General features: G+C 38.7%; 30 protein-coding genes and 1 long non-coding RNA gene across 34 annotated transcripts in view; 17 read left to right on the forward strand and 14 right to left on the reverse strand.

The window, feature by feature from the left end:
* The first annotated feature begins 11,971 nt into the window (after nucleotides 1–11,971).
* On the forward strand, nucleotides 11,972–14,830 carry LOC106721387 (dehydrogenase str4). Its single transcript, XM_014516309.2, has 4 exons — nucleotides 11,972–12,102; nucleotides 12,432–12,574; nucleotides 12,854–12,987; nucleotides 13,147–14,830. Exons 2-4 carry the CDS (start codon nucleotides 12,433–12,435, stop codon nucleotides 14,749–14,751), a joined length of 1,881 nt encoding a protein of 626 aa, XP_014371795.2. The 5' UTR covers nucleotides 11,972–12,102; nucleotide 12,432; the 3' UTR covers nucleotides 14,752–14,830.
* A 7,157-nt stretch (nucleotides 14,831–21,987) lies between these two features.
* LOC106721409 (oxidized purine nucleoside triphosphate hydrolase) lies at nucleotides 21,988–22,587 on the forward strand. Its single transcript, XM_014516335.2, has one exon. It carries the CDS (start codon nucleotides 22,069–22,071, stop codon nucleotides 22,576–22,578), a length of 510 nt encoding a protein of 169 aa, XP_014371821.2. The 5' UTR covers nucleotides 21,988–22,068; the 3' UTR covers nucleotides 22,579–22,587.
* Nucleotides 22,588–23,702: 1,115 nt separating this feature from the next.
* Nucleotides 23,703–26,038, forward strand: LOC106721376. The gene is made up of 4 exons (XM_014516298.2): nucleotides 23,703–24,006; nucleotides 24,327–24,503; nucleotides 25,678–25,804; nucleotides 25,964–26,038. Exons 1-4 carry the CDS (start codon nucleotides 23,812–23,814, stop codon nucleotides 26,005–26,007), a joined length of 543 nt encoding a protein of 180 aa, XP_014371784.2. The 5' UTR covers nucleotides 23,703–23,811; the 3' UTR covers nucleotides 26,008–26,038.
* A 2,045-nt stretch (nucleotides 26,039–28,083) lies between these two features.
* On the forward strand, nucleotides 28,084–31,184 carry LOC106721386 (macrophage mannose receptor 1-like). The gene is made up of 6 exons (XM_014516308.2): nucleotides 28,084–28,244; nucleotides 28,813–28,926; nucleotides 29,259–29,402; nucleotides 30,149–30,343; nucleotides 30,611–30,865; nucleotides 30,948–31,184. The coding sequence occupies exons 1-6, from the start codon at nucleotides 28,196–28,198 to the stop codon at nucleotides 31,130–31,132; spliced, it is 942 nt and encodes a 313-aa protein (XP_014371794.2). The 5' UTR covers nucleotides 28,084–28,195; the 3' UTR covers nucleotides 31,133–31,184.
* A 2,391-nt stretch (nucleotides 31,185–33,575) lies between these two features.
* On the reverse strand, nucleotides 33,576–35,723 carry LOC106714342. Its single transcript, XM_045679837.1, has 4 exons — nucleotides 35,642–35,723; nucleotides 35,464–35,578; nucleotides 35,158–35,320; nucleotides 33,576–33,760 (listed from the first exon to the last, which is right to left on the reverse strand). The coding sequence occupies exons 1-4, from the start codon at nucleotides 35,692–35,694 to the stop codon at nucleotides 33,576–33,578; spliced, it is 516 nt and encodes a 171-aa protein (XP_045535793.1). The 5' UTR covers nucleotides 35,695–35,723.
* A 1,874-nt stretch (nucleotides 35,724–37,597) lies between these two features.
* LOC106721390 (nuclear pore complex protein Nup85) lies at nucleotides 37,598–41,411 on the reverse strand. Its single transcript, XM_014516312.2, has 9 exons — nucleotides 41,269–41,411; nucleotides 40,507–41,196; nucleotides 40,264–40,386; nucleotides 39,912–40,127; nucleotides 39,555–39,664; nucleotides 38,899–39,116; nucleotides 38,390–38,620; nucleotides 38,058–38,157; nucleotides 37,598–37,901 (listed from the first exon to the last, which is right to left on the reverse strand). The coding sequence occupies exons 1-9, from the start codon at nucleotides 41,341–41,343 to the stop codon at nucleotides 37,700–37,702; spliced, it is 1,965 nt and encodes a 654-aa protein (XP_014371798.2). The 5' UTR covers nucleotides 41,344–41,411; the 3' UTR covers nucleotides 37,598–37,699.
* A 501-nt stretch (nucleotides 41,412–41,912) lies between these two features.
* Nucleotides 41,913–57,658, forward strand: LOC106721375 (epsin-2). The gene is made up of 12 exons (XM_045679556.1): nucleotides 41,913–42,214; nucleotides 51,028–51,117; nucleotides 53,454–53,745; nucleotides 54,836–55,005; nucleotides 55,124–55,356; nucleotides 55,865–56,018; nucleotides 56,188–56,226; nucleotides 56,421–56,519; nucleotides 56,610–56,793; nucleotides 56,866–57,023; nucleotides 57,111–57,362; nucleotides 57,440–57,658. Exons 2-11 carry the CDS (start codon nucleotides 51,028–51,030, stop codon nucleotides 57,357–57,359), a joined length of 1,668 nt encoding a protein of 555 aa, XP_045535512.1. The 5' UTR covers nucleotides 41,913–42,214; the 3' UTR covers nucleotides 57,360–57,362; nucleotides 57,440–57,658.
* A 3,357-nt stretch (nucleotides 57,659–61,015) lies between these two features.
* LOC106721417 (protein singed) lies at nucleotides 61,016–90,596 on the reverse strand. The gene is made up of 9 exons (XM_014516344.2): nucleotides 90,330–90,596; nucleotides 70,753–70,987; nucleotides 67,755–67,863; nucleotides 66,355–66,502; nucleotides 66,083–66,268; nucleotides 64,301–64,529; nucleotides 61,660–61,978; nucleotides 61,450–61,577; nucleotides 61,016–61,371 (listed from the first exon to the last, which is right to left on the reverse strand). Exons 2-9 carry the CDS (start codon nucleotides 70,979–70,981, stop codon nucleotides 61,166–61,168), a joined length of 1,554 nt encoding a protein of 517 aa, XP_014371830.1. The 5' UTR covers nucleotides 70,982–70,987; nucleotides 90,330–90,596; the 3' UTR covers nucleotides 61,016–61,165.
* A 5,364-nt stretch (nucleotides 90,597–95,960) lies between these two features.
* LOC106721401 (peptidyl-tRNA hydrolase ICT1, mitochondrial) lies at nucleotides 95,961–97,857 on the forward strand. The gene is made up of 5 exons (XM_014516326.2): nucleotides 95,961–96,240; nucleotides 96,402–96,503; nucleotides 96,640–96,723; nucleotides 96,811–96,980; nucleotides 97,372–97,857. Exons 1-5 carry the CDS (start codon nucleotides 96,085–96,087, stop codon nucleotides 97,463–97,465), a joined length of 606 nt encoding a protein of 201 aa, XP_014371812.2. The 5' UTR covers nucleotides 95,961–96,084; the 3' UTR covers nucleotides 97,466–97,857.
* A 927-nt stretch (nucleotides 97,858–98,784) lies between these two features.
* Nucleotides 98,785–101,442, forward strand: LOC106721374 (clusterin-associated protein 1 homolog). Its single transcript, XM_014516296.2, has 11 exons — nucleotides 98,785–98,835; nucleotides 99,097–99,293; nucleotides 99,510–99,680; nucleotides 99,767–99,862; nucleotides 99,941–100,158; nucleotides 100,262–100,394; nucleotides 100,475–100,559; nucleotides 100,652–100,747; nucleotides 100,847–100,996; nucleotides 101,109–101,225; nucleotides 101,309–101,442. The coding sequence occupies exons 1-11, from the start codon at nucleotides 98,814–98,816 to the stop codon at nucleotides 101,440–101,442; spliced, it is 1,419 nt and encodes a 472-aa protein (XP_014371782.2). The 5' UTR covers nucleotides 98,785–98,813.
* Nucleotides 101,443–104,062: 2,620 nt separating this feature from the next.
* On the reverse strand, nucleotides 104,063–128,209 carry LOC106721373. Its single transcript, XM_045679646.1, has 5 exons — nucleotides 127,766–128,209; nucleotides 122,726–122,861; nucleotides 120,988–121,284; nucleotides 120,681–120,896; nucleotides 104,063–104,266 (listed from the first exon to the last, which is right to left on the reverse strand). The coding sequence occupies exons 1-5, from the start codon at nucleotides 128,185–128,187 to the stop codon at nucleotides 104,078–104,080; spliced, it is 1,260 nt and encodes a 419-aa protein (XP_045535602.1). The 5' UTR covers nucleotides 128,188–128,209; the 3' UTR covers nucleotides 104,063–104,077.
* Nucleotides 128,210–131,110: 2,901 nt separating this feature from the next.
* LOC106721372 (oxygen-dependent choline dehydrogenase) lies at nucleotides 131,111–135,430 on the reverse strand. Of its 3 annotated transcripts, none has more exons than XM_045679706.1 (5): nucleotides 135,348–135,430; nucleotides 133,509–133,583; nucleotides 133,121–133,260; nucleotides 132,886–133,019; nucleotides 131,111–132,730 (listed from the first exon to the last, which is right to left on the reverse strand). In XM_045679706.1, the coding sequence occupies exons 3-5, from the start codon at nucleotides 133,257–133,259 to the stop codon at nucleotides 131,189–131,191; spliced, it is 1,815 nt and encodes a 604-aa protein (XP_045535662.1). In that variant the 5' UTR covers nucleotide 133,260; nucleotides 133,509–133,583; nucleotides 135,348–135,430; the 3' UTR covers nucleotides 131,111–131,188. The 3 variants fall into 3 exon arrangements, with proteins under 3 accessions (XP_045535662.1, XP_045535664.1, XP_045535663.1); XM_045679708.1 differs by lacking the exon at nucleotides 135,348–135,430 and adding an exon at nucleotides 135,059–135,085; XM_045679707.1 differs by lacking the exon at nucleotides 135,348–135,430 and adding an exon at nucleotides 134,554–134,963.
* Nucleotides 135,431–136,151: 721 nt separating this feature from the next.
* On the reverse strand, nucleotides 136,152–140,347 carry LOC106721420 (cytosolic endo-beta-N-acetylglucosaminidase 1). Its single transcript, XM_014516353.2, has 9 exons — nucleotides 139,956–140,347; nucleotides 139,094–139,242; nucleotides 138,788–138,936; nucleotides 138,505–138,653; nucleotides 138,081–138,246; nucleotides 137,695–137,952; nucleotides 136,533–137,515; nucleotides 136,320–136,452; nucleotides 136,152–136,225 (listed from the first exon to the last, which is right to left on the reverse strand). The coding sequence occupies exons 1-9, from the start codon at nucleotides 140,267–140,269 to the stop codon at nucleotides 136,217–136,219; spliced, it is 2,310 nt and encodes a 769-aa protein (XP_014371839.2). The 5' UTR covers nucleotides 140,270–140,347; the 3' UTR covers nucleotides 136,152–136,216.
* On the forward strand, nucleotides 140,154–144,242 carry LOC106721421 (beta-1,4-N-acetylgalactosaminyltransferase bre-4). 2 transcript variants are annotated; one of them, XM_014516355.2, is made up of 4 exons: nucleotides 140,154–140,228; nucleotides 142,844–143,341; nucleotides 143,433–143,789; nucleotides 143,870–144,242. In XM_014516355.2, the coding sequence occupies exons 2-4, from the start codon at nucleotides 142,905–142,907 to the stop codon at nucleotides 144,054–144,056; spliced, it is 981 nt and encodes a 326-aa protein (XP_014371841.2). In that variant the 5' UTR covers nucleotides 140,154–140,228; nucleotides 142,844–142,904; the 3' UTR covers nucleotides 144,057–144,242. The 2 variants fall into 2 exon arrangements, with proteins under 2 accessions (XP_014371841.2, XP_014371840.2); XM_014516354.2 differs by lacking the exon at nucleotides 140,154–140,228 and adding an exon at nucleotides 142,433–142,501.
* Nucleotides 144,243–145,472: 1,230 nt separating this feature from the next.
* LOC106721371 (DNA polymerase nu) lies at nucleotides 145,473–150,414 on the reverse strand. Its single transcript, XM_045679838.1, has 11 exons — nucleotides 150,333–150,414; nucleotides 150,150–150,222; nucleotides 148,904–149,906; nucleotides 148,170–148,404; nucleotides 147,772–148,013; nucleotides 147,565–147,695; nucleotides 147,134–147,246; nucleotides 146,889–147,051; nucleotides 146,580–146,734; nucleotides 145,757–145,927; nucleotides 145,473–145,677 (listed from the first exon to the last, which is right to left on the reverse strand). Exons 1-11 carry the CDS (start codon nucleotides 150,412–150,414, stop codon nucleotides 145,505–145,507), a joined length of 2,541 nt encoding a protein of 846 aa, XP_045535794.1. The 3' UTR covers nucleotides 145,473–145,504.
* Nucleotides 150,415–150,747: 333 nt separating this feature from the next.
* On the forward strand, nucleotides 150,748–154,008 carry LOC106721383 (vacuolar protein sorting-associated protein 41 homolog). Its single transcript, XM_014516304.2, has 2 exons — nucleotides 150,748–151,364; nucleotides 151,836–154,008. The coding sequence occupies exons 1-2, from the start codon at nucleotides 150,923–150,925 to the stop codon at nucleotides 153,956–153,958; spliced, it is 2,565 nt and encodes an 854-aa protein (XP_014371790.1). The 5' UTR covers nucleotides 150,748–150,922; the 3' UTR covers nucleotides 153,959–154,008.
* A 1,121-nt stretch (nucleotides 154,009–155,129) lies between these two features.
* On the forward strand, nucleotides 155,130–166,529 carry LOC106721370 (regulatory-associated protein of mTOR). Its single transcript, XM_045679839.1, has 28 exons — nucleotides 155,130–155,439; nucleotides 156,328–156,430; nucleotides 156,885–157,006; nucleotides 157,519–157,638; nucleotides 157,758–157,904; nucleotides 157,989–158,269; nucleotides 158,343–158,525; nucleotides 158,670–158,872; nucleotides 159,018–159,259; nucleotides 159,400–159,474; nucleotides 159,553–159,633; nucleotides 159,715–160,054; nucleotides 160,153–160,231; nucleotides 160,422–160,555; nucleotides 160,677–160,789; nucleotides 160,875–161,034; nucleotides 161,111–161,200; nucleotides 161,348–161,524; nucleotides 161,606–161,744; nucleotides 161,838–161,984; nucleotides 162,069–162,178; nucleotides 162,454–162,537; nucleotides 163,065–163,253; nucleotides 163,331–163,517; nucleotides 163,732–163,848; nucleotides 164,015–164,143; nucleotides 164,265–164,400; nucleotides 164,482–166,529. The coding sequence occupies exons 1-27, from the start codon at nucleotides 155,263–155,265 to the stop codon at nucleotides 164,329–164,331; spliced, it is 3,996 nt and encodes a 1,331-aa protein (XP_045535795.1). The 5' UTR covers nucleotides 155,130–155,262; the 3' UTR covers nucleotides 164,332–164,400; nucleotides 164,482–166,529.
* Nucleotides 166,530–167,018: 489 nt separating this feature from the next.
* LOC106721385 (EKC/KEOPS complex subunit Tprkb) lies at nucleotides 167,019–167,867 on the reverse strand. The gene has a single exon (XM_014516306.2). It carries the CDS (start codon nucleotides 167,714–167,716, stop codon nucleotides 167,183–167,185), a length of 534 nt encoding a protein of 177 aa, XP_014371792.2. The 5' UTR covers nucleotides 167,717–167,867; the 3' UTR covers nucleotides 167,019–167,182.
* A 1,232-nt stretch (nucleotides 167,868–169,099) lies between these two features.
* On the forward strand, nucleotides 169,100–170,775 carry LOC106721384 (enoyl-CoA hydratase domain-containing protein 2, mitochondrial). The gene is made up of 3 exons (XM_014516305.2): nucleotides 169,100–169,736; nucleotides 169,965–170,300; nucleotides 170,411–170,775. The coding sequence occupies exons 1-3, from the start codon at nucleotides 169,448–169,450 to the stop codon at nucleotides 170,674–170,676; spliced, it is 891 nt and encodes a 296-aa protein (XP_014371791.2). The 5' UTR covers nucleotides 169,100–169,447; the 3' UTR covers nucleotides 170,677–170,775.
* Nucleotides 170,776–172,141: 1,366 nt separating this feature from the next.
* LOC106721424 (phosphomannomutase 1) lies at nucleotides 172,142–173,164 on the reverse strand. Its single transcript, XM_014516357.2, has one exon. The coding sequence runs from the start codon at nucleotides 172,902–172,904 to the stop codon at nucleotides 172,152–172,154; it is 753 nt and encodes a 250-aa protein (XP_014371843.2). The 5' UTR covers nucleotides 172,905–173,164; the 3' UTR covers nucleotides 172,142–172,151.
* LOC106721422 (N-sulphoglucosamine sulphohydrolase) lies at nucleotides 173,101–178,381 on the forward strand. The gene is made up of 10 exons (XM_014516356.2): nucleotides 173,101–173,197; nucleotides 175,128–175,257; nucleotides 175,649–175,785; nucleotides 176,101–176,257; nucleotides 176,444–176,618; nucleotides 176,720–176,783; nucleotides 176,949–177,263; nucleotides 177,390–177,562; nucleotides 177,699–177,828; nucleotides 177,897–178,381. Exons 1-10 carry the CDS (start codon nucleotides 173,101–173,103, stop codon nucleotides 178,043–178,045), a joined length of 1,527 nt encoding a protein of 508 aa, XP_014371842.2. The 3' UTR covers nucleotides 178,046–178,381.
* Nucleotides 178,382–181,819: 3,438 nt separating this feature from the next.
* LOC106721400 (28S ribosomal protein S33, mitochondrial) lies at nucleotides 181,820–182,592 on the forward strand. The gene has a single exon (XM_014516325.2). It carries the CDS (start codon nucleotides 182,131–182,133, stop codon nucleotides 182,479–182,481), a length of 351 nt encoding a protein of 116 aa, XP_014371811.1. The 5' UTR covers nucleotides 181,820–182,130; the 3' UTR covers nucleotides 182,482–182,592.
* Nucleotides 182,582–183,789, reverse strand: LOC106721399. The gene is made up of 3 exons (XM_014516324.2): nucleotides 183,509–183,789; nucleotides 183,108–183,252; nucleotides 182,582–182,855 (listed from the first exon to the last, which is right to left on the reverse strand). Exons 1-3 carry the CDS (start codon nucleotides 183,777–183,779, stop codon nucleotides 182,612–182,614), a joined length of 660 nt encoding a protein of 219 aa, XP_014371810.2. The 5' UTR covers nucleotides 183,780–183,789; the 3' UTR covers nucleotides 182,582–182,611.
* A 1,145-nt stretch (nucleotides 183,790–184,934) lies between these two features.
* Nucleotides 184,935–198,871, reverse strand: LOC106721369 (tuberin). Its single transcript, XM_045679840.1, has 37 exons — nucleotides 198,600–198,871; nucleotides 198,375–198,511; nucleotides 196,555–196,812; nucleotides 196,048–196,184; nucleotides 195,748–195,922; nucleotides 195,451–195,666; nucleotides 195,211–195,358; nucleotides 194,656–195,134; nucleotides 194,335–194,565; nucleotides 194,041–194,250; nucleotides 193,776–193,973; nucleotides 193,533–193,683; nucleotides 193,282–193,437; nucleotides 193,004–193,200; nucleotides 192,804–192,920; nucleotides 192,351–192,505; nucleotides 192,117–192,242; nucleotides 191,866–191,986; nucleotides 191,648–191,736; nucleotides 191,232–191,333; nucleotides 190,632–190,725; nucleotides 190,392–190,535; nucleotides 190,085–190,270; nucleotides 189,819–189,904; nucleotides 189,514–189,630; nucleotides 189,117–189,285; nucleotides 188,832–188,983; nucleotides 188,486–188,754; nucleotides 188,344–188,399; nucleotides 188,112–188,272; nucleotides 187,910–188,016; nucleotides 187,712–187,827; nucleotides 187,343–187,419; nucleotides 187,131–187,266; nucleotides 186,900–187,040; nucleotides 186,636–186,812; nucleotides 184,935–186,457 (listed from the first exon to the last, which is right to left on the reverse strand). The coding sequence occupies exons 1-37, from the start codon at nucleotides 198,670–198,672 to the stop codon at nucleotides 186,251–186,253; spliced, it is 5,871 nt and encodes a 1,956-aa protein (XP_045535796.1). The 5' UTR covers nucleotides 198,673–198,871; the 3' UTR covers nucleotides 184,935–186,250.
* A 3,848-nt stretch (nucleotides 198,872–202,719) lies between these two features.
* Nucleotides 202,720–205,612, forward strand: LOC106721368 (glucose dehydrogenase [FAD, quinone]). Its single transcript, XM_014516290.2, has 3 exons — nucleotides 202,720–202,916; nucleotides 203,615–203,748; nucleotides 203,833–205,612. Exons 1-3 carry the CDS (start codon nucleotides 202,763–202,765, stop codon nucleotides 205,336–205,338), a joined length of 1,794 nt encoding a protein of 597 aa, XP_014371776.2. The 5' UTR covers nucleotides 202,720–202,762; the 3' UTR covers nucleotides 205,339–205,612.
* Nucleotides 205,613–206,860: 1,248 nt separating this feature from the next.
* Nucleotides 206,861–210,579, forward strand: LOC106721367 (dehydrogenase). Its single transcript, XM_014516288.2, has 5 exons — nucleotides 206,861–207,026; nucleotides 208,510–208,611; nucleotides 208,694–208,827; nucleotides 208,902–210,396; nucleotides 210,554–210,579. Exons 2-5 carry the CDS (start codon nucleotides 208,518–208,520, stop codon nucleotides 210,577–210,579), a joined length of 1,749 nt encoding a protein of 582 aa, XP_014371774.2. The 5' UTR covers nucleotides 206,861–207,026; nucleotides 208,510–208,517.
* Nucleotides 210,580–214,473: 3,894 nt separating this feature from the next.
* Nucleotides 214,474–216,443, reverse strand: LOC106721366 (4-pyridoxate dehydrogenase). Its single transcript, XM_014516287.2, has 3 exons — nucleotides 216,437–216,443; nucleotides 216,221–216,354; nucleotides 214,474–216,102 (listed from the first exon to the last, which is right to left on the reverse strand). The coding sequence occupies exons 1-3, from the start codon at nucleotides 216,441–216,443 to the stop codon at nucleotides 214,570–214,572; spliced, it is 1,674 nt and encodes a 557-aa protein (XP_014371773.2). The 3' UTR covers nucleotides 214,474–214,569.
* A 4,341-nt stretch (nucleotides 216,444–220,784) lies between these two features.
* LOC106721403 (glucose dehydrogenase [FAD, quinone]) lies at nucleotides 220,785–223,386 on the forward strand. The gene is made up of 3 exons (XM_014516329.2): nucleotides 220,785–220,913; nucleotides 221,130–221,263; nucleotides 221,390–223,386. The coding sequence occupies exons 1-3, from the start codon at nucleotides 220,790–220,792 to the stop codon at nucleotides 223,130–223,132; spliced, it is 2,001 nt and encodes a 666-aa protein (XP_014371815.2). The 5' UTR covers nucleotides 220,785–220,789; the 3' UTR covers nucleotides 223,133–223,386.
* A 4,357-nt stretch (nucleotides 223,387–227,743) lies between these two features.
* LOC123721300 lies at nucleotides 227,744–232,192 on the forward strand. The gene is made up of 3 exons (XR_006756200.1): nucleotides 227,744–227,821; nucleotides 228,890–228,893; nucleotides 232,183–232,192. It is a non-coding gene; the product is annotated as an uncharacterized LOC123721300 (long non-coding RNA).
* A 47,516-nt stretch (nucleotides 232,193–279,708) lies between these two features.
* LOC123721331 (histone H1.M6.2-like) lies at nucleotides 279,709–280,191 on the reverse strand. Its single transcript, XM_045679841.1, has one exon. It carries the CDS (start codon nucleotides 280,189–280,191, stop codon nucleotides 279,709–279,711), a length of 483 nt encoding a protein of 160 aa, XP_045535797.1.
* A 4,125-nt stretch (nucleotides 280,192–284,316) lies between these two features.
* LOC106721365 (chaoptin) overlaps nucleotides 284,317–285,809 on the reverse strand; it is a 5,717-nt gene continuing 4,224 nt past the window's right edge. The window contains exon 5 of the mRNA XM_014516286.2: nucleotides 284,317–285,809. This exon is cut by the window's right edge and continues 1,558 nt beyond it. Coding sequence (XP_014371772.2) covers nucleotides 284,343–285,809 — 1,467 coding nt within the window. The 3' untranslated portion in view covers nucleotides 284,317–284,342.

Genomic DNA, 285,809 nt, shown 5'->3' on the forward strand with positions numbered 1-285,809 from the left:
CGTTCTTGAGTTATAAGTGGTGTAACTAACACGACTTTCTTTTATATATATAGATAATGACATAGATGACGATATGTTTTATACAGAGATTTTGGACTTTGAAACCAACGGTGTCATTTATTTTTTAGCATTTTTTGTAAGTTTAATGTATAAAACTTTCTCATACTTTTGATAACGATTGAAAAAAGAGCCCCTAGGTGGGGACATTTATTATCTGACGATAATTTTATGTGAACACAACAAATTTAAAAAATATACAAGAAAAAATCAGATTTAAGTAAACAGTGGAATTTAGTATCTTTTCTATACGTAAAATATCAACATTTTATGTCGTTGTCTTTACGGCTTTATGTTAAACTGCATATAGTGTTCCATCAACATAAAATTCATATTGTCAATTTAAAATATATCTTCAATCCACGTATATATTATACTTTTATGTAGTATGCGCTATAAATGCGAACAATGGCGTATATTTTTACGATCAGTTTGACGTATGAAATCGGTTGTCGACCTTCAAATGAGTGTTTATTAACTTCGGTAAGAGAAACTATAACTGTAATTTTTATATCAATTCGATGTATAATATAATTAAGTATAAATTGACAGCAAATACTGATGAATTCAACATAATTGCGTGTTTTTGAAAAGAAGTCTTTTGAAAAAGGAAGCCAACTCAAATACTACTAGTAATAAAGAATATAGCATCGCCCAGAAACAATTTCACGTAGAAATGGATCAGAAATTATGCAGCCACGCGCCTGCAGTGCACTTTAATAGAAATTCCTAAGGAGTTCAAGCGTGTGCCAATATTTAAATCACAAAGCGATTGTAATTTAGTCGGCAATCGTTCTATTTGCAATCTGCAGATTGAAGGTTCGATTATCGAAATGCTCATTTATTCTAGCGACGAATTTCTGTGTTCTGGATGTTGCACCGATTTTAAAAATAAACCCCCTCTATAATAGAGTTACTCAAGAAATAAGTAATATAATTGAATTAGGACTTTAAACTAAGATACATCTTTGCGATTCTTTCAAAAGAAAAGCTTAATTTAAACAGTGAAAATCCCTTTTCACTGCCTTAAAAAGTGAAACGTGCTTCAAGCGGCCTAAGAGAAAATACATTTCCCACTCAGTAATATCTTTGCTGCAAAATCCTGACAAATTGTATTTATTTACATAAACGTTTCATTTTATTTGCAGGTAACATCGCTCTTTTATTGTGATGTAAGACGAAAATATTGGCTTTTACATACTTATGTTACTTTTTTTATACATTCCAATAAAAAAAATCAGTTATAACTTTACCTCGCGATTTCACGTAACACATAAGTTCCACAAAGTACAGTTTATTGGAAGCGATGTTTAACCAGAATATTAATTATCACGTGAAAAACTGTTGTCCAGATTTATTCAATGCATTTTCCTTTGTTCATTTATTCGTTTTTAAATAAAATAGCTCAAAAGAGAATATACAAAAGGGATAATATTTCATTACCTTACGAATAAAATATTTGAACTGTTACCTAAGATGTTATTAATCTTGTCAGAAAGTTCTCGTGCTCTCTTGGACCTAATGAAATTTGAGTCAAAATGTTTGTAAATGTCAATCTTAGTTTGCTATTATATTAAAATTATAAATTAATTTGTTCTAAAAGATTTTATTATCGTGGGGAAAGATTTAATTTTTAGTATTTCAGCAAAATATTTTGTACCATTTGTTTTAAATTATTTACTGTACTCGTATAAAACACTGATGAAATGAAAAAAAAAACTAATTTGTTAATTTAAAAAAACCTGACTAACAATATCAATCATAATTGAATTGAATTCAGTCTTTGTTTTTGACATACATACAAATTCACATACATAAGCGAAAAAAAATATTCTTTTGAGTCAGTAAGAAAAAAACATGTCGACAAAGAAAAGAGAGTTTGAACAGAGATATATATCTGTCGCAGCGACGGTAACTTTTCTATTGTCACTGATTGATTGAAAAAGTTAAAATAAAGTTGAACAAAGTTACAATAAGGTTGTTTAGCTTTTGAATACCGAAATATCTTATATATAAAATTCTCGTATCACGGGGTTAGAACTTGAAATCCTCCGAAACGGCTTGACCGATTCTCATGAAATTTTGTGAGCATATTCAGTAGGTCTGAGAATCAGCCAACATCTATTTTCTATAAACCCCCCCCCCCATTTAGTTTTTTTTTTAACTGCGCGCGGACGGAGTGATAGTGACGGAGCGGGTGACAGCTGGTATTAGTATATTTATGTTAATTTCTTGATAGATGTTATTAAAAAGGTTAATTTTTATCTAGACAATGAATTAAGTGCAGCTAAAGTGCTATAGTGCAGATGGGCATTATCATTTTACTTACTCTAGGCGTTTAAAAGATTAAAGTGGAGAAACAATCTGTAAGCACAGCTTCCTTTAAATTTAACCTGTGGACCTAGCACGAAATTTGTGATAATCGCTATCGTATCATCATCGACGAAATTTGTATTAAAGTACACCAAAAAAATAAGATTAACTTTGACATAACTGATGATGACGATACCAAGACAATTGTCACTAACATTCGTACTAGGCCCAATGATTACATTTAACAATAAAAGGATAAATAAATTAAACAAATTACTACGTTCAGTCGTTTGGATATCATGACGTTTACTTTTCACTTTATTCACATCGTTCGTAATTCACAAAGCAAATACTCTCTTCTCGATTACAAATAAAATACAATGAGAAAGTTCTTACCGCAATACAAATGAAACGTTCGTGGAAAATAAATGCAATTTGTCTGGATTTCGCAGCAAATGTTCAAAGCACTAAATGTAAATTTTGTTTTTATTTCTCTACAGAACACATGTACGTTTAAATTCAAACAAATTTCATGCATTGTTTTTGAAATTTCAATGAACCGTAAAAAAACAATCGGATATCGTTTGTATTCAAATTTTATTCATGATGTTAAATAGCTCTTCGTGCATTCGTGTATTAAACTTGTTATATAAGTTAAAGTATGAATTTTAAAACAGTACACGAACCCGCTTCGACACGACACCATCTTATTTAACATTCAAGAGACGTGTTTTAAGAATTGAAAACGTATTTCAATTCGATAAAATGATAGACATGCCTTCATTTTGTATTGAAAATATTATTACCGTGAAATTCCTCTGCCGTAATACTTGGATTAAGATATGTTGTGACAGCTTGTTTTTGTACACAATGGAAACCCACCCGTTGCTAGTTAGTATACTATCGTGATGGTAACTACGTCCATTTTTAAATTTGTTTCAATAATTTAATAATTCATTTAACACCAGGTGAAGTGATCGTGTCACCTTATTTATGTAAAAAATAATGAAATAATGACTGAAAATCTGAATATACTCATTATCAAGATATCTGTTTAGAATTATATTTATCCGCAACTGGTGTACATTTTGTATGGATTGCTACACCGCGAATTTGTATAATATATTCCTTTAAAGTAAGGTTCTTAATAGTACTGTTTCCTAAACAATAGAAAAGTTTGTACGTGAGATAAGTGAATGGCATAGTCTCTGTGTCTGGAACTTTGCTTTTACTTGGCCAGTATTCGAAACGTCTAACTGCAACTCACGAGATAAGTTAATTTTAAAGTACGCCTGTGGATTCCCACTGTCGTAATACAGGCACATAAACACTTTGTTATCATCTCATTGTACTTGAAATAACAGAGCTAAAAGGCACCAAATATTATTAGTAAACAAGAAGGACAATGCATGACAAATTAACAGATTAAAAAAAAAAAGTTAAAGAACCCCTCAATTCCCTGTTGTTATCCCACTTACGTAGGGTCGGCGTACCAGGTTTCTGTTCACCAAATCAATCTCTCTACCGTTACCTCAGTCGTCACTCCCTTCTTAATCATGTCACCTTTTATACAATCCGTCTACCTCTTCCTAGGCCTACCTCTACCGGTGTATCCCTCCACACTCATAACTAAAGTTCTCCTTTCCACGTGCAATTCTTCCCTCCTCATTACATGCCCATACCATGATAACCTTTTACTTCTCAATTTTTCTACTAATGGTGCTACTTTCAGACTTTCTCTAATGTACTCATTTCATATCTTTACATTCGCATGTGCTCTCTTTTCATCCGTCCCTTTAACAGACCATACAGATTCATACATTTATGAAAGATTTTACAATGGTTTTGTAAATTTTCCCCTCTATTTTAAGGGAAGTCTGTGAATCGCTTATTAGCCCCATTTGCTCTCGAAGAACACCAATTTAACTTTTATTTTTTTTATTTAAATAACAGCAGTTGTATCAACCGTTTTTTAAGACGGCTTATTTTTGCTGCAGGCCGTAAAATATTTACATTACAGTTAAGCTCACGTAGGACGCTCTACTTTTACTTCGAAGCCTAAAAAAGAAAATTGGTGTCTTAGCATGAAATTTACATTCATTGGAATCTTTTATTCAGAACATTTATAAAGCTCATTTAAAATACGTGTTTTTCTTTTCAATAAAACGTTTCCACATCCAAAGCTAGCTTTTAATAAACGATATGAAACATAAATAACACATAATTGCATTTCGTTATAACAAATAAAAATGACGAGTTAAATAAAAAGAGGAAAACATTTCGAGAATTACATTTTCAATTATTTAATAAGATTAGTGTTAACCCTATTTAATATTTGTTCGGTCCCATTTCGTTGAGTCAGGTAAAATTGCAATTTTTAATGTACACAGTCAAAGAAAAAAATACGCTTCCCACTTTGTTGTTACGTCACAATTTGAACCTTATTGCATTGTGAGTAGTTGTTAAACAACTTCAGACACGATCCCTGCCATTTAATACTAATATGATTTTCGAATTTCATTATGTTACATTTATCCGAAGTTCTGAGAAGGCAAACATGATGCTACCTGCACATATCGATGTAGAAATTCAAAGACGACTATAGCCTAGTCTATCCTAACTCGGATAGGCTCTTGACCATCGGTGGAATACTTCATTGGAGAAAATCATCAGTCATTCGACAATATGTTTGTTCCAGCAGTGGCCGCCAACGGTTTCGAGAACTCTATACTTGTGTAGTGTAATAGAGAGCGCGTGGGCAGATGCCGTCTCAATTGTATCTTTTCTCTCAAAACTTTCAACATAATATACTTATCGCTTCGTAGTGAAAGAACAACTTTTATACAATACAATACAACTGCGACTTTGAAAAAGAAAAAAAGAAATATTTCTTATACTTTTTACAAAAGATAAATTTTGCTAATAATCAATAAAGTTTAATTAAACTATAAAAGAGTACAGGGGAAAACCTCTTTCGCAAAAATCTGTTAAGATACACCGGATGCACCCCGCATAAAACATCTTTCTAAAATACCTGATTTACATTATGCCAGTATATTAGGATAGTAGCACTGGCTTGGCATGAACTGTTTCTTCTCACTGGTGCCAGTTAGTGTTTACATTTTACCAGTTGTACGCCAGCTCTGATCTTGAGCGCTACTGGCCTATTGGGCGGGCATAAACTATGTATTAGATGATAAGATCAATAAAAAATTTATATCAAACAGCACAAAAAATAAATAATCAATAGCATTTATTTTTTTGATAACTCTGAGACAACTCTTTAATAGAATTGTTAAGGTAATCGATTTTTACTGTAATATTAAGCTTGCCTCACTTAGCGCTATTCATTTGTAAACTCCAGAGCAACGCCGTAATGCTAGTCTCACACGAATGGACAATGCAGTATTCCTATTGTTTGAACTCACGTACTTTAAAACTATACTACACCTAATATTAGGGGGCTTGGCACGAAACTTCGCAATAAAGTATTCGTAATGTCATTATTTGTGCAGCAGCGACATTGACAAATCTCATACAAATCTTCGTTTCGACAGTACACTTATAAAGTGCGTTGCTTTGAAACAATAGTAGTACTGCAGTATTGAAATACTTCTTATGTGTGAGACTAGCTTAATGTCTGGAAGCGAGCGGAGGATAACAATCAAACAATATGGTACATTACACAGCGTGCACAGAACACCGTATGCTCGCTCCGTATGCAAATTGCGTGGAAACCGACGCTATATGTACTGAATTAGAGGTAACATTTCATAGGTAGCGCATTGTATGTATGATATACTATGGTAGATATATCTGTTTGTTTCCACTGTTTTAATACATGTATAATAAACATAGCGTAGTCCCTCTCGTTGTCCTTTGACAAAAAGAGACAACAAAATGCTTTAATAATATATATATACCTTAGTATATAGCGTTGCGACCCGTCGCCACGGCAAGCGTCGCCACGCCAACAATTCGGTTTACAAGTGATCCTATAGATGTTTCACATCAAAAGTGTTTCGGCAGCGGAATTACATGCTAACAATTTATCAAAAACGTATATTTTATAAAAATAACTTCCCTTTAATTTTACAAATTTCTTACAATTTTAAATATGTCTAGTCAGGTTGTAAATAATTTTACAGTAGAAATATGTACTGTGATATTAATTGAACTACTTTAAATTACAGTTCAATAACTAAAAGTGTCCGTTTGTGGATAAATATAACGCCTTATTAAGCCGGTCTGTTACTTCAACAAACACTCAATTGTGGCGTGAAAATGTGAGGATTGTGTGCAGAGCAAACACAAACGCAGACAGACACTCTAATGAGAATAGCTACGTCACGTGCCCACTTAATTGCCGACTAACGTTTTTATTCCAAGCCTAATTCTATCCCTTTTACAAAAAACTTGTGAGCCGTCATGGGACGCCTGGCAGATGTGAAACATCGTGTGTGTACAAGTAATGTGCATAAAATATTAAATGAATAATAATAATAAATAATAGTATAGCTTGGCGACCCGTCGCCACGGCAAGCGTCGCCACGCCAACAATTCGGTTTACAAGTGATCCTATAGATGTTTCACATCAAAAACTAATATTATATGTACATTTATTGTTCGACTGCTTACTGAAAATAATTCAAATAATCAAACGAAGACGATGAGAGGAACTCGTCTGAATTAAAAAACCTAGGTAAGCAGCCTATGTGTTCTTCCAGACTATGTTCTACATCTGTGCCAAATTTTATTTAGATCCGCTGAGTCGTTTTAAAGATACATTCATAGAACTTTCGCATTTATAACACTAGTAACATTAATATTTCTCTAGTGTTTTTTAAAAAAAATAACAGAACTATATAACATAAGAGTTCGATGCTTAGACCTAAATAAACAAACAGCCCTAAGAGTCTCCGTTTAAACAAGAAGATAAATGGTACAATGCAAACACTGAATGGTATATTTTAATTCAAATCACACACCTCACAGACTATCATACATTAGTCATCAGTTTATTGTCTGTAATATTGTAAAGGGAATAAGATTTGATTATTTGTTTGTTCGCGCGGACAAAGTCGCGGGCACCTGCTAGATAAATATAAAACAAACTTTTTAATAGATAACATACTTTGTTGTTGGCACTTTTGTGGATAAAAATCTAATAATTAGCAAACGTTGAATCATAAAATTTGATAAACAAGCCCGAGTTCTTTAAAAAATGGGAAAAGATTTTTTTATCGCCGCAAGATGTAAAATGTTTTCACTTAAAAAATTCATTTACAAAAACGTTAACTTAAAACTGCTACTTTGTTTTGATTCGTAATAAAGTAAAAAGAAAAACCTTTTAGGTCTGCGCACGCGAAAAAGAATTTACCTGTAAATTGTTAAAAACTTAAAAAAATTATTTTCAGATGTTTCAAATTTTTTAAAAGTCATTTCTAATTTTATATTGTACTAGATCTCACCCGCGACACACACCTCGCAGATTAAAAAAAAAAACGTAATAAGTAGCCTATTTGTTTTTCCAGACTATATGGAACATCTGTACCAAATTTAATGAAGATCGTTGAATCGTTCCGAAGATACCTTCTAACAAACATCACTCATCTAAATATCTCCATTTAAATCTATATATATAAAAGAAAGTCGTGTTAGTTACACTATTTATAACTCAAGAACGGCTGAATCGATTTGACTGAAAATTGGTGGGCAGGTAGCTTAGAACCAGGAAACGGACATAGGATAATTTTTACCCCGTTTTCTATTTTTAATTCCGCGCGGACGGAGTCGCGGGTAAAAGCTAGTTTATAATATTAGTAAGATGAAACATTTTCTTTTGTGTTCATAATTATTTCAAGTTTAATTTCATACGCCTGTACATTCAATGAAATTTCTATTAATAAATCGCTTTAATTTGCGATAAATTAACAAATTCAAAAGCAAAAGCACGTAATTGCTCGCAGCTGATTTGATTAAATAAATAATTAAATGTGGATGGAAAATGTTACCGCTACGGACACATTAATAAACCAGTACACAAATGATTGACAAAAACTAATTAATGTAGGACTCTATCTTAGCAATGTTTCTATATAATTTATTAGTACGTGGGCATAACTTAGCTTATTCTGGTACAAGCTTCTTATATTGAAATTGTTGTTTTGATTAAGCAAAATCTTTCATCTTAAAGATCCGTTCCCGAAATAGGCTTTAATTGTAACGACAGTTGTACGACGGCACAAAAATAGATGTATTAACAATAATTTGCTTTTTTGTCACGCATTTTGGTAAGGCAAAAGCCGATTTAAATAATATACAAATATGTCAAAAAGAACATTTTAAAAATGTTTTCCAAAAGTGTCTAAAAAGGCAGGACGTAATTCCGAGGCCGCAGCAAATACCACCTTTATTTAAAGGTCAATATTAATTAACTGTAACATAAATTCTAGCTTATCAATCTCCTTTGGACATGGATCTTGAGCCAAGTCAAATGCCAAGGACTAAGGGTTCTATAAATCAGTTGGTTTGTTATGTAGTTTGACCTGGTATCGTAATTCACCAATCCTGGCTTCGTGAACTAATGAATTAAAGTTGTGTTAAATACGAAATTTATTACAGATTTATGAAGCGAATATATTATAATTCTTTGGTTTTTCATAAATATTTTGACTACATCAGGTGAATTACTATTGTTCCGGACACTATTACATAATGAAGAATTATTTGTAGGTTTTTAGGGTATCGTATTTCAAAAGGGAGAAATGGAACCGTTATAGGATCACTTTGTTGTCCGTCCGTCTGTCTCTCAAGACTCTTTTTCTCAGAAACGCGTGAAGTTATCACGTTGGAATTATTTATTTGTAAAGTATTTTAACGATTGAATGACTTAATAAAGTAAATTTCAATTTCTTACGATTTGAAAAAGAAAAGACAGAATTAAAGACTAAAACAGCAATATTTCAACTAAGTTTAAAAAATTAGAAATTGGTAAAATTTGCTGTAAAATATATTTAAACAAGGAAACATCTTTATAAATAAATTTTTATGAAGAAGTTTACTTGCGTTCCCTTAAGCAATCATTATTTAAGTTACAGCTTTTAAAGTATTCATCGAACCATCTCAATTAACATAAACAACGGCGTAATTTCGTCGTTGTGAAACAAAATTATATAGATCGTGATGTACGCTGGCAGTAAACTGGGAAAACTGTCAAACTGCGAAATTGGATTCGGCTGTTTAAAATTTTAAAGTCACTTGATGAAACTTAAACATGGCAAAATGGTATAAATAAAAGTCCTTACGATTCTTTAAAAACTTTAATAGGTAGTATGTAACCGAAATTTTAAAAAAGATTTCATTTTTCATATCAATACTCTTCAGAATACGGCGTGTTACTTACCTATATTAATTACTTTATTTAAATGAATTCCATCAGTAGCAACACACGCTCATACAGAGAGACGAAATTTCATGTCATTTAAGATTGAAGCAACGCCAGCCGCCAGCCCGGTTTGCCATAAACAACCTTTCAAGCCCGCTACACTAGCTTGACAAACAACGGCGAACAGCAAACACCAAACAACGAACATGAACCTATGGATTGGTGTTTGCCAGTTTCTGTTTGGTGTTGGCTGTTTGTCCCAATTATCGGTGTCTTTGCAGTTTTTCTTACGCGTTCAAAAGATGTTCGACAAAAGTGAAGATTCCTGTTTACGTTGGGTGTTTGTCTTCGGTATTTGGTACGTGTTTGATGGTTGTGGCTGTTTGTAACAAACACCAAGCGCCTGACACCAACATATTAATGAGAACCGCCTCGTTGACACAAATTGTTAGACAACGTGCTCTTAATAACAACAATTAACAAAGTCTACTACTAGTCGCCATTATTTCGTCAGAATCTCATAGATAAATAATATTTATAATGTTTGTCGATTTACTGGTCACCATTGTCCGTATCAAATTTTAAATTCACGCGATTGCCCAATTCTCCTAATACCTGGTACAAAGTTTTTTATTAACTATTACATGTTGGACATTCAAAATTATAAATGTAGAAGTGTAATTAAAGATTTCTAAAACAAAACAAAGATAATAATTGAAACAAATTTTTAATGATGACAAAACGACAAGTTTTAATTTGAACGAGCAAATTACTTTGGTTATTAAAATCACTGATTTATAATTAAAAGACGGCAAGAATAATTATTACTTTGTTTCTAATTCACGAAGAAACAAAAGCCGAGGATAACTAAATCCAAGTTTTTCTTTTCTTAAAATTTTTGCTTGTTTTTTCTGTTTTTTTAAGAATAAAATTAAAATAATCATTTAGGGGTCATTTTAATTATAGGTATTTGTTTTTTTTTAATACCTATTTTTCTAAAGTTCTAAGAAAGTACATTAATAAATATATTATTTAAAGTTAAAAAATATCACTAACACATCATAAAGAATCACTTAAAGAACCTTTTCGTATACGAAGCAGTTTAATTTGAATATTATTTGCCATAAATTTTGTTCGTATAAAGAGTAACTGCTCAGATGTCTGGAATAATGTGAGGCTTAGGCAAAATAAACTTTGTTATGTGAATATTATTTCTAATATTTCTCTGTTAGTGTTGACGTCGGGTTATTTGGATTATGTAAGAGATACGTAAAAGTAAAATAACACACGGCAAAAAGAAAGAATCAAAATAAAGTCAGTAAACTAACTTTGAATGTGACTTAATACAACACATGAAATTATGTCCACTTCATATACTGAGCGCCTGATCATTATGTTCTGCAAAAGATTAAAAAAAAAACCATTCGCACATAATCATTATGTTCTGCAAAAGATTAAAAAAAAAATCCATTCGCACATAATCATAGTTCCAGAATAAAATGTAAAGAGAGTACTTACTTCCAAAATATTACACCAAACCCATGTGTCAATATCCATTTCGTAAAGCCTTATAAAATAGGGACAGTACTGCAATATTATATCTCATCCTATTGGGTACAAACCTTTCGCAGTTGGAGAAACAAAGAACAATATAATTTTGTTTTGTTAACTTTATGTCCGCAAATATACCTACCATTTAGAGAATACGTTCACAGAATTTTTATGGTTTTATAGTCAGAGAGAGATTTTTTTATATGAATTAACAACTAACAATGTACCAGTATAGGTCATAGTGGTCTATGGTCCTCAATAAAATGAAATAAATCAGCTTTGCTTAAATTAAAACACAACATTTTTAATTAGTAGAACAAAGTTAAACAACGATTTAGCAAAATCAATTGATATTATAAATAAACGAGGGTCGTATCAAAACAGTCTTGTATTCAGTATAGGAGCCGGCGAAATTTATAGGTGGCTTATTGTTTGAAATACTTTGACGGACTTTTTTTTTTAAATTGCCTGATATTGGGCCTTTCCTAACTCAAAATTAACTAAAAGTGTATGCAATTCATAATTAATTCATTTATTTTCATATTATTATCAATGTCCGATATATTTATGACATAAGTTATAAAATTATCAGCATCAAATGTCTTTATCTGAGTTCTATGTACCTAATTAATTTGATAAGTTAATAATTGCAAGCGACATCAAGAGACTTGTTCGTGTAAATGAACGAATGAACAATATTGTGTAGATTTACAGAATTATTAGTTTATTATTAACAATAAAATATTTGGTAAATAAGAAAGTGCAAATGTTTTAAATAATTTTGAAAGGAAAAGGTAAGGTTACATATTGAGTGATTAAAATATTGTAGAATATTTTTCTAACCTTAAATTACAATGCAAACAGTTGTTAACTCGGAAAGTTTTCGGTTTATATTAAATTAAATTCATTAATTAATGAAAAGAGCAAAAATAAATATTGTTATCAAATATCCCGGAATTGTTTCTAAATGTATTATTTATTACAATTAATAAATTTAATTCTATTTGATAACTGTAAAAATGGTGGACCCGCTAAAACTAGAATAGACTACTGTCAACAGATCCTGTAATATAAGTATGAATAAAAAGCCATCGATGCCAAACTCTATCATTACGTACTCCAGAATGGCGTGCGTGAACGCCACTTGTGCCAGCTTCCTGTCGGGTCCGGCGGGCAGCTCCTTTGCCAGCCTGATGACACACCTGTTGGCGGCGCAGTGCATCATCACCGAAACCTGGCCCAAAGACGCCTTTGAAATGGTTACATGTAAAGTATATAAATTAGTACTTTTCTATATATGTATACTCCTACATTTTATGATAAAGAGCTCATGTCTAATTATTGGAAAAAATCATATTTGACTTGAAATTATGTCTCTGGTGATATTTTATAATTGTACTCGTAAATTAGACTATTCCTTACAATAATTGTATTGTAAAGTTGACTTTCGTAGTCTGCTAACAAAATAGATGTGTCAATTGTGATGGCCTGTCTGCTACGAGGAGAAAGTCATTAAATTTCTCAACGTTTTTTTTTAATTTCCAGATGGCGAATTCTTCGATTTCATCATAGTTGGTTCTGGGACTGCCGGCTCAATCATCGCTAACAGACTTACTGAGATTGACAACTGGAAAATATTGCTCTTAGAAGCAGGAGACGATCCTCCAATAGAAAGTATTGTAAGTGCTAACGGTGAACCACTGTATAACAAAAATATTACCATCCTTCTCTTTCTCTTTGTAGAAAAAAACAAAGATAACAATAACGTTGCTAGCAATGCGTTACGACAGTAGAAATTGGCCCTAAAATGTATAATTACTAAATATTTTTTATTTCAGATTCCGAACTTTTCAACGTTAACTCACAGAAGTCGTCATGCATTTCAATACTACACGGAACAAGACGATACTATCAATCAAGGATGTGTTGATCGTAGATCGTTCTGGCCTCGAGGACGAGTCATAGGAGGTACGGGAAGTATTAATGGACTCTTGCACATGAAAGGAAGCGCCGGCGATTACGAACATTGGCATTTACAAGAAGACGATGGATGGGACTGGCCTACGATACGAAATTATTTCAAGAAAAGTGAAAAAATTGTCGATCCATTCATCTTGAATAATCCCGAACTTCGTGATAATTACGGTGTTGATGGTAACTTTGTTATTGACCAATTGAACTATACGTATACTCATATTGCAAATAAGTTAACTCAAGGATACCTGGATATGGGTTTGAAATATTTGGAAGACCTTAACGGCCCTACACAAATGGGTGTAGGTAAAATAAGAGGAGGCAATCATAAAGGAAAACGTGTTAGTACTGCAACCGCTTTCCTAAGTCCAGCTAGAGAACGGAAAAATCTTTACGTTTTAAAAAATACCATGGTAACCAAAATAATGATAGATGACAATAAACGAGCTGAAGGTGTAAGTGTTATTCTATCTAACGGCGATGCGACTACGTTCTACGCTAGAAAAGAAGTGATATTGAGCGCGGGTTCAATCAATACCCCTATTCTTCTAATGTTGTCTGGTATTGGCCCAAAATCACATCTTAAAGAGTTAAAAATCAAAGTGAACGCAGATCTACCAGTAGGCGAGAACTTACAAGATCATGTAAGGATTCCAGTTTTAGTTACATTAAATACAAATGCTACTGAGGAGAATGAAGCTTATTGGCACAAAGCTACTGCTCAATATCTTATCGACCAAACAGGGCCGCATGCGACAAATTACGATCAACCAAACCTCAATGCATTTCTCTCAGTAGACGAAAACAAAAAAATGCCAGATGTGCAAATAGACCACAATTATTTTGTACCTAACTCATCATACATATTTTCCATGTGCACAAAAGTACTATCTTATGACGATGAAATTTGTAAACAGTTTCTAGAATTAAATAAGCAACATGAGATTCTACTATTTTATATCTCCTTATGCCGCCCCTATTCAAGGGGTAAAATATTATTACGATCGATTAATGCTGTTGATTTCCCAAAAATCTATCCAAAATATTTTAGTGACGATAGAGACATGAAGTTATTTGTAAAAAGTATTAAAAAAGTAATGAAAATTGTAAACACACCAACATTTAAAGGGATTAATGCAAAAATACCAAGAATTTATTTTAGAAATTGTGATGGATACGAAATGGCAAGCGACGAGTACTGGGAGTGCATGGCTAGAACTATTACTTTTAATGTTTTTCATCCAGTAGGAACAGCGAAGATGGGAAAAACTAGTGATTCTACGACTGTAGTTGATAATAAATTAAAGGTGAAAGGTATAAAACACTTAAGAATCGTCGACGCTAGCATTATGCCGACCATACCGAGCGTTAATACCAATGCTGCGACTATGATGATTGCTGAACGAGCATCGGACTTCGTTAAGAATGAATATTTGAATGATTCTGCAAAAAATAAAGACGAGTTGTAATTATTTTAGTATTTACGAGTTTTTTCTGCAAGTTCGCGTATATTTTACAAATAAACCTCCTTTGTATATCAACCTTTCAATTTCCAAATGACATTTTATTAAATTGTCAATCCGTCAAATCAAAAATGCTATGTTTACGAAGGCAATTTCTATCTGTGTTGTACTTTTAATCTCTTATTTAATTTCAATACTACATGCAATTACTATATTAGACAAAGGTGTAATGCCCTTAGTAAAGAAATCTGTTGGAATTCAGTTCTACGTCGACGTGGAAAACCAAAAGGAGAGTGCGTGTAAAGTCATTTCAAAAACGAAAACTTGTATACTGGATAAAATTAAAAGAGACTGTGATATTTTTGAAACGAGCAGTGCTCAATTGTATACAGTGGAACCAAAAGAAAACATGACCTTTATTTCTGTTTTACCGACATTATTTCAACACGACTTAATAGGTTATGTTGATTGCAGTTTAGAATATCAATGCGGCAGGACAAGAAATAAAACTATGTTTCGTGAACCGTTTAACACTAAAGTGTACGACCAAGACGTAACGTCATATTTATTAAAAGATTATATAGAAAATGAAAATGTCAAAGAATGTTCAGAGATCGATGAAAATTCACTTAATGATTGTAATCCAGCAGATTGTGATCAAAAATACTTAGGAATGAGATCATTTTACAACGACATATTTAAAAAATGTATGCCAGTGACTACGTGCGGCGGAGACCCTAGTAAAGAACTGCCTGAGGCGGCGCTGTTGGTGGTAAGTAACACATGCAGAGACCTGGATTCACCGCTGACGCTGCAAGACATCTACGCCATCAGCACGGGTCTGGGCACCACCATTGTTACCCCATCAGAATCTCCCAATCGATTTAAAATTGAGGTTACATCTAATTTAACTACAATATCACAAAATTTAAAGTTCTTACGAGATCTTGCACTTGGCAAATTATGCAGTTTAGATGAATCAGTCGATGTTAGCACTTTCTGCAAACTAGCCTTTGTGTCCATAGCTATAAGCGTCACCCTCGTATGTTGTGGAATTATATGTTTATCTCTTTGTCTCAATACGATTGTTTGTATATGTAGTGAAGAATATACTAGGAAACGGAGATATTGGCCGAAAATAAAAAATGCTTTTAACCTTTTCGATATTCGACAAAAAAGTAAATCATTTGACGATATAAAAGAAAACAGAAATTCTTTACTACGTGAAGTTATGGTAAGAGATATACCTATTGAGTTGCGGAATAATGTAATTGATTTATGCAAACGTATAGATGATGAAATAAAAGAGAAAAAACGGTATAGAGCGACCAAAGTGCGGAGCCACGTCAACTTGGAGATAGACAACGAGTATCGAACCTCCTCGCCCACAAACACCAGCACATCTATTGAAGCTAATGACAACAAAAATAGATTGCATTAATGAAATTTATTTTTTACATTTTGTTTTATTCAATTAAATACCTATTACACGAATACCTGACTTTGTTCGCAAAGAATACCATCTAGCTGTATATAGCTGCAAAGATGATGTGGAAATTACCAATATAATAAAAAGGATAAATATTGAATCTAAACGTCGAGCGTTGATTCATAATGAATTTTTTTATCTGCAACATCGTACATTCTTTCGAGTCAATAGATTTTGGATCCTGTGTAAGCAAGGGATAAGTCCAATTCCTTCATATATTTACCTTCACAAAGAACATTTAAACAAAATAGGACACCGTGGGGTGCTCAAATTAGATTGGAATTTTCCACTTCTTGTTTATTCCATCTTAGCTTTTGATGTAAGCAGAATTCTATTAAAAGCTTTTTGGAAATCCATTTCAGCGAGATAGATTTTTAACTTAATGAATACAGTGACTAAATATTATAGGACTTCTTATGATTGGATTGATTTAATATAATGATAATATTTGTGAACTATGATTTAAGTTTTTTAACATAATTTTTTTTTGAATTTTTGATTTTCTCGACATTGTGCTATATATGTATTTTAAATGTAAAAAGTATAAAGGAGCAAAAATAACTTTTCAATCGTATCGACACTTATGCTTTCAAAAGCAGCGCGCGCTGTCTAAAGAAATGATTCGTAACCATTTCATCTGTTACACCCATTCATTAACAACACTAACATTGAATCGCGCTTTTGTTCTAAGATACTCGACAACATTTACAATAGTATTGTATTCTTTCACATCAATACTGATGGATACGTCTATTTATTTTTCACTAAAACATCCAGTTTTTAAATCCAAAAAGCCGTATTTCAGATCAATAACTTGTTGACAAGTAAAATATTTATTACTTGTGATTTCGATATTTATCTATATATATAAAAGAAAGTCGTGTTAGTTACACTATTTATAACTCAAGAACGGCTGAATCGATTTGACTGAAAATTGGTGGGCAGGTAGCTTAGAACCAGGAAACGGACATAGGATAATTTTTACCCCGTTTTCTATTTTTTTATTCCGCGCGGTCGGAGTCGCGGGTAAAGCTAGTTTAAAATAAAGTTATGTCTCAAGGAAGTCAGATCGGAAGTTAGGTTCTTGTAACTATCTACTTCCTGCAAAGACGACGAGACGCGGCAAATCGAGTTTGCGCACCTCACCGTTGGCGCTGTCGTCGTTAATGCTGTTAGTTTTTAAACTAACAGACGATTAAATATTAACAAAGTTTATCTACAACTAGCTGTCGCCCGCGACTCCGTCCGCGCGCATTTAAAAAAATTAAAAATAGATGTTGGCCGATTCTCAGACCTACTGAATATGCTCACAAAATTTCATGAGAATTGGTCAAGCCGTTTCGGAGGAGTACGGTGACGAAAACTGTGACACAAGAATTTTATATATTAGATGTCATAAAATTTTATTTGTTTGTACTAACCATTTTTTTTATACACAAATATGTATACCCACAGTCTGGGAGTATATTTGTAAGTAAAATATACTTAAACTAATATATCGAGGGGTGAAAGGCTATTTGTTTTAAGACATTTTTTGCGATATTGACTTATATATTTATTCAGAATCAGTCTGATTTAACAAATAGCCGCTTAAAACAAATAGCCTTTCACCCCACGATATGAATCTTATATATAAAATTCTCGTGTCACAATGTTAGTTACCATACTCCTCAGAAACGGCTTGACCAATTTTTATGAAATTTTAAATGCATATTCAGTAAGTCTGAGAATCGGCTACTATCTATCATACCCACATTAATATTTTTTTTTATTGCGCGCGGACGGAGTCACGGGCGACAGCTAGTATAGAATATTCACAGTTATATAGTATTTACCTAAAATATAGCTTAATACTCTGTTATTTACGCAAGTATTACTCACCGTGGATTTCTGAGATCTAAATCTCCGTTAAAAACATATTACTATCTCTGTTTTGTCAACAATAATAATAGAGATGACAATATGTTTTATACAGAGATTTTGGTGTCAGACAACTCACGGTTAATCGACTGTGACAGTAGTTTGAGATAATACTCAGATAAATACTAGGACCAAGTATATAACTAAAGCCTATTCTTTATCTGAGGGTAAATACTACTACGAAGTAGTTACATACTCTTTGGTAAATACATTTTATCACGTACTGGTTGGAGCAAAGTTTTTAAAATAAATAAAAATAAAACTTTTATGACAGGCGTTTATTTTTTACTTCATTGTAAAATGTCCACAATACCTAATATGACAACTAAATAAGGGAATGAAACAATTAGGATATTTTAGGAAGTTATTTGTGAATTTCTTTAGTTTGTGCATAATTATGTAAACAGTGAAAATATGTTAAACATCAAGCATAGTCAATGACAGATAGTGAATTTGTCTAATACTATTGAATCACCAAATATTTCTTAAGAAAAGAGAACATTGAGACGGATTGAGTCTCGTTTTATAGTTTTCAAAAGAATTTTTACTACGTTTCCAAAAATGTCTAAATCATATATAGAAAATGACAAAAATATAGCAAACAGTAAAAATGAAATGATTTATAACTATAAAACTTTGGACGATAAAATTAATCAACAAGCTAGAAATGAAAAACCATTAAAATACAACACTGAGGACAAGGAAAGAAGTGACAATGCTAAAAAATCGCACAATAAAAGTTATTCAAGTATACAAGAAGAACATGGAATAGGCGATGATAAATTAAGTTCTACATCTAGAAATTCAAGTTCAGATGAATCTGAAAAGTTGGAAGTGCATCGCTTCGACTTCACGCCCATCCCCGGTGAAGACGATGACCCCGATTTGCACAATAAGTGTTGGGAATTCTGGAAACTCATACAAAATGTAAGGTCAAGCAAGACGAACAAATAAATATAGTTGTTTAACTATCATCTCTTTTCAGTATTTTAAATAATCTTCACTGATTGTTTGCTCATTTAAATAGTGTAAATAAACAATGTGAATGATAAAACGTATTTTGAAAATTATACTATTTTTTTATTTAGTTGTTATCAACTCTCGTTTAATTGATTTTGTTTTTTAAACAAAAATGTCAACCACAACATGTTGTCGAAGTTTGTTGTTTGTAAAGTTTGTGCCGCTGCAAAGTTTTCATTCTAACAACCTGACAATGGCATCGCTTTGAAACCTTCGCAAAAACTACAGCTGCTAGTTGAATAGTTTTTCTTTATATTTGTTCCCAATTTCTTATCCGTATAATTAATTATATGTTTAATATGAGATGACTACAGTAATGCTTAAGATCTAAAATATAACCAAAAACTTCTATGTATTTTTAACGTTAAAATGAAAACGTAATCTAAATATAATTATTTTCTGTACCGAAAGTGTTTATAAATGAAATTATGTAATATATATAAAATTCTCGTGTCACAGTTTTCGTTGCCATACTCCTCCGAAACGGCTTGACCGATTCTCATGAAATTTTGTGAGCATATTCAGTAGGTCTGAGAATCGGCCAACATCTATTTTTCATAACCCCCCCCCCCCATTTTTTAACTGCGCGCGGACGGAGTCGCGGGCGACAGCTAGTAATACTATAATTATTTGCATGCACACACAAATTACAAGACATTATCTCGTGATGATAACGATCTATATCCGTGCTTTATAATTGACCTATCAAATGCAAAATGAATGATTGAAGTCGGATTTGATATTCCTAAGATTCCCAAAGTCTAGCTTCATAACGTTTAGTCATGTCTTGTAACACTTAATAAATGTAACACTGACTACTGACACTTTCATTCCTTGGGGAGATTCCCGTACAAATATGATTGTCGCGCTGCCGCACTGCCGGAGATGCAGGCAAACCTAATTACCCGCTCCCCGACCGATAATTATAGAAAATTGACGGCAACCCAACCTTGCCCGCCACTAATTTGACTGGAGAAATTACATTAACGCTACATTTTGCCTTAGAGGCGAAGTTCATTTTAAATGTATAGACTCTCATTCTATGAATATAGACTAGTCGTTTAATAAAAAAAATCACAGTATCCGACTGACTAGAACCTGCAAGGAGCAAAACGAATCGAATATTACTGCAAAGATGTGAGTTTAGATGGATGGATGGATGTTTTTAAACGGTATCTCCGTAACGGCTCAACGGATCTTGATTAAATTTAACACAGATAATATAGTCTGGCGACAGCTAGAGTATGAATAAAGCCTTAAGGTTGATGAATGTTTGTATGAAGGTATTTCCGGAACAGTTGAAGAAATATTGATGAAATTTGGCACATATGTAGAACATAGTCTGGAACAACACATAAGCTACTTAATTTTTTAAAAACGGACGGAGTCGCAGGCGACATCTAGTATAAAATTCCATCAGACACGACTACGAGCCTACGTTTTCATACCTCAAGTACGAAGCTACCAGTGTAAATGACATTAAATAATACGCACAACCGAATTCAAAAGGCATTGTTTAACAAAAAGCTATTGAAGGTGTCACCACAGGATTCGTTAAGGTTCGTCACTGAAACAATGGCTGGAAAACGGTTCAATTCACTCTTTTGTTGTTTTCATTTTTAGGCATATTTTACATGTAAATCTTTTTGTATCTAAAAATCGATGGATCCTACGTAGAAAACCCAAAGTAACAAATTGATGTTTTTTTAATTTTTTGTGTTAAAAGCTTCCTCTTAGTTTATTTAACAACATGCACTAAACAAATTACACATTTACATGTGTAAATGTTATTTTTTTCTGAAGTAAAAAAAGTTGAAACTTTGAGAGCCTCTCCTGAAAAGTTGTTAATTGGCCCTTATTCGTAGGAGCCATCGAAATAACGACATTGTGTTGCAATGTGGAAACAAGCGTTCCGTAAGGTAAAGGGACGATTGTGATGAGAGAAATGAAAAAAATGCATTAAACTATCGGCAACGTTTTCTTCACATGAATTTGAATAATTGCCTCCAAGATATTTTAGAAAATAAACTAACTGTTATTCATAATATCTGCGTAACAAAAGAAGGCAACGTAAATCTTCCAATCCATCCATCCTCGTACGATGGGGCTATCGTTGTTTGCTTTCAAAGCATACATACGTCATCGTCAGATTACAAACTAACGTTTATAATCTAATGTTAGGAACGGAAGGATTGTTAGCGGTAGTCTCACAAAAGGCGCTGCTGCTCGGGGCAGTCTCTTTCCATTTAGTTTATACTATTGCGAGGATTATTAAGAAGTAAAATTAAATTCGTTATTTCGCCGTTAGTTTATTTTTAGCCGACTTCAAAAAGAAGGAGGTTATCAATTCGACTGAATTTTTTTGTTAAATACTTTTGGACCAAGTTTCTAATACTAACAATAATAAACTGACAAATTTTGAAACAACAACTTCGACCAAAACTTAATTTTAATAACACAATTTTATATCTTTATTAATTCTTGTTCATTAAAAATAGATAGAGCTTAGTATCCCGAATATTCCAAACATTCGATATCATCAAATTATTCTATGAAATGCTTCAGAATTCTGCGATAAGCTTGTTTACACTCCGAAAATTTCGTCCGTAACAGCTAGTCCATAACTTACCGTAACTTAACGCATCTCTAGTTCCGACTTAGAATTACGTCTATCAATGTATTTTACTTTATTTTAGCTTGTTTACATTTTAAAGTTTAAACTGAAATTAATTTACAAAAAAAAATTATTTCCGAACGAATACAAAAAGCGCGCTCGTTTTGACTTTGACAGTTTCACTTATAACCAATTTTAAATATTAGAGTGTTTTAAGTTACTAAAGCGACTGTAAGATGATGTTTTAATTTAATATAACACAATTAATATAAGCAGTAATATGTTTTTAAAAAAAGTATTCACTTTGATTTTTATACGCAAAGATGACGAAATACTTTTAGGATTGAAAAAGCGAGGATTTGGTAAAGACAAGTGGAATGGCTTTGGGGGCAAATTAGAGCACAATGAAACAATTAAAGAGGCTGCAGTACGTGAATTGAAAGAAGAATGTTGTTTATGTGTTAAAATAACAGATTTGAAAAGTATTGGTCATTTAGAATTTACATTTGAAGGAGATTCAACAATGATGGACGTTAACGTTTTCGCCACTAATATTTTCGAAGGTACTCCAGCTGAAACTGAGGAAATGATTCCGAAATGGTATAACTGCAAGGCAATACCTTTCGATGATATGTGGCCCGATGACAGAATTTGGTTCCCTTATATGTTAAGAGATAAGTTGTTTTATGGCAAATTTCACTATCAAGGCTTTGACAAAATTTTGAATTATAAAGTAGAGGAATTACAATCCATGGAATCATTTTATGCTAACAGAAATGATTACAAATAATAGAAACAATTGTATTAGTGAAATATTTGATATATATTCACATCAGTTTATGAAAATTCAAAAGTTTGTTACAACTTTAGTACAAATGTAACACATGAGTACAAGCTTAAACTCTTGAAATTACATGAGATGTCATCATCAAGTCATTACTATCATTGTTGGGCCTATAATTTGTTTCTGACTTTTGTACATACCAATAAAAATGCTATTGAAAAGTTTTAAATCATCTTTAGACATTAAATTTTACTTCACTTTAACTTTCCAATATAAATACAATTTGACTTTGTAATGTATTTGTAACATTAATTATGCCTACAATAATTATGTGATACATAAACTTGTGGGAAATAAATATTTTATTGGCCATTACTTTCCTTTGTTTCACATTAAATATCTTTTGATTTAAATTTTGTGAACCTGCCCTTTTCCCTGTGAAGGGTCGGCACATTAGTTGGTATCATGGTTTATTTACATAAATTCATCAAAATAAAACTTAATTCCTTGAATATGGCAGTATAAAATTGTATAAATAAACATCTACTGCCGCTGTAAGCACTATGGAAACTGAATTCACCATGGATATGTACCCTCCCTAATGATACCCTCCCTTTCCGCCAAATGGAAAGGGTAACAATTCATTAATTCTTATTTTTCTCTTATTTGTTTTTAACTTAACCAATCTAAATAAAGGGTGATTCAATAATTTTTGTGTATTGTAATATGGGGTATATTATATCTTACATCTTACTAATATTATAAACGCGAATGCAATGGATGGATGGATGGATGGTTATTAGAAGGTATCTCCAGAATGGCTTCATGAATCTCATTGAAATTTGGCATAGACATAAGACATAGCCTGGATGAACTAAATTAAATAACTCTAATAAATATATTCATAATCTATATATATAAAAGAAAGTCGTGTTAGTTACACTATTTATAACTCAAGAACGGCTGAATCGATTTGACTGAAAATTGGTGGGCAGGTAGCTTAGAACTAGGAAACGGACATAGGATTATTTTTAACCCGTTTTCTATTTTTTATTCCGCGCGAACGAAGTCGCGGGTAAAAGGTAGTTATTTAAAAAAAATAGAGGAATGTGACAATATTTTAGAAACATAATTATTATGTTTTTATTGTCTATGAACCCAATGTCAAAATTTTAAAAGATATTGACAATGACAGAATTATAATAAGAGAAGGCATTAACACTCATAAGAAGAAATTAAATGATTAATTTGACTCCGTACACATTCCAGCCCGCTACTTTTAGACTTGTCAGGTTGTGGAAGAATGCCCGAGCGATATCGGACTGGCTAACGTTAAGTGTGTCCTCCGTGTGCTGCCCGTGCTGCGAGACTATGTCCCTCTCAGGCTCCTCTTGCTCCGAAACCTCCGAAAAGTCCGCCGACAACCAGTCTCAAGTAAGCGTAGCGAAAAATAATCGCCAGCGTCCTTTCCGTGGAGTACGAGGTCGCGGCATCGACGTAAAACGCACGCGAAGTACGACCACTCGAAAAGTAGAAGCCTAATCCCTTCTCTTTTCTCTTATCTACATCGAGATTCCGCCCTACACACAGATAGGCCTTTCAACCGCATCCTGTCTAATTAAGAGATAACGATATGTCCATAATATGGTAGGGCACAAACGCATATATATATGTGCTCCCGGTACAATATTTGCAGTGCTCCTGCTTGGTGCCCTTTAGTTCTAATTATTTATATTTGTCATTGATGCGCGAAGTTGGTATCGTCGCCAGTAATAGACGCCGGCAGGGGGACCGGCGAGCCGTTCCAGCCCCACCATGTCGTGATAGACTTCAGTCCGCGCCCTGAGGACACCGACGAAGTGCAGGAGCGGTGCATCGAGTTCCTAAAACTGGTCAACAATTCGCCAAATTTGAGAGAAGCTTGTAGCTCGGTAAGAAGCTTAAAGTACAAACATATTTAGTACTTAATCACTGGGAATAATGTTCGGGACCTTTTGTTTTCAATGACACACAGGAGGTGGCGTGACACGATTATGACAGTTAAATCACGCTTTTGTAGTTCACATTGATTGTACCATGTCCTTCCCTGTTTCCTCTTGCCAAAGGGTGATGGATATGAATACATCACTTGCTTTTTGGCTTTAAATGTATTATGGAAACTTGGACAGGCAATTTCATCACATTATAGTTAGTAACTGTGTCGAGACGTGTCAAGTGTAGCCAAGAGAACAACGCTGACAGTGTATAAGCAAAGTTCATGGTATACCACTCAATCATTTATTTTTGAACCCGGCATACGTTATTGCAATACCACGTCAAGTAAATGATCTTAAAATATAAAATACTATCAAAACATGGTACTAACTTTAAAAAAAAAATACTTTTTTAATTTTTATAAAAATAGATTTCATTCAAAAAACTCGCGTTCTTAGGAAACTTCTCTATTAATACCATTACAAAGTTTTGTTTTGTATATAACTTTGGTAATCCAATTTCCACTCCTCCCTCCATTCCCTAACCTCTGCAGTTCACTGCTGAATATCAGCCTTCTCCGCAGGCTACCGCGAATCACGAACCTGAACCACCCGCTACCGACAACCTCCCGCCGTCCTGAAACTTCACCATCGGGAGTTATAGTCAAGAAATAACTTCCCTCCTCTACTAACTTTTCTGATCAAATAAAAATGTTTATCAAATACGTCTTGTTTTCAATCAATGCAATCAAATAAGTTATGTGGTTTTTCTTCCAAAATACCTCTAATTCTCTCGTTACATCCTTCACCACTCCTATTCTACTCTACCTCGTGACGTGGACATTCGACCCGACTACAACTGTTAGTCCTCTCAGATAACATCTATAAATTGTTCTTAACATACAACTACTGTTGTCCTAAAACTTCATAACTTAACTTAATTATGTAGGACGGTTAAATTTCCTTTTATTATTTATGGTTAAGGACATTCTGAACTGCATTGCCGAGTCACGGCTAGGGACTGGTACCCTAACCGTGACTTTCTGCCACAAAAACATAAATATTTTTATATTCATAATAATTGTATAAACTTCATAGACTAGTCTTAAAGTATTGTATAAACCTTGTTCAGAGAGCCCATGACATGATTCCGGAAGAAACGTCGCTTAGCTCTTCTAAAAGCAAAGAGAAAATTATAGCAAATGGCAATGCACAAGACTTTCCAGCCATACATGCAGTCAAAAAATTATCAGCCAGAGGTAAGGGGAACCAAAGACAAAATAATTTATTTTCAATTAATGTTCTAGCTTCCTGAAAATCCTTATTACATAGGCTAATGGCTGCCTAGATTGTTATTACAGACATAATGTACTTATTTAAGCATTTCGTGATTATTTTAATTTTTTTTTATTTATCAGGTGCCGTGAAAGCCGCCTTCGAAACGAATCTCGTCAGGTCATAACATACTTTTATTTTTACATTTACATATATTTTAGATGATCCATTTTGTTTATAAGTTTTTATTTGTAGGCAACTTATTTATTATATTTTAATAGTTTGTATTAATATATGTTCTAGTTTTGAAAATTTAAATAAAGATTGAAAAAGACAACATTGTTTTATTTCGTCAGTTTTATATTAACTTATACTTTTCTACGTGTATTTCGATATCTACAGCAGATGTTCCCAAACTTTTTATTTAGCTGTAAAGGTTATACGCTATCAAAAACTTATATTATGTTTACATACTTAATGCGTGTTAATAATAAATTGACCTAACTAATTATTTAGTAGGAAGTTATCGCTCTATTACATCAACGGTTTTGGTATTTCCTTTGGTTTATTTTATCATTTATTGTACTTATCAGCTACCATACAATTATAGAGGCTGCACTCAAATACATTTTTAAGCGGAACAAAATCAGCGTGTAACAGAAATCTGTTCAGGGTTGTCTTAATAACAAATATATTAATTTTATCCTATACAGTTAATTTTATTAAGATTTACTTTATATTACAAGGATGCTATTCTAACATTTCTGTGTTGTGCCTATAAAAGAGAATTGGTAAAAAGAATTAAAAAGAGGCAAATCGGATAGTCGCCTCGCTAGAGAAAATATTAGGTCCTTACATATGAAATTGGCGTTTTTCGTACTGGCCACTTAAATCACGAATTTCTCCTCTTTGGCAAGGAATTCCAAATTCAAATTTGTACAGCTATAGACTCATGTATTTGTGGTTCGATGACCGTCATTCATTTGTTTTTTTTCTTCTGTTTTTTTCTGTTTGCGTCACTCATTTTACAAAATGGAAAACTTAAAATATCGCATTATTTACGAGTACGAGTTCCGCCGTGGCACTAGTGCTGCGGAAACGACTCGAAGGGTGAATGATGTGTATGGCGGTCGTGTTGCAAAAGAAAACACAGTTCGTTTTTGGTTCCAACGTTTTCGTTCTGGAAATTTCGATCTGCAGAACAAGCCCCGTGGACGGCCTGAGACTCAAGTTGATAATGAAGAGTTGAAGGCTATTGTGGAAGCGGATCCATGGCAAACCACGTCCGAGTTAGCTGCAGGCTGCGATGTTAGTGATAAAACTGTTTTAATTCACTTGAAGCAAATTGGGAAGATTAAAAAGCTTGAAAGGTGGGTACCTCACGAATTGACTGAAGCAAACCGGCAAACGCGCGTCGACTGTTGCGTTACATTACTAAACCGGCACAATAATGAAGGTATTTTAAACCGAATCATTACCTGTGATGAAAAATGGGTTCTTTACATTAATCGGAAGTGCTCAGCGCAATGGTTGGATCCTGGCCAGCCAGCCAAATCCTGTCCCAAACAAAACTTAACCCCAAAAAAGTTACTTGTAAGCGTTTGGTGGACTAGTGCCGGTATTGTTCATTACAGTTTTCTCAAATCTGGCCAGACTATTGCGGCTGATGTCTATTGTCAGCAATTGCAAACCATGATGGAAAAGCTAGCGGCTAAACAACCTAGGCTGGTCAATCGCTCCACGCCACTGCTGCTTCACGACAACGCTAGACCACACACTGCGCAACAGACGGCTACTAAATTAGAAGAGCTTCAATTGGAAAGTCTAAGACATCCTCCGTACTCCCCGGACCTTGCTCCAACAGATTACCATTTTTTTCGAAATTTGGATGACTTCTTGCAAGGGAAAAAATTCAACTCCGATGGGGCAGTCCAAATCGCCTTCAAAGATTTTATTGATTCCCGTCCGACTGGTTTTTTTAGTAAAGGGATCAATGAACTACCTATGAGATGGCAAAAGTGCATAGAAAATAATGGTTCATACTTTGATTAATTAAATATATTATATTAAAAAATATTCGACTTTTTGTTCCTCCCATAGAAAACGCCAATTTCATATGTAAGGACCTAATAGTATACAATTTACGAATGTCTTGTCTCAATTTACTGCGTTTTAAATATCTAAGAAATGTGACCGAATGGGAAACATATTTGCCAGCCCTATTGGTTTAAAAAAACCAGTGACGTTTAATTGTACTTCTCGTTCCTAGTTTATACATAACCATCTACCGATATAATTCACAAACTAAGTTATATTTTATGCGTTAAATGTGATAGTTGCTAGTGTCGAGTGTTCAGTACAGCCCCAGCTTCGACATGGATACGAGATGTGTTATAGTACTATTCAGCTTACTAGCAGTGTTAGGTAAGTTCACTTTGCCTTGCCAATTTATTATCATAATTAAGCATCAATTATTAATTTTATGCATTAATGAACAATTTTATATTTAATTGCGTAGTTATGTTGACACAACGTGATAACTTTCGTATTTATTATAATTTATAAATTATCAAATTTCAGCGAGATTCGTGCAGTCGCTCTGGTCTGATACCTTCTAAAAAAACAAACATTCACATTTTTAATATTAGTAAGATTTAATGCATTGGAATTTATTTCTATTTTTCAAATGTTAAGGTGAAAAATGTTCACGAAATTTATAAGCGTTCCGCCTTACTAGAACGTCAAGGTAACATCAACGGCTACGTCGGCAAATAATTATAATTGTAATTTATAGCGAGTAAGTACTCGCTTGGCCACTGAACAGCAACTTAGACCACTTGCAAGCATTAGCTGGGGCACCTTACGAAGCAATTGGATCCTCTGGCTACTCGTCAACATTGCCACTAAAATGTATTAATATTCTTCCCGTGCAACTTTTCAGTTTACTCACGTTGTCGCTATTTTGTTTGATACATTTTTTGTTTTCTACCAGATGGCAAGAAATTTCGGTGCGACTACAAATACTTCCAAAACACTGATGGCTGGCTAAAACTGCATCGTGTGCCTGCCAACTGGGCGGAAGCTCGCCTTAGATGCCATCTCGAAGGTCTGTTCCATCCGCAATGTAAGATGACATTCATTTCACTCGAGATATGGTCACTTTTCAGGACTTACTATTATGTTCACTTTCGATATAGACTCATCCACAAACAATACTGATGAGAACAATACTGAGTAGAACGATAGGGCTTGAGTACGTTCACAGAAGACAGGAGTGCAGTAGAGACAGTCGAAATATTTTACCACCAGTATATTTCTTGGCCGTTCTTTCTTTCCTTTATCTTTTGTTAAGAGAGACCATATAAATCACCTCTAAGTTCTTTATTTATTGAAAATCAAATTAGATAGTTTAGGAAAGATAATGCGTGACGTCCACAGGAAGCAAGTTGGCGTCTCCCTTGAACACGGGTCTGAAAGCGGCGATGTCGGTGCTCATAAGGGAAGCGTCGGGCGACATGACTTGCGGCGTCTTCACCGGCATACATGCGATGTTCTCAAGAGGGGATCTCTACTCCATCGAAGGTGAATCCACTTCATATGATGATCACACATATAACTATTTCATTTTCTTCATATTTTTCAGACAAGAATAGGTAATTCAATTAGTTCTCCAGATACATAAATCGGGGCTAAAGATGAATGAACTGGTGAGTCGTAAAATGCCATGATAGTATCCTGTAGGCAAAGTGCACGGATTTGAGAACATTATTCGCAACAAAAGTTTCTATAATAGCTGATTGTAACGAAGGGATGACGTTTCATGCTGTAAAATCTTATAAAATCTATTTGAATGTATTTCTCAGGCATACATAAAACCTTAAGGTGGCTTCAACATTTTAACTGCAAACTCAACTGGACAAGGCAACTGATGAAATCATTCTAATGTCTAATTTAAATCATATGATCCGTACGATTATCAGTTTGTTGTATATATAAATTCTGCAATCAATACCTAGTATCCAAATGTCATTCCTCGATAACCTATAGGTTATAGCACTAATGATTGTTTATTTTAGGCATAAGTGTCGTATTTACACATCTCTTGATTGTATGTTTATCCGGTACAATTGTTATTATACATTGGTAACCACAAAGTTAGTAAGTGAAAAAAATTACACCCTAAAACAAATTATTGAGGTAAATAACCCTCCATGGTCTCATTCAAGACTACATCGGTAAGCATAGCTGCATGATGTACTCGCCGTCGATGTCGATGCCAACCAACTCTTTTCAAGTTATGGAGTCCGTATCTAAATTTTTGTATCCAGGCGTCCCCTTGTCGAAGATCCCTCACACGTGGGCGAGCGGGGAACCGGACAACTACAAAGATCAGGAGAGCTGCATCGCTATGCTGGCCGACGGCAGCCTCGCCGACGTCGACTGCCGCGAACCGCTTCCCTACATCTGCTACAAGACGAACGCGAAGACGATGGTCATGACAAGCTGCGGCACCACGGACAATGGTAACATTTTGTAAAACATACCTAACTACCTATAATTCCGAAATTTTCCGTAAAAGTTTGTTTTGTTGATATTTCCTTTCCGTTAGAAAACATCGGGTAAAAACCCAAAACGAGATAAACCCGAGATTTGGCTTTCGGTTAGAGTATGGCACCCTCTACCTTCCACACATAAAGTGGCATTTTATATGCGATATTAATATTTTATATTTTATGCTATATTTTTAATTCGTACTATTTTATTTCAAGTCATGTTTTTATATGAAATAGAATACGTGTTCGACGCGCGCACAGGCAGCTGCTACAAGTTCCACAGCGTACCACGCACGTGGTCGCGTGCTTACATGGCCTGCTCGGCGGAGGGCGGCCACCTGGCTATCATCAACAGTGATACTGAGGCGACGGTGATCAGGGAGCTCTTCGCTAAACACCCCGGCGGATCCATGCTCGGTAACTTCTGGAAAGACGTCGCCTTTGTTGGCTTCCACGATTGGAACGAACACGGCGAATGGCTGACGATACACGGTAATTATTTGACTCGCAGTAGGTCCGTGCATTCGCTATAACTTTGTCACTGCGTCTCTTATGGTCTTAAACTTGTTAACAGGTGATACGCTGCAGGAGGCTGGCTACGCCAAGTTCTCCGGTGGAGAGCCCAACAACGCGACTACGGGCGAGTACTGCGGTGCCGTGTACCGCTCCGCGCTCTTTGACGACCTCTGGTGCGAAAATAAGTACGCATTCATCTGCGAAAAGAGCCCCGACAGCCTACTCTGTGAAAATGATCTCTAGCTTCGAATTACTCATTATCATATTGAGTTTTAAAATGAAATAGTTTAATCTCATAAAATAAAAAATTCTTCAAGGTTGTTTTCGATGTACTTTATTTTTTGTTCTACATACTATTACTATACTATTTCCCTCCTGTTAGTCGATACGGCAAACTGATCTTGATCGATAAAATTTGTCGTAGGACGCGGTTGTGGTAAATTGTACGCGCGATTTACTGCGTTCAAAGACTATTTGATTTTTATCTGACTGACAAGAGGGTAATGTTTTTCGCCCGTATCTACGTATGTTTTGTATGTTTGTGGGTTTGTATTTGTACATATGTAAGATCCTTTGTGACGGCGTTAGGCCTACGTTTGGGCCCACGAAACGATTTTGACGAGTGTCATTCGATTCATCTTATTCTCCGGAGTGTCAAGGTGAAGTTTTTTGTGTCACAACTGAAGATTAGCCCTTATTGTACCGCAATACAACGAAGACAATCCTTACTTCCTTACTAATATTATGAATGCGAAAGTAACTCTGTCTGTCTGTCTGTCTGTCTGTCTGTCTGTCTTGCTTTCACGCAAAAACTACTGAACCGATTTAAATGAAATTTTGTACACAGATAGTCTAGAGCCTGAGGATGGACATAGGCTACATTTTAACGCGCAAAAGGGGTTGTAAGGGGTTGAAAGTGGGGGTGAAAGTTTGTATGGAATTATCGTCATTTTTACAGGTAGAAGGTTGAAACTTATTTTCAAGGCTAATTTGATAGATAAATATGAAATTAAATTTTTGGAAAAATTTTACCCCCAAGGGTGCTAAATAACAATAGGGGATGAAATTTTGTTTTGCAATATATTCGGTTTTGGTGAATGTTTTGTTTAATATGCCTTGCTGTAACCCTTACCAATATTTAGTCTAGAGCCTGAGGAAAGACGTAGGCTACATTTTTACGCGAAAAAGGGGTTTGAAGGGGTTGATAGTGGGGGTGAAAGTTTGAATGGAATTATCGTCATTTTTCCAGGTAGAAGGTTGAAACTTATTTTCAAGGCTACTAATTTGATAAAGATAAATATTAAATTAAATTTTTGTAAAATGTTACCCCCAAGGGTGCTAAATAACAATAGGGGATGAAATTTTGTTTAGCAATATGTGAGGTTTTGTTGAATGTTTTCTTTAATATGTTTTGCTATTACCCTTACCAATATTTAGTCTAGAGCCTGAGGAAGGACATAGAGCACATTTTAACGCGAAAAAGGGTTTGCAAGGGGTTGAACGTGGGGGTGTTAGTTTGTAGGGAATTATCGTCATTTTTCCAGTTGGAAGCTTGAAACTTATTTTTGAGGTTGCTAATTCCATATAAATAGATATGAAATTAAATTTTTGTAAAAAATTTACGCCCAAGGGCGTTAATAACAATAGGGGATGAAATTTTGATTGGCAATATGCTCGGTTTTGGTGAATGTTTTGTTTAATATGTTTTGCTGTTATCTTTGCCAATACTTAGTCTAGGAGGAAAGACGTAGGCTAGATTTTAACGCGAAAAGGGGGTTGCAAGGGGTTGAAAGAGGCGGTGGAAAATTATATGGAAGCATCGTCTTTTTTTACAGTTAGAAGCTTGAAACTTATTTTTGAGGCTGCTAATTTGATATAAAGAAATTAATATTCAATATTTGAAAAAAGTTTACTCTTAAGGGTGCTAAATTTGTTTGGGAATATTTTAGATTTTGTTGAATGTTTTGTTCAATATGTTTTGCTGTTACCGTTACAAATATTTAGTTTAGAGCCCGAGAAAGGATAAAGACTACTTTACAATGCGAAAAAGGGTTTGTAAGAGGTTGAAAGTGAGGGTGGAAATTTGTATGGAAGTATCGTCATTTTTACAGTTAGAAGCTTTAAACTTATTTTTTAGGCTGCTGATCTGATATAAATAATAAATATGACATTTTAAATTTGTAAATCTTTTACCCTCAAGGTTGCAATGTAACAAAATGGAATACGGGATGAATGTTTGTATGGGAAGATGTTTATGTGAATATTTTGTAGGTTTTATATTTTTTGGCATTTTTTATAAGTTTAAGTAACCACAACAACAACATAATTAACGACCCGTAACCCAGAGGGGTAGGCAGAGACCCAGGACCTACATTTGGCGCGGTCCGGGCACACCTCTTTCTATGTTCTTCTACATACATCAAAGCATAGCACGTTGGTTAAATAAAATAATTAGTCCAAAAAAATGCTACCTAAAATAGTATTTCACGCGGACGAAGTCGCGGGCACAGCTTGTAGTTGAATAATTCTTGAACACTTATCGCAACACGTGTAAGTTACACATCCTTTAGTATGAGTTAAAACTATGAAATAATTTATGAGTTGCTAAATCAGACGATAATGGTACCGAAAAAATAAACACAAGTATATAATATTGTAGTAAAATATTTTTCAATAACGATAAATGTTAAATGTTATTGTACATGATCCGCATGATCTTGCAATCGTCGCGCACGCGTCTGTCGAAGTCAGTCATGGCGCGCCGACGCTGCCCCGCCCCCTCCTCTCCCAGCTCGTACTCCCGCGACGTGCACGCGCAGCATCCCGGGCACGAGCAAAACGCGCATGTTTTACGCACAGAATCCCACGCACCTGGACAAAACCACTGTCACCCATCAGCGAGGTGTGGGTACACAACTAGTGATTGCAATCCGGCGTCATTTTCAGTCCGGCCGGATACGACCGGATTCCCATCAATCCGGCCGGATCCGACCGGATCCGACCGGATTGATTAAATCAAGATGATTTTCGCTTTTTAGTACAAAATAAGTAAGTTAATCAAGTGTCACTGCACTTATATGTAGGTAGTTTATAAAAAATAAATCGACTTTATTTCCTAACCAATGTTAAGACAAATAGACAACAAGAAAACAATTAAAATTTAGTAGTGTAGGTAACTAGTAATAATTTTACGACGTAACGAGTAGCTTAGTCTTTCTAAATTTCACTTTCACAGATAGATCAATTTATAAGTAACAATATTAATTACAGTCAAAACCGTTTATAGCGACATCGTTTAGAACAACATACCGGTTAAATTGACCAAAATCAAAGGTCCTGGCTGAATGTTATTACATATCTTTCCTATTAATACCTGTCACCGGTTGTTACAACTATCGGTTTTTACGACTCAATATGAGTAGTCCCTTCGATGTCGTTATAACAGATTTTGACTGTATCAAGTAACTATAATATCTAATAGATACAATTAACCTTACGTAATTAACTGAAATGAGATCAAAATCATTATTAAAGTATTTGAGAATGCTAACAAACAAGTCTTATATGTATTTATGATTATAACAGATACCATCATGATTTGATGAATCTGTCGAACGAATGAATGGCAAAAATTATCACAATAATGAGTTTAGAACTCTTTAGTTTAATCAACTTACGATAAATAATAATTTTAAGTAATAATTGTAAAAAAATATAAGTATTAAAAGAAAATCAATATTGATTTTGAAAATAAGATCGTAGAAAACAAATATTTTTAATTGTGTCATCAGCTAAACGACTTCTAATAGAGCTGCAAATATATACGCACAACCTATTTAAAGTACCTACTCATGCAACAGCTATATTATTTTTCCACAAACTGCTAGCACCGGATCCGGTCTTCGGATCCGGTATATTGGTACCGGATCCGGTAACCATTAAATGATGCCGGATCCGCCGGATTACCGGATCCGTTTTTCCGGATTGCAATCCCTATACACAACCCGTCTAAACACTGATTTTCATAAAAGTTAAACCTAGACTATTAGCGATGGTTATTCAAAAGTTAAAGCTAGCACAGTCGCGTTGTGGAATAATCTGTCCTCAGCGGTATTTTTCAAATACTTACGACTCAGGGGCCTTCAAGATGCGAGCGTATCTTTTACATAAAGGCCGGCAACATCTGCGATTCCCCCGGTATTGCCACATCAAATGAACAACAGATGAGATGCCTACCTAAATTGTATAAAAAATTGCCTGCGGTATACCAATTTCCTTGGCCAGTTTAGCGTACTCCACGAAGGGCGTGGCCGCCGTGTCGGCAATCGGCGCCTCGCATATCTTCACAATGCTAGGTTTTTTTACCTTCACTGGCGGAATAATTTCACGGGACTTTACCCATTTTTCGCATGGTTTCATTGGATGTATTTTCTGCAAAACGTAAATATAACCATACACGTTATTATTAATGTAAAATTGAGCTTTGTTGTAAATTTGTACTTGTAAAATACAGAAAAAATTTTAGGCGATAAACTTATCCGCAAACCGGGCGTGCTATCAACGTCTTTACTTACAATAGATTGCACTGGCTTCTCCTCCTTTAGCTCTTTCTCGGCTAACAACTCCGCAGACGTTTTGAGCACCACGCCCTTCCATGTCCGCCTCCGGTGTTTGCAGACCGGCCGGCAACTATCAATTTTACCTTATTATTTTCATATTACAAGAACAACTTATTAGTAACATTATACTGACTCGCAAAGTTTTGAATTTCCCTTTTTATCCTTCTTTTTTGGACACTCAATCATTTATAATTCATAATTTTCAAACTACAACGAGTATATAATTTTTTGACATGACAAATGTCAAGTTGACAACTACGCATAACAAGTTATTTGATCCTTGGGTTGAGGTAAGATTAAGTTGTGTAGCTATGGTACTTTTGTTTTGCCCAAGTGAACATGAAACGAGAAGAATGGTAGCGTGATTACACAGCAGTATGTCGTCGCTGCAGGAGGGTTAACTCGCCCGGTCCAATACCGCGACCACACACAAGACATACGTTAAGTGTTAGTGATGCCATGTCTGATAAATGTGTATTTAAATCCACTTCCTCTCACACCTTAAATTGCCTTAAATCTTAATGGATGTCTATTGTCCGAAATAAAGAAATTTGAATTTGAATTAAAAAAATAAAATGGGAAGGAGTAGTTGTTTTGCCATGTGATGGGGGTGTGTGTAATTGCTAAAAAAATCACTGTGTACAAACATATAGCATGTTTAATGTTTAATTTCAGATTAACCATGGATTTATCAAACCAAAAATAACATTTAAAAATATTGCTATCTCTGTTTTGGTAAAGATAATGAGAGGGATGATGATGTTTTATACAGAGACACAGAAAGCCAGGGTTAGTTAGTTAAAAAATATATTTACATTAAAAAAAACACAAAAGTACACAAAATCATTGTTTAATAGTTTTTAATAGTGCGCAATTTTGTGCGCAGATTTTTTTTTATTGTTACAAAATATCTACAATAAGGGGGCGTCCATAAATTACGTGAGGTGTTTAAGGGGGGGAGGGGGTCGAGTCAAATCTCATCTAATCTTACGTTGGAGGGAGGGGGGGGGTCTCGGCAAATATCACGCAATTTTTTTTCTGAGAGAAACAAAAAAAAAATTATACTATTTTGGTCCATTTAATCCAGATTGTACATGCATAAGATTTAATCTTAAGCGTAATCGTAATACGATAAAGATCATTCACTAATTCGTTCAATAGAAAATAATTTATAAATTAATAAATCTCACGTGAGATTGGGAGATGGGGGAGGGGGTTGAATAAAATCTCACGACATCTCACCAGGGGGGGAGGGAGGGGCAGAAAATTAAAAAAACACCTCACGTAATTTATGGACGCCCCCTAACATCCAAATTGTTAAATACAGACAACTCAAAATGTTAATAGTAAAACAAGTTTATCTTATACAGTAAGAAAGGTAATCACTTAGTTGACAGAAAATATAGTTCTACAAGGATCTTGTGCCAGTCGGAAAATATGTGAACTAACAATATCACATTGACAGTGGCATGGACTAATGGGAGCGGCAACTGCACAGTTTAAAGTTGCCATTATCATCTCGAAATTCCATTAAAAAAACACATGATGTTAAAAGATGTAGGTTACTTTGCTACTGTGTTTTAATCTAAACAGTAAGGAATTACTACGAGAAATCAAGTCATAAGTTGCAAATCAATTGCTTGGAGTTACAAAATGGACGTTCAGAAAAAAATTTGGAAATATTTGCTCACTGGTAACCCTTAAAACTTGTAGGCAAATGCCACTGCCAAAAAACTTCAATAAGATCCTTGTTACACTGTTTGTAAAACCAACATAGGCAAAAAATAAAAATATTAAGACAGTTGCGGTACATCTTGACAATTTTAACACAGACAGGAGGGCGCCACTGTCAGATAGCTTTGTGTATACTACTCATGTCAAAATAACATGACCCTTTGATCTGTTACATTGTCCATGATGACAAGGACTTAAGACATAATTTACAAAATCACTGGTATGTAATAGAGTCTGAGTACCACATATTTTTATTTATATTTAAGCTCTAATTTGGTTAGTTGAGTTCTAGTTATGAACTTCAACATATGGAGTACACAATATTCATTTTAGTAGGTTACGATTGACATGACATGCCCATCACTGTCACCAATAACTTCAAGGCATCACTTTTGTTTATCACATTTTGCACTTAGTATTATAATGAACACTTCAACATTTCTATCACAATCTTTCGTTATTCTTCAACACCATCCAGCAGGACAGTTCTAGCTAGGTTCCTGGCGCAGGCCAGACGCAGCAGGTCCGCCTTCTCCCCCGTCAGCAGCTTGGCCCGCAGCTCCAGACATAACAGGATCTCGTATGTCTCCGTAGACGAGAACACTGGCTCCTCTGACTCCAGCAGTGGCAATGTGTCCAACAGTAATGTCTCCCAGAAGCTACAAATAAGTTTACAAAAGTTATGTAAAAAAAGCAATCATTTGGTGATCTGCTTAAACCAGGATTTTTATATAAAGATAAATGGACTAAATTGATCAAAGGGATAATTTAGAGAGTAAAATTTTGGAAAAAATCAATAAAAAGGTGTAACTTACTATTCTGGAGCGATTTTGGACGTAATTAGAGAAATTAATAACTTTGCCGCCTTTTTGAATTCTTTGTTGTTATACAATCTGTGGAAGTCACTGTATTTGCCTGAAACAATAAATAAATTAAAACACCATATTCGATGATCTGTACTAAAATGAAAGGTCATTAGTTTAATGATTTTTTAAACTCTTTAATGTAGATTTCTCATACTAGGGGACACCCTGATAACAATTAGACAACTTTGAGTGCGCCACTAAGTATTCTAATATATGAATATGGCAAATTATTAGGCAGGCCGTGTTCTGACGTGTCCTTAATAAGGAATTTATTGAATTACCGAGCAACAGCAGTGTATCGTCCATGAGTAGCGTGGGCCCGGCGCTGAGCAGCATGTCGGCGGCGGGCAGCGGAGCACCCGCGCAGTACCCGCGCAGCGCCGCGTGCGCCGCGCCCGCACACAGCCCCGCCCCGCGCGCCCGCCCCGCCCACGCCAGCGCCGCGCCCACCCGCCCCGCGCCCCGCCCCGCGCCCCGCCACCGCGCACTCATACACGCGCACACCGTCTGCACTGAACACACATTGCACTCCGTCAACATTTGTTTATGAAAGAACAGCCCAAGTCAAGTACATAAATAGTACAAAAACTTAGTTTATTTAATGGATTTAATAATGTAGAAAAAGGGAAAGATGTGCTAAAAGTGAATGCCAAGTCTCAGATGAAGATATCGAGGACAGAGAGAAGTGGAAGTAACTAATCAGGAATGCCGACCCCACTACCATGTGGGATACGAGCTAGGCAGGGAAAGAGAGAATGTAGAAAATGGCCATAAATATTAATTTGCTTACCAACACCAAGGAGGTCGTATTTCTTAGCTTCAGCAATGATGCGCATCGCTTTCTCCTCGCTGTCGAGGGGGAGCCGCTCCAGCAACAACTCTGCGCGACGCGGGCCCTCAGGCGCGCACGCGACCAGGTATGACAAGCCCGTGCACCACAGTGCCCCATGTTCCATCACCAGTGACCCGTATTCCAGCACCAGGCTGTCGCGAAGCCGCTTCGTCATACTGACAACATAAATGACAAGTCATAAATCAAAATATAGAAAGATTGCCTAGAGGACAAAATAGTATATCCACATGTAACTTTTTGCTGTAGCATCGGTGGCTCACTTGACTTGTAACCTACAGGTCCTAGGTTCGAATTCCACCAAGTACCAATGTGTTTTTCGATTTTCGATTGACATATGTACATTTATCCGACGTTCTCACGGTGAAGGAAAACATCGTGATGCAACCTGCACTTTCTGAGAAGAAATTCAATGATTCAATGATATGATATGAAGTCAACCAACCCGCACTGGGCCAGCGTGGTTGACTACGGCCTACTCACCCCTAATTCGGCGGAGGTTCAGAGCCCCTCAGTGGGGACGTTTAGTAATGAATGTTTTTTTGTTAACTTCTAACAGATAAAGATGATGAAAAGATGAGATTTCCTGAACTTACTCAGTCTGGTGTTCATCCAATACTTGCAATTTTCCACAGTGGTACAGCATATCAGTGAGATGTGTAGCAAACCAGCCGTTATCAGACATTTGTTGTATTTCATAGATCATCTGCAGTTTAAAATATAAAACTAGTTACTTCAAAACATATATCAAGTGAGAACCCTCAACCCTTACACCACTAGGTATAGAACACAGACAATATGAGAAAGAGTGAAATCAAATGTTATGTTACAAAATTGGTCAGAGCTAAGCCTAAAGGCTTTAGGGCTAAGAGTAACAAGTCAAGTCATTTAGGCTCTAGGTCTGGAATGGATCCCCGGTGATAGCATTAACATGTGTATCTATTGCAACATACCTGATGGAGGTCACCTTCAAGCAATGCACGTATGACAGTGTTGAGGTGTGAGTGCGCATGCGCAGCGCCGAGCCCCGCGCAGGCCGCTGCCGCGTCCGCCAGCTCGCGCCGTCGCGACCATGGCCGCGTGAACAGCACATACCCTCCCAGTAGGTAGAACCAGGATGGATATTTGGAACAAATTGACTCAAACGCTGTGTAGTCCCCAATCAGTAACTAGTATAGAAAATATTTGCATGTTTTATTTCATTTTCACAAGTTGATGCTACATGTAAACTTTGTTTTAAAGGTTTTAGCTAGTGAAATAAATTAAATGTATATATAAATATATCATATATATATTTGTACTTACTCTCATAATAAGTTGCAAGTACGGTAGTGAGCTCAAAGACTGGCTGTTCAAAATGGCTCTACACTCCGCCTGCCAGTGCTTCCACACTATTGTGAACTCCCCACTAGATATACCACCATATATCTGGAAATGTATTAATGGAATATGGAAATTAATTATGATGATATTTCTTCTGCCAACTAATAAACTTTGCACAAGACCAAGCAGAAGGTCTAAAGATAACAAAAGAAATACACAACTTACATTATAAACAGGCATAGTACGAAGAGAATTGGCAACAAGCTTGAATTCAGCTGATTCAGAGTCAGAATGGAGTCGTAGAAGATCTCTGGCATCATCGATTCTCCCTTGAATTATCAAACTAACAACAGTATCCCAATACTCGGGGTGATCTTCAGAACCTCTTTCTCTAGCCTCCAGCAACTGTGCTGCGGTCTGGTCATGGCTTGGAAAGTGACAGCAAACCCACTCTAACAAAAATGGTAAAACCACATCACCAGGAATGTTTTTTATAAACAAAATCTCGCAGAGATGCCAAATACATTCGATTGAGTAAAAAATCGTTGCGTAGGAATTTAAACTATTCTTTGCCAAAGCATCTGACTCTTCCTCGGCTGCTTCTTGTAAATTTTCGATGATGGACCGTACGATCGATCTATATTGGCGGGAAAGTTTCCAAAATTCCACCTGATTGTCCGAATTTGTGTTCTCCGCAACTTTTTGCAAAGAAAGAAATACGCCATTTGAATCGTTTATAAGCTTCCTTAGTATAGGAATAAAAAGTAGGATTTCTTGTCGCACTTTTAAGATTTTGTTATCACTTGTATTGCCTTGGTTTTTACTAACTGTTTGACTTCTTGGATAAATTGTGAAATTATTTCCTCGCCTCCATGCACATGCGATGTGCTTTTCAAAACATTTGTTCGGTAAAACCTGTAAAACATTATAATATAGAAAACATACATAACCTTAATGCTTGCATAGGTGGTAGCGTTCAATGCTTACAAAAGTTTTTGCTCTATCACTACGTTTTAAATGCTTTTCCATCAGGCCGTTTGATGAGAAACCTGAAATATTCATGTTATCGTTTTGATTTACAAAAATTACAATGAATTTTTCAAAAGCGAAAGCAATAACCGTTCATAAAATTAAATTAACTTTTTTATAATAATTAAATGACGTAGGTTTTATTGTTGCCATGTCCTACGGAAAAATTTGTTGCTTATTTAAAGGACCCCAAAACATTTTTTTTTCTTCTAAAATTTACTCTTAAGGAAACGGTGAGATTTTAAAACTTTTAAATTGTTTAATCCAAAGCTAACATCATTTACACTAATTTCGATTAATTAGTACTAGATTAGATTTTTGGTTAGTAACATTTGGCAGATAGCGTTTCTGATTCCTCACTACGTTTCGTTGCCCCAAATATAATTTTACACAGTTTATTTAAAACAAATACTTTATAATAACTTTAGTGTTATTTAACTTGAAAAATTATATTTGAATCATTTTAGGATAAAATTCCAGTTTCAATTCATAAAAATTCAAAACTTTTCTTTATCAATGACATATCAATTTCATTTTTAAAAATTTCGTTCACATACTTCTACATTTCACTATTATTTTATTTTTAAGTACTAACAGAATTGTACAATTTTGAGGACCATGTTCCTTAGTTGATAGTAGTCAACCCACAATATTTTAATACCATTCATGACCGGATGTAGAGTTGGAATTGGAGGACATGTTGATTTGTCATGACTGAGACGACTCTGTCAATTCGTCAAAAAGTGTTTTGTTTAGACAGAAATTGTACAAAATTAAATAGTAAATCGGGTGATATCGTGTTGTGATAAGTGGTTATAATACAATGTGTGATACGTTTTTACGCTGACGAATCAAATAAAGAAAAAGTAAATTTAAGTAGCACTAGCCGATCAGCAACTCTTTGGTAAGTTTACGATGTTGCATCAATTTGTCCTCGTCATTATCTTTTTATTCATCTAATCGGCCACGACACAATTTTGTTAACTGTGTTTTAGTGAAGGCTTACATTTACCAGTCAAAACTTTGTTTTTGATATTTTAAATTCATGTTTGTTTTTGAACTTTAAACTTTTAGTGTACTTCACACTTTTCCAGTTCAAATATAAAAGTGTTGTTACTGCTTGTTTGTGTGTTTTGTTGTTTTGTGACGTCAGTGGCGTTAAAGTAGAAAAGTCTTTGTGCTAATGTGTATGATAATGATAAATGTTATCAGCATTTGTGATATGAAGCTGATAGGTGTAAAAGTGTGATCCCTTATACAAGTGTCAAAAATTTATTCTTCATCAACTATTTATTTCTCATCGTAAAGAAAAATATCTTGTGAGTATTTCAAATACTTTTCTACACTTTTACAACTATTATATAAATATAAAACATATTATTGTAAATGACTAAATTTTTCTAATGTGAAAATGTGTTTTTAATATTTTTACTGTTGAAATGTTCAAAACTTGTCACTTCTTAAATTCTTATTTAATAAAAGTAACCTCTCAACCACATATATAAAACATATAATATGAGAAATTAAATAATACAAAGTACAAGTATATTCTAACCCATTCAAAACTCTCTCAAAATCTCACTAATATTAAAAATAAATATGAATGTTTGGATGGATGGATAGATGTTTGTTTGAAGGTATCTACGAAACAGCTCAACGGATCTTGGTAAAATTTGGCACTGATGTAGAACACAGTCTGAACACTTAGGCTAATCATAAAGTTTTTTTTAAGTTGCCGGTGATAGCTAGTTCTTTATATTTTTCAGACATTGAGCATAAATTATTTGGGTCTGATGAATACCTGTTAATAAATTAAAAATATATTTCTCGTATAGTATTCAGTTATGCTTAATTGTATGTTTTAAATAACAACATTTACTGTATTTCACGATAATCTTATATCTATATATATAAAAGAAAGTTGTGTTAGTTACACTATTTATAACTCAAGAACGGCTGAATCAATTACACTGAAAATTGGTGGTCCGGTAGCTTAGAACCAGGAAACAGACATACAATAATTTTTACCCCGTTTTCTATTTTTTATTCCGCGCGGACGGAGTCGCGGGTAAAAGCTAGTTTATTATAAAGAAGTACAAAAAGCTGGCAACTTATTTTTTTTAGTCTCTCTCATAAAAAAATAGACCTTGATGTATTTTGCTAACAAACATTTAAGTAATTGGATACTTGTGTGGATTAAGTTTCATCCATTTAGTTGGTCAACGATCTACAATAAGTCAATTAATATTTAGGAGTTTATTTCGTGCAGTATTATTAGTGTCAGTATGTGAAAGTGACGTTAATGTAGAAGTAATGTGTTGATGGCATTTTACTCGGGAATAAATAAAGAGTTTCTAGATATGATCCTGGATTAGCTGTTACAAAATGGTAACGGACTTTCTTGATAAAATTTAAATTCCACCAAAAAATGTTTATTTGTTTTTATTAATTTTTTTGGAACGATGAATATTTTCTGGGTTTCACAGTGTTATAGCATCCTTAACGTAGTAATTCTGCTACAAGTTTTTGTTTAGGCAAATCTTTCCGCTTTCTGATCAGTATAAAGCATTCAATAGTGTTAGTTAATGGTTTTTTTACCATTCCATAGGCCTTGGCTACCATGCTAATTATCGATTTTAGGTCGCACGGTATTGTATTTATAGCAACACTGACCTTTACGACAAAGTTGCTCTTTAGTTGTAGTTGGATAATTGTCTAGGACTTAATTTATTGTTGACAGTAGCTTATTTTACAAGACTGGAAAATACCGGAATTTTGACGTCATAGTTCCAGATATGATCTTATAAACGGGTAGATCAAACGGTCAGAATATTCAATTATTCAAACTTTCGTAAGGCATTTGTAAGTGAGCGATGTTCGGCGTCCGCGAAATAATACCAGACCCAATCACCCTAATGAAGGGCTACCGATAGACTCGAAATTAGTCGGTACCAACACCGGACAAATGTACGTGAGTGTTTTGCGGTCATAATATTCGTTTGTTAACCTGATCTATACTATATCTGTACAGCAACAAAAATTTAAAGACCGGAATCAAAGACGAAAGAAAACAAAAAAGAATGTATGAATGAGAGAATTGTGAATATCGAAGCAGACTAAAAGGTAAACGAAACAGGATCTTGCCTGTTTTCTCAGAATTTTGACTGTTGTATTTATGTGTCCACGTATCAGGTGAGCGCGAGCTCAATTTTCACATTTCGTAGAACCTCATCCATGTGAATCGAGCACATTAATTTCCTCTACCTCTTATCACTGACTCATAGTCATATGAAGGACCTAACGATTATCATGTTATCATAATTTTGTGAGTCTATATATGTATTATTAGATATAACAATAGTTATAGACGAGGTAAAGTACTCAGTGACTTGTATATTTGTTGATATATAATGTGTTATTATAAATATGAGTTTACGTTGATTGAGCTTGTAAAAATAAATATCAAACATCTGTCATGTAAGTAGAAATACTAGATTCCAGTCTTCCAGCATTAGTCCATAACTAGGGCAGTTCGAATTTAATTATAATTACACACACATGACCAGATACCAACATGTGGAAAGTTCGTTAGTTACATGATGCACCCTTGTTTCTTACCCTTTTCATTTCGGTGAATTGTTATTTGTTGCTCGAGATGTTATTAGATAGAAAATTTGACGAACCAAATTATCCATGCTGAATTATAAATCTAATGGTGATATATACAATAAATGTTTGAAGTTGATTTTGGTTGCAATTTAGTTAGTGAGGGAGTTAGATGTCATCTGTGGCCTGGGCGGACGTGCCCCAATAGAGAGGTTCAACGATCTCGTTGTCGGAGCTACGAACGCTCTCGCACACGGAGCGACACTTTGATGATGGATTAGCAAAATCGTCGTAAAACACGTGCAAATACAATGACACTCGTATTACGTTCGACTTCAGTTCAGTTCAGTCGAGCCAGTGTTTTTACAGTTGTCAGTTTTAAGTGTCTGCTGAAAGTTGTGTGTATTTTCAATAGAAGTTCATCATCTCGACCATTCTGTGAAAAGTGAAGCATCCAGTAATATCAACTACAGACGTTACTATGTTTAGTGGTCGTGGGTTCAACGCACGTCTCGCTCACCGGTTCGATTCTGCAAACCTATTATGTTAGGAGCACAGTAACAGTACAAATGGGTATGCCACCTCCGCAGCTATGCGCGTACTAATAAAGCACGGAACGCGACTCGCCAGCCGTGCGCAATGCAACAGATCATTTACAGTTAGACAGAGCTTAAGGCATTCATTTTATGTTCCAATACCACATATCTGTAGTGATACTAGCTGCAGTGTGTTATCGTGGATCCTGACTTTAATTGTAAAAGTGTTTTTTTTTTATTTGCACCTATTTTATTACTAGTGCGTAACTATCTAAGTAATTAATATAGTTAGCTACCAATTTGTCGTAAGTCAACCAACACTGATAAGGTCTCCTACTACTTCTAATCCATCACTAAAGGTCTTATATTACGTATAAGAACGAATCAATACAAACCTCATTATATACTCTCGATAATCTTTAGTAAGATATCGATCTAGTTGGTAGAATGACACTACAAATTTTGCAACATGAATTCTACTTTTTTGCTCATTTCTAAGATAAATATGAGTAAAGCTATAAATACGGTTATGTAAACAAACGTCAAGCTAACCTTACCACAGGCACGTAAGAGTGGATTACGTCACTGCAAATCGGAATATCCGCGCGGTTAAAGCGATTAGCAAACCAAAGAAGTGCACAGACGCGAGTTTTTTTTTTTCGTTGTATTTACTCGTTTTTGCACGTTACGTAACTTTTTTACTGATTAAATAGCTACCAGTTATGTCTGTGTACGTGAGTTTATAATTTATTTCTCATTGAATAGACTTTTTAAAAAATTATAAGAATGGGACAAGAGAAGGGTACGATTGGAGCAGTGCTTAAGACTTTACCTATGTACTTTTTGGTTTTGCGACGAATGTTTTATTTCACTTTAGAAAACACTGTGAAAAATACTTAATATGTTAAAAAAGAAGGTTCGTTGTAAACTTGCAAATTTAAGCTAGTCCCATGCACAGGTGTAATGACTTCGCGTATTTTATGCGTCACACTTTAAGTCATTAGTGAAATATTGGGGAAGTCCCCAGTTCTGCTGAGCAATCGAAAGTTTGCCGGAAGAACTGCCGAAAAATCTTTCCTGTTTTACCCTTTGTAAAAATAGGCAATGTGATTAGTTTAATGTTTTTGATAACTGCTTACAAAGGTTAGATCATATGTTTGAATCACTTGTTTTTATATATTTTTCACAATTAATAGAAATCATTCTGTTATCTGTAAGCATCTAAAGATAATAAAAATGCGAATTAAATAATATAATACGGTGTTGATTAATATATATGTTATTCCTTAACTAATCTAAGAAATAGAAATAAAAATCCAGCCAGTTTCGATCGTTGCAGTCGAACTAGACAGAGATTCAGTGTGCGTAAACTCAACCCTCGTTTGCCGTTTAGAGTAGTGATTTTCAAAGTGATTCAGTTGGACTAGGGTCCATGGAAACCTCTGTGGGGCTGTACGATGGCGGAAATTTGAGGTATAAGTTGATAAGATCTGTAGCTGCAGTTGGTTTCCGAAACCAGTAACATTTTGAAAGGGATTTAATTTAGGAAAAAATAGGAATCTCTGCATAAGTGTTAAACGCTCATGGCTACATGCATGGTGTGTGCGCTGTGCCTCGCGTCGCCGCCTGCCGGCCGTTGTACTGCTTCCTCCCACTTTGTTACTCAACCAACCCTCGCCGGATTAGGCTCTGAACACACCATCACTTTATATTACTTCTAAATTAAAGATTGAAACGATGGTTCGAAATAAATTTTCGGTAAAGGTTATATTCGAGGTTGCCGACGTAAAATTGAGACACAATTAGAGGTAGGGCTTCTATTATGAATGTGCTTATCACTGAGCTTACCCATTATAGTCCTAACTGGATTCTTGTCTTTTAGATATAATTTTTTTTAATAGATTAATAATACGTAAGCAGCTATTCGCAACCCGCTGTATAGCGACGTCTTAGCCCTCCGCATTCAGTCGATGCAGTCGTCATCGGACAGCGGTGACATGCAGTGGCGTGGCCACACGAGCGACACGCACGCCGCGATGTCGCACGTCTCGCATTGACGCAGTGATACCTTATCGCAGAGCGGTGTGCCCAGTGTGAAAGTGACCTCATTGTGTAAACACTAAACATTTGTTGAATGCAAAACAACGTGGACGTGCTGTTGTGTGTGTGGACATTTATTTTGCACCAGTGTTTGTAGCCTTGCTTAAGCAATAACTACTTAAGTAAAACTTAATAAGTTGATCCCAGTACTAGTTAGTTTGTGAGTATCATTTTAAAGGTTCATTTTTGGTTTTCAGTGTATTGTTCAGTGGAATATATTTGGTAGGTCGAGATCGTTATATCTGGCTGTTGATTAGATATTTTAATTTCATTGATTTTATTCTTTCTTACTTGGAATATTGCTGATTTTTTAAAGTGGAAAATGTTATATTTATTTAGTGATGTTTGCAGAAATGTAGTTTCGGAAGATGACTTTGTAGAACTTGCTTCCTCTTGTAACATTGAGATATCGAGATTTCAATGATATATTGTACATATATTATTACCAGCTGTTTAAATTTGAATTAAAAAAAGCCTCTTTTATAGAAACAAGAATTCGCGCCATACAAACTTAATCTACAGCTAGTCTTATAATAGTCTAGTCTTAAATAATTTTATAATTCAAAATTACAATTTTATCAGTATAGGATTTGAGAATAAACAAAAGGCTTGTTGTATTTTCTGTTTGAAGACATTGGAATACCATTTCAATGAATCTAACACAGGAATGTCCATAATAAAACTATGAGAGCTCCCCCGCGTTTTATATAATAAGTTAATGAAATAGAAATAATTCGTAAAAATGTAGAAAAGCGATCAGAACGTCGAAATCCTACCGAAACAAACATAAAGTGGGCTAAGGACAGGGAGATGATGAGACATGCACGAAATATTAGCTAAATTTAGAACATACTTTAGGGTAAGTACCCAGTTATGATCATATGCTATATAGCCACTTTGAGGAGCCCATTTCTCCCCCATTCTCACTCCCATCTGTTAATTGGATACGCGGTAAGCGAGGGTCACGCGGTACACTTATACAGCTTCCTTTATGTAAACACAGCGTAATCTTATAAAGCTATTCTATTTGATATTTTTTATCTTGTACTTATGTATTATTATTGTCCTTATGTATTATACTGTCTTTCGATATGACTTTGGAGAGTGTAAAACTTACGAAGGCCTGTATTCACAAGTTCGCAATAAGTGACAAGATAACTTGCACGTTATATTTCTTCCAAACTACCTTTTACAACTGAGTATCAATATTTCTTCTGTTAGGATTAAAATTGGCAGTAATTTTTACCTTGCGTGGAACTGTGGTGAACTAGTGATAATTCTTTGTGATTACGCTTGTGTCAATATCAAAGACGGTGTATCCCCTCTCCCCACTCCAATCCCTCCACCGTGCGTGTTTATTGGGCGCGCGGGGGCAGGGTCAACAGCACTTGCGAAAATAACTAGCGACGCGTCGCCGCTTTGTTTACGTCCCGCGAAACATAAATAGTGAGTAGTGACGTAGGCGACGGAGGGTTGCCACTGGGGACACAGTTAGGGGTGTGAGTTGGGAAGTCAATGGCCCACTTGGGGTTGTGCATCGTTATTACTATGGGTCTGGTAGGGTTACATATCGACTTTGACATTGGTTTGAACTGTTGTGGATTGTTATCAACATTGAATTTATTTTCGAGATACATTACTAATTTTTGTTTTATGAATTCCAATAAAAACGGTTATCTATGAAATATTAAATTATTAACAAAATCGCCATGAATAATAAACATACAAAAGAGGCAATTTGTGTAGTAAATTTCCTCACTGTTTTCATTTATATTACAAAGTTTACCTTTAAGAAAAATTGTGTACCACCATTATTATGTTTATTTTTTAGTTTTTAATAAAGTGTTAAATATTAGTTCTGACACTTTTAAAACTCATAATGTTAATTTTATAACAAACACATACACAATATTGTGGTTGCTAAAAATGTTTTGGAGTTTTAATTTGTTTTATAAAGATAAACATTGTCTCTAAAACTAATTTGGAAAATCGTCTCGCATTAATTAGAAAAAAATTGTATGATTAATTTATGACCTTATTTTTATCATCAACTATCCGCGCGGAATTAAAAAAAAACTTAATAAAAACCTAAGCCTCTGTGTTCTTCCAACATCCATCTATCCATCTAAACATTCGCATTTATAATATTAGTAAGATATAATGTTAAAACACGTATTGCTTTCGCTTAATACATATTCTTTGTTTAAAATAATAACCGATAGGAATTTGGCACGTGATGTTTGCGAAATGTGCTGCCAGCCAAACATTCGCTGCGAATCTACGTATGGTAGAACTAAAATTATATTGGTTCTTGCATAGCATTCATTCATATTTTATTGTTTACTTACGGCCAAGTTGTTTTGATTGGCAAATCGATTGTAGTTTGCGAAGAAGTAATGCGAAAATTTCTCGTCTGACTAGTGGTTTATGGTAAAATCTCAACACCCCGAATGCTGATTTTGATAAAAAAAAATATCAGTCTTATAAAGTTCTAGAAATTATCTTCAATTCTTATTAAAATAGTTTTATTGGATAGAATAGAAATTGTAATTTTGCACCGAATTGTAGATATGATAAGATATTGTATATCTCGATGGCGTTATACGAAAAAAATGTTCATTGTTATCGTGCGACATTCAAAACAATAAGCCGGTGTCAGGCCAATGCTCCTTTGTTCAAATTTTGATACAGACGTTTCTTTATCTACGCACAAAAGGCACAACGACCAACGACGAACCTCAGCTCTATCTTAATCTTGCTAAAGCGTCAGTTTTTTTGTAGCTTGACACTAAATTTATTTGTTTCATTATGTCTGTTATGATTTGTGGCATTTCGAAGATGTCATGAAAACTTGTAACAGACTGAAGCTCGAATTATCGTACACCAAACTGTACCCATAAGAACTATAATTCAGCTTTTTCATGTGTTGCTACAAATTTTTGACATACAGTGTAAACTCTTTATAACGAAACTCAAGGGACTGAGCATTTCTGTTGTTATAGAGAGTTATCGTTATATGGAGTGAACAAAGAAACAACCAAATTAACAAGATAACATAACATAAACAATAATACCGATAATAAATATTTACTCTCTACAAATATGAACACATTTCTTCCTAATATACAATGGTGTATCACTATAAAGAGTGTTTCAATATGTGGGTTTTAACGTAAACCAACCAAGTTGGGCTTACTTCAACGTTACAGGGAGTTTATTGTTATAAAGGATAACGTTATAAAGAGTTTACACTGTAATTGCATTCAAAGCGTCAAACTTTTCTTCGAAATGGATAGCAAATTAAAGCCCTCGACTGTAAATTCAATGTTCCTTTGCTATTACGGTAGCCGGCCCTTACTTGATGCACTTGTTTTCTTTTTGACGTTACTGATAAGCTTTAATAATAACTTTTGGATAGGTACATAAGATCATGTAGACTGGGTCAGTAATAAATTTAATGTTGTATTTGTTCCAGATGCCCCGCAGCCGGGACGACATGCAAGTAAACGTGGCGGGCCTAAGGAGGAATATTAAAAATCTTGCGCACAACTACTCTGATGCCCAGGTAACAATTCTGACCACTTTATAGTCCCCAGGAATTGCATGTGGAAAATATCGCACTTTACAGATTTCTTATCACCTTCAGAATAAAAAAATACATTTACCAATCGTATTTTTTGGTAAATATGTAATACCATAGTAGAGTACCTATAAAATGAAAGTTGGTCCATCATACCTATATTTTTTTTCTTGACGGACTGTTTCCGTCCCATTTTCCTTGAACCCATTGTAAAATAAGGAAGTAATTTCCTTATTTTACAATCGAACTTGGAATCTGTAACCAAGTGACGTGTTTTACTTTATAATTAGCTGAAGTAAGGTTATTTGTAGGAAAAATGTATAAGGAATTTTCCGCCGTGTGATGTTTAACAAAGCTTCCTAACCTTTGCACAAAGAGATAATGTAAAGGTGACGAAATCTTTTTATAAATCGTGAATCGTAAAGATATAATAATACAATAGCGAATGAATGAAAAGTATTTTTGGTATTGATTATTTACCCATGAGCCCAGGGCTGGCGTTAGAATAGGGCGCGGTTGGGCGATCGCCCAAGGCACAGGGTAGAAAGGGGCGCCACAGGTCCGATTTACACTGTCTCACATAACCTTTTTTATATCCCCCCCGACATGGTAAAAAAAAATAGAAAGCGCTGTAGAAATCTCGCCCAGGACCTAGAGCTCAAACCGTTGTTACATGTACCTACTTAGGTTATTGAGTGGGCTCCAAACATTGTACTACTGGTATCAATCAACCACGTGCTTTAATAAACAATCGACTGTACTTACAAGGCAATACACGTACAGACAAAATTCGATGAGTTTCGTCCGTGTAAAACCGTGTACACACACATACTTTTGGAACGTATTTAATATACTTAACATAAATCTTCCTGTCTTTAACCAGGAATTATAAAATTATAAAGTGTTTTAGGATAATATCAATATTTATTTCATTTTTAAAAACAGACTAAAGTTAAAGTATTTGTCAGATTATACGTTCAAAATATTTTTCTGTAATATTTGTGACGAATTAATAAAAATATTGGATTACTTTTACGGCATTTCTATTTTTCAAATAATATTTTTATTTAATTTTTATAAAAAGAGTACAGTTATAAAACAAACTGGTGGTAGGAGGCGAGCCGTTAAGAGGCATTGACCTTGCGCCGCGCAATCCGCTCCGCCGGTTGTGTGTGCGCGCCCTAATTACTGGCGGTCGTGTCGCTTCCTTGCCGCGTCACTTCCGCTGCGACACCGCGCGTCACTATTACATGTCGCCGGCTCGCCGGATAGTTTCCTGTTATTGCTTATCTTTTATATTTTAAATGATGATTAAAGCACGCATCTTATCCTCAACATCGTAACAACTATAGATGCATTGATTTTTACGACCCATCCGACGAATACAGTTACATTGGTCCGGTGGATATGTAGTTTTATTTCGCTCTGTTCTTGAATCTGGATTTCTTTTCATCTCTTTTTTCTTTCTAAACAATTGCATGTCTTGATAGATCGACTCGTACACTTCTCTTATTACAAGCACATCATACAAATACAAGGTGGTAGTTACAATTATTTAACACTAGTTGTCACCCGCGACTCCGTCCGCGCACAAAAAAAAAACGTAATAAGTAGCCTATGTGTTCTTCCAGACTATCTTCTACATCTGTGCTAAATTTCATCAAGATCCATTGAGCCGTTCCGAAGATTTCTTCAAACAGACATACATCCATCCATCCATCCATCCATCCATCCATCCATCCATCCATCCATCCATCCATTCGCCTTTATAATATTAGTAAGATTATTGATCTATCTGAGTATCAATCATTTTTTTTCTATATTTAACGTTATATGTTTGTACACGTTGCAATTTGTGACATAATTATTTGGCAACAAATGTGAAGATCGTTGTGCAAAATATGCAAATTTATATTAACATCTGAAACAATTAGGGCAATGGCTTAAAGTTACAAATGTTACTGTTCTTGTGTTAATCGCTGACGTAAATGCAAACTTTACACTGGTAGTATATTATATCCTCCAGTTTTGCGGTTTTACAAATAGAAACAACGTTATCAAATGTTACTTACGTACATTATATATTTTTACATTAAATCAAATGTATACATATCATAAAACGTCGGCGAATATATATGTGTAAGCAAACAATTTATAAATAGCTCGTATTTATTATTTACCGTGTTAGTAACAGTAGTCATTGAAAGAATGACTTGATATAAGAAATGATCAATATCACAAACAGCTCGGTGATTACACAACTTGAACATGTTGGTCATCAAAATATAAAAGATGTTCACGTATGTTATTGTGTATTTCAGGTTAAAGTGCGCGAGGCGACCTCGAACGACCCATGGGGTCCGTCGAGCACCCTCATGGCCGAGATTGCGGACCTCACGTACAACGTGATGGCATTCACGGAGATCATGCAGATGATATGGAAACGACTCAACGACCACGGCAAGAACTGGCGGCACGTCTACAAGGCATTAGTCCTCATGGAGTACCTCATCAAGACTGGCAGCGAGAAGGTCGCCATGCAGTGCAAGGAAAATATATTTGCTATACACACGCTTAAAGACTTCCAATATATGGAGGAGGGGAAAGACCAAGGTGAGCTAAATGTAGACTAAAATTATGTTGAATAGTTGAAATTTGACCTTAAGTAAACAACGAATTCAAATTAACTACTGTGTAAAAATCTTCTTCTTTCACTCTATACAGTATCCTGATTAGAACTAAATATACAAGAGTAAATAATTTGTGGTATTTTATATCAGAGATGTAACACTATAACATTATTGTAGGCGTTGTTCGTTGCCTTGGCAACCACTATAATTGTTACAAGGCGACAATTAGCGCGTACACAGACGAACAAACAATGCTGTTCATATATGTATGAACACACAAATACGACTAGAATTATTAATTGTTGCCATGTACAAAAAAATTGCCAATTATTGTTCAATTTTTGTTTTCATTGTAGTATTACTGTTACTTACTATTTTTGTCATATAAAAATATAGTTTCTAAAAAATATTATATGTTACGATTATTGTACAATTTTCAATTAGGTGTTAAAGCAGCAAATATTATTGTTAAAATTGAGCACAACCGAGGCATCGACCTTGCTCCATGTTACGCACGATGAAGCATTCAGAGTTACTGAGTCATCGGCTCACGGATTGGTCAAGTTCAAGTAAAAAATAAGTTTATATTTTCAACCGTGACTTACAACTATGCAATAACTTAAAGTGTGCACATTTTATATAACAAACTACGTGAAGTTATAGCTCGACCTTTGCGTGCTTTGATAATTATGATAATTGCAGTATCTACATCGGAAGATAGCAACCTTTTAACAAACCTAACAACACCTTCAGGTTTACGAATATGCTACGAATTACGATGATTATAAATGTGAACGTTTAAATGGATGTTTGTTAGAAGGTATCTCCATAACGGCTACAAGGATCTCGATGAAATTTTGTATGGAGGTAGAGCATAGTCTGGAAGAACACATAATCTACTAATGCAATTTGTTTTAAGTACGCGCGGACAGAATCGAGGGCGACAGCAAGTGATATAATAAATGTCTTCATATAATTTTGCTGCCATGTAAATATTTTTAATGCGTCTACTCCACCACAGTAGAGGTGAAGATGGTTAGATTAGTATGAGAGCGTGAGTGATGTATGTGCAGGTCTGAACGTGCGCGAGAAGGCGAAGCAGCTGGTGAACCTGCTGAAGGACGAGGAGCGGTTAAAGAACGAGCGCGCGCGGGCGCTGAAGGCCAAGCAGCGGTTCGCGCAGGGCAGCGCGCTCGGCAGCGACGCCGCGCTCGACTCGCCCGCCAGCCCCACCTACCCCCCGGTCAGCCCCTCACTAGTCTATTAATATCTAGGCTCATCACAGAGAAAACAATTAACGGATTTTAAATTGAAAATTTGTTTACCAACACTCACTCACGACGGTCAATGTTGTATTGCAGCTGAACAGTTCCCCAGTGGAGTGGGGCAGCATCGGCAGCGGCGTGAGTGTGAGCGGGGGCGGGGGCGGGCGCGACGCCGAGCTGGCGCGGCCGCTGACGGCGGGCGAGGAGGAGCTGCAGCTGCAGCTGGCGCTGGCCATGTCGCGCGAGGAGGCAGAGCGCGAGGAGCGACGTCGGCGATCTGACGACGTGCGGCTGCAGCTAGCCATCAGCCAGTCGCAGCACGACCTACAGTCAGTGTATCTACAAACAAGCTTACGTCTTTGTATTCCTCGCTACACGGATAGGAACGGTTACGTCTACTCATCTCCCCCTTTCCTCCCATCTTCCGTAGTACATTGTTGATGTTACCCGATCCACATGTTTACAAACCACACTAAAATTCCTATTCCTTAATTCTAACTCGTACCCATAATCCCTAACCTGTCCCCACCCAGACTACAAGAGTATCTGAGGCTGTACGCGGAGCCCTACGCGCTGTTGTCGCCGCCTGTCGCTCCATACTGCTGGTTCTTTGGCTGCGTGGATTGTCTGCCGCACAGTCTGTGGTAAACTGTACATTGTATACAAATTATTGTTACACCGAGAAAAAAAAACTACACGCATTTATTTTGGTTAATAAAACAGACTGTCCTCTTAAAAAAATATATATATTATCAATATACCAAGTTGCTTAGAGTGCAGAGGATCTTAGTGATATGTATTTTGTGACAGAGTTAACGAAATATTACAACACTTTAGGGGTCAGACTGTGGAGAAGAAGCCGGAGACGCAGCAGTCTCACCTGCTGGACCTGCTGGACGTGAACCTGAGCCCCAGCGCGGTCCCCCCGCAGGCCCCCCACGCAGCGCCACTCGACCCCTGGGGTCTGCCCTCGCCGCAACACAACACACAGGTGACATTTCAACTATGACCCCCAATAATTATCTTATTTTATTATTTTGTACAATTTTAGTGTATTTCATGTAAAGTTACAAAGAATGTTGAATTCTTTTCATGTGTTTTTGTTATTTAATTTAAGTTTAACTAAACGATGTATTATTTTTCAATCGGCCATGTTGAAGTCAATGAATTTGGACGTCAGTATATTCTCTGACTCAATGGTAAGGTTAACTTTGTCAGCTCGCGTTACAACATCATTTCATTATCACTGTCACAGATGTCAATCTTTAGTAGTATAAATTTATATAGCTATTTATCATTACAATGAAGTTAATACTCATGACAGATGTGTGAAGTTAGCAACGCTAGTTGTTGTGGTTTATGTGTATAGTGTATGTATGTATGTATGTCGCAGGACACGTCGCCGGACGCGTGGTCGGGTGTGGGCAGTCCGGCGCGAGATGTGTGGCCCCCGCAGCCTCCCCCCGCCGACCCCTGGGCTCCCGTACAGCAGGTCACCTACATACATCTACGTTACAACTAATGTGATACAATTTGCTTTTGGGTAGAAATTAAATAACTTTGTTTTTTTGGATATTTGCAGAGTAAGTCAATGCCGATGGTACCGGGCATGGGCGTGGGCGTGGGCGTGGGCGCGGCCGTGTCCCCGGTGTCGGTGCTATCGTCGCCCAGCTCAGCTGACCTGCAGCAGTTCGATGCTCTGTCACAGCGGCCGCGAGCCGCAGCGCCACCTGTCGAGAACGACCCCTTCGACCTCTCTCTGCTCGGTGTGTACCTGACCACCACCAGCTGTAACATGGTGAACGACTCGAGTAACATATATGTTTGTATGTCTGTAGGTGACAACCTGAGCGGCGCGCAGACTTCCAGCGTGAAGAAGTCGCCGTCGGCCTTCCTCGGCGAGAACTCCTCCCTGGTGAACCTGGAGCGGTTGCTGCAGCCCGTGGCCGAGCCCCCTGCGCCCAACCCCTTCGCCGACGTCCAACCCCCGCCCCCGGTACGCACCCCGCAACCCCCACACACAAAATTATTCGGACTTAAAGCTTTGTAATGTAGAAAATAATTTATATAATCTTTTCAACAGGCGCGACTGACGATAAATGAGTTGAAGCAGCAGCAGATGGGATTGGGCGGCGCGCTGGCCTTCGCCCCCGCCCCCGCCCCTGCGCCCCGTGCTCAGCCCACTCCCGCCCCCGTGCTCGCCCCCCTGGCCCCCGCCCCAGTCACCGCAGACCCCTGGGCGCCCGCCCCCGCCCCGGTCCCCGCCGCACGCGCCGCCTCGCCCTGGTCCCCGCCCCCGCAGCGACACACGCCCAACCCCTTCCTCTCCTAGCCGGTAAATGTTATATTTCAATTAGAGATGGTTATTGTATAACATGATGTATCAACTTCTAAAGTACATGCGTGTTACAGAACCTCCGCTAACGCCGCGGCGATCACCACCTCCCCCCCTCCCCCCACACTGCACACACACTGCGGCCTCGCTGCACGCTGCACGCTGCATACTGCAGGCGGTCGCGATCACACTGCGCATAGGTAACGCTGCAGAGAACGCAACGTGCACAACAAATAATACAGTGATACTGACAAATGTATTGATTTTTTACAATCACACGGCATGAGTTGCTTCAACTTTGTCAAATTTGTTGTAAACATCGTATCTTTGTTTACTAAATTGTCAAATAAAACAAAATGATTTGTCAAACATAAAAACGCTGAAATAATATAAATAATTTTCAACAAGTAAACAATCACATTAACAATATGAATATAACAGTAAACGGAATACTGACAAAATCATAGATCATTTTGTTTGTTTGTATGTTATAAATATTAAATTGACATTTACTTACAATACGATATCACCTGATAAACAAGACAGAAAATTGTCTTCTGTCATCACAATACAGTTACAAACTGACAGAATAACTTTCTGTCCATTCTAATATCTTAAATAATTAATATGCAAGAGCTTAAGAAAAACACCAAGATAACTTAATTATTACACAAATAATTACTAGTTGTACATTAAAGGCTCATGAATTTAAAAAATAATTTTAATTGTTTTTTTACATAAAAAAAAACATTTTTTTTATTATTAATACGAGTTAAATCAGTAATATTTAAAAGAAAATCATGTAAATATATAAAAGGAATCAACAAAATGTAAACTTGTTGTTTACAATAAAATAATTACTAAATGTAATTTATCTCAACTTTAGTCCTTTAACTAACAGTGTGGAGATTTATTTAAACTTGTGACTATTTGATTTAACCGTCAGTTTTCACTGAACAAACATCCATATGAAAGAACCGCTTTACACAATAGAAACCTTCGGTGAGATAAATTGTATGTAAAAGTATGTTAAGGTATTGTGTAAAAGCATTTCCTAAGAAGTAACTATTTTTAATACACTAATTTGGGGGGTGTCTTTATCATGTCTACACAATACAGTGATAATTAGTTACAATTTTTTAACATTTCTCATATGTTTTATACAAATTAAGGAACTGACCAACAAGATGGATTTCCATCGGATCAAGTTTTACAAAAGCTTGTATAATTTTTTAATTATGATGCTTCCGTATGTTGATATTTCTATCTCGATGGAAATCCGACTTGCGACTGAAGCTTACACTGCGATAAGTGCCTAGGATTATATTAAAATCGTGCGAGACAATGCGTACACAATCGTCCATTGCCCGAAGTCGTGGGGAGTCATTTGTAAATCGTGCCTTAGTACACTGTTTAGTAACAAATATGACTTGTCTCCGCTCGCTTGTCGCCCGGCGTCTGTCACTGTCAATGTCACTGTGACATCTGTCAAAGTGACGTCTAGTGACAGCCGCGCGCGGGCCGGCCGGTGGCTTTAGGTAAATTGTCGTGTGCATTCTGTAACTTGTGTCCTCGGTGTAAATTAAATTTAAATTAGTAACTTAACATCGATCAAAGGTAAAATGGTTAGAGTATATATTTTTATAGCGGCCATTTTGTTCAGTTACCAGGAATTAGTTTCGGATGTCGACGGTACTGTCTTATGGATGGAGAAGCCATAGAGCAGACTGTTGTAGTCCGACTTGAAGTGGGTACAGCGCGGTATCGTGTCGTCTCGCTCGCTCTCCACAGTATTATACTTTTACTTTAATTCGAAGGTCGCCCGGAGGATATCGATTTTCATTACGTCGTTATTATTTTAGAATAAACAGTATTTTTAAGTGTTGGAAATGTTTATTTAGCGAGCGAGACGACATCGTACGCCCGCGTAGTGCTTACTTACCTTTTGTGTGTGTTTGTGTGTCGTACGAAATATTACAATTTTATATAATGTCAACAATCCTCAGTTTTCGTAAACTCGGGATTACGGCATTGATATGCTGTTACATTTTTTTTTGCTTATTTATGATTGTAGCGGTGGTAGATATTCAGATTATGGGTTTATTTGGCGGCGGCTTCGAGCTCGCAGACCTCAATTTCGATTTAATATATGTTTTAGTTAAGATAAATTTAGTGATGGCAACACTCGGCCGCCCGAACAATGTATCAGTGCAGTGAGTGTTGCCGCTACTGTAATGTAACAAGGAGACAAGTGTTGCCTGTGCGGGGTTACTATTTTTTTATTTATGTGTAAAATCGACGCAATGAAAACTTACCTTTGTACTGGCAACCCATTTTGCATCTATGTTTTTTCGCTTTATTTTCTAACTTGCAATGAAATTGTTTATCGATTATGTTTATCATTTATGTAGATAAATTGTTTTTTAATATATTAATTTTTGATCAATAAAATGCATCGCTGCAGAACTGGCGCGTCACTTGCCGCACCACTAGAGGGACAACTTGTAAAGATTAATGTGTAATTATTTAATTAAAATGTATAAGTTTTTCAATGGTTGTTTTATTTTACGAGAATACACATTCCTGGCACATATTTTGCATCTGACACAAATGCTCTCGCTGGTTGCTGCCGGTCTAGCCTGCAGGGAGTAGTTCATTTCTTTCTCTCATCATTGGATGATAAATAAATTTTTACTAATATTATAAATGCGAATGTTTGGATGGATGGATGTTTGTTTGAATCTCCAGAACGACTCAACGGATCTCGATGAAATTTAAAATAGATGTAGATCTCATAGGAAGGAACACATAGGCTACTTATTACGTTTTTTTTTTAATTTCGCGCAGACGGATTCACGGGCGACAGCTAGTTTTAAATAAAACAATGTGGTCATACAATATGATTATAATTTATTTATTAATAGTTTACAAAGACATTATATCGTACAAACTTTAAATTTTAGGATCAGCACAATTCGCAGTACAAATACTTAGATTATTTGTTCATTATCGTTACGTAACAGTTTGTGTGACGTCGCCGGCTGCTGTCTGTCTGTCTGTCTACCCCACAACATGCATAGCGCGATGTTGTCGGCGATCTGGTTACCGTTATTATGATCAATGTACAAACATGTACACAGATTTATTCGCAATATCGTTGTCGCCGGCGCAGCTTTCAGTTTCGTTACAAAACCGAGCGTCTCGACACAATAATATCAAACCTGCAGCTTACATCTGCCGCCGGAGAGCGAGCAACAAACTGTCGGACGAGACCATACAAAATACATCGTAAAAAAATTATATAAAATTATCACTAAAGGGATATAAGTACACGGTCGAAAGAGAAATAATCCGACGTAGTGTCCGTACACACGGATCGTTCCAGTTATCAGTCTCGCGCGGACTTGCGCGGTAATAAATAATACGTAGTTAATGTATAAAATGATCCTTAACAAGCGAAAAATAATTCTACGATTACAATAAGGAGAAGCGATATTTCCATATGATCACATTCGGCGACACATTAACCGTACTAAATGCAGAGAGACGCCGCCCGCAGAAGACGTACAGCTTCACTTAAGTACTACAAATGTCACATCGGACTCGCGACATCAATGAATCGTTTTCATACGTTTTCATAGACAAAGTGTAAGTGAGCGCCCAGTTTAGTATTTCATGTATAAACTTCAAAGAAATGCGACTCAATGTTGACAAAAAGAGATGATATCGATATGTGGATGAGATTCAGATGAGCGTGTGATGTGTGGGCGGCGTGGGCGCGTGGGCGTGGGCGCGGGCGGGGCCTAGTACTCCCAGAGCGTGGCGCTGGCGAGGTCGGGTCCGGCGAGACGGAAGGCGCCGTTCTTGTGGGCGGCGAGGTAGCTGCCGCCCTGCGCCGCGCGCACAGCTAGGCGCGTGGGCTCGCGCAGCTCCAGATGGAAGCCCTGCGGCAGGTCCGAGTCGCAGGTGACGCCCTCGCTGTCCGCCAGCCAGTACTTGCCCTCGCGACCTGCTCCGCCGCGGACAAATACACGTTAGTACTACATTCACGCACGTTGTCATCTGTCAGCTTCAGATCGTTACTTGCCTTTGAAGTAGACCTCCCCCTTGGGGCCGCGCACGACCTGTATGGTCTCGTAGTTGGCCTTGTTGCACTCGAGCCGCGTGCCCTTGGGGCCCACGAAGCCCTGCTCGCACTTCAGCACCAGGATCGGCCTGCGCGAGGAAAGTTGACGCAATAAACAACATAAATGCTGGACTGAGAGACGAGACACGCGAGCAGGTGACGAGCACTTACCTGTTGATGAGGTAGAAGTAGTACTTGCAGTTGTCGTCGGGCTGGTCGGCGTTGGCGTAGAGATGTCCGGAGCGCTTGGTGGTGAGGTACTTGCCGTTGTTGGCGCGGAAGGCGACGGCGCCGGAGCCCTGCCACTCGAGTTGGAAGAGCGCGTTGGAGGAGCGCGAGTCTGCGCTGGCCTGGATGCCGCCGCCCGCCTCCAGCGTCCAGTAGCGGTCCTGCATGGTGCGGATGTACCAGCGCCGCGTGCCCCAGTCGAACTCCAACTGGAACGTCTCGTGCGAGCTGATCTCGTCCTGGTTCGCCGTCACATCCACACCTACAGCAAGCACAATTCTCTTACAGCAAACAAAATTAATAGAACAAGTTTAACTCGTAAAATTGCACTTCCTTTAATGTATTTTGTCACTTCATTACGATGTGTATCGCCATGTCATTGGAGACAGGAGACAGCAGACAGCAGAGCTGTGCTGCGCCATGTTAGGGGCTCGATAGCGCGAGACGTGCGCGTGCGCCGGAACATAACAGCGACGTGCTCAATTAGCGGACTCTCGTCGGCTAACAGTTTACAGATACGTCTTATGTTACCACATCAATCTAGATTGACTGCAAGTCTTGATATATATCAGTATGCTATATGAAAGAAAAATAAATATACAATTATCTCCGCTCGATTACTTGGATACAATGATGAAAATTTTGATTTCTACAAGACTGAATTTCATGAATAAAATACTGTGTTTTTTGGCAATCTGCTATATAATATAAGGTGTTTGAATAACGATTCACTGATTGCATAATTTGGAAAGTTAATGAATAGAATATGACATTAAAAATGACGCTTGTTATTTACTCAGGTGTTGCTTTACGACAACGACAGCGCATACGAGCGGCCAAGCAGTCGGGTACTCTGGGCAGCCCTAAGTAGAAGTTATAGAATCAGGCAGGGGCAATCCTAGACAGACGTCAGTCAGTCAGTGAGTCAGTCAGAGGCAACCCTAAGCAGTCGTCAGTCAGCCGTCGAGAGTTTCTCGTCTCGCGCGGCGCGGCGCAGGCATCCGTGATAGAAACGCGGGAAAGTACCGACTCAACAATGGCGGACGTTTTTTGCCGCGAATATCTTTACGGCACGAGTCGTGGCCCTCGCAAACAATATACAGATTACATAGCATGGATGAGAAATGACAAAATACTATCATTATAGAGATCTATACGTATTTCTATGCTATAACTTTTTCACTCAAATATTAGCTTGTAACCCTAGACTGGACTAACTGGAAAAGTTAGTTCTTTTGGAATAACAAAGAAACATGTTTTGACAAGTGATCTTGTTGTGTTATACAACATGTAACGTTCCATAACAAAAGCTGTACATAATAATCACATAATCATGTAATGTCATCAGAATGTATAATGGTTGTAGACTTGTCTGACAAGTCCGCATCCGTCCGGCGCAGCTCGGCTCGCTCGGAGCAACACATCACGTTTGTATGCTAAATTATTCCGTCACAACTAACTTAGGGCCATATTTAAAAAGAAAATATAGATGCGCTGTCAATTTATACAATAAAATTGGCGCCATAATAACGATTTTATGATCCAATAAAATAAAAATTATTTTCAAACGCAAACCTTACTGCCTTATTTAAAAAAGCAAAAACTAATATTGTTTTTTATTTATAGAAAATTGCAATTTAACTGCCATTGTGATATCGAATAATAATAAAATGTACATTTGTTTTCTATTTTGTCTATGGTAATGAGTAACTTGACCATGATGAAAGCATTTTTAATATCTTAAAGTGAAGAATGGACTAGAATCATTCGACTAGAGATAAACAAAAATCATTTGGAAGGTATGGACCTTATAATTTTAAACCTCAACTTATTAAATATAAAAAAAAATCATAAGAAATCAGATCAGTGTTTACTGATGACAATTGCTTTCTGAGTGTTTAGAAAAGACAACACAATCTTTGAATTTGATAAATTTAACACAGACAAGATGACGACGAAGTTTGATCGTGTACTCGACACGATGTTGGTGAGTATGTTTTGTAACAGAGGTGTTAGTGAAGGAGACGTGAGGCGGCAAGTATCACAGCGGCCGCTACATACAACATTGTATAATATGTACTGCATACGTGCAGACGCCTAATGATGCGTCGCTTATTTTACACCAGGAAAGTAAATCTTACATTATTATCACTTGATACTTTAATTTCATACTTCAATACGGGCTAAATGTCTATTAAATTAGTCACATTGTAACGTTCGTAAGTATTTTTCAAATGAAATAAATTTTTAAATTTTTTGACTTCATTTTGCAATCTTATTTATTAAATTCAATTAAAGGAGTTTTAAGAAACATGTCTGGTGTTCAACAACAATGTAAACGTCCAGCTAACCTTTGGTACAGGAAGTGAATGGACGCGTTGTTATTAACATCAGAGTAGCGAGTGATTGCGGCTGATTGAGTGAGTGTAGGAAATGTCTCTCACACGTCTGTTGCTCGCCGCAATGTTGCCACAAGTAACACTTAGTCCCCACATCTGCGCCATTTGTATATCTGTCTTATTCTATTTTAGTTTTAGTACAATGTGTACGGAGAGCGGAGACAATGGTATAGATGTATACTGACCCTGTTTGACGGAGACATATTTGTCGTTGAGTGCTGCGACGAATGCGGCTTGTGGCAGACTGTCCTCGAGGGAGAAGAGCTCGTCGCGGGTGACGTTGGTGGAGCGCGTCTTGAGCACCGCCTTGGAGCCGATGGGCGCGAGGTAGGCCCCGCTCGCGTCCCGCAGCGCCAGCGCGCCCGCGTGGTACTCCGCGCTGAACAGGCACTCAGCAGTGCACGTCTCCACCAGCTGCGGGAGATCACTCACTTTATTCATATACCCTCACGAAGTAAATTAAACGAAATGTAAACATTTTCATGGATCGAGCAAAAGAAGGCTGGCCCATCCTTCTTTACGGATGCGAGGCTTGGACTATAAAAGAAGACCTCAGGAAACGTATTGAAGCGTTCGAGATGTGGGCCTATAGACGGATGTTGGCCATAAGCTGGACTCAGAAAGTATCAAACGAAGAGGTTCTGCGACGGGTTAATCAGAAACGGGAACTTTTGCAGACCATCAAGATGAGAAAAGTATCTTACCTCGGTCACGTGTTCAGGCACGACAGATACGAACTCCTCCAACTCATCTTGATGGGAAAAGTTCCCGGTAAAAGGAGTGTTGGTCGCAGAAAAAAATCCTGGTTGCGCAACATCCGAGAGTGGACAGGGGTTACGAGTGCCGCCCAACTATTTTGCCTCGCAAGGGACAAAAGAAAATATGGAGAACTGATCGCCAACCTTCGCTAGTCGAAGAGGCACTTCAAGAAGAAGAAGAGAAAAAGAAAGTAATCTACGAATGAGTAAATATTTAAGTATAAAAACAAAGTTACAATAACAATCGAGGAATGTCGAGTTGTAGATAGTTTCTAAGTTTGTCTGCAGTCGGTCAGGTATTGAATATAGTGCGTACTTTGTAAGTGTGGGAACGAGGCGGCAATTGAATTGCTTCGACTGTTCACATACATTACGTCGTACAAATTGCCCTGCCTCAGGCCGACGACATACGAACACAACTCCTTATTAGTCTAGGGTTGATCATCTCATAAAATATGAACAAGTTACAATTGCTTCTTTTTAATTTATTTTTATGTATTATACTTTTTATGTATTTTGTAATTATAATTGCTTTGTCTTGATTTTAATACAGGATTATTTTGTTTTGTTTTTTTAAATTGCCTTGATCTAAACCATAAATTGATATAAACGAATCTGGTAATGATTTTCATTTAAATGGTTTATTTAATGGCCAGTACGTAACGTAATAATAAACAACCTTTTCTAAATTAAAAAGGTGAAATTAACTAATGAAACGATCAAACTACCGAGCTCACAAAAGGTAAACATTAGCTTGTCGAGAAGCTCAAAGGGAGGTAAAAAAGGCAGATGTTTGAGTTAACGAGACGAGACGGGAACGTAACGTGAGCGCGCGTCAAAGCGCTTTGTGGATTAAAAATTTGTCTTTTAACGAAGCTTTACAGCGGTGACTTTTTCAATGGCGATTTTAAAAAACACGAGGCATTACACGGAAAAGACTCATTCGTAATTATAAGCTTCTTGATTTTCAACACAAACATAAATTTTAATATCATTGAATACTAGTTTTTTTACTGCTGATTATGACTAATATGGTAGGATACAAAAGGAAGGTGAAAGCAGATAAACACCTGCTTGATCATGTACTATCTTTCTAGATCCGTACTAATTTTTACTACTTAAAAGAATACCAACGGATCGGATGAATTGTTCATTTGAATGTTATATCTGTCTACAACAGTTATGAACATGGTACAAGGGTATTGTTACCTTTCCTCCTGCGCTGAGATATTTGTTGTTGCAGGTGTGCAGAGCGTACTTGCCACCCTCGTCGGCGCGGAACTCCAGCGTGAAGAGTGTGTCCTCGCCCCACGGCACGTTGGCGTCCACGTGGATCTCGTCCAGTGACTCGGACAGGTGCGCGAATCGCTTGCGTCCGATCGACCGCAAGTTCACCTGCGAAACACATGTTACTTATTAACAGAGATTCTCAAATTATTATTTTTCTCTAGGATCCTAAGACATCGTATCCTGTGTGTTACCTGCGGCCTAGCGGCGAGGTGCACGTGCCAGAGCTCAGCGTCGCCGGGAGTCTTGGCAGTGCAGGTCAGCTTGTCGGAGCTAGAGCCCAGGAAGTAGCCGCGCTCCACATTGCGCAGCGCCCACCGTCCGCTACCGTCCTCGGACACGCTACACAACGATACATCTTATAGACACACACACTAACACTAATTTTACACAAAGGATCTCGCCTAAAGATCACTTTTTGTCAAATTATTAAAAAAGTTTTTTTGTCTATTTGTTGCAATATATTTATTAATAGCGAGCACAAGATATTATAAAATTTCCCGTCAAAATCTTGTAAAAGTAAGTCGTCAACCTCAAAGTATTGTTGTTAAAATATAACATGAGTCACATCCCAAAGTTCCAAACACTCATTACTTTTTCATTCAAATCAAAATATTTATACATTCAAGGAATTTAATGACCGTGCGTTTTTAAGAATCCATATAAATAACGTGGGGTAAGAAAGTTTCCCTAATATTTTTTTCATTTAAATATAAATATAGATGATATAATAAGCCTTGTTGTGGTTGCATTTCATATACATAAGATGATCAAGTTACACATACAATGTAAGAAATGTTAAGAATTATATATCTAAGTAAATCACAAAGTACACAATACATAATATGAATTTGGTATAACTGTAAAATTCAAAGTTAGTATAACAATGGTATCAACTGAAGAGAATACGCCGCGTGTCGCGACATACATCACCACTTTACAGTACATATACATCTTGCAACACAACAAAGACGGCAATGTTTCCTCTGTAAGTAAAAAACATTACACGGCTGACAAGACTCTCCAAACGTTTTAGTAGAAGAATCGTAAAAGCTATATAGAGCTAGTTATGGTTCTAATACTTATGTTGAGATGCACTTTAGTTATTGAGGTGAAAGCTTGTCGCGAAACTATAAGGCAAGCTTTTAAGAACAGTCAGCCATTAACAATATCAGTTCCTGCTATTTATGGAGGCAACAACTCAAGTTCAAGTCATACGTGGCCGGCATGTTTCATTTTGGCAAAGAACTGTTGGGTCGTAAATAAAAACTCTTTATTTCGTCTTTTCGTTCCTCTGTCTTTTGAACTTCCTGTGACTCATTCCAGGCGGATTAGTGCGGATCGGAAGGGAGTAATTTATTATTCATGTCCGGTTTAAACATGATGCGTTGTGTGTTTTTTTTTAATATGATACTAGACTATCAAACGGCTGACTTTAGTTACAATTATTTGATAGATTCAATCATAAAACCAGACAGTTGGATAGAAAAGTGACCCACCGTTGTCTTAAATACCCTTATAAATTCCCAATACACATTTACACGAAATGTTTTACTAAGCTCGGCTAAAAATGGGTAATAACAGTCGCTGTTACCTGATGTGGAACTTGCTGCCGGGTTCCTTCTCGTCTGCCTCACAGGTCACGTTGCCAAACGAGTCCACGGCCAGGTACTTATCCAGGTGGGAGCGAAGATAGATCATGCCTGTCATAAATAAAATAGGTCGTCAAATTACATTCACAACGCATTTAATTTATATTCGACATCGACTAATTCAAGTATATTGATAATGCTCGCAAATCAAGACAACAATACACATAAATTTGATTTTTGTTTTATTCATTATGTACGAACCACGACAAATTCACATGTCTGGCAGCCTACAGATTCAATTTCCGTATACATGAACGTTGGATTGTCTGGGGAGTCCGCAATTTAGTTGATAGGGACCGTCTGGTACTCCCCTTACGCTTACTACCGGTCATATTTTATATAATAAATCTATAGCAAAAAGCACCAGTCTTTTTAGCTTTCTTATCGATTAACTATCATCGAAAAGAATTTCGTTAAATTTAAATGAAGTCAATTTACATATGAATCGAATGACCTTTTTAGGTTTGTTTACCTTACTTCAGTTACTAAAAGGTTCAGGAAAATAGATTTCCTGTTGCAATTACCGTAGGTCGGCTGACCAAAGTTGAAAACGAAGACTTGGAACAAATAATAAAAAAAGGAGTTTGCATAATAATCACGTTTATATATATATTTTTTTAAAAATGAAGCCTTGAATAATGAAGTTTGATATATAATAAGTTAGTACCAATAATATTAGCTTAATAATAAGGCATGTAAAGTATGAGTTCTTCCAATCTACCACAGGATGTCTTCATGGACCATTTCCGAAACTTTTGTTTATTTTGAAAAGAGATAATTAACCTTCAATGTTGCAGAGGTCATGGTGATTGTTCATAAATTACATATAACGCCTACAACACCATCGTGCACGACTGAATATGGGGTCACTGACCTCCGCACAATGCTACAAACAGACAAACAATATGGACATACTATAACACCAGATTCGAATCTAACACTAGTTATTTCTATTTTCTATAGTTATTGCAACGTTAGTAATTATTTATATAAGTTATTTTTATATAATATTTAATTAAATTTTCATTAACTTCCTAATTGTACGTATAAACGGTCTATAACATAAACTGTTTGACGGATTTTAAGAAGTGAAGTGTCCTTAGTTCTTCTTCGCAATATCGTATCGGTGTTTGTTGTTAGTCTTTTTTTAAGTAATCGTAAAACTTCATTTGATTGTTAAAAGTGTAAAGTTATTTATTATTATCTGATAATATGTAGCTGGTGGAAAGTTATAAAGCTATTTCCCACATGTCATAAATACTTAAGTTTCAATTTCATAATTACGTAGTTTATATCTAGAATACAAGACAAATATAAATTACACGTCAAACGAACGTTCCAGTTTCCTTCCTTCCTTGTATTATTATGGACGAAAATGGTTATCAATTCATATTTATATTTTAAAATAACTAGCTGCCATTTAATTTAATAAACTATGTTATTTTAAAGTTAAATAAAATTAAGTTTTTGTTAAACAATGTTAAGAATAATGCACTAATGATTGCAACTACATAAAATAGAAAATCTTTTAAAATCTCTTACTTCCGAAGTATATATTTCGTCCCAAATTGACGCGATATATAGACGGTTTCATAGTTTTAGCACACGTAAAAGTCAATCAACATATATGTAAATTATACGAATGGATTAAATTTATTAGTGCATTAGTCGATCTGAGTAATCGGACGTAACTCTTACACAGTGTGAGACACGCTGCCGGTAGAAATTAATTTGCATCGAACATTTACTGAAATGGACATTTATTAATGCATAAAACTTTCAGATTTCTCTGCAAAATTTTCTAAACAATATATTATATTAGACAAATCGTTTTTTACTGAATATGAATAAAGACTAGCATGAATTTTAAAGTCTTAATATGATCTGATAAATAATTCGGTGTTATAAAAAGGTTTTGAAATTATAAATTTGCAGTTTTTATACAAAATTAGTGAGTCAAAACTCGATTAATAATCTATTTTATGTAAATGTAAAAATTACACAAGCTTTGTTTTGATTTAAAAAGTAAGTGGTGCTTGCAGGCGCGGGGCAGGGAGCGGCGGTGAGGCGGGCGGGGGTGTATCGACCGTGAGGTGAGGGCAACAGCTGGGCTGGGACCTTGGCACTGAGGGTACGACCCTCTCACAAGGGGAAACGCAGCGTCGAAGCTTCGGCTTAACAAACTGTTTGTTTTAACTTTTTTATAGTAATTAAGAAGTGTGTTTTATAATTATCTGTTCTAGATATGAGACAACTAGACGAAAACCACAAAAAATTCAACTGTCATATGCCAAATTAAATATGAGGTGTCTTTTCTTGATTTTTGCTATTGTTATTTTTAATGCATGTGAATTATTTGCCGTATATTTTAAGGAGATTTAGTTATGTACTACATATCGTGGGGTGCGCAAAGTGGAAACCAAATTAAGACTTGTAATGCTTGTTCGCCGTGAAAGGGGTGAGCTGACAATTAGTCGGGGTTGCAGCCCGCGGCGGGGGATAAAAGTGGGAGCAGGGGTGGGGGAGAGACACGAGCGGGATGTATCCGTCGCAGCCGTTGATTGAACTATTTAAATGTTTGATTGTCGCGTGCGAATTTCTCTTCTTATTTTACTGAACTGTATTTAAATTATCTTACTTTAAACTTTGAATTTAAACAAAATATTTTAAATACTCCAATGGATATTTTGTAAGCGAATTCTAAGAACTTTATTGCATATTTTCTAAATAGGCAAAGATTTTAGTGGATAGTGGTCATGAAAACAGTATGATTGATGAATTAAAAGTATGTAATGTTTTGGGATAAAACGACAAAAGATCAAATTTTGTCCCTCGTTCAGTGATAACCGGCTAAGAATATCCACAGCATCAGGTGTACAGGATGAAGTTCCTAATTAGGTGACCTGATCCATAATGTACAAATAATTATAATAAACTTACTGTCATTGGCGTTTCCGGAGGCGGGCTCGAGGGTCCATATCTGCTTCTTCTTGAGGCTGGTGCCGTTGGCGTTTATCTTAAATCCGAAAGTCTCAGCGGTGAGGTACCGATAGCGGCTGTTGATGAGGCCGATGGTCCACCAGCCGCGCTGTTGGTTCTGCGTGATGATGTCGCCCGCGCTTCCCGCGCCCCCAGCCTCGCCATTGCTGTGACCGTTCACACCGTTCATTTTCACCTGACAAACAAAACACAAACATCAATTATCTGCTCATTTGACTACTCACCCAGTATTTTTCTCGTTAGATACAAGAACTAGACTGGTTAATAACCACAATGTGTTTCTAATATTAAACATCATTGAAACGAACAAGTTTATGTATGCGGCGTGTAACCCGATGCAGTGTCGTGTCGTGTGGTGACAAGCGAGGTGCGTCGGCGGCCGTCGCACGCTTCATTACGAGCCATTGTAAATCGGCGCTGGCAAGGCCCGAGCACACGGCGCGTCACGGTAACTAGCAAGCCTCGTATCCTTCGTTCCGCCTCAAAGATCGTTATTGTGCCTTTGGTATATTCACAAGAATCTTGCTCCTACTTGTACCGTACCTACGTTACTACATAAAATAGAGGTAATAGGAATACTATAGTTAAGAGTTTCATTGCCATTGAATCAATAAATCTTTGTTCTCTAAATTCTTATCGTCATCAGCGTAAAATACGTCAGTATTCTTTCAATGATCATAACAAATGTCGGGTTTTTAGCACTGCTATCGGTTCATTCATTACCGATTTTTAGCCGACTTCAAAAAGAAGGAGGTTATCAATTCGACTGTTTTTTTTTTTTTTTTTTTTTTTTTTATGTGTGTTACCGCGAAACTCGGCCCCTGGTGGTCCGATTTTGATAAAAATTATTTTAATCGAAAGGAAGTGCTTGCAGGTGGGTCCCATTTTTTTGTTTTTTTTTTTAAATAACTAGAAGACTAGTAGATTTTGAATATAGCTTCAAAATTTGTTGCGACAATTAGGGACATTTTTGCTTTCAGCGCTTACGTAGGCTAAACTATAGGACCTACATAAAAATGATGTATGGCGAATTGTAGCTCTTTAAATGTGCTAAATAAAAGTCCGCGATAGCATATATCTATCTTTTATAGTTTTCTCACAATAACCATTTTTTTCTTCAGAAACATTAATTAAATTCATGCCCTATTTCCGACGCTATTATTCAAGTTCAGTATTAACCCTTATGTAAATAAATATGTTCATTATCAAGAGAATTTAATGTAGATTATATTTGCAATTGAAACTATATCATTCTGTCTAATAGTTTAGGAGATATCGTAAGAATAAAATTACGCGGAAACGAAAAATGCTACATCGCGTTACAATGAATAGCACAAATTTGCTTTCTGGGCTTACGTAGGTCAAACTATATGACCTACATTAAAATGATGTATCGAGTAATTATAGATCCTTAAATTTGCTAAATAAAAGTCTCAGGTGGCATATATCTATCATCTATGGATGTCTCACAAAAACCATGTTAATATGAACAAACTTCGATTAAATTGCACACGAAAAACAGCGTCGTAAGCTTACGGCGCTATTATATTATATTCGATATGAATCCTTATCCAAATAAATATGTTTGATGGCTAGAGTATTAAATGCAGATTACATTAGCCTTTAAACTATGTAATTCTGATCAATAGTTTGGAAGATATTAAATTATTAAAAACTACGCGCATTCGAAAAATGCTACTGCGGCGCGCGGCTGGACAAAATTAAAGGCACGCTACGATGTATTAGTTCGTTAATTTTCAATTTGTATACCGATTTTGATAATTATTTCATTGTTTAAAGGATAAGTGGTTATCTGGTGTATTCTAAATTAGTTTTTGAATTGAAGTACACACATATTAAATAGGAAAGTCCTTTTCTTTATTTGTCTTATTTATGTCCTTATACGTATTAAGGAAATTTGTAATTAAACTTCAAATTCACTAAAAATTGAGAAATAAAACAAACATTTTAAGAAAAAAAAATAGCCGACTTCAAAACAAAAAAAACTATCTCAAACAAAATGCGCTTAAAAGTAACTTAAAAAAAACAATTTCAAACAAAATGCACTCAAAAGTAACGTAAAAAAACAATTTCAAACAAAATTCACTCAAAAGTAACATAAAAAAACAATTTCAAACAAAATGCATTCAAAAGTACCATAAAAAACAATCTCAAACAAAATACACTAAAAAGAAACAAAATAATGTCATGAAAACTTCTTTCTTTCTTTCTTCTCTCTTTCAAAAACCCTCTAAACTCTAAAGAAAGTTCTCTTCTTTCTTGTAACATGTCTATATTGTATAATTATTGTTATTTTGGAGTCGGTTTCGGCCTAAGTAGGGACATAAACGTAAGTATGTCTAATACATCTCAAATATAAAATGTCACCTATTTACTTCGGCCGACACCGACTGCGAAATAACAATAATTATACAATATAGACATGTTACAAGAAAGAAGAGAACTTTCTTTAGAGTTTAGAGGGTTTTTGAAAGAGAGAAGAAAGAAAGAAAGAAGTTTTCATGACATTATTTTGTTTCTTTTTAGTGTATTTTGTTTGAGATTGTTTTTTATGGTACTTTTGAATGCATTTTGTTTGAAATTGTTTTTTTATGTTACTTTTGAGTGAATTTTGTTTGAAATTGTTTTTTTACGTTACTTTTGAGTGCATTTTGTTTGAAATTGTTTTTTTTAAGTTACTTTTAAGCGCATTTTATAGAATACGTTTACCTACATTGAAACACTTTACTAAAAATATTGCTTTGTATAAACTAGCTTTTAGTAGTTTCATTGTAATAAGAGGGCTTAACACAAGTATTTGCGCCACTCGCTTTCGTAACTTTATTGGCAAATTATGTATGAGATTTGTTGGTTTACTTTACGTCCGGTAGGGGCGCTGCACAAATGTTAATACAAATTTTATAGATTATAGATTTTACGAAAACACGTCTCTGTTTAGAACATGACAATCGCTTGCTCTGGACTTTACCACAAAACGGTACAAACTCAGGGAGCATTGTGCGGGATACAATGAGGAGTATGGTTGGGTACCAATATGCGCTCCGTCTGTAGTCAATGTAGCCAACGTATTGTTCTCTCGATACCGGTACGTTCGGTGAATGTTACCAACATATATATATCAAGCTGGTTTTTGTTTCACATTTTTTTAATTTAAAACATAAAATTTATGCGTGTTTCTATGTTGGAAAACCGTTTTTCTATGTTCTACAGTACAATTGTTTGGTAGAGTGTATTTTCATTCATCATTTTAGATATTTTCCAAAACGATGTTTGGTTTAAATCAAGTGTTATTTATTGTAATAGAGCAGTTTATGTTATTTTCGGTTTCAGACCAAATAAAATGAAATCTAAAATTAATCAATACTGTACAGTTTCAGGAAGTGAATAATTTAGCGCTTAATGAAACAAAAAATTCCATTAATAAGTTAACCGAGTTGTCCTTGAGTTTGCATTTGATACGCTCTGTTTTGTGAGGTTCGGACTAGACGTGACCAAATATTTGTTTAGTGCAGTCTGACGAACCGACTGTGGGAATACTGCTCGGTAGAAAACAAATTAAATTAAAACAATATTGTTCAGCGCGTTGGGAACAATACCAACATCGGACAGTGACCGTCACGGTTGCGTTACTATTATCCAAGGACGTCACTTTTAATACTATTTAATTCTGTCTGAAGTTAGTTTTAACAAAATTAATTTATAAAATCTGTTATCATTATAACAGAGAATTAAATAGGTAAAACCTAAGCCGCAATCTTTGAATTTCTTAACAGATATGTGCAGGTAGGTAAAAACGTCGGATAGATGTACATATGTAAATCGAATAACAAATTGTTATATGGTGGGATTCGATTCCAGGACCTGCAGATTGTAAGTCAAGTGTTTAACCTCTGAGCCACAGACGCTCAATACCTACATAATTCAGGATAAACGATGTATTGTTGTACCGTTGCGCGGCACCGCTATGAATAATTCCACAGATATCGCCAAATGATTTACTGCGGACTGTGGAGTACCGACAGACAATGAGAGGAAGCTACTATCGGCCGTCGGAGACCGTATGTTATTTATGGATGTTACAGTAAAACTTGATAATGCGCATGCGCAGGTCTACCTAACAATAACACCATCATATCTACATAGCTTGTGACAGTAACTAGCGAGAAATATGAATATGGAGGTTTGCAGATTAAAAACCAGGTGCGAAGGCAGAAAAATACGACTACATTAAATCTTTCATCTGATGTCAAATTATGTTAAACAGTGGTATATAAAATAGAAAAGCAAACACAAATCACAGCCCTCGTGTTATTAAAATAAACGCACAAGCTGTTATTAGTTACGTTAACACGAGCGAGCCTTCGCTGCGACACGGTTAGCAGTCAGTTAATTTACTTAATTTTTTTTAAACCTAGTTAGCTCGAAGCTTGTGCTAGGACTTAAGTCACCACAATAGACAAATGCCGGAATACGCTAGATCGCTAATCCATACTGCATTTGCTTAATTTGTATAAGTTCAATTGTTCTTTCTAAATGTTAGAAAATTAGACTCAAAACATCTACCTTTATAGCAGTTTTCAGAAATAGGGTTAATAGCAACTGTTCATACTCTTGTGGTTATGTGCAGACTAACATTACGGTAAAGATTAGACGAGAAGTTAGAAACTGTATTCTTTTCAAGTTAAAACGCACCGTTAGTGGTAATGCGGCGCTGTCGCGGTAACTCGTATTTATTCTAACTTAATTACAACTTAAGTGAATACTGAACTATTAAATATGGAAGTAGGAATTGATGTATTTCATAATATAATGGGTAATTATACAAAGTAACTAGTCAATGCAACAACTTATTTATTCAACTTTGGATTTTGTGTAAATAAGGTAGAAAGTTTTTAAAAGCTTCGAGTCTATGAGTTGTCACACGTTTTTAGAGACACGTATTTGCATCGAATCACGCTGTCTACATTATATTGTTTTTTTTTTATAAATATAATACAAACGCTGATTTTTATTAACACAATGGAACTTTAAGGATGTTTACAACAAATACTTTTTTTTTTACGAAATTTTGATTGTTTACATTACATACATATTTTAAAAGCATAAACACAATGTCCGCATGCAAAGAAACACGTGTTAAATAACAATAATTCTGCGGCCAGCCCCGCGCCGCGCCGGGTGGCAGCGCCAGGTCGATGACCTACCGCCGCGAGCTTTTTGCAAATGCACACTAATATAGATATTTTAATACGCTAATTGCTGATAAAAACTGAATCGGTGATCTCTTGCATGATTCTTTTTTAAAAAAAAATCAAGTCGGTTAAAATAAAAGCTAGTGAATAATCCATAAAACATACTGTTGTACATAACACTATGTACTTACGTGTTTTAAAGGTTAGAAATGTTGTTAGGAAATTAACGAGCTTTGTTCTTACAGCTTTCCTTGAACAGCGAGCACAGAAGCGAGTGTAGTGCCATCAAAAGGCCGTGACTGGCAGTAGAAGCTAATGACTGATAAATATTCATGGTTGAGTACAATTACACAGCTGATCGGCGCTGTACTGTGGCGCACGGCTCAGCAGACGTTGAACTTCCACTGAGACCGCAGGCTACGAGAAGAGCTTTTGTATCGTAGTAGGTACATGCAGAATATATTAGTTTAGAGACTTCTTTACAAAGCATTATATCGTTTATATACGAAAGTGAGAGGTAACATGAAAGTGTGGGAATGTAGTAGACTACGGGAAAATTATTAGGCCTTTGTTGCAAGTGGCTTTTGTACCGTCAAATTTATAGTAAGTGAAAATAAGTACGTAACGATTCCTGGTAGCGAAGAGCGAGCCCTATAAGTTTTGCAGCTTGTTTATATGCGGGCGTCGCCCTCCTGCGCTCTCTGCACCCAACGCTTTGATAAGGGCTTATTTATAGCGCGCCCAGACACGACCTGCCCTATCCAACAACATTTCGTAGACATACAACAGTCCTAAAGTATTCTATTCAATGTCTGTTTTGTACCTAATATTTACTAACACCTAGCTATAAAACAATACAGTATAATTATCAGGCATAGGATATTTTTAACAGTTAGATTTTCTAAACACTATCAACAACTTTCAGGTCGTATAACGTCACAAATGTTTCCTCAATAAAACGGTATTATATGTCGTTATATATTTAGCAAGTCATTTGTAACGGTGTTCATAATCAGATGGACTAAACATAACTTGCAGCGACAGTTACTGCAGGAAGCAGCTATATCATGACCACTGGTATTACCGACGTGTGCTGGAATCTTGATCTTCAATGGTAATACACTTGTCGAATTTTAATTCATAAGCTTTAAGAAATGCATTTTATACACCTTAAATTGTCTGGTCTTGAACAATCTAAGAATATTTGTATTTTTTTCTAGACAGATCGTAGATCGTAGATTTTAATTCTCTTATAACTTGTACCACAATTTGATGCTTTAGTATTAGACCGGTTGCGGTTGTGGCACCAACACGAAGCTGCGCCCAAATAATACTACAACGGGATCACCATAACAGAGTAACTGCATCTCAATACAATGCTTATCTCTAACAGTAAGTCACGACTCACGACTCGAGACTTTGATTTACCGTAAAATTAGATTGCCACATTCGATAAACAAAATACTGCTTTGAAATATCTTGATTTTATTATAAAATAAATATTATACTTCTGTTAAGTTGATTGCTTTCCTACTTAAAAATACAAAATTAAATACATTTTTAAAATTGAATACCCAGTTCTATTTCTGACAATGATAATATCCAGTAGAATCTAATTTTCTTCTACCCAAAAGTTTTGAAGAAAGCACCAGTTTAAATGCCACTTGCGTGAAGAGGAGGTCCCTAGAGCCACTCTACCAAGGACCTCATGTCAACTGGCTCAATTTATCGTTGACTCAGTCAAGTGGCCCGTCGACTCTCTGTCCCAACTTAAATTCACTTGAAACCTTTTAAGTTTATCTTAACTTGCATTTCACGTTATTAGTTCTTCTAAATTTATAATTTGTTTGTGGATAAATGTAGACGAAGTTAACCTGCTCATGAGTCTAATACGGCTGCTTCTTTTGAAGTTACTATTGGGAATTCTATTCTGTTATTGCAATTCCGCTGTAATTTTATCAACAAAGAAACCAAAGACCGAATAGTAACGACTCATATATTTACAATTGTTTTTGAGCTTGTTTATCTATTTATATAATTAAAAAGCCACTGTGAGAGGGATTAGTGTATATAAGTGAAGTATCTCGAGCTACGTCAACATCTTAAAAGTCGTCCGAGAAGATGAATTGGGTAAGTGTGATCGTCGGATGTTAATTGTTGTGACGAATGTTTTACGACCGTGTTCCGGTTCGTCGGTGGTCGCCGGTCGCCGGTCGCCGGTTGCAGACACGAGCAATGCTCACGTGATAATTACATAACATGACTCCACACCAAAAACACGGAAGGTGGGCTCAAGAACATCATATTTCTGTTGTTGTTGTGAATTTTAAAATTATTTACATAAATAACTACATTCTAAATCCTGTGCTTTTAATGATAATAAAAATAAGACGAAATAAAATAACAAAATTCTAAAGTTTTATTGATTTGAAAATAACCTTATCTTAGTTTAAAGAACGTTCTAGAATAGTTTATTAATGTTTACTTTCTAATTTCATAAGATTGTACCAATACAAATATAAGAGATACGTCCAAGTATCAGAGAGAGTTGGAAAGGTTATATTTACTTTCGTTTTACCATAAATTATTACGTTACATAGCAATTTGTAACTAATTAGTAAGTTCCAGTAATTATGTTTTGACATTTTTATTTGTAGCTTCCTTAATTAAGGTAAATTAATTTACATTTTATATCGCATCTTTAAGTTATGAAATGGTTTATAGAGATTCAATCGACTCATTTTCTTTTTAACCGACTTCAAAATGGAATATACACGACAGTAATACAATAGTAATAGATCCCGCAACAACAAAATTTGTTTGGTGCACGAAAGAGCCAGATCGTCTCCTCTCTTTTCTTATAAGGAAATAGTGGGAAGGAGAAGTGGATTTGTGGAGGACGCACAGGATGGGGAAATATCCGCTTTCTGTGCGTCCCCACCTCTGTTAATTAAAGGTAGGCAACGAATTTGCAATTGCAGGTGCCAATGGACAGCGGATGCTTCGCTATTTTGGCGAATTCAGGTGACCGGTTGCTCCTTTTACAACCTTATATTTCACAAGTCGGATACAAACTCACAGCCCTATCCTATCTTCATAAAGTTGTCTATGGATCTAAGTAACCGGTATAGCTATAGAAGTGTCATCTCCCAGCAAAAACTTTTTATTTTTATATTTACAAAACGTTTGCCGAACGTTTGTTTCTTTAATCTTTTTTTATAGCGGACTGTGGTACGAGATATAAAAATTAATTTCACTTCGGAAAATGATATGTAATTGTTTGATTGATTGCAAAGTAGTGGTTTAGATGTAAAACAGTTAGTGGCCCAGATGAAATCGGCTTAAGAGAGCGAGCGAGAGACGAGACGTTGTCGAAGGTGCCGTTTTAACTAACTTTACAGTTATCGAGCGCCGGCTTTGTTCTTTGCGAGGACGGTCTAATATTTTTACCATTTTGTATATCATTGTGCAGTTATCTGTCAATACAAAGCTCAGATTAACATATAGAGATACGAAATTATATTTGTGTTCCTTTTGTTTTTATGCATTTCTATAAACTTATTACGTATACTTACCTTGGTGGATTAAAAAGCGATAAATTTCGGTATTTAATCCGGGATTAACATATTTCTTAACGGTATTAGAATAGACCTTTAAGTCGTCAACTAGTTAAATATGTACCCCCCTAATATTACCCAGGGCAAGGCACCCCAAGCAAATGACGCGCGCAATGCAAGCCGTTAGACGAGTTCAATGACATGCTTCGGACGGCCGCGGTGAGTGTCAGATTTGCGAATTTTACGGATACCGCTCGCAAATTACTCTATATGATTGATAATTCTGACATGTTATGACCCGAAGGCGTGCACAGCCCACCCATTCTTTTCTCAAAGCGACTTAGGGCATTTATTATTTATTTAATTTTAATTATATATAGGTTCGGTTTCACAGACAATTATTTAGCGTTCGTTTGTCGTGGAAATTAAAATTGTAAGGCAACGGAATAGGTGCGACCAGAACCTGAATGGATAAGCGATGATTCGTAGAAAAGAAACGAGCACTAATGTCTAACGGTGAACATTGGTATTCTCTTCAACGTTAGAAGTCTTTTATTTTAGGACAAATAAAGTTAATAATTGTATTCTAGGTACGTGAATATAGCCTTTGGCTTATTATGTTTTAATTAAGCCTACCGTAATTAATACAAAAACTGTTCATTACTGAATATATAATCACGAAGTAAAAGAAAAGAGTTCGTTAATCGTGAAATCTCGAAATTAAATCGCCAGTATTTCACCGGTAAAATATGTTAGTTGTAGTTTAGACATGTGGTCGAAAAAAGTCGAAATCTTATTACCGTCGGTGAGTGGTGAGTGGTGAGTGGTGACCACCCGCGCGTGACCACCGCGTCTCGCTGCACATGGCCAACGGCCCGGGTGTGCCGTGCTCACCATCAACTGATGTTAATTAGCGAAATTAAGACGTCTTATTTTTTTTGACTTATTTTATTTAATCTCGTAAAATTACCAGCTATTTAAGTTAATTTACTAACTTTAATTAACTGTAATATATTTCAGTTATATTAATAACGTTACAACCAAACATCATCTTTTGTTTTAATTTCGAAGGGAACTCAAGATAGTCCAGAAGCACAGATTGATCATTGATATTGTTAACTTTAGTATCGTTTATTAAATTGTTGTTAATAGAATCGTCATGTACTGTGTAAGTAGTGTGAGATAGTATCACAGACAACATAATTCTTAGAATGTCTACGTTTCACATCGCCATATCAGACATTATTGTTCCTACAGTAGTTACCTACTACTATACATACATACATACTATACTAACCTATAAGTAGTTTTATTAGCAAAAAATTTTAATAAACTGCATACAGTTAAAAAGAACTAAGACGATTAGATAAATTCCTTCTTTTTGAAGTCAGTTAAAAATTATACTTTTCATAATATTATGAGTGATTATGTACAATTAATCTAAAATCTTACCAATATTATAATTACGACAGTTTATACGGATGGATGGATGGATGTTTGTTTGAACGGATCTTGATGAAATTTGGCACAGATGTAGAACATAGTCTGGAAGAACACATTTTTTAAGTAACTTATTACCTAAGTTTTTTTTTATTTCGTGCGGATGGAGTCACGCTAGGGATTGCAATCCGGAAAAACGGATCCGGTAATCCGGCGGATCCGGCATCATTTAATGGTTACCGGATCCGGTACCAATATACCGGATCCGAAAACCGGATCCGGTGCTAGCAGTTTGTGGGAAAATAATATAGCTGTTGCATGAGTAGGTACTTTAAATGCGTTATGCGTATATATTTGCAGCTCTACCTATATTAGAAGTCGTTTAGCTGATGACACAATTAACAATATTTGTTTTCTACGATCTTATTTTCAAAATCAATATTGATTTTCTTTTAATACTTATATTTTTTTACAATTATTACTTAAAATAATTATTTATCGTAAGTTGATTAAACTAAAGAGTTCTAAACTCATTATTGTGATAATTTTTGTCATTCATTCGTTCGACAGATTCATCAAATCATGATGGTATCTGTTATAATCATAAATACCTATAAGACTTGTTTGTTAGCATTCTCAAATACTTTAATAATGATTTTGATCTCATTTCAGTTAAATACGTAAGGTTAATTGTATCTATTAGATATTATAGTTACTTGATAATTAATATTGTTACTTATAAATTGATCTATCTGTGAAAGTGAAATCTAGAAAGACTAAGCTACTCGTTACGTCGTAAAATTATTACTAGTTACCTACACTACTAAATTTTAATTGTTTTCTTGTTGTCTATTTGTCTTAACATTGGTTAAGAAATAAAGTCGATTTTATATATTTGTGATTTATTTTTAATAAACTACCTACATATAAGTGCAGTGACTTTTGATTAACTTACTTATTTTGTACTAAAAAGCGAAAATCATCTTGATTTAATCAATCCGGCCGGATCCGACCGGATTGATGGGAATCCGGTCGTATCCGGCCGGACTGAAAATGACGCCGGATTGCAATCCCTAAGTCACGCGCAAAAGCTCGTAGGTACTAAATAATCTATAAAATATGAAAGACACGATTTATGTTAACAATGACGTTAGTTAATAGTTGTAATTAGATTATATTTTACATTTTATTTTAAGTAAATTTAGTTCAACAAAATTCAAACACATAATACTCCTTTTATAATATCCTATACCGCTATCTCCTGTCAATTAACTATTAATACAACAATACCATTATAAACATTTCGTTGTAAATATATCAAAGCATGCAGTCCCGCGACCTGAACAAACACATCTCTGCGTATGGAACAAATTAGGAGAGCTCGTGACTATCGCAGGCAGACGACAATGAGCAATGTATTGGAAATTATAGATATTGCATTTATTTATTTAATTTACAGTCTGCTCCTTTTTTTGTAGACGGAAAGTCAAACTGTTTATTTTTTTAATTTATTTATGTCGTATACTCTTATTACATTTTTTAAATTGAAGATTCTGATGAAACACAAATTGTTTTTTTTAGTTTTCCGGACTTAAAAATATGTACATAATATTTTTTCTAAAATAAAATACCTCGAATATACCACTTCCAATAGGTTCAGTAAATAAATACCTGAAACAAATAAATTTTTATTAATAGATAAACTTAAAATATTCAAACGTGATAATTTAACCATCTATCTAAATATACTATCTAAAATTATAACAAAGCACATTTCGTAGCTCCTTGTACAATTTATTTTGGTGCAGCGCGCGCTATGCGTTTATTTTGTGTGCGTACAGACTGACAAGCAGACAGGCAACCGCTGCACGGCTTGGGATAGGTCGTTTGGAACGCGTCGTATTTATAGTATCATACATAGCTTAGTTAAGTTAAAATATCACGACCTCATTCTTTGAATTATACAATTCATATTCGAATTATTGACACAAAATTTGAAATGGGAACCAACATGAAATTTGAACAGTAGAAATTATCAAATAAAATTAAAAAAAAAATTATATCTTATTTACAATTTCTGAAAAATATCGTTGAAAATATGAAAACTTTATATTAAAAACGAATGGAAATGCTAAGTTCAAGACCTTATTCGTCATATACTTTATGCTGCAGCGCTGAAGGCGACTGCACGCGATCCCAAAACGCATCGTATGCACAGAGCACTGAACGTGAAAATGTCACGCAGTCAACGCGTGACCTTGACACTGTCGCCCGCGCCGCGCCGCGCCGTGCCGCGCCGCGTCTCACCGCGTCAGCCATTGCTCGTAGTGACTATGACACGCACAACATTAGGACATTCACGTTTTCTTTTGACCAAAGGAATTGCACGATTTTTACATAGGAATGTGTTGTATATTTGTATTGCATGAATGTGCCGACTTCATAAGTGACAAATTACAGAAAACAGAAATAAAATAAATGACAATACAGCATTTCATTTAATGAGCCATGAGCCTAGTTTTACCTACACGAAATTGCGGCTGATAACGCTTTTTAAATTTCGTAAATCTTTTAAAATGTCATCAAATACATCTTCGTGTTACCGAATACAAGATTGACAGCAATTTAAGTATACTTTAAGTGCAACGACACGTATTATTAAAATGCGATTGTCTGTCCTGACGTCAGATCGTTTCCGACTCACATCGCGCCGCTTGGTGTCCACACGTTATGTATATTGCGGATGATATTTACTCACTGTGACAACACGTTTTATTTTTTCGTATCTTACCATTCGCATATTAAACTTTTTACAATTATCCCAAAGAACTTTTAACAATTTATACGACGAAGCATATATAAACAATAATATTCGTTTAAATTTCTAGTCAGTGACAGCATGTGGTCACTGCAACCACGGCAATGCACACAACGCTCCCTGCATCACAATACTGCCTGCACGTCGGCCGCATAACTAAATATTATTTCACTTTCAAACGATCCTCGTCACTAATAACATAAGTTATAAATAGAATTGAGTGATTAAAAAATGCAAACGACGAAGCCTGGCAGGAATAAGGTGTGTTTATAAACGTAATATGATCCTGTTTATATTTGTTTCATCCTTCGAAATCTTTTGATCGTTAAGTGATGTACATATGAGATGTTTTAAAATAAAAGCACTCGCTGTAAGCTCTTTGAGTCAAGTGGTGCGCGAAACTGCAGCGCGACGGACAGAAATAGCGTGGCGCTAGTGTCGCTGGCGCGGCATTTTTTACTGTTTACTTTTAAATTGTTACGGACACTCAAAGGCTCGGCATGCCAAAAGGACAATTAGGATTACTGTAGTTACTGCACCGCGCCTATCCAGCCTCCGCCTGTCGCCACAGACTGCTAAAATTAAACCGCAACCAGAAAGTACTTCCATTGTACAATGACGACAAGTTAGATTTTAGGTATTAATTTTACTTCGACCAGATTGTAGTTATAGGTTTTTGGCTAACGGTGTGTTTCTAAGATCAAAATCTCCTTTTAAAAAATATTGTTATCTCTGTTTTGTCAGAGATAATGACAGAGATGACGATATGTTTTATACAGAGATTTTGGATTCAGCAACCCGCGGTAAGAACAAATCAAAATGTAATTCGGAATAGATTCGCGATGGAGGATTAATTTAAAGATAATGGTGAATTCTGGCTTGTGATATCTGGATAGATTATGGTACTTTAGAAGCAAAAACATTAGTTCAACACTATGCAATTAATGAATCTCATACACAATTTCATCGAAACTACTGGGTATCGGGACACTAGGAGCAATGGAAACGAGCTCAATCAGCATCGCTAGCAACGTCGCAGTCTTTTTGCACTGCGTGTACAAAAGCAGCTCGCTTATAAAAGGATTTTTAATCCCGCCGACAAAAAAACATGTAATTAGTATGATGCAAGCATTTCAATTTAATATTCCAGAAGTTTATAAACGATGTAACTATAACTTTAAGTTAATAAACGTTCGAATATTCTGTCCAACAATCTTGATCGGCGAGTTCTAGTTCATCCACAAAAAAGAGAAGGACATGTAAGGACTAACTTGTTGACTATATTACACAATGGTTGTAAGCGGCAGAAGTAGCGAGGAAACCCTGCTCTTCAATAACACATATTATATTTAAAAAACATATTAATGTAATTATTTACTTTAACGTGAAGAGTATGTCTATTGTATCGTAACTTGTATGAGTCATTGGAGGAGAAAGGACAGCGTTGCTTCATGATAAAGCTGTTCAAATATTTCTTATTCTTATGTCCTAAATGTTTTAAGACATTTTGATCTTTATGTTAGTAGGATAGTATTTATAATTGTGTGGCAAGTTCGTAGATTGTCACTGAATCCTTTCGACTCAATTCATTGTTATCATTTTCTTTTAATAATAGTTTCGGTTTCTTATTATTAGTGTAATAATTAATGAGTCATAAATGTACGTTGACTATTATTAAATAACAATTACTTTTACAATTTAATTAGGGAATTAACTGTCTATGGTATCTATATTTCCAACACACACAATTTCGATATAAATTTAAATCTTCTACTAGACAAGACAAAATCTGAGAGCATGAGGTATTTATACAAAACAACTGGTTTAACTGGTTGGTAGGATTATCCGCTAGTTTGACCGCAAGACATAAGACGTGGCTTATCTGGGATGCAGATCGCTGCAGCGCACTCGCACTGCCTGCCTTGACAATGGACGGATGTCCACTGTGTTGACATTCGCATGCTACAGCCGGCCGCCGCCATCGCCGCTGTGTATGGCCCGACTGACGTACGAAGCATACGGAATTTTAACATGCTGTCAATACAAATGTTTCGTGTTTTTTTTAAACGAGTTCTTGTTTTGCCTCGATATAGTTTAATATACTTTATGATAAGAAAAACATTCACAATGAAAATATTAGAGTTTTTGTGGTCGAGCACTTTCCCGATATTGTTATAAGCGAATATATTTTCGCGGTAATCGTGACGATAAGTTATCTGTGGACACATCTGTCACTTGATATGTCAATCAAATGCCTGACCGACGATAACCCTGCCTGACTGACTGCCTGCCTGACTGCAGGTTGGGAAAACTTGTATGTAATTTTATTATTCTAGACATTTCTTTTGTGTTTATGACACAAATTACAAGTTAATATAAATAGGACGAAGCACAACCTCTATAATATTTTTTTTATCTCAGCCTTACAAACTATAATATTGAGTGTTTATAATGTAACCCAATTGTTGTAAGGAAACAGAAAAAAATCCCTAACTTATCTTACTAACATTATAAATGCGAAAGTTTAGATGGATGTTTGGTATTACGTATCTCCAGAACGGCTCAACGGATCTTGATGAGTCATAGATGTAGAACATAGTCTGGAATTACAAATGGGTTATCAATTTTTTTATAATTCTGTGCGGTCGGTGTCGCTGACGACCGCTAGTAAGACAATAAAGAAAGCAATTAGAAACCGGAAAAAATAATGCAGCTTAATTAATAATTCTCATCTGGGCAACTGTGATGGCGGCGGTGCGTTCAGAAACCACGTTCCGGTGAGCGCGCGCCAATTAAACCGCATTTTATTGCTGTAGCGATATGAATTAACGTGAACAACTAAATCTCGTTTAAAAAGATACGATCGTGTACGAAGAACAGATGTTGGCATGCAACCGATTTTGGAAAGTATAACGAGGAAGTTTCCGAACACATTCTTGTAATTTTACACCACACGCACCTTCATATTTCATTTATAATATTTGTCAATATTTTGTTCAGAAACTTAACACAATAAATTAATAATAGGTACAGAAAAATCGTTGAATACAAAAAAAACTTGATCATGTAAAAGCAGGTGCAGAATATAAAATGTATCTAAGTCCTCATTTTAAAAAATAGCAACCATAATATAAAGACAGGATGATATGTGATCCAAATGGTTCGTGTGGTTCTAACAGCCCGTCATAGTGCGTGACTAGGCGGAGAGGAGTTGCCTTGCAATCGATACTGAAGCAGAGATCGTTATTTTGCGTCGAGACGATTTAAGCTGCGATTCCACTGATGCCGATACCAAGTTAAAAGTATAACAAAACAAAATATTGTTTAATCACTAATTAGAAGTAGTATTTAAAAACAACGATACAAAACAGATACTTTAAGTAATAACAAGACTTTATTTGGTGCACTATATTATTAATTATACGCGAATATAATAAATAAGTCAGTCTGTCAAGAGTTCACTAATGTATAAAGCACATTTATAAAAAATAACAGACTAATTGACAGAGATCACTCCTGAAAGCTCTAAAAATTCGAAAGCACTTTCTTAATAATTTTTGACCACAAAAACGGAATAAAACAAAAGAATTCTTTTTTATTGCGAACTAGCTTTTACCCACGACTCCGTCCGCGCGGAATTAAAAATAGAAAACGGGGTAAAAATTATCCTATGTCCTTTTCCTGGTTCTAAGCTACCTGCCCACCAATTTTCAGTCATTCGATTCAGCCCTTCTTGAGTTATAAATAGTGTAACTAACACGACTTTCTTTTATATATATAGATTGTGGTATTTAAAAGCCAATAGTTCGTTGCATTAGACTGCACTGCACACAAAAAAGTAAAGTGATTCCATGTAGGGATAAATAAAATTCGTTCGTCGTTGGTTTGGGTGTTCGCTCGCGTCTGGCTTCGCCCTTGAAATCGATAAGGGCCGGGACGCAGGAATTGCGTCGTCCTCGCTGCACACACTGATCAATGCGAATGCGACGCGACTTGCAGACTATTTATATCCAAAGCTTTCGTATTACTTATCTGTGCATATTTTTTACGAGACTGACTCATCGTAATGTTCTTCGTATGTATGTGTTTTTGTATGAATGTCAATTCCACCGTGGCTTCCTCTAGCCTCCTAGATTTTCCAATTTTGACAACTGACCATTCAGTTCGTAGGTATCCTTACCATCAGTATCATAGGGAAATAGTTGGTCAGATTTCTTTGGTTTACATATAAAAAAGTATTTTTATTCCACAGAACATTATTGGTTATGTTATGACACGAGGATGTAATCTAATATAAATATAACTATTTGCTTCCGTCCTCGGTCGCGGTCCAGAAGTCTGGAATGTTGACATTTGCGCGGCAGAGATATGCGGGGCTTGGCCTACATATACCATACTAATGGAGAACTCATTTGGTACTATTTAAGATGGGAGGTAAAGGTAGGATATCTCGTATTATATTTCTACCATACTATGCCTATCGATGTTTAGACAAGAAAAACTCTTCTTCTATTACCTCTCTAGTTTAGTATTAACATAATGCAAGTTTTTGGGAAAGATGTTAAAAGATTACTAGGGTCGAATTTCTGTGTAATTCGTGTCTAGTGTGTAGAGTGCTCATTGCCGTGTCAATTATTTAAACACCGCTTTCCAACTCCGGTCCAATTCAACATAAACCTACAAAAAACGGAAGTTGAACATAAACATAAGAAACCCTTGTTTCTCGCAGCCTGTTGTTTACAGTGCTGACATGACTGTCTAAACACAACACAATACTAGAGTGGGTGACTTGGAAACTTAACAGATTCAAAAAACCACAAATATATCTTTACAAAATCAAACCAAACCATGGTATTTACTTCGATCTTTAGCCTAAGCTAAAGTCGGTAGAGAGTTTCAAATCAACTAAATTTATCTAATCTTAAAGAGTTTTTGGTTACATAATCTCTGTGCTATGTCACCGAAAGACCATTGTCGCTATATGCATCGTATATTCTTTGATCTTCGTTTTTTAGCAATCAAGATAAATTATTCAAAAAACGTGTTTCAGTTTCAGTGTCATTACTCTTTCTATACCTTCTATGCGAATTGAATACTATTAGATTATTATCTAAGTGGATAATAAATAATGGTAAAATTGCTGTGTAACGTAAAATGATGCTGTATGGCCGTTACTTCGGCCTCGATATTATTGTCGCCGTCACGCACGCCGAGCTGAACCTCACGAACATCTTCGGAAACGTGATTTAATTCGGTGACACTATCATTTCCTCAGAAGGTAATAATTATTTATCACGTCAACAGAAATCGCTTATTACTTCAATTATATTTCAGCAATGACGTGGTCTTAATTGTACGACATTTACAGATGATTTCCGAGTCCAAAATATCTGTATAAAACATATCTTCATTCCTGTCTTGACAAAACAGAGTTAACTAAATGTTTTAAAAGGATTTTGGTCTCAGAAACCGACGGTTACAACCCATTGTTTTGATATAACATTCGTTTTTATGTTCAAATTATTGGTTTAGGATATGATAAACATTAAATATATGTCTTCAAGACAACTGCAATAAAATTGTAATATTCACGAATTGAATTAGGGTTCACAGACTTCCGTTGCTATTGTTACTTATTTACTCATTCATTATCTAGTTTTGAAGTTAACCATCACTTCAATACAAAATAAACAGCGTCCATTTCATTAAAAGTTCAAGTAGTTTTCGGAGTTTTTTTTGTTTTGTGATTTTTACGACAACGGCGACGACACAACGACCTTCGACAGGTTATTTGGAAAAAAATTACTTCACAAGTGTCGATTTTTATCATTGTCCTTTCTTTATCTTCATATTTCTATCTACCCCATTTAATAACGATGGTAGAAATTCATTATGAAATTATTAATCCCACAACTTCAAATGCGAACTTGTTGACAACAATATGGCGGATCTGAATCTGCAATCGAAGCTTCCCAAACGATTTCTTTACTGTATTACAGAAGATTGTGCTTTATCCTACCTGTATGCTAAATAGAAACATAGCATAAAGCAGCTTCGGAATAGTTCTGCATTGTAAACAAAAACTACCAAACTTAATATCCCTTCTCAGATTTGTAAACCTTAAGCCCTAGGTTAATAATACAATGTCATGAACACTTAGGTCGCTCGTAAAATATGTAAGTAAACCAAAACTTTAGATAAAAATATTAAGGATTAGAATAATGTTTAAAATTAAAACAACACGGCGATAGTTTAGTGTGGATAACTAAGTGAGCGACGGGCTAGGGCTGGGAGAGGGTGCGAGGCAAGGCGAAGCGAGGGTGTAGTACGCAGTTATAGGAGTGTGGCACAGAGCCGACGGGACGGGACGGGAGCTGGGAACCGGGGACAATCGATTCGGCGAGCGCTCCCCTGCCACCACCCGCCTGCCTCACTGCACTGCACGCACTCTCGCTCTTGCCAAAACACGGCCATACATAAAAAACTTACCTCTGCACTTCGCCTATCACAAACCAAAGAAATGGAGTCGCGGAGATCGCGAAATTACACTGATGCACTCCGAATATAGTCCCGACTATTTAAAATATTGTCACAATGATAGGTTGATTTACACTGATACGTTAAAATCTTACAAAAAACTAAGATTTAAAAAGACCGGCTGTATTAAGCCTGTGCCTTTACTAAAACGCTACAGTGACGCTACCCCCACGACTGTTCGCGGCGGACTGACCGAAATGAAGATGGCGACGACTGTGCGCCTGCTCGAGGCGAATGAAGGCAGCCGCAGACGACCCGTTATTATTTGGACCAATGGCGTCGCCCCGTGTTCACCACCCGCCAATGACGAGGTATGAAGTTGCTAAGTTATTTTTCCCCGTGAAAGTTCAAAACAAGTTCATCTTCACTTGTGATTTATGTTGTGTGATAAAATTTGAATTCAAGCACCGAGTAACTTAATTAAGCAATTAACAGTTACTATAGGTCAATACTCCGTCAGTGATGCTTTACAATTTAACGCTATGACATTGCTATTTGCGCAAACTTAGCTTTATTTTACCTAAACCTATATATTAAGCAGTTTCTATAATGTACTTGTAATAGATATATTTTACACTAATACCACTACTAAATTCTTGCATGCATAATTATCACTTTAAATGCAACTTTGTCCGTAGCGATGTTTTTCTACGTTTCTGTACTTCTAAGGGCTGTACATACTTTTTTCGACCTCGGAACTAAGCTCATTAGTTTTCTTGCTAGTTGTTTAGTAGTTAAAATAAAAAAAAAATCTTCATAGCACAAAGGTATACATATAAAATAAAAAAAATCATATCTACTTATGGCCACTAAATATCATTTGGTTCTCTTTCTTATTATAGCGAAGCATTCGACATAGCATTATTCATATATTATAGCATTAGTCATATTATTATAATCGAAGTAATTTAATGCGGATAAACAAATAAAAGACGAGCTTTTGTCAACCCTGTGACGATGTAAGTATAGTTAAATAGCATGGAATCCAGGGTAATCTAATGAACAGTTAACTGTGGTAAGAAGAACGTACCGAGTTATCTGCATTTAACTGGCAACATTCGAGTTAAGTATCTATGTAGAACCTAGAATACTAGAATACAATCTTTGGTGTTGCCACATAATTTAAGACAGGTATTTCGGTACTTTTAGTATGTTGTAAGGATGAATGAAAGAGTGCATGAAAAAATTTACATATTTATTTACGATCAGATTATTTTTTTTAATATATTCCTGGTAATTTAAATATATAAGAGAAATTTCTACTGAGTGATGGTAAAACTTGGTAAAACTAATTTATGTTTCAAATAACAAATTTCACTAATTAGAATGCGTCAGATGGAAATCGTAACAATCTAGATAGTGAGATGGAGTTAATAGACGCACTCTGCGGTTAGAAATCAAGTAAACATGAGCTGCAATAAACATTAGTATGAATATATTTATATTAATTGTAATTAACTTGAAAGCATCTAGCTCCACATAACGCTATTCAACAGTTTTACAAGGGATTATCTGTGACAATCGCCATCGTATCGTCATCGATTAAATTTTCATTAAAACTTAGGTATGCTGCAACCCTATCGGGCGTAAAGTGTACCAAAATCTCGTACTATTTTTGACAAAATTGAGGATAACGAAGGTGATTGTCACAAATAATCGTGCTAGGCCCACTGTAATTTGAAAATATTTATTACCAATCCAACTGATTTAAGATATGTTTCTTCTTTTATTTTATAAAAAAAAATGTTTTAGAACTAGCTTTCGCCCGTGACTCCTGTAGCTTGTGTGTTCTTCCAGACTATGCTCTACATCTATGCCAATTTCATCAAGATCTGTTGAGCCAATCCGGAGATACCTTCAAACAAACATCCATCCATCTAAACATTCGCATTTATAATATTAGGAAGATGTAAAACAAATGAAATTCGATAATCGTAGGTCTGTTTGTTCTTCTTCAAGTTGACATAGTTAAGTTAATGATTGTTTTGCTTGACAAACTTCTAAATCTGACATATAGGTAGGTATTAAACCCATTCACAAAATCAAGATCTATGCAGTTCAAAGTAAAGTGGTAGTTAAAAAGAGCGTGAAAACGCGAGAGCTGCGAATTTTGTTACGAGCTATTTAATTTTATCGTCATCGCTTTAAGTTTTCACTTAGAAATGTGTTAAGTTAGCGGTCCAGCTCTCTCCATGTTCAAAACGCAAATTTTATTGGAAGCATTAAAAGCCGTACCATTGTTATATGTACTTACAACGGTTTTCTAAACTCATTATTTTTATTTAGATATATGTAAAACAATGCACAAAAACACTAAGATATTAAAATAAATTACGGAACTACTTACCACGGGTTTTTGATATCAAAGTCTACGTTTAAAACATATTGCTATCTCTATTTTGTCAAAGTTAATGACAGGGATGACGATATGTTTATTCAGAGATTTCAGTCTCAGAAACCAACGGTTACAGATGTACATATTTTCAAGATTTGATACTTGACATCAAACCGTAGTTGCATAAATAAGTTTTCATATCGTACAATCATAACGGGATATAAATACAGAGAAAGTAATTTCATACAACATATTCTACAAAATAGCTACACTTTATAAAAGAACTAGCTATTGCTCGCGAATCCGTCCGCGTGGATTCAAAATAATAACTTAATTAGTAGCCTATGTGTTCTTCTAGGCTATGCTGACAATGCCAAATTTCATCGACATCCGTTGAGCCGTTTTGCGGATCCAACAAATATCCATCCATCCAATCATCTAAACATTCGTATTTATAATATTAGTAAGATTGTCCAAACGCACAAAGATACAAACTTGAGTTTAGTTTAATGAGTTGTGTTTGTTGCGTAGGTGTTTTATGGGGAATATATCTTGTAACCAAGTAGCGCTTTAAGCATACTTCAACATTCATGGGAATGATTTACAAATCAGAATTGTAATAATTTGCAAGATATCACTTCTTTACTTGTTTTAATGATAATCTTCAATGAGAGAAGATTACTGTGATCCAGTTAAAATACGTGAAGCGCTTAGGCAAGGTTCGTTAATTCTCACGGAATTCGGAAAGCGGCGCGGCGCGGCGGATGAACATTATCATAATTGATGAAAGCTGTGCGCACGCGCCGGCCCGCCGCGTCTGCAATCGCTGCTGCACAGTATAACATCAAATATAGATTAATTAACACACTTTAAAACAAGTTATTCAACAATTAAATTTTATAAAACAAAGAATAAAATAGCATTTTAAAAACGGCTCGAAAAATGACATACTCCAGATTTGATTGTAAGAAAGACAAGAGGTAGTACAGATAGGGATTTGAAATGAATCTGAGTACACAAAGATAAAGTATTGACATGGCATATTGTGACCGAGCGACCCACATATCATGCGCCAATGCACACGGCTTGACATTGTGTCGTAACTCAGCAACAATCAGATTGGGTCACGCAGCATTTGTACCTCAATTATTCAGTACAGTACAAACAAAGTACTTATTAATGATGATTGAAGTTACAGTGAAGACTTGATAGATGAGACTCGATTTCAAGTCATCGCAGCGACTAGTCGGTGAAGTTCACATGAAAGTAAAGTGACAAAACTGATATTACGTGTCTAAGCTTTTCCACTCATTACCTGGGGCTTCTAGGAGTACAAACAAACAAAGATTTTTTTTATATCAATAGGTGACAAACGAGCAAACGGCCACCTGAATTCGCCTAAATAGTGTAACGACAGTTGCCCATAGACTTCCGCAAATACAGATGCGTTGCCTACCTTTAATCAACGGAGAAGAAGAGACACAGAAAGAAGATATTTCCCTTCCTATGCGTCCCCTTTTCCGCCAAATCCATTTTCCCTTCCCACCCTTTTGTTATTAGAAGAGCACTAAAATTAGAAACGCGGAATTACTTCCACTTGACGCCTGTCTTCTATGTGGTCGTGGTATTTCACCGGTCAACCCGGCCAATACGTGCACCCAACAAATATTATTGTTGCGGGATCTACCACTGTTAAATACAAACTTAGCACGATTGCGACGAGAATGCAATAAACAGTACAGCTTATAAAAGTAACTAAAGTAGCATCAGTAGCGACCTTAAATTATACGCGGAGAAAATCTCAATACGACCATAACATAGTGCGTATACTGTCGAATGAATATCAAATGCATTCTTTATGGGTCTAGATAATGAATAAAGATTGATTGGAGCAACTATTGTCGGCCGACATGGCGGCTGGGCGGCGGGAATGCGCGGCGGGAATGCGCGGCGTGTGATACCGCGTGCGAAACTGTCACGCGGTATCACCCGCTTCGCTGTCAACATATCACACTGTCTAGGAAATTATACTGATTTGTGACAATTACGCGCACAGTTATTTCATGCTTGTGATTTTTACGTTAATATTTGATGTCTAGTACAATGTAACGTCAAAGTAAATGTAGAGTCAACAACAACATCTAGGTATTGCAGAAATTTGCCGGTTCGACTGGTGAAATATCACACAGAAGACAGACGTGTATTTCTAGTGGTACCACTTTCACGTTTTGTTTGACGAGCGTGCGAGCCGGAGGCCTAATTTTATTCTTCATTCCCTTCCGACCCTATCCTTGTAAGGAAGGGATGGGAAGGAAAGGATTTAGCGGAGGAGGGGACGAATAGAAAAGGAAAATATCCTCTTTCGGTGCATTCCCGCTTCTGTCGGATAGAGGTAGGCAACGCACATTATTTGGAATACTTTTGGTAATCTTCAATAGCTTAAAACCTGTACATATTCTGTACAAATGAAGTACCAGTATTCCAAAGTATTCTGGTTTTGTTAATGTTAAAAATTGTTTGTTACCTGAACGTAATTTTAAAACAACTGAATAAACCATCAAATGTGAAATAATTAATTTCTAAAAAGTCTAGTAGAAACGCGAGAGGGCGTCAGTGAGCGGAACGGGATCCTAATTAAATTATCTGGAGCGTGAATTGTGCGCGCATTTATGTTTTTTTCTTTTTAAAAGTTTTAAAATGGTTATTTTATTAGATAAGAAATAGTAGACATAATACTGTACATGCAACGGTGATTGACATTAAATAACTTGAAACCAGGAAAACATATAACATTTCTGTTTATATATTATTGTACTCTTTGCTTGAAACATAATACTATTCCAATTTACAATAGTTTAAATAAAACCGAAGCAATTAATCTTCCTTTTATTTCAGTATAAATATCCAAACCGTAAAAAATCACACTGAAAAGATTTGATTATTTCTATTCACTCGTGTTTATGATTATTATTCTTGTTCAGTATGACAATATAAAACATGACCAGGCAAATAAGAAACCTAACCATGCCGGGCAATGGCGAGTGGCAAAACCTATGGAACTAACTTAATGCAATGACAGAAATTCTTTGCACTAATCTTGAAAATTCATGGATTCCCGGGGGTTTTATTCAATTTCCTCCTTTTTAATAATAACTCAGCTCGACGAATTCTCGACCCATGACTGGCAGCACCAACTAATGTCATTAACGTCAAACGTCAACCAATCAATGTCAGTGTCAGTTTTGCGACTTGGATTTTGACATTTGCATTTGAGGTTATGTTTAGTAAGCATAGCGAATGGTTATTCAATTAATTATTATGCACTAAAACATACTATTTTATCACTTGGTATTCGAACAATAGTAAACAAGTATGGCCACAATGCCTTTTCGACTCACCTATCTCAGCAAAATGGCTTCAATCGCCTTTTATTCAACTTTAACAAAACGAACGATGGCATATAAAAGTGCAATTTCGTTAGAAACTTTATACCCAAATAGTTCATTAAAACTTACTACACCTTCATTTGTAAGTTATTGTTGCTATTTTATTAATTTTTTGTAAAATTGTTAAAAAAGAGACTGCCATATATTTTTTAATTATTAATGATTTGTTCAAAAAATATAATGTAAGTAGCTTTATTACGGTAACAAAAAGTGGTATACCATAGTTTTCATGAATGTTTTCAGACACCAGACCCTAAAGAGAAGTTTTCTGGTTTCATTCCAATGGAAAAGTTGGACATAACTTATAGTGCTAGCTCAGGACCAGGGGGACAAAATGTTAACAAGGTAACTTGCATTAATAGTCTTATCTTCTCAACACTTCATTTTATATCAATAGAGGTTGAATTGTAACTTTTACAGTATGACAAAATTTAAAAAGAAAATCCTAGTCATAGTTAAAGCAAAGTTTTATAATTTCCAGGTGCACACAAAAGTAGATCTCAGATTCAAATTAAATGAGGCAGATTGGTTGCATCCCGACATCAAGGAAAAGTTACTTGAATTGGTATGTAATATTGACTTCCGTTAAGAAAAACATAATTATGAAAAAATGCATTGCTTACATTCAAATAATTTTTAACTCTTTCACCAGCATGGTAAGAAACTGTCTAAGGAAGGGTACTTGATCATCCGATCAGACACAACTCGCTCCCAGCAACTGAACCTGGCAGACTGCCTGCAGAAACTGCGCAAGTTGATCCGCGATGCTGCCGTCACACAGCGTGAGCCCGCACCAGAGACACAGGAGAGGATCCGACAGAGGTGAGACACTGCTAGGTCGACACTTACCTTATGATGATCACGGATACAATAAAATATACAAAAGCAAGCTAATACAAGCTAGATAGTCTAATATTTGAAGTACTAATATTATAAAGTCAAAAGATTTGATTGCTTATTTTAAATAACTGATTTAAGAATTCTTTCACTGTCGGGATGCTTCACTTCACTTCCCTGTGTGATGTAGGCCATGTTTATGATTAGTTTTTTTTTTAAATCTGTGTGGACGAAGTCATAGGCAATTTACATAGCGGACTAGTATCTTATCATTTGAATATTGCTGTTTTCTTTTTTGATAATGATGAAGATTTTAGTATAATTTTAAGCATTGCATGTTCATATTATATATGTTGTGCTTCTCTTTATGCAACAGACATCTGAAGGCAGCTCGGCTGCGCGTGGCTCAGAAGCGAGAGGAGTCGCACCGCCGTGAGCTCAAGAGACCGCCCACTGTCGTAGACTTATGATTTTTTTATTAAATTGAGCACACACTAACCTGCACAATGTCAGCTAATTACTTCAAATGTTTACGACTGATCAATATTTTTCAGTGAGGCTTAATATTGTTGAAGATATTTCTTTCATCTAAAAGTGAACTTGAATCGGAGACTACACACTAAATGAGTTTTCTACCTTTGACACTTGTTTAGTTTTTCCTCCCAAGTTGAATTAACAACAGGCAGGCGGCTGGTTGTAAAAAATTAAACCAAAACTTTAAGGTTTATAAAACCTTGTGTGCCGACCCCACATGAGTTGGATAAGGCCAGGGAGATGGTGATGATTATATCTATTGTTTAGTTAGTTTATTTGTGGTAATAATACTGACGTTGCAGGTAATAATTCAGGAATGTCTATGGAGGAAGGAGGAGGTATTGTCATATTAAATATCCCTCAATGAACATAAGACAGATCCTGTTCAATAATATGTTGTATGCAACAATATTACATACATTTAGTACAACTTGTTCAGATTTTAGTATTTTGTATTATTTAAAAGTATGGACAAATAAAATTGTCGTATACAACATATTATTGGTGTGCTCAATTTAATTATTTTAATGTGATCAAATAACTAATCTAACCCTACTGTAGTGTGGAAGTAGATAATGTGTAATAATATAGATTTATGATACTATTTCATTGTTTTATTTCTTAGCCATATGCTGTAAAATAAATATATCAATAATGTAAAAAAATAATTTACAATGTAAACTATTGACTTTGTGTAAAACACTTGGGTTGGTGAAAGAGGCGCTGCTGTCGCCGATAGTTATGTCAAAAAATGTGTAAAACATGGACATAGATAATAAAAAAGACAAGACAGCTTTTTTTATTTTATACGGTGGCTAACGAGCAAGCGGCCACTTGAATTCCCAGAAATAGCGAAGCGACCGCTGCCCATGTACATTTGCAATTACAGATGCGTTACCTACCTTTGATCGACGGAGGAGAAGACGCACATAAATAAGATATTTCCCCTTCCTATACGCCCCCTCCTCTGTCAAATGACTTTTCCTTCCCATCATTTCCTTGTAATAAAAGGGTGGGAAGGGAACGTAGACTAAAATGAGGCCAGAACAACACAGTTGTAATACGAAAAATATATTGTGTTTCTTATTTTGACGTTGACTGTTGTGGCGCTAGTGAGCTGGCATAGTTTAGTTTGAAAACTTTATCGGTGTTTGAAATATTTGGAACATGAAATAAAATAAATGTAAAACGGAACGTTATTTGCGTTACCATAGCAATGTTTTGAAAACAAAAGTGTTTTCCTTACCACCTTACCAGTATTACGAGTTTTTTGAATTTAGCAAAATGTCTTACAGAGATATCAGGAGTAAGTATTTACTATTTAATTGCATAAAAGAAATGACACAATATGTCATACGTAATTAAGAAGTGATATAAACATAATATTAATATTTTCCCTACATAAGTTTGTCGTTTATACATTCGGCCTAACACTCAGGCTCAAATCTTTAGCTTAATTTCTTTTGTCACACACTGTTGATAATTTACAAAACATTTGCTTTGCTGTATTACTGCATATACTTTCCTACTCGCAGTACTGTTAATACCTTTTTTGTGCAATGTGTAGACTTTATCGAGGTGATGCGCGTGCTGGGATACCCGCAGGCGATTTCCATGGAGAGCTTCCGGAGTGCGAACTGGGCGCTGCTCGAGCCGTGCGTGCGCTGGCTGGCCGCGAGGCTCGACCCCGACGTCACGCTCGCCGGCAGCGGAGACACGCTGGAGGGACGCGTCGCCTTCGTTTCACACGCGCTTGAACTGTTTGTTGGTGTCTTTGTTTTATCATCAGACTACAGAACTCTACAGTCATCGTAATACTAAATAACTGCTACATGTAGACCTCTTTCTTAAAGCGCCACTTTTTTTTTAATTGAACGTTCGTTTAAAAAGGTATGACTTAATAGATTAAAAATGTGTCTCCAGCGGTGTTTAAATGTTCTTAGGTGACGTTTTTGGTAATCATAAATCTTTGAATGTCAGAACTCCCTTGGCAATGTGAAGCTGAGCGGCAAGCGCGTGTACGGTGCGGACGGGTGGGCGGTGCGCGAGCTGCTGAAGGCTGGCCGGCTGCTGCGCGACGCGCTGCGGGCGCCCCCGCCCGATGACTTGCGCCCGCACAACGCCATACTCTCCTATGACGTCACCGCTAAGGTCGCTTACATGTTTGTGTTGTATTTTATTATTTTCTTAAATGTCATGGTCGTTACAGAGAAAACAATGTCACAGAAATGTTTCAGATAAGCGAGATAAAGCGGGCGCGGTCGTTGGCGACGGAGATCACCGCGCAGGGCGCCTTCCTCTACGACCTGCTGGCTAAGGAGGCCAACAACAAAGCAAGTTATCGCCTATAGACAAGGGTGGATAGATTTTAATCAATTAGGATTTAAAAGTAAACGGCCGCCGGTTGACAGGAGCAGCGCGACGCGGCGCTGTCGCGTCCGTTGGACATGTCATCGCTGGAGGCGGGTCTGGCGCGAGGGGTGGGCGTGGTGCGCGAGCGCGTATCAGCGGCGCGTGCGCAGGCGGCCAGCGCGGCGGCCAGTGCAGCAGCGCTCGACGCCAAGCTTGCTCGCCGCCACGCCGACCTGCAACGCGCCGAGAAACGACTGCACACCGTGCAAAAGATCAAGTATTTTGATAAACAAATAAAAAAAGGGAGAACCAAAACACGCGAGACAGAGGAGTGTCGTATACCATTACACCGTCTCCAGAGTTTGTTTTGTTTGCACCAGGCCGGCGTACCAGTCGGAGTTGTCCGCGCTGGAGACGGAGATCGCGGAGCTGTGGGATCAGTACGTGGTGCGATATCGCTGCGTGGAGGCGCTCAAGCATCAACTTAGCCTGCTGGAACGCGCGCAGGCAGAGGTGAGAGAGCTCCAGGGGGCCAGGGGTTGGGGAGAGACGTTACCGTATAACCGGTGTGTTGCTCTGTGCGGTTGTCGCAGGCGGCGGAGGAGCAGCAGGCTGCCATCCTGCAGCTCATACACAAGTACGAGGCCGAGGACGTGCTCGGCAAGTTACACGACACTGGTAAAAGCCTTTTCTCTGTAATCGCTTATTTTAATCGTATCTCTGCCAATTTACTACAGAATAATGAAACTACATTTGATATTGTTTCCCAGACGAGGAGGAGTCGAGCTCGGAGAGTAAGGACAGTTCGATACACCAGCCGCGTCCCGCCGCGCGGCCCCGCACTCGCCTGCGCATCAATACCGCCGGTACGTACTCTTTACCATGTCACAGGAAGAATTCTCGTAATTTGACTATCGTCTCTGCCAATTTGTACTTAAATCTGTTCATGTTTAACATTATGTCAGGCACTAGGCTGGGGTCAGCGCGGCGGGCGTTCGGGGCTATGGGCGCTATGGGCGCTATGGGCGCGCGCGACTCGCTGGACGACGTGCGCGACGAGGACGACTCGCGCTCCGCCTCGCCCTCGCACTCCGACTCCGACATGCAGCTCTTTGGTACGCCGTCACCTACATTGAACTCTTGTTTTCTTGTTAATGATTTCTTTACATACTATTGTAGAATAAATGATCACGGGTCGTATGACTAATACATGTCGTGTGTGAGCAGGGTCAGGGGGCGCGGCGGGGGAGGGACGCGAGACGCGCGAGGGCGTGTCCCGCTGGAGGCCCCGCCCCGCCACGCGCACTCTGGCCGCCGCCGACGACTTCGCCGACCTCATCGACGGTCAGTTGTAGAATTTATTAGAGACTTATACTAGATTATCGTGCGTAAGATGAACTGATGTACGTATGTATGTGTGGGCGCAGACGAGGAGGTGTCGGGGGCGGAAGCGGGGGCGGGGGCGGGGGCTGTAGACGTGGCAGGTGGTGCTGGTGGCCGCTCCAGCTCCTCCGACAGCGAGCTGCGCCGCGCAGACCAGCTCAGCGACGACGAGTTCTAGCAACTCAAATAACACTTTTTCATCTCATACTTTCATTTCATAGTTTTTTGACAAGCAGTGTCAAAAATTAAACGAAAATGATATTCCTGTAAGCTTACGAATATTTTTTTAAGTGTAGTGGATTCTCTTTGAAATAAAAACTTTTTGGTAAAAAATATAAAATTTATTTCAATTCTTACAAATCTCATGTCAATGAGCTTTTCTATTCACATTTAACACACATTCGTCTTACAAACAGCACACACTGACACGTTACGATATTAAAAATATTTTTATGTACAAAACAAATATTACTAAGTTTTATTTAAAATGATGCAAGAATTTACTTGAATTTACTTGCATCTTGAATAAAACTTAGTACTCCTCTTACCTTACAAAGTTTACTTAATGTTAAGATACAATTGAATATAATTTAAAAGCTTTACATATATTGAACCCTACCGCATACATTTTATTTAAGAATAAAATAAGATTACATTTATTGATTTAAAAATAATATATTTCAATTATGGTAACAAGGTTATTTACAAAACAATACTGGCAACACAATATTTAAGACAGATTTTTACACTTTATGCATCCGTATTCTCATATTGATGGATTTGTATTTTTTTTTAATTATATATAAATATATATAAATCTAAGAAAACTGTGTTGCCAGATACGTTATTAATCTTAAGAAACTACTTTAAAAGGAGAATAATTGAGCAAATTTAGATTGCATTATAACTTACAATTATATTTACATACCAATTGAATTGCTAGCATTCACAATTTGGCACCGGTTAGGTACAAAGGACTTTCAATACAAAATGTACAAATACTAGAAAATAATTATAACTTTTCTAAAAGAAACCTTTCGACGATACTTTATAAAGATTGAAACATAAAAATATATTACCTATGACTTCATTTTAATTGCTGAACAAGAAATTCAATTAAAATAATTACTGTCATTTGAAATTGACGTTTAGAATCTTTAGCATAATAAATAATTTAAATTCCAAACAATAAACAATTCAGTCATAGAAAATATATTTTAATGCATCAAGTACTTAGAGTTAGATAAATAGTACTTAAATCTAAAGTATAACACAGATATTTGACGATAGGACGCGAATTTACATTGTTTTGTTAGTATGTGTTTTAGTATATGAGTGAAGCAGTGATTGCAATCTGTTAGTCGCTGTGTAACAAATGTTACTATTTCGTAAGTAATTTTGTGTAATGGCAACATAGTTGTTAGTAATTTTAAAATATTAATTGGTTAATGAAATTATTTGAGTGAGATTAATATTTCCTTACTAAGCAAATTTATTTTATTATTTACACACTACCTAAGTAATTAAATTAAGTTTGGTATAAATATGTATTTTAAAACTAATATATTTTTATGACGATAAGTGAAATAGATTTGTTTTTCGTTGTAGAATTAAATAAAAAAACAAGATATTCATAATTTTTTAAATTTACAGACAAATTATATCTTTAGTAAGTAACTAAATTTTCTTCTTACTCTAAAAAACTAGAACCTCGTCGATTTTAATTTTAAACTAATGTCAATTTAGATAGTGGAAAAATAGTCCAATGGTGACACTAATATTTTTAGATTTTAATTATATCCAATGCCCTAATAAATTAAAAGACAATTAGATTTTAATCGTTAATAAGTTTTGACGGTTGCTTGTAATGTTGCCATTGCAATTATAAATTTATATACCATCACGTAAAATTATTTTTAGTTTAGATTTATGTTAGACCGGATTATTTATAGAAAAATTACGAGGTAAAAGGTAAATTGTAGGGTTCGGTAGCACGAAACACGAGACAAGCGTGTGTCGCGTTTGTGTTCAGTGGTCGCGATGTGGGTCGCGGTGTGTGTCGCGGTCGTGCGCTGTGTCGCTAGTGTCGGTGCTGGCGAGCGAGTCGAGCCGCTCCGCCGCGTGCCGGCTCTCGTCGCACACCGCGATGAACTGCTCCGCGTATGCTCTGCGAATGGGTGGCCGATGTTTAATGTTCTTGGTGACGTACAGTCAAGAAACAATGGTAGACAACGTTTAGTTAAAATTACTTCAAGTAAACAGAAACAGCTCCATTACTATTGACAACAACAATGAGAGAAATGTGTTCTTTGCTGTTGAAGGTGAATTTGTGACTGTGTTATGTGTTTGAGTTATGACTGAGTTAGGTTATGTCGGTTATATTTTCTACAGCTTGATGTGTCTGGGTGTGATCGTGTCGAGGTGTCTGTGCGATGGCTGTGAGAGGTGAGTGGGGTACACCTCGTACCTGTCAAGGCCGGTGTAGGTGCGCTTGAGGTCGGCGTCGGAGGGGCGGTCGCGGTCCGCGCGCCTCTTGCGGTGGATGCGCTCCAGCGAGCGGGTGAGCGAGTCGCGCTCGCGGGCCGCGCGCCTCCTCTCGCGCCCGCCCACCGCAGACCGTCGCCGCCGAGCGCGCTGGAACCACAGCCATAAAGGATATCAGTATCCAGAACATAATATAACTAGGTGACCAGTTATAACTTGCCACAGTGTTTCTTGATAGATTTACAAAATTCTGCTAAGCATTTTGCTGTCGTAGAAATATCTATCATTGTATGTCATTGGCGTGTAATGTAGGCTCACTCTTAGGAATTCTAGTAAATCTTGGATTTTTGATTGTAAATATATAATTCTGTTATACGTACAGCTTCGTGCATGGGGTAATAGAGTGTATTTGGTGGGGGGCGGTGCGCGGGGTGCGCAGGAGGCGCGGCGTAGGGCGCCGGCAGCGGCAGCGTGGCGTAGCGCGGGGGCAGCATCACGCCCACCGGCACGCGGCCCAGCTGTAAAAACAATGCAATGCAACATGTTATATGTGCTACGGAAACACAAATCATAGAGCAGACATACAGTTAACTAAAAATTCAGACCTCAAACTTATGATAATATTACGTGTATTATAGTCCAGGACTAGTCTTTTGTCAAAAAGGTGGCAATATAAATTACGATACAATTGTCCTACAGGTTGGATTTGCTTACTTATAAAATTAGATTACTTATTTGGTTACATACAAGCCAACTCGGAATATTTTGGTGCGTCGAGTTTTTGCTTTGGCCACGTCTTGTGAATCTCGTACGCCTTGATCTGAATTGGTATATACCACTGCTGACATCCTGTGTTGAGCAATTGCTTCCATTGATACGATACAGTTAGTATAAGTTATTAATGAATGCATCGCAGCAACAAAAATAAATTTAAACGAGCTGACTTTCATCCTGTCATCTTAAAAACGTTAAGCCGGATGAAATGAATATACAATATTTTGTTCTTGATGTAGATTCGGTAGAGTCGTTCTTCATTGATTTCAACTGACCCAAATTTGTTAAAGTTTACCGGTTTCCCACAGAGCAACAAACATGCGTTAACTCTGCGCTTTTAGTTAATTGTGAAAACAATTTATAACCAGTTATTTTGATGGCTGCAAAGTTTGATAAATGGATTTGATGGTAAACGTGATCGAAGGTCATGTTGCCAAATGAAACACTTCTTAAATAAAACTCTAAATACGTCAACAAAACAACATAGTGTTTAAAATTACTTACGAGTACCTAGTACTATTTGTTACAACATGCCAAAAAGGAATTTAGGTTTTAACTTAGCTTAGATTTGTAAATAATAGTTTATCAGACATCGTAAAGTGATTCTCAACAATATGAATTAGTTTAATTCTAAACATTTCAAATGATTGGTTACTTATAACTACAAGTACACCAAGAGCTGGCTGCGTTGGCGGGCGTGCCCTGGGCGTTACGTCGCGACCTTCGCTTTTGCCTTGTCATAGTCTATGACAAATTAATGTCTATACAGTTATAAACAGAGGTTTGTCTTATTCATAATAAGTCCTTACATTTATATTAACAAATATACACACAACTCACGCCTGTAAACCCAGAGGGGTTGGCAGAGGTAACGCAATCAATTTTCGCCTTTTCGGGAGACGGAACATGACGTGTGGCGAGCCGGGTCGCCGTCTTTTTTTCCCGCGAATTCACACATAATGTGCGGGTTGCATCACAATGTTTTCCTTCACCGTACGAACGGATAAATGTACATATGTGAATCGAAAAACGAGTGCTTAACCCCTGAGCCACCGATGCTATATTAACAAATATCTTGATGTATAAAATTCACGCTACTTTACCTATATATTCTACAAAAATTTTGACTTTATTTTTGAGCTTTCTTGACCTCCTATGCGACATCCGGTTTTGTTAATACCGTATGCAGAGTGGTGGACTGACACGAGCTGTGCAAGTGTTTCGTGTTGACGCGTCGTGCTTGCTAAGTGAATTTAGACGCGCTAAGTTAGGCCTCGGACACAGTGAAAGCTGCAGACGAATTGTACTCTTTTAAATCTATATGTTCAACCAAACACATAAGTAGATTTAAAAATTAATGCAAGTAACAGCTACTTCGAAAAACTGCTATGTTACTGTACTACACTAATAATAGGTTTTACCCGCGCGGAATTAAAAAAATTAACCTATGTGTTCTTCCAGATTGTCTTATCTGTATACCAAATTTCATTGTGATCCGTTTAGCCGTTCTGTAGATACGTAGTGATAAACTTCCATCCAAACATCGACACTTTCGCATTTATAATATTAGTGAGATATCTTTAGAGATTGATATTAGGTTTTCAATAAAGAATGCCATTCGAACATTAGCATGAGAATATTATTTCTTAAATAATGTCTCAAATTAAGTTTTTTATCTACATCATTAGATTGAACTTTAGTGTCGAGACGCTGAAAAACATTATTCAGATTGAAATGTTCTTACTCATTACGTGAAGATGTAACTTAGGTCAATATGAAAAAGTGGCCAGCAATAAGCAGTTGTTATGCAGAGCACTGCATCCTCTGACCTTGTGTGCTCTTTGCTCATTCACTTGCGTTTTAGAGTTTTCTCACGCAGAAACCCACTTACATACTAACATAGTACATAGATCACAAACCATCGCTATATTGTCCAAAATATTATCATTGCATTTAGAATGTTGCATAAATAAATACCTTCTGCAAGGAATAAATTAAACGAGTCTTTAAATTCTACACTATCTGATATTGTAAGATATCTGCAGGAACGTAAACATTACCCTACATAAATAATAACATCATTTAAAATGATCTTAGGTTTAATAATATAAAAACAGTCCATAATTACGGCCTATGATGATGATGAAAGGAAATGGATTTCCAGATGGAAATAAAGTGTTTTTAAAGCCTTACCAGATAGGGCTTGCATAATTTTATGCGAATTTAATTTTGGCCGAATGAAGTAATTTTTGTTGAATATCGAAGGCAAGTAATTTGTTGAATTAATTAATATTTACCGCGTTTATATAGGTAACTAACATAAAATGTACATGGTTTTGTGTTTGTATTTATGTGTGTCTTTATATTATGTGCACTTTTATATCAGACGCGACTGTACATTTATCTTGTCGATGGCATGTTAATTTATTTAATTAAAAAATGTACTAAATGATATCTTATGTAAATTTAGATCTTGTTGTTGCCAAGATAATGATAAAAAGGTCATATTAAGAGCAAATTCAACGTGACAAAATTGATATGAACACAAAAGTATAATTTTCTTTAATTTGTTATAGTAAACTTTATACGATTCGCTATTAAACTTCAAATACATATGCAACATAGAAAAATGTCAAAGCAGGTGCTACTTTCTCGTATCGCTCGTCAGTTATCTAAGCAAGAAGATGTGAGTGAGGGGTGGCGGGGCGGCGGTGTTAGAGGAAGTAAGTCCGACGACCGGTAGTGACGTAAGCAGCCGGCACCACGTGTGGTCGCTTCCGTCTCTTAGCGGTTAGCACGAACTTTCAAATTCTTCACGTGGCCGAGTTAGTGTTATGTAACTGAATTTCATGGATATTAACTATCTCGATTAACTTGGTTAGTGTTACAATGCGGAAAGATATTGACAGATATTAAATATACAAGGTGTTTTCGTAAAGAAGAAATTTCCTCAAATTCAGATTACTGAAGCTACGTCTGCGATCTCTGGACTGCAAACAAACTAATTGCATAACTTCTAAGTAATGCTTGCGGAACTCAGTCTCGATTCATAGATTTATAAATATTTTTGGTTATTGGACGAGAAACTTGGCAATTTTGAAGAAGCAAACGCAATGAACTGAAATATTGTGTCACTGTTAGTGTTACAGTTAATAAAATTGAACAATGGATGCTATTCTTTCGGAAACAACACCTGATTTTAATATTCCTACAGCTACTCGTATATTAGCTTAACTTACTAACAAATCAGACATATCAGGTCTAATTTACGGCTCTCGTATTAGAATCATCCTAAAAAGTTCAAAACTTGCAGCAAAAGAGTCCTGTAATGGCTCAAGCTGATCACTTACAGCATGAACTCGTCACTCCTTGTAGAGTAATCTACGAAACACTTATGAACTACTCACAACTTGCGAAGCTCACGAGTTCTTTCAGTTAACTTGAAGTTACTATTCGATAGTCTAATAACTCTAAAAGGTGTTACAAGCTCTCTAAAAAGCTTTGTACAATAATTGTAACCATTTTAGCATAACCAATTCGATAAGTGATACAAGAATTACTGTTGCTATATTGTAAAAACCAATACAGTTACGAATAACGTGTAAAATCATTGTTAATAATGAAGTTTAGGTGACCGTTATAACGTTGTTATGACGCGAGAGGCTGAGACTGGCGCAGTGGAGATCATTCCGCGCAGTCATCTTCGCCTAAAAACACACCGATGAATGACTACTTGATTACGTGTACACTCCTGCTCAATATTATTTAGAAACATTTTGTTTTTTATCTTACTAAAGTTTTTTTTTTTAATTTTTCAGTAGTAAATAGTATTGATATTAATTTCGTTGTAACGAGGGAAAAAACTAACAAAACTTACACCTTTTTTGATATTAAGATCTCCTAAAATAACTTGACCATGTTTTTTTTTATAAATTACTAGCTGTCGCCCGCGACTCCGTCCGCGCGCAGTTAAAAAAAAAAACAAAATGAAAAATAGATGTTGGCCGATTCTCAGACCTACTGAATATACTCACAAAATTTCATGAGAATCGGTCAAGCCGTTTCGGAGGAGTATGGCAACGAAAACTGTGACACGAGAATATTATATATTAGATTACAATAGACGTTTTTTGTTTGACTATACCACTAAATACTTAAAGTTCCAATGACACTGCGGTGGCATCGATTTTGTCTTAATTCTAGGGGCCTATAGAATTTGTTTACCACTTTCTCTATTCTCTCGCAGTTATTTTAGGATTGTCTTCTAGAGAAAGTTATCATATTTCAAGAAAATATGCGAACATGACCTACTCTATACTAATATAATGTCGAACAACGATGTTTTAAACTTCACTTTGTAGAGAAAAATAATGTCATACATTGTAATTAAATATATTGAAACAGTAAGAACAAGTTTATCAAATTATTTGGCCCATGAACTAGTGTTGCATTAACTGTATCTCATGAACTATAAAATAAAAATAAGTTTATTTCTGTATTCCGTTCGCAGTAGACGATAGGGGTTTAAGGTTATGCAGTTATTTAAATTATGTCTTAGATAAAAAACTAGGAACAATAACTTGTTTGTAACATAATACGTAATAAAGTCAACGTACGTACAAAACAACTCTATTTAAACAAGTTCTCAGAACAATCTCGTAGTGATGTAGTTTTTCTATTTGAGGTTCTGAAATTAGAATATATTATAATAATTTATTTAAGAATTCCCAATTGTTTTAATGTTTTTAAAAACGAAAATCATGATCTATATGGTATATAAACTAATTAGATAGATTTAAGACTAATTAGAAATTTATTCTAAAGTTCATTTTAGTACACACTGTCTCGACGCTTTATGACAAATGCGCTACCTTCTATGAACATACGATAAACAAACAGTACGCAGTAAAATTGAGTAATAATAAAATACAATCAATAATGAATAAATAATGTTACACAATCCCAACATTAACACACCCTAATGTGCGTAATGGAGTCGCGCAACGAGAGAGGAATGTCATTGCCATCCGACACCAGCCGACTATTGCTACAAACCAATTTAAAAATATAAAAAATACTAAATACATTGCCTTTTAATTAGCTCATAAAATTATAAATGTGACAGAAATAAGTCATCGTATTGTACCGGAACTGTATTAAACATTCAAAATCAAACACAAAAACTGTTAAATCTCGATTCTGATAAATCGGGCGAAGTGCGAGTAACTAGATACAACAATTATTGCAGACAATGTTATTGCAATTAACAAATAACATCGTTAATATTGTTTATTTTGGCACATGAGTTTCCAGTCCATTAGTAGAGCGTTAAGTTTGAACTCTGACGAATGTTGCTCAAATGTACCCGCAACAGGTTGGTGTGCGGTGTAGACGTGACGAAATACCTGTTGTTGCCTGCGGGCGTGTGTAAAGGTCGTTGCGGATTGGGCCGCGGTTGTGGCCACACCAGAGGAACTGGCGGCCACACCTTGCCTTGAAACTATTGATTTTTATATGAAGTTTAATCGCTGAAATAACTTTAAATAAAGAAAAATCTTTACGTATAACAAATTATGAAATAAAAATGTTAACTACATTGGATTTGTACTCTCGGCGGTGTAAGTATGTAATTGCAGATTGTGTGTAAAAAGTGTGACAATGTATTGTGAGGGCCATCGATCTCTCCACAATATGTTTTGTGGCGATTGTTTTCTCTAAAGGCAATACAACTTGCGCAATAACACACAAGCCCGAAACAATTGTTACCAAGTATCCAGTTTCCCGCCATCGTCATCCGCGAGCGCGATGCCTCATTGTGCTAATGTCTGAATGGACGTCTTATTTCTTATGCACGATTTAATTTAATGTTTGTGAATGATTGCAAAACCTTAATTCAATCAAGGAGTGAGTGACTTTTATTTGAACTTACTTTCCCAAAGAAATTGAAACAAATAATTTGAATAAAAAAACGCGAAAACCACAAATTGTTTTATCGTGAGACCGCTATCCATAGCAGAGTGACGACTTCTAAAACACCAAAATATTGCGGGAATAATTTTTCCACTCTTGCATGAAATATGCCTAAAAATACAAAGTAAGGACAAAAATTACATCAGTGGACTTAAAATATACTCAGTATGTTAAAAAATCTCTCTTTAACATTATTAAATGACAATGTTTTAAATAATAAACATTTGAGTACAAATCACCGTGTGAAACCCGCGTCTCAAATATTGGCAGCTCTACACGGCAGATATTATATCTTATTTGCTAGGATATTTCGATTCGTTGCAAAACGTTCTGCACCTTACCGAACAATAGACTAATACGACATTGTTGAATAAAGCGAAACATTTACTACTAAATAATATGGCAAGGAGTAACTTTTTTTTATATCATAAGGTTGCAAACGAGCAAACGGCCACCTGGATTCGCCGCTATAGCGAGGCAACCGTTGCCCATAGACACCCGCAAATCCAGATGCGTTGCCTACCTTTAATCAACGGAGAAGGGGACGCACAGAAAGAGCATATTTCCCCTTCCTATGCGTCCCCTCTTCCGCCAAATCCACTTCCCCTTCCCATCCTTTCCTAATAAGAAAAGGGTGGGAAGGGAAAGAGGACTAAAATTAGGCCTCCGGTACCACACTCATCAGACGAAACGCGGAAATACTTCCACTTCACGCCTGTCTTCTGTGTGGTCGTGGTATTTCACCGGTCGACCCGACCAATTCGTGCACCCAACAAATATTGTTGTTGCGGGATCTACCACTAAAACTATATATAGTAACTCTGAGATCCTCAATGTTCACAGATAATAATAGAAAAAATCGTTTTTTTTATAATATCTCGTATACAATGTTGTGTTACAATGCACAGCTGGAAACGTGTACCCGCTTCCGGCGCGTAATGCATCCGCTGCCTTAATATGTTCCGCTGCAACGCAAGGCAACGCGAGCTTGGTCTAGAATGCAGGCGGCAGGTGAAAGGGACGGCCCTAGTGCACTGCGCCTGGCAGTCGCCTGATGCCCTGCACACTTCCAACTCAAAACGCTTTATTTTTAGAAAACTGGAAAATTTATACTAAAATATCAAGTTTTATGAAAATGCTTGGTTTCTGAGACCAAAATCTCCGTTTAAAACATATTGTATTTTCTGTCAAAGATAATGACAGAGATTTTGATATGTTTTATACAGAGATTTGATCTCAGAAATCCACGGTTAGATATTTTCTGTTATAAGAGAACTGACATCAGTCCGTGGAAGAACAGAGCTTCGAGTTGTTTTATTAACTGTACTCGACTGTACTCGAATGTTCTCGATTGTACCGTGCGGTGAGTACAGTCGTGCGGAGGAGCCGCTCCGCTGGCAGCGTGACCGCACACTGCCGATCGCAAAGGTCACCGCGGAGCATTGCCTAGTGCTGACCGCAACTGGAGTAATATACATCTAATGACTACGTATTACAATTCACTATAACAAAATATAATGCAGTAAATCATTTTTGAATTAGTTATATTCACGATCTTGAATATTCCTACCTCTATAAAATTATAAGTTGAAAATAAACATAAACTTTTTAGCTATGAATTTTGAACGAATACTCCAAACATCATCATTATCTCCCTGGCATTATCCCATTCACGTGGTATCGGCGCAAAGGTTTAAAAAACCTTTAATGAAGACCGGCCGTCTGCCTCTTGCCAATTCTACTTGAGAGAACACAAAGTACTTACGGGCAAATATTTACCTAATACTATGATTGTCAAATATTAGACAAAGTTTGCGAAACGCTCCTTGGTTCAGGTGTGGTCCGATTGCGTAAATTTCACGAGTACCAAATACCTGAGAAACGTTCGGATAAATTGTAAGGCGTGGCTTCTAGAATTTGACACTAGAACATACGATCTCTCAATGTGTCGTGTCTTACCTTTACACACATATACATTATATCGTACACGCATATAGTCGCATATAGTACACGCATGTGTAGAGACATGAAAATATATATTTTCATCAATACTTCATTCATCATCATCATCAGCTCACTATACTTTCCCACAGAGGGGCTCGGAGCCTACCCTAAGTTAGGGTACGCACTGGTTCAGTGCGGATCTATTGACTTCACACATATCCTTGAATTTCTTCTCAGAAATGTGCAATTTGCATCAAGATGTTTTCCTTCGCCGTGCTAATACTACTAAAGATTTTATATGTAAAATTAAGATAAAAGTTGGAGTTTATTTGTAAGATTATTCTTGTGATTGAAGACCCCTTATTATTATCTTTCTGCATAGTTCATGTATGTATGCATTCTTCAAGGCGTGCCCTTCACGCATTAAGACACTAGTGCAGCGCGGCGTCACGCTCGCCATCCCGCGTCACGCGTCTCGCGTCACGCTAGACTCTTTCTACCTGTGTCACTCACACACACGTAGTCGTGGTCGATTTCCTTTAGTTTCTTGTCGGGAAAATCGACATTTAATTACCAGGTTGCATACGGCACGTTGTCGGACAAAAGCATCCGAGCAGTAAGGAAAGCCACGAGGCCGTACTTTATATGGATCCTAGTATAAGCCGGTTATAGTCATATTTATTTATATGTGCAATAACATTAATGGAAAAAACTACATTTTTGAACGGAGCACGTTTAAAGAATGTGTAAAATACCATTTATGGCAAGTTGTAAAAACTCAATGGATTTAGTTTTAAGGAATCGATCTATGGCAAGATAACATAATATGCATTATTATTACTTTACGTGATTTCAATTGTTATACAACTAATTGAAATCTTTTATTGTTCGCTTTTGTGTTTGATATAGAAGATAATAAATAGAGCCTTCAATCTTCTACTTTTTACACACGAGAACAAACTTACAAGTATTTAAAAAATGTCATTATTAAAGCATTAATCGGTCATCACGCGGCAATGATCTTGTAATTGGATGCGGCCGGTGGCTGCTGGCAAGACGCGATGTTGTCACGGTAGCCACAAGCCACACGTCCACCATACAGCAGACGCGCCCGGTGCGCCACCGCGCTGATACCGCTCGATGGTCGAAATTCAAGTAGCGATTAATATCATAAGCGACAGCGGGATAAATTTGAGAAGATAGAATTAACCAATATTAATCTGTTATTCGTTTGAATCTTTGTAACAATAGTTTTATACAATCCCACTTGAATATGATCTAGAATTCATATTTTTGTTTTCATTATAATTGTATATATTGTATAATAATAAGTAAACTCACACATAGAATTGTGAAATGTTATCAATATTTTTAATGGCAAATGTAATAATAAATTCGACTCGCTCCGCTTTAACAATATGACCGCAGCCAAATCACCCGTATCAAATCACGGCTCCTTGTTTTTGTCGCGTGTATCAATTTCTTGATTTTATTCACTTTTTCTATCGCAACGTTATCGTGTTACATTAACCATTCTATTTACATAAAGTTATGTAGAACAAAAAGACACGAGTTAAATTTTTTCATACAAAAGACTTCAACGGTTTTGTGAAAATGGATAAGTTTTGATGCTTTTTCAAATTGAAAAAGAGGGATGGCGATATGTTTTTGTTCATATGTTTAGACTGTGGAAATACTAAGTATGTGCATAATATATGTAAAATTATTTTATCAAGAAAAGTTAAAAATTTTTACACTAACCGTCAGTTTCTGAAGCAAATCTCCATTTAAAACATATTGTCATCTCTGTTTTGGTCAAAGATAAGACAGGGATGAAGATATGTTTTATACAAGTAATTTGGTCTCAGAAACCAATGGTAAGTAAGACTGGTGACGAAAGATGTTGATATCACCTTAGTGTGTAAGTGCACTGTTTTTTTACTTAACTTTAAAACAATACGTTGCTAAAGTAAGAAACTTCGCTTAACAAGTTTCTCGTAACTTGCATATGAGAAACTGATGCAGTTCTACTGATTATTTTGTGTGAATTAAATTTTGCATAACTTTCAGTTATTCAACGACACCGTTGTATGAAATTTGCAGTTGAAGTGAACATTATATAATGTAGTTATCAGACAATTTTCACACACACAAACACACACTGAAATAATTTGAAATCAGGTAAATTTTTATATTATTATCGTTACTTTTATCTGAGAATTTTTATAGAAAATATAATAAGATATTTTTCAATTATGTTTAAAAGAATAGAAGTTAATTTCGTACATTATTTAACTAAATCCGTAGAATGATACGTTTAAATAGGAAATATTTTTAAAGTACACTTATGTAAATGTGGAAAGGTTATGCCTACGTAATTTGTATAGTTAACTATGTAATAGTTTTAATTACAATAATATGTATAAACAAAGTTATGTATTTTTTTAATACCTGTCGTCAGCGACTCCCTCCGCGCGGAATAAAAGAAAACTTAATAAGTCTTCTTACAGACTATGTTCTACAATTCTACATCTATGCCAAATTTCATCAAGATCTATTGAGCCGTCCCGAAGATACCTTAAAACAAACATCCATCCATTCATCTATCTAAATATTCCCATTTATAATATTAGTAAGATAAATTTAAAATTTTCGTTCGTCGTGAATCGCATTGCTAGGACTTTTCCCAGCGACGGCGGTCGTCGGCCTCAGCGCGGCGGCATTGTTTATCATTTCTATCGGTTAGTTTGTTGCAGTAGCACTTACCGCCCCCACCACAATACTAGATGACTTCTTATTTATCTTACAATGATACGCTCGCCATTGTAACGAGCAAAGTTGAAGAGAAAGCCTAAATTCCATTAAGAAATATCGCCTCAAGGGTTCCAATGATGGGAGCAATTGATGTTAAGATCATTAGCTTGTGAGACATTAGGACGTATCGTTATACAGAAGACATATACAACTGACAGCTTGACCAACATCGTGATTAAATAACACAAGTCCTTCCGATGACACCACCTTATGACCTACGAGCGGTTAACTCATATTACGTATAGTATTACAATATTAAATGACTGTAACTAGAGCCTTTGAACCTTTTACTTATAATAACAACACTTATAAATATGTCAGTTCAAATTGGGAATCATTTTATGGCATCAACTAGACCTGCTGTCACGTTTGCGGCAAACTGTTCAGCGAGACGTGAAAAGAATCCCTTTTTTACGTTTCTCCGAACTTGGGTCCGACACAAAAAGGTGTATATTAATATAACGAAGTAACACGATTAGTGAAACGATACGCAGGACATGTTGTTTAGTTGTAAATCGTTGTAACACAGAACCAATCAGCGTCCGATCAAAATCGTGTACCAAGACTACGTAACAGTCGGATGCTATAAAAGGGCCGGCAGGGTTTATTATAATATCGTTACGTCGTCGAAAGTCGTTGAACCATTACGTCACGACTGACGACCACAAGCTTCTAGCACGCCGTCGACACCGTCGATCGCAAGTGCTATGGACGACGAAATAAAGCTATACACAAACAAACAAATAACAAATTGTCTAGTTATTAAATAAAAACGTCGTCCCTACGCAGGTGACAAGACACGATAACACGTTAAGAACTTAAATATGTGGCCTATGACACTTTAATTTTACAGATTAACTTAAGATCATTACCAAATATTTGAAAAGATTGTTCTTGGACTTGCGACAATAAGAGAAATATCAAAGTTGTAAGACCGAATACACAACTTTTTAAATAACAATTATGTAAACGTTCTAGAAAAATCCATACCAAGTAAACCATTGTGGCTATAGCCTAAGGTAGCACGTCCGGAACGAAGCGGTCGTAGTAGTCGCGGCCACTTTCTCCGCGCGGTATGGTGTAGCCACTGGCTACTGGCCACTGGCCATGTACCTTAGAAATCACAGCAACTCTACACTTGTTTTGATGGGTCCCACATTACCGCCGTAAAAGGGACCTTAACAAAGGCTTTATAGAACATACGGCGCCTAAATTGGAAAATATATCTTTAAAAGAAACATTTATTTCATGCATAAAAAGTAAAAAACAACGAACGAAGTATAAGTGTTTTCTTAATTAATTAAACATTTAAATTACTTGACTTAATAAATTCTCACAGTAAATTCAAAAGGCTTTCACTTAAGTGCGCAGTATAATGTGAAATTAAATAGGTACATAACAAAAAAAGTACATACATTTTCTTACATTAAACGTATCGGGGCAATTGATATTCAGTATGCAAAGTTTAGTTTACGAAAACTGTTTACTCTTTATTCAGGTCCGGTGATGTTTATGTAAGGCAGCCTCCCCCGCCCGCATCCCGCCGCCCTCCTTACCCGAGAGAATTTATACTTGAAGTATTGTATTAACATTTTAACTTATGACTTACGACTTGTTCACTTCATTCAATATTCAAGAAGTATTACGATCAATACAAAAAGATCTCACAATAAAATTATTTTACGAATACAGGTTTAATTCGGAAAATACCAAATCAAATCTAGACATAGTTGTTTCCATGAAAAATGTTGTTTGACCAAAGTCACTACCAGACTCATAGCAAGGATGTAACTTAGTGTAGAATTCACTTAAATAGTACATCTATAGTATCCCCTGAGAAATAAATTATTTGGACATAAAGTTAAATCTTGCAACTTTTCTTGTGGACTGTACTAAAGTCAAAATACATGTATGTAGTTTAGAAAGCAGATTTCTCATAAGGTAAGCTCGGACTCCGCGGCCCCGGCCAATTATAATTTATAATTTGCCGAGATTCGTGTCACCCTATACATACGTCACTTGTCTCATTTTATACAGATGGATACGATGTGTTTTGTATATATGTCTTGAAGCAATCGCTTTGCTTAACATATTTTGACCACCGTAAAAAATGTCCTGTGCCTACCAACTACTGTTTTTTTATGTAAGTATCTCGTATTCAAATGTTTTTATTCAAACAGACTGAAACATATGACGATCAGAAGAACTTCTTGTATAATGTATTATGTTTTGACAGTTTTGTATAATGCATGAAAATAATTCTAATAACAAAAGCAACATATTTTAGAACTTTTTATAATCTTATAATGATTTATCACACGATACTAGCGCCAAGCGTACGATCGCAACACTATACCGTCAGTGTTGCCAGGCCTACTGAGACAATTGTATATGTTGCGAAAGCATTGATTGACAGGGAGCAGAGAAAGGACCAGTCGTTTTCGTTTAACCTAGATTCTAAGCCGCTTGCATACATTTCCCGGTATCCGACGCAAGTCTTGTAGTTATGTACCTCTCTCTCACGTTTTACGTGCGATATGAATTAATTTGTTACCATTTCAATACTAGCGGATACTTATATGTAACAAGCAATGGAATCGTCAGTATCTAAACTTGTTTTGTAGTTTAAATTTCTCATCCAATCTAGACGTTTCATTAAAATCAAATAAAAAGCAGCAGGATTTTTTATAAGAAAGAAAAAAAACATTCATTATAACACATATAACATAAAACATATACAAGGCACAAACTTGATACGCCTAACACCGAGAAATGTTTCGGTACGCTTTTCTCCAATCATTAATATTTTCCACCCCATAATTCTGGCACGGTCCAGTTGCCATGGCAACGCTCCCAGTCACATGCCTCGCAATCATCGCCTTGCAATAGACACACAGATATAATTGCTCTTTTTTTTTTAGTTCAAGAAAAAGCTTTCTTTCGACCCTGTTTTAATTGTCTTAACGTCGATAAACATTACAAGCACCGAATTTGCAGTAGATCGCTTTTCCCAATCATCACAAAATTAAACCTGCTTCGTATTCACACAATAAACTCAAAAGTAGGATTTGAAACCACGACCTAAAGCCATGTATCCAAGAGTGATATAGGCAATAGCTGACCAACGACCAGCGAGCATCGCTCTACATGTACAGATACGGCACATCTCTATGCGGCACGAGCATCCGATCTAAACCCACATACATACATACTTTGTAATGGTAATCATTGGAACGAAACCAAAATATATAGTACTATAGAAATTGCCATTTTGTGCACGTTAAAAAGATGCCGCGTATCAACAAATTAGCATACAAACACACACAAACAATCGCAATATTGTGTGCACATTAGTCTTCATTTAATACGCATAAGTGCGCGAAGTGTGTAAACAAAAGTGTTGCACCTGTCGTTATCGTGCGCCCGCGCCGGAATGTGGGCCAAGGATGTGTCGTCGACCGGCCGGCCCACGTCTCCCGCGCCTCTCACACACCCCACTCAGCCCACCAAGAGTTATCGATCACCGCACGCACTACACTAAACGGATTAATTCGATCATTCATCACGTACATTCTTCAACTAGTGATGTCTCGCTTATTTTTATAATATATTATATATTGTTTTGCGCAATTTCGAATACAAATATAACAATTTATGTATTTCTTGGTAATATTTTAACGCAAATATGTATCTCATGGCGTATTAAAATTCTTAGTTTCAAAGTTTGTGAAACAATATCGTAGAAGTTTTGCAAGATCTTGCAATTGTTAAGCTTAATTGCTAGTAGTAAGTTAATTTCCGTCCGGAAGTGTAGAGGCGCGCCGGTCGCCGGACGGCGGGCGACGTGCGCTCGCGTGCTGCGCTTTTTGCGCACGCGTTCCGCTCTCATAGTGCCGACCAATTACCGGCCATTAGTGCAGTGTGTAGTGCACCGAAACATCTCTACAATGCTCAATGCATCAATTATTAAGTATAGGTAAAAAACATTTATTTTTATTTAATTTTGAAAAATATTTACATTTACTTGAGAATTCACTTTTTTTAAACCTATTGTTAGTTTTTACCTATTTTTGGTTTCTACCACTAGTTGTATGAATTGCTATTTATTATAAAATACAATTCATGATAAATATTTTTAACTGACGTGATAGATATTAGATTCTTCATGACATAAATATTTCTCTGTTGTAACAATGTTCTACATCACCAAAAATATTATTAAATAAATGACTAACATAGAGACTATTCATGTTATAATAGTTTAATCAAAAGTCATGAGTCAATATTTCACTGACAACAAATAAGTAGGTACTTTTGTGCTTTGCAAAGTTGATTTACTGCACTCCGATGTTTTCGTATTTTTTTAAATTACATTGTATAGATATGACAATGAACAAATCTGTTATTATTTCTACAATTAATCATGCAGCATCTTTTATAATTGTAAAGTGAAACAATAGATTAACTAAAACCATGCGAAAACACTTGTTATTGATTTTTTTTTTCATAACTACTTAGTCGTCTTTTAAGTTTTTTCAAAAATAAAAATCCAGATTAAACGTACAATTACACTGAGGTAGATAAACTAAGTTAATCTTAATAATTACGTGGTTAATTATGCATTACTAATAGATCAGCATAGAACAAGTCATGAACAAAATGAATTCAAAGTCGTCATTTCAGGAAACGTCATAGCAATGCGGAACGGATGAGCAGAGCCTACGTTTCTATTGTGTGCCAGCGCAAGCCGGCCGGCACAGCGGGGCTCGCAGCGGGGCTCGCAGCGGCCGCGGCGGTGTAGCGACGCGAAGAAAAACCGGAAAAATGACGGCGTACGGTACATCGCATGCGTTCTCGCTTCAATACACCAGGGGTGTTCATCTATCTATTGTTTAGTACAACTTGTTTTAGTTACTCCGTTATTTACCATGCAAGTTACCGCTCTGGCGTCGTAGTACGTACGTAGATAATGTAAGTACGAGTAAAAACCAAGTTAAACAGTATCCTCATACAACTGACAGATGGTTACAGCGAGATAACGAAGGTGATGCAAACGTGGCGCGTTTAACTACTAAAACCATATCAACCGCTGAAATATTGCCGCGTGAAACCGCATTTGTATTCTGCGATAACATTATTAGGAGGACACAAAGTGTGCCAACTCTTGGCATCGGCTGCTACAATAGGTGTTGCGTGCCAAGGGTCAACGCGATTGTCCAATAAAGCGAAACATATCCACAATGTTTCTTCAACTTCACACTTTACTAACAATATCTGCACTTCCTGAAGTAATAACTGTTGAGTTGCGTTTTTAATTTCCATCACGGAAGACGTAGAAAAAGTATTATAGCTACAAAATCCTATTGGTTTATAATAGATTAATGCTGTAATTTGACGTTGCGAAATATCTATAATTTTTGTGGTACTAACCGTGCTGGCGGGGTGCGGCGGGTGCGACACATGAGGCGGGTGTTGAGGATGCGCGGGCAGCAGTACAAGCGGCGCGTGATGCGGCGGGCGGCGTGGCTTACGCACGCCGGCTGCGGGGCGGCGCCGCGCAGTTCCCAGCGTGCTCTGGTGCCGTCCCAGCCATCGGCTCACCAGCTTCTCCTTGCTGTTGGCGCTGTCAAACCCTGCCTCCGCTTCCTAAAGATAAAACGTCACACATAAACAACGCGACTTATTATCAGTAAAATTCAAAAAACGAAAACAATATTAAAATTGAGATAAGTCTCACCTTCTTTTTCTTCAACGTCTCCCCCTGCAGCTTCATCTCGAGCTCCTTGCAGAGCTCATGGTTCCTCGTCCTCTCGGCGTCGTGGGCCTTCTTGAGCTCGTCAACGTGCAGCACGCACTGCTGCACTTTGAAGGCGGGATCGAACTGGTTGTGGTCGTAGGGCCGCCGGGGGCGCAGGCAGGGGCACACGCGCCGCGACACTTGGCAAATGCTCACCACGCACACCAGGCAGTGTACCACGGCTACGATCAGCACTGCGATGTTCGCCAGCACCGGAGTCCACGCTTGCATTTCATCCTGACCAAATAAATGCATTTGATTTCACAAATCAAAAATATAAAACAAACGGCAATAAAAATAATCATATTCCTATACAATACAAAGTTGTCTTCTTCATAGGTACTAAAATATATTTACTTTCAGCACATCGCAGTAATAAAAGTTTAACAAAGTATGTAAGGTTTAAAGTGTATTTGACAATTGTGACTATTCAGCGTCATTAATATTGCCATTTGAACCACGTAATGACATTCAAAAAAACAATAAGCTTTGCGAATTCTACGAGTATATCAGTTTGTGCGCTGTAGCGGGGAATGTTTCACAGCGTAGCGCTATTGTAAGTATACAATTATCACATTTATGAGATAACCGTTAAACAGTTAAGGAGTATTGTCATAAGCGTGTAGCCTGCGAAGTGCACCACACGTTCCCAGACTAACTCGCTAACGGTACACTCGGAGCACATCAGGTTTGCACATGCGAAAACTGATGTATGCTCACAGACAAGAGAGGAATTTAGCAAAACATCATTCACTATGTTAAGTACGAACTGTCTTATGAAATAATTCCTTGTACAATAAACATAACAAATGTTTACATTCAATTTATTTTGTGATGGTTTATCTGATAAAATATAAAATAGACCTGCATTAAATTAGTTACAAACATAAACTTTCAGCATTCATTACATCCAATTTAACATTATTCTATTAATTTATTTCTTACAATTGCAAGGCCGCAACAAATGATCAAGCTCACATCACTACAAGATATTTAAGATGTTCCCACACGCGCGGGTCAAGGCTTCGTCCCCCCCTTCTTCGCTACACTGTATGTGTACACGACTATGAACATCGTTGTAACTCTCTTACGGAATCCAACATCAAGTTATTTCATATTTGTTTTGAGTTTTACGGATGATATGAATATTTGCTTCAAATTTTAAATTTAGTTTATATGGTTAAATGTAGTTAAACAAGAGGTTTTAAATATTGTAATTTTACATTCTTAGCATGATGCATATGTAATATGTGATCACTCTTAGGTCAACCCAAACTGTCTTGTTAAAAAAAACCGGTAATAACAACTAATAATTCCCTTTCAGAGAAAGAAGAAACAAAAAATTTATCCGTCCGTAACGTATTGTATTTTATGGTGACCGTAGCCGCGTACGGTGCCTGCCTGTTCACGCGGCAGATGGCGGTCTACGACTTAACACGTAGATTACCTCTGATTACACTAATTTGAGAAGTGTAACGCTATGGCGTAAATGTCGTGGCATTTTGCCGCACGTCTACAGACCTCGTTGCTTTTATTTTTAAATCATTAGAGATTTCAAAACATGATCGTAAAGTTAAAATGATTATGGTCAATGTAAGATATGACAATGTGTATCAATATATGTAAACTTGTTTGTCAATACAGTCGGAACATACAGTTAGCGTCAATGATGCCTTACCTGGAAGGTGGTGTGCTGGGGCGGAGGGCGCGCGGCATCACGCTGCAGGCCGGTGGCGGCCAGCACGGCGGCGCTGTTGCCGCTGGCCAGGCACAACAGCGATAGCGCCAGGAACGCCGTCACCAGTGGACCACCCCTACACAACAACTAAATCAGTAAGTATGTATCGATCAATCCAACGCCGTATTTAAGTAAACAGAATAACATGAAATTTCATACAAGTTGGCCGTTACGATATTTCTCCTCTTTAGTTATTTTGGTTAAAAATGGTAATAAAGTGAAGTTAAATTTGTTAAATAGGGATAGTTAATGTAATGTAGATATGTGGAAAAATTGTTTTACCCGAAATATTTTAAAATTTTCGAGTTTTAACGTAATGTGATTAAAGTTTGGGATTGAAAGAACTTGTTAACGTGGAAGTAAATTCTTTCCTAAACTAAGTTCTATTGCATAGTCACAGCATTCATATTTCCGTGTATACTTTATTAAGTGACGGAGTATATTATAATAATGATAAGTGGGCGGCGACAGCAAGCGGTGTGATGTCCGCAGAGTTATGTTATCAGTCCGCGCTAGCAATTTGAGATGGTGATCGCGCAACGCTTTCACTGCCCATGCCGCTCGCTTTTAACACGTTAACTGCGGATTGAGGCAGAACAGGCCCAAAGCGTGACTTCTCGCTGGTGCGGCAGTCAAAATCGGGTTGTTTCGCTCTGTGCGGGAGGCTACTAGATCAGTATTTCTATGAGTACGACAGAGTCAAATATATAGAAATGTTTCTCTTGCGATATCTAGCCCAATGGCGTAATTAGATAAAAATGAGGTCCTACAGGCCCCAAACGCACTGAAAAGAAATTAATTACGCCTAGTGCGGATTGAGGTCAAATCTATCTCAAAATTTGTAGGCCTCATGGCCGCACTGCACGAAGCGCGGGCGGCGCGGGCGCCGCGCATCCTAGCTTAGTGTTGTGGAAAGTTTCGATAACGTTTCGAGTTTCGAGGACGTTTTGGCAGGATTTATTAAAGATTTTAAAATCCTTAACGTTTTAAACCAATAATACCAAATAAGTCAGATGAAGTACTCATCTGACTTATTTGAAAATGTTTATTGGAGTTATGAGAAACTATGTTGACCTCGGTAAAAATTTTACTTATACCATACAAAACCTAAATTACTGCAACTTTGAATTTTAAGGGGGTGGCCTGTGTCTATGATGAACCAAAAGTGCATAAATCGGACACAGAATGTATTTACAAGCCAGAAACACAACACTAATAGCCAAGCTACTATTAACTAATTCTACTTAAATAGCACGATTAATACGTCTTATACTTAATATAATATTCGCACGCACGCACATTCACCACTAACAATACTCAATTATCATCATTATTTTGTTTTGCACATGGGTGTTGCCTTAAAATGTGTGCCATATATTTTAATGTTATATTTATATTTCTGGTTTACAATTCCAGATTCCTTAATAGTAGGAAGTCTTATCTTCTTTTGGAAAGTTCGAGTTGTTTCTTCGGTGGCCACGGCTGCTATACTGAAATTAGTAAGACTAGGTACATACATACATACACACAGACCCACACTCTCACATATGTACTACGCGGTAACGTAAACGCAAACAAGATATATATTAGTATGTTATGCTACTAGGTAGCAAAGTTGATTATTGCGTGTGAGGTGACATTGTTCAAAGGCGACCAATCGTCATGCTCCCTCATACGATGTTTTTCAACACACTTGTGAGTAAAAAAAAAAGAAGTAAACGCAAAAACACTTACGAAATCCAAAATAAACAACAAAACTCAAATTAAAAAAAAAAGGAAATTTCCTTTCCTTTCAGGTATAGTAAAATAACTACGCGCTAGGGCATAATTTGTACCATATATGCCTAAAATCGATGAACGGATAAGTACACGCACAGACAAAGCCACGCACACACACACATAAACACACACACAGACACACGCGCACGCACAAACACACACACACACATATGTTGTGACTTTTTGTGTCCAGTGTGACAAATCTTTTTGTTTACCATGTTTTAATGAAAAACATTTTCAGTGTACTCAATAAACATTTATCGTAACTACAACTCTCTTTTAATCCCATCACTAGTCGAGGCATTAATTGACCTTCCTTTCAGTGCGATTTGAGGCAGAACCGATGACAAATTTTTAATTTTACTTTATTCATTAACGAAACGTCCTAACTCCGGGGGAAGCTAGATTCATATTATGCACATATTTAAGTTCATAAGAGTGAAGTTTCAAGCAAATATCGTCTAATTTGGACTTTTTAAAAATGTTTTTCGAAAACATAATTTTGTGAGGCAGGAGAGGCCTCAATAGCACTGGAAAAAAGTTCAACTTTGCCACGAACAGACCTCAAACGCACTGGCTGAAAGTTCCGCCAAAATGGCCTCGCAGCTAACGTGTTAACAACATTATGATGCTTTATTACACTTATTATGTATGGGAAAATTGGATAGACAACGTGTTTATAAGATAAGATCAATGGATTTTTTTAATCGGCAAATACAGTACTCAGATTATGATATGAAAACATTAACGTATTTTCCTTCAAACGAGGATTAAATCTGAACCATGAGATAGTAGGTTTTCTTTTCATTTTTGTAAAATTGCAAAGCTTAGTGATAATACAGTGTGTATTTTTTAACTATTATTCTTTGAATTATTTGTTTAAATAAATGATTATGATTTCTGATAAATAAGCTCTGCTCATATGAGAATAGGCCACAATTTTCTGTATCACCCTGTATCCGCATGTCGCATAAGGCAGTCAGAGAAACTGGTGAAAGCAGAACAAGTGCTGACGCGCCTCTCATCCCACTCGACTCGACTCGACTGTCTACATTATTTACTTGACTACGTACACTTTATTACAAACATATTCGTAAAATGACATATTACTTATATTACTAATGTCATACATGCGAATGTTTAGATGGATGGATGTTTGTTTGTTTCTCCGGAACGACTCAACAAATCTTGATAAAATTTGGCACAGATGTAGAACATAATTTGGAAGAACTCATAGGCTACTAATTACTTTTTTTAAATCGCGATCGACTGTAATCGAGTCGCGAGCGACAGCTACTTAAAAATTCTAAATAATCGTACGAAATTGTGTTCCCTAATCAGGGTTGCTAAATACAGACAGATTATTTTATTCATAGTTTTCACGAGTATCGTATACTTTACTGTCTTTCTATCATGAAATTAATATTAAATGTGTTTAAAAAGAAAATCAAACTGTAAGTACAATAAAAAAACTAAGTACAATATTGTAGGAAATGGATAAACACGCAAGCGCAAGCGCACTTGGGGAAGTGGAATTATCAGCCGCTTTCTTTAACTACATACATTTGTCGCTTGTTTGTCGTGTTTGTTGATTCATTGTTTAATCAACAAGTCGACTAAAATGTTTACATACAATTTATTATTAACTAAACTTTTTTATTTCAAGATATATTATGTCATGTCATGTAATATTAAAACAAGCAACAAAACGTGCCAGAACATAAATTGAAATCGTGTTAAAGAAATTAGTATTACTGAAAGTATGTGATCATAAGTCAATTGGTCGGACTCTCCAATACATTTCTTAGCACGAGTCCGCCAAATGGCTATACGGTATATCCAAATTTGCGTTTTTAAATTCACTTACATAGTTATTTTTTTTATTTACACAATTGCAGCTACTTTTTTCTACGACTAACTATACCGTTGACATTTAGTTGTCGACGATTCTACGTTGTGTGTACGGAGCACGCGCAACGTGTTTCGACGATATACGTTCCTGTGTACGAAGGGCATTATAGTCTGAAACTCATGAAATTGGCTACCTGTCTTCACTTCCCTAATTACTTTATTTATGAAGGTATTAGGTGGAAAATGAATATTTATCCTTTCCTGAGATTTCATTCTCTCATTAGAAGCCACTTTCAGTATGTTATTATAATTACGTTACTTGCTGCTTAAGCCAATAACAATCTCAATTTTATTATTTTAATTAACCTTCGGAGTGCATAATATATAAACCATATTAGTTAATATAATAAACAAGATTGTCGCATTAGCAGAGGACCGGCGGCGTGGCGGTCGCCGGCTCTCGTCTCACGGCACGTACCACCATGTAGTAGTAACTTCCGCATTGCTGACACTAGTTGTAGTCATGTAAACAATGGTCACAATGATCACGGACTGCAACTTGCCTTACAAGTCCCTGCATAATTCAGAACATGAAATCTAACAATTATGAAGTAATAATCGTTATGTTCCAAATCGAAACATAACATTGGGTTTATTTTATTTCATTAGCCGTAAGAACTAAGACAAATGTAATTCAATGAATAAAGTAAATTAAAGTTTTAATTTTTAAACCGATAAAGAGAAACCCGGAAGAGTATTTGATATCTAGTAACGAAAACAAAAGTATAAAGGGCTCCTTAAAAGAGTAAAAATAAATTAACTAAGCGTTTGGCAATCTATTTGTTAATTTTAAAACTTCTGGAATGAGATCGCTGCCGCTGTCACATTTGATTAATGTCACTTAGTTTGGCTTCTGATTTCCTTCAACATTAGGAACTCTCCTGTTCTTTAACAAAAGTTGTACTTTTAATCGGCACAGTATTAATATATCGATAAACAAACGTAATGACGTAAAAAGAGCAAACGTAAATCATCGTTTCAGTAAATAACTGATGTTAGAAAACTTGAGACATTTTCTAATGTAATAACCCATTTGTAGAAAGCATCGTAAGCGAGTATTTACATCAATTGCAACTTAATCGCTACTAAGTTTCCACATGCGGCCGCGAATGTTGTGCAAGACGTTGCAGCGTCGCGCATTACAGCGCAGCCTACCGCCGCCCGGACTACGTCCTGGATACGAAGTCATATTGATCCCAAACTAACTGAATAACTTGTGTATGTTATTGTTTGTACATTTAGATACTGTTGCAGTATTTTGGAACTTACACCGATATCGACTAAACTCACCCCTCGGCCGCTCCGTTCAGTCCATAGCAGTCGTTGATGCCTGCGAGCACGCCCACAACGCCAGCCACGACGGAAAGGGAGCCGGCCCACAGACCAGCACCCACGCGCGCCAGTGCGGCGCCCTGCACCAGAGCTAGCGCGCCAACGCCGCCTAGCAGCGCGCCCAGCACAACCTGCGCCAGCCCCAGTACCACTACCAGCCTCTTTCCACCCGCACCCTCCTCACTCCCCGCTTCTACACTCTTCGAACTCACACTACATTCTTTTTTCTTCGGCACTTTCGTGTTCTTCTGCGGCGTCTTGCAGATGAGCTGCTCCGTGGAGTCCTCAGACTTGAGGCTGGAGACGGTCGCCGCGTTCGCAAACTCCCCAGCCACTATCGTCACGTTTTCTGACGAGGAGGGTTCGAGGTCTTCGGCCATGTCGGCGCATCCCTTGCGTTACCCGCGTCGTGTGGTATGGCAGCCGTTCCGTGGCAACTCGTGGCAGTCGCGCGCGTTCGCTCCGTAGCGCGTGTGGAGACAAACTGGCGACGGCGACGCGCCCGCTTGGCCAGCCGGCCCGGGCAGGTGAAAGTGCCGGCGGCGCGTCTCCGCCACTGCTCGCCCTCGCCGCAATCATTGCAAGGTGCCGCCGCCGCCGTGAGATTCATGTGGATTTGTATTGTAAATAATTAACTATACTATGGAGAAAGTACGTAGTAAAAAACATGAAACTGGTCATTGTTGCTACAATTTGTATAGGCGTTGAATGAAACGGTCATACACCCCGTGTACTGGCTAATTGCAATGTCTAAAACAATCTCATTTCATTCCCTAACTTTTGAATTTACATAAAATGTAAAACTTCTGTTGCGGTTGAGGTAATCTCAAATAGTACAAGTTAAAGCACTACTAACTTGTATTTCAGACTTGTAAATTTGCTAACGAGCACAGATTTTGACACTTTCTACGCATCGCTCAGTAAATAATTTTACAATTCGTAACAAACTGTGAAACTGTACAAAGAGGTTTTTTATTAAATTTAATCAGAGTTCAGTGAAAATAAAAGTTAAATCCTACTACTTGTATATTGTATTTATTGTTTACAATTTATATCAATTACTTATGGAAAAAATATGAAACGTAAGTATGAGTGGTGTAGAATTCTATCTTGACCCAGTTGCTAAAACACAAACAAGCAAATTTACACGTTTATTGTTACCTTCTAATATTTATGAACTACTAGCTGTCGCCCACGACTCCATCCGCGAGGAATTAAAAAAAAACTTAAATGTAACCTATGTGTTCTTCTAAACTATGTTCTACATCTGTGCAAAATTTCATCAAGATCCGTTGAGCTGTTACGGAGATACCTTCAAACATCCATCCATCTAAACTTTCGCATTTATAATATTAGTAAGATTGTAAATAGCAGCGGCATACTTGATACGTTAAAACATTTCTGAACGATAATATTCAAAATAAATCGATATATGGTCAACAGGAAGTTACATAACTAAAATATTCTTTGATTTCATAACGTCATCTATATTTGAACATATCACTTTGCATTAAAATACTGCGACTGTAAGTGTTATGTGAACGACCATAATCATTTGAACATGATTGGATAAACATAAAGACGCAGGTTTGGATAGTATACGATATTTTTCTTCCAAGTGCAGATTTAACTGAGACCAAATTGTGGATAAAAAGAAAAGCAATAAACAATTTTTAAATATTTAATGTACACAATATACTTAATCTTTATTGAATAGCCCAAATATTGGGTTATTGAGCTGCGGAACATAACATTATGGGTTTGAATAAACTAAGTGTGGACACTTTTCGCATAAAATTATTGTATAATATAAATTTCTGTGAATTATTTCGTCAAGCGGGCAAATAATTCGGTCTAGACTTGTCGAGCTTGGAGTAACTTGGAGTAGTAAACAATCAAGTAAAAAAATAAGACAATTATTTGGTAATTAAATGAAAGTATGGTTTGCAAATATCCAACTTGCAGTCACAAAGTTATTAACAAGTATGTAAAGGCTGCTTGACGGCGGGAGAAAGCTACCGGTCAGCGAGCTTGCATCCTCACACCGCGCCGCACACAAACGGGGTCGGCAGTCATAGTGACATCATTCGAGGTAACCATATCGTGATCCAATTGGATACGGTGCAGCAATAAAAATTCTATTAGATCACGTAATATCTAACAAAATGCGTAACTTAACGAACGTAATACATTTTGTATTGTAAAGTAAGTTTGATTTAATGAAATAATCTCGTCACTTTACGTGTTATATACTTCTTTGTATATAGGAGAAAGGAGGAAGATTTCAGTATTTATATAAGTTAACTTTCCACATAACATTTTATCAGTAGCACGTTCATCTAGACATTACTTCTGAGATTTAACTGTGATAAGAGTACGGTAAATTCGCATAACAAATATTAAGTGAAATATTCATAACAGCTTTCTTTTTCACTTTTATTTTAAGTAAGTTGTTGTATTCATTTCAAGTCAAAGTCAAGGCATTATAACATAAAATAAAACACACTGATCATGTCACGCGTAACACTAAATACAATCTCGTTTTTTTTTTAATTTAATAAATAACTAAGTAATTTAAACATCAGGCTTGCTTAATCTATATTTCAAATGCAAATAATTTTAAATAATTCCTGGAAATATTGGGCTCAAAAACAGATACTTCATTTTTATAGATTTTTTCTATTTTATTTACTGCATATCAACAGACATAATAAGAAGTATAACATATGTTTAATGTTTTAAAATTTATTCGATCCACCGCACCGCACCCCCGCATCTGCCAATGTCTTAACGGACCGTCACTTCCGGTATAACCGGAAGGAACCCCAAAACATGGGGCGTTCTCTGCAGGTATTGCCAGAAGTCGCTAGAGACTGTTATAATAATTTTAAATTAAGAATATTGTTAACTATGTTCTTTACATACTGATTTACATGTTACATAGACATGCATAATTGCACCAGTGACTACATAACGTAGAGTCAGACACAGTTATGCAAGACGTATCGATGTCCCTCGTGACGAAGTCACGTCGCGGTGCCCTTTGATGGAGTGAAAATTAAATCATAATGATCTATAATTGATTGCTAAATAGGGAAAGTAGCTTATTCAATGTTATAAATATTATAATACAAAGATTGTAACTGAATATTTATGAATAGTATTTATAATTAAAGGTTTAATTTACACAAGCATTTGCATGTACATAAGTAGAAAAGGAAAGGAACATGGATAGTCGACGAAAAGACACATCGTCCAAATTTTTTTTTTTATTCTACTTAAAATATTAAACATGGACGTGGACATAATATGATGATTATTATGAACTATAATAATACTGTTTACTGATACTTAGTATATAACAATATTACATTTTTAGTGTTAATTCGCTCGTAAAGTCTGTTTGATGAAGTCGGCGGCTCTCTCTGCGATCATGACGACTGGCGCGTTGGAATTGCCACGGATGATGCTGGGCATGACGCTTGCGTCGGCCACGCGCAACCCTCGCACGCCGTGCACGCGCAGTTGCGCGTCCAGCACGCTGCCCAGCGCGCACGTGCCCACTGAGTGCCATGCCGACATCGCCGAACATCGCGCTATGCATTTTGCTTTGCTATCACCCTCCAATGCTCCACATTCCTCAATGTCTAAATCTATCACACGAGCATTTTTTGATTGGAAATAAGACGTGTTTACGAGAGCCCACGCGACCTCCATCGCTTCGGGGTACCCTTCCAAATCCCTCGGATCGCTGAACGTGCCCGTGTGTATCAAGGGTGGGTCTAAATAGTCTGTGGATTTCAAACGTACTTGTCCCCTCGATTTCGGTTTCAGATTCACGACAGCTAAAGTTATCAACTCCCTTTCCATGTTTTCGGCGTGTAGTTTCTCGCATATCTCTTTCTTGAATCTCAAAACGTTGAGGCAACCTGTATAAAAATTCCTACCTATCGGCGAGCAGGTCGGGTAGATAGCAAAGTCGGGCACGTTGGGTTGCTGTGAGCTCGATAACGATATGTAGACCCCGACATCCGTCGTCCTCGCAAACGAGCCGCTGCGATCGTACAGGTATTTTATCGCATCTAAGTATTTACTTTGTTCATCAGAAAAGCAAGTTCCATTATCTGCAGCCAAATAAGTGAGCACCATCACGTGATCGTGGAGATTTTCTCCAACGGCTAAGTCCCTAATTACCTCTATTCCTAACTCTTCTAAATGCTTTTTCGGTCCAATCCCCGAGAGCATCATAAGCTTAGGAGAATTAAACGCACCCGAAGATAAAATAACTTCCTTGTTGGCATAATAATAATACACTTCATTTTCGATCACAACTTGTACACCAATTGCTGTATTATTCTCCAGAAGGACTTTGACGACCTGCGACTCTTTCAAAACGAACAGATTTTTTCTATTTCCTGCTTTATTAAGCAAGGCCGTAAGAGAGCTCTGTCTCTGGCCATCCTTGATATTGTGAGAGAATCTTCCCACACCAATGTTATGGGGATTTGTCATATCTTTAACAAGGTGAAATCCTAATTCCTGAAATGCCTCAATAAGTCTGTCGGTGGTGTGGGTGGACTCGTTCTTCCCTGAAACCTCCATCTCCCCGCCGAAACCGTGGTACTCAGCCAGCTTGAGATCGTCGACAATCCTTTCGTCTGTTAAATGTTCCGTCTTCTTAAAGTATGGCAGTACTTTGTCCCATGTCCACTCCTCGCCGATACTATCACCCCACTCATCGTAATCCGCGGGAAAACCCCTAGCGTAGACCATGTCATTCAAGCTACCGCTACCGCCCAACATTTTCCCTCGCGGCTGGCCCTGACTGCCTCCCTGCAGCGCTTGGCTCGAGAATTCATCGTTCACCGTCGTAAAGTTCCAATCGTATTGACTCGCTTTTAGGACATCTTTGAAACCGGGTACCTGAAACAGGTTATTTAAAAAATACAAAAATAGAAGTAGATTGCAGGATGTCATTCTTTCTAAAAATCCCTACAACTTATGTTGCTGTCTATGCTGCTATTATACAAGTATTATTTTGTTTGGTTTCTCAAGATTTACGTTAGGTAGATATTCACAATAGAGTCGTGCGGTGGGTCGCCCCCTGCCTCTATCAACAGCACGCTGACCCGGCTCAGCTCGCTGAGACGCGCCGCCAGCACCGCGCCCGCACTGCCACCGCCCACTACGATCACGTCGTAACTAGACCCATCTGCAAATTATATCATAACAGATCATTTTGGTATTCTGAAGACTAAATGCTTATCTACACTTACTACCGAACTAAATATATGAGAGAATGAGCAAACATACTGGGGACATTGGAGTGTGGTGGCCAGGACTCGCCGAGCAGGCACTGGGTGGCCGCGAAAAATTGCAGCGCCGCCGAGAACGCCGAACCCGATGCACCCCCAGCACTTGCCGAGCCCCACGCCTCGCACCTACCTGCCATGCTGCCAATTAAATATGTTATATTTCAAAAAACATGAAATAGTTAAAAAGTAACTCGCATTTCCCGCACTGAACACATTCTTTTTACGGTTCTAACATTAGGCTTAAACTTGACATTATTTGACAAAGACCAATTTACGTAGCGACGCAAAACTAATTCAAAAATATTAACATACACAATAAAAAAAATAATGAATAATACAAATAATTACGGCGTTAATAATTAATTGAAAAATGTAAATCTGCTTACAGCTGAATTAAATCCAGTTCTGTGGCCGTTTATCCCGACCGCACCGCGTTGTGCAATCTTTGCCGAAATTTACACCTGCAATAAACCATCAACAAATACAACAGTGTTAACAGGTTAATTACTTTTAATGTATTAATAATGTCCAGACACTAATTATAATTATACAATGACAATACTTTTTCGTAACTAGTTGCTTACTACGATTCTGTCCGCGTAAAGGTCAAAAACCTTCAATCGGCATGCGTTACGTTTAATACGCACGAGTACTTACATCGAGGCATCTCTCTGCCTGTAGTAAGCCTCGCTTTATCATTGCCCTCACTTTTATATTGTTTCACCAAATAACTTTGTTCGGAAAAGAAAGTTTTTGCCGTAAAAGTTACTTACTTTACTTATGTCGATTTGTTTGTTTAAAATAAGAGTAATTAATTATTTTAATATTTGATCACGTTTTTTCATTTTAATACGATGATTTTCTATGTGAGTTCAGTTTCTTATTTCTTATTATGTATGCGCCTGCATTTTAATTGATAGCAAAATTATTAAAATGCTAGTAAAATTTTTTTTATTCTTTTGATAACTTCAACATCTACATCATTTACAATTCAAATTTATTAAATTAAATTAGCTTTTCTTTTTGTGCAATTTTTGACACATTTCTTTTAATCATAACCATTCTCAACTAAACTTCTGCTAGGACGTAACTCACATCTGCGACAGAAATCATATAGCGGATTCTAAACCTTATTATTAACATAGTTTAATATTCAAAATTAAACATTATTACAATTTTAAGTATAGAATTAGAAGGGGCGATAACAAAAAAATAAGCGTATTCCGAATTGGCTGAGTCCTTCTTTTCAAGTCCTTCTTCTTCTACACAAATAAAACAAAGTAATGCATTCTATCATAGTTACTTGTTTGATCTTTTTATCTCTTACGTCTACTTCATCTCCAGTATCTTCCCTAATCTCCTAACTCGTTTAACACGCACTACCGATAACAACAGAAAGTACTTATATAAAATAAATAAAGCAAAACTCACACACAGATGACCGTTACAAAAAATACCTTCTTCCAGTTCCGGAAAGGTAACCGTTTACACGGTCAACCGACACACGTCAACATTTTATTTTATATATTTTATACTTAAATAAAATAGCTGTGGGTTCAACACCGGCACGATAACATAGCACCGCAACGTTTAACGACATATTTTAAAGAACTAAATAGCGTCTGCGTGAGCGGTGGTTCGCGAGCGCGGCACCGACGGCTTGTTGCTGCTGGGGTGAATAAACTGTATCTCATTATACATATCAATATGAAAATGAAAATTATGCCGCAGGAAATCGTCGTCCGCGTCACCCACCGTGAAAACTATGAAAGATATTGTGAAATGTTAAGACATCATGTCGCGCGCCTTTATATCCGCTAAGGTACAGGCTCGCTTCCGCACAACTGGCCAACGGGCATTAATGCTGCGGGTTACTTAGTACTAGGAACTAACTCACCTAAATTGTGACAGATGCCAGCAAAACTTAATTAGTTACCTATGTGTTCTTCCAGGCTATGTTCTACATCTATGCAAAATTTCATCGAGATCCATTGATCCGTTCTGGAGATACCTTATAACAGACAACCAGCTAAACATTCGCATTTGTAATATTAGCATGATGATAGCTAAGGCAAAATCGAAACAAATTGAATAACAATATACTATAATGATGGTATATATGACGTCAAACGCCTAAGTCTTCATGAAATGTACTTCACCTAATTCTAAAGCTTATGCAATACGCCTACAAAAATATTATTAATAATTAAACAAAACCAACGTACCCAAATAACTTGCGTGTAACAAACAGTTTTTATCCTTTTATATAATTGCCAGCAATGTTTCAATATACATAAATGAGTAAAAATAAAATGTACTCGTGTATTTTATCTCAACAACCATTATCTGCATTATCGACGTATCGCAATCTTCCTCGTTCTAAATAAAACAATAATATCTTATATTATATATTTTTTGCATTTTGTTGTATCATAAACGTACTTTTAAAGTAATCTCATTGGCTTAAACATTCTTATTTTTATTTATTTGATTTATTGCCATAGAAATTAACAAAATTTTAAAACACAGATATTTACAATGTTCAGTGATGGCAAAAGGGGGCTCAGCTTCGCCAACACCGGTCAGGATACAGTGTCGAGCTGGTTTTCAGCTACCACCCTTCCCAAGATGAAAAGGGGAGAATAGATAGTCGATGGTCGCTGTACACTAGTTATAATAAAATCTTAAAATATAGAAAGTTTAATACACTTTTTTCATTGCCTAAATTAAAGCACAATACTACTCAACACAATTACTCATATGAAAATCGTATAATTATAAAAGGAGTTACAAAAATGTGGTTAACAGTGTTAAAAACGTTTATTTTCTCAATTTGAATTTCTTTCATAAAAAGAAGTAATTAGTTCAAGTTCGGACAATTTTGTTGTCCTGTAGCTCTCTACGAGTTCACTTATCACACTGGTTAAAGAAAACACAGGTTAAAAATCTGTATACTTTATTAAATGTAGAATACAATACAAAACAATGTTACATAGTAAAATATAATATACGTTGTACAATAAATATTTGGCTACGAGAAATAGCTTTGTATGGAATGTTCAGGTGTATAAGTACGACTAACAACTTCTCATGGTTACGCCATCTGAAAAAATCATTATGTCAAAATATTTGTGCAATGAAATTGCATCGAAATCCTTTGCTTAAATCTTAAATTACAAACTGAAAACTTTGTTCACCTTAGAGTGTTGGCAGAGTCCGAAGTGTCCGAGTAGTATGGGTCCCTCTGCGCGGCCCGTGCGGCAGTCCACGCCGGCCACGCGCGCGCCCCGCACGCCCACCACGCCCCCCACGCCGCTCACCAGGTAGTATCTGCCCGGTAAACACATCGTATACGAAACTTGTATACTAAACACGTTTCGGAAACAGTTATTTAAAATACTTTTATTTACCTAACGTTCCAACCGAAATGATTCTCCACGGGGATGTAGAATCCCGGCTCGTTAAGCATCATATACTTCTGTATGTCCTTGAAGCCGGGATTGCAGTTAAACGGTAAGATGTAGGAGACGGACGAGCCGCTCGCCGGAGGGCTCTTGCCTTCGGAAACGATTCCCCCGAATAATACGATCTTCATCTCCGCGCCGGAGGCTGGCAACACGCGCAAGATGACGTTTAGATATTGTTCCGGATGATTCGACAAATTTTTGGTTACGACGCACGCGATGAGGTCGCCGTCCATGGGAAAGTCGCAGTGCAGCAGCCTGGCACACCGGTGCGCGGGGTCCACCTTGTCCGAAGGATTCAGTTTAAGACACGAGCCGCCGATGAAACTATCCTTGAAGTAAGGTTGCAGGCACTCCAATTCGTTAGGCACGGGGGCCAGGCCCAGGCGAATTTTCTTCGGGTTCTGGCCGAGACGTAAGTTTAAGGAGGTCTGAATCATAGAAGTGTCGGACGCCTCGGCGTCGGTGTGGAGGTCTGCGCCGGCGCCGGCGGCCGCGGTGTTCTGCTCTGGCTGTTCCACCGCGTCCTTGGACGGAGTTATCTTGAACAAATTTCGGAAAGCGTCGGTCACTTTACGTGACTTCGTAGACTTTTCTTCGTTTTCGTTCTTCTCCTCTTTTTCTTCGACGGGTATGGTGTTGTCTTCTTCGCCGGCAGTCTCCGATTTAGTTTCTTTAACTACGGACAGCTGCGACTCGCTGCGACTGTCGAAGGACGATTTTTTGGTATCTTTTATGGATAATCCGCTCCTGGTGAGCTCGAGGGAGCGTCTGCAGCGCGTCATCTCCGCCTTATCCTTGAATAAGCCGTGGCGCGAGGCGTTGATGATGTTCTCGAGTACGGAGAGGAGGTAGCCGTGCGGGCCATGCGAGGAGTTGGGCTGGTACTGCATGTGCCGCAAGTTGTACCACGGCCCAGGACTTATTACCTAAACACGACCAGTGATAAAATTACTCGCTTACTACTATGAGAGTATGTTATAATTTAAAAAAGGAACCAAAAAAAAAATAACTACGACTATTGAGGTAACGGAGCCAACTCATCGATCATTAATTACGTGACTTGTGTTTTCGTTTGCTCGCATATAATTTAGAATAGACATTATACTTCTCCATAGAAGCGGCGCTTGTTGCCCTGTCCGCGGCAGAAGGAGGAGGCGAAGGGCAGTGCGCAGGGCAGCTTGGTGTTGAGGTAGGGCCACAAGCTGCCCCACAGCGCGCGCTCCCGCAGCAGGAACTGCTCGTACGTGTTGACCTTGGGCGTGAACATGTCCACGTCGCAGGAGGCGTCCGAGCGCGCCTCGTGCGTCCATGCCGGCGCGAACACCGCCAGCGAGCACCCGTGACTGTGCGCCACCTTCACCGCCTGCCACAACAGCGACGAGACTATGAACCCGCGTGCAAGACTGGACCGGATCGAAAATACCAATCCTAAGCTTTTCATGCATGGAGTCTGGAGTCATTATCCGATTTAAGTAATTTATGTTTGCTAACCTCCTGCGTATTGAACTGGCCGCCGCCATAGAAGTTGCGTCCCCAGACGTCGATCCCCACGTAGACGTCGGTGAGGCGGTCGCCGGCCGCCACCGCACTCTCGCGCACCTCGTTCTCCGACCACGAGTAGTTTGTGAAGATGCCATCGCATGCGTCGAAGAATGCCCTACAATACACTCTCATTACCTCCTGTACTAAAACAGCGATCCGTCAGCTCTGGCTCGGCACATCATTTTTTTTAATCGTCAACTTTCAGATGTCAGAGACTGCTGTAGCTACATTTTAATAACGATGTAGTCAAAATAATACCACAATCATTAAAATCATCTGTATATAATCCATGACAATCACATAACAGCATATAACATTAAAGTCTGACCACAACCCAAGGAGGAAATCCCCAAGACGAAGAAAGAAAACAAACCTGTTCTTTTCGTTTAGACAGTTCTGCCAGTTGAGGTGTCCTGCGACGGTGACGCTGTCGTACCAGATAAGCAGCGGGTGCGGCAGCGCGGCGTGCAGCTTCCCGTGCAGCAGCCGTACGAACGCCACCAGCTCGCGCGGCCGCGAAACCTGCGCACGCCGCCTACTCTTAGATACTTCTCATACACTAAACACTAAATTAGCATTCGGGCTTAGTAAGCCAACATTTAGTAAGCCCGAATGGCTTACTAAATGTAGAATGTAAATAAATAATTACAACAAACCTTATTTTCAACGTTTAGAAGCCATCCATCGAAACTGAGTGTTTTCGCGATATAAACCAAGGCGTTGGCAAATTCTTCCATTTTTTCTTCCGAAGACAAAATATTTTCCCAAAAAGTCGAGCCCTCGCTCCATTCTGTTATTATAGTTCCTAAGTAAATAGTAAAGTGTATTAACACATTATTTAACCAATCTACTAAAAACGTCGCAAATGTGCTTTCTCCTCCTCAACAAATTTGACTAAAGATAGAGCAAGACTTAAAACTCAAGAAGAGCAGAAAATAAAGTTAGGACTTCAAGTCACATACCGATAACCTGAACACCGTGCGCGTGACCAATGTTGATCCATCCCAGAGGTGGTATGGTCACCAGGTGGTGGCTGAAGTAGCAGAAAATATCAATCCCACCCCAGTTGTAGAATGTGTAAGCCTCATGGTCATTTGTACCGTCCACCACGCTAAGTAATTTGAAAGGTAATTAAAATATAAATCTGACTATAAATTGTACCCCAAAGAAGAAAATGGGATTATTAGGGACTATTCCGCAACTGGAGTTGCGAAATAGTCCCTATTATCCCTATATACTGGCAGGTTTTTGATTAAATATACTTAGGATAAAAACACGAAGAATACCAGGCAAGTGACAGGAGGCGATAATGAAAAGGACATGCATATTTAACATTTTCAGGGGAGAAAATAATACTGAAATAAATTAATTAGGTATTCTTCGCCGTAGGTTTGCAGCGGATACCACCTGTACAAAAACATAATATTTTCTATTAAAAAGGAACGATATTATGTTTTGTACCAAATAAAAATAAAAATATAAAGAAATATATAATTATTGAAACAAATGACATTGTCCAGTGCACATTCTAAAATTTAAATTTAAAAAAAATCAATAATCTTGAAACAAAGAGTATCGTTAAAATTTTTGAAATAGGTAGTTACTTGTATAGAAATTAAAAATAAGTATTAATATTCATTAAAAAAAAATTAAAATACTTTATGGAAAAATGGCAGTGTAGAAAAGTTCTAATACGCCGATAATTTTAAAATGATAATCAGTGTTGGGCGTTAACATTTTACTACATTAAAAAATTAAATTAAAGTTGTAGTTAATTAATAGTTAATGTAAGTAATTATTTTTTTAATAATATTTTAAACTCACCAATCGTCATGATATCCGTTGGCCATATCGTGACATACCAAAGTTTTTGGTAACTTTTTTATACTTTGACGTACAACTAAGTCTTCCGTATCCGTCATATAATGACAGAAAGTTTGCGGGGTTTCCAAAAATGTTTTTCCGAAATCTTTATTGATGTCTACGTTTCGAATAGCTTGTTGGCTATGAGGCTTCAGCTCTGTACATAGGGTTCTCCATGAAGGAGGATCTTTTAAGAATTCCAGAATCTCTTCGTAGGTATCTAAAGGCCTGCAGGTTAGTTCCTGAGACAAACTTATTTGTGAAATCAGCGACATTGCCTTTTCATAAATTCAGTGAGTGCCAATATTTAATAAACGAAGCACAAAACTTTTTGTTAACTTTAATTTAATAATTAAATTATTTACAATTCATCTAATAGAACACGATTTATTTACTTTCAGTTAAAACTTCAGAGTGACATTGACAAATGTTCTCCACAATGGCGGGTTATATGAATGCACGTAAACAAATGCGTTGAAATAAAGTTGCAAAGTGTATTAGTAATCAGAACATGGGTCAATGCCACAATTATTAAACGCAATAATATATTATTTAATTGAGAAATATCAATTGATGTAATGTGCGCTAGATGTTCTATTTACAATCAATATTACCACAGTATTTTATTTGTCATCTTCATTTAATATTACTCTTATCTTATGACACAATACCAAATCAGGTACAAGTCCTATGATAATGTGGTTCATCAAAGAAACTATATTATAAATGACAAAAAAAAATGAAACTAATTTTCTTCTTTGTTTATATTGTTGTTAACTATATATATTTACTTAATGTTTCTTTAGAGTAGAATTATTTTATAATTTGCTAAAACATCATTTGATCTCTGTATCATCTAAATAAAATCTAGTTATTTATTAAAACTGATGGTGTTTTTAGAATATAGTGACCCTGACATTTTTGTTTCTTAATTATTTATAAATAAATGCCAAAAAATTACATTTCTCAAGTTTGCACATACTTATTTCCAATATTTAGCCCCTCAAGCCCAGGCAAGCGGAAAGATTTTCACAGTTTGAAATAAAAGAATGAATTTGTGATTCTTAGAAAAATATGTGTAAAGTAGGACAATAGTGGAATATTTTCCATTAGTGTGGGACTAGCTTGTCCTAGATTTGATAATGAAATCAGGATGTGTGTCACTATTGATAAGTATTGTACAATTAAAATGTGCTTATGCCAATATATTACAGTAACTACCTAGTATGACCTTATTACATTCTAGAATTGCCTGCAATTTATGCCATTCAATTTATATAAAGTGCATTTGGTCAACCCAAAGTACCAATAGCGTTAGTACAAAGAAATTTTTTTTTTTTTTTTTATTGTTAAATCATGTGAAAACTACTAACTTGTTGGTATCAATAGCCACAGTAACTTCTTTGGAATGTCTTTGGCTGTTAAGTTTTAGAGTCCCTTATACAATGTATTTTATAGAAAAAGATAGACCTACTTTAACTGCTGCTCAGGAACATAGTGCACTAGCCTTAAGAGTTGTAGTAACATTAGCAAGTCTGGTGCAGGAAAGAACAAATTGATTAAGAAAGAAAAGAAGATAAAGGTGATGGTAATGAACAACTTTTATGGTAAGGCAAAAAAAAAGGAAATTACGCCATACAAAAGGTAGCCAGAATAAAAGGCTTATGCATGCTATTTTATTTAAAATCATAGATGTTAAGCCAACAGCCAAAGAATATGTGGCATGAATGGGCTAAATTATTATAACCCTACAAAAAATGCACAGCAAAGGTACTAAATCTGCAAAGTGTGCAAATAATCCTCTCAGAGTAAAAATTTTAGAAGTTCCCTCTTTATCTCAAAATATTATTAGTAACATTAACAAAACGGACGACATTCTAAAAGACAAGGGTACATCTAGATGTCACTCAGAATTCCGTAATTATAAGACTTCATGACTTTTCTGATAGTATAGTCAAACAAGAATATCTGAGGGCCTATCATGAAATTTGAACGACGCTTCTATTTATTAGTCTTGAAGTACAACGACAAAATTTCACATATTTCGTCGATGACGCTAAAAAACGCATATTTCAATTATTCGTGATAGACCCTCTGAGAAATGGGTTAGGCACTGCTTTCGCGGATAGTTCTGTCAGAGAATATTACACATTTATAACAATAGATTTTTTATTTAGTATGTTGATCGGCTATCGGAGCGTTTCATTTGTAGACTGTACTTTTACATTTTTATATTGGGTGCAAGGTTCCCGCCTAAAGGATTGTTGCACGCACGAGTAAATCCAACAATCCTCGCATTGCCTCCCTAACAATATGTAACACCTATATACTATATATACAAAACGAAAAAAAATCATGTATGAGCAAGAAAATTATCTTTTTTGACACTGACAGCAGGGCGCAATCCAAACAGTAATTTTTAACATTGTAACACTGAATTGTCAATTGTTTCTCTCAGATTGACATGACATTGTCAACTGAGCAAATTTGCGAATAAGTGATAACAGGTACAATTTAATTTAAAAAGCTTTAGTGTTAAACAATATGTAATTTCATGCCGTATTTTCTTCGACGCATCTTTAAAAAATCCAACTTGCAATGACTTATGAAATCTTTGTCATGTTATCTGAAGTGGCCCCCTAGTGTAATGATGAACCTTATAATTAAACGAATTTTACTGTCCCAAGAAGGCTGTCCGGCACCTTTCTTCCAAAATACAATCACAATACTAGTGGGCAATATTGTAAAATGTTAACTCATCATCATAATCAACCTGGGTTCATCCACTGCTGAATGTAGGCATAAAACTATATAACATGACACTATCTAATAATCATATATTTTTGCAGGTTATTGTAAATGAAGAGGAATAGTCGAGAATTCTTATTAAAGTAATTATAATTTATCCCAATGCCTAAATGGTTCCCAATAAATAGACTTCTGCAGATAAGGATCAGCTCATGCATAGTCTTCCTGCTATGTCTAATAGCATTCATACAATTTTTTGCTTCATATGGCCGCTATCACTATGAACATATACCTCGGGAACACCTGTTGAACAATATATTTTTCCGTACAAATCCTAAATTAGAAATAAATAAAGAAAAACCGAATTGTAATTATGATGGGATACTACAAAGTACAAGTTCCATCAACACACTGGATGTTCCGCAGAAGTTTGGTGACTTCACAACCAATGGGCTAGCTAATGGCAGCTACACACCAGAGAACTGCAACCCGCTTTTAAGTGTTGCCATTTTGGTAACATACAGAAATAGACAGATTCAATTAGATATATTTATCCCATACATGCACAATTTCTTAAGAAAACAAGGCATTCATTATACGTAAGGATATACATATATGTTAATTAGTTCTTTGTTTTCATATTTATTTTCTTATAAAAGAAATAAACAAGATGTTTATTTTGCATTTCAGTATTTATATAATAGAGCAACAAGATGACAAACCTTGGAACAAGGGCCTGCTTTACAACATAGGAGCTAAACAAGCCATTGCGGACAAGTTCCCGTGTCTGATTCTGCACGACATTGACCTGGTGCCACTAGACAATGGCAACCTGTACGCCTGCCTACAAGAGCCTCGACACATGAGTGCGAGCATTGACAAGTTCCGATTTGTCCTAACGTACGACTACCTAGTCGGCGGCGCGCTGGCCATACGCTCCGACCAGTATATTGCAGTTAATGGGTTTTCTAATAAATTTGAAGGTTGGGGCGGAGAGGATGATGACTTTGCAGGCAGGATCAAGGCAAAAAATTTGAAAATTTTAAGGTTTGTATTGTTTTTTTTTAACATGTGAAAGCATATCTATGCTAGATTATAGTCCTGGTAATAAATTAAATTAATTTTAGATACCCGCGTGAACTGTCAAGGTACACCATGTTGGCACACCCCCAAGAGAAGAAGAACAGCGAGCGCGGCAAAATCTTATCAGTGAACCAAATGAACTATAACAAAGATGGACTCGGCAATGCAGAGTATGCAGTGAAGAGTGTGCATAGAAACATTTTGTTTACACTGGTTGGTGTCAAAACATAATCTATTGGAACAGTTTTATGCAATAAAGTTCTATGAAAAGCTTAGACGCTTTATAAGAAAGGAATTATGAAGTATTTTGCTTGTAACAACATAGCAGGACTGATTATAAAAATATATATTACGTTTGAATTTAAAATAAAAGTCTTAAAGTAATCTTTGTGAAAGATTTCACCCGTTTGTCTGCTTTATTTTAATTTGTATTAAAATACACAGATTATGCTATAATTTTTTATCTGTATATAGTTTTTTTTAACATAAATTAATCTTTGAAACATCATAACACATAAACTATGTGTGTCCAATACCAGAATCCCTATTTTAAACATATTTGTCATCTCTGTTTTGTAAAAGGTAATGACAGGGATGAAGTTATGTTTACTAGTGATTTCGTTCCCAGAAACCGACGGTTAATCTGTTATCTTATATATGTTAATTTTTGTTAATTTCCATTTGCTGTTAAATATGTACTAGATACTAAGTGATATGTAGTACATAGTAATTTACTATATGCTACAAATATTTTAAATATGTACTGATAAATCTATGTAGAATAAATATATTTTAGTGTTACTTTATGTTCAACATAATAACAATTTAAAAGATAACCTTTTTGATCAACTAGTCTACAGCAAGATAAGAGATTCAATATAAAATGTAGGTACTATATATTTATATTAAATTTCTTCGATAGTATACGATATTTAGTGTTATATGTAAAAGCAAAGACAAATTTCTCTTGTTTGTTATTATTTGTAATTTTCTTATACTCTTAGTTATTATTTATATTGTAAGTAGATTGCTACGGCACTGGTTTGTTCATAAGGACAAGTTCCAATAAAAAAGATAATAAACTTAATGGAGATTACGTATTTTTAAAATCAATGTCTCATAATTCTGTATGACTTCAAAGGTATGTACAATTGAGATTTAGTTACGCAATAAATTGCTTTAATATTTAATTGATCTTTGTATTTATTATCGTTATTTCTAAAAGTGTAAGATTTTGAAATAAAACATACTTTTCATGAATGTGAAGAAACGTAAGACTACAGGAAGTGTGCGTTAAGAACGGGTTTTGTAAGATATCAGGACTTTATACACTGATTCCTGTTAATTCCGTTGTATGGTTAAAGAACGACATCGTTTACAATAAAACAAATAGACGAGTTTTAAAGATATGTGTAGTTTATTCTTTTTGCGGGATGAATTCTTCCATCTCCCCCCAGTTGAGTCCGCAGTGCATCGTGACCGGCAGCGGCGCCGGCAGTCCGCACGACCACCCGCAATCCTCCATCGCGCGTTGGATCACCGCTGTAATACAAACTGCATTCATCAGATAACAATGGTCGGCAAAAAATAGCTCCTAGATAGATTAAACAGTTTTATTACCTTCGGGCGACATTCTTGAAATCGTGATGACTATAAAAAATAACCGGTGACCTGTGCGATCATCGAGTATGCGAATGCGTACCGGCGGCCTGGTGCAGGTGCTCCTGGCGCACCTCCCACACCAGCTCGTCGTGTATCTGCAGCAGCAGGCGCGCCCGCAGCGCCGGCGACCGCCCCGCCAGCGCACACACACTCGACACCATCGCCATCTTGCACACGTCCGCCGCCGACCCTGACACACGCGCAACAACACCCTCACCGAGTGCTCGCTCACCGGGTATGGGGGAGAAAGGAACGCGACTCGAACAGACCTTGTATGACAAAGTTGATGGCTTTCCTCTCGGCGCTCGCCCTGCTGGCGGCGTGCGGGCTCGCGATGTCCCGGAAGTGTCTCGCTCTGCCGCACGGCGTGCGCAGCGTGCCGTCCCGCTCGCACCGCGCCACCACCTCGCGCCCGAACCTCTTCAGCGACGGGAACGCCCCTGCGATAATGACCGTCAGCGCGCCCTCACTCCCCCTCACTCGCCCTCACTCCCCCTCACTCCCCCTCACTCGCCCTCACTCGCCCTCACTCGCCCCCACTCGCCCTCACTCCCCCTCACTCGCCCTCACTCCTCCTCACTCGCCCTCACTCGCCCTCACTCCCCCTCACTCGCCCTCACTCCCCCTCACTCGCCCTCACTCCCCCTCACTCGCCCTCACTCGCCCTCACTCCCCCTCACTCGCCCTCACTCCCCCTCACTCGCCCTCACTCCCCCTCACTCGCCCTCACTCGCCCCCACTCGCCCTCACTCGCCCTCACTCGCCCTCACTCCCCCTCACTCGCCCTCACTCCCCCTCACTCGCCCTCACTCCCCCTCACTCGCCCTCACTCGCCCTCACTCCCCCTCACTCGCCCTCACTCCCCCTCACTCGCCCTCACTCCCCCTCACTCGCCCTCACTCGCCCCCACTCGCCCTCACTCGCCCTCACTCGCCCTCACTCCTCCTCACTCGCCCTCACTCGCCCTCACTCCCCCTCACTCGCCCTCACTCCCCCTCACTCGCCCTCACTCCCCCTCACTCGCCCTCACTCGCCCTCACTCCCCCTCACTCGCCCTCACTCTGTCAGCAGTCGGTAGAGGGCGACACTTACGGTTGAAGCCGGCGGCGACCTCGAGCGCGCGCTCGTAGCCGAGGCCGAGCACGTCCGCGAGCTTGTTGGGGCCGGCGCCGTACATGCTGGCGTACACGACGTGCTTCGTGCGGTCGCGCTCCTCGTCGCTCACCTCCGCCTCCTCCTTGCCGAGCCTACGTCGCCACACCCGACACACGCTTATTAGAAAGTAACAACATGCTACTACCTAAAGTTCATTCGCGTTCAATTTCATTGCGCCTCGACTTCCTATAAAGGTGACATAAGACATTGTATATAAAAGAGTGCAAGTGTTGCGTGTGTGTGGACCAGGTGGCGGCGAGCATGGTGAAGAGGTCGGGACTGCGCAGGGCTGCCAGCAGCGCGGTGTCGCCGGCCGCCAGCGCCAGCACGCGACACTCCACCTGGCGGAAGTCCGCCGCCAGCAGCCGCCAGCCCGCGCGGCTCTCGTACACCGACCGCAGCTTCAGGGCTTCTTCCTCTTTATCGAACAAAAATTGTTACAATTTCTAAAAGTGAATATGACACAAAGGAAACTGAAAAGAAATCTTTACCGTGTCCGGCGCCGTCCTCTGGAAACAAAGTGAGGCTGAATGGTGTTTTGGGCACGGCCTGCAGGTTGGGAGTGTTGCAGGCGATCCTGCCAGTGGCCGCCGCGTTCTGCTCCCTGATAACATAATCTTATGGAACTACCACAATGTTTTACCAATTTGATTTGTTCTATTTTTTAGCTTATACGAACTACACATTTTTATTACAACTTACGAATCCAAAATGGATAATGAGAATTAAATCAGGAACATGATAACAAAAGAGAATTTACAATTTACATAAAATTAAATTAAATTTTTTGTTTTAAGTAATGACCGGCTCGAAGGACTTTACACCAATAATATACGTATATTATATTATATATAACCAAAGTAACTAAACACATTGCGTATTCAAAAATGAGAAAATTAAGTAAATGTAAAGATATTCTCACCACACAGGTGTGACAACTCCATCGCGCACACACTGCGCTATCCCCAGTATAAAGGTGCTGTGCGCCTTGTGCAGATGTCGGTACTCCAGGATCAGTTTGGGCAGCGGGTGTTTGTTCATTAAACTTCGAAGCTGAAAAATATGGAAACTGACGCAAAATGTACATTGTCCAAATGGCAAAATTTACACATAGTATACAATAAGTAACCATCGTCTCGGATGTTGATTTAGCTCCCTTGCAGATGGTCTCCCGTATGTTGAGGTTGCAGTGCGAGTCGAGCTGCAGCTCATCATAGAGGACGGCGCGGACCTGAGGCGCGGAGGTGAGCTGGAAGACGCGACCTGCGGCGCGGTGACAGGCCAGCTCCGCCGCCCTCATTCGCTCAGACAACAACCGCTCCATCACTCTCAGCTTCTCCATGTTGACGCACACTCCCACTCTCTCCATCTCTGATCGAGCGGTTTTATTATAAAGTACTCTATATAGAAACATATTTTCTGGAAAATCTTAAAAACTGAGCTGAAAACTAATCAAGTTTTATATTCTGAAGCGAGCTGATTCAGATTATTTTTATATACTAGAAGTCTACTGAAGCTAGGAAATACCTGAAATGATGGGTAAAACTCTCATTTCGATATCTACGAAGACCTTCCACAGTCCCTGATCGAGCAGCGATTGCCGGAGTCGCAGCCAACAGTTGTGCAACAGCGCCAGGTACCAGGCCGTCTTCTGCAGGCCGCACTCCGTCGCTATGGTGAACTCTGCCACGTAACCTATCATTTTTTGTAATTCTGTAAAGTTATTGGGTGGATTGTCGGGGTCTAGAAGGCTCCCACCGACCTGCAAAGTTTAACTTACGATTTTATGTATGTTTCCTAAACACAAAAAATTCAATCATAGAAAAAATTGTTGTAAAACTCACCTTTACATCAAGAAATTTTGAGTAACTCATGTCGATTGAAATCTCAAATTGTTTTACTAAATGTTTAATAACATTTTTACCTTCGTAACAGATCCAAGAGTTTTTATTCATAAATGACTGTAACTTCTCTCTGAAATATTTTCTCGGGCGATAAATAAAGTAAAAACCAGATGATAATTTATTTGACAATAATTAATTTTAAACTGTAACCGTACCTATAATTTTGTAAATCATTTTCTATATGATAATATTTATCTTTAACAAGAAACATTATTCCTTCTACGACACTCACATCCTCGGTGTGCTGGTTATTTAATTGACAAAAGCCATTTCTGTGAAATAATTACGTAATTAAATTGTGTTATAAATATACAGACATGTAATATAAGTCATCATTTACCTATAAACAAGAGTTACAGCTATTTCTTCGTCACTATATTCAAACAAATCCAAGCATTCATAAGAAGGTTCATTTTTAAACGTTGCTATCTCGTAAGTGAGCTCTTTAACAGGAATTTGTGATTTAATTGGGGGAATAAATTTAGATTTTACACTTTTTTCTTCATTAGTACTGGTTTCTATTATTGATGTTCGTTTATCATCGTTATTTAATTCGTATACATTTTTGGGTTTACAATATTTCATAATGCCATTCTTGTTCGTTAATTGCGCTTGTACACTCTTTCTTATTTTACTTCCTTCTGTGATCTTTGTAGCTGTTATTTCGAAAGAATTTATCTTTTCCGTTACGGCATTTTCATTGGCATCTTTTGCCACCTCTGTATCATCTACAGGATTAGCTGGATCTACATCATTTAGCCATTTTTTAACTGTCTTAGAATACTTTTGCTTTCGAAAATTCGGTTTAATTGCTTTGCTGACTTCCGAAACTTTTTTAATCTTTTTTGGTAAACCGTCTTCAGAAACAACGGGATATTTTTTAACCCTTTTCTTTGATATTTTAGTTCCGCCTTCTTTGTCGTTGTTATTATTCACCGGTTTGATAGGGAACTCTGTTTCGCATGGTTTCGATGCCTTTCTATAATTTTCATAAGTATCATTTTCGGTATTGTTAATATCCAATAATAATTCAGTATCAAACATATCATCCCATGGTACTTCCTCGGCATGATCTGAATATTTGCTGTCCTGGATAAGTACTTCGTCATCGGCAGTTTTTAATAAACTGCTAACAGGCGGAACAGGTACGATGTCATTGTTGCATGAATTCAAAGTCATATTTGGGTGAGCTATTTGGGGACTTCCATCTTCGTCTACACATTTAACAAGTTCATTCGATTTAGGTATTGATGGTGTTTCAATTGATACAGTATTTGTAATGGTCGAATCATCTCTGTTTTGAAGATTGGCACACTCATTGCTCGAATTATAATTTATAAAATCGACAACATTGTTTTCGCTGTTAGAAAAAGGAAAGTCATTTATATTCAAATATCTAAAGCTGTAAAATTTTATAAAAACATTAATTAACCAAAGTAATTAAATACGTATGAAGAAACATTACTGAATTACAAGGGCGTCGCCGACCGATGATCTAGAGATCTTTTAGATTGCTGAAGATTTAGGATAGATTGATCTGAGGTTAGTAGTAATAATTCTTTATTTCATTACGTAGGGAGGCCAATGCTGAATAACAACTTACTTGGAGGACTCGGTATAAGAATGTGGACGAGTACTGCTTCTGTTAAAATGATTTCTGTTGTTAAGAATATCATCTGTAATAGAAAACACATATTTCCTATATTGTATCTTTTCATTGATTTATTAACTTCCGATGCCTAGAAAAAAAAACTATTGAAAAATAACTAATAAACTTTATTCGTACCTTTGATGTTTTGTTGTACCAAAGCTTTTAAAACTTTTCGACCAAAGACTGATAAGTGTTTTTCATATTTCCTTGCAGCCATTTCATGGAAATTACTTAAATTCATTTTTAAACTTTAAAAGACTTTTGTTTAGTTTAACTTTTCGCGCGTTATCCGAATTACTTGTCTGTATTGCTACATAATATTTTCGACCATAATTTGTCTATGGCATTTAAATTTTTTAGTACAGCCCTCAAAATGTTCATGGTATTGGTAACTGATAATGTTAATAAACGTTGTTTTCGATTTCTTAATGTCATTGTAATTTATATTAATTTATAATTATAATTGAATATAAAGACAAGTAGCTTACCTATTGTAGGTAATTAAATTATTATATCATACCAAAGAGTATGTAACTACTTCGTAGTAGCAACCCAACTCAACTTTATGTCATAATTGTCATAATTAAAGAAAATACCAAAATACAAAGGCGACTTGAAATAAAACGCATAAATTGACCAAAAACACTGAATCCAAATAATTAGAAAACATTTGTAGCACAAGTATTTGATCATGTAATTGTCAATATTAACAGGAAGAACTATAAATGAACATGACTTTAAACCAAGAGAGTTGTGATAACTTGTCTTCGGACGGGGAACCGAAGCTAAAATATGATAGAATGGGTAATGACGTTCAGAATATTTTAGTGACTGATGCTGTGAGCTGTATTTGTGTGCATACTAAGTTTATTTGCCTCGGCACCCAATGGGGAGTCATACATCTACTTGACCATGAAGGGAACACTGTGCCGTTTTCGCAAGACAACAATCAGAAAGACTTGCAAGCGCACGCTATCGCCGTTAACAAGATATCTGTAGATGAGAATGGAGACTATATAGCGAGTTGTTCGGACGATGGAAAAGTTTTGGTTTATGGCTTATATTCTAAGGACAATACACACAGCCTTACTTTAAGCAGAGTTGTCAAATCAGTGGCTTTGGATCCTTTCTACCACAAATCTGGATCTGGTAGAAGATTTCTTACAGGTATTCATATCATATATTATCAACTAGACCAACTTAGTTATCAAACTACCATAATCACTTCACAAAAATGATATAATAAAATATATCAACGCTGGATAGCATAAACGCTGTAACCCTTGAAATCGCGAATATGTTTTTCACACGTTAATAATTTCAACCATTATCATACGATAATGATTTTATTATAGGTTAGCACAAACTACACAACATTGCTAAATACCGCATGCTTGTAGGCATATAAGCTCACGAGTTATGATTTTTTGGCTCTCCTGTAAAGTTCATACTTTCGGGGTTACAGCATTTATGCTTTCCATCGTCGATATATACAATAAAACATATATTTACATTTTAAATACATGGATAATGTTTGTTTAAAGTAGGTAGTAAGGAGAGTTAAATAATATCAAAATCAGGAGAAACAATCAAATATTGCTGTATCAATATTACATAGATTTTTTTTTAATGTTACAGGTGATAACAAATTAACTCTATACGAGAAGACATTTTTAAATCGCCTTCGCAGCACAGTACTCTGCGAGTGTGAGAGCTATGTCCAAGCAATAGCATGGCATGACCGGTTTGTTGCGTGGGCAAGCGAAGTTGGTGTACGTGTTTATGACCTTGTGGCTAGATGTTCTCTAGGTCTTATTCAATGGGAAAAAAGTCTGAATAGATCCATAGAAGATTTTCGTTGCAATTTACTCTGGTCTGCACCCAAAACTTTGATGATTGGGTGGGTTGACACAATAAGAATATGTCTGATACGTAAACGAAGCCCAATCGAGTTACAAACGAGAGACGATACAGAATACTTAGTAGATCCTGTTTATACTTTTCAAAGTAAGGAGTATTTTATTAGTGGCCTAGGCCCTTTGGATGATCAACTTGTTCTGCTCAGTGTTCCAAAGGAACCTGATCCAGAAACTGGAAAATCTCAGAGACCAATTCTTATTGTAGCGGATTATAAAGACTGTGAATTTAATGAATTTTCAGCTGATACTTTAAACATTCGAGGTTATGAAGAATACTCATGCAATGATTACTTTTTAGACATGTTAATTGAAGAAAATCGATTTTTCATTGTATCACCCAAAGAAATAATAGTTGCCAGTCCGTATGACATAGATGACAAAGTAAACTGGCTGACCAAGAAAGGAGAATTTGAAAGAGCCATTGCAGTGTTGGATGAAGTTGGTGGCAAAACTGCACAGCACTCTGTAGTTACTGTTGGTGTTGATTATTTGGATCATTTATTAACCAATCAACAATATGATGCAGCAGCAAAAATATGTGCAAAAGTATGCAAAAATGATAAAATTTTATGGGAGAACCAAGTTCTTAAATTTGATGCAGTAAAGCAACTGCGAGCCGTTAGCGCCTACATTCCTCGCATTTCTGAGCAAGTATTAAGTCCGCACATTTATGAATTAATTTTAAATGAATACCTAAAGGAAGATCCACAAGGATTCCTTAAATTAGTAAAAGACTGGAATCCATCTCTATACAGAACTGGTGTAATTATCAACTGGGTTCTAGAACATTTACTAACCACCAAAGTGGATAACAGTGTATATTTGGAAGCATTAGCCTTACTTTACTGCTACCAAAAGAAGTTTGATAAAGCCCTTACCACCTACTTGAGTTTACAACATATGGATGTTTTTAAACTGATCAAAGAGCATGACATGCATACCGTAATATATGACAAAATTCTTAATTTAATGCAACTGGACTGTGATAGAGCCATTACCATTCTACTGGAGAAATTTCCTGTTGAGCACATTGACAAGCAACACGGCAAGACAAAAATACCAGTTGAAGTAGTGGAGAAACAGCTGGAGAACCATGACTTATTCTTGTTCAAGTATCTAGATAGTTACAGCAAAATTGAACCCAACGGAAGATACCATGGGAAGCTCATCCACTTGTATGCAAAGTATGCACGACCCAAATTGTTGCCATTCTTAAGATGCAGCGACAACTACCCTATTCAAGAAGCTCTAGATGTTTGTCAAAGTAATGAATTTTATCCGGAAATGGTGTTCCTTTTAAGTAGGATCGGTAATACCAGAGAAGCTTTGCAGATTATAATAGAGAAGTTAAATGATATAAACCAAGCAATAAACTTTTGCCAGGAGCATAATGATAAGGAGCTGTGGACAGACCTCATCCAGCAGACAGTGGACAAACCTGAGTGTGTCACGTTACTACTCAAGCGGATAGGTAACTATGTAGATCCGCGCATGTTGATTCAGCACATACAACCTGGCTGTGAAATAAAGGATCTTAAGGAGTGTCTCGCTAAAATGATGTGCGACTACCATCTCCAAATGTCAGTACAAGAGGCATGCAAAGTTATAACTCTCAGAAACTATTTCGATTTACATGAAAAATTGATAGTTGGCCAACAGAGAGGTATATCTGTGACAGATGACTTCTTGTGCCATGTTTGTCAAGGCAGGATCATAGTGCGGGACTTGTCTAATGCCTCAAACCTCATAGTTTACAATTGTAGGCATTCATTCCACATAGATTGTCTACCCAATGGTATATTGTGTAACAATTGTTATGTGTGCAGTGCAGTTAAGATGTGACGTGTTTTCTGCTCAATGTTTATTCAAATAGAACTGTATATTAAATTAACCAATATTTTTCCAAATAAACATTAATATTGTTAACTGATAAATTAATATATAATGTATATGTAATTTTATGTTTGCCTGCTAATTTTTATTTATGTATTATCAGCAATTATGGTGGTTCCAATTGAGGTGGCTTGTGTTATTTTCCTGGTATTAGTTCAAACCTCAGAATATTAAACCATAAGTGAATTTAATTTTTCTTTTTTTCTTACCTTTTTAATAGTTTTCAGAGGCTACCATTGAAAAGTGAATGCTACCCGTACATTTTTCTTACCATTGCCTTGGATGCCATGGCTTAACAAGGTTACATGAAGCTATGTAATTCATAGACCTGCTTCGTCCCTCTCTGGACAGCGCCCCGGACGGTCGCCTAACCGCGCCTTAACGCCGGTACGGAGTAATAGTGTGTTTGAAAGAGAATGCTAGAATTGTGATGTTCCGCCGATTTGGGCATGTTAAAAGGTTGAATAAAAAAGAACGACAAGATAAAAATGTGGCAAAGCGACAGTGCTTAAGGGAATGAAGTAAAAGAGGCGACTGTGTACGTAGAAAAAGTTAGAGTAATGCCAGAATTTCGTAATGTCTGTAACTATGGGCAATGGCCCACGTAAGTACACGGAGGAGAAAGTGAGTCGAGTTTTCAAGGGGTTCATTCCTTTGGAGGGGAAGGAGATAAAACTAAAACCCATTGTGTGATATAAATTTTTCGTAATAAGGTAACAAAAAATACTACGTACATCCATGGAGATAAAAGTAATACGTAGTACTACTACTACTGCCTCATGGGCAAAAGCAAAGCCACATAACTGAAAAAGTGGCTATAATATTTGATTACAAAATATTTTTGTATATTTATTGCATCTTTATTAATTTTATTGTTCTCTGTATAATTTGTTTCGGATAAAAATGTGCAAGTGTTCATCAATAAACCGTCACCATTGGTCACCACATTTTATGACTATAAAGATCTGTATCTCAGAGCTATGATGTATACATATCTAATTTGGTCTTATTACATAACGAAATTATAAAGTTCAAATTAAATTTATTGAAAGAGAAAAAATAAAAAAATATTTGGCAACCTTAAACTTGAATGAGCAATGCGTAGAAAGAGACAGCTCTTTATTGTTTATTCCCATGTGGTGTTGAAAAATGGACGCGCACATGATCCTGTGAAGTTTAAAAATGTTTTCTTTACGTGTTTATGTGCGTTGAACATTAAGAACAGAAGTAAACGTGTTCAAGTTTAAGTGACAATGACAGAAATGCCTCCTTATCTCGCTGTTAAAGATGAGGAGAAAAATAGTGGGCAGACAGATAGTGAATGTTCGGACTCTGAAGACGATTTGCCTCTAAGTTTTGATAAACCTAGACACATTGAACCCATTAAAGGTGCAGAACGCGAAGAGCACTCTTGGAGAGTTAAAGAAAAGGTAGAAATTCAAATAACCTCTTAATGTTTGTGCAAAAATTTCAATTGCGTATAACTTGCTGAAGGACACGTTATGTTGAAAACAAACGCACATGGGATGGTTGCCTTACCTCGACTATTATTTATGAATTATTAAAATTAAGTAACTTTTATAGATAAAGCAGGACTCAAAAGATATAATTTTGTTTATTGTTATTGAAGCTTTGTTTACATAATTTCAAAATAAAATGTCAATATGTATATGTCAAACGTAATATTTACGCTATGAGTGTACAAATCTAAACTTATGGAGTAATTATCATTTATCACTATACGTAATTAACTTATTTACTCTCAACATCAATTGTCAAATTTTTCAATCAAAAAGTAGCAAATTTCAAAGTATTTTCATTAAAAATTTCACTCTTCAAGGATATGATTACAATATTTTTAATGTGATAAAGAAGGAATAATTATTGTATAGTTATTTATATACAATATGCTTAAAATGTAACATTCATAATTGTGGAATTATGAAATAAAAATAAATCAACTTAAAATCACTATCACTATCACTGACTGATATGTTTAAAAAACAGTGGAAACTTTATAATTGTGAGCTATACAGTTTCATAATTATCCTGACCTTTGGTCCAATTAACAAGTATTTTAACTCACATTAAACTAATCATTTAAGTTCTCTATATGATTATAAATACCAAACGAAAATTACCAAGTACCTAACATCAACAAATCAAAATATATACTGGAGCAGTTGCATTTAAAAATCATCTGATTATAACAAACTATTTTACCTCAGTGCAAATGCTTTAAAAATCATCAGTTTATTGTTATATAATGTTATAGTTTTGATTTATAAATATACATGTATGTAATGTTTGTCACTCAGTACAAGACACACTGTGTAGCGCTGGTCTTGTGCCTCAACGTGGGTGTGGACCCACCCGATGTGGTGAAGACTCAACCTTGTGCCAGACTAGAATGTTGGATTGGTGAGTATGTCTGTGAAACATTCAACAGAGCTATATCATTAATATGGTTGTTGAATTGTGTATGAATTCTCTGTCTGAGTGAGTTTATATGACAATATGTCTATGCACCATTTTGTTACCTCAATCATTTTGAATTTTTTGAATACTGAAATTTCGGGAATTAAAAATATGTTACAGTAAATTAATTTAAAATACAGAAGCACAAATACATTAACAAAAACTCTTTGTTAATCATTTTTATGTACAACTTTCCACCTACATCTTTCAAAGGTCATGGTTACGAGACAAGCAAAAAATACAAGTGATAAAGTTTTTATTATTAAACAATATAATATTTCTGTTTCCAATAGTATTTATAGCAAAAGTTAAACTATTGCATAACATTTTTTTAACTTTGTTTCTATTTAACAGCAGGTTGTAATGAAGTAAACTAATTTTGTTCAATGTGTGTCAGATCCCAACTCACTGTCCCCGGGCAAGGCATTGGAGAGCATCGGTCACGCACTGCAGTCCCAGTATGAACGCTGGCAGCCTCGCGCACGTTACAAGCAGAGCCTTGACCCTACCAGTGATGAGGTCAGCTCACAACGCATTTATTATATTTTAGACTACTACTATAGCATACTTTATGACATCTAAGGCACAACAATATCGTGCAAGATAATGTCTTTGAATAGATGTTGGTGCAATTAGTTCAAAGTAATGAAAATTCTTCAATTTACAAAAGTTAATCCTAATTAAATTTTGATAAATAATAAAAAATGCTTACTTTTTGCATTTGTATAAAAATAATTCAAACTCAGCTCAGTTTGCAAAAATTAATGTAACAATATGGTCACTGGTAATTTGGTTAAATTAGGCTAATTAGTTTGCCGGACCACAGTGGCCTTGAGACGACCGTCCAAATACTAACCGCCACTATATAGCCCACTTTGCACTCTTTGTTCATGTTGCAATTGTTATTCTGATAGCTTTTTCTTACTAGTCTAGTGTTACACTAGTCTAATGTTAGATAATTTAATTACTGTCTCATAACACAGTACATTGCATTTGAGATGCAGTCGTGCAAGATGTGAATATGATTGTAGATCAAGAAGCTGTGCTGCTCGCTGCGTCGCAACGCCAAGGACGAAAGAGTTCTTTTCCATTACAATGGACATGGGGTACCCAAGCCCACCAACCAGGGCGAGATATGGGTCTTCAACAGGGTAAGGGTTTTCATATTTTCCAAGTTATTTAAAATTATACTTACCTGATGACTAAATTACATTTAAGTAGTGCCAATTGGATCACATGTGTCTTTATGTACATGGTGTTTGTGTGTCAGGCGTACACGCAGTACATCCCGCTGTCGATGTACGACCTGCAGACGTGGATGGGAGCGCCCTCGCTCTACGTCTACGACTGCTCCAACGCCGGCATCATCGTCGATAACTTCAAGCAGTTCGCTGAACAACACGAACGCGATTATGAGGTACGTACAAGTTCAAGTAATATCTTACTATGCTAGTTACAACATTTGAGAAGTTTAGAGGTATTTATTAGATGTAACTATTAGATGCAGGCGTCCAGCGGGCGCGATACGGCGGGCTCCGGGTCGGGGGCGGGGTCCAGCTCGGGCGGGGGCGGGGTTGTGGGCGCGGGCGCGGCGGTGTCGTACCGCAACTGCATCCAGCTGGGCGCGTGCGCCGCCGGCCAGACGCTGCCCATGAGCCCCGAGCTGCCCGCGGACCTCTTCACCGCCTGTCTCACCACGCCCGTCAAGATGGCCATGAAGTGGTTCGTGCTGCGCAGCCGCGTGCGCGTCGCCACACACGACCTCCTCGATCTCATCGACAAGTTAGTGCACCTCGCTCTTCTGCGCAATGTGATTGTTGTGTAGTGTGAGTAGTGAAGGAGGCTCGTGTCGCAGGATCCCGGGGCAGGTGAGCGACCGGCGCACGATGCTGGGCGAGCTCAACTGGATCTTCACGGCGATCACGGACACGATCGCGTGGAGCTCGCTGCCGCCCGACCTCTTTCAGCAGCTCTTCCGCGCCGACCTCCTCACCGCCAGCCTCTGTCGGAACTTCCTGCTCGCAGACAGGATCATGAGGCAACTTACTCTTTCTCTATTTTTATCACTTGAACATTAAAAAACAATTGCAAGGCTGTTCGAGACAGTGGGAAATTAATTTACGATGGCGTATTAAAAAATCATCTATGTGAACAATGTATGTGAGTATAAAATACGGTGCAGATCGTACAACTGCACGCCGGTGTCGTCGCCGGCGCTGCCCTCGCTGGCGGCGCACCCGCTGTGGGCGGGCTGGGAGCACACGCTGGACCTGGCGCTGGCGCAGCTGCCCGCGCTGCTGGCCGAACGTCCGCCCGACTACAGCCACTCGCCCTTCTTCCGCGACCAGCTCACCGCATTTCAGGTCTGGCTCGACCTCGGCAAGTGTAAGTACACCTCCCTCTATCTTCCGCTCTCTAAAATCAAATCAATTCAAACTAAGATTTTGTTTACTTATTCAATTGCAAGTATTAACCAGTTAACCTTAATTATCCGAGGAGTTACGTTGTGGTGCTGTGTGTGTGTGCGCAGGGTCTGCATGCCGGCCGCCGCCGGACCAGCTGCCGATGGTGCTGCAGGTGCTGCTGAGCACGCTGCACCGCGTGCGCGCGCTGCAGATCCTGTGCCGCTTCCTGGCGCTGGGCGCGTGGGCGGTGCGCGCCGTGCTCGCAGTCGGCATCTTCCCCTACATGCTCAAGCTGCTGCAGGCCTCCGCACACGACCTCCGCGCCTCCATGGTCTACATCTGGGCCAAGATCATAGCCGTAGACCCTGTGTGTATTACCTAAACATTCGAGATATTTTCCCACCGAGGTTAAAGTTGTTCAAATAATATATGTATTGATTTGATACATCTGCTAATATCTTTTGAGATCGCACAAATTTAATTACATATTTAATATTTGTTTTGCAGAGTTGTCAAGTGGATTTGGTGAATGCGAAAGGTCACAAATACTTCCTGTCTATACTTCAGGATCCATCAGTGGATGTACGTTTATATTATTACAATGTACTTTATGTTACATTTGATGTAGTAAATATAACTGTGTGGATGTGTTGTGTACAGAGTGAACATCGCACATTGGCTGCATTCGTGCTGGCGGGCATCGTGGACAACTACCCCGCCGGGCAGGAGGCGGCGCTGCAGGTACCTCTCTCTGCATATTATCTGTCTACTACTTTAAACTGCGTGTATTTGGTTACAACAGTGGATGTATTTGTCTGCAAGGGTTCCATGATATCGCTGTGCCTGGAGCAGCTGACGGACGGCAGTGCCCGACTGCGGCAGTGGGCGTGCGTGGGGCTGGGCAGGCTGTGGCGCAACTACGACGCGGCGCGCTGGGCCGGCGTGCGCGACCTGGCGCACGAGAAGCTGTACGCGCTGCTGCAGCACCCGCAGCCCGAGGTGCGCGCCGCCTGCGCCTTCGCCCTCGGCACGTTCGTGGCTGCGGGCGGGTGTGCCGGCCGCACCGAGCACGCCAACGCGCTCGACCAGCAGGTGGGCGTGCAGCTGGCCGCGCGACTCCCGCCCGACGCCTCGCCGCTGGTGCGCGCAGAGCTGCTCGCCGGTACATACCTTACATATACATATACATACATGTACATCAACACTTTCTTCATTTCTCACTCACGATAAGGTATTACGAATATATTATTTCCTTTTCAGCTCTCCAGTGGCTGGTTTTAATATTTGAACAACATTTCATCGCGGTATATATTCAAGAAAGGATGAGGCGAAGTACCAAGTGAGTTGTAGGTTAATTGTCCACAAACCTCGATAAGTGTTGGCTTAATGTTATACAAAATCAAACTACCAGTCCGTGTAAAAGTATCATAATTGTTAAAAAAATGCAAAAATAAACATTTAGTTAGTTCATTGCAGCAAGGGAATGTTAAGAGGAATTTGTATCCCTATGGATGTGTGTGTGTGCGCAGGGAGTCTCGACTGTGCGGGGCTGGGGGCGGGGGCGGGGGCGGGCGCGTGGAGGCGGGGCAGGACGCGCTGGCGGCTGCGCGTGCGCCGCTCCCCGCGCGACACGTGCACGCTGCGCTCGCGCTGCCCGCATACGGTACTCACAACGACCGACCATTTTCTAAACATGTATATTATAGTATAGTACAGTGATGGATCAGTGTTTCAGTGTTCAAAGTTCAATGGATTGTGAATGTGTTGTACATGTGTTCTTGTAGGTTTCGGCTCCGTGTATATGAAACTGTGGAGCGCACTGTGCGGCATGGCCAAGGAGCCGCACCCGCAGGTCTCGCAGATGGCCACCGACATCATCAACTACATCTCAAATCAGGTAACAAGCAACAGATCGGCCTGTCTTATTAATAACCATTTCTTATTTCGAGCAATAGATTTAAAGGAGATCGTTTTGTGCGCAGGTGGACAACGTGAGCCGCGAGGCGGAGGCGGTGCGCAGCAGCAGCGGCAGCGGGTCCAGCTCGCTGCCGCCCTCGCCCAACACGCGGCCCGCAGCCTTCGCGCACGCCCCCCACTCGCCGCACTCGCCACATCCCGACACACGCACTCTGCCCGCCATGGGTAAATATCTACCCCACCCCACCTACAACACCCATAGCACCGATGTCACTGAGTGAACCTCTGTTGTACTCCGCAGGTCACCGCCGCGGCAAGTCTGGTCTGCCGCACACAATATCCGAGGACTCGGTGGCTCATCGCGACCGCGACTCCACCTCCTCCAACTCTAGTGAGTACGCAGCATGCTTCTACGATACCTTGTTAACTATCTCATATCTTAAAATTATAATATCCACATTTATATTTTTGTAACTTTATAAGATCTGTATAAAATTTGTTAAAATTGAATGTACGCCATGTCTGTCGCTCGTGTCAGGTCAAAGTACAAAGAAGGCGATTGTGAGCACGGAATTCGTGGAGTGGGCGACGGCGCAGTTCGCGCGCGGTGAGGGCGGCGAGGGCGACGAGGGCGACGGCGACTCCGAGAGCCGCGCCCACCACGAGCGCGTGTGGCGACGCGCGCGCAACCGCAGTCTGCGCCGCGACGCGAGAGGTACGTCAGTGAGGTGGTGAGGTGAGGTGAGGTGGTGGTGACAGGGCGCAGGGAGACATTGTCCGTGGTGGTGTGTTGCAGCGCTGCGCGCGGGGCTGGCGGGGCGCGGCGCCCGTCTCGAGACGCAGACGTTCCACTCGCGCTGTCCGCTGCCGCCCGCCGTGGTGCTCTTCCACCCCTACGAGCAGCACCTCGCCGTCGCCTTCAAGGACACCTTCGGGTACGCGCTCCTCCGGCAATAGATCAAAAAATGACACGCTATAATTGTATATGGTGTGCTAATCTACGATGTGGTACATGTGACGCGAGCCAGGATCTGGGACTGGGGCACGGCGGCCAAGATCTGCGTGGGGTCGTGGCGGCGCACGTGGGGCCGCATCACCGCGCTCGCCTACCTCAACGCGCACGAGCGCGCGCTGCTCGCCGTCGCCTCGCACACCGGCAACCTCGCAGTCTACAGGTACTGTCCACACTTATACTTATATCTCTTACTTATATGAAAAAGTATTTTGGTTGTCTGAATGTGTGTATGTATGACGTGCAGACCCTCGGAGAACGGTAGCGGGAGTGCGCCGGCGCTGGCGGCCGCGTGGCGAGCTCTGCCCGTGCGGCCCGCAGCCGACTACCGCCCGCCCCCAGCACAGCCTCTATACAGTAAGCTCCTCCCCCTCACATCTCCTCACTATTCACTACTCGCTACATACACACACAGATCATTCACGCTCTTGTCGGTCACGGACACTATGCAAAGTGTTTAAATTTCTATTATAATATTTTGCATAATGTTAAAAACTTTTAACGTAAACAGTAGTGTGAGTATAGAAATGTGGACAATAAGAAATGTCCCCGCTGCGAGCGGGTTTGATACATGAATGTGTGCCACACGAGATGAGAGAGCTAAAGCGGTGTGCCGGATGCGGGTGTGTCAGGTCTGGCGCAGCTGGTGTCGGAGCAGTTCATCTCTGCGGAGGAGCGCCAGGCCGCCGCCAAGGCTCGCCACTCCGACCCCAACCGTGAGTCAGAGCAGAGAGCCAGTAGTCGTAGTCGTAGTGTAGTCGCTTCCTCGGTATTTTGTAATCGCTGCCACTACTCATTTCATTTCTTTATTATTTAACTTGTATGTCTTTATTTTTATTTTTTTGTTACTTTCGCAGCACTTTGGACTATCTTCAAAAACTTTTTTCTTCTTTTAAAATATGCTAGTTTTAGTTGTTACAGTTTATAGAATTTTCAAATGTTTGTTTGTCAGCTTTTTTCGTTATCTGTGTGTACGTCATTCGGGGGACAGCTTTAAGTTACTTACTTTTTCACTTCCCTTAATATTTAAAAAAAAATGTTAAAGACCCTAGACTTTGACTAGAATAGAGGCGTGACTTGGGAACCGGTTCTTTGCCAATTGACGTCACGCAAGGGGACTCGGGTAAGGAACAGTGGAAGTCAGGCAATCCAAGAATTTTATTTATTTGTATAGTCGACACGGGTTAAGTTAACATTTTGTAGACAGAGTTGAATAACAAGGATGTAATATTGCGATGCACAGTGTCGGTGGGCATGGGCGGCATGGGCGGAGTGGGAGGCGCGAGCGGCGCCGCCGGCACCAGCTCCGGCCCGCCCTCAGTGCTGCTGCGCTGGAGCGAGACGCGGCGCTCGCTGGCGCTGGCCGGCCTCTGCAGCACCGTGCGTCTCTGGGACGCCGACGCCGAGATGCTCAGCTGCGACATCAGCACTGGTGAGACGTCTCCGCCATCGCTGTCGGGTGCGGGGTGCGGGGTGCGATACCTCTCACTCACCGTAACACTTGTGCAGAGACGGAGGCTGCGGCGACGTCGCTGTGGCGCGGCCCGCTGCTGGCGTGCGGCTTCGCGGACGGCGCGGTGCGGGCGTGGGACGAGCGCGCGCCCGCAGCGCCCGTCTTCACGCTGCACGACCACACCGCGCCAGTGCTGTGCGCCGCGCACCGCACTCACCAGCCACACACACTGCTCACTGGATGGTCCGCACGCACATATATAATCCTAATTAGATTTGCATATATTCTATCGACAAGGGATTGCCTTTGCACTGTAAAGTGCACTTACACAAAATGTCCCGATTTAAAAAAATAATTACAAGTGTTTAATTGTGAATTTTCTTCGTTTTGTATGGATAATAATGAAAACGTACGCTGAGCGAGTAGAAGTGTAATAAAGTGTGTATGTGTGTATCAGTGCGGAGGGCGTGATCCGCGTGTACGACACGCGCAAGCTGGTGGCGAAGGAGGTGGTGCGCGCGCCGGGCCCCCTCGCCGCCCTCGACCTGCACCCGCTCTGCAACCTGCTCGCCTGGTACACTACCACTGCATCTTTCTCCTCTCACATGCTTCATCTTTATCATTTCTACCCTGTACTGTAACCAAATCAATCGATATCCGATACTGAAAATCTAGTTTAACCTTCCTAATTTCTAAGGCGGTATTCTCAATACTAAACGTGTTTCGATTTGCGGACGCAGCGGCTCCGTGAACCAGTGCATCAGCATCTACGACCTGAAGGGCACGCCGCTCAACACCATCAAGTTCCACGAGGGTTTCATGGGGGCCCGCATCGGACCCGTCTCCTGCCTCACCTTCCACCCTCTAAGGTATCACGTCACATGTCATATACAAAAATTAATTTTATCCTCACTCTCAATTATTCGGTCCCTCGAGCCGGAACTTTAATGTAATTTGTCAGTGTGAATTTAAAATGTGATCGTTTGGTAGATGCGCGCTGGGTGTGGGCGCCAAGGACTCCACGGTGTCTGTGTACGTGTCGGAGCCCCGCCGGTGACCCTCGCTCTACAGCCTGGCGCTGCCGCTGCATTTCCAGTGAGCTGCACACCGCACACCGCACACCGCGGTACTACGCCTCGTCACAAACATCCTGCTTCGTTAATTCAATATACTAACTGTTATATTAACAATATGTTTATATCGACAGGTTCTAGTGGCCGAAGAGGAATGACTTGGTGAATGAGCTGTCGCTACGCGCTAAAGGACCTCATCGCGAAGATCGGAAGGATCCCAGCCTGTTTAACTGCAACGTATTGCTTCGTTCCCTTTCTCATTAGTTTCCGTGGAGTGCGGGCGCAGTCTCCTCTCCTACCGACGACTGAGAAACGCTCGAGCCTTCCAGCATCTCAATCCCACAAAAGACATCTCCACCGTTTTGTGACTACCCTCATTATAATACAAGCGTAGAATTAACAGCCACGTTATAGATATCATTTACAATAATAATGTTGATTTGCTTACGTTATATTTTTCTACATATTGTGTAAATAGTAAATCTGTTATTTTTACAAGTATACTAGTAAGAAAAAACTCGATCAATGCAGTTCAATCCCACCGATTGTATTCGTGCGTAGCGCGCGCAGTGTACGGCGCAGTGTACAGCGCAGTGTACGGCGCAGTGTACGGCGCAGTGTACGGCTCAGTGTACGGCGCAGTGGTTGCGGGGTGCGAGACGGCGATATTTGGTGCTAAAGTTAGGTCGATTTGTAATTAGTTGCGTGCGCGTGCGCAGTGCAGCGCCGACACACAGCCGCGCTGTTGTAATGTACGCTTTACAGTAGCATACTCAGTCGAGAGACGTTCGGAGCATTTGTATAAATCTGTTATATCGGATAGCGACGTTTTTATTTATATAATTTAAGTACGTATAATAATCGAGCAACGTAAATATGTATTTATATTTAATATACATAAGTTAGTATCGATGTCCGCGCCCGCCCGAGCGAGAGGCGCGGCGGCGGCGGCTTAGCCAAATATACTGCCTTCAGAGAACAGTCGCCTCGCTTTAATACGCAGAGGACGTCGCCTGTAAATATAGCAACATTAGTTATGATCTATTTTATACCATGAAATGCAATACAATTTGAGTAATTAATTTAGTGTATGGAGAATAATTGTGTACCGACTTCCTCCGGGCCGGAGTGCGCCAGCGGTGGGGAAACCGTTCCCTTGACGATGTTGTGCTACGAGCTTGCGTCAAAGTGATGACTACTGATGAATGTAACGTCTGAAGTTAACAGAATTGCTTTCAGTAACTCCGCTTTATCCGGCCGGTACAGCAGCGCGCCACCACCAAACACGTGTTCAAGTGATGCTACGTTAAGTTAGGAACGCTTTTCATGTCTACCCTACATTAACAGTATGTGTTCAAGACTTATTTCTCTGTATGCAAGCAACAGCGACCAGGAAAGAATATTATGTGCACTAAAATAAACAAACGAGTGGTATTATCACCTTGCCAGTAGAGTCCAAGAGATTCGAGGACCGAATAATAAAACGGGCAAAGCTATGGGCACATGAGACCTGTCTCTGTGGCATGCGCGGGGCCACAAGTGGCTGCTGCCCTCGGATCTGATCACTGCGCGTACATCGACTCGCGCTGGACTACTTTGTTTTATCCAATATAATCCGTATTTTGCGTTCTTCAGTTCGGCAGAAGAGGTTTTGTGATTATGTGATTTTACAAGAAAGTTCCTAAGACTTAATTATTACTAAATAGATGCCATTTTTTTTTTATATTAAACAATAAGTTATAAGATTTCGTTAACTACGTAATAGTTGAAGATATTGTGTTCTTTTACATTAGAATAGACAAACAAGATACGCATCCGGTGTTCATAAAAGTTTTTATTTTTAGTTGTACATTTAGTCTGCCGAGTGAGCCAGTAACATTAAAGTTAGGATACAGTTTTATGTACAGCTGCTGAGCATTTAATGTTTTCTGATTATAAGACAAGCGATTTGAACAAAACTGTAATATCGGCTGCACTGCCGGGTTCGGTGAGGACTGCACACGATGTTCTCATAGACAACCTCTCACAAGTTGGTTCTTCAATCAAAAGATTGAATATTGTATAAAGTTATAGCATTTTGTCTATGAAATTAATGATTTATCATCGCTTTTACATATTGTGTAATTGTACATTACTGTTGTTGTTGTTGAAATAAAACATGGTACATAACATTGTCTTATTCTTATTTCAGTCTCAACTTTTGCTTGTAATAAATGTATGTACATGTGGATCTGCTTCAAAATATCAAATTTTGCTAGTAATTCATAATGAAACTATATCACTCTAACTGTCGCCCGCGACTTCGTCCGCGCGAAATTAAAAAAAACGTAATAAGTAGCCTATGTTTTCTTCCAGACTATGTTCGACATCTGTTTCAAATTTCATCAAAATCTGTTCAGCCGTTCCGGAGATACCTTTAAACAAACATCCTTCCATCCATCTTAGTTTTCGTATTTATAATATTAGTAAGATTGAACCTACTAAGATGGATGCAAATGTTATAGGTTTGACAACTTGCTTGCCTTGAGGACACTAATGAAAAATAATGTAATGAATTTGTACAATTTAATATCTTAATTTTTACAAAACAAGATAAAAGTTACAAATTTATTATATACAGATGAAAAAATAATACAATGGATTTCATATATGAATAAACAGAGATGTTCCCTACATATACAAAATAAATACTATTGACCTTTATTGGAGTACAAGTATTGCTTCCAAATTGATTATCGGATTCAGCTTTAAGTTAATAATGTTGTCAAGACTAATGACATCGATGTGATCAGATGTAATACATCATTTTCTATTTGGCTAACTCAATTTAAGGTCTTAATGTGCGATAAAACTTTTTGTGACCATTTTGGTGATTATCAAATTAAGGAGATTGACATCGGACTTCACATTATTTAATTTATATATGTTCTTCACTTCTTGCATGTCTGTAAACTTCACTAAATCGCTAATTGGTAATAATTCGCCTTTTATTTGTTCAAGAATGGTTTCACTTTCGTCACTGTCCGCTGTTACTAAGAAACAAATCAGCAGGCTCCGATCTGTCTCAACACCAAATTTACTCAAACTTTGAGATATGTTTTTGGACAAGGACAAATTAAACAGAATCTCAGCGTAGACAGTTCGAGTAAGCATGGCTTGCGATTTTTCCGCCAACACTGCTTTGTTTGCAGCGACAGCAATTTGAAATAAATCTATTATCAAATTGGGCTTTATCGCAGCGCATTTCCAAGTACCATTCATAATGTTGCTTCGTATTTCTTCCACATTCTGAACATGGTTGAAGAGATATACTTTAAGCGATGTTTTTGTTTCTGGATCTAAGTTACAAATGTATGGCTCATACGACATAATTGTAAATATGGTGCTAGTACCTTAGTTGAGGCTAAAACAAAACATTTGAATTAAATGATAAATAAAACAAAAACATATACATAACCTAATTCGTGACGGATAAAACTTCAGAATCTGTCAAAATCAGATGCCACCACCACTATCCCATAGATAGATATAGGGTGTGTTCCGATATACACTGCGACCACTGTAGAGTGTGACGTCAATTCAGTATACTGTGAAGCCGTTCCTTTATAGCCAGTTATACTGGTTACGATTTAAAACGGAACGCAATCTCGTATACTGCCAGCCGCATTTTTTGACGCAACATTCAAATGAGTGTATTCAAGTTTTCTAGTACATAAAAAAAAACTGTTTTGGAGTACTGTCAAATTAAAAATATTTTAATTAATATTAATTATAAATTGAATTTATAATGTAATAAAAATAAGTACTTTTTCATAAAAAAGAATATGTTTTTCATTATCAACACAGTCTAATAAGGTTATTTTTTGCAATTCTTCCATTGTTTTATTTATACATCCAAACTAATTACAGAACTTTAACATTTTCTGATTAAACTGTAGCTTTGTTTATAAGATGTGAGGCACTCGGGTGGTTTTGACTGATCACGTGATCAAAGTACTGCGAGTACCTTACCTCGAAAACGCCATTGCTAACAGTAGAATATGGTGGCGATTTATGACGTCATATATTTCCCTAGGGTACTGCGGCAGTATACTGGCAGTCCATAACGGAACGAATATTTCTACAGTGATAGCACTGTGCAGTGCTCGCAGTGCATATCGGAACATACCCATAGTTCCATTCCAATTCCAAACAAACCTTTTGGTTTACACAATGCCAGTACAGAAGGACTAGCGCTTGTAACTTGTAGCGCTTGTAGCGTTGTGCACTGGCATAATGTAAAAACGAACTGGTGCCAGTGAGCCCGTACAGTCAATGGCAGGTCGTACAGTAATTTCCCTGTCGTATCGTACTGTACTAGCCTCAGATAAACTAGGTACTAGCAAACCGCTACCAAACCACAAACAAACCCATTGTGAATATGTACACTTTTATTGTATTTCAAATAAGTAACCGCCGAATTATGATGGCTCACTAACGCCCTCACGCCAATATAATTTTAAAGTACCTACAAGTAGACAAGTACGGATAAATATTTTAGATTTTTAAATGGCAATACGGGCAATTTTTTAAATATTAATAACAAAAACAAGCCTAACGCCAACGCCAAAACGCCCGTGACTTGAATGTCAAAAGGAAAATGAATGATTGTGATGCTCATTCATACATAATTTACTTTATAGTCATAAACGCATTTTTAACTGTAGGTCATGTACATAAGGTATTATTTACAAAACCAATGTGTCGTAACCTCCAAATTTTTTGGATGGCATTTTATTAGATTCATTTACATTTTTAACTACCATTTTACACGACAGTTGTAAATTAAACGCGTTACATTATTATCGCGACTGATCATTTACTGTTACTTAATTCTTTAAGAAAAACTACCGTCATTGGCGTTATCAGTAAATTACTGATAAGATATTTTGATCAAACAATAATTGTATTCTATATAAATAGAATTTTTCCAGACCTCTTACTGTGCTAACGTAGTAATCTGTGACCTCAGTCGTTACGTACGTATAATAATAGTTTATTTGCCGATAATATTTGTGCTGGCTGTTAACTTTTATCAAAGTAAGCTTATCAAAAAGGATAATGATGATGTCGAGGGTAAAAATAAACAATATATTGAAGACCGCTTCGAATCTGAGGTTTTTATCGACCCCCATTCAAGAGGTGGAAAATGTTGGGCCGGTTGTTTTCCACAAATTGATAGGGGCCGATAGGGGCATTGCGGTATATGGACTCAATAGCCCTAAAGACAAGAATGCACTCGGTTTTGAACTCGTACAATCAATGAGAGAGGTAAACGCACTGATTCGGGAAGACACGAAAATATCAGTTGTCATTTTACATAGCTTGGTACGAGGAATATTTTGCGCAGGTATGTGCATAGTTATTATAAACATGTAGGTTTGTAGAGAAAGGAGATAATAATATCAGTTTGGTTTTTAAAAATCAGGAATAACAGAGGATAGAGGACAAAGATTAAGTTAATTTTTTTGGCACCTCTTTTACTTACAAAAAAGAGGACACATTTGAAATAAAAAATAGATGAAAAATATACATGTCATGAGCAACATAGAAATTTTAAATTTTATGTATATTACAGGTGCCAATTTAAAGGAAAGATTTAAAATGGCTGATGATGAAGTGGCAAATTTTGTGAGAGGTTTGAGGGAAACATTTATAGAGATAGAGGACCTGCCTATGCCAACCATAGCGGCCATTGAAGGTGTTGCAGTGGGCGGTGGACTGGAACTAGCTTTGGCTTGTGACATTAGAGTGGCGGCAGAGAACGCTAAACTGGGTCTGGTGGAGACCGGGCGCGGTTTGATACCTGGAGCTGGAGGCACGCAGCGATTGCCCAGAGTCATTCATCCAAATATAGCTAAGGAATTAATATTCACTTCCAGGATTATTAATGGAAAAGAAGCTAAAGAATTGGGTTGGTTTCATTTAACTTTTATATTGTCTTTATTCTTAAACAATGTCTTCATAGAACTTTGAATTGTTTAATGGTAATTATTAACCACAACCTATTATGGGTATCCACAGGTATTGTGAACCATGCAGTCCCACAGAATGAGAGCAACAACGCAGCCTTTGAGAAGGCACTGGACTTGGCGCGGGAGATCTTGCCCAATGCACCCATTGCACTGCGCTGCGCCAAGCAAGCCATCAACGAGGGAGTGCAGCTTAGCATTAAGGATGGCTATGAGGTAGAACAAAAATATTACGAAATCAATGTGCCAACTAAGGACAGACAAGAGGGCATGTTGTCATTCATTGAGAAGAGGAAGCCAAAGTATGAGGGTCATTGATATGGAATTTTATAGCAACAATTCAAGTTATACAAAATCATCTAAATCAACTAATTTATCAATTTATTACATAAAATAGAGAATCGAAAAATATATTGAGACAATGAATTATATAAAACAATTTAAAGCACATTTATTTTGTAAAGTTATATATCAAAATATTATATAATAATATATTTTTTGAATATTTACTTTGTGACAGTATTTACTCATTTTTAAAGGTATTGTAGATTGATTCAGTATTGGGAAAAGTTAAAAAAGCCATGTAGGAAATCAAAATAGGTACAGAAGAAAAGTAAAAAAAAAGTTAGTTAATTTAGTTAAGCCATCAGGAAAAGTTGTGTGTAGATTGTAATGTGTTTATACATAAATATACAATGTTTTGATACATATCATTAAATATATGTTTTTCTCTTGTGTAAAAATTTGAGTAAACATTGGTTTTGACCAATATGATACTTGTATTAAAACATATTATTATCTCCATATTTTTAAGATAATATGAGAGACAATATTGTGTACAAGAGTCAGTGGACAGTTCAGTGGGTCTAGCATAAATATTTGTGATAATCACCAATGTATCCATAAAATTTGTCTTAAAAAAGCAGCAGCGCCCCTGTCGGGCGTAAAGTACACCAAAAATATCATACCATTAATGATAAGGATACGAAGGTGATACTCACAAATATTTGTGATAGGCCCACTGGGGTTATAAAGAAAGGTTATGTATGATAAGTAACTATAAAAGTGGATTGATTGATATACAAACACATCTATATTTTAGCTCTTTATGTATGTTTCATCCAGTGAATGTTCCAGTTAGAAATGTTATGACAATATTGTTATTTAAAGCTGTTGTAATTGCTTTTATTAAATTTGTAGGTAACAATATATGTATATTTCTGCCTACCCATCATGATTACATCGTTAGTGCTTTCTCCTTAGCACTGACCATATAATTGTTTCATAATTTGACTGATATTACAAGGTTCATGTTATCAATAGCATTTATAAAAGATATTTTGGACCAAGCCTTAAAGGCAAATGTTATTGACTTTGTAAGTATGCGGCAACTACAATCATGTAAAGTTAACACATTTTTGTATTGATATTATTTTGATTAATATGTAATTGTGTCAACAACTCTGGGTATTGCAAGAAACAATTGTTGATTTGATATTTGTATAATATCAATGTTTATTTTATGATGTAACTCTTAAATGAATTGTGATAGCCTGTTGGCACTCTCTTATCTTCCATTTATCTAAATATTGGAGTTGTTAATTTTTATTGTTACAGTACTAAATGTACTAGAGTTATTGTGAATTTTTATGAAGTTTGTAGCAGCTGACCATTACAAACATTCAAGGATTTATAAGAAATAATATGCATAATAATAAACAAATAGCAATATACATTTATTATTTAATAAAATTTGTTAAAATAATATATACAATTGTTTTATTTACAGTTGCTCATATTATATTAAGGCAGTTCATCAACTGTTCTTTGGTGTCTTGAGGGGAGGTGACCACATGGCCAATTGTCCTCTCATCATTAAATATTTCGTAATCATTTCCCCCCGGCAATGTTTTGTCCCCAAAGAAATGTATCTCACTGAAACTTTCCTTTGGAATGTGATTTAAGCAATAAGTTTTATCCCATCCCGTTGGAAATACATCAACACTGATCTGACCTCCTAAGGCAAATGACAATTTGGAACCTTTGAATTCATTTTGTAAAGCTTCAACAAACTTTGCCCTGATCTTGTGCTGCATGTCGAACTTTGAGAACTCATCTCTCTCTGCCTGGCTACAGGAGCGGCCCACCGGGCAGATGTTGATCATGCTCGACCTAAACTCCACAAAGTTACCTCTTTTAGCTGGGAGCTCTAACTTAGACATATATCCCAGGGCAAAGTTTATAACCCTCTGCAGAGTCTGCTCCCCGATGTAAGTTAAAATGCTTTCAGTTTTCTTCAACTGTCCCTGTTGATAGTGCACTACGCCGTTTTCGCAGAAGACATGGTCGAACTGATTTGTTGTCTCCTCGCCATCCATTTGCTCTACGATTTTGCTATAATCAGATCCACTGACCAATCCCACATTGACCCGGGATTTTACTTCGTTCAGTAAAAAGTTCTTTAGGTCTTCAGAAATGCGTTGCCGCGGCTTAGTTAAGGTTCCGTCGACATCAAACAAGTACAAAATATTTTTACGGTTACTCATTGCTGCTGACAGGGTTCAATTCGCGCGGTTGCTAATAGAAATAAAAGTTGCGCGGTCGATATCGATACCAGAGGCTCCAGTGGCAGTGGAGGGAAGCGAGGCGACTGTGCCTGCACTAAGCGCAGCGCCGAGTTGCCAACTAAACACTCTGCCGCCGCTGCGAGGACGACACGTCAATTCGCGGCTATCGCACAACATGGCGAGGGCGCCGGCTGTATTCTACGTTTTATTATGCTTGCTTATCACCGAAAGAGTATTATCTAATAAGGCTCGAAATGTTCTTATTCTATTGGGTGAGTCTTGTTTGTCATATTAACTGATGGATCGCAGATGAAAAAGTCTAAAAAGTATTTAAATTTAAATAATTGTCCATTTTTACTATCACATTCCTCTTCCACAGATGATATTTGTTGTCATTGTTATTTATTTGACAACGTACGTCAAACAATTGACAACAACATGGAAATGTCACAAACCGATTTTAAAATTCGGTAGTTTATAAAATTACTAGGTGTGATTTTAACAAACGCAAGCAATTGAGTACTAACTAAACTGTAATAATTGATCATACTAATATTATAAATGCGAATGTTTAGATGGATGTGATCATCGGATCTTAATGAAATTTGGTACAGATATAGCACATTATCTGGAAGATGAAGAACACATAGGCTACTTATTACGTTTTTTTTAATTCCGCGTGGACGGAGTCGCGGCGACTGCTAGTATTCCATAATTTAACACGTCACGTAAAATAAAAAAATACTAAGTTTTATCATGTCTAGTGTAGTAGATCTTTACAGTAATTATCTTTATTAAACACATAATATAACTTTATTGTGCCATGTTAATTGTTATTCGTTCGAAAAAATCAAATAATATAAATATTCTTATTCTATATGAAAATATAATTAGGCACATAAAGTTTTCAACTCTTTTATTCTTTTTACAATAACTAGCGGCACTATTGTACCGTTCTAAAAGGTGTCATTGCCCCAATATCCACCGCCGCCGCGCCGTCCCAACTCAGATGATCAGCTTAACTAAATTAGGTGCTATGCTTTAAAAATGTAACTTTTATATTGAGTTGTTTGGAAAAATCATATTAAACGCCTTATTGAAGGAAAGAACATGTTTGTAAAACTCGTTTCTAATTCACCACCAGTTTCCAAATAATTTTTTATTTCCAAATTCTAATAAAATATTTGAATTTTAATGTATGTTATTAATTATTAATAACATTTTATAGGCTAATATCTAAATCTCTGCATACCTCTCGGGGCGCGCGAATGAAAACAGTGACTTCGGTTTGCATATCTCTGGTAAAACTGGGAAGAGTACAAACTGTTGTGACTTCAGTTATGAAAATCACAAGAACCCAACGTAGACCAGCCATCATAGTTGACTGATATAATAATAATTATATGAATCACATGGTCCTTTTGTTACCCAAATTATTAATTATAAGGACCGTTTAAATACAGTAAAAAGCATATGAACTATTAATTATTGTTTCTTTAATTTAGGTATCTCTGTTATATACCTACTCAGTGCAGTCAATGTTTATATTAATAATATCAATTCGTGTTTACAGTGAAACATGATTTTGCTAATTTAAATTGATTACAGTCAACAGTAATGCACTTTCCTTCGTGCATATTTAATAATTCGACTATAACATTGCGTCACATATCATCATCAGCCTTTATTATCCCACAGCTGGGCATAGGTTTTTCCCATATACATATATTTATTTTATCAAATTATATACAAACCTCTCGACCTGTTAATCGATTGATGTGTTGAATTTTGCACATTAACTACCATAACTTTTACTACTTTCGTAACTAAATCTTTTAGGTCTTGCCAAAATTTAAGGTTATTTACGTAAATCTTACTAGTATTATAAATGCGAATGTTTAAATGAATGGATGGATGTTTGTTCGAAGATATCTCCAAAACGGCTCAACGGATCTTGATGAAATTTAGCGTAGATGTAGAGCATAGTCCAGAAGAACACATAGAGGCTACTAATTAAGTTTTTTTTAATCCGCACGGACGGATTTGCGGGCGACAGCTAGTATATAATAACCATTGTAATATTTAACGAATAAATAGAGATAAACCTATACAGATTTCTTTTTCAGTATTGTCTGGTTGGCGGTTCTCAGTCGGTGTGTTAATGCTTTAATGTTGTTCTCACTTGGACATGGTCTACTGCAGCCGACGACGGCGGCTTCGAGCTGGGAGCGTACGGCAACAAGATCTGCCAGACGCCGAATATAGACGCCCTGGCACGCCGCGGACTACTGTTCAACAACGCCTTCAACTCCGTTAGCAGCTGCTCGCCCAGGTACCTACAGCTAAATACACCGTAATAAAGCACCTTCTAACTCCAATCGCAGGCTAGGTAAGGCATTTATTTGATCACATGATAACATACGATCATCATTATTATGCGCGGTCCCGTTCCAATAACCTGTTTTTGAATAATATTAATTTCACTTTGAAAAACAAGATCGAACTACTTTCACCTAAAAGTTACAAGTTTCCTTGACGTGGAGATTCTTGAAGTTACGAAATTCTGATGCTATAGAATTTGTAAGCGTAAACTCATACAAAAATCAGGATGAGGTCGTATAGGAGCAGAGTGGTTTACTGCACCAATGATAGAGGAATAGTAACAGTTTGTGAAGGGAGATGAGCACACATTGGTAGCGTTTTGAGAGCGGTATGTGTGATAGCCGCGCGGCGCTGCTGACCGGCACGCCGAGCCACCAGAGTGGCATGTACGGCCTGCACCACGGCGTGCACCACTTCAACGCTTTCGACAATCTCACCAGCCTGCCCAACCTGCTGCGCCAAAATGGTGTCTACACCGGTATGCTCATTGTAGTCTAGTACTTAATAATGTTTTGTCATTATGTTACAATTTTTACCACAAAAATAATATTTTTTTAATAAATATTAATACGTGACGCGTAAACTTTGTATCCCTTTTTAAGGAAATTGTGCGAACGAATGAACGTGAAATTAAATAATTAACGTGGAGAAGAAGTCCATAAACCAATTTTAAATCAAGTTTTTTAAAAAAAATTACGAATTACGGTCGACCAATAGCCAATAGGCGGTCACAAATCTTAAACATAAAGCAAAAGACGATACGAGGCGGTCGGTTCATTAAAACGAGTTGCAGGTATAATTGGCAAGAAGCACGTGGGCCCCGACGACGTGTTCCGCTTCGACTACGAGCAGACGGAGCTCAACAACCACATCGACCAGGTGGGGCGCAACATCACGCACATCAAGTTGCTCGCCCGGGACTTCCTCACCAACGCCAACCGGGACAATAAGTGAGCACTTGCATTCACCCCAAATCTTGCATCTCACCGACTTACAGAATCTATAGGGTTTCTCCATCTTACTTCTATTCATCAGTCTCTAAGTCAATAGCGGGATTACCATATAACCGATCTGTTAAGAGACACTCTTTCTATTGAGTAACATAATTGTGTGCATTATACAACACGTGTTATTAGGTCGTTCTTTCTGTATGTGGGCTTCCACGACCCGCACCGGTGTGGGCACAGCGAGCCGCAGTATGGCGCCTTCTGCGAGCGCTTCGGGTCGGGCGAGCCCGGCATGGGCACCATCCCCGATTGGGCGCCCTGGTACTACCAGTGGGACGAGGTGCAGCTGCCCTACCACGTGCAGGTACCCCCCGCCCATCGCCCACATCTCACGTGACAAATTACACATTTAGGATAAATGAAAACGAGTTTGTTTTTCACTTCATATTGTTAACCTTGTGACAGGACACGGAGGCGGCCCGGCGGGACATAGCCGCCCAGTACACAACTATGTCGCGATTGGATCAAGGTACAATATTATAAATATATATAAAATATTATGTAGAAATGAAACATAGTAAAAGTTTTTTAATATGTTTCCTAGACGATATGTTTTATACTGAGTTTTGGTCTCAGAAACCAACGGTAAAAGTTCAAGACCCGATATAATAAGAAGACACACTCGTGTTGACAGGCGTGGGGCTGATCCTGAAGGAGTTGGAGGCGGCGGGGCACAAGGAGGACACGCTCGTCATATACACCTCGGACAACGGCATCCCGTTCCCCGGCGGGCGCACCAATCTGCACGAGGCGGGCGTGCGCGCGCCGCTCCTCGTGGCGTCGCCGGAGCCCGGCGCGCGCAGGAGCCAGGCCTCCTACGCCATGGCCAGCCAGCTCGACCTCATGCCCACAGTGCTCGACTGGTTCGGCATATCCACGGAGCGGGCAGAGGACAACGAAGTCACGCACGGCGACGAACCCAAGAGCTTGTTGCCTATTTTAATTAAAGGTCCGTCGTCTTTTATATTTATTAATGAGTGCCGGATTTAATCCTTATTATATTCGATGAAGCCTTCCTTGCACAAACTTTACATATTTAACATGTAGTTTGCGCGCGTCGCACCGTGTATTGCAGAGCCGGCGTACTCGGAAGCGGAGGCAGTGTTCGCCTCGCAGACGCACCACGAGGTCACCATGTACTACCCGATGCGCGCCGTGAGGACCCGCCGGTACAAACTGCTGCACAACTTGCACCACGCCATGCCCTTCCCCATCGACCAGGACCTCTACGTCTCGCCCACCTTCCAGGTGAGTCGAGTTCCCTTTGAAACATTGGCACGATTTGGTGGATTCTCAAAAGTGAAACCTGCGCTTTACGCATGAACAATATAAAACATTTGAATGACATGGAGGTTAATGAATCGCGTCTTGTACTCATGTGCAGGACATCCTGAACCGCACGCGCAGCAAGCGGCCGCTGCCATGGTACAAGACCCTGCGGCAGTATTACTACCGGCCGCAGTGGGAGCTCTACGACCTGCGCCGCGACCCCGCCGAGCTCAACAACCTGCACGGTCTGCGCCACCTTCTCCCGTCTTGCTAACACTACCACTACCAGTTGATGATGTGTGTGTGTGTGCAGGCAAGCCGTCGCTGACCGAGGTGGAGGCGGAGCTGCGCGCGCGCCTGCAGACCTGGCAGCGCCGCACTCGCGACCCCTGGCGCTGCGCTCCCGCCGGAGTGCTCGAGCACGACCAGTGCTTCGCCCTCGACAACGGACTCGCAGACTGACCGACATCGACAATGTGTGTGGCTACAGCAGCTGTTGATCTATGGAATCTCGCTAAGATTAGAAATTAATTTAAGCATAGTTAAAATAATACAGTAAATAATAATATTGTGTAAATATAAATATGTGTTTTTATAAAATTGTCTTATTTTAGAGATGTTGATGGCCTTTAGAGTTTATAGTGAAATGTGTTTTACATATTGCAAAATTAAACTGAACAGATATCAAGAAAAACAAGTGTACGGTTTAATCAAAATGGCTTGTTGATTTGTGATACATTCCAAATGGCAGCGGTCACTTGGTAACAGGAGTACACTTCCTCGTACTGAATTGACACCTTTAAAAAAATAAAACATACCAATCAGCTCATGTCTTCTTTATTTTAACTGAATCCACTTAATCAAATTATAAAATAAATACAGAAAATAGTCAATTCAACTTTAAATAGAAATTTGATCACAGAAAATGAAGCTAAAATTAATTAATATAACTAACTTAAGCTAAAAATTTTTGGGATTTTGGGCAGGCTTAGCTCCCTCCCCTGTATGCCAATAACTTTTATCATCACAATGGCTTTTTAAAAATTTATTAAGACTAATCTGATAATACCTTTTACTACACACATTGATTACAACATAGATAACAGAGGTGGAACAAAGTAATGTAAACAATGATGGTCCTAGTAATCTAAGAATCCATTGTCTAAGTGCTCCATGTTGATGGCCATGTTGAAGTCGGTGGTGTGTATTCTATGAATCATTTGCTCCGTCTTCATCACCTGCTCATGACAATTACACCATTTTATTCTAGTTAATAGCTAATACACCATAAACATACATTTTAGGAAATTAGTAAACACAAATAATTGGTACCATCAATAAAAAATAATAATTTTGTTTCTTAACATTGTGTTAATTGTTATAAAATAAGTTATGTGTTAAAAATTAATTTGTATAAATATATGCTGCATACATTTTAGGGAAATTGAATGAAAAGCTGACTAAGGTCAGCAAAGCTGGGCTCTAACTGGTACTAAACATATATTCTAGCTACTATGTACAATACGATCAATGAATAACCAACATAAATTTGAGAGCTTACCATGGCTCCCACCTGGTCCAATCGCTGACTCTTGTAAAAAATGGTCCTAATGAAGAACAAAATGTATGCATACAGCATCACCCCTATGAATGCCATATACAGCCTCGTCTGCGGCGACGCCCACAGCCCCAGTGGCAGCTGCAATCACATCGCACTATTGTTAAAATGGGTTCAGCTATGATAGTATGGAACAATTTAATTCTTTTCCTTCGAAATAAATAAGGACCGCCCGAAAATCTTTTAATGTAAATGAGGTCCTTTAAAACCGAATTTTATACAAATCGAATGAATTATTAAAAAGCTCCACAGAGATGCACAATTACATGCAAAATTGAATAATAAAAAAAATGTTCCAACTTACCGGTTTCAATGGTTTCACTGGGCCTGGTGTTAAATGCGACATTATTGAATTAGGCAATGTACGAATGTAGCAATCCACCGGCTACGGCTATGCTTTCAGTGTTCACAACAACACACAACAAAAATTTTCTACTCAGTGCACTCTGTACTCTGTGTAACAAAATAGATTGATTTAATCTGGTACCATAAATGAATTCTAGATTCTGTACACAGAATATACACACCTGTATCCGAATCTGGAATCTGTATTATAATATGCATAAGATATGCGATAATTATAAGATAAGTGGTAGGTAAATGGTGTATATCTATATATGTTACAGTAAATGTGATTTCTTAAAAATTATTAATAATTGTTGATCATTATTAATAACTGGCTTTTCCCGCGATTCCGTGTACGCGGAAATAAAAAAAACCTTTTTGTGTCTCATAAATATCCAGCCATATCTGATCTGCCGTTCTTGAGTTATAATTAGTGTATCTAACACGACTTCCTTTTATATATGTACATACTAGCTGTCGCCCGCGAGTCCGTTCGAGCGGAAAAAAAATATTATTAGACCATTTGTTCTTACAGACTATGTACTACATCTATGCCAAATTTCATCGAGATCTGTTTAGCTGTTTCAGAGATTTCTAACAAACATCCATCTAAATATTGGTAATAATTAAGAAGATATAGATTACCAAAAGGCGAGGTAAAAATAAGAAATTAATCACATTAAACTGTTATTATTAATAATGTTTTTTTTTTTTTTTTTTATAGGAGAAGGGGGCAAACGAGCAACGGACCGAGAATTAAAACCTGTAACCTTGTCCCATCAATATAAGAAACAACAACAAAAACAAACTGGATAGGTTAGGTTTTATCATCAGCTCACTGTACGCCCGCACCGAGGGGCTCGGAGCATACCCTAAGTTAGTGGTAACTAGGACGTAGTCAACCACGCTGGCCCAGTGCGGGTTGGTTGACTTCACACATATTTCTTCGCAGATATGTGCAGGTTGCATCACGACATTTTCCTTCGTAGTAAGAACGTGGGATAAGTGTACATATGTAAAACGATATACACATTGGTACATAGTTGGATTCGAACCTAGGACATACAGATTGCAAGTCAAGCGCTTAACCCCTGATCCACCGACGCTTCTGACGTTTGTGACGCAAGGGCACAAGGTTAGGTTTAGAACATTACTAGCTGTCGCCCGCAACACCGTCCGCCCGGAATTAAAAAAAAAAAAACATTATAAGCCTGTGTTCTTCCAGACTATGATCTACATTTATGCCAAATTTCATCGAGATCCGTTGAGCCGTTCTGGAGATACCTTCAAACAAACATCCATCCAGCCATTCAAACATTCGTATTTATAATATAAGTAAGATAAATTAAGTGGAAAAACTAGGTTAGGTTAGGTTTGGAACATTTTATACAAAATAAAACACAGATTACCAAGCGAAAATGTCTGTGTTTCTCTATCGTTACATATTTTACTAATATAATTGTAAAAATGATGAGCGTGGGAAATGTTTTTTTATTACTTTTAATGACGATGATAGTGACTTATTCACAAAAGCAGCAAAAAGTGATGAATTTCTAATTTTATTCACATTTATCAATAATGATAGATTTATTAAATATTTTTTCATTCATTAATTTACCGTAACATATATGCGCTGCGTTGGCTGGTATTAACTTTTTACAGAATACAAGGGTATCTGATCCGGTGGGCATAAGTCAAACTAAATAATGACGGCTCCCTAGTAAAATATCACAAGATCCTCTTTCCACTGTAGCTGTCATGTAATTTTATGTTATTTTCTATGATAAGTAGGTTTTATGCATACTCTAACCGCGATAGCAGCGCCTTATATATCCTTCTTGTTGAATATGCAATGTACGGAAGTTAGGTATGGGTCTTTAACAGTTTTAGCATCAACGAAACGAAACGTTTAATTTGCTTTTTCAAGTAGTCTATAAATTCGATTACTAGTATCATATTGCTAATGTTATAAATGAGAAAGTTTGGATAGATAGATGTTTGTTACTACTTTTCTCCAAAACGGCTTAAAGGATTTCGCTTAAATTTGGCATAACACAGATATATATCATAGTCCGAAAGATCACATAATCCATTTCCTAAGGTTTTTTTAGGGATGTTAAAATTGAATGGAAAAATCGATTATTTGAAAATCGATTTTTAAATTCCTAACCAAAAATCGATTAGTTGATTAATCGATTTTTATTGAAAAAATAATCGATTCCCAAAAATCGAAAAAAAATAAAATTTAAAAAAAACTTTTTTTCAGCGCGGACGAACTAGTGGACAAAAGTTAGTTAATCATACATTCAACAAACAAAAACTCGAAGTTTGGTGGAGAAATAAAAAACGTCCAGTGATTTACTTTGAATTCAATTAATTAAATGAAAAACGGTCCACGGTTGAAACATTTAAGGGATTAACTGTTGATTCAACTAGCTCGTTAAATCAACGTTCGTCACTAATAGAAGTCGCGATCTGTCACACAAATCAAAACATTTTGTTTTGAGGTTATATGAAAAATACGTAATAAATGTAAATACGACTTCACTACGAAAATAAATAGTTGACATAGTTAGTCCAAAAGATGGCAACAAATTATACTAAATATTCTCAATTAATTAATGCAACTACAAATTACGCGCGACGGATGAAGCATTTGTCGAACAGGATTTTCGGAGAGGTCGCGACTCCAACAAATTCAAAGTCTATGAAGGTGGTGAAAATTTTTTCAGCACGTCCACTTCACACCAATGAGGAGATTATACATTACTACCCGCGCCATGTAGAGACAGGTAAATTAATGATGAAACTACGTAGTTACGGCTTGTTTAGAGATGAACATCAAGACTTCAAGGAGGAAATGAAGAGACTACGGGAGCTCCGAGGGAAAGTGAAGGTGTGGAGGAGGTTGCAAAACAAGGAGAAGACGGAGTGACCTCCTGCCAAGTTAATGTGAGACAAACTTTTTAGTAATCATGCTCCAAATAGGCGATAGAAATGTGTTAAAACTGTGTTCGTACATATAAATAAAACAAGTTGTTACAAATTAATTGTTTTAATTCAGTCTATGCAAAAGCAGTGTCTTCCATATCTTTAAGACTTTTATATGGCACGGATCCCTTGTCTGAGCCCGTGTAGAATGTGACCAGCAGAAAGAATGCTATGAAAAACGTCAATGGTAGAACCACTGTAGCCATGAACATTCTCACAGGGGATGCAAACACCATGTTCTGTTCACTGGGCCAGTAGTGTGCCAGGTGATTCTCAGGTGAGAACCTGTTATATGTGTCCCACAGCCACGGGTCCAGCCTGCGCAATGCAGTTGCAAAATTACAGTTGGATTAAGTCAGTTTTTACCGGTACCTAGCAAAACTAATGTTTACTTAATGCACAGTCAAACCGTTTATCAATACCTTTACCTTCAATCATTATTGAAGTGTATATAACTAAATTACGTTTCTAATAAACAATATGTTTAGGCAAGTTTTAAGATTTGTGAACTTGTCTTAGCAACTGGAACAAATAGAATGTTTTGGTCACAATACTGAATATGATACATACTTAGCAAGCAGTTGCATGCTGACATTGGAGGTGACTTGAAGTGCATCAAATGGCTCCAGAACACAAATCAGGGCGAAGTCCATCTCAGGGAATTTGGGGTGCATGAATCGCGTCAGCACTTTGCGGTAATTGTAGTACAACATGTCTGTCGAATTTCATTTGTTAAATCATAAATCATACAACATAACAATTAATTATAATATTAATTAATGGCTACATATATTTTTGGCTATAAGTCGTTTATGATTTGTTATTTAATAGCATTGTTAAATGCTAAATGGCGTACATTGGAGATAAATAAATTAGCCCCCTTCTGCTGATGTTGATGTCCGAAAGAAAATCTGTCCTGATTGACTACAAAGGGAAGGCTATGCGAGTGGGGCGAGGGGGGGGGAGCACACCTTGTTGCACGTCCTCGCAGTCGACGTTGTCGGCGGTGTCGCGCACGAGCACGACGGGGTAGAGGGGCCGGCGCGCCACGCAGCTGCCGCGCACCAGCACCCAGTGACGGCGCCACAGCGCGCCATGGCACACGTCATGGCCGCGGCCCTCTGTGCCCGCGCTCATGCACAGAGTGATGTGGTTGCCGCCGCGCAGCCCGTACAGGCTGCTCAGTTCCGCCGACCCCAGCGCATTACTCACTAGGGTGCTTATTAAAACTAATAATAACATATTTCTAACTAAATACTTAATAATACAGCATAAACGATAGACGTCTTAACTTATTGTCACGTTGACAATTGTGTAAAAAACGTCGTTGTTTATTTTTTGCATTATAAATGTGTACATAGAACCAGTTAAAGATAGTTTTAATATGCAAACTTAACTTTTTAGCGGAGATGAAGTGAGAAATAATATCGCCGGCGCCGAGCAGCTCGCCGACTGCAATCTCTGACGAATCCTACTACTGTGGAAATACCTAGTTTTCCCCTTTCCTTTCTTTTTACTCTGCTGTAAATCTGGCAAGTTGAAAAAGTTTGTTTTAAAATTTTATCCAACATCAGGTGTAAGTCTTCATACTTTATGGAAGACATAATTGTGTTCATCTCATGCGCGTGGTGCATGAACTAAGAGGGACGAGAGCAGCGGCGACACTGTATCTTTGGAGGACCTTAACACGCCTGCACGCAGTCAGGTAGAGGTTAGGAGAATCTTGTTGGAAAATAAAACATTGGAGAAAATAGCCATCATTTATTTGATTACAAAATCTTTCGTCAGGAAATAAATTGCTACATAAAATATTTTAACAAGAAATGCGTTAACCGGCGGAGGGGGCGCAGGCCGGCCCCCCGGCACCGGGTGCACTTCACACGGTAAAAAATGAAATCGTAAGCCAGGGCTCGAGCGCGAGCACTAAATCAATACAAAACATTCAGTGACAATAAAACGATAATTCCTAAACATCGATTACTTCATCAACAGTGCAAAGTCGTAAGCTCAAAATTCCACGCCGGTCTCCGTTTCGTTGAATTCGTTTTTAAAGTTATATACCGTAAAGTGGAGCGTACACAGATTGCTTACATATCTAAGTGTGTGCCGCGGCGCGGGGCGGGGGCGGGGGCGGGGGCGGGGGCCACAAGCTACACCTATACTGTACTCATTAAAGGGAACGTGTAAATTTTCTTGCAGAATTAAAAAAAAAAACAGAATATGTTATACATACATACTTTTTTTTATAAATCACGTTAGCGCACACCGCAGACCGCACCGCACGCGGCACACCGCACCGCACGCGGCACACCGCACCGCACGCGGCACACCGCACCGCACGCGGCACACCGCACCGCACGCGGCACACCGCACCGCGCGCGGCACACCGCACACCGCACCGCCGCAAACGAGTGCGGTGAAGGCGGCGGCGGGCGGACAGTCAACGAATCAAAGCTTAGTACAAACTACATACGTAAAACAATTGTCGCGAAATACAACTTCTTATTTATGTTACTTTATTATCACATTCCACGAAAACATTGTCCAAGTATGAGCGAGTGCGGGGCGTGTCGTGCGGGGCGTGTCGTGCGGTGCGTGTCGTGTGGGGCGTGTCGTGTGGGGCGTGTCGTGCGGGGCGTGTCGTGCGGGGCGTGTCGTGTGGGGCGTGTTGCGCTCGCCGGCAGACCTGCAGACAACACATATTGTCGTCTCTTTCATTCTCTTTGACACAACAGAGATAACAATATGTATTAAAACAAGTGTCACTTCAGTGGGAACACTCACAGTTACATTTAGCTGAAGACGTAACAGTGGAAGGGGCGAGGGGGCGAGGGGGCGAGGGGGCGAGAGCTTTCCCCCGTCGTGTTGGGAGATAATATTCTCAGGTTCGTTTTATCGTAATAAAACTAAATGAGAAATATGAAATATTCATAATGGAGGAACTTAGCGATGCGCAGCTCAGTTAGTTAGTGAGCGCTCATTCGCACGGGCGCTTTTATAACTCGGCAACAAAACTCGCCCGGCGTTCAAAATGTAACATTATACAATAAAAAGGCGCCGCTGTATGTACAGATATTTGGAAATACATTTGTTCTATTTAAACGAATTTTTACGCGAATTACAAAGAGCCTTCGCGAATGTGAGATGAGTGTGGGAGAGGTCCACCGCCGCCTTTACAACTGAACCTTGGTAATGAACTATGAATTTAGCTGCCTCAATTTGGGACGATACTGAAGTGGGTGAACATGACGCCTGCGTCTGCGCAGGGACACAGGACAGGACAGGACACAGGACACAGGACACGCCTCCGCAACTCACATAACCACAGTTTCGTTAACGTTGAATACAATTTTATCAATGAAATGTATAATTAAGTTTTTACATTCACTAGATGCGTGTGATACAATGATACAGTAATACTTTGTTAGATCAGTTGCGAGCTCCGGGGACTGCGACTGCGACCTGACGAGACGTACACAGGTCGCAAAGCTTGTTGCAGTGGACGCGTGCGACTTCTCCTCCTATCGCTACTTTCTGTTCTCATTTACAATTGATTGAATCTGCCTCACTTTCTACATTATACTGAGATATTATTTTCACGTATTGAGCGCCTGCGACCGTGTCAGTGGTGTCAGAGATGTCAGAGATGAGCTATGGAGCGCGGCTGCGGTACATGTGTACCGTGTCCGGCTCGAGGGACCGGCACGCGGGGGCTACGTGTAGTCGTTGAAGTCGTCGGCGGCGGCGCGGCGCTGTCGCTCGGGGGCCGCGGCGTAGGGCGCCGGGGCGGAGGCCGCGGCCGCCAGTCTCTCCGCCTCCAGCCGCCGCCGCAGCCGCTTGATGAGGCGCAGCCGCTCCAGCGAGTTGGAGGCGAACGGCGCCGCGCCCATCTTGAGCGACTGAGAGATCAGCGAGGCGAGCTGCACACGTACAAACAAACATTGAGGATGTACAAAACGGTAAAATGTATCGCGACTCGCGGTCGTTGCGAATGGTGATAAGTAAAAATCGCATTGCGACCATCGGTCCGAGGCTCATATTTTGTATTTTAATACGTCGATGTCGTTGTATGAATGAAAGAAAAGAAATGTGACCGACCGCGCAGTGCACGGCGAGCTGACGCGCCAGCAGCGCCACGTTGGCGTCGGAGACGGCGTGCGCGTCCATGTGCGCGAGGAACTTGGTGCGCAGCCGCTCGTCCTTCGTCTTGACGAAGACGCGGTTCATGCCGTGCTCCATGGGCTCCACCACTACGATGCAGAAGTTCAGCTGCCCCTGCACACGACGCACACAAGTATTTTCACTAAATTGTCCACATTCAGTAGAAGATTGCTAGCGAGAGCGAGATGATGCGGCGGTGACCTTGATGGTGAGTATGTTGAAGTCTGCGCCGGAGTGGTTGTACACGATGGAGACGTAGTCGTTGCCGATATACTTGCGCTTCTCGTTGCAGGAGGGATCCTTGGCGCACGAGGGCATCGCCGTCGCCACGTGGAACAGCACCTGCGCGAGCACACACACACCAGACAATATACACGGTAGGGCGGAAGGGCGGAAGGTCGGGAGGGCGATAGGGCGAGGTGGGGGGCGGACCTGCATGATGTCGTCGTGCCAGACGTAGGCGTAGCGGCCGTCCTTGCCGCCCTTCTCCAGGTTGAGGAAGAGCGTGGGCTCGTCGCTGCCCTCGAGCGGCACCAGCGTGCCCAGCTGGCGCAGGAACTCCGCGTACCTGCAGCACACGCGCACGTTACCCGGCTGCTGCACTCTGCCCGCCCCCAGCCGGCACCCTGCACACCCCCCCTCACCTCACGCTGCCGTACTCGTTCCTGAGGATGGCCACCTCGTTGTCCTGCTGGCCTGGCCCCACGTACAGCACACCGATCTGCAATACGACCTTCCTTGATACAACAAGTTCACATGATCTCAATAATACAATTATATACACTCTGATGATATCGATACAATTTTATATCAAGTTTATTGTCTTCCGCATGATAGAGATGTATGGAGGAGTAATACATACTGTGCCGACCCTCCATAGGGATAAGGGCAGGTTGATGATGATGTCTTCCGCATGATATAAATTGATGCAAGGACAAATTGTGAAACATGACATGGGACAGGAGAGAGGGGCGGGGCGGGGCGGGGCGGGGCGGGGAAGTAGTGGTACTGACTTTGTAGGTCTCCAGCGGCGGCACCAGGTCGAGGTTCTTGATGGTGCGCTCGTGCTGCACGCCCACCACCTTCAGCGGCCGCTCCGTCAGCGGGTTGAGCGCGGCCACCGCCTCGCCTGCAACACGCACGCACTCGCTGCATCATACTGCACGCACTGCACGCTGCACAGCATCACTGCACGGGGGGGGGGCACTCACCGGGCACGGGCGGCGAGATGGGGTGCGTGCTCATGTTGTGGTAGAGCTGCAGGAAGACGAAGGAGGGAGCCACGCCGCCGCTGGTGGTGCGCTGCCAGCCCGCCTCGCTGCGCACACGCAGAGACAAGCGTTAATACATTCCTACGCCTAGTCAACAGAATCCGATTATATATAGTAGAAATATTTAAAGAGGAATGTAGACCGGTGCCGGCGCGTGGGGCTCATGACGGAGATGGTGTTGGAGCGCTTGGAGCGCGAGAGCGGCGGCAGGTCGTCCCGCTCGAGGGCGCCGGCGACGCAGGCTGCCAGCGCGGCGCCCAGCTTGCGCCCGCGCCCCTCCGGCACCGTGCCGTCGCTCGCCGTCTGCACACACGGGACAGAGTCAACACAACATCGCACCACAACCGCTACCTTGCGCCGTTGCCATGCCGTACCTTCTGCAGCTGGTGGTGCGCGCCGACCTCGCCGCCCTCGCCGCCGCCCTCCGTGCCTGCGCACCACACAATAATTATACATATTGTAAAGAAAACAATTCCAAAAGTGCCGAATTGTCGCCGGCACGAGCCTCACACCCACCCGGGTCCGAGTTCAAGGTCATGAGGTGCGGGTAGGCGGCGTGCGCGTGCGGTTCAGTGTCGACGTGCTGCGGGGCCTGCGCGTGCTGCGGGGGCTGCGGGGGCTGCGCGTGCTGCGCGTGCTGCGGGGGCTGCGGGGCCTGCACAGGGTGCGGGGGCTGCGCGAGGGGCGAGGTGCCGGAGATCTCCTCGGGTATGGCCTCACAGGACACGCGCATGTCGCTCTTCTTCGCCGCTTTCTTGGTCGCGTGTAAAGTCATCGCCGCAGTTCTGACAAAATATTTTCGGATGTTAATTAAAACAGCTGTGAATGAAGTAAGTATATATATTATGCAATGTGTATTTACGTTGGTTCGCAGCGCGGCAACACTATCATGTGGTTGGCGTCGTCGGCGTCGGCGTCGGGGCCGAGCTCGTCCTCGTCTCGCACGCTCAGCTTCCACGAGGAGGACATCTCTGGAGATGAGTTGGAGCGCCGCACGGGGTGCCGCGACTTGCTCTGCCGCGACGCAATCTCACATTCACGCACATTACATAAAAATTTATATATTTTATAACATTAATTATAAAATAATTGCCTTCGATGTCGTTCGAGGGCATAATAAACGTATAGAGGTATAGGAGAGGGTTACCTCCGGCAGGACCAGCAGCAGGTCGTCGTCGTCAGTGGTGCTGGAGGAGCTCTGGCGCTGCGGCGAGCCGGGGATGTTGATGGGCTGCGTGCTCATGCTGCACACAGGCACACCTCTTACATCACTTGTCACACTGACAACTCCAACGATCACATCAAACACACGGTATACACAATAATATATTCACTAATGAATCTCTTGCGCATATTTTTGAGTTGTTTCTCTCTTCCCTTTTACTTTCTTACAACTCGTGTCGATTACTTGTTACATATGTAAGTGATTGCTTGCAGAGGCAGAGATACACGAGAAATAACCCATTTTGAACTAAAAGAAAACTGTAGAAGTAATAACATAAAGAGTTGAAATTGCGGGTAGTGCGGGTAGTGGGGGAGCGTACCGCGCGGGCTGCGGGCCGAGCGGCGCGGCTGGCGGCGCGGCTGGCGGGGCGGAGAGCGGGGTGGAGAGTGGTGCGGCGAGCGGGGCGCGCCTCTCACTCGTCACCACCGAGTCCGAGCTGTTGTCAAACACGTACAGGTTACACTTCACATACACAAACGACAATTTTGTTAACGTTGCGTCACAAATATGCGAAAAATATTCAAATTTTGTTCCAGATTATTTTTTTTACTGTGCAAAGAAAATTAAAGGTAAAGACACATTATACATTTCTTAATATGACAGGAGTAGAGAAGTAAGACAGACCTGGATTTGTGCAGGTCTGCGGCGGCGGTGGCGGGGGCGGGGGCGGCGGGGCGCGGCTCCCCGCGCGCGCGCGACTCCGCCCCAACCTGAGCACGCGCACAATGCGATGTTAACTATATGTCTCCTATGTTCACATACATTTGAACAAGCAGTTCATGGACCGAAATAAATTAATATCTTCAAATGGAGAGACTCAATACGGGTGAAATGTGCGTTACAATAATGTTAAAGCTCACATGATAACATCGAATTATATCTTAGGTTCTATATGTAAAGTGATATACAAAGAGAGTGACCGTGGGAGCGTGGCTGTTGTCGTGCGGGGCGTGTGGGGCGTGTGGGGCGTGTGGGGCGTGGTCGAGCAGGTCGTCGAGCGGTCCGGCGGCGGCGGGAGGCGAGAGCAGCGCCAGCACGTCCTGCAGCGGCCACTCCTGCAGCTGCGACCAGCTCATCTGCCGGCACACACATTTCGATACCTCAATTTATCTCCTTTACCTTTTATAACGAAACCGTACGGCTTTCTCCTCATCTTTTCCGCGCATAAATATAGACGTAATGTTTGCGAGTGCGCACCTGGTTCTGCAGACGCAGCAGCCAGGAGACGTCGCCGGTGGGGGAGCGCACGTGCAGCTCGGCCCAGCCGCCGCACCAGCAGGGACACGCGCCCGCAGCCGCCAGCTCGCCCGCGCGCGACCCCCACTCGCCCGTCTCCCGCTCCTGACACACACACACACACACACACACACACCGCGTTAGCCCTCATCGCCACCTCTCCCTCCTCCTCCTCTCCCCTCCCCCGGCTCCACTTCTTACCATTTCCTTTGATGTCTTTTCGAATCGCTGCGAAAACTGATTCAGTGCGTCCAAGATTGAATCGCTCGACTTGTTGTTTTCCGCAGAGTTTTGTCTGAAATTAATTTGCACAAATAAAGTAACCGATATGAGATATACTAGCTCGAGTCAAAAAAATACGTAGAGAATCTAAAAAAAATATTTCATGCTTAAATAAAAACATACAAATTTACATTAAATAACATATAACTTACTTTTTCCAACTAAAGCACATGTAAATGTGAACAAACCAAGTGAAAAAGATCTAAGTACAGAAGCTTCCTATTTCTCGTTCCGACACAATAACTGCAGTGCAAATTCACTTCTAAATATTGTAGATATCGTGCTATGTTAGAATGTAGCTGTGGCTGTTCTCTGCCGAAACTTTCATACAAAATAATTTTTTAATTTAGTACTAATACTAGTACTAGAGACTAAGTAATAGAGAGGAGAAACGACAAGTATTTGAGTGTACCAATGTTTCGTCAGAGGAAAAATAATTAGCGATGCTAGTCAGGCGGGCACATGAATGGTGGGTGGTAGTGGGGGGTGAGGGGGGTGAGGGGGGCGTGGCGGGCGGACCTGGAGGCGGGCGCGCTGGGCGGCTGCAGCGCCTCCGACATGGAGAGCGAGGAGCACGAGGTCTCGGTGGAGCGGCTGTGCTGCAGCGAGTGCTTGCTGTAGCTGCACATCGCACCGCCACGTCACAACTCACAGTCTCTCGTTAGTGTAACCCTTATCCTAACATATTCAATATTGGCCTCGTCCTCTCTAAGCGAATGTTCGTTTCCAAAAGTTAATCCAACTCGAGGGACCATTCTCAACAAGACAGAGAGCTTAGAGCGTGCTTTAACATTTTTGGATCCTGTGAGTAAAAGCCAATGTAGAAAAGCTCTCAAACGGAGTCGCGTCGACTGCATCATGCATACAATTTTAGGGTAAGATTAACTTTTAAGACCATTGCAAATAGTTAACATTATCATAAAGTATTGACTCACCGTTTGACTTCAGGCGGATGGTTGTTGTGCACGTTGAGATGGTTGTTGGAGGAGGTCTGGCTGTGGTCAGAGTTGTCGTTCACTTGTACCTGCAGCGAACACAGATCATACTGTAACTAAGTGATTACATACGATCCAAACGTGAAAAACAAATTTTCGGCAATGACATTTAACTTTGAAAACACTATAAAATCGAGACAGCAATGTGTGGTCAGTACCTGTAGCGTGTGTGACGTGTGTGACGTGTGTGACGTGGGGTGCACGTTGGACGTGTCGAGGTCTGCGGGGTGAGGCGGGCTGGGCGCGCTGTCCGCCTGCTGGCGACACAGCAGCGCACACCTGCACGTGCAACACTACATTATATACATCTTATGTTTATCTTGTATTCTAACAGAGTCAACAATGAATAGATTATAACGAGTATTATGAGGGACTAATAAAAATAATATGTAAAACTTGTAAAGAGGACCTCTCGCAGAGTCCCTGCTTGATGGAGTTCTGCAAGCAGCCGGAGGTGGTGATGGTGATGAGCTTGTGGCCCACCAGCCACGTGGTCGACTGGCCGCCGCTGAACAGGAACTCGGCCATGTCGCTCCTTGCACACAATAATATCGGGTTACACTCGGCGTATGACTCTCGTGGGGTGTGGGCGTGTCGGGGGTGTGGTGTGGGTGTGGCGGGGCGGGGTGGGGGCGGGGCGTACCTCTGCGGCTTGACGGCGCAGGGGGTGAAGGTGTAGCGCGCCAGCAGGTCGATGCAGGTCTCTGTGAGCTCGACGTGGAAGGCGGCGGGCGCTGCGGGCGCGGGGCCGGGTGCGCGCGAGCCCGCCAGCGGAGCGCGCGACACCGCCTTCGAACCCTGAACACGAGCCATGCTGCACTACCGTTAACCCGCGAGCCATGCGGCACTCTGTGACGTGGGCACTCTGTGACGTGCGGCACTCTGTGACGTGTGTGACGCTAAGAGCGAGAGATCGGCTGCAACTCGACATCTTCGCAATAATATAATTTATTTGATTGAAACGTTGTGTTCTATGTGATATATATACATTTTTGTTGAGCTACAAATACTGGGACTGCTCCGACAATGAATAGAATTAGGTTTATTATGGTAAGGTATGATAAGGTATGGCAGGGAGGCTGCGGCCGCGACTAACCAGACTGGAGCTACGCTGACGGTTAGAGGAATCCTCGTTGGCTGACGTCTGCTGGAAGTTGTTGGTCTTGTAGTGCAGCTGCTCCTCGAACGGCATAATTATATAATTGTGCAGGCCCTGCGCGAACATAAAGCGAACGCCATGAGATACATACAAATCGTTACGGCGGAAGGACGCGTAATATCGAGCTGTGGACTCACGTGAATGATGAACCTGACGAAGTTCCTGCGGTAGGAGAGGCGGCACTTGAGGAACCAGGCGGCGATGACGTGGTGCGCCAGCGACACCACGTAGTGGTTGTAGCGCGAGGGGTTGGTGTACGGCAGCAGGATGGCGAACACCGACATGTACTGGTCCTCCACGAAGGACGCGAACACGCGCGGCAGCCGGGTCAGCGCTGTGGACACGACCGGCGCTCTCAGGTGAAGGTGGCTGCTGGGGGGCGGGGCCGGGGGCGGGGCGGGGGCGGAGCACTCACTGGAGAGGAACTCGAGCATGGGGCTGGCGATGGCCTGCGTGTCGGAGATCTTGGAGAGGTCGAGCAGCACCTCGGGCAGCATCTTGGCCATCGTCTCGCGCGTCTCCAGCGTGAAGATCGTCAGCGCGTTGATGTAGGGCTGCGCCTGTCGGAGCACTGCGCACGCACCACGTTATAATATAAGAATACATCGGCACCAATCATATTCAGCAATTCAACGAACACCAGTCTAACAACAGTTATACAAGTACCCATCCCGTATCTGAGCAGGCAGCGGATGATCCTCTGTTGCGTGTGTGGCTCCAGGAAGCTGTGGTAGGAGGCGAGCGCGGCCAGCGCGGGCAGCGCCGTCGCGTGCAGCTCCGACTGCGACAGCTTCTGGCCGCCGCTCGCGCGCACGCCCTCCGCGAACGCCGGGCTGCGCTCCGACACCTGCCACAGCGGCACCGGCGGTCAGCACGACCACTGCGCGCGGCACGCCCACGCGCACGCGCACGCGCACTCACCATGGCGCACAGCGAGGAGGCGAGCAGGTCGAGGTCGTGCGCGCGCCGGCCGACGAGCAGCGCGCGCGCCTGCAGCAGGCCGGGCAGCGCGCGCAGCACGTGCGCCAGCACCGTCCACTCGCTCTCCTTGCTCAGCGCCGTCGTCAGCGCGCGCGCCGTGCGCCCCGCCGGGAACGCGCACGCGCCCTGCGACAATACCATACATTACCACGATCGTTCTGAATGTGGAGAGATGGCAGAGAGCGGAACGGACCGGCGGCAGATCCTTGGGCTGCAGCGGCTGCGGCTGCTGGCCGCGCACTGCGGGCGGCTCCGCCAGCAGGAAGGGCGAGCAGAGCGGCTGCAGACGCAGCGCGCCCGGGCCAGCCGCCGCCGCGCCCCACACCGCCGCGCCGCTCGCCTCGTAGCAGAATCCCACGCAATTGAACGCGTTCACGCGCAGACCGAACAGCATGTCGAAGATCTGGAAATTTACATTTCGGTTATAAATTACTGGCCACATATCGTGTCAAAAAACCAAAAGTCGACAAGACGTGCAGAGGGAGACCTTGAGTCTGATGTCGGGATGGTGCACGAAGAGCGCCGGGCGGCGGTAGTGGTGGTCGAGGTGGTCGAGCAGCACGAGCAGCGCGCGCGTGGCCAGCGCGCCGGGGCTGCGCAGCGCCTGCTCCTGCAACACCTCCAGCAGCCCGCCCGCAGCCAGCCGCAGGTCGCTCGTGTCCGCCTCCGCGGGGATGGGCACATCCGTCACATACATCTCGAACGGCCGGTTTAGGATCTGACGACGGAGACACGAGACGTACTCGCCGTGAAAACACTAGACATCTCAATCTAGAAGTAAGGATGGTGTCGTGCGAGTGGGAAGCACCTTTTCCAGCAGATCGATGAGGTCGGTGCAGGCGTCGGGGGCGCACATGCGCGCCAGCTCGGGCAGGGCGCGCGCGGCGGCCGCCCGCAGCGCGGCCTCGGCGTCGAGCGCGCAGGCGGCGGCCAGCGCGGTGCCGACGCGCTCGGCCAGCTCCTCGCCGTGCCCGCAGCGGTGCCGGCGGATGTAGGCGAGCAGCGCGGCCAGCGTGTGCAGGCGCACCTGCAGGCGCGGCTCGCAGCGCAGGTAGCGGTCGGCGAGGGCCAGCGCCGCGCCGGCCGCCTCGCCGCTCAGCTGCGCGGCTCGCGCGGTCACCACCTTCATGGCGGAGGCCTCGGGGCGGTCGTGGGCGCAGTGGTCGAGCAGGTCGAGCAGGTCGCCGGGCGGGCCGCGGTACTGCCCCGCCTCGTGCAGCGCCTCCAGCGACGAGATGAGGGCGTGCACGCGCGAGTGGATCAGCTCGTTGGGCGGATCCATTGCCTCTGCGCAACACGGTTACATTGAGAGTAGTGTGTGGGGGGGGGGGGGGGGGGGTCAGTGCGGGTAGTGGGCGCGTACTGTCGTGATGCAGCAGACGGCGCACGGTCTGCAGCAGCACGTGGGCGGCGGGGTCGTGCAGCTCGTGGGGCACGCGCGCCACCAGGCTCTGCAGCGCCACCACCACCTCGTACACCACCACGGCCGCCGCCTGCGCGCCGCTCAGCGCCTGCGCACGACCGCGACGCAAAGTCGCTTATTTAATAAGATATTAAAGTAGCCATCGTTCATTTAATAATTCTCAGTTTGTAAATTGCTCACTTTGAGGAAGGCGGGCAGCACGGCGAGGAAGGACACCTTGAGGTTGTGGACCTTCTTGGGTCCCCAGAGCGCCATGTTGATGTAGAAGACGGCGCCGCGCACGAGCCCCGCGTCCGCCGCGCCGCCGTCGCCGGTCTCTCCGCTGCCGCGCAGGATGTGCACCAGCTCCTGCAGCGCCGCGTGCCCGATGTCGGCGCCCACCACGCACCGCATCAGCTGCGCACCGGGACGAGAGCATTACGAGGCGTGCTGCGGGGTGGGGATGCGGGGTGGGGATGCGGGACGACGTGAGGTTACCTTCCAGCTGGTCTGGCAGTACTGGTCGAGGTTGACGGTGCGGCAGAGCGCGGCGACGAAGGCGGGCAGAGCGGAGCGCGGCAGCAGCGAGTAGGACAGCACGGCCTCCAGCAGCGAGAGACAGGCGTGCACCACGCCGCCCTCCGCCGGGTACACGCACAGGTAGCACGACTGGCTGCTCACACACATTCTACTAAATTATTTCTACCCAAGTGTTCAAAATTACTTCTTCATGCATTGAATCATAAATACTTTGCTACTCTCGATTAAAATAATATAAGCAATTTGTAGAGAACGCACTTGATGATTCCGTGTACGATCTCCTCATCTAAGTAGGTGGCGTTGAACTTGACCACGTTGATGATGAGCTGCAGGAACTCTATGATCTGCGCGGGCTGCTGCAGCTGCGCCAGCCACTCCAACAGGAATGCTCCGATCTATATGAATATGAAAAACATATTAAATAGAAGCTTTTCCTATGTTTCTTGAGTTCGACAGATGTCATATGTTTATTATAATTACAATGTCTATTATCCTGACAGACAGTATCCCTGTACACAGTCCAGGAACAATGCCGCTCGAGTCATTTAGCTTGAAGAACTCACAATGGAGTGGATAGATGTAGAGTAGATGCAACCTTATATCTTTCCTTAGATATCTTGATAATTAAAAATAATTTTAAATATCAAGTAAAATACTTGGCAAGATTTATTCTATTTTTTTAACATGAAAGTTTCTTCAAGTGGGAACAAGTACATATCGTCAGAGTTGTAATTTCAATACATTTAACAGTATATTTTGTTGTACCTGTTCCTCGAAGCAGTTGATGTTCTTGCCGCTGTTGGTGAGGGTGTGCAGCAGGCGGAAGCGCAGCGGCCCATCCTCGGGCGCGGCGGCGGCGTGCGTGACCCGCAAGAAGTGGAACAGCGTGGTGCGCATCACCAGCAGCTGCTCCTCCTGCCCCTCGGCCAGGCGTCGCAGTAAACACAGCGCCGCGTGCCGGCTCTCCACGTTGCTGTCCTCCAGTAGGTCTCGCGTACATGACCAAATTTTCTCAACACCACCCTACAGAAACACCAAATAGTCCTGGCTTCCAAGAATTCTCATTTATCATGAAGAAAAGAGCAATTGCTCATGAAAGTCCCGTGTAATGTTTTGTTAACCTGCGGTGTAATTTTATAAGTATTTTTCTGGTCGGTGTGTCTTGTAGCAGAGGAGAGAGATATAACAAGTTTGTTGGAATTTAATAAAGTGAAGTCCTCTTGAGCCTGGCCCACACCAAACACCGATGAGAGAAGTACCTTCAAAGTTGTAGACTTAAAACCTATTATCAACAATAAACATATAATATCTGTATGTTTGATGGAGATTTTTTTTTATTCCAAAATATTTCCAATAAAATAATTTACATGAATTTAGAATTGTCCATATTATAGAATACAGTCAAAACCGTTTATGGCGACATCGTTTAGAACAACATACCGGTTAAATTGACCAAAATCAAAGGTCCTGGCTGAATGTTATATACATATCTTTCCTATTAATACCTGTCACCGGTTGTTACAACTATCGGTTTTTACGACTCAATATGAGTAGTCCCTTCGATGTTGTTATAACAGATTTTGACTGTATATAATTAAAGTACCTTTATCAAACAATTTCTACAAAATAACATTTCAGATTAAAATATGAAATGGTGACAGTTCCCATGTATAGAATGTGATGTTTTATATTCCATGCCTACGTCATTTAGGTATTCATTTGAAATTAAATACAAAATAAAAATTGTGAAGGAGTAGAGAATGCAAAATATTTTTGTGATATTACAGATATATAATAAAGCTATTACAGTGGACTGCAGTAATCCCGCTCCTGTCTAATCCAGCGCTCATTGTAATCCAACATATAAATTTTCATGCTTTGTAAATCGATTGATCCATTAATTTTATTTGATTACTAAATACAATTGTTCATATATTTGTTTATATACAATTATTTCCTTATGTTGTTATTTTTAATAAATTTTTATTTCATTAATGAAACTAATTCAAACACTTCAGAGCATAATATATATAATCTAAATTAAATCTGTAATTTGTCATATTATAAGGTACTCTTGCATAGAATAATCCGGACTACATTGTCTTAAGTAGAACTCTATAATCTGACCAAAAAAAGTATGGATGAATCCATCTGATGATATGAAAGTGAATATGCATGAGAAAGGAGTGCATTTAGATATGTCAGCTGATAGAGACATATGGAAGAGTATTACATACTGTGCAGACACTCCGTACAGACAAGGACAGGTTGACAATGAAATAACTGTGTTAATTATGTGACTAAATGTTATGCCTGGTTCTCACAGAATACATTTAAAATTTCTGATATCTAGTATTTTGATAATGTTATAATTATTTACATATGTTATAGTCTTTTCATGTTGTCTTAAATTATTATCTTTTTTAATAGGAGAATGGTCATCACATCTATTTTAAATTGTACAAAGAAAATGTTATGTACAGTGATAACAACTGCACTACAAATTTAAGACGAAATACTTGTTAGCATTGCATCAGCAAGATGAGGGTAAGTGTGAGAGTTACACAGATATTCAGGTGTGTTACCTCCTGTATCCGTATCTGCAGGGCTTTTTCGCCGACTTCCCGGATGGCGCGCAGCCGGCGGCCCAGCGGCGTTTCGGGGGATAGCTCTCGCTCCAGCTCGGGCCCCACCAACAGCTCGTTACGCGCTGCTACCGGCGCTGTTTTACAATTGGTACTCCTTATTTAAATCTGCTACCCCTCTACTTATTGCATTCTATATGTATGCTAGTAATTGGTGATACGTACCCGTACCTCCCTTTTTAAAAAACACTTTCAATTTGTCCTGAAAGGACTTAGTGTCCCTGTCTCTGGAGCTCATAATGGGACACCGCTGATGCTCGCCACTTTTCTAATTTACACTACGGCTTACGGCTAGGTTTAGCGATTACCTATGTGTGTGAAATTGGAAATAAAAACACATATTTGTTAAAAATATTCTCACTACCGCTTTGCTATTCACCATTTGACAGGTCTTTCGCTCTCCGTACAGCTGACAGATAGGTTCGATACGATTGGATACTCGGGTACCAAAGAGCATATAAAAGATACGATACATAAAAAAGGATACGATGGAAAAATTCTAGCTCAATGGTCATCTTTGCAATTAGCAACTAGCAACATTGCTCACTGAAAAGCAGCGGACAAAGAAAGAAACCAAAGGAAATAAAAAACAGAAAGTGTTTTAGGCTAAATGAAATTGTAGAATTTAATGCGTAGTGGTGTCTCAATGTTGTTCTACGTGGAGTTTTTGTAAAGAAAAAGTAATCTACGATTTTTAAACTGTCTTGTTGATTCTTTTGTGTCGCAGTAGATGGAGCGCTAACTTATTTTGTTTTTTTTGTGCGTCTTGTTGGAAACTTGAGCTTCAACTCATATTGTTGTCTCGGTTTGTTCAAAGAGAATGTGAGGGTTGAGGAATACAAATGTTACAACAGTCGTATATATCGTTATTCGTACTTAAAAAAAAACATCAAATTATGTTTTTTTTCTTCATATAATAGGTATTGTATTGTCATCAACGGTGTGTTTTACTGATTTGTGATCTTATCGCAGGAAATGGGTGTAACATAAATTTAAGAGATTTGATCCAAATAATGGAATTTGAACAGATCAAGATAAATAAAATCTTATGAAAAGTATTTTATTTTTGTGCAATGTATCCGAGAATTGCATCCCCATCATATGAAATTTAAGATGGATGTTAACAACGAACCATCAGACCTTAATGTTTGTAGTATATAGATCGCGGGCGACAGCTAGTAACCTATATATGCAAATATTATATTTATATCCGTTCCATTATGATAGCCTAAGCTCTAGGCGAAGTTTAAAGTATAGAACTAGCAAGTTTTTTTTAAAGAAATTTAATGTTTCTGTTTTGTCTGTGTTTGTTTCCTAAATATAAATGAAAAAAACATTAAGTTTGTTAGTTTGTAGATATAGATTGGGAAGTGTATATGTTAGTATAGTATGAAGCTGGAGGCCGGTGTGAAAGTTGCAGGCTGTTATCCTGTGAGTTGGCAGGCCGCCAAGCCGCTTCTCTCGGTTTTCTTTCAACACCTGTGCGGTGAAATTTGCTCAGGCGATTCTCCATGTGTAGCCAAATATAGAAACGAAAAGGTTTTTAATAATATTCTTGCATTTCGTCTTTCTAAACTCTTAATCCTGTTTTTAATATTTAATGGCGTAAATTTGATTTTATATTAATAAATTAAAATATTAAAGCCGCAAACCAGAAACCAGCTGGTCTCCTCCAGACACCCGTGCTCCAACAAAGATCTGAAGTCCTTGCAGTGGATCTTTTCGGTCCCCTGCCTTAAGGAGCAGCGCCTTCTGTTCCACCACTGGGAAAACCCCAGCGTTTTTAACGTTCGCTCGCGAACTTCGCACACCTTTTGAGATGCACCATGATTTACGTGCAATCTTAGATAAGGAAAACTTTGTTCCTTCGGCCACTCCATATTTGCGTTCCTTCGTACGTACCTAACAGGATATTCGCGATCATGTTGAGAAAAAGCAAGATCAACGTAAGGAGATAGGTGATACTGCATGTCGTCCGGTACCTTCTTATAAACAGAATGATTTGGTCTTAGTCAAAACCCACGCACTGAGCAATGCCTCGAAAGGAACTACTCGCAAATTCATGCCTAAATGAGATGGCCCATATCGCGTTAAACGAGTTGGTCATAGGTAAATATCAAAGTACGGACCTGACCCCCTTTACTCAGACATCTGATAACAAGCATACTACACCCGTTATTCCAAAGAAAGGTAGAGGTAGGCCGCGTATTAAACAGCCGTCGACCCGGGACGTGTTACCAACTTGGAGGGGGAGCCTATAACGCAAAGGTCTTCAGAACGCGCCCTTAAGTGCCATCAGCGCGTCCTTCGGAATGCGCCTCAACCGGCGGTGATTGGTTCGTTCTCTCGGTGAAAATACTGTTTTGTCGACGCGTGTGCGCATAATATGTAAAGTATTGTATTTTTTAAGTTGATTACAAAATTACCTTTATAAACATTGTCAAACTAACCGTCGTTTTACTCTAAAACACCCCAACAAACCTGAACATTAAACAGTCGATTTGATAACCTTCTTTTTGAAGTCGACTAAAAAATGTTTTGACCGCGGTAGTTCAGTGAAATCTACATCGGCAGACATCGATTCCGAAATAACAATAATTGTACATAGGTACAATGTAGACATATTAAAGAAAGAAGAGAATTTTCTTACTTTCGAGTTTATTCATGTCATTATATTTTATTACTTTTTAGTGCATATTGCTTGATAAAGTTTTTTCCAAGTCGGTTTTCTTTTTTCTTCAATTTTTTTATGTTACTTAAATCTTACTAATACTATCAATGCGAATGGATGGATGGATGGATGTTTTTTTGAAGGTATCTCCGGAACGGCTCAACGGATATTGAAATTTGGCACAGATGTAGAACATAGTTTGGAAGAACACATAGGCTATTAAGTTTTTTATTTTAATTACGCGCGGACGGAGTACGGTATATTATGTTTTGTGCACCGATAAATTGGCTATCGAACGAATTACTTGATAACGTGTGGCGCAGAATTTTGAAAAAAAATGTAATCTCTCATTTTCATGAGCGTGTCGTGAGGCTTACGGTTTACACGGAGGGTTTGGGGGGAGGGAGGGCGACGACCCTCGTCCTGCCGGTTGTAAGTAAGGCCGCGGCCGCTACCTTCGTCAAAGAGCCGGAATTAAACGGTTTTATACGGCCTATACGTTACAGCGGAAATTACACAACCAGCACAGCGTCACAGTGTACACTCACACGAACACAGTTCACTATATTAAAAATATAAATTATATTTTATACTTTATTTATACTTATAAAGTTATACGAAAAACTTGGTTGTATCCTTCTCCGAAATTTTGTAATAGTTAATTATTTTACATTATAATGAATATCTAATCTATATATAGATTAGATCATAAAACAACGTTTAGGTTTGGATTTCACAGACTGGCCAATTTACATTCAACAGTTTATCTCTAAAAACATATTTTGATGGTAAGAAAGCCGTTTGTGGAAACGGCTCGTAACATAAGGCTCGTAACTTTAATTAAATATGTTACCAATAGTGCGGACTAGCTGGACATCATCGTAAATGCGGCATGCTACACACGGTTGCAGACTCGCATGTTATATTATCTCTGGAGTTTAGTACATGGTTCCTTCTAATGGTAAATCCCGCAACAACAATATTTTTTGGGTGCATGAATGGGCCGGGTCGACCTGTGAAATAACACGACCACACAGAAGACAGGCGTCAAGTGGAAGCAATTACGCGAACAGTCTGATGAGTGTGCGTGCCTAAGGCCTAATGTTAGTCCTATTTCTCTTCCCACCCTTTTCTTATAAGGAAAGGATGGGAAAGAGAAGTGGGTTTGGTGGAAGAGAAGAAATATCCTCTTTCTGTGCGTCCCCTTCTCCGTTGATTAAAGGTAGGCAACGCATCTCGTTCGCCACTTTAAGATATTAAAAAAAAATGATTTGCATATAAATAAAAGGAAAAGTATAATTATAACAAATAAAAGTGGTAAAACAAGATAATATACGATTATGTTAAATTAAATAATTGTACAAAACCAGTCTGCTTGTTCTGACAACTGATAATATGCATATTTATTTGCACAAGATACATACATAGTATGTTTTAATGAATAATTAGAAAGCTAACTTAGATTGTGTGTAATTTAGTAGTTCCCAATTCATAAAATATTACCTGTGTTGTGTTAGCCATGTATGTATATGTATGTATGTATGTATGTTTCATATCAGAATATTATATAAGTAATACTATTCACAACGAATGTATTACTTCATTGTAATTCACAACAACTATATCACTTGTGCTGTTCCGATTTGATGTGTTTGCGATGTGCAGGCTGGATGCGGGCGCGGAGTGCGGGGCGGAGCGGGGCGCGGGGCCGGCGGCGGTGCACGGCGCGGAGTACGTGCAGGGTCTACTGCAGATGTTCTCGGGCCTGCAGGTCGCCTCCTGCCTCTTCACGAACCAGGCCCACGTCCGCGGTTAGTATTCTTATGGTCTGCATGGGCTGCCAATGCACTGACCTCTAAATGCCACTGGACAGGCTTTAAGCCGTGGTATTTTGTGATTTGATTTTCACCATTTTGGAGCTCACAGTAACGGCTTTTGTTCGAAACTCGGAAAATTAAGGAATAACTCTGAATACCAGAGCAAGCAAGCTTGAAGGGCTGTAAGGCTTTGTAGCAAACATAATGGTACAATACAGTATGAGTCCGAAGAGCAGTATTTTCCGATACTGTTAGCGAGTAAAGATGCGAGTCTGTTCTCGATAGCGATCGGATACGTTGTCAGTGATATGGATGGAGGAGGATGGCCTCTTCTCGTATCGAATGATGTCGAACTTGATCCCTAGACACTTTTGATATGTCTTTATTTATATACTAGCTGACGTCCGCGACTCCGTCTTAAAAATCCGAATTAAAAAGAAAACTTTAATAAGCAGCCTATGTGTTCTTTCAGAATATGTTCTATATTTGTACCAAATTTCAACAAGATTTGTTGTGACTTTCTGGAGATACCTTCTAACAAACATCCATCCATCTATCCATCCATTCATCCAATCATTTGCCTTTATAATATTAGTAAGAGGAACAATTAAACAAATATAGTCGATGAACAAGCTAATAGTAGGAATTGAATATATGTTATATTACAATTAGTTTTGTGCTTGTATTTCCAGATGGCGACAGTTTCGACTTTATCATAGTGGGAGCTGGGAGTGGCGGAGCGGTGCTAGCGAACAGGCTCACGGAGCACAGCAGGGCCAAGGTATTGGTCGTGGACACCGGCGGCGACCCACCCATCGAGGCGGTGGCAAGTTGATGTGATTTACATCTAAATATACATATAATAAATAAATTAAAATTGCCGACGATATAAAAGATACCTATTTTACAGCTCCCTGGTTTATTTCAATACACGCCGCGAACAAGGTTAGACAAAAACTATACGTCAGAGTACGAGAGCGGGCGGCAGCAGTGCCACCGCAACCGCGTCGCTAACCTGACCAGCGGCAACGTGCTGGGCGGCGGCAGCAGCATCAACTATATGTACTACGTGCGCGGCAACCGGCAAGACTACGACGACTGGGCTGCGATCACAAATGACACCGGCTGGAGCTACAGAAGCGTGCTGCCTTACTTCAAAAAGTCAGAAAAACTACTGGATCCCGAAATATTGCACTCTCCATATGCCGCGTATCACGGCACCGATGGATACATAGGGGTGACGCGACAACACGACAACAGCACAGAAAAATATTTCGAGGCAGTAAAGGAGCTCGGCGAGGACGTCCTACTCGACATCAACGGTGAGCGGCAGGTGGGGTACACGCAGCAGCTGCTGACGGTGGCCGGTGGCGCGCGCCAGAGCACCGCCTGTACCTACCTCGCCGCTGCTCGGAGCAGACCGAATCTCTTCGTTTTGAAGTTCACTACCGTCACTAAAATAGTTTTCGATGACTTCAAGAATGCGGTCGGTGTAAATGCGGAGCTATCCAACGGCACCAAAGTGACCCTGCGAGCTAGAAAGGAGGTGCTGCTCTGCGCCGGCACCATCAACAGTCCCAAGCTGTTAATGCTGTCGGGAGTCGGGCCTAAGGAACATTTACACGAAATGGGGATTTCGGTGCGCGTCGACTTGCCGGTCGGATACAATTATCGCGATCACGTTCAAGCTTTATTGTTATTTAAAATGGAAAGATCGAACGCATCTCAGGCGGCGCCCCCACTCACTGAGTTCCCGCTGACCGGCTTCACGGGCTACGTCGCGCTGGGCGAGGGGCGATCTCGGCCGGACTATCAGGTCGTCAACTTAATCGTGCCCAACGATTCGACGGCCACACTTCACCTTTGCGCTTTTAACTTTTGGTTCGATTACGACATTTGTCAAAAGATTTTCGACGCCGCCAAAGGAAGATACACATTGCTCAGTTCCGTGAATCTGATCTACCCGAAGTCCCGCGGCAGGGTGTCGCTGCGCAGCGCCAATCCGCTCGAAGACGCCCGCGTCGACACCGGCATTCTGACCGACCCCGCGGACGTCGATAACTTGGTGCTTTACGTTCAAAATTTTTTACGTATTTTAAACACAAAGTATTTCCGGAGCGTAGACGCGGAGCTCGTCGATTTGGCTTGTGCCAAATGTAACAATTTGGAGTTTGCAAGTGCGGACTATTGGCGGTGTTACGTGCTGTGTTTGATGAGCACATATTTACACTTCGTGGGCACTTGCGCGATGGGTTCAGTTACGGACTCGCGGCTGCGCGTGCGCGGCGTTCAGCGGTTGCGCGTGGTGGATGCCAGCGTCATGCCCACCACTGTGGGCGGCAACACCAACGCGCCCGTCATGATGATCGCAGAGAGGGCGGCTGACATCATCAAGCGGGCACATTTCGGGGGATGAACAATCTCACGAACATCTCCATGTCCATCGATGTTATGATAACAGATGACATGAGTCTAATAAATTTTTTTCTGCACTTACAACTTGCATACTTGTATCCGTGTGTTTTGATTAAGGTACTTATATTAAAACTTGTTTCGCTCCAAAATTTCAGTAATAGATATGAAAATAATGGTGATTCTGTCAATACAGAACAGCGTCGTTCTGTGGCGGACTTCGCCATAAAATATATCGTGTATTCGGCTGTGTTTGTTTTTTTAGCCGACATACTCAAGAGAGCAATGTTTTTCGTATATAAGTTTATATGTATGTATGTTTATATATAACATATATGTAAGTTCCGTTGTAACCAACTCGAGTCTAAACAAGTAAACTGATTTTGATCACAATTTTTTCCACGTTTTAAAAACAAGCTATTATTATGTAACTAATAATTATTGAAAAAAATATTAAACTATTCGTTAAGATGATTTAACAGATTTAATATTAGTAGACGCCAGCAAAAATAACATCGCTTGCACGAATTGGCTTTTCTAATAACGAAAGGATGGGAAAGGCAACGCCAACGCATCCGTAATGTACGCGTAATGTACGCGGCAGCGGTCGCTTTGCTATTTCGGTGATTCAGGTGGCCGCTCGTGCTTTTTTGACCTTATTATATAAAAAAGAAAAATTCCCAAAAAGAAGAAAGAGCCCAAACTCAATAAGGTTGAGTCATTACAGCTCCATTATCAGATCAGCACGATTTCATAATAATATTGCATTCTCATGCGATGTATGCAAAAAATTTAGCTCAATCAGTAACCAGGAAGTGGTGGTGATGACAAACATCGGGACAGGTGAAACTAAATAAAAGTTTATAAGAAAAAGTACCGCTATGTATACTTGGTGTGTGGAAAACTTTTATCTATTTCTGTTTCATAAATAATATTCAATAAATGCCGTTTACGTTCATTAGAAGATATCAGTAGAGATACTAATATTAACACATTTATTATTCCTGCATTCCATTTGAATTGAATGCGCTTTCGTCCTTGAGACTAGAAAAAAAAATAGGCAAGTACTTACCGGATTTTTTTTAATTTCGATGCATATATCGTATGTAAACATGAAATAAAAAATTCTAAGTTGATAATGTAAAATTCGAATGTAAATAAATGAGGTGGCTTGGTTATTTTTTGTTATTCCAACAGCCGGTCACTGGACTGGATCATGGCACGTGTTATCTACAAGATACCTAGCCATTAAAGTTTTATTGTTTAATCCTTGACTACAACAAGTTAGTTGTGTTTAATTGCGTGTGTATTTATGTATTGTCCGTGTCAGTCTTTTTGGCGGCTCTAGGTCAGCTGTTCGCCGCGCTACACTTATAACTGAGTTCTGCGAGGCGAATCGTGCCATGTTCAGAGCCGTCAAGATGTTTGATTTTCTTATTACAAAAATGAAAAAAAAAAAAAGATCTTGCTCGCGATTAAAAGTGAAGCGAGCAGCGACCGGCAAATATTTGTGGTGTTACGTTTATGCTTGAGACGAGTGCTATGCACTTGTTATAACAAAGGTTGCGTTGCAGTCGCTAGCCCGCGCCGCGCCGCTCCGCGCCAATCGCCGTCACACTCTCTCACAACTTATCAACTTATAGATATAATTGGTCGATTGAAGTTTTAGTGAGGACATCGACTACACTAAAGGTATTTATTATTTAAAACACAATTTAATTAAGTAACATACAAACGAAGCGCTTTTAATATTATAATTTATCATTGAGTTAGGTGAGTAGAGGTTAATCTTTTAATAAACATTGCTAATTTCATTATTAAGAAAAAAAATCAATTAGAAACATCTCAATAAATAACTGTTAGCCTGTATAAAAAAAATCAAAATCATTTTACCGCATTAACGATTTTAAAACCCAATATAGTTATTATCAGGAAATCTGGCGGTATTCCACTATAAAAGCTACAGATGTTTTAACGTTTCGTAACCACTGGGAAGCTGAACCATCCTTCGTAACCAAACTGGCGTCCAACAGGTACTGTCAACCACACTGTTTCTTCTGCTTATAAAAGACATACTGCAAATAAGCAACATTCATTGTTATGCAGACGGCAGACGATAGCTGTACACAGCCCGCGTTGGTGTTTCTCGAGTGCCAATGAGAACTAGATAAAGTTGTGTCTCTCCATTGGATATAGCTTTGGATTGGAGTCGACCTGGTCTTGCAAAGGGACGTCAGTTCCCTCTGCATTTTTTATCGTATATACCAAGGGAAGAGTTTCGAAAAACTGCTTGGAAAGATTCCTACCGCGGAGTTCCGTCATCGGAAGACACGACAGACCGCCAAGTATCGCGTTTCTTGAGGAATTTCCTGCCATGTACAACCGCGTTGTGGAACGGTTTGTCTTCGGCGATAATTTCAAGCCAGTTCAACTTAGGCTCCTTCAAAAAGCGAACGTATCTCTATATAAAAAGCCGGTAACGCATCTGCAGTTCCTCTGGATGTCCATGGACGTCAATGTCCACAGTGTTCCCGTCGCTAGTTTGCCTCTTCTATTATAAAAAAAGACGACGACGCGGAAAAAATAACCGATACTCCGCTGCTTTTTAATGTGTCTGTACGAAAAAAGATCGTTCAGTGGTATACGACTAATTACTTTATACTTATATGCCGTCGTTTGCACAAATCACTACTAATTGGTTATTTTGTTAGAACGGCCTAGTTTATTTTGTTGTAAGGAACAAGGTAATTTTTCTGTAAGTGGAACACCGCGAAAGACCTTGACTGTACATTTGTAATTAATATATGAATATGGATTAGGCGTGAGGTGTCTTGATGTTTTAACATAAATAATGTTTTTTTTTAAAGAAGTTCAAATTAAATTTTATTGCTTACGAGTTTAGTTTAGTAGATGCTGAATGATAGTGAAATAACGCTGGCAAAGATGCTAACGTTATTTTAATATGGCTGAACAATGGTTAGGATGCGAAATTCTGTATGTGGATTTGAACTCACCCTGTCATCGCCCTCACCCTCGCCCTTTGGATGACCTCACACTTTCCTACGATGGTTAAAGTAATTTTGACTCATTATTATTATTTAGTAACGAGGTTTGTCATATTAAGTATTTGAGTCATTTATAATTTGTAAGTGATTTATATTAAGTTTGCTAATAGTGAGGGCGATGACCCCGCTGCGGCTGCTACACGTGGTGCACGTGCTGACCGTAGCCCGGCTCGTCCGCCCTGAGCACTACGGACGCAGTACACATGTCAATGGTAACTAAGTAGAAAAATTCTATGTGCGATTCAAAGACGTACGTATTCGGCTTTAGAATAATTTACATTTAAAATTAACCAGACGCAGAATGTTTTGACTTCGTCGTAGTCGGCGGCGGTACCGCCGGTTGCGTGCTGGCCAACAGGCTCACTGAAGACGAACAAACCACCGTGCTGCTCGTCGAAGCCGGGGGGGACCCGCCGTATGAGTCGATGGTCAGTAGGCGGTAATACTCTGCATGATGTGAAGTACGAAGTCTTACTTGTACTTACGTTTACGTTTTTTGTAGTTTCCAGGCTTGTTTCCAGCCATGGCCGGCAGTCGGGTCGATAAAAACTATACGTCAGAAAACGACGGTAGGACGCAGCAATGCCACAGGAACCGCGTCGCCAACCTGACGAGCGGGCATATGTTGGGCGGCAGCAGCGGCCTCAACTACATGCTGTATGTGCGCGGCGGGCCGTCAGACTACGCGCACTGGGCGGCCGCCGCGGCCGACCCCACCTGGGCCTGGCCGGATGTGCTCCCATACTTCATCAAAAGTGAAAGACTCGAGGACCCTGGCTTGCTAAATTCCCCTTACAAAATATATCACGGGACCAACGGGTACATGGGCGTCGCGCGTGAACATCGAAGTGAAATAAATAAGTTTTCGGAGGCCGTTCGTGAGATGGGGCATGAAGTTTTATTAGATGTGAACGGATATCGCCATTTAGGATTCACCAATCCATTGTTTAACATCGCCGGCGGCGTGCGGCAAAGTGCGGCGTATTCGTTCTTAGCTCCTATCGTTCATCGCAAAAATCTGTATATTCTCAAGAATACCTTAGTTACTGAAGTTATATTCGATGAGAATAATAATGCCGAGGGAGTAAAAGTTAAGACTCAAAATGGAACGATTTTATCGTTAGTAGCGAGAAAGGAAGTTGTTTTGTCAGCGGGCGCTTTCAAAAGTCCACAGTTGCTAATGCTGGCGGGGATCGGGCCCAGGGATCATCTGGAGGACCTCGGAATCCCGGTTAGAAGTAATTTACCGGTTGGGTTAAACTACCAGGACCACGTGGCGGTTTTTATGTCGATCAAAATGGAAGAATCGAATGCGCCCTCCGCGCCGCCCAACAAACATTTATTTCCGCTACCCACGTTCGTCGGCTACGTGGCTCTCGACAAACGCCAGGAGCACCCCGACTACCAGGTGGTCAACTTTGTCGTGCCTCACGATTCCGAATTTCCATTTAACTTGTGTGCGTTCGGTTACTGGTTCGAATTCGACATTTGCCACAATCTTCGTAACGGCGGCAAAGGAAAGACTACACTATTCTCGACGCTCAACATACTGCACCCGAGGTCGCGGGGCAGAGTGACGCTGCGCAGCAGGGATCCCGAAGACCCCCCTGTCATCCACACGGGAATGTTTTCGGACGAGCGCGACTTAGACGATCTTGCCAGGTATTTGGAAGATCATGCCCGCATCGTGAATACGACGTACTTCAAGAGCGTCGGTGCCGAGATAGTAGACTTGAAGTTGGCGATGTGCCGCGGGCTGCGGGCGGGGAGCGGACAGTACTGGCGGTGCTACGCGCGCTGCATGATGAACACGATGTACCACTACGCGGGTACGTGCGCTCTGGGCGGCGTCCTGGACTCGCGGCTGCGCGTGCGCGGCGTGCGGCGGCTGCGCGTGGTCGACGCTAGCGTCATGCCCACGCTGCCCGGAGGCAACACGCACGCCCCCGTCCTCATGATAGCTGAAAAAGCCGCTGATTTTATAAAAGAAGAACATCGTTTATTTTACAATAAATAAAAAAAATAATTATATAATCCTTATAAAACTATTAAATATATTATTTAAGTGTAACATGTTGATGAGCAGCAGCAATGTATATAACTGTGTACATAACAGGGTCAAGGCATATTGTCCAAATTATTTATTCATGCTAGCAAAAAGCGGTGCTTTAGGAGATTAATGATAATTTTTTAACAGATGACGTAAGGAATATATTAAATTCAAGTAAAATAAAAGGTTATATTTTTTTTTTACTACAAAACAATATTTTTACGACAGACAACTAATTTAGAAATAAATTGAAATTACTTTGCTACAGCTGTAATCTTGAAGAGTATTAGTTTCTTATTAGCTCAGTTGTTACATATCTATTGGAGAGGAACGGCGGCGCTCGACTCGTGAAGTTTTTTCTTTTTAGCTGTCAATTAACTTTGATCCAAAACATAAGTAGAATTTGTATCCATGATCCATGATAATTAATTCGTGCTTGTCATTTATTTAAGAGAGTTTTATAACATTTTGGTAATTCATAACATACTCTTATGCAAATCTTCGAGCCAGGCAAGAACAAAAAAAATAATTGAAAAAAAATATGGAGTTGTTTACCGGCTGCACAGTGGCACAGCTAGGGGCGCTGTAAAAATTTACTTCGCAGCTCCCTTTGGCCCCAGAACTTCACATGCAGCGCAGTTCCGATCGGCGCCTGCCGTCGGCTGCGAGCCAGGTGGTCAGGGGTTTGCGAGCCAACTTTTTTATAGGTGGAAAAAGACGAAACGGCCGCCTGAATACGCCAAACTAGCGAAATGACCGCTGCTCATAGACACCCGCATTTTCAGTGTTGCCTACCTTGAATCGGCAGATGAAGGGACGCACACATACAGGATATCACCCCTTCCTATGCGTCCCCTCCTCCACTCCTGATCCTCTCCACCCATCTTATACCATCCTTGGATGGGAAATGGATGGGAATGGGAAGAGGACTAGAATTTGGCCTCCGGCACACAGACTCATCACACGAAACGCGGAATTGTTTCAACTGGTCTCGGTAATTATTCTAAACTAATTAGAATTCATATAGCTACTATCTAGGTGATATTTAACATTTAATTTTTATTTAAGTAATTTATATGTAAATTGATGAAACGAAAACCAATAATACTCCTTATCTAAAATGACACTAAGAGTAGCGCACCTGTTCGCCCTCGATCAGTGCGTTTGAATGCGCTGCAATCTTGTTGTGAGCATATTGCACCACTCAACCTGCTTCTATTCCAAAGCGACGCTTCCCAATGATAATATTGCGCTGCACACCTGTCCCTAGTCACATTTTTGTCTTCAAGTTTGTGCCTTGTATCTGGTTTTTCTTTCTTTTAAATATTTCATTCACATTACTTCCTAAGCAACTGGCAACTGAAGCCGTAGTAATATGCACTATAAGTATTTTCTCCCTCGCTCTCTTTTAGTGAAGTTGATGGAAGAATACATTTATTCCTCCGTGAACTTCACAGTTATGAAATGACCGCAGGTCGCAATATAATCCGTGACATCGAGTGCATCATGACCTCAATCTGGGTACACAATTCGTGTAATTTACCTCTAAATTGTTGATGCCGAAACCCCGTTTTTGCCCCCGGTGTAGCTGTCCCGCTGTCCCAGGGTATTAATAACTTTAAAACAAAGCAGAAAAGAAAAGTTTTGGCAAATATTTTCGATACGTAAATACTACAGCTGCTATCGGTATTTGCAGCTCGTCTGATCACTTTCAGTTCTGTTCCGCTCTTCAGAAACACAATTCAAAACTCGAGTAATCATAATGCTTCAAAACGTCCTAAGAAAATGTGTTCACTCACTAAATTATTTGTTGCAGCATCTCCAAAATTATTTATTGTAAATTCAATATGGACGTACCAATACAAAGTATTTGAAACTCTAAATTCGCAGATGTCTCGCGTTTGTAATATCTGAGAAGCCACAATTTGTGTGGGATTTCAATTAAGTCGTGACTGAGATAGGTACAACTGAATATATGAATAAATAAATATAATATAGTATTAGAAAAGGAAATTGGCTTTCACAAACGTATTCAAGTATTTTGCTCGTTGTATCGGTTTACATAAATTTCAAAGTATTTGAATATTACCAACCAAATAATATTAACCGAACGAAATATCTCCACAACGTTTATTCATTGTTTAAATTCAGGTTTTTAAAGTGTAAAGGTTATATACTTCAAGCCTTGTCTGAGTTAATTCTTTTCACACATTTCCTGTTCGCTAGAAAGAATAAAAAGCTAAAGCAAATATCAATGTTTTCAAATTTAAAAAATTTTATAATCGGGAAAATATATCTATATACCTATATATAAAAGAAAGTCGTGTTAGTTACACTATTTATAACTCAAGAACGGCTGAATCGATTTGACTGAAAATTGGTGGGCTTGAGGTAGCTTAGAACCAGGAAACGGACATAGGATAATTTTTACCCCGTTTTCTATTTTTTTTTTATTCCGCGCGGACGGAGTCGCGGGTAAAAGCTAGTATTTTTATAGTTTAAACGCGTACTACATACTTCATAACGTGCGTACTTGAACATGAACATAACAAAGACGCATTTTCTGGAAGTTTCTGTTTACGTAAATCTTGATCTTATCAAGTTATTTTAATGATTCACTGAACCTTCAATCACTTGAATAAAACATGTGCAGTCTGTTAATTAAATAATTAACTTATTTACGATTTATATACTCACTTGGTTCATAATGTTAATTAATTTGAATATATCGTCCGTACAAGTAACACAACTAAACAATGTTCCAAGATTTTTCCTTTATAACTTAATATAAATAAATTTCATTTAATTCTGCAACAATAAATAAAAACCTGACGCCAAGTTTCTCAGTTGCAAAGAAACTATATTTCAGATACAAAATGAAATATGTTCTAAGACACGCTGCGGCGGATTACTTATAGCTCTATATTTTTTTTAATAAAACCTTTTTTGTGATATAAATCAATCTTCAACTTTTAATTGCGTTCCTATAATAATCGATAAAAATACGATAATTATTTATTAACCTTACGTTTCGGTTTTATGTAATCTCTTCGTTATTTCTCACAATGTGAGAAGTAGATCATCTGTCGTGTGTTTGTTGTGTGTCGTGTTGTGACACACGCGAGCTATGCATTAGCAATCAATTCGCAAACAATTATCCTGCATTTTAGGAAATCCAGGGCGAGCACGGTCCGCACATAAATCACTGTCAAACAAAGTTTAAACTTTAATTTGATATTAGGCGTGTTGTGCCCGGGGCGGGGGAAGCTCCGCCGCTCATCCTAATCAATTAAAATCCTTCGGCGATTGTCACACAGCTTCATATCAACTGTATTGAATTAATCGAACCGTGAAACACCTTCATTATTTATTCGTTACTTGTTAGTATCAGTAATGAATAATGATGTATTTCATTTATTTATTATCCTAGTTTAGTTATGTTTGTTGTCCTGACTTGAACTTGTATTGCGTTAAAACCCCGAAAAATTTAATGAGTTAAGACACTTGTTGCGGACCTTTTTGCTATTTTGATAGCTTATGTAGTTTTCTATTATTGACAATCACATAAATATTTTTCTTGACGTTGGCTGTCGATTACCCTTTTTCTTTCTATTTCTTAATTATTTGTTATTTATTTAAATATAGTCATTTGCAGAGTACCTAATTGGTTTGTTCATTTCATTTTGTTCACTTCAACACTTATTGATGATTATACAATTTTTAATTTTCGCTCCGCATTTATTTTATATTATTTAAGTATTCTAACTAACTCCCAAGTAGGGTTGGTGACAGGCAGGCGGCCGGCCGTAAAATTAAACCAAAACTTTTAACTTGTGCGCCGACCCCACGTGAGTGGAAACAGGCCAGAGACATGATTTTAACTACCTTTTAAATTAAATATGTATTTCTAAATGAATACAAAATAACCAAACTTGGTACAGTCAGAACCCATACAACATTTAAATTCTATAAATTAATATGACAATATAACAACTTTTAACGTTTGCATTAATGTTGGGCTATTTAGTTTTAAATAATATTAAATAGAGATTATGTACAAAAAGCATGTTACCAGAATATAACATTTAGTAGCTCCGGAGCCCAAACCATAAGAACAACCCTACACATTAATAAAGGGATGGCTGGGCCTAAAGTTGAGAGAAAGATCTCTCTTGATCAAATCGGCGGCTTTCTCGGCGAGCATTACGACGGCGGCTAGTACGTTGCCGCCCACGAGGCCAGGCAGCGCGCTAGCGTCCACCACGCGCAGCCGCCGCACACCGCGCACTCGCAGCCGCGTGTCCGTCACCAGACCCATGGCGCACGTGCCCGTGTAGTCGTGCAGCGGTGCTGCCAGACAGGCCACGTAGCAGCGCCAGAACTCACGGCTCCAGAGCTTGTACCCCATGCAGCGGTTGCCGCTCAAGTCCACCAGTTGAGCGCGAATGTCTCGGAAGTACGTCGTGTTCATTACAGAAGTGAAATCTTTGACGTAGCTTATCAGATCCTCTATATCACTCTCGTCGGAGAATAGCCCGCTGTAGATGAGCGGCGGATCGCGCGGGGATGTGCTGCGCAGCATCACGCGCCCGCGCGATTTCGGATGGAGAAGACTGATCAAACTTAAAATCGTCTTCCTGCCTTTCACTCCGGCTTTAAGAATTTGGCAGATGTCACTTTTGAACCCGAAGTTTAGGGAGCAGAATTTCTGCGGCATCGGGGAGTCGCTTGGCACGGCGAAGTTGATACTCTGGTAGTCGGGGTGCAGCTGCGCGCGGTTCAGCGCCACATACCCGGTGAAAGTGGGCAATGGGAAGTTGTGGGGGTCGGAGTGCGGGGTGGCTGTCGCTGACCGCTCGCCCCGGATCGACACCAACACGAACGGATGGTCCTGCAGGTTGTAGCCGACGGGCAGGTCACTGCGCACGTTGATGTTCAGTAGGCGCAGGTGCTCTTCGGGGCCTATGCCCGACAGCATGAGAAGCTGCGGCGTGTTGAAGGCGCCGGCGGCGACGATTACTTCCCTGCTCGCCTTCAGCACGTAGGTCTCGTTGTGTTCCGTCAGGGCCTCGACTCCGATGGCGTGGTTGTTGTTGTCGAAAATGATCTTGGTGGCCATCGTGTTTTTCATGACATGCAGGTTGGTTCTGTTCCGAATGGGCGTGAGGTAGGAAAAGGCGGTGGTCTGGCGCGCGCCGCCGGCAATTGTGTACATTTGTGGCGTGTAGCCCATGCTCTCGTTGCCGTTCACGTCGAACGTCTCCAGCTTACCGTTTTCCCTGAACGAATCCAAATATTTCCGTAGTTCGCTGCTAGTTTCCCTCGTCACGCCTAAGTAACCGTTGATGCCGTGGCTGTCTCTGTAAGGCGAATTGTATATAATCGGATCCTCGAGCCTCTCGCTCTTCAGAAAGTAGGGCATGGTGTTGTCCCAGTTCCATGCAGAGTCATTGACAACCGTAGCCCACATGTCGTAGTCGAGCGGGCTGCCGCGGCCGTAGAGCATGTAGTTGATGCTGCTGCTGCCACCAAGCACTTTGCCGCTGGGGTGGTGCAGCACGCGGCCCTTGTGACACTGCGAGTACTGCGTCGTCTCCGACGTGTAGTTCCAGTCGAGGCGGGAGCGCGCCGTAAGGTGCACCAAGCCAGCGAGCTGTAGTGAAACGTTATTGAACATTACAATAATATTCCTTGATCAAAATAAACGTAAAATAAGTCTACGTCTTTGAGTGGGAAAGAGCTGGGTGTAGGGTTGCATTACTGACACTAACCAGCACTTCAAGCGAGGGGTCGTCACCCGCCTCCAGTAGCAGCACGTTGAGAGTGCGGTCCTCGCTGAGACGGTTGGCAAGCACGCTGCCCGCCGTGCCGCCCCCCACTATCACGTAGTCGTACGTACTGTAATCTACAACAAACGCACAACTATAATATTTAATTCTATATTAGCGCTAGCGGAAGCACAATTAGTTGTCTTGTTTTCGTTGCACTCACCATAGACGACGGCTTGCTGCGGGAACAAGTAGGAGAAGAGCTTGAGGGACGCCAGCAGTTGTAGTGCTATTTGTATGCGCCGGATGGTGGGCACCGTCGGCGCGTCCATTGTTTGTTTGGTCTGTGGTAACATGTTGCATGATGAAGAAAATACATCAGATATTTTCAAACTTATTGCATTGCGTAAAAATAACTACAACAAAATACCTTATAGAGTAGTAAAATATGTGCTTAGCTAGTAAAAAAGGTAAGAAAAAAACAGTTAGGTCCGCCTCTCATACCAATGACAAGTTCACAATTACTGGGTCTGGTACTGGTAGATGTGGTCCGGCGGAGGAAGCTGAAACCAGACTGAAGGGCTGATTGAAACACTTCCTAGTTCACACAATGATGACACTGCAGCCACTGCTCATCGAAATAAAACAACCAGACAGAGTTTGAAAAATATTTACATAAAAAGTTTGCTTACAATTGAATCATTGTAACAGCAATGACTTGTTTGTTGTATGACGTCATAATGTGTGATGGAGGCGCTCAGTGTATACTTTCCCTCCTCACATTACGTCAATTTGATGTTGATTTGTTTAGTTGACTATCATAACAAGGCTAACAAATTGTCATAGATCAGTACAATGATTTAAATATATAATTTATAATACGCCGCTAACTGCTGTGACATATTATTAATTTCCATTTCTACACTACTATTTTCTAATGACACTCGAGAGACGAGAGATTTCATTTATTGTAACTGTGCTCTGTGAATTCATGCTTCCAGCTTGATGAAGACAGACCACAGGATAGGATATAAATAGCAGCATAAGCTTAGTTTTATGGTTGTGAAAGCAGGTATATTTAGATCTGCACAGATGCTTTAAAAAATAAGGTAACGAGTCCTCATATTTCCTGCTTGTGTTCGCCACAAAATACACACTTTAGATACAGAAGTGGTTATTTATTTCATCACTGACTTAGGAAGCAACACTCCCGCATTATAAAAATTATACATTTATTAAGCACGTAATCTGTAATTTCCCGACGCTACCGGCTTTGAGTTCGACCAGTTGTGCGGCAAACAAATGTCGTAAACGTGATAATGCCTCGTAAAACAGGCACTCTTTTGTTATAAAATTTACATGAACAAGGAAAAAACATTGGAAAGATAAATGAAAGCGTAATTATTCGACCCTTAACTTCCATATCTTAATTAGCTCTTTACGACAGCCGCCGCAGCCCGCGCCCCATCTCGCGTCCGACAATGCGCCACACAATAATAATATTATGAATCCTCGTTACGAAGCAAACCCAACGACCAAATAATGGAACTTGAAAAATTATTTTATGTTAATTACATAGCTAATGTCTGTTTTTAATCACGAGTTAACTCTGAATGGCTTCATCTGACGCATTTGGTCGCAATGACTTCATTTAATTTAATGATCTGTACTGTCATCAAAGTAAAGATATGTTTTAACTTAAACTGGATCTTTAACAATAAAAATTTAGATTTTTTAAAAATAAATTAGGACAACTAAAATAGATCGGTAAACGTCCAAATTTAATGTACAGGATTTCGAAATTATTTTGCAAAAAGCTAAAGCAAAAATGTACGTGAAGCTTATATTACAAAGATCGTAATGTCGTCGGCTGAATATTGAGCCTCAAGGAAAGAGAAACTTGGATCAAAATGTTGTTATCCCGTCGAAAGTTTGTGGGCAGAGCGCGGCCGCGATTATATCGGAATTAAAGTTTAATCGAACGCCCGCCGGCCGCCTGACGTTGATGTATCGCTTTACGTGAGGTGACAAGGAACTTTTACACAAGTTAGTTTTTAACAAAAGACTTAGTTCAAGTCTTTAAGAAAAATGTGCTTACAAAGGTAATAGAATTATAAGTATTTTCCTCAACATCTACTAGTCGTAAGTCAAGTTCAAGTTATCTTCTTGATTGCACAGAAGGTAAGCGTTGTTGGGCATCATGTGGGGTAAATAGACTCAGAAGTTAGGTTAAATTTGGAAGAGACAAGGTAGTGTACAACTGGTGCAAGAAGTTTTCATTTAGAATAAGGTATAGAGGAATTAGTCTAGGACGTCTTAAGCAGTGCCGCTGAGTGTACGCGGTTGCCAAATAGCAGAGGCGTCGAGTGTTGGGGCCGGGCGGTGGCGAACCGCCAAGCCGCGCGCCACCACTTGTGTCGTGGTGCGGGTAAGTTGTCTTTCAGTAAAACACCTTATTTAATTTACACATTTAAATGTTAGATATGATAAAAGGAATGTGCTTCTTAGATTAGAATGATTTGTACTTTTATCACGCACAACGTAGTATATGCCGGCTGTGTGATGGGGCCTACAAGAATTGCTAAGTCGTTTTTATATCCTTTTTCTTTCTATGGACTCCTCAAAACAACCTAATATAAAATTACTCGAAACGTTATCCCTATTCCTGTGAGCGCGAAGACTTAGAGCTTCCTTTTATCTTTTAGTTTTTAAAATACACGTGTGAATCTCTTAAAGTAATAAGTTCTACTTAATAATAAGGTAGATGGCGCACCTGCAGCAGCAAACGGCTAGAGAAAATGAGAGAATAGGGCGAGACTACATTTGAATGAAATGTGCTATTTTCTCGAACAAATTCAACCGCACAGGTGTTGTGGGGACGTCGCATTAGGCTTGGCGCGCCGCCAACTCTGCTATGAAAATTTTATATAAGTTTGTGGGTCTCCTGCAGCTTCGCGCGGCCTAAGAACGCACTGCTGCTGCACATCAGCTTGTTAAATGCCGTGTCTGTGGGGTCATCTCAGCAAACTGGACTTACTTTTTCTCGACGTTACTATCGCAATCATAGTTACTAATATGTTTGTTTTAAGAACAAAAATTTAATATGTACTCATAGGTCAACATTCTGTAATACTTCGTAACGCTTCGCCACTCAATCATAACGTAAGATTGGATTACGTTGCGCTCGCGTTAAAAGCTTTTTCTAGTTTTTCGGTTTTTCACATAACAGTGCGCGCCTCGCCTCTTCGTCGTAGTCGGACCGGGCTTTTCTTGTATTTACGTAAACAGAGAATAATATAAAATATATAGGTTACATACTAATGTTTATTTATACTACGTTATCGGTCTGTATTTCGTTTACTAAATGTAGTTGATCCATTTGTGCATACTCGTACATGGTTGACTAGAACAATGTACTATCTGCTGTGTTAAAAACTCTCATCAGCGTCGATATAATAGTCTTAGTTTTGACTCGGAAATTAACACAAAATATTTACCTACTATAGTTACCTACAAAATATAAACTCCGGTCTCTCATATTGATGACATTTTACCAGAAAATTGGCTTTAAGATATTAAATAATCTTCTAACTTTGAACATAGCAGACACCTGACATTTGTATCACATAGTAAATGTTTTTTTCTCATAAAGTTTTATCAAATGCTTGTGCAATATCGGAACTGCATGAGGTCGGGTGCGTTGGCAACGACTAATGAAATTGTTGCCTTTGACCGGCGTCCGGCCACCGGCGGTATGTCGTCAAATACTCGTAGCGTAATATAACGAGTGCAAGCACGTTCACTAGCTATTGATGAAAGTTTCATTACATGAACGTAATAAAAATAATTGAAAATTAAAAATATCACATATAATTAAGATCAATATTTCCTAAACAACATCAGTTTCAATTTAAATAACCTTGAAAATAAACCAGGTTCCGAAAAACCATTAGATGATCGGATCTAAAAGACGCTAACACGACAGATACGGCAGGAGGAATGCCGAGACATAGAGGCCCGACTGCAGGTACTGATTCAAATCGAGGGATAGCTCGGTCATCTCGGCATTAAGTTACTTGACAGCTGAAGTTTTAGACTATAGACAAAGAGAGTCAGTAGTGAGGTGCGGTTAAGATCTTAAACTGAGACCATGTCGATGAACGTTGATTCTTGTAATATCATTGATTACAAAATACTGGGTAATCATAACTGAGAGGGACTGTGCGTACATAGGCGGCGGCGCGGCCAGCAACGCACTGACGCTCGCCGCACAGTTGTGCGTTCGAGCCCAAACTCCACGCCGTATTCGGAAACCGGTCCAGTTACCTGCCTTACAATAGATCAATAAATAATGTAATTAAAATTTTATCGATACCTTATAACTAGCAATTTATAGTTATCTATATGTTTGTGTAGGTATTGGGGACAAATTTTACAGGAATTCTGTTTCTTAAATAATTATCATTTTAACGTAGAAGAAACTAAAATTAACCTAGTTACAGGATAATGGTATAATATTGAATATAAATAGATGTTTAAACGTTCGGTTTTAATACATACACTTGTCACCGGATGATGAGCACGATGGACGTGGAGGCGTCGCTGGCGTCCACAGTGAAGGTGCAGGAGGCGTTCCGAACGCTCGCGCTGCTGCAGCTTACTTACACATTGTTTCCTAAAAGCGCCGAGGTATCAGGTGAGATTGGTACGGCCTGCTGTAGGAAAACACAGTCGACCTGGCGATTCCCAGTCAATGTAAAGTTTAGTAAAATAATTGTACAACTTGTAGGACTCACGGCTCAACTACAAAACTAATCTCTGGCCGTGTACATTTTATTTACATCACCCTGACATTTACATTGGATTGCAAATTTTTAAAAGTTACCGTATCTATGGGCCGTTAATGTAACAGACGGCGACTGCTTCGACTACGTGATAGTGGGGGGCGGCGGCGCAGGCTGCGTGCTGGCCAACCGGCTGTCTGAGCAACCAGGCGTCTCCGTGTTGCTCATCGAAGCGGGTGGTGACCCGCCTATTGAGTCGCAGGTACCTACTTACATACAGATACACATACAAAATCTTTTTTTCCTGTAAGCTGCTAAAAATCAAAAAAATCTACAATTAATACACCATGATTAAATATTATTTAGTAACTATATGACAATTTTTCAGTGGCCTGCTTTGCAAACTTATACACTACGGAGTTATCTGGACTGGAACTACACGACGACGCCAGACCCGGTATCACAGCGCTGCCACAAGCAGCACTCGGGGAACTTGGTGGCGGGCCGTGTGCTGGGCGGCAGCACGGCACTCAGCTCGTTGTATTACGTGCGCGGCAACCCCCGAGACTACGACACCTGGGCCGACCTGCTCGATGACCGCAATTGGAGCTGGGACGCCGTCTATCCTTACTTTAAAAAAGGTGAAGACTTAAAAGACTGCGAAGTCCTGAGCTCCTCGTGCGCGAAATATTACGGTACCAGCGGATACCTGGGACTAACTAGGGACCCCAATCCCAAATCGAGGAGATATTTGAACGCTTTTAAGGAATTAAATTATTCGACCCCTCTAGATATTAATGGATGCTCTTTTTCGGGATATGTTCAGCAAATGTTTATGATCGCCGACGGCGTGCAACAAAACACCGCTTACGCTTACCTCAGCCCCGTCAAAGACCGAGCGAATCTTCACGTCCTTAAGCACGCGACGGTCTACGAAATTTTATTCGACAGTTCTGATAGGGCCATCGGAGTAAAACTGACAAAGGACAATAAAAACATATCTGTGCGAGCTAGAAAAGAAGTGATCCTGTCTGCGGGCACCTTCAACAGCCCCCAGCTTCTTATGCTGTCGGGAATTGGGCCCAAGGAGCACCTACAGGAGCTGGGCATCCGCGTCCGCAGCGATTTACCCGTCGGCTTTAACTATCAAAATCATGTATCCGTTTTTGTTCCTTTCAAAATGGATTACTCTCGAGCTCCGCTGGTGCCGACCGATCCTCGTCGAAGTTCTCTGTTCACATCGTTCATCGGTAGCGTCCCGGCGAATGGTTCTGCGGATCGCATAGAGTATGAAAATGTCAATTACATAGTGCAGCACGACTCGCAGGATCTATTACAGTTTTGTGCATTTTATCACGGTTACGAAAATAGACTTTGTCAAACTTTATTCGATGAGAGCCGAGGCAGAGACGTGCTGCTTTCGTGCGCGGTTATGCTGTACCCCGAGTCCCGCGGCCGCGTGATGCTGCGCAGCGCGGACATCGCCGATCCGCCTCTTATCGACGCGGGCATCCTGCGCGACGAACGAGACTTGGAGCGATACGTGGGTTACATTGAAAATACTCTCAGGCTACTAAACACCACGTTATTAAGAAGCGTCAAAGCGGAGGTCGTAGACTTAAAATTGCAAATGTGCGAGGGGCTCGAGCTGTGGAGCAAACCGTATATTCGTTGCTACGTACGCTGTATGGTGGCCACGCTGCACCACTACCTGGGCACGTGCGCCATGGGTTCGGTGGTAGACAGTGAGCTGCGCGTGCACGGCGTGCGCGGTCTGCGCGTGGTAGACGCGAGCGTGATGCCAAGCAACGTCGGCGGACCCACCACTGCAGCCGTCGTCATGCTCGCTGAGAAAGCTGCCGACATCATAAAATATGGTCATCACAAAAACATAAATAATAATCAGTGTGAGCCCGAACAATATACCCACCATGAAAAAGACATCGAACATAAAAACTTACAATTCCAAGAAACACAAAAAGAACATGAAAATTCTCAATATCAAGAAATACAAAAAGAGGTGACACATGCCTCCTCCTCCTCTCAAAATCCCCTTGAGAAAACAAAAAAGGGTTCGAACATGCAAATTCTCAAAATCCCAATGAAAAATACAAAAAAAGGACGGACATAAAAATTTTCAAATCTTCATCAATTGTGGATGATGTTTTTATTTTGTACTGCGTTATCATGAATTTCTTCAGTTAATGAAAACCACGCCTACTTAAATCATCATCATCTCACATATGTAAGGTCGCCGCATCAGGTTTTCGTTTTCCAAATCGACCTATTTTCTCTCATCACTACCTTCTTAATCATGACATCTTGCATGTAATCAATCCAATCTTCTAACTATCAAATCTTTCTAGGTTAAGGTTAAGGTCTAATAAATGCTACATATTCTTTTACATTAAATAAATATTATATTAATTGTGATGCTTTTCTTATCAACACTAATTTGATGAACATCAAGAAAACACTATTTATTAAGAATACTGTTTAAATAAACATCTGGCCCAGATACAGTTGACAGAGTTTGTATCATAAGGCTTTGTAAAGGTAATTAGACAACTTAGCATTTCGTATAACAAAACAAATTATAGTTCCGGCCAAGTTCCACGGAGTTGTGAATTATTTCTTAAGCAAACAGGAGGAATTCGAGAACTAGTGTGCGAGCGGCGAGTCTCTCGTCGATGCTGTGATGCCGGAACTCGGATACGCGGAACCCTGAGACGCCGCCGTGAGACAACAGCTCTTGTAGAGTTTTCCCTAAAATATTGGTTCCAAAATTAAAAAAGTAGCGGATCAAAACTTCTCGCAATTCAAACACAAAAACATAGTTTGTGCTTTTATTTTATTTTAAACTTGTACTTGCTTATTCTACAGTTCTTTTTCTGTGCTACAAAGCTGCAATTTGCAACAGCGTGTCTAAGAGCTTCACAAAGGAGACATACATAATTACAACACCAATAAGTATGTAAGTATAGTTAGGAAACACTACAGGTTCCGGACGAGATAAATAGCTAAAGTAATTAACGAGAGCGCCAGCCCACCGGCGTCGGTGCAGCGTAGGCGAAGTGAAACAATCATTTGTAGGAAGGCGACCACTTAATTACACAACTTAATTACCGGCGCTCGTGTTTGTATTACTTACCAACTTTTAATATTTCAATAAATAACGTTCCAAAGATTTTTCCCTTAAAAGAGCTTTAACAACGTATGAAGAAGTAAGTATACATCAGACATATCATACTTATATTATAAATGCGAATGTTTACGTGGATGGATGGATGGATGGATCGATGGATGTTTGTTTGAAGGTATCTAGAAAATGGATTTCAGTGAAATTTGGCATAAATGTAGAACATAGTCTGGAAGAACACATAGGCTACTTATTAAGTATTTTTTTAATTCCACGCGGACGGAGTCGCGGGCGACAGCTAGTCAAAAATAAATGTACACAGTGTATGCAACAAGTGAGTCCGAACGCAGTGTTACACGGGCTTAATCCAAATTACTGTCGTCACGAATCGCAACAAGACCGGGTTCCGGCTGTAGTTCAGGGGTTAATTATATTTATTTCCGTGTAGCTGGACACTGCAGGCAGAGTGCGGGCAGAGTTCAGGCTGCAGGCTGCAGGTGTATAAGAGAGGCAAAAATTCACTCTAGTCTTTGTTTACATTTAAGTAATATCACCCAAAATGTTTATTGTATGTGACAAAAGAATATATTGTAACTTATGTTAACTAAGGGACGAGACGGAAAGAGGTTTCATTCGATTTTTTACAAAACAGTTCTTTTGGCCTATTATATTCAAAAGAATTTTTAAAAGCAGTTTCGATTTTTGTTTGTGCTGAGGTATTTACATGTTCAGATCTCCATACGACGGGCTGCAGCATCTCCTTCATAAGTGGAAAACATCGGTCTGCTTTGTTTTTATTGTTCGCCAAGAATCAATATGAATTATTTTTGGTCAATCGATGGCTCCTACGAATAAGGGCCAATGTGCAAATTGACAACTTTACAGGTGAGGCTCTCAAAGTTTCAACCATGTAGGAAAAGATGCCGCATAGGCCCTTTTACTTTAGCAAAAAATGACATTTACACCTGTAAATGTGTATTTGTGTTTATTGCACGTTAACTAAACTAAGAGGTAGCTTTTAACATAAAAAAGTAAAATTCATCAATTTGTTACTTTGGCCCTTGAATGAAGGACCCATCGCAATGTTGGCGTTGGCTTTGTTAGCAATTCAGCGCCTGCAGTACTAGTATAGCAGAATACAAATGTAATTTTTTAGCCGACTTCAAAAAGAAGGAGGTTATCAATTCGACTGTATTTTTACGTATATTTTTATAGTCAGTAACTCAAAATAAAATAGATGCGTACTTAACTTTGAAAATTACATAATATTGTTATTTGACATTTTTATATTGTTATATACTTACTGAAAATGTAATCCTCAATAACAAATGTAGGCGCAATCCAATTTCTGTTTGAATTAAAAAAGTTTTCTCGTAGATTCCAAAACAGTGATTCGATAACAAAAACGACAATAATTCACATCGGAATTGGCGTTTGGAACATGAATAATGTAATAAACAAAAACGTTATGATGCTTTCTACCTTCTACAACCAGCTAAGTCATAACATTACTTTTGTTATAGTTTCTTAGGTTATTTTTTGAATTTAGGATAATTTAGGCTTAGGAAATCCCGAGTATTTGTCGACTTGGGTTTTATGCTCTGATCACGATAAAAAGTTTTCTATCTGTGCTTACCTCAAAGTGGAAACTGTGTATCATACTATATTGTATCAATTTTATATCAGCTTACATAAAACATTCGAACTTTCGATTCACCCATCTAAATCAGATGAATTCTTTATATATTTTTTTGTATGGTAGCAAACGAGCAAGCAAAAGCGAAGTGACCGCTGCCCTTAGGCATCTGAATTTGAAGATGCGTTGCCTACCTTTAATTGACACGGGATAGAAAGATGATATCTCCCCTTCCAAAGCGTCTCTTCCGCGGCAATATCCACTTCCCCATTCTATCCCTTCCTTACAAGAAAAGGACGGAAAGGGACTATAATTAGACTCATCAGACTGTACGCGGAATTACATCCGCTTCACGCCCCTCTTTTGTGTGCTCGTGGTATTGCACAGGTCGAGCCGTCCTGTTCGTGCAACAGATGATGTTGTTCTTGTTGTTGGCTCTAGCACTGATAAAATATAAATTTTAACTATATATACACACCGGCACAATTAGCGGAACAGAAAAAAAAGTGAGACTATGAGATAATAACGCATATATTTGACGAAAATGTAATTAGATACAAAATAACAAATTGATTAACATCTTTTAACAACGACTTTGGAAAGTCTTCGTCATTTTTTTATTGAAAAATAAAGAAATTTGAAATAAGTGAATTTTTTAGATGATTATGAACCATTACAAAAAAATAAAAAAGTAAGCATTAAATGATTTAACAATAAAATTAAAGCAAAATTAATAACGAGTGTTTCCCCCTCTTGCTCTGATTACGGTTTCCATTCGTCTGGGCATGCTACAGATTATGTTATCGATGATTTCTTAAGGCAACCGCTCCCACTCCTCAAGTAATGCGTTTCCAAGTTCATTCAGATTGTTGGGGGGTGGCATTCTGGATTTAACCCTTCTTTTTAGCAAGTCCCAGACATGCTCTATCGGATTCATATCGGGGAAATTTGCTGGCCACTGCATCACCGGTATACCTACGTGGCTTAGATATGCCTGTACCGATTGTGCGCTATGAGCACGAGCATTATCTTGCATTAGAATAAAGTCGTCACCAATAAATGGGGCAAATGGTACAATATGTTTTTCTAAAATGTCTCTGATGTATCGATCTGCTGTCATGGTCCCTCCTGTGACTATCACTAACTCCGTGCGAGCTCCCAAACATATCCCTCCCCAAACCATAATCGAGCCGCCAGCATAAGCCACTGTGTGTTCAAAATTAGACTGTATGTGGCGTTCTCCTTTGCGTCTCCATATTCGCTGTCTCCCATCGATCTGTTTTAAAAGAACTCTGCACTCATCAGTAAAGAGAACCTGCTGCCATTCGTTCAAATCCAATGACGATGTTCTCGCGCATAGCTTAATCGGTTTACGCGGTGACGTCTCTCAAGTTTTGGGCCTTTGGCAGGTATATACGACCCTAAACCAACTTCTTCAAAACTCCTGCGTACTGTACGCTCACTTACTCGTACTCCTCGAACGTCTTCCAGTTCATTTCGAGCTTGTACAGCCGTTAATCGCGTATTCCTACGAACTCCAAGTTGTAAAAAACTGTCATCTCGTCTCGATGTACATCTTTTTCTACCTTGACCCCTCCTCCTCACAAGAGAATTAGACGATCTGCATCGCTGGATGCTGCGATGAATCGTTGATACTGGTCGACGAAGCTTTGGGGCAATCGATCTGTAGGTATGGCCATTTCTTCTCATTTCATCAGCCCTCATGATTTCCAGTGATGTTAAGTCAGGCATAATAAAGAGCTTTTAATAAACAAAATTGCCTATAGAATAACAAATTTATAAAAAACCATTAAGTGCAATTTTTCAAAAAAATTACAATTACGTAGTTATTACTCGAACAAGTTGACAAAACGTATTGTTCGGGAAAATAAAAAAATTAATGAAAAACGTGTATGTCATCTAATTTTCTATTATCAAATTTGACAATAAATTAAAAAAAATCATAACTGGCCAGTTCCTCAAGTAAAAGATTTTAAAATCCTGCTTTTTTATGTGTTCCGCTAATTGTGCCGGTGTGTATATAAGTGAACACTACACAACGCTAGCAGTGACGTCGCTTAGTAATATCTAGTTATATAGAACTACATATGTAGGCGTGTCTGTGGTGAGTGGTGACCGTATCTTACTTATATTTATTTGATGTGGAATAAAAATTGTCGGCTTTTAAATGTTAGTAATAGTTGGTAATAATTGGTTATAATAGATGGATCGACTTGTGAGAAGCGACACCTGTCGGCCTTCACTACACTTGAGTATTGAAAAACCCCTAGTAACCTAAATATAAAACAACCCAAAATATTGAACAAAGATAATATTTCACATCGCATTAAATCCAATGAATTGAATATTGCAGAGATAAGCAAAGTAAATAAACAGCGCGGCTTTATCCGGGGGCTTTGGCATGCTTAGGAGCGTGAGGAGTCAAATCCAGAGCTTTTGGAGGCGATACGAAATGCGCCGTCTGGCGCAACGCCAACGCCCCGCCGACGACCCTCCGACGCCCCACTAACGCCCCGCTAACGCCCCGTCACCAGCGCCGCGGCAATCGATGTACGGTAAAACATCCCCGGCTACGTGATTAAAGATTATCAATATAATCTTACAAAATAAGTCTTGTTACATACGTACAATCAACATTTATAATCTAGACTCTTTTATGATAACTTAAAAAAATAAAACCACAAATTACTAGGTGACTGTTGCGCGGCGGCTGAGGCTGAATGCCCGCTTCATGCGTGCCACGTGTCCGCCTCGTGCTCTCCTTGTGCCCGTGTCTTTGCTTTGACGAAGGAAAGCGCATATCACAAGCAAACGTTATAAAGTGAGTTTAATAGTTTAATCAAAGCAGCCAGTGACATCAATACGGATCGTATGTCAAAAACCGTTAGTTCTGGATGAAGCACTTTACTTAAGAAATTTATTTCGTTAAATGTTATTACAAATGTAAATTAAAGGCTGTGGTTTTTAGCTCTTTGGTTTTATAGTTATGTGTTTGTGCTCACCTCCTGCCACATTTGATAGCTTAGGTTCACATGTACGGAGGAAGCGACAGCCGCCTTTCTACCTCTGAAATAGTATATTTATTGATTCAGTATAGTATTTCAAAATCAAACACTATTTCAAAATATATGTCACGCACAAATAATAACATATAATATAATGAGAATGAGAATAAAGCACTTATGTACTCGTATTATATACCGATCATTGTTTCTTTAAAAATATTACATTAAACACCTAAAATCAATGGCAAATGTTAACAACATACAGTTTCAAAGTGTTGAAAGAAAAACATTAATCTTATCAGTTTTATTGGACCTGTCTGAAGTTAAATTAATTTATTTAACATTTCGATCAATCTAAGACGTCAACAACTTAACTTTTATCAAAGTTAATTAACTTAAGTGGTAAATTAAGTTTTTTATTTAAAAAGAAGATAGAATTTCAAATTCATTGTATAAAATAAGCAGAGTTCATACGGCGACTCGGCACGGGGGCCACGACGCCCGAGGGGCACGGCGCCCGAGGCAAGTCACTCGCCACGTATTTGTTTCATCTACTCCATGTGAACACGTGAGATGGTGAATTGAGGGAGCTCCATTAGCATATCTTGCTCTGTTACTAACTAACGTCTTTATCCAGTGAATTAGCTCTGTATACAGACGAAGAAGTGTTTCAGTTTCAACTAAATTAATATATATATATATAGTTAAAATTTGGACAAACAACAATAAGATTTTGTTAATTAGACGTTGATGTTCGGCACAAAATACGTTTTATAGGTTTTTAAATTTACGGTTCTTTATAGTCAAAGAAAATGTATCATTATTGAGCAGCAACTGTACTCGTATGGTACGAGTAACTAGTCAGTTATTATGCCCAAAGAATTTTATTATAGACACTAAGACTGGAAGCACAATTCTTTGAAGCAGCTGAAAAGTAGTTTTCAAGTTTTACGGTCTTTATATCACCTTGCGGCACACATCGACACCGACACCGACACCGACACCGATACCGACTTCGACCCCGACAGCGACAGCGCAGCGTAAAGTTTTACGAGCTCCTAAGAGCTGCCGCCGACAGGGGTATTACCCGCGCTCCCCGTGCCCCTCGCGCCCGCCGCTCCCGCCGCGCCGGTGCAACTTTAATTTGCCTTAATTAATGTCGACCCAAACTTTGCTCGGGGACACGCTCCTTCCTAAAACGCGCCCTCTTGCGACTTTTCCAAAAGTCATAATCAATTTCATTTCGAATAAGCTGCCTCGCTGTGCACCTTTACACTCTGAAGTACGTTGTTAGTTCCCTTTAAGAACGTAATCTTAATGTATAATTAGGTAGGTATATTAAAACGCATTATGTTGTGTTTGACATAGAAGTTATATACTGTAATCCACACATTCAACATGTTTTCGTTATCACAGCTTTGCTTTGTGAAATATGACAGAATTTAATGTAACCAGAAGATGGCAGATGGCAGCAGTCAGCTGATGAAAGCCTCTAGCCTTGAAGTGAAGAGGTATGAGCATTAAATAAAGATGGCAGCAGCTCTAAACTGGAATAGCAACCGTTGTGTCGGTTGCTGAATATTGATGTGGCCAGTGATCTAGTGAGTGAGTACGGCGCGCGGTGCGACTGCGACACGACTGCGAGCGCGCGCTACGATCTCTACATTTAGTCCGCGTAATGGATTAGACTTTATATTTTAATCCGGGGTCTCCATTTCACTGATTGCGCTACATTTTCGGCAAGCGTGCTCTGATTACGGATGGTTTTAATTATTTTCTGTTTACATGATGTTTTCCTACTTTTGTTGTTGCTGTAGGTGCGGATACATAAAAGTTTTATGTTCACCATTACGTACACATTGCTACGTACAATATACGTACGTCTGTATATTTTTATAACATAAGAAATCACTCTTTGGCTCTGCTATTGACGGCTTGTGGTGTTTAAAAAGCATACGACAAACCGCCAAAAATAGCAAATAGATATAATATGTTGGGAGGTTCGATGTTTGCGTAAGGTGTGACAGGACGGTGTGTCAGCACTCAGCAGGAAACTATTACAATTACATAGGACAAGACTCACTTAAAAAATAAAACAAAACCACACCTTTATTTACTTATCTTTGTAACCTTGTTGTGAGAGTTCTGTTCTGAGTTTGCTGTTCTATGTTTCTATTGCGAATTGAACAGTTGATGACAGTTTTTCTTTATTTCCATAAAGGTGAGATATATATCGCCTCCATATGAATACTTGATTGTATTCTGTGTGTTGTGTGACAAACATTCTTGAATGTTCAATCGTAATTTTTGAAGACGTCGTGAACATAAACATAGAATGTTGTGTATGTTGGCCATTACAGATATGTGAAGGGCTGTGCAAGTGGCGGCAGGAGGCAGCAGGCAGGAGGCACATTGCGAGTATCGCTCCCCGAGGGCGAGTAAAGGAGCTTCCCTTGCAAAGAATGAGCCGACTCTTTGCGGTCGGACTCCTTGCGGACTCGTTTCAAATTTGGCGTTGCTCGAAATGGAAATTTCGCGCCTCGGATGCCCTGTATCTGCATGTCGTAGACATTTCGTATTTATTAACCTCACGAGGATTTTTGTTGTTTCTACTTTTGATTTATACATCCAGGTTACTTTCTTGAAAGATTTTTTTAAAGAGTAGAATAAGCGAATATTGATTTCCGTTAGGAAAACGATTTGTTAGCTTTTTGTCCTTTTCAACATCTACATTGAGACAGGACATAAATATAAACTAATAAAAAGAATAATAAACTAATAAAATCATTTTGATGTTTTATCATGAACATGTTTATAAAAATGTATGTAAACCAGTATGTTAGTAGTGAAGTAGCGCGGGCGGCAAGCGGGCGGTGAGCGGGCGGCGGGCACCACGACATTGTCACTTCGCTGCAGCGTCACGCAAATAAATTGATTTATCTCAATATATGATCCCTGTCGCCACGGGACTGTTGGCTGACAGGGTAATTCATTTTATAATTAAATTCCGGATAATATGTTATAGGTATACAATATACGTACATATTGTGTGATCAATCATGTAAAATTAAATCGATTATGTTAAACATTTTGGCCACGTGTTGTGATATTTTTTCATTAAAATGTTCTGACGAGGTAAAATTACAAGAGAACGTGACACAGTGGTGAAGCATCTGCAGCTCGCACAGCAACAGCTTGCGTAACTCGGAGCGATCAGCACTATTTAGTTCCAGAATAAATTACAGTATTTGCTTACTGAATTTAGTTAAGACATCCGAGATAGAGATCGTAAATATCGATCGGATTACTGATCTTAAAATTATTACACCAAGAGTAAGATGAGGCATAATTAAAGACATTTAACATATATACAACAACAGTATGTATATTACAACAATATTAACTACATATGTATATGTATGCCTGAGGTTAAAATTAATCTTGAGCTAATTAACTTAGTTTCAGAGACAAATGGCGCGGTGACCTTTGGATTACGTCTTTATTGATCACCACAATCAATCAATGAACGTCCAAAATCGGATCCGATGCAAGCTGTCAGCCATCACTGCAGCAAGAGCGCCGCTCTATGTGCTGTTAAATTATTCACAAAGATTGAAACATCAAACTGCATCTTGCACGAGACCCGGAACATATATAACGTTACTACATATGCTGTAATATATTAATGTATAGCTAGTTGTGTGAGACGTGCCCTCCACTGTGCGAACGTTGTGAAGACGGCAGGAATCAGTACATCACTGTTCGTCATACATCTAACATATAAACTAAACAAAATGGTGAAAGATAACCTCGCACACTTCGTTCACTTACTAAATTCTCTAAATCTACATATTTTGTCATATTTCCAGGAGTATCATTGCCCTTATGTACAAATATGCATTTTAAGGCTGTAAAGTAGCTACGAGCCGATAAAGTCGCATTTCTTAGTCAGCATTCTTTACAAAACACGCGGCAGATACCCACTTCCTTCCCCCCTTCCCCCGTCGCATTCCACAACGCATGCAGCGCCGCGACGCTACACCGTGATCTATACGAAGCTTATTTGAATACCGTCTGTCTAAAGTTAAACATGTATTTATATACTCGACCTACATTTATAACATTACGAGTTATGTCTAAGACAGTGCTCAGAAGACATATATGTACATACACTTAGATGTAATTATTGCTTGGTTAAATAGCTGAATATTAATTTCAAAGTAGCTCCGCAATTTCGACTGCTAATTCGAACTGTTCCCGCGCGGCCACCTGCCGCAGCCGGTGCGTTGGGTGCGCGACACACGAAAAAAAACTTTATGAATAAATTATTTAGTATTTCCGGAACAAGCAAAGACATTTCAATTACTGGTAGCCGGGCAGTAGGTAAAAATAGATATTTTGTATTAGTAAAAATAAAAGTAAATACAAAGACAATAAATTGTATAAGTCGCAATCAGAAGAAGAAATCTCAGATATCAGATAAATGATTTTCTCAATAGTATGCAAGCGTTGTCGTAGGCGGCAGCGCGTAGCATGTCGGGAGACTTGTAGAGTCGTAGTTAGTAACGGATATTTATTTGTTGGAATAATGTCGGGTAGAAGCGAGCGTGTGCATACATTGCCACTCACACGAGACTGCACATTTACAAACTCGGATTGAGAATATCAGCAATTCCTTGGTTATATTATACCTGCATAATATCGTATAAACATACGAACGTATATAGTTTGTGTACATTTAAAGTAGCAGTTAAGAAGAATGTAGCAAGTGTTATGCTGAAGTGGCGTCAGTCGAGTGCTTATTCCATATGACATCTACTATCTCTGTACAGGCTCGTATCGTTTTATGTTCTGTTGCTATGAGATGTTCTTCCTCATAACATACGGATGGAGGCGACCATTCAAGTTTATTTCAACAGACATACTTAGCAATAAACATACTAATAATTCATAGAGTACAAATAATTCCAATGTATTTTTATTGAAGCAATAATGCTCCGAGACAGTTGTTTATATTAAAAAGAAAATATGTCATTTTCGTTTAAGACACATAGTTTTAATATTTGTGTAAAACAAATAAATGGTTCACGATGTGTGATCACTGTGTATGTACAATAATGTTCAAGACGGTAGCGCTGAGTGGAACGAAGTGTCGGTATTTAATTAAAGCTACTAAAAAGGATTTCAGTTTCAGCCCTCTCGACAGGTAGTCCGCGGGCGGCGGGCGGCGGGCGGCGGGCGGCGGGCGGCGGGCGGCGGGCACGTGACCGCACAGCTCCACAAATACGGAGAGAAGTTAATTAAGATGTGAGCTGCGAGTAGCTGACCGGAGCGCACTCGCTCAGCAACAAAAAGTGACGTCACACATTCATTCGATACGAAAAACACTTTTATAACAATGCAAGAGAAATAAAATCATTGTTAATATTAAATTGCTTTATTCGTCATAAACGAGGTCGCGTTGCCGCAGTTTTGTAGGCCGCTGGTGTGGTCAGGTATGCCTATAGTGGCAATAAATGGTCACATTAGCCACTATTTTTATCAAATCTCCGACGAGAAAAAGCGTTTAACTTTTATCGCGAACGTATAATAAAACTATAATATTTGAAATTGAAATTGGCAAACTGTGCAGTTGTACGGCGATGTCTATATTTATAAAATATCAATGCTTTCTGTGCGCAAACGAATATATTACAATGATTTTAAATAAAAAAAAAAAAAAAAACATAATACACACGAGCTGCGTACGTGAACGACTAAGCTTTTATCTCGCTGAGTGCCTCGAATACGTTATGTATGTGTAACATCAGATCTTTGTTGGTATTTGTACGCGTATGTACACATACGTACACATTTTATATAGAATGCTTGTAGAGGAGAGTCACCAGTATCGTCCAGTTTTATAATAAATTGCTCATTAGAATATTTATTTTGTATTGTTTTAATAATGGATCAATAAATAATCATAGTGGAAAATTATTTTCTTACCAACTTTTGTGTTTACATGATGTGAGCTCGTTTCATGCGCAGTCGTGTCGATGAAACTCTCGATGTCTGTCTGCCGCAGCTCGCTGCCAGATCATTGCCAAGTTAAGTACTGCCTGTTCTCCTGAATTCCTTCTATCCCTCCCCTATATTCCAAACACAATATATTTGTTAATACTTATTATAAAAAAGTTCAAATTAAAATCACAAATTAAATTCAGTACAATTTAAAGTTCGTTGAAGTGATCTAGAATAAAAAAAAAAAAACTTTAATGTGTTTTATAAAGTATTGTACGGACATGCAGCAGATGTCGCCAGTTAAAAAGAAAATTCATAATAACGCGCTGAATGTTCCGTAAAGTATTTTTCCATAGTTAAGTTTGTGACGCGCTTGTTCAGAAGTCACAGGACCGTACATTATAAGTTATCTGCGGTCCGCATTACCAAATAATATTACACTAATTTTAAGTTTTTCATGCACATTTGTCAGCCCTGATACTTCTTAACTAACATTTAATCGGCGTGATATGTAAAATATTAAAACAATTACGTTTTATTTCTCAGATATTGACCACAAAATGTTTTGTGCTGTGTCCAATAAAATAGTTTTGTCTGTACATATTGAATTGAAATTTAAAAATTAATAGAAAATTAAATTTTAAGAGTAACTGCAGCTTTTAAAGAAAAGAATATTAATTTTGAAGCAAAATAAAATGAATTTGACTTAAATTGATAAAAAGATTCCGTTGATTTGTTTTGACACATTTGACTGTAATAATTGACGTCACCAATCAACAACAACAACTTATCTTTCTTCCAGACCAAAAATACAAGTTATCATACAAATATACATACATACGCATACAATTTTATCATGAGCTGTGATCAAATGCGTGAAGTTTGTTTTTGTGGCGGAATCTAAACGCTGTCGTTTGTCATCGGGTATAATCTGCACCACACAAACACAATAGGGCATTGTGGTGACGTCACGGCAAAGCCGCTGTTTGCTGGCCACAATTTATTTATCCTCTTTGTTAGTTTTCGAATTAAAAATAAAATATAGCGCCTGTCAATAAAAGATCCTTTATAAAATTGTGTGCTTTGTGAATTATTGTTTGGTGGAATAATGTTGTTTTATACGTTTTATATTTCCAGTAGTTTAGTCTTTATTCTTGTTATTGTTCCTCCCCCCCCTTTTTTTAAATAATTATAAATAAAATGAGGGGAGCGAATACCACTCGTAATTGATATTGTAAAAATAGTTTGTAAACCTCTTACAAGTTTTCTCATCTTATTTTTACTTTTCTTTACTTTAAATTAATTGTTAAGACATGCTAAACTCGGATTCAAGAATTTTGGGTGAATAGTCATTACTCCAAAACATAACCTAAAAGAATCAGTTACATTAAAAACAAAATGTAGAACAAAAGTCCTAGAAAAGACGATCACATATATAAATTAACTTTGGACAAGGTAACAAAATTTATTTAAACAAAGTTTTAAAAGGATAGTTACATTATGAATTACCTCCGATTCGCATTTAATAATCCATATCTTCCTTGTTCATTTATTTCTTTCTTCCGCTGCGCTATTTATAAAAATGGAATAGATGTAAATTTCATATTAACTTCCTTTTTCATATCAACTTTACTCGTAATAACTTGCTATGAAATTGGAATGTTTTAAATTTATTATAACTTCACTAAGACGGATATGATGTTCTAATCCGGCTCTGTGCCGGAAGCACCGCTTTGTGAGGAAGCGACCCGTTGACAGCCACCGGAAGTTCTCGTACTCGAGTGGACTTTTTGCTTTCATATTCCTTACAGTGATTTTTCTCAACCTTTTCTAACACAAATGCAAAAATGGTTACGTTGCTCAGTCGTATTTCGTCGTAGTCTGAAGTGGACGTTACATTGAAAACAATTACGTTACACTTCAGCGTCGGAATTGCTTGCCCCCGTCCCTACCCCGCCTCCACCTCATCAGCGCCTCAGCTTCACCTCACCTGTGACAATTGTTTCCGATTGAAATAAATTTTGTCTCTTTGTAGCGAATGTGTTTTTTGGCTCTAAAATTCCTTCAGCTCTTTTACAATAAAACAAGCGAGTATGTAATATGGTTATTATATAATTCGGAGAGCGGGACCACAAAATAAAACTCTTGATAGAACTTCACTTAAATATTTAAATTATCATCTAAACATCTAATCAGTAACATTTTCGAATAAAAAATCACCGTGATTTAAAATACTAGTAACTCCATCTATTGATTAGCTTTAACAGTTATGATAAAAATAGATACTGCAAATGTATTTATTGTTAACTACCTGTCACCCGCGACTTCGTCCGCGCGGAATTAAAATAAAATAATAAATAGGCTATGTGTTGTTCTAGACTATGTTCTACATCTGAGCCAAATTTTATAAAGATGCATTGAGCCTGATACCTGCAAACAAACATCTATCCATCCATCCATCCATCTAAACATTCGCATTTATAATATTAGTAAGATAGAGTTGTTGTTCAGATACAATATTAAAAATGAATTCTACGTTACCACAGTGAGAGTTCCGCTACTTCGACTACATACGGAGATAGTAAAATTATCATATAAATTGAAGGCAAGGATGCGATAGAATTACTCGGCGGCAAAGGCAATGCATCGCAATGGGCACGTGCTAATACTGTTACAGTGGACATTCAAGTTTGATCAATGCCCGAGCATCTGAGATACATAACCATAAACCAAAGATTAGTAAAGAAAGGAAAATGTAATTTCATTATTTTGTTACCTAACAAGTGTCATATTTCATGTACGTCTATATGATAATATGTTACATATTATATACACATATCCTAAAACTAAATTAAATATGTTTGTATTCCACTGGAAGTATCAATTTCTTAGTATTTTTTAAGTTTCATTAAAGTTGGTGTACACGAGGTTCAGAACATAAAATTTCAAAAGCGTATAACTAATAAGTAATTCGTAGAGAGAAATATCTCGATAGGACACAGCACTACGGCGCGGCGGCGGGCACGTGCCTGTGTTATCAGTCAGTGCTCGGAGCGCGCCGCGCCGCATGCAAACTGCTGCCCGCGCCGCGGGGAAAATACACATTCACGTGAAAGCAACGTTACATTTGACATAATATTTCTTGAAATTATACGATAATGTCTTCTGCATAAAATAATACGATTGTGAAACGTATGTCCATTAAATCTTTAATGATTGTAAAACTTTGAATTTACAAATTTGAGTTAGGCGTTAAAAGTAAAATGCGTGAAATGAAATATTGAGTTTCATAATTATATTTTAGTAATACAAGCAGACTGGAGCTGTTATTAAAGTCAAACTGGTGTTTTGGTTTGACAGAAATGTAAATTAAAACTTTCTCGCAGGAATATACCCGCATTTGTTGTCGCGCGGCGCGGCGGTGACAAGGGCTGGCGGGGGGGTGGCGGGGGGCGGGTTGTTTGCGCCGCGGAGTACTTTCCACAACAAAAGTTTTAATGCCCGCCCGGGCCTGGCCGAGTGCAGCGCGCACTCGCCTTGTTATCACAGCAGCAGTACATGAGTTTTAAACAATAAACGCTCCGTGTTACATCGCACCGCCAAACCACCACACACAATTTGAATAAAAAAACAAATAAGGTTGTTTGGAATTAAACCTATACATATATGTAGATTGTAGATTCAGACTAAGCAATAGTATACTAATGCTTTAATATCCGCCTGTGAACGAGATTATTGTTATCGCCGAATTGTTTTCGGATTACAGCTTTTGAACTGCACTCATAAAACATAGATTTTGCCACAAATACATTCGTAAACGCGGACAATGGCCAGCCTCAGCGGCAGTCCGCCGAACTCGCACAAAACAAAGCGCCTTTACAACGATTTTAGACCAAATATTTAAATTAAATATTTCAGTGTTCATTGTATTTATTTGAGCATTTTTTGTGAATATTTGTGAGGGATTTTTATATATGAGTGCAGGGTGACGCGATGCGGCGTTGTAAGCGGAGATTGTGTAGCATTAACCCTAACTAACTACAACCAAACCGACCGAGTTACATAAATACTGAAATAACTGTACAAGCATCATACATCGTCTACAAAGCATTCCGCGGCGGCCACCGCGTGCTTTATGTGGGTGTAAGTGAGCGAATTCCCTTTCCTACCTGAAGTACATACTCTGCTCACATCAGTGATGCGCAGTTAATTTTCTGTAAACACCGAAACCGAAAGAAAAGTGTTAACTAAAAGAAAATAGTCAGCAGCCACAAGACGACTACGTCTTCCCTGACACATCGCTATGTAATAGGTGACTTGCACTTGTAATTTACTGTTAATTTAGTGTCCGAAAAAGATGTGCGGTGTGAGGTGTGGTGTGAGGTGTGGTGTGAGGTGTGGTGTGAGGTGTGGTGTGAGGTGTGGTGTGAGGTGTGGTGTGAGCTGCGCTCTGATAATGCATTCGACAGTGAGTCTTGTGACTAGTGTTTATGTCGTTGGGTTAGTAACAATATTAAAATACATAAAATAATATGTATTATATCAAAATCCACATCAGCCTCCTCCGCGTCAACCTCAACTTTGTCAACATCGTACGTATCGATCAAGTTTTCGCGCGATAAGTCGTAAAATACATCGTAGTACAGCTGCACTTTCGACTAACTCTCCAATTAAAAGAAGTAAAAATAGTTCAAAAAAAATTTCATCTTTGCCTAATTAACGAGGGCTCGTTTGAAGTTTGTAAAGTTTTGCACCGCGCGCTGCGGCCGTACCGCTGGCGCTCGCTGCAATTACTTTGCAACTGTGGACTTATGAAACCTTCCTGCCTTCTTGGAAATACTTTTGCCGTATTTTGTTCCAAAACTATAACAAAGAAGTTGGCATGCATTTAAATTAATACACGCTATTTACTTACACCAAGTGCTACATACGCTTTCGTGGCAAAATCGGCAGATCGTTCGACTGTTGATCGACGGTTCGAGCTCAAATAATGAGGCATATATTTTATTAATTATACAAAATACTTAAGATTTAAGCTATTCATTTACTAATATTGATAAATTCAATTTAAGGATGATTGACTCACTTGATGTTTTGTTTAAATATATGCATGCTGCATGCCGCCACGTGAATTCGCTGAAATAGAGAAGTGAATACTGCTCATGGACATCTGCAATTGCAGATGCGTTGACTACCCTTAATCAACGGAGGAAGGAACGCATAGATATAGGATATTTCCTCTTCTTATGCATCCCCTCCTCCGTTAAATCCAATTCCCCTTGTCACTATTACATTATAAGAAAAGGGTGTGAAGGGAACGTGGACTAAATTACGCCTCCGGTACACACACTCGTCTCACGAAACGTAGAATTTCTTCCACTTGACGCCTGTATTCGTTATTATAAGGACAAAGTTTAAAATTGTCGAGTTACGTTTATGTCATCACTTAAGATTATGAAATATCTGAAAACCCATATTTTTATTGGAGGCAGATATTGACACTTATGCAAAGGGCGACTACATAGTATAAGGTTCTATTAGGAAGTATTTTCACCTATCACTTTCAGGCTGTTATAAAGCAAGCCTGTCTGCGAGAGTAGCTCATAGATCGCGTAGCGCGTAGACATGTAGCTCGTAGACCGCGTAGCTTGTAGACCGTACAATTACTGTCCATTCCGAAACGCTTTGTCGACCTCCGAGAACATTTATGACAGTCTTTGCGCGGTGCTCGGCCAGCGGCGGTGGCGGCGGATGTGACGGCGGCGGCGGCGGTGAAGCGGCCTCTGCGTGCCAACTTTTAAAATTTATAGTTTGGAATTTAATTTTGCATTGCGCTCGCAATCTAAATGTTTCAATTTGACTATTTTATAGAAAGTCTTTTGATATTCTTTTGACAAATAGCTTCCCAGTTCAGATAAGTTTTATGACTCTTTTTCAATCTATGACGGGACTTGGTCAGAAAAGTAATTTCTAGTTTTTTCACAGACTCGGAGCTCGGTTTGACATCGATTGAAAAAAATACGATTACAATTGCATTTTATATTTGTACGTAGAAACAATTTATAAAAAGGTTTTATGAGTTTATCTTTATGCATTAAATTACTTTAAATTATAATTTTCATCGGATAGGTTTGAAGTGGTAATGAAATAACTGAAAGCTGGTAAAACTCTGGGGCGGTGAGTGTCTCAGCGCCGGACACACACTCATTGGTTGAACAAAGCGCGGCTGGCGCTCAGATTTATTGTTCTACAAGAGCGCAGCGACAGCAGATTACGAAGCGAACTTTTTGAATTTAAACTTTTAAATTGAAAATCGCTTGCAACTTGCATTTTAAATGTTTCAGTTTTGAGTTGTAAGAACATGTTTCTCAGAGTTGTAAGAACATGTTTCTCAGAGTTGTAAGAACATGTTTCTCAGAGTTGTAAGAACATGTTTCTCAGAGTTGTAAGAACATGTTTCTCAGAGTTGTAAGAACATGTTTCTCAGAGTTGTAAGAACATGTTTCTCAGAGTTGTAAGAACATGTTTCTCAGAGTTGTAAGAACATGTTTCTCAGAGTTGTAAGAACATGTTTCTCAGAGTTGTAAGAAAGTGAAAAGTGCATTTAAAAGCTATCAAATAACACAACAATAATGCGTTGATTTTGCTGTTGCATTCATAACTATGGCGTCCACCATCTAATGTAATCATGTCCGAATAACATTTTCGTAATATTTACAAACTACTTCAACTACATACTTACAAAATTCTAAACTTTATTATACTTTAATACTGAAAGAAATACAAAAGATATGGAAATACACCTCATACCGCAGTTAGTAATGAACGACAACATCGCGATACCGCTACTTACTCGTACTGTACACGTCTACAACTATACGAACTCATTGAAGTGTCCGATTGCTTAGTGCTTTGTAAAACTAAACAAAGAAACTCGAATAAAGAGAAAGAAAATGAAATAGAACAGAATTGTAGGGACATATTGAATTATAAGCTACAAGTAGAAGTAAAGCGGATTGCAGTAAGATCTCGCGAGTGTTTAATTAGAGGAACGGCTGCCGGCTAATGCCGCTTCCTGCCACCTCCTGCCACTTCCTGCCGTATCCTGCCGTATTCTGCCACCCCCTGCCGCTACCTGCTTCTTCCTATCGTTTACAGCCGGAACATTTTTATTTATTTTTAACTTGAGGAAATCTAATTTGTTCCAAGTAACTTTTTGCGAGAACGAGAAAAAGCTAGATTCTTATTTATGGCTACACGATGAACCAAACATCTCTCTTCTATTTTTACCTCGTATTTCTACGTACTTTTATAGTATTTAGAAATAAGTTTAAGGAAAATTATATAATTCTAAACAATTTAATACATTCATTATTTTTAGAGAGCGTGTAAATAATTTTATTGTTTTAAAACAGCGCTCATAACGTCTTCATAATCTCAAATGAGCTGCGGAGAGTCGTCTTGGATTAGTATTCTATGCGGGAGTCTCGGCGACCGGTGAAGTAACTACTTACTTATTATTCTCAAGACCAAGTAAGCCGAGACACGCCGCGCCACCGACACCGGCAGTGGGCCCAATCTCGACAGTTTATAAACATTTCTCATTAAATATTACACCGTTTATAAACATCGTATATTTTTGCCAGAATAAATTAAAACAAAAAGTATTTGATACATTTAGCTCACACGCAAAGTCACGGAACTTATACTATGCATTCACGTGTCTATTACATCATTGTGTGCAAAAAAGATATAGTTAGAAAATACCTTGTTAGTATTTCAAAGGCCATTTCTATGCAAAGAACATTTTAAAAGTTGTTAAGCAAATAAAGTTTTCGAGAACTTGCACAAATTTATAATTTTCCTTTTGTTAAGTGCATTGTTCAGAAGCGATTCAGTCCCGCACATTTATATTCAGATGTGGGAGTTTTCTTTGTTCGTTAACTTTTGAAATAATTGAAGAAATACGTTTTACGAACTCGCTCCAACTAACTATAATACAACAGGAAATGATTGTTGAGAATTATTGAAGCTCCGGAGCAAAATGAAGTTATAAAAGTGTTTATTTCCGTCCAGTGAAGAAAATAGAAGCTCCCGCTTGCAGCAAACACCCGCCTGATCTTTGTTCTACTTTTTACAAATTCAGTAGTTGAAGACTTTTTACTTTTAAAATAGTAAAAATTTTAATAGAACTATATTTCTTCATCAATGAAAATTAGTTTCACATTATAAATTGTTGTCCAGATAATTTTCATAAAGAAAAATATTGCAGCTGCCTACACCTGTGCTGTTCCTGTTCTGTTCTTTTCGTCATCAGCTGCCCATCGAAGACCTCGGAGCCTACGCCAAGTTAGGGGTGACTAGGCCATAGTCAACCACAATGGCTCAATGTAGATTTTTTGACTTCACACACATCTTTGAATTTCTTCTCAAATATGTGCAGGTTACATCAAGATGTCTTCCTTCACCGTAAGAACGTCGGATAAATGTACATATGTAAATCGAGAATCGAAAAACACATTGGTACATGGCGGGATTTGAACCCAGCACCTACAGATTGCAAGTCAAATGCTTAACCCTGAGCCACCGACGCTATTTTCATAATTTCTATGCTGCGTTCTTTTCATAATTCAGTAAATTAAACGCGTAAAGTAATATGCAATGCATTGTATTTTATTACATTTATGTTTACTCTGCTCACACACGCGACATTGTTACAACGCGTTCATATTCCCTCACAGTCACAAAGCTTTTCCACTTCGCTTCAAATGAAGCGGCGGACAAACGGCACGTCGTTCAACAAATAAATATACCCTCGGGACGTCACTAGAATTTACAGTCGCATCGAGCGCGAAATACTACGAACAGGTTGAATAAAGTGCACTCACAACGGAAAAACGATGACCAAGCGTTTCAAATACGTGATACAACAAAAAAGTTTCAGCGACAATTTTTTCAAAGTGGATGTGTCATATCCCTATATGACAATATATGTAATACAAGTGTTGCTGCAGTCGACACTCACAGTTATAAAATATCGCAGACTGCAACATATCCACAAACGTTATCTATTATCAAGGACCTCGTCTACAATACAAATTATAGAGTACAAACTTAACAATTTAACAAGAGAAAACTCGAGAACGTTTATTTTAAAAGTACTAGCAGTTACTCGGACTTCGTTCGCGCGAAATAAAAAAATATAGTGATAAATATAGCCTCTGTCGCTTCCTAAGAGTGAAAGATTTTTTTAAACAAACAAACAAATTATTGCTTTTTATAATACTTGTATAGTTTATTATACATGGGACGAATCCGTCAAAGAAAATTAAAAGAGTGATTGTTGCAGTTACGTTTCTACGATGCAATCTGTACGTCGTAGCAAGAATACAGTGCTACGGTTCTAAATTGCTACGCCGCTACGAATATACAGTGTTAAATAAAACCATCTTGAGGAAGCAGATTAATTCATTGAGGTTTGTAGCTTCAACAATGGTCCGGAGACTTAACATAACGACATACCGCCGCCGCCGCCACCGCCGCCGCGGACACTAATTGAAAACGTGCTCTCACTTACTTCAACCGCGCCGCCGCGAGGATTACCTCGCAACGTTCATTGAGCCGTTTCACTTCAGGAATTCATCAGCTCTTTTAGTATAAAAACTTTTCTTGTTCTTTTTTTTCATGAGACTGCTTTTTGTCAAATCATTTAAAGGTCTATACACACATACCAGGACCGCGCCCGGGACGTAACAGGACCGAATTACTTTTGGCGAACTTTGTTTAGTAAGTTACTTTAGTAAGGTAGTTTAGTAAGTAAATGATATGCGTATTTTACTTTATGATTTCTAAACCCGCGTCATTAAGGGTACAAAATTGGTTTTGGTTCCAATTGCTGTGGTAACCCTCGGATATAGGAGAAATTTAGATTCCTAATTTCAGAATATTTGAAACACAGTGACTGTTTTATCTGTCAAAATTACACTATCTTTTATTCCTCTTCTAACCCAGAAACAAAAATCTAATTTCCGACGCATGTAAAATCCAGTAAAACAAATGTTACTTTTGTACTGACAGCTACAGCTACTACAGTTATCTTGAGAATATGTTCAACTTTAAATTGATTTGAAATTTTAAGTGGCGACTAAGATAACCTACAAAAACTTTAGACCAGTAGTAAATCCGTTGGATTTTGGAAAGTATATTAAATAAAATGTCATCATTTCTTAAAACAATTTTAAGTAAATTTCCAAAACGGTATTACAGTGAAATTGTTTATTGTCTACGTCAGCAAATATACAATTTGTATGTAAATAAGTGTTTGTATTAATTTCCATTGAGAGCGTCGCGGGCGTCGCGGGCGTCGCGTCGTACGAGTATATCACTGAACTTGCCCGTTGCTCGCCGCCACCTCCGCCACAAACGTGCCTTTATAAAGATTTCAAAATAAAACTGTCGCCGCCGCGCCGCCCTGCAGTCTTTTAATAAAATAAAAGGTTTGGCGTCCGTTAAATAAAATAATAACTTTAACACATTTCACAACTTCATTAGAGTTGTCTTTAACAACAAGATGTTACAATATTGTTCATTTTTTTCGAATTACTTTAATTTTTAACTTGTTTCAATTATATCTTATTTTTTTAATTAATGTTATTGAATGTTGTTAGCTGACGCTAAGTACTATTCGTTATTACGTTATATATATAATATGCACTAATTTAATTTACATATTTATTTGCAAATATACATTCATACTAATTACATTTATGTAATTTGCCTGAATAACTTTCCGCATTTCAAAGTATCTTATCAAGTTTTCATATCTGATCCCTTTAACCCCCAGTAGAACCTTTCCTCCTGTCCTGTCCTTTGTAATCCTATGCAAAAGGGCTCGACAACGGACTTGGTGGCAATTTGTAACTACCCATTAAAATCTCACCGGGAAATATTGAGGATTTTCTATTTCGAACTGTAGCTATTTAAATTAACCAAGTAATATGTTATAAAACGACGTACAATTAAACCGCTACAAATGTCCAATTTATTTAAATTGCCAATTTATCAAGATCTCATGCGTTAATTAAAATTAGTGACGCGTGAAAAGTATCGCCGGCGTTGGATTTATTCTCTTGTTAATTTCCGTTTGCATGTCCATTTATTTATAATATATTTTAATGCAATTGTTAAATTTTGATGAAAATAATAATTTTGAGGAGTACGAGATAAATTGTTTAATACTCTTACAACTAATGCTACATCCTTTTCTCTTCCCGCCATAGATTACATAATATACTTCGCCATTTATTGGTTTTTATACAGCAGTTAAGTATCATTACGTGACTCAATGAAGCTACTTATATATTGTAGTTGGATAGACGAAAACAGTATTTAAATTGTATACAAAATACAATAACTAACGTTTTACTATTCCAGTGTATTTACAATGCAATTAGCAGTAATTTGAACGTCGGTACATTTAATGCGCTAGTCGGAGCGGTGACTATTGTGTTTATAATTTGTTCGTTCATTTTGTGATTTACTTGTTAATTAATTAATGAATTAATCACATTATTTACAGAGTGATGTGACAATATTGACATGTTTGAGTTGATTTGATTGACGATTGCTTTGTCTATTTATGATTACCGGCTAATATATAATTAAATTTTAACAACGATTCATCTGTTTTATAAAATACTTTATTTTGTGTATGTACATAAATAGATGGTGTTCCTTAGCTACTGTATATCACAGTAGCCGGTTCCCTGTAACACTAAGGGTAATAAAAAATGTCATTATAAATTTATTACTCGTGGCCTCGTCCCGTCGCGTCCTCGTCGCGTTCCAGACATCGCCGCCGGACTCGTTAGGTATTCGACGCTGGCAACACTCCGCTTCCCTATGCAATATGTACTATCAATTTCATATCAGAAAAATATTTCTTATAAAATTTAATAATACACTTTTTTCCCACGTTTCTTTCACATATAAAATTTAAATATAAATACAAATAATGAATAAGAATTCTGAGAAAGAGTATTCAAATGTTGATTGATTGAATAACTGCCATTTTATGTCATGTATTAAATATGTATAATACAATATTATTTCATACGTTCCTTTGTGTCCGTCATGAAAGTGCAACGTAAGTCCATTCTCGGCAACACTTTTCTGATGGTGTCCGCCTGTGGTCGCTGCGTTCAATAATGCAAGCCTTAATTAAAATGCATGAAATATTTTGAACATTCTTTACAATTTGAAATGAAGATTCCGTAACTTTTTCAATATATTATTTTTGCTCGACTCCCGATTTGTTTCACGATTATCTAAGTATAATGTTAATGAAAAATTAAATATCCCCGAGTTGTCTCATTGCTTTTTATACTTGTATTATTGAAACATAAACTAATTGTTAATTTTATTTTAGTAAAACGATTGCTGATCTCTGAAAATATGAGATACAGAAATAAATTACAAATTATTCCACTTGATATATTCAAAAAGAATTTCTGCGAATCGACGAATAAAAGCTTTAGAAAGATTTTATTCCGGGGAAATTTATACAAAACAGTTGTCCATATTGATTTACATAAATGAATTCAAATATGATGAACATCGACAGCTACAGAAACAAAGTTATCTCACTCTTAGATAGGTACAATACAATACACAATAGTACACTTTTGTATCTTCTTAGTCGGTCCTAGTTCATAAGAATGCATAAAATGTTTGTGTTTTTAATATTTTCTTAATACTATATATGAGTATTATGCGACACAACATTACATTCACACTTGTCACACTGTTGCAACAAGAAACTAAAAGTACTGACCCTTCTGAATAAACTGCTGCAAATATATTTTTAGTTGATATAGACAGAGTATTAAATGGTTTATGTACTTACTAGGTTTATGACTTATTTATGATGGTGTCATGAACGCAAGTTGAAGTCAATGAGTGGCATTTAAAAGATGTATTCCATATGTATGTATCGTACTAGTGATGTATTAAACTTTTTCGTTGAAACTGATTTATGCGTGTCTAGTGTTGAAGTCTCTGCCCCGACCGGCGCGGCCCGGCGCGGCCTGGCGCGGTAAGACCCGGGGGAAATTACGCACAATCTTCGAACGCGTAACGAATTTAGCTGAGCAAATGGTAGAGAGCTCTCACTCCCGCCTCAGACTCTTACCTTACAATTCATGCGTACACATTGTTTGTATAATTTCCTCCTAATTTTTCTAGTTTTAGATTCTTTGTTCTGGTATTATATTTTATATTAAACAATTTGACACAATGTTTAAGGTTCGCTAGTAAGTATTCGGTTGTTAAGTTAATTGTTATTGAAATTTATATCTACATCTTCTTAACGTAATCTGTAACTTCTACTTAATTAAATTCTAAATAAGACATTGAACGTCCTGAATATATTCGTTCGAAAAATGTTTATTCGTTTAATTCTCATCTTAAAATGCTCATAAATCATTCATTATTTTGTAAATTAGAAACAGGCAAGTTGTCAGGCATCAGTTTTCAGAGGCGAGATTTGATTAAAGGTAAAAATACTCGGAGTGAATTTTTAGACAAAATAAACAACTTCAAATTTTTAATTTTCCTGAGAATATTTAAAACAGCTATTATCTTTATGCAAATAGCGCTGTTTATTTTTTGTCAAGTAGAGATTTCAACGCTCGTCTGTTGTCTGGCGAAACTCCAACAGAGTTCAACAAATTATTTCTTTAATTGAAATGTTCCAAACATTTAATGTGCTACAAAATGCTAAGATTTCGGTAGACATTTGTTTGTTCATCGTTGTGTTGCTTAAGTATATTGTAGGCAATTATTGGGCGAACTTCATTCTTAAGTCAAACAAACAACCGGATAAAAATCGCAGTTGAATCTGATCGAAACTTAAATATTAGATTTCTTATGTTGCCCACTATTAGCCGGTAGCCTAGTATTAACATTTAAATCGTAAAAAAGGTTAGAAAATTAAAGTACACATGTGTATTGCACATTGCAATTTTTTTTAATGTCATATAATTTACTCAAGAGGCTCTCAATTGTTCTCCGTCACTTCAGTATACAGCTTCAACAATATCCGCGGGGAAGGAGAAATAAACGGCGAACGTCATCTACATCTTGTGCTCGTTGCGGGGGCTTTTACTTTTTATATCTCGCGACCCTTGTCAGCCTTCATGTAGCTGAAATACTACGACTACTAAAACATTTTGTTGTTCCAATAATACTATACTGTAAGTATTTCTACACACACCTTTCCGACACAAATAGTCATTACATGTTTTTCTAAAATGTTATGACATTATGTACACCTTGAAGAAATAAAGAAATAGATATGTAGACATTGAATACGTAGGAATTGATGGAAGGAAAAAAATTGATGTTAGCGAATGTGATTGACAGCGGCATTTATATGATCACATTTTATGACTACTTGTGTACATTTCAATATGATACGATATATCACGAGCTCCAGGGAAATATCTTCGGCGTCTCGCAATCCGTTACCGAATTAATCTCCTTCCACGCATAAATTACACCAAAATTGCCTATTGAACCGTCTCCTGTCTGCAGGAACAGGTACTTACGGTATATTTTCTAAATATATTTACAAGAATAAAGACGATGAACTAAGGTTCAAGATAAGTCTCGATGTAAAGTGCTTTTCTAGTTAATTTCATCAAATTTTTTGGTAAACATTTATAAAAAGTGTCATGTTGTGTCATATAGTCATAAACTATTTTTCTATATAGTTTTGAGATAGAAACGAGGGTGGGATAGAAAGTATGACGATGCAAAAAACTAAGAGATAGTAAGCATGTCGTCCCGACCAAAGTCAAAGTTTTATCAACTGCATGCATCAGAGTGTAGCTTGCCGCGGCGGCGGCGCCGGCGGCAACGGAGCTAGCGGAACTTTGCGACTCTTCAACGACCAAACTTTACATAAAGCGCTATTATTGCCTTTGGAAAAAATTTACATACAATTTATTGCACTACCTATTTCATAACTCTTGTAATCCTCCGCAGTGCAGGTCACCAGAGATTATCTAACAAATAAAACAAATAAAGCCCCCCTTATTTAAAGAACATTGCTCATTAAGTTATTAACAACTACTAGTTTTTTTAATTAAAAGACAAGGCGGCAAACACAAATTATTAAATGTTTTGAGTGAGTGTGACACTCGTTACTAGTTTGTTTCTAATTAGTTTTTATTTAGAAATCTAATCTCGAGGAATTATCATTTTATTTCTCTTACAACACTCGCCTGACGTACACGTTATAATGTGACGTATTCGTGAGTAATTTTCTACTAAACGTAGATAAGATATAATAGTTCAATAGATGATTGTTTCGTGCTATAAAAATCTAATTATTGTAAAGCCTAAAATGGCTTCGTGACTGTCGACGATTTGTTACACAAATGAAACTGAACTTAGGCCACGGAAATTCTATTTTGGAGTGCAGCCAGGAGGGGGGCGGGGGAACTGACACATGCCGGAGCGGGGGAGAGGGGGCTATTACCATAATCGCTTTAACAAAGCTGATTTGGAAAACTAGATAACGTAATCGAATGCATCGCGGAAACTGGCTTTTAACTTTTTAATTGCAAAATAATGTTTTTTTTAAATACATCAAAAGTATACACTTTTTAAAAGCTAACAAAGAATGCAATAACAATGCGTTTTACCAAACTTTAATTAACAATATTATAGCAGATTAGTTCCTTGTACATCGTCCCAATCGCCCAACTTTGACAAGTAATAATAAAATAAGTTGTGGCTCAAGCTCTTTTGCTACTTTACAAGTTATTATTTGATCAGCAATACTTATTACAATCCTTAATATCCTTACTATAATATTTTAAATGCGAAAGTAACTCTGTCTGTCTGTCTGTCTCGTTTTCACGACAAAACTACTGAAGCGACTTAAATGAAATTTGGTACACAGATAGTCTAGAGCCTGAGGAAGGACGTAGGCTACATTCTAACGCGAAAAATGTGTTGTAAGGTGTTGAAAGTGGGGGTGGAAATTTGTATGGAAGTATCGTCATTTTTACAGTTAGAAGCTTGAAACTTATTTTTTAGGCTGCTGATTTAATATAAATAAATATGATATTTGAAGTTTGTAAAAGTTTTACCTTAAAGGTTGCAATATAATAAAAGGGAATAGGGGATGAAATTTTGTATGGGAATATATGATGTTTAATGAATATTTTGTAAGTTTAATATGTTTTGTTGTAATTTTTTATAAGTTTTAGTAAAATACCACAACAACAATAAAATTCACGCCCGTAACCCAGAAGGGTAGACAGAAACTATGTTATTCTACATCCATACATCAAAGCATAGCATGTCGGTTAAGTAAAATAATTAGCCTAAAAAAAATGCTACCTGAAGACAGTATTTAGACAGTATCACGCGGACGTAGTCGCGGGCACAAATAGTATAGAATATGTAGTTATATATTTCATAACATGTAAGGATAAAATCTATATATATATACTAACTGTCGCCCGCGACTCCGTCCGCGCGCAGTTAAAAAAAAATGAAAAATAGATGTTGGCCGATTCTCAGACCTACTGAATATGCTCACAAAATTTCATGAGAATCGGTCAAGCCGTTTCGGAGGAGTATGGCAACGAAAACTGTGACACTAGAATTTTATATACGAGTATTAGATCAGAAAGCCGTGTTAGTTACACTATTTATAACTCAAGATCGGTCGAACTGATTTAACTGAAAATTGATGGGGAGGTAGCTTAGAACTAGGAGACGAACATAGGAACTTTTTTTATCTTGTGTGCATTTTTTTCATTCCGCGCGGACGGAGTCGCGGGTAAAAGCTAGTAGAATATAATTTCAGTTATTTGTGCAAAACGGAATATACTCCGAGATTTGAGTTTAGGGCGGCCAGTCTGAACAGCCAGTCATGGCTAAACTTTGCACTTTCCGCGGCTAAAGTAATCCGCTTAAACAATTATATTTCAAAAGTTACCTTTCAGCTAATAGAATTTAAACGTTACGCTCCGTTGAATTTGTGACTTCAAGTTAAGTAGTTATATGATATTTAATACCTTTTTCCATTCAGGTTCAGGATTTGTATGAAATATTTCTTCGCAATTTATCAAAGTAAATTATTTATTTTAAATCCTTATTTCGTAGCAGCGTGTGGTGAAGTACATACATGTATACTTTATAGTATGTACATACTGTATCATAGTACATCGTCTCTGTTTGTCAACTGTGAACCCCCCCCACCCCCATACCTAAAGTTATTGTCACATATTAGACAAAGTTCGTTATGGAATCGCTTCGGCGCGAATTTACTTTGTCTAGGGGCTGTTATTGTTTTTAGCTGGGCTAAATATGGCACTCCTCTCTCATGATAATGAGTGGATGATAACCACTTCATTTCTCAATTATCATCTAATATCAAGTCTTAAAATGCTATATACATGAAAATAAGAAAACAATACAAGTTATTAAAATATTTAAATGTGTCCTACTTACTGTAAATAATATTAGCTATTAAAAGTTAAGACTGAAATTATGTCAAAACTTTCATTCAAAATTAGTCTTTTAAAAAAATATAATTTTTTCTGCAAAATAAATAGTATCTGAGAACATCGTTAGTGAAGAGTCTGAGCGCAGAAAGTAATTTATCATAGCGCAATGAATTGTTATCTCTATATTACTTCAAGTGAAGTTATATTATGACTTAATTAAGTGTTGTGCAGCTGACGTAAGCCTTACTGCACAAAATAAATTATTGCAATTTGTTAGCCTTTAAGTAAGAAAGTCTAGATTGAGCAATATGTCTCAAAAATCTCAGCAATATTAAATAAAAGAAACAAAACTTACGATTTGGCTATCGTTTTATTTTTGGAATATGACGAGAAAACATTTCACATAAAAAATATATTATTAATATATAAGACATTTCAATCGGACTCTATGTTGTCTTATATTAAAAAAAACATTGCCTCAAACAGAAACTTAGTCTTGTAATATTCTTGCAGATGCAGAAACATATAAATAATGGTCACAAAGCGTTAAAATGTGCAAAAATAATACTAGTTTCCGACTTAAAGGAAAAACAAATGTATAACTTTAATGAATGAACCCGTGAGAACTGGTCTCACAATTGAGTATTCCAGAAACGAGTGAAATTAACTGCGAAGTTCGGAACCGGGAACTGGGAACTGTGAACTATTAATATTTGTCGGCGCTGGGCGGGCGGCGGGCGGCGGCGGAGGCAGACGTCTTCCTTACATTTTATTACATTCTATTTCCCTTTAAAACTGGAGGATATGAAAGACTTGATAAATAGAAAACATTGACTATCAAATGTAATTAGTTTTGTATACATCCAAATTTATTATGTTACTCCGACGATATTATTTAGGAAGAAATTTCCGATGACTCGGTCATGTTGTGATAGATGTTGTCTTCAAAAATTTGGCATATTGTAGCTGCGAGACCGCACCTATTATGCAAATCTAAGAACCTTTAAAATTTGCTTATCTCCATATTGTTGAACAAAGCGATATCTCTTTTATATAAGGGTTTTGCCTTCGAGCACTTGATAGTGGATACTATGTTGACATTTTTTCTTTTTACTGTGTAATAAACTTAAATAAGGGTTACAAACATAATATTCGACACTTTATTCCTTCAAAACTTTTTTTATATTGCGCTAGTGTTGTATGGTGTTGATGTCTTCATTTAAAAAAAAATAACCGTGCGGGATGATTTTAAATTTAGTTTTTATTCTCTCTACTCAACAGTCAGTCACTTTACAAAAAGTAGATAAAAGCAATTTTCATTTTTCTCCAGCATTTAAAAATGTTTAAGCTTACTCCCTAATGCTTGTTGTGTTGTTACTTTAGCGCGCGGAGCAGACTCCTTTGTAATATGAAATGTCTTTGTAGGCGACAGTTGCCTACAGTCGCTTACAGTCGTGTCGTCTAAATGCAGAGGAACGCGCCCTAATGCTATTCTAAGCGTCTGCACACGACTTAAGTATTTACATATAGAGTGAACTTGTATGCAGACAACTGTTTAAGTTAAACAATGAACATCCTTTGAAAAGTCCACGTGACGACAAACAAAAATAACGCAATTTCTAAAGAAAGCGGGCAATATATTAGATACATTTTAATTTTATTCAAATAATAATTTCTCACTCGACAATTGAACATTTTAAATACAACATTTTATTATAGCCTTAAAGTGTAGAGACATACTAAAGCGTTATTCAGAACGTAGCGTATTGATTATAAACACTTTAGGAACGTTCACTGGGCACTATAAATAACATTTTTTTTGACAAGTCGTGTTATTTTGTTATTATTAATGATTTACATTTGTTGGAATGAAGAATGAGTTCGGAATACGTAATGTGAATATACGAACAAGTACAAACATCATCGCATGTTTGTATTTACTCGTATCGAACAATCTAACGAAACGAATAGACATCGACAACAACAAGGACACGTATAACAACTGGTCTACGCGTACATACATACATCTATGCCGTGTTTACTGATACAATTCTTGGTACAGTACAACAATAAAAGTTATTAAGTAAGTTGTAATGTCTTTTGTTTTTAGTAAAAGTGACATTTATTCAGATTGTAGGAGTTGATAAAATACATATTTTTCGTATCAGAGAGATAAAAAATATAATGTCCGTTATGTTTAGGAGGTAACAATGCTGGTAATGTATATACTTACAACATGTGACACAAACAACGTTATCATTGTAATAATTAAATCATACAAAAGCGATGTGAACTGACTTCATAGTAATTAAAAAGAGTTCGTAGTATTCTGCTACGGAAATGGTTCGATGCCAATGTGTCGCCGCGTGTTTGCTGCTCACTGCAATGTAATTTAAAGTATAGTATACATAGTTTCTTTTACATTATGACCTCTGTACATCCTCTGTACATCCTCTACAAACGTAGAGAGCGACGTGTGATATGTGAAAGACGAGAACATGTCGCCCGCGGATACGTCTCGAGAGCCAAAATGCCGCTCCAGCCCGCAGCGCATTACTACTCGTATATCAAAGAAACACGAAATACGGTGACACATTGGAAAAGATAAAGATACTTCGTAAAACAACGAAGAATATAATGATTCAACTTCCTCTTTATTACCAAATAGGTAAATACAACAATTATCTCATTTTAAAATTGTACACTTATGAGAAATTAAACCAATGTTGATTATTGGATTAGATGTCTGCTGACTAGTTTTTAAATGTCGTGCATGCTTCGGATAAATTGAACGCGTCCAACTTACTTTGCGTAAAACAATGACTTTTACTCGTACTTAGTTGCATGACGAGAACGAGCGTTTTGTGACGTGTTGGATTTAATTTGAATAAGAATTTGTAATGAGTGTGCGCATTGCGGGTGTTAATACAAAGAAAGTGTTAGTAAGTAAAGCTCAGGCGACGCTAATTGGTTGCAACACCCGCGGCCGTCGGCAGCGCGACTTTTAATTCAATGTATTTATTCGCCGATCATTTGCATATCTGGCTGAACATCTCGCCGGTGCAGTGCGCACACGTCCGCCTGAGTGTGTGCTCACTGCATCGCAGCTTTACTAACATTTTTTTTCTCAATAATATATAGTGACAACAGTTTTGGTATAAAATATAGTGACACAATCGAATCAGCCGAGTCAGTCCGTGGCCATGTATGGCCACAATATCGAGAGCTGAAATAGACAATTTCATTGGAAACCTGTGTGTTTGCTTGTGCTTCACATGTACGGTTTGATCTGATGAATGAAACAGCAAGGCCGGCGTTGGCGGGGGCAGAGGGGCGGGGGCAGCTCCGCTCTGCATAATGAATGCAGCAGCAGCGAGAGCGAAGTGAGAGGGGAGCCAACACACGCTGTGGCCACGCTATTTGTTTTATATTTTAAGCTTTTCGTACATTTTATTGTGCATACAAAGTTGCGGCTTATATCTTGCATTGTATACCATGTTGTCGTAAAACCGCATAAATACTGTACGAGCACATTACAACACATTGGTTTTTAACGAAACGAACGAGTGAAAATAAATTTTTGCTTGGATTAGACAATGGAACCACTTTTGGCTACTAACTGTAATGTAACGGTTGTATGTGTTGTAAGTTACACTGGTACAAGTTTGCGAACTCATCAAAAGAGCTACAACTTGAGCTGTATTTCGACCAAACATCATAAAGTACTTCAGTCCATGTGGCAATTGCTGCTCGTAGACTGCGGCAACTTGTGTCTGTTGCGGAGTGCGGAGTGCGGAGAGCGGGGCAGTTGTCACTCATTGCGTCAACTGTCCCATAAATTAGATAGATCATACGTCATGCACCACAAATATTATATTGTGCAATCAAAATAAGTTATTTGTATGTATTCAAAGAGAGATTATTTAAAAAATATATTAAATGACACACTTTTAATGTGTAGATTTTTTGGTAGAAGTAAATAAAATAAAAATATATCACATTCAATAAATTCCGTTACAATTGTTGGAAACTTACAGACTTTGAGGATGTGTAGCGGTGCATTCAGCGAATAGTCGCGCGATAAGAAAGTGTTCCGCTCTGTTCCGCTCTGCTCCGGCTGCTCCGCTCCGGCAGCTCGGCGCAACAATTTGCGCCGCTAACTGCGCCCGTTTTATTCCGGAGAATCAATCTCTTTGCCCAAACTGAATTTATTCGTTTTCCACTCTGCCGCACTTTCTTTATTTCCTTTTTTTCGCTACACTATCGTATACCGGAATATTTAGAGGAATGTTAGTTCGAGTTAACAACATAAAAAATAGCTAGTAAACCTCCCGGCTTCGCGCATAAATGTAGAACAACATAAAATATAGTAATTTCTTAAAGAAGTAAATTAAGATATCCAAAATGTCCAAAATGGTGAAATACGAACGTTAATTTATATTTATAATGTTAACAGTTATTAAACATTTCGTCTGATTTTATATAAAAATGGAATTATCGGAATAAAAAAAAAGTTTTTAAGAACATTTATTGTAGCGTGAAGTTATCGAGCGAAATACGATGGACGTTAAAATTTGCGTGACACCTAAATTGCTTTCGTGTCAGTAAAATTGTTTAGCTTTTACATCGAGCGCTTCAGATCCCAGATAGAGGACATTTGGTCGACGATGCAGCTTGTATTAAACAAATTACAGCACATTAAATGCAGTATTTGTGAATAACTTTACAAGAGACAAGAAATATACATTTTAATGAAGTTGTCTTCACGTATGTAGGTATATAATTATATACTATATACTCTTGTCTTAAGTTGTTTTTTTTAATAATTTAATTCCCATAGTAAAAATACCATGAAGATTACGCGTTTGTTTAGTCCGTTAAGTAAATGATTCAGTTTTCATTTGTCGGCCACAAATGACGCCTGTTACGCATTCAGTACAAATGTCCCGTGCCCCGTGTCCCGCGTACTACACGAGCGTGCCAGTGCCAGGGAATTAGCTAGGCATTGTAATCGCGAACATCCACTGCGTCCGAGGGACATAACAATGCGTGAACTTTTTTGTTCGTTTGAAATCAACGCTCTAAAGCATTTCAGAATATTTTAACTAATGTACGATCACTGAAATAATTGTTATTGTTGCAATAGATTATTATTTATTCCATTTATACAGGATGTAGTAAGACTTCACTTAATGCAGGTATTCCATTCTATATTGTTGTTGGAATAAGTTAGACAGCATAGCGCCACACGACGTGAGATCGCATACGCAGGCACTGCCTCCGCTTGTTATAATCCATTTTAATGTTGCCGCCACTTCCTTAGAGAAGTTGAGACGAGTAACACAATTAAGACGCTTCTCTTCAACGTTGACAATTATTTACATTTAATTAATACTTTGTTACGACGTCTGCGTCTCTAACTTGCGCATCTCAACAACAAATGTTTGCTTCTCTCCGCCGCACAAATACAATACATTGCAGGAAACCAAGTTATCTTGTACTTGTTGTTTGGGGCTACGTTGCAATAACTAAATCCACAATTAACTTACGCAACTTTAATTCGTTTAATCTTGAAAAAAAGAAATTACATTTGTTAGATTGCTCGTTTGTCTTTATGTTATTAAACACAGGTAAATATACATTGTTGTGTCAAATTAGAACTAAAACTTAACAACACATTTCTGTACTTCTGTAGTTCAAACTTACGATAAAGTAATCATTCTTAAAAGATTTAATAAAAGTAAAATAATATCTGCAGATCTTTCGATGTCACAATTAGCGATGTACCTACTTCATAACGTCCACTTAATTAACTTGATCGAGATGTGCCACGGCATTACTTTATCGTGCGGCGGCGACGTTTGATGTGAACTGCTACTTGTTTTTCTAAGCTAATAATTCTATTGTTAACTTTGTGTTATTTTTCCCACAATCTTAATATTATCTAAACCTAAGAATGGAGTACAAAGTTCGACGACACAGTTGCTAAGTAACGTATTGGCAATTCGAAGACCTCAGGGGCTTGTAGCGTTAAATCAGAGCTGACAAACGCCGGCCCGCAACGAACTCCACGTGCCGACACGACGACGTGATGTGACGTAGCACCAGCTCGAATACGTGACATAACGCCCATCTTTTTATATTTACGGTACACTTTTTGTTTTTGCAATAAAATGAATTCAACACAGCTCGCATTAAAAATATTTTTAGTACGGTGTTAAATGTTAGTAATTTTTCCTGTCTGGTGATTTTTGTATTCATAATTAAAATTTAGAACTAACTTATTTATAATTCAGAGTCTCCAGATCAGTTAAGGTACCTATGTTGAGTTGAGGTGAGCTGAGTTAGTTTGCGCGAAGATCACCGCACTCAGGTATTCCCTTTGCCCCCATGCTCGTGTGCCACTGACAAATGTATGGAAATCGATCGTTTCCGTTCTATGTTAATTGATCTCATGTAAAAAAACCTTTAATTTTTTCCTTACTCTATGTATATTTTGGTAAACTGTTCTATATTTTGGTATCCGCTCACACACACACACACACATGCACATATCTGAAATGCAGCAATGTGTTATACGCAAAGGATTCTAATGCTATTGAGTTCCCGTGAGGCGTGAGCGTGAGGCATCCCGCCGCTCCCCCGCCCGACGCCCGACGCCCCCGCCCACACCTCACCTCACACATGAATGCTCTCCTGCAATGCACCTGATACGGCAAACGTGTACACAAGCACCTTGCTATTCAAAAGTAATTCTTCATTATACAATAATAATGTGTCAAATATTTTGCAATAACGAAGTAAGAAATATCTTCGCCGTCAACAAGAGACACGTTGACTAATAGAAACACACGATGGCCAAGATGTAGAAGATCAGCTCGCATGTTGTGCATTATAAGAAGGTACATGGTTCTGCATCATATCATCTCTCTTCAATTAATTACTTATTAATTTACATATGATAACAACGATAGAGCCCGAATGTTAGAACATCTGTAGTACGAAAGACCCTCCCGACTGGGGTAATACAGAAGACAGGCGTCAAGTGGAACCAATGTCGCATTTCTCCGAAGGCCAAATTTTAGTCCTCTTCCCCTACACCTTTCAAGAATCAAGATAGGAAGGCGAAGGGGAAACGGATATGACGGAAAAAAGGTCTGATATGAAAAGAAAATATCCTCTTTGAGTCCCCTCATGTGTCGTTCAAATATAGCAAACGCATCTGCAAATGCGGATGTAGCAATGTGATGGGCAATCTTTAAAACAAAACATTTTTAAAGAGATGTAAATGAGGAGACATAAAATGGCCCCATATTTATATTCCTAGTTACAAAGGAATATAACAATATGGGAAAAATGTGCATTAGAATGTAATAATTATGCTTATACTTTTCATGTTAAACTTGAAGCATGTCATCATGTCGGCTGTCTTGTGATTTCTACACAGAGCGGAGACTCGCTTCCCGGAGGGAGTTTCCTGCTTCCAATTCCCCTGTCATATTAAACAACTTGTTCATAAGTTTTCGAGAGTGTACACAAATTTAACTACATTATACTTAATTATTTTCACGGTTAACATACATTATGCTATGTACAATAATATATAGTTTCAATATATAATAAAGTTTCCCAGTTCGCTCATAATGTACATCTATTAATAGTAACTAATTTGAGTAAAATCAATGTATTGACATAGAAGCAAACGTCGCAGCTCGCTTCAATCCTGCATTTTATCATTTTGATTGTGATATTTTAGTATTCCATTAATTCCTATCTGCATTAAAGATATTTTGATCATTATAAATGACGGTGTTCGTTTGCATAAGCCATGAATAAAATATTGTCTGCATAAATAGTAGCCTGAGCAGAGAGAGCGGGGCCAGGGCGCTGAAAGGGAGGGGGTTAGCCTACAGTAGATATTTTGTTTTTGTATTACTTGTTTTCAATATAGATTGTTGTCCTGTGCCGTCTTCTACTTGTCGATCGCTTTTAGCTCGCATAGACTAGCTCCCCGGCGTCTGGCCAGTGGTCTCGCCTGGCTGACGGAGTTCGGATTATGCTATACGCTTTTCTGACCCCACGATCCTCTTCCATTCTCATCAGTTGGCCCATTCAGCGAAGTCTCTTGGCTTTGGCTTTTCCCATGTTGTTAGGTTTTCCCACCAGCCTTTCTAATTTAAGATAATATCGGGTTCTCCGGGTACTTACCGCCTTCCCGAAGACATATGAATCATTAAAGAACATCACGGTCGTAAACTGGTAACTGATCTGTGTGTGTGTGGGTATGTGTGTATCGCAGTGGAAGCTTCGTAAGCGAGACATAAGTAATTACAGTGGCAGCTGCCGGAGACACGGACATAGCTAGTGCACGCTGGCGGCGGAGACAAGTCGACGACATCACTCAAGTCTGCTGCGCTCTGTCGCTGCGTAACACTCGTTCAAATCATGTTGTTATCCCTTCCACTCTGTTTGAGATAAACAGAGATAGCAATTGTACAAGTGCTACGGTCACGATTACTCGATTCAACTCAAGTCGACGTAGTTTCATACGATTGCAATGGTTATCTCACAAAACACTTTGCGTAAAATTCCGCGTCAATAGCGTCTTTAACCTATTCGGATTCAATTTTTCATTAACCTTTGTCATACGCATTTCTTTACCTGTTAATCATACATATTTCTATATTTGTCTGTGTACACGACCACGAGAAGCGCACATGTTTGTCGAAGCTATCTTCCTACACATTTGCGCACATAGTAACAGTCCAACTCGTTGTGTACTTTGGTATATTTGTCTAAGAGTAGGAGCGATGTCGTACGAGGGAGGGTTAGAGGAATGCCACATGGACTTTCTCATCACTGTTAAAATATAAAGTTGATACAGTCAATATCATTTTCTTACTTTTTTTTTGTGTCCAACAATAATAATAATAGCGTTGCGTCCATACAATAATTTTCTTTTCCTTAATATAACTTTTTAAATACACGTTACGGGAAAAATATGTGACGAGCGAGTGTTGATAATTATAAGTTACTTTGTGACGTAAAACTGTACACGTATTAGGTACATAATATAATACAATTGTCCAAAAAAGCGGATGTTTCTGTACAATGGTAGGTATTGTTGAGAGTTGTTGCTTGTTAAAACTTTTCTCTCTCTCATTAAGCCGTATGTAATGTTGGGTATATAATATGTTTGTTATATACATTTAAAGTACTTACACAACGCTAGCGACATCGCGCTCTTCGCTACTTCTGTGCGTTAGTAGGAACGAAATAACAAAAACATTCAGTATTACGTATTGTACAGGATTGCATTTGCTCGAAGAACACGTTATTAGTTGAGGAAATCGTATGTTCGTTTTGTTTTGTTTAAGTACTTTTATGTTTTCATTGGTAAAAAGTCTGATTGTGTGTTTTCTACGTTACTTTGTCTGAGCGACAATCACAACGAAAGGCTCAAAGAATAACATATCACAAAAGAAATATCTGCGGCCCGCGGGAAGTATGTATAAGACAAGACATGACTTTAAACATCGCATTTTAATTTAACAAAGTCTTGCTACAGCGCCATATATTAGTGAGCGGCAGAAACGACGCCAACATTTCTCTTGCGAAGTGTCATTTTGTAGTCGAACATTTGTCAATTGTGTTTTTGATTTAAAGCTACAAACTTTACATCAAAAACACAAATGCTATAAAAATTTGGAGACAAAATATACACACAATGTATAACACTTTCTGTGTGTAATATGATCCTAACATCTTAGAGATTCGTCTGCGTGTTATAGTGAGAGCACAAACGACCAACTGAGGGATAACGTTTAGCGCAGCAAGTTTTATGCCAGCGAGTCCCGGAGCTCGGGGGATGCTTCAAATTTGTTGTATTTCATCGCGAGACATAAAGTTGCGCGACGCTAAGTTTAAGTTGTCCAACGACTTTACAACTTGTTCTTTTGTCTGAAAAAAAAAAATAGTTAACCTAAAACATCAGTTAAAAATATTGGAAGATCAAATTTTTTTTAATATCGAATACTACGACGATTGAAACCACTCTGGTGATGAATAAAACTGCACCATGGTAAACATTTCCAGCGAGCAATGAGCTCCACTTAGCGGTTCGGAGCAATCACAATATTATACGATTAGTTTGGAGGTTTAGATGGTAACGTTACTTCTAACTGTATCTACGAATACATATGACATCTTTACGATAATATGAACTCCTACTTCTTTACGATATACTTCGAGATATCAAAGCGCTGCAGGCGGCGCGGTGGATGCGGCGGGCGCGGGGGACGCGGGGGACGCGGCGGACGTTGTGCTATCTCGCGAGGGCCACTGTGCCCCGAGGTTTTATTTTTACGTTCTTTTTGTCGCATGTGTTTAAATGATAACGAAGCGGATCTCCTTAAGTCTTCTTTATTATCCGCCTGACAAGAGGGTTTTTACTTTGTTTTTATATATGTATGTGGGTTTGTATGTCTGTAAATTTCTTTGTGTCGGCCTAGAGCATAAACGAATAAACCGATTTCGATAAGTGTGGTGTCGTTCGATTGGTCTTCTTCTCCGGAGTGTAATTGGATATACTATATCTGCACAAAACGCATACAGTGGATGTGAGACAAAATTTTAAATTAATGAACCGATGTCCCTTCGCAAAGTCAAGCCGATCAGTAAGACCCAGGTCGTTGGCGATTCTTGCATTTGTCAAATGTACGCAAATAAGTCATTATAGTCATCCAACTCTTGGCAAGTTGGCGAGGTTTGTCGTATACTTATCAATATAACAAACTGTTTGTTATATGTCTGTTTGTCAGCATTGTTTAACTAAATACACGCTTGATTTATGTCGCAATTAAATAAAGCAACACATATTATTGTCGCGGTGCACAGACCGCGGGGCAAACTCACGCCCAGCGCGGCAGCGGGTGCCAACGTCGACAAATGACAGCGCTAATGTGTGACGTCACGTCACCTCGTCTCGCCTCGCATCGCGTGCTGTGTGCATACGGGCGGCCGCGCGGCTGTGACCGACGCGACGCTACGAAAGGCAATCCTTTGTTCAATCATTTAAGCGTTAATTGTAGTAAACAGAAATAAATTTCCTGAATACTGATATATTAGGTCGCAAGCGTTTTAAACAGAATGTATTGCTACAATGTAGCTACTTAAGTGATTTACAGTTTGATAAGATAAAAAGAAAGGCTTAATTTAATCCTACTAATACCTCGCTTTAGTTTGAATTAAACATAAAATCAAGCATTAAATGCAAACCGCTTAATTAATAATTAGTAATCATGTTTCCGATGCAAATTGATATGCAACATTTACGCAATATTACTCGCTGGGATCAAAATGCAAAACATTGCATAGCGAGAGCGCGCTTTATTATATTGATTTTATTTATTACACACTAATTAATATAAAATAATAGCTGAACCCGGCTGTTGAAGTATATACTGTAGTCAATATACATATATAATATGATACTTTATATATGTATATAAATAGTTGTGTTGCAATTCCAAGTTTCAGCTATTTCAAGAAATAGGAATGTAAAGAAACTCTATTTCAATATCGTAAATATTGAAGATCGGACGCTCGTTGCCCGCAGGGAAATCTGCGCGCCTTGACTTGTGCCCCAATCCTACCTGAACAACTTGTTTTCAATTTTACTACTTCTTTGTATTCAACTAAAAAGCATAATGTTACTTAAGTATAGGAATATAATACAAAATTAAAGAAACATGACAAATGTATTTACCAAACATGATTGTGAGCTGAAAATAGTGAAAAAAATTAGGTCGTTAGCAGTTTTATTAATTTCACGCTTATCGATGTCCGCTGGGGCGTCTCTTGTCACGCAGTCCCGCGTCACGCGGCGCGGCGCGGCGTTAACTCCCTCACTGATATTTGTGAGCGCACACAGGCGCGACGTTTTTCCATTGACATTTTGATAAAATACTAGAAGCTGTATTACGAGTATGTCTACTCGATTAAAAAAGGCTTGTTTTATTGTAAATCATGTTTTAAGAGCAAGAAAGTTAAATAATTGTTGGCCTTGACCTTGAAGATTAATGGCTTAAATATAACAGCGATCTCTACAATCCTTTAATTTAATTCTTCAACATGTAAACAGTTAAATCTTGCAACAAATTATTATTTATGCAGCGAGGAGAGAACTTGTACAATACGATGTAAATACGAACCTGTTTGTAGACAAGCGAGGCGGGGATAATGAATCAAACACAATAGTCAAAGGCTCCCGCCGCGGGTCACGCATCGCACACTTGAATTAACGCATGACCACCTGACAAATTATATTAATTGGTCTCAGTTATTTGTCGGTACACAGCTCTGACCTATAGTATATAGTATATAGTAGTATATAGTATGTACATAATCAATTGTGTGGAGCGACTACAATTTATAAGAATATCTTTCAATTCATTCATTTAAAGATAAACTTAAGTTGAAGCGGGATTCCGTCATTAAAAGTATAATATTAATTCAATGTTAAGTAATACCTTAAACAAAAGTTACTTAGCCAACTTAAAACTTTGTCTCGACTCGACCTAAACTTTTAATGTGATGGCTTTCTGAAGAAATGATCTTATTTTAAATGAAGCAGTCCTCTCCCCTGCTCCCGTCCCATCCCTCACCCCCGCGCCTCAACCTAACTTCATAATAAACATTTTCTTAGTAAATCTTTTAACACCTTTTTTTTCAATCAATTTCAAATTCAGAAGATTTTTATTTAATGATATAGGAGTATTTTTGATTTGCCGTTAATTTGACCAAGTCTCTTAACAAGATGGTAACAGTGATAATGTAAACGCGTGGATTCGACACAGCGATGTAGGCGCGAGGCGGCATCTTGTTGTAGCGACTGACTCGCATCAGATAAGCCGCCGCTGCCGCCACCGCCATTGCCACCGCTAACGCTGCCTGCTGTCCGGCATCACCACAACTGCAACATGCTCTCAGTCAATCGAACTCACGTTTTATTTTCTTTTAAAGAAAAATGACTTATATTCTATTCAAGTATCTACATAGTTTTAAGAGCTACACTAAGTGGCCTCTACCCGGTCTATTATATGAATTGGCTACATTTGATACTCCCTTGTGCAATTACATTATTAACTTTATAAATATTCTGAAATGTAAAGTCTCGTCTCATTTTATAAACTACTCGTTTCACTAATTATCCAATTTACTCTTTTGTTATAAAAGAATAAATTACCTTTCGTTTACTTTATTTTTATCAGGCTTTTGTGAAAATATGAATTAAGGAAATAAATAATTATGAAGCGAATGAAAGTTATCTTAGCTACGCTGCTACTACGCAACGATTTATCATCGTAGCTTTTACTACGCAACGGGACGTAGCGATGTAGACGTACTTACTGACGTTGCAGCGTAGCTATAACTATGCAACTACGTAGCAGCAATATTGTATCCATCATACTCTATCATTTGTTTCATTTAGAATGCTTATGTCTTTTTGTGTAAATACACAAAACAAATGTTCGATGTTGTAGAAGATGTTTACACAACGCTTTGCGCCGTGACAAAGGACACGTCTCCGAGTGGCATCAGATATCTCGGCGTCGGAGCGTGCTAATTTAACTTGGCAAATCTCTCCGAGCGCGAGCGGCCGATAGATAAAGCGGCGGAGGCAACTTTAATTACACGTCGGTTCCGGCGAATAGTACTTATCTCAATTTAGAAACGGAGTTGACATTAACACCGCGCTCTCTGATACCCTAGTTTATTGAGTTGAATATTTGACCTGTCAGTGAGCTTTGTGCTAGATAAACTATCGTCGAGAACTGTGAAACAAATAACGCAGTGCAGTCGTGTAGATGGTTTAGTTATGGACAAGCATGATTACACTTCTCATAGGCCAACACTTCTGCTTTTAGTTAACTATGGTGGTATTTTTGTAAAGTCCTTATGAAATATAATAAAAATTCACAGAATAAGCATCTGTAAGGTGGTAGCAATAATGGAGGATATTCCATTAGACCGGATCGTTAGGGGCTCTAACGACCCCGCGGCGGCGGCTCTGCGGTGTGTCGCGCTAATGGATTAGGCTCGCAACTCGCACTGCCTGCTGTGTGTCACCAGCGGCGCGGCACCTCCCGATTGTCTTGCGGCCGCTAGACTCCACAATGTTATGAAGCTGGCAACAAATTTCTGTACATAGCGAATATAAATGTTGTACATGTCATGCATCACTCATACCATTAATTTAATATTTAAAAATTTCAATTTGCAAATTTTTCTTCTTAATTAGCGCTGTTTTAACAATTTAATTACAACTGTACTTAGTGCCAATATCTGTGTATTGTATTATAGACAATCGCCCACATAGACATCACTTCGACACACAACGGACACGCGGCAGCTTGTCATTGAACAGATACCTAATGCTTCTGCCAGCGACCTCGCCCACGCCCAGACACGAACAACACTACATTTACATATAACTTTTTCAATATCAATAGTACATGAGGATTGTGCTTTAAACCGCAGAACTTTGCTCTCCCATGTATTAGCTACAACTAAAATACAGACAGATGCTCCAGCGTTAATTAAATGTTGTATGTAATCTACTCAATAAATTGTACAATAATTATTATACAATCATGTTCGATGTTTAAATACATATGTAAATGTATAATGTGACTTATAAATATTCATGTAATTCGAACGTGTCGACATCGCGCGGCGTAAATTAATTAGTTTAGGATAAGCAGCGGCGGAGAAGTGCATGAACCGCCGCCCGCCGCGCCGCGCCACCGGCCACATTCACATAATGCACTGCTCACACTTATTTACACGTGTGAGTAACAAGTATCAATGTACATATATAGTGAGTAAGTGCATCTTGTATCGGTACGGATTTTATTCTTAGTCGAAGCCAAAGGAGAAAGCAAATAAATGGAAATCTGGGAAATAAACCAATTCCCCGCCGCGAGCCCCCCGCGATACCCCCCGCGATACCCCCCGCAATACCCCCGCGATACCCCCCGCGCTTACAGACCGACACATAGCGCGCAACAAATTGCCTCCTTTGAGATAAACTGCGGCTTTTCTAACGTATTTTCTTTTATTACCAATGAGAAATCTCATTCAATAGCACGTTACTGTTCTGATTGGTTTAGAAAAAGACTATCTAGTTAGTACTTATGTCCTAGTAAGAAGGAACCCTGTCGCAATAGAGACTACGGCAGCAAGGCAGGTCACAAGATTCTGAATATCTTATAAGCCTGTGGCAGAGTTTAAAAAAAATTCACACCATATTTTGTCAATCCATTCCGAGACAAAGATTTTAATCAGTGTCTACCTAATTGTATAAACAGGAGTTAGTGTTCAAATAACTTTGACAAAAAATAACTTTTCAATTGTAAATGGTATTAATGTGTTTTTAGTTTCTTTTCTGAGGTTTTACTTAGAAAGAAATATTAGATAATCTAGCTCTAATATGGCTTCAGAAAGTGTTTCCACTTTGCTTAATTTAATTGCATTATGGAAAAAAGTAAAGTGAAAGAAACATATCGAGTAGATCGACGCTGTGACGCTACAGAGCTCCGAGACCTTTCCCTATCGCCTCGCAATCCCATTCTGATCTTATAAAAGGCAGCGGAGGTTTTTATTTTTACGACTGAACACAAAACTCGATTGCTATTGCCCATTGTCTCATTCAGTGTCGCCTCGAAGTTTTAAATGGCAGCTTCTATGTGCTTGTTATATGTATGTAGAGGATAGAGGTTTAATCAACACCCACTAGATGTAACAAACATATATATATATATATGTATGTATATAGTTTGTGGATGAACCTATCTTGTAATGTGATTTATTAAAATTTACTGATTTGTTTAAAGTTTAAATTTACTGATTATTTTATACTGATTTGTTTAAAGAGTATGCGTTATGTGACCGCAGACTATTGACCCTTCTTCCTTCCCTACTGCCTCCCAAGGGGAAGACAGAGTTATGTGGGGTTTGACCCACCAAAATCCCCTCGATGGCCCGCTTCGAGCGCAATTGAAGAGGATTTGGATTCTCCGAGGAACGCACCAGAAGAGACTATAGACCCTACCGCTTGAATAAGTGACTGAAGCCCAAGCAGCTTCTCCTTTTAGAAGCTGCACCATGCAATGTTAACTTATCTTTGCGCTGATTCTAAACTTACATTTTATTGTACGGCGTATGTACGTGAAGGATGTTGGCTTACCAACTTTAAGGGCATCTGGTCGAATCTGGAAAGAAAATAGTCGCAGTCCAGTTTATCTCAAATTGGGCAATTTGCTCGACGGAGGACCGGCGACGTATCGGTGCAATCTCCGCACGACTTTCTCTCATATGTTTATATGCGGCCTTTTCTTTTACAATGACATCTTGCACCACAGATAATACAATGGCGTTTAAAAGCAAAGACACTATGCAAGTAATTTAAATTCAATGAAGATTTAAAAGAGCTTCATTTAAATCCCCCCCCCCCCCCCCGGCCTTAAAATTCTTCAGATATCGATATAAGTTTTGTAATGTGATATAAGTTAGATTCAACATTTTTGTATCCTGTATTAATCTTATAAATTGAGTCCGACAATTTTTTTTAAATATTATGGGGAAAATCCAATCATTGAGTGATCAGTTTCATTATATCTCTGGTTACATTCATGAACGATAGTTGTCCATGCTGTTTTATTCTTTTTTTCATTAATTTTACATCTGACTTTGTTTACTAGTGATTCAACCGTTTCATTAAGACCACATAACTTTTAATATAACGCGAAAAAGTTATCCGGGCGGGTGAGCAAACAACACAAAAGTGAAGAGTCTTGTAAAGTATGAAAATGACTGTCAGTGCACGTGACATAATATTAGTTGGTTGTAAGTTTTCGTGTAAGTGCAAGACGCAGTAATAAAGCGCTTTGAGGTTTATTAAAGCGTCGGGCGTCAGTTGGGCCAAGTTCTGCGGCGCGGCGGCAGAAACCAGTTCAAATATAAAATATGCGATGGCTCTTTTCTTCAAATAAAACGCCGCACACAAAGAGAAGGCTTTTTATATTCGTGTTATAAAGTGCAGAGAAATGAAATGCTTTCTACTAACTGCTGAAGAAATGTTCGTTGCAGCTCGTTTTGTTTTATGAACTGGTATTTTATTCGATTTACCATTTTTATATTTATTTATAAATAATCTAATTTATGTTTAGTATATATTGTTACGATCCACAGAAATTCTACTATACGAGTTCATTATCAAAATATTATCACCACTTACATCGATATCGATGTAACAATATTTATATGCAATATAATTTTGAACACATTATATTAATCAACACGGAGTCTCAATTGGTCTGCGATAACATTGTGTTACATTACACATTACACGACAGTATCTAATTGAGTTTACTGTTTGTTTACTGGTGACAGTCTCGTTAACGTCCATAAAATATAAATAGTTACAATAGTTTATAATAAAATAATGTACATAATGTATTCGTTTACAGAATGAGGTAGCAACATTCTCATAAAAACACTAAAACTTTGCACGCTGACAAGAACATCAGCCTTGGACGGTCTAAATTCAATCAAAGTCAGCTTACTTCATTTTCTTTTACGAAATGTTTATCTCTTACTTTGTGTGTTTAGTTAATAAATTAATTAAATGTTACAAATTAAATCAAGCCCTAATTGAATTATAGAACTCCGTAGCAACAAGTTAATTTCAAACTTTACCGGCCTCGTATCGCCTAGAACTAGAAGAACGTTCAGAATTAACCGCAACTTGGACAGTTTGAAGGTCGGCCTCGATGTTGTTGTTAGTTAACTATCCATCTTTAATTACTTTCGGTATCCTTCAAACTATAGAGAGGTCTCTGACTGCGGACCTACAGGAATAATGTTTGTGCATTTGTTATCAAACAATTGTGATTCTTCAGAAACATGAACGTAGCACATACAGAGACATGCATTTATCAAGTTAACATATTCATTTTGTGATAATAAATTGTTAGGAAATCAAAATATATTCATATTCGGCGGCCGTAAATTTCTGAAGCGACATTTCCCGGCGGCGACGGCCCACTACGTACATACATAGTACACACACTGTGCCTTTCTTTGACAGTGTTCCGATGCGGGCTCCACATCCTTTTTGTATTCGTTATTGAAGTTAAACGAACCAGTTGACATTGTGATAAGTCCACAAGCTACGTGCCTTCAACTGCATTATATTTAAATGTTATTTTGCATTATTTACAACAGTAGAAGTTGATTGAAAACGAACAAAATTATGAAAATTCCGCTTAGGATTCGCTGGAGTTTATATTGTAATAGCTGACGCCCGCGACTCATCGATATCCGTTAAGTCGTTCTGGTTTATCCAGACTTCTAACATACATCCATCGCACCATCCGTCCATACATACATCCAAAAAATTCGCATTTATAATAATAGTAAGATTATTATTTATATTACTGTTTAGTTAGCAGACATTTACCAAAATTTGTTTGTAAATGTTGCAATATGTAATAGCCATTGGGGTCTGCCCGATCGAAGCGTTAGTTTTCGACGAGCTAAGTCCATTAGAGCGACAAACCGAGCAATCGCACGCCCCGCAGCCCCGCAGCCCCGCAGCCCCGCAGCCCCGCAGCCCCGCAGCCCCGCAGCCCCGCAGCCCCGCAGCCCCGCAGCCCCGCAGCCCCGCAGCCCCGCTCCCCCGAGCGCCCACAGCGGTGACCGCTAATGGAAAAGCTTTGCTTACCTTGCGCCGGAAGCTCAAAGGATTCTAGAAATTTAACTACGGATTCTGTAACTTCGAAAGCACTTAACCGACTCGGAATATTTTATATATACGTGATGTGATTCTCAACAAAAATAAAAAATATTAAGAAACCCCAGTCTGATTATGAGAAAAATAAATTGTATCCACTCGTTCTTGCTAATGCTTTATATTAGTCTGATATAAGGCGTCCCTAACCTCACTACTGTGAATGCCAGTATACCTTTTTTTCCTGTAGAACATACTTTAACGCTATAATTACTTGCTGCGACGCCTTTGCTTATTTTTCATTAAAATTGTGATAATACTAGTCCTACCAGTGGTCGCTCGCGCACTTAAAACAAGGAAAAGTAGTCTATAATTTGTCCGCGTGCATCTTCCCGTCAGAGATCGGTACCATCACGTCAGAGTACCCTCATAATCAATCGTTTCGAGGAATATCTGAAACAAACGCGGCCTTGTGTACAGACAGACAAAAAGTTAAGACAAAGTTAAGGCAGACAAAAAGTAAGTATATGAAATGTGATTTTTTTCCGACTTCACATGTAGACAGTCTATTGTTATTATACGAGTATTTATATATGTAGATAAATTGGAAAAACAATTGCGATGTAACAATTTTAACTTATCTGATTGGTCCTTGACATTGCACAGTTAAGTGATCGATGTGGGATAGTGCGCAGAACGGAGACGGTCAGGCGGCATTGAGGCGGCGATAGTTCCACTCCGGACTCGGGAATAATTGATTATTCCCTTTGATTAATTGTTTAGGGAAAGCGCTAACGAGTTCAGTTCAATGATACTTTAGTTTAAAAACGTTCCCTTTGATAAATCCATAAAAATTGTTTCTATGTTTGTCCCCTTACGTTTCTGCATCACACAGTCACATTGTGATAGAAATATGGCAAAGTATTCAAAGGATGCTAGAATACGGTTTTGTTCTACATTTAAAATAACGTTTTCAGGTTTAAATGACAAGTGTTTGGTCTTACTATGCTTTGACATTAATTTGACACTTTATAATTTTGACATAACGTGGCCGCGTTATGTTCAGCTGCTAGGTAGTAGCACCTGAATTATTCTGATATTATTAATATATGCAATAAATATATGAACTTTAATTCAAACGTAAATTAATAAGCGCAATGTTTGTGTTAAATGTAACACGCAATTACATTTAATTAACATACGCTTAATGTTACGTAACGTGTTGTATGACAAGCTACACTGTCTGGCAACTTGTCTCGATACATCAGCCCGTCTATCTTCACACACGTTGTCAATGTCGTGTCGTGTCGCTGTCGTGTAGCAGTCGTGTAGCAGTCGCACGGCTAGATATTCGAGTTTAAAAATGTAATTCGGTATTTGAATTTCATGGAAATAAGTATTTCATCATAGTAGTCACATAATAGCTTTCTTAAGTAAAGAAATACTACTTAAACATAGTTCGTAGCACATTTCATCTGCATAGCTGTTTGTGCTTCATCGAGTCATATATCTCAATTCACCGGGATTTATAAAGCCAAAGTCACGTTAGCACGTCTCGTCGTGTTCGCAGTATACATAATTAGGTACATATAAACATGAGTGTGGCACCTTTATGTGCGGCGCAGAGACGCGAGTCGCGACGTTACACATTGTGATATACGAGTAGGTAACGACTGAAGCACTCCCACCTACTTATAGTCATTATTAATTTTAATTTTGAGATAATAAATAATAAAGTTTCTTCAGCATGTCATTAACACATAGAATTTTTAAAATACCTAATATTATCTTTTACCTCGTCCAAGTCAAATTATCTTTCACTTTAAAAACTTTAACTTTATAATTAAAAAGATACCTACAATATACATGGTCAAGTTCTCGTTGCCACCTCGTTCACAGTTAAATAATCTGTGAGGGTCATACCTCCCCCCCCCCACGCCAACTGCGCGTACATATAACATCCCGGAACTCGAGCCGCGTTTAAAACTATTAAACAGCGGTCATTTGAGTCGTATGCTATTATTAGTATATACATACAGTATGTAATTTCATACATATTATACTCGTACTACTATAAGTATAGTAAATGTTCAGCGATAGAGAAACAATTGAATACTGTAGTCTGAATATACTGAAAAATACATATTTCGGGCACTAACACCACGACATACAGACAAGCGTGACATCGATTGAGCGTTGTCTGGTTACGCGCGGACAGGAAACTAACGATGTTGCCGCACACTAATGATTTGTTTGATGACCCACCGGCACGCACACCGCGCCCTCCACCTGAGCTCCCACACCGCGTAATAACGCAACATTAGCCTACACGGATCCATTTATGAACTGAACTAAGTATTAGGTGTTTTAATAAGTAATAATCCGTCATTTTACTATTTTAAATTGTTTATTCTTGAATTAGCTGAACGTTATGTTGGAAGCGCAATGTAGCCCGCAGGGCGCGCGGACAACTCGTATCGCGGAGATTGCGCAGCGAGAGCGCGGCGACGACGTTGCTAACGGCGCGTAGAAATCGCAGCGCGGCGAGCGCGGTGCAGTGCGGGCGAAGGCCTCTATTTGCATTGCAAACTTTCGCAATATTCAAGTTAGCATTTAGTTGGTGCGCTTTTATGTAACGCTAACTGAAACTAAAACGCGGAGTGCGTGCGCACATAGCTGTGAAGTCAAAAATAAAAAAATGTCAATATTCATCTTTTAGTCTGACAAACAAAAAGTTTCATTACAAATTAAAAATGTTAATACTTCTTTTTGTATTTTTAAAACACAAACTTGCTCCGGCGTGCTTAGGAAATTCTGAAAAACTTTTAATAAATCTGTCGGGAAAACATGTTCACCAGGAAGTGAAAATGCATTACAGCACGATGTCCTTTAGTTGCATGTACGAGTATGTAAGGTAAATAGAAGTCGGTGTTTTTCTTTATTTCTTTGGGTACGGTTAATTGTTCGTCTGCGCTGGTGGGTTGCGGGGCGCGAGGTGCGGGGCGCGAGGTGCGGGGCGCGAGGTGCGGGGCGCGAGGTGCGGGGCGCGAGGTGCGGGGCGCGAGGTGCGGGGCGCGAGGTGCGGGGCAGGTACCGCCCGGAGCGCGGCACCGGTTAGCGCTGTCAGCTTGTTTGCTCAGCGTCGGACTTGAACGCTTTGTGATTGTTTTGTTTGTTCCTCATGTTCCGTGTCGTGGTTAAATAAACCAATGTTTATGTTTTCCGATTTGACTGCCGGTTATAAAAGTAACCTATTGGACTGTAAGTTTACTTTGGTTTATGGAATAATCGATTGAAACATTTTTTTAACAATCGGCCGCAAATATTTATACTTTCGGTAATAATTTTATACGACAAAGAAAATTAAAAACAGAGCCTTAAAGTTCTATTCTTCTGTTAAAATAAGTTATCGCCTTTGATGCGGGCCTCGGCCGTGACTTATCGCGATCAAATGAACGCTGACGTCATAAATTGCCTCGATACTTATAACATCAAAGGCTTCGACGAATTTCGCAAACTTATTTCTTTGAATTTATTAAGATATTTTCTTGCCTTAATCATTTACTTATATTTTATCTTGTTATTTATTTAGGTAGGCGTGGGGCGTGCGGCGTGCGGCGTGGGGCGTGTGGCATGGGGCGTGCGGGGGCTATATAAAGCACTCAGCTCCGCTGAATTAATGGTCACCAGCTTTTACACCTATTATCAGTTTAACGAGGAGCTACAGTGTTAGGTTACGTACTCTACATATGTGTTGCCAAACCAAACATTTGTTTTAAAGTCACGCTGGAGGTGGACATATATAATTTGTAACGTCTCACAAATTGTTTGTAAGACAAGCAGAAAACTTTGTTGTTGGTATTGTAATACAAACTGCCTTACGTTAACATTCTAACATCTACATCTATACATTCTATATTTTTATGACCTGAAATTTATATATTACCAATAAAATTGTAATTGTATGTTACATATTTGTATTGTACTGTTACGAGCGTGATATACTATGGGATTGTTACCAACATAGTAAATAACATAATTTATTTCATCGATTGTAATTAATATTTATTTTATCCTATTATGTCAAATGACTATTTATTGACTGCCAGTTTGAAGGGATGTTCGTGTCACATTCGCCTTCAAACTGACAGGAACTGGTGAAATATATTCTGAGACCATTATTTGATTTAAGTCGTGGTATATCGGAAAACTTGGCTTGGTCGGGCATTCGCTTGCCAGAGTCCGACCAGAACGGTTGTGCTGACAAATAAAAGTACTTTTCAAAGTGAAGTGTTTCTTTTTACTATTATCCTCATATAAAGTTACCGTATGATTATCGTATTAAATGTCATTTGAAGAGGTAAATAATTTTTCTTGTCGTTGCGAGGTATTGTCAGAGGGTCGCTACAGGATAGAGTTAAAAACACATTTACAGTTCTGCTATGATTTATTGCGACTTACAGTAATAAAGATTCACTGAGCAACGTGTGTGAACACTGTCACGGTTCTCTTTTAGCACAACACACTGAACCATTGTTAATGAACACTATACACTACACTACCGTCACTGCGCTTCCACATTAATAAGATAATGTTCAAGATCTTTGTCAGACGAAAAACAGAGAAAAAAACGGTCGCACCAACGTGATTGTGTGTTGACGCCTTCATGCAACAAATTATTTTACTTACTTCATATAAACATTCTATATTTGTTATACCTACAAATTCCCCACATTTCTGTACGTCATAATATATTTAAGAAAAAACTTTAGATACTTATAGTCGCAAAATTATATTACGAACTTTGCGAAATATGCAAATTTTTGAAGGAAGTCGTATTAAATTGGAGCAACTTTAACATTAAGCGCTTTGGAAACGCTAACTTTAATATTTAATTGTTTAAGCGGACCGCTGAAGCCACAGAATGTCCAAAGTTCAATCGAGGCTAAACGAAATTTAAACTTTATTCTTTGTTCGTGCGCCGGTCGTCTGCCAACTACTTCCGGACTAGTTTGCCTCAAATGCAATGTAAAGCTGGGGTCCAACGAGAGACGCAAGGCGCGGCGCCTCTCGCGCGGATCATTCACAGCTTTCTTGTCTAAATACGCTGCCTCACACTGCCTCACACTGCCAGGCTGTCAGGAGTCCCTCAATGGGAATGTATGAGCTGATGATGAGGATGATAATGTAGGACCGAGAGATCCAATTAGTTTCAACTGCATATTAAATAACATTTTTGTTAAGATTTTATTCCTGTTAATATTCCGTGTTGTTCATGAAAAGATGTTATTTTCTTCTGTGAAACGCTGTCGTAAAGTTTTTAATTATCGGAGGGTCGCGTAACGAAGTGTCACATTGTAAAGGCGGCATAAAGACAAAGGCGCCGCCCGCCCTCGCTCCCTCTGTGTCGCGCCGACAAAGCCTCTGGGCCTATGGTGACGATAATGCAGCCAAAATGTTAATGATGTCTTTCAAACGCCTTCATTTGGTTGCCGACATAAATGAACCCCCTTCAACCCTATCGAAATATAAACATTGTATTTTGCTACTGCGCTACATAATATGCTATAAGTTTACCTTAACAATTTTAACTATCATACTTTTCATAATACATTTCAATACTATCTGATTTTTCTTTTGTTTGTATTTTGTGTTTGATGTAGCAGTGTGTGGCCAGAGCCAGCAGCTAGCGTAGGGCCAGGCAAGCGCCCCTCGTGCGCCGAGTGCAACATGGTAGCGCTGCCGCCCGCCGCTAAGCTCTCCGCTGCTGCCCGCGGACTTGCAATGCAAAAGTCACATTATTTATACACTTCGTATTAACAAAAATAATTCTTTAAATAACAAGATTTATTAATTTAGAACTGTTACATTTAAAAATAAATTCAAATTAATTTATCGCAATGAAAAGCGACAAATATAAAATGAATCATTTGGAGCTTGTTTTCATTCATCCGCCGGCGAAACGTCTCCTTACTTACTTATTCATTAAATAAGCCGTCTTTTATAAGCTGGCGAAAGCGCGACTTCTTTTTACGGCGCGTTTAATAGCAACTCGCGGTGCGGAGGCTAAGGCCGGGTTCGGGGGCCGGGGGCCGCGGCGAGAGCAGGGGCGGAGGCGGGAACAATCTTTACAAGGAGACGTATAATTAAATTACCTACCTCTTTACAACTGAGACACGGAAAATGTTGCAGCCTTTTTATTAAGACTACAATAACGTGCTCATAGTGTTTGTATGTATACATAATATTACATAGCGCGGTGGAGAAAATATCAAGTAAAAATAAAAAGTAACTGCTTTTAAAAGAGCGCTTTATAGTAAGTATCTATCAAGTATCAAGCTTAAGACGAAAGTATTTCACTTGTATGTTAGTGGGAAAGCGCAGCTCTGAGAACATTTATGAGTAAATAAAACCGCAAACATTTCACAACTCAGTTGCTTCTATTTCTTTTCCTTCTGCACGTAAATTGACCATTCAGAGGGGAAAAAAATTCTCTGGACTAGCTTAAGAAAAACTTAATGTTATAGCAACATCGCGTTACAAATCGTGACAACCACCGAGCTGCCATAAACCTAAACTTTAACCTACTTGAAATCGTCATAAAAGTGAAGTGACAGCTGCCCATTGACATCCGCATTTAAGATGTGTTGTCTACCTCTAATCAACTTAATATCCCCTATACACACAGAAAGAGCACTTTTCCCTTTCCTAAACCTTCCCTTATCTGCGAAACCTAGGTGGGCTTCCCTTCCCATACTTTCGTTATGAAAAAAAAAAACAAGAACTATTCCTGAGTAAAACGACCAGCATATTTTGATCTGCCGGTCCTTGTACATCAAATCGGTGCGAACATACGACTATCCACATAACGCACCGCTAATTGTATTGTGTCAAACGTCTCAGTTTATATCAGAACCGTACGTCAACGTTACTTTGTTAGTTAGTAATAATTTTCAATGGTGCTTAATGTTAGCACGTTGGGCAGTGGGCAGTTGGCAGTAGGCAGTAGGCACACGTCGGCGTGTGAACTGGTCTGAGACAGGCCCGCGCTGGCACAAGGCAATCTAACTTTACGGCTCAAGCGGACCGGAGCGCGCGTGAACCAAGAAAAGTTAAATGGACTCACACTCGCACTTGCACTCCTCTATCTTCTCCCACACACTTTTATTTTCGTACTTCTGAACATTGTTACCCGGATTTTTCAATTTAAAGTTTAGATAATATCTGTCACAATGGAATTAAATTTTGTTTATGTAATGTGTACATGTTGTTTTAAAATCGTTCTTGAACCTGAGATTAAATTAATTTAATGGAGCAAAAAAACAGTATCCCAGGTTAACCCTTCACATCACCAGAAATAAAATGTTATTACGTAGTGTTTTAACTGCTTGATTTCTTTTTAAACACACAGAGAGATACGTAAAGCGGGGCGGCGGGGCGGCTAGGCGGAGGAGCGGCTGCAATCAAACCCGCTCGGGTCAAACCGCCAATCGCTGCCATTGTCTTTGACGCTCGGATATTTTTTAAATCCATGCTTCGGTCGAACGAAACAAAGTAGTGTAAGTAGAGCCCTCAGCGCTGCACACCGACGTCTATAATGGTTCTCTCGACAGGTCTTCCGATTTGGCTAACGATTCACTATTCTGCGGGAATTGAAAATGCGCAATGCATTATTTTGCGGTTTCCTTATAAAAGTCTCGCAAACGCCGAGTCTCAAATAAATTTTTGGTTAGCGCACCGAAGCGGATAGCTAAGTAAACGAACAAACAAAATTCAACACAATCCGCGAAATTATTGTATGTAGTGTATATAATCTAACATGTATATAAACATGACAAAAACAGCAATTATTCACCAAACCATAGTTTTATCTTTGTTCTTTATACTTTTTCCTCTAAACTTATTAATTAACGCCATTTCACTGTCGTATCCCTTTTTTTTGTGTATTGTAACCGATATCCTAGTTGCTAAGTAGATGTAGTGCAACCCTACCAGCAACGCCGCGTGTTCACCATTGCTGTGCATTTATATGAAGTCACAAGTGTTCTTACCGACAGACGTTTATTAATTGAACATTTATGATACCTAGTAGCAACATCATGTTCCGAAGTCATTTATGTGTTTTATGATGATTAAAAATATATAAAGATAATGTGAGCACATGGTAGAATAAAAAAAAACTATTTTTGAAAAAATATTTATTGTTTTCAGTTTATCACATCCGGCTATTTACAAAAAATTATGTCTACTAAAGTCACGATATAGTTTCAAGGAGTGGTCGAACGACCGCGCGCACTCGGCCACACACACACACACACTCACACACACACACACATACGCGATCGTATTTCATTTAAATCACTTCGCAATGAAGTTACATACGTTTCAGTTTCATAAATGTATACTCGACAAGGTCACTGGTGAAACACTAATAAATAACCTCGCAGGACTAGATAGGTAACGTCATAAAAAACAACGTTTGTTTTTCGACTTTTGATAATTTGTTACATTTTACTTTCATACAAAAATAAATATTAATTTAATTTTGCACATGAATGTTGTTGACTCTATGCGCATCGCAAAGATTAGGTAAACAGAACGGGGTTTGGGGGTAGGGCGGCGTTGCGCGGCGTTGCGCGGCGTTGCGCGGCGTTGCGCGGCGTTGCGCGGCGTTGCGCGGCGTTGTGCGGCGTTGCGCGGCGTTGCGCGGCGTTGCGCGGCGTTGCGCGGCGTTGCGCGGTGTTGCGCGGCGTTGCGCGGCGTTGCGCGGCGTTGCGCGGCGTTGCGCGGCGTTGCGCGGCGTTGCGCGGCGTTGCGCGGCGTAGCGCGGCGTTGCGCGGCGTTGCGCGGCGTTGCGCGGCGTTGCGCGGTGTTGCGCGGCGTTGCGCGGCGTTGCGCGGCGTTGCGCGGCGTTGCGCGGCGTTGCGCGGCGTTGCGCGGTGTTGCGCGGCGTTGCGCGGCGTTGCGCGGCGTTGCGCGGCGTTGCGCGGCGTTGCGCGGCGTTGCGCGGCGTTGCGCGGCGTAGCGCGGCGAGGCGCAAGCGACTCTAAACTTGAAGAGAATCGCATCTCGTCACCGTTTATTAATGAAACAAAAACTTACAAATATCACCACAGTACAATGAAAAATAGAAAATAAAACGATTTTATTAAATGTATCAAGTTATGTCAAAAGTCTTAGAACAAATAATGTTGTTTATGATGTTAGATAGATATGTTGTCCTGCGAGGTAATTAGTTAGTGTAAAGTAACTCTATATAGTATACATTTGTACATTTTATACCTATTGAAGGTATAACATTTACAAAGACGTTTCTACTATAGATATGTATATTACAAAGGATAACGATGTTAAGTACATTTCATACTTTTTACATAATATGTCACATAGTATCATATAATGTAGTTAACGGAGTACATTTTATATATAATTTAAGCATCACTCGTATGGACGTGTTTGTGCGCCTTTGAACGATAAAAATGAGTAAAATACCATAGTCAAAACCACGCAATACTCAGGCAAACAGTGCTAGTAACCAATAATGTTGTTGATTAATTACTTATTTGCAAAGGTGGGCATTAACTCGTTAATCCGTTAATCGTTAATTAACGAAGTTAACATTTTCCTTAACGGATTAACTTTTAAGTTAAATTCAAAAAGTGTTAACGCTCTTGTTAACTTCCGTTAAATTCTACTTCCGTTAATTTAGTCCGTTAATTGTTACAATAGACACTTATTGACGTGTTGTCATTTTATTTAAATTATGCATCAGGCTACATTCGTAAGTTCGGCTATGTTCGGCGACCGTCGGCGAGTCGAATGGTGAACGAGAACGAGAGAGAACGAGAACGAGCGAGTGTGATGCATGTTATACAATACACCGAGCGGCCGGGATAGACGTGATCAAAAGAGTACCGCAGAATCCTTGTTCGAAAATAGTGACGATTTAAACAAACTTACCTTTATCAAATATTGCGATGTTTAGGCGCTAGACACCTTCAAAGTTTATTAATTATTTCACATTTACACAAATATCTCGAAAAGTCTTTATTACATTTTATTCACATTAAAACTGGTTTTCATTTATTTAACACCACTTTTTTTAGAACAAGACTTTGTTATAAAATCAACATAAGGTTCGAAAACACTTTACTCTTAATGCAATAATTGTTATACGTGAGACGCAAAATCTATTAAAAAAGATAAACTCTGCGTTGAATTGCAATCAAAATAATCGAGTGTGCATTACTCTTCAACGTCGTACCTAAAATACAACTAAACTTTGTTGCAGACAAAAATGTTTACTTTGGTTGAAGTTTAAAGACAACAAAAAATATAAAAAAAATAGTTTATGGTTCATTTGAAAAAGCGTACAATTAGGATTTTTTTGTCATTGCGTAGATAAGAAACAAACAATGAAAAATAAATTTAAAAATTCGAAAGACGAAATGTGCACGCAATAAACGTTCCTCAAAAACAAAAGGGATTTAGGTGTTTATTACCGTCGTTTGTTTTTTTGGGGCTTCTTCATAGTCAACGAAAAATAATTTTACATTTTAAAAATATGAACAAAGGATCAAATGGACAGCCGCACAGAGAATGCGATAACGAACTCGATGGATTTATGGCCCCAACCCTTCTAATGGTCGGGGATGCACGTGCGCTGCGCAAAGACAATAAGCAAAGCGAAGATAATCTGTTTGTTTACAAAAAAAAAAGTATACGACAAAACGAGAAAAAATTAGGAAAAAGATAAAATAATTATGTTAGTGAAATAATGTTAAATTGTGTTATACTAAAATTAATATGTGAAATGTCGCCACAAGTGACCTTTACAAAAAGACATCGACTTTTTTTACGTATATCGAAAGTTTATTTTAAAATTAATCGAATGTCGTTGAAAATAATTCAAAACATATTCTTACTAATTGACAATAACGATTTTATAGGTGATAAGAAAGAGAGAAGACATCACCCGCGATCGGTTGTTTTCGTTATGTCGTGTAACTTATGCTCTATACACTGAGAGTAATTTAACTTGATTTAACATATAACAATAGATCGGACGATAGATCATCAGATGATAGAAGTTATCGAAGGCATCTCAGTTGTATAGTTTGATGTGTTGAGATGTATCACTGGATTGGTTATATAGTTTATTTATCAATGTTATAATAAGTTTCCTCTGATGTTAGAAGTTTTATTAATAAATCTATATTAATAAATAAAAAGTACGTAAAAATGATAAGTCTGTTCGTGGGTCCTTAGCTAAAATAAAAAATTATACATAAATATAATGTTCAGTTGTTGGAGTATGAGCAAATGAATATCCGGGAGCAAATAGTAACAGATAAATGTTTTTTTAATATTATCACATGTCTTAACTGTTTAATAGAAAATTTGTGTTGTCTAAATTTAGTTAGCTATCTTATTCCGTGACGTCGGATTGTCGATAAAAAAATTGACTGAAAAAGTCAATTGTCCATCATTGTCAGTGTAGTATACAAGTGTGTGTAACTAGTGCATGCTATGTCATTATTATGGTACAGGCATTAGTACATCGCTCCTATTGTCTAAATTATATTTTAGGATATTATATAACTAAACTATTGAAAGTCTCGACAAAATCGGTCCATACGATTCGGAGATTATTCGTATGGCCATTTCCCGCTTACGCCTTATACTCGTAATATAAACAAAAATTAACTTTAACTGTTAACTTTAACTTGCGTTAAATTTTCGTAAATTAAACGCTTTAACGATTAACGAAGTTAAATTTTTATTTAACGAATTAACGATTAACGAAGTTAACTTTTTGATTAACTGTGCCCACCTATGCTTATTTGTAAGAAGCAGCTCCATTTCAATCCGTTGCGAAATGAAAGGCAATTTTTCCTTTAAGTAGAATAGCGCGAACGAAGGCGACTGTACGTATGTATGTAACTGAAGTCAGCGTTACGCGGCTCTAGCCTGCATCTGCTCTCTATTATAAAACATACCCCGTTCCCACACCTGGGTTTTTAACTAATGTTTAATAAATTCAATCACTTGAACTCGTAATGTACGAGGCCAATGTACGAAATAAAGTTTCGCTAAATAAATATGTAAGTAAATATGTAATGCCAAGGCCAAGGCTAGTATGATATGTATAAAATATTTATTTCAAGGGTAATTTCAAATACTTTTGACACTTGTATTAACACATATCGTTGTCTCTGTATTTTCAAAAAGAATGTGAGGGATGAATACAAGAGTGTCAATACAATTGTCGTACACAATAACGTTTTAAAAAATAATTAAACATTATATTATTTCGTTGTTCGATCCATTTTTACATTTGGTTCCAATTCCCCGAACTCAAGAGAACCACGTCTCAGGGCTCGGCGTAGCCTAGGCGGCCGGCCCGCTTGGCTGCGGCCCTCGCGCCACAGCAAAAGTTTCAAGTATTGGTTTTTTGGTGACGCGTTTGTTACACTTCCACGACATATAAAGTACCACTCGCACGTTTCTTTTATTGAATCAATCTTGCGACACTTAAATATATATAGTATCAGTATATATTAATTTCACTAGCTAAATACAATTTTATAAATTAGTTTGTGCGGTAGCAGGAGCAGCAGTTGCAGCAGGAGCGGCAGGAAAAGCCGGGGCGCGTGTTGCGTCTGGGGGTACGGCGCAGCGCTTGCGAGTGCGCTGGCGTGGCACTCCGCGTCGTCAGCGTCGAGCGCGAGCAGCGGGCGCGGGTTGGCGAGGGGGGAGGCGGGGCGGCAGTGGTTGCGCCGCGCCGCCGCCCGAGCTGCGCGCCCGCCGCCGCCCACCTCGGCGGTCCAACGCCGCAGCCACGCGCCCACCCACGAGGCCGCGCAGCCACAGCGCAGCGGGTTGCCCGCCAACACTAAGCCGCCTCACATGTAACAAATTATTGCATTAACCGTGACGAAGACGATCCGCCGTGCGCCGTATCGGCCGAGAGTGGAGGCTAATGACATGAGATGTGTGACCGACTCAAAATATATCTTAGAGTAATAGTAATTATTTATAAACTAGATCTCTTTAAAGATTTCTCTCTTATCGTAGTGGTTTTGGTTCAGATTTGTATCTCTGACTAGTCAGTCGCCCGCGACATCGTTCGTGTGGGCGCGTCGGCTCGTTTAATTAATTAATTCTATGGCGTCGACAAAGACCCTCGTGATAGTTTTAGTGCAGAGATCGATTGGTACTATTTTATTAGTGATAGATACTTTACTCGTTCCTTACCCGGTAAAAGTTTAGTCGCCAGTCTATTCCAGCCGGTGAGATTGGGATACAAGGTAGCGGGGCTGAAGCTGACGAGGCGGTTGTCGCTGAGATCGAGCGCGAGGTGCGGCACCCGCGCTAGCGGTCGCGCTAGCCCTGCTGGCAGCGCACTCACTCCCGTGCCACTCAGACGCAGCGTGAGAGCACGCTGTCGGCCGAGCGCCGAGAACGCTTTCGCCGCCACGCGCCGCATTGTGCCGCCGCGCACCTCGAGCAGGCGCAGGCGGGGCGCCCGAACGCCAAGCAGCTGCGCTTCGAGCGCCGTCACGCGCACCACCACCGTCAGCGCCTCCAGGCAGGGCACGGCCGCCGTGATGTCGGCCAGCGTAGCCGCTCCGCGCCCTTTGCCCGCGGGGGACTCGAGCGCGAGCGAGCGCAGCGACACAAGAGTGCGAAAAGCGCGCGGTTCCACAGCCTCCAAATTTTGAAGATTGTCCAGACGTAAATGAAGCAAACGATGCAGACCGTCAAAAGCGCCGGATGTGATGCGTACTATAGGATTGGAGGACACGTCGAGAGCGGCGAGGCGAGGCAGCGCAGCCCACATGGCAGGCCGGAGCGTCGTGATGTGGTTTCGCGCGAGATCGAGCGCCCGCAGGTCGGCCAGGTGTCGCACATCGATTTCTTGGTATGACGTGATTAAGTTATTATTCAAATTCAATTCCGTGAGATTTACAAGGGGCATGTGCGGTATGGTCCTTAGTCCGACACCTGCCATCGCGAGACTACGAAGGCGCGGTAAATTGTGGAACAGTTCTTTATAGTTCGTCTTGATATAATTATATGAGAGGTCAAGAAGTTGTAGCCGCGATAGGCCGGAAAACGTGTTGTCCGATAGCACGGTGAGCGCGTTGTGCGCGAGATTTAATTCGTGCAAGAAAGGGATTTCGTGGAACATGGCGGCGTCCAGGTGCTCGAGCCGGTTGGCCGGCAGGTGCAGGCGGCGCAGCGTAAACCCGACTTGCGCCAGGGCGGTGCTCGGGAACAGCGCGAGCCGGTTGTTGCCGAGCTCGAGGCTCTCTAGAAGCGTGTTCTTGAAGCAATCGCGAGGCAGGGCACGAATCTCATTCGACTCCAATCGAAGGTGACGTAACTTTTGTAAATTGTAAAATTGTTCCACGGAGAGCTGATTTAACCTGTTATCTGACAAGTCCAAAATTTGAAGTGAGACAAGTTCCGCAAAAGATTTCCGTCTAATAGTACTGATGTTATTGTGATGCAAGTCGAGGTTCAGGAGTCGCGGCAAGTGACCAAAGCCCGAAGCGTCTACGTGGACGAGTCTGTTATAGGAAAGTAAAATTTGACGAACGTGCTTAGAAAATGATTCAAAAAACGATCTAGATACCGTTTCAATTAAATTATGAGATAAATCCAAAATGCTTATAGAAAC

The sequence above is a fragment of the Papilio machaon genome, chromosome 10, assembly GCF_912999745.1.
Source record: "Papilio machaon chromosome 10, ilPapMach1.1, whole genome shotgun sequence".
Taxonomy (NCBI): Eukaryota; Metazoa; Arthropoda; class Insecta; order Lepidoptera; family Papilionidae; genus Papilio; species Papilio machaon.

Coding starts and splice junctions, on each gene's coding strand:
- LOC106721371 (XM_045679838.1), bottom strand. CDS start 150,414: ATGGCTGCAAGGAAATATGAAAAACACTTATCAGTCTTTGGTCGAAAA. Junction 150,223..150,332: donor GGTACAACAAAACATCAAAG/GTACGAATAAAG, acceptor TTTCTATTACAG/ATGATATTCTTAACAACAGA. Junction 147,247..147,564: donor GGAGTTGTCACACCTGTGTG/GTGAGAATATCT, acceptor TTATGTTATCAG/GGAGCAGAACGCGGCGGCCA.
- LOC106721385 (XM_014516306.2), bottom strand. CDS start 167,716: ATGTCGTATGAGCCATACATTTGTAACTTAGATCCAGAAACAAAAACA.
- LOC106721384 (XM_014516305.2), top strand. CDS start 169,448: ATGATGATGTCGAGGGTAAAAATAAACAATATATTGAAGACCGCTTCG. Junction 169,737..169,964: donor ACGAGGAATATTTTGCGCAG/GTATGTGCATAG, acceptor TGTATATTACAG/GTGCCAATTTAAAGGAAAGA. Junction 170,301..170,410: donor AAAAGAAGCTAAAGAATTGG/GTTGGTTTCATT, acceptor GGGTATCCACAG/GTATTGTGAACCATGCAGTC.
- LOC106721375 (XM_045679556.1), top strand. CDS start 51,028: ATGCCCCGCAGCCGGGACGACATGCAAGTAAACGTGGCGGGCCTAAGG. Junction 51,118..53,453: donor ACAACTACTCTGATGCCCAG/GTAACAATTCTG, acceptor TGTGTATTTCAG/GTTAAAGTGCGCGAGGCGAC. Junction 56,520..56,609: donor CCTGGGCTCCCGTACAGCAG/GTCACCTACATA, acceptor GGATATTTGCAG/AGTAAGTCAATGCCGATGGT.
- LOC106721374 (XM_014516296.2), top strand. CDS start 98,814: ATGTCTTACAGAGATATCAGGA. Junction 98,836..99,096: donor GTCTTACAGAGATATCAGGA/GTAAGTATTTAC, acceptor TGCAATGTGTAG/ACTTTATCGAGGTGATGCGC. Junction 100,748..100,846: donor CCTGCGCATCAATACCGCCG/GTACGTACTCTT, acceptor ACATTATGTCAG/GCACTAGGCTGGGGTCAGCG.
- LOC106721373 (XM_045679646.1), bottom strand. CDS start 128,187: ATGGCCGAAGACCTCGAACCCTCCTCGTCAGAAAACGTGACGATAGTG. Junction 121,285..122,725: donor CCCAGCACACCACCTTCCAG/GTAAGGCATCAT, acceptor TTATTTGGTCAG/GATGAAATGCAAGCGTGGAC. Junction 104,267..120,680: donor CGCCGCACCCCGCCAGCACG/GTTAGTACCACA, acceptor TTGTTTTTACAG/CTGGGCCGCGTGCCGGTGGG.
- LOC106721400 (XM_014516325.2), top strand. CDS start 182,131: ATGGCAACAAATTATACTAAATATTCTCAATTAATTAATGCAACTACA.
- LOC106721368 (XM_014516290.2), top strand. CDS start 202,763: ATGTGCAGGCTGGATGCGGGCGCGGAGTGCGGGGCGGAGCGGGGCGCG. Junction 202,917..203,614: donor GAACCAGGCCCACGTCCGCG/GTTAGTATTCTT, acceptor TTGTATTTCCAG/ATGGCGACAGTTTCGACTTT. Junction 203,749..203,832: donor ACCCACCCATCGAGGCGGTG/GCAAGTTGATGT, acceptor CCTATTTTACAG/CTCCCTGGTTTATTTCAATA.
- LOC106721370 (XM_045679839.1), top strand. CDS start 155,263: ATGACAGAAATGCCTCCTTATCTCGCTGTTAAAGATGAGGAGAAAAAT. Junction 157,905..157,988: donor AACACGAACGCGATTATGAG/GTACGTACAAGT, acceptor TGTAACTATTAG/ATGCAGGCGTCCAGCGGGCG. Junction 161,035..161,110: donor ACGCACTCTGCCCGCCATGG/GTAAATATCTAC, acceptor TGTACTCCGCAG/GTCACCGCCGCGGCAAGTCT.
- LOC106721367 (XM_014516288.2), top strand. CDS start 208,518: ATGACCCCGCTGCGGCTGCTACACGTGGTGCACGTGCTGACCGTAGCC. Junction 208,828..208,901: donor ACCCGCCGTATGAGTCGATG/GTCAGTAGGCGG, acceptor CGTTTTTTGTAG/TTTCCAGGCTTGTTTCCAGC. Junction 210,397..210,553: donor TTTTATAAAAGAAGAACATC/GTTTATTTTACA, acceptor TATTCATGCTAG/CAAAAAGCGGTGCTTTAGGA.
- LOC106721387 (XM_014516309.2), top strand. CDS start 12,433: ATGGCGTGCGTGAACGCCACTTGTGCCAGCTTCCTGTCGGGTCCGGCG. Junction 12,575..12,853: donor CGCCTTTGAAATGGTTACAT/GTAAAGTATATA, acceptor TTTAATTTCCAG/ATGGCGAATTCTTCGATTTC. Junction 12,988..13,146: donor ATCCTCCAATAGAAAGTATT/GTAAGTGCTAAC, acceptor TTTTTATTTCAG/ATTCCGAACTTTTCAACGTT.
- LOC106721376 (XM_014516298.2), top strand. CDS start 23,812: ATGATTAATTTGACTCCGTACACATTCCAGCCCGCTACTTTTAGACTT. Junction 24,007..24,326: donor CCGCCGACAACCAGTCTCAA/GTAAGCGTAGCG, acceptor TGATGCGCGAAG/TTGGTATCGTCGCCAGTAAT. Junction 24,504..25,677: donor TGAGAGAAGCTTGTAGCTCG/GTAAGAAGCTTA, acceptor AACCTTGTTCAG/AGAGCCCATGACATGATTCC.
- LOC106721383 (XM_014516304.2), top strand. CDS start 150,923: ATGAACATGACTTTAAACCAAGAGAGTTGTGATAACTTGTCTTCGGAC. Junction 151,365..151,835: donor TGGTAGAAGATTTCTTACAG/GTATTCATATCA, acceptor TTAATGTTACAG/GTGATAACAAATTAACTCTA.
- LOC106721424 (XM_014516357.2), bottom strand. CDS start 172,904: ATGAGTAACCGTAAAAATATTTTGTACTTGTTTGATGTCGACGGAACC.
- LOC106721369 (XM_045679840.1), bottom strand. CDS start 198,672: ATGAGCTCCAGAGACAGGGACACTAAGTCCTTTCAGGACAAATTGAAA. Junction 195,667..195,747: donor ACTGCCAGACCAGCTGGAAG/GTAACCTCACGT, acceptor CCCGGTGCGCAG/CTGATGCGGTGCGTGGTGGG. Junction 190,726..191,231: donor CCCAGCGCGCCCGCCTCCAG/GTCCGCCCGCCA, acceptor AATTAATTTCAG/ACAAAACTCTGCGGAAAACA.
- LOC106721386 (XM_014516308.2), top strand. CDS start 28,196: ATGGATACGAGATGTGTTATAGTACTATTCAGCTTACTAGCAGTGTTA. Junction 28,245..28,812: donor CAGCTTACTAGCAGTGTTAG/GTAAGTTCACTT, acceptor GTTTTCTACCAG/ATGGCAAGAAATTTCGGTGC. Junction 29,403..30,148: donor GGATCTCTACTCCATCGAAG/GTGAATCCACTT, acceptor TTTTGTATCCAG/GCGTCCCCTTGTCGAAGATC.
- LOC123721331 (XM_045679841.1), bottom strand. CDS start 280,191: ATGCGATTCTCTTCAAGTTTAGAGTCGCTTGCGCCTCGCCGCGCTACG.
- LOC106721403 (XM_014516329.2), top strand. CDS start 220,790: ATGATGAGCACGATGGACGTGGAGGCGTCGCTGGCGTCCACAGTGAAG. Junction 220,914..221,129: donor TAAAAGCGCCGAGGTATCAG/GTGAGATTGGTA, acceptor TTAATGTAACAG/ACGGCGACTGCTTCGACTAC. Junction 221,264..221,389: donor ACCCGCCTATTGAGTCGCAG/GTACCTACTTAC, acceptor ACAATTTTTCAG/TGGCCTGCTTTGCAAACTTA.
- LOC106721366 (XM_014516287.2), bottom strand. Junction 216,103..216,220: donor ACCCCTCGCTTGAAGTGCTG/GTTAGTGTCAGT, acceptor GTTTCACTACAG/CTCGCTGGCTTGGTGCACCT.
- LOC106721420 (XM_014516353.2), bottom strand. CDS start 140,269: ATGTCGCTGATTTCACAAATAAGTTTGTCTCAGGAACTAACCTGCAGG. Junction 138,937..139,093: donor GCACGGTGTTCAGGTTATCG/GTATGTGACTTG, acceptor CTATTTACTTAG/GAACTATAATAACAGAATGG. Junction 137,516..137,694: donor AGCGCCGCTTCTATGGAGAA/GTATAATGTCTA, acceptor GGTCGTGTTTAG/GTAATAAGTCCTGGGCCGTG.
- LOC106721401 (XM_014516326.2), top strand. CDS start 96,085: ATGGCCACAATGCCTTTTCGACTCACCTATCTCAGCAAAATGGCTTCA. Junction 96,504..96,639: donor GGGGACAAAATGTTAACAAG/GTAACTTGCATT, acceptor TATAATTTCCAG/GTGCACACAAAAGTAGATCT. Junction 96,724..96,810: donor AGGAAAAGTTACTTGAATTG/GTATGTAATATT, acceptor CTCTTTCACCAG/CATGGTAAGAAACTGTCTAA.
- LOC106721421 (XM_014516355.2), top strand. CDS start 142,905: ATGCCTAAATGGTTCCCAATAAATAGACTTCTGCAGATAAGGATCAGC. Junction 143,342..143,432: donor AAACAAGGCATTCATTATAC/GTAAGGATATAC, acceptor TTTGCATTTCAG/TATTTATATAATAGAGCAAC. Junction 143,790..143,869: donor AAAAATTTGAAAATTTTAAG/GTTTGTATTGTT, acceptor AATTAATTTTAG/ATACCCGCGTGAACTGTCAA.
- LOC106721417 (XM_014516344.2), bottom strand. CDS start 70,981: ATGAACGGTGTGAACGGTCACAGCAATGGCGAGGCTGGGGGCGCGGGA. Junction 64,530..66,082: donor ATCTCAGCGCAGGAGGAAAG/GTAACAATACCC, acceptor GATCTCCCGCAG/CTGGTGGAGACGTGCACTGC. Junction 61,578..61,659: donor TACTTCTACCTCATCAACAG/GTAAGTGCTCGT, acceptor TTCCTCGCGCAG/GCCGATCCTGGTGCTGAAGT.
- LOC106721409 (XM_014516335.2), top strand. CDS start 22,069: ATGTTTTTAAAAAAAGTATTCACTTTGATTTTTATACGCAAAGATGAC.
- LOC106714342 (XM_045679837.1), bottom strand. CDS start 35,694: ATGATTGAGTGTCCAAAAAAGAAGGATAAAAAGGGAAATTCAAAACTT. Junction 35,579..35,641: donor GGAAATTCAAAACTTTGCGA/GTCAGTATAATG, acceptor TAAAATTGATAG/TTGCCGGCCGGTCTGCAAAC. Junction 33,761..35,157: donor TAAACTGGCCAAGGAAATTG/GTATACCGCAGG, acceptor GGTTTTGTCCAG/GTGCGTGGGATTCTGTGCGT.
- LOC106721390 (XM_014516312.2), bottom strand. CDS start 41,343: ATGAATATTTCAGGTTTCTCATCAAACGGCCTGATGGAAAAGCATTTA. Junction 41,197..41,268: donor GTGATAGAGCAAAAACTTTT/GTAAGCATTGAA, acceptor AATGTTTTACAG/GTTTTACCGAACAAATGTTT. Junction 39,117..39,554: donor TTGGATGAACACCAGACTGA/GTAAGTTCAGGA, acceptor TTATGTTGTCAG/TATGACGAAGCGGCTTCGCG.
- LOC106721422 (XM_014516356.2), top strand. CDS start 173,101: ATGGCGAGGGCGCCGGCTGTATTCTACGTTTTATTATGCTTGCTTATC. Junction 175,258..175,648: donor GTTAGCAGCTGCTCGCCCAG/GTACCTACAGCT, acceptor TATGTGTGATAG/CCGCGCGGCGCTGCTGACCG. Junction 175,786..176,100: donor CCAAAATGGTGTCTACACCG/GTATGCTCATTG, acceptor AACGAGTTGCAG/GTATAATTGGCAAGAAGCAC.
- LOC106721399 (XM_014516324.2), bottom strand. CDS start 183,779: ATGTTATTATTAGTTTTAATAAGCACCCTAGTGAGTAATGCGCTGGGG. Junction 183,253..183,508: donor CTGCGAGGACGTGCAACAAG/GTGTGCTCCCCC, acceptor GAAATTCGACAG/ACATGTTGTACTACAATTAC. Junction 182,856..183,107: donor AGCATGCAACTGCTTGCTAA/GTATGTATCATA, acceptor TGCATTGCGCAG/GCTGGACCCGTGGCTGTGGG.
- LOC106721372 (XM_045679706.1), bottom strand. CDS start 133,259: ATGGCAGGTAGGTGCGAGGCGTGGGGCTCGGCAAGTGCTGGGGGTGCA. Junction 133,020..133,120: donor ACCACACTCCAATGTCCCCA/GTATGTTTGCTC, acceptor TATAATTTGCAG/ATGGGTCTAGTTACGACGTG. Junction 132,731..132,885: donor ACCCACCGCACGACTCTATT/GTGAATATCTAC, acceptor AACCTGTTTCAG/GTACCCGGTTTCAAAGATGT.